The following is a 288358-nucleotide window of genomic DNA, read 5'->3' as shown; positions in this document are numbered from 1 at the left end:
ATGCCAAACTTTGCACACACACTCCCTAGATGCCAACGATGAATCTCTGCCCCGCATTTTCCAGAACGGCCTGTTATAGCGCCACCATCAGGCAGCTTTTCACATTTGTTACCTAAAACTGCACCGATCTGCGTGAAACGTTGCATGCACACTCCCTAGAGGCCAAGGACAAACCTTTGACCTGCATTTTCCGCATCTGCCTTTTATAGCGCCACCAGGAGGCCGACTTTTGTAAAACACATTTTTGGATATTACTCTTCCAGATTCTGTCCAAAAATCTCACAAATCGTTACACAGTATCTCTATGGTCATGTGCTCAAGTCGGATCTGTCCGATATTTCATATTCCACCCTAATTGGCTATAATTGCCTTTCACAGTTTGCAAGATTGCCCCGTTTTGAACAAAAGCCTCAAATCATGAACACAGCATGCAATTTACGTGAAATCTTTCACACATTTTCTTACTAGGCTGAGGAATATATCCCACCCTTTTCACATTGGCCTGTTATAGCGCCACCAACAGGTTGATTTTTGCAAAACAGGTTGATTGGAACAAAATGCCTCAAATCATCCAATTGCCATACAAGGCAAACATGTTTATATTACTACTAAACATTTTGCCAAACATCTCACACAGTCCTATCCTCCTGGTGGAGACCTGTGCCCAGAAGGGCACTTTTTCTAGTTTGAATTGAATTCATTGTGTAATGTGTATATTTCACCACATTCACAGTCACACATGCTCACATCATAGGCCTACATGTGGGCTATCACTATGGTGAGGTATCATTGATCACTGGTAATAATTATTTATTACTTTATTATTAATACCAAACATAGCCTATATATGTCTACCATATTATGGTATGTTTTAGAATTATAATTTAATAATAATAATAATAATAATAATAACAATTAAAGTGGTGTTCACAGCAGGTTGTTTCAATAGTAAGAAACTATGGCCCGTGTACAAACTAGAGCCGGTGTACCCGGCAGCGAACACTTCCCATAGTGCATCTGGAGCATGAACGCGCGCCATTGCCTTCCGTATACGTGTCTGTGTTGACAACATTTTGTCAACGGGGGGCAGCAGAGAGCCATAGTCTAGCCTACTCCAGCCTAGAATGATGGGTCTCGATGGGGTCCAACATTGGTTATCAAAGTGTGGTTCGGGGACCCCCTGGGGTCCTTGATGGGTTTCGATGAGGTCCAACGCTGGTTATCAAAGTGTGGTTCGGGGACCCCCAGGGGTCCTTGATGGGTCTCGATGGGGTCCAACACTGGTTATCAAAGTGTGGTTCGGGGACCCCCTGGGGTCCTTGATGGGTCTCGATGGGGTCCAACGCTGGTTATCAAAGTGTGGTTCGGGGACCCCATGGGGTCCTTGATGGGTCTCGATGGGGTCCAACGTCGGTTATCAAAGTGTGGTTCGGGGACCCCCAGGGGTCCTTGATGGGTCTCGATGTGGTCCAACGCCGGTTATCAAAGTGTGGTTCGGGGACCCCCAGGGGTCCTTGATGGGTCTCGATGTGGTCCAACACCGGTGATCAAAGTGTGGTTCGGGGACCCCCTGGGGTCCTTGATGGGTCTCGATGGGGTCCAACACCGGTTATCAAAGTGTGGTTCGGGGACCCCCTGGGGTCCTTGATGGGTCTCGATGGGGTCCAACACCGGTTATCAAAGTGTGGTTCGGGGACCCCATCGGGTCCTTGATGCGTTTCGATGGGGTCCAACACTGGTTATCAAAGTGTAGTTTGGGGCCCCCCTGGGGTCCTTGATTGCTTTCCATGGGGTGCAACACTGGTTATCAAAGTGTGGTTCGGGGATCCCAGGGATCCTTGATGGGTTTCCATGGGGTACAACACTGTTTATCAAAGTGTGGTTCGGGGACCCCATGGGGTCATTGATGGGTTTTGGACATAGTTTATTGCGGAATACCTCGCCATGGTAACGCATAATGGGAATATTTTGATAAGCACACAATTCCTGGCCGAGCCACACGTGTGTGCCTGCATGGCAGCCAGTCACACAGAAAAATAATGGTGTACACGGCAGGCAGTGCTAATAGAAAACAATCCCACCTGTGTGAAGAGAAGCTCTTATCACGGACAAGTCTAATACAGTCATTAAAGCCTAGAAATGTTCATGTAAAACTATTGGCCGTACACGCAGTGGCTATTCCCAAGTGCGAGGAACTACAGGGCTGACAATAGCCTAGTAAAGCTTAATGGAGCCTATTAAAGTCTAGTGCAGCCTAGTACACCCTATTATAGCCTATTCCAGCCTGTTCCAGCCTAGTACAGCCACCACAATACTTAAAAAACTTAAAGAAAACTCGCACGCACACATACACACACACACACACACACACACACTAAAAACTTAACTAAAAAAAACTTAACTTAAATAAAAAATCTTAAGAAATAAAAAATCTTAAGAAAAAAGAAAAAAGAAAAAGAGAACTTAAAAAAACCTTTAAAAAGTACGTAATTTATTCTAATTGTTGCAATTTACAAGCTGCGTTCGCTTCCCGCGTTCGCCCGTCTTACTTGTGTAAAAACTATGGCCTGTGTAGAGACTGACATGGGAGTGGATTCTCACTCCTGTCCTGTCCCACTCCCACAGAAAAAAATCCTGTCCTGTCCCAATCCTGGGCCAGAGTTAAAAAAAAATCTATCTATCTATCTATCTATCTATCTATCTATCTATCTATCTATCTATCTATCTATCTATCTATCTATCTAACTGTCTATCTGTCTATCTGTCTATCTGTCTATCTATCTATCTATCTATCTATCTATCTATCTATCTATCTATCTATCTATCTATCTATCTATCTCTATCTATCTATCTATCTATCTATCTATCTATCTATCTATCTATCTATCTATCTATCTATCTATCTATCTATCTATCTCTCTCTCTCTCTCTCTCTCTCTCTCTCTCTCTCTCTCTCTCTCTCTCTCTCTCTCTCTCTCTCTCTCTATCTATCTATCTATCTATCTATCTATCTATCTATCTATCTATCTATCTATCTATCTATCTATCTATCTATCTATGGTCAATGTTGGATTTAACTTTGACTACCAAATACAGTTCTGACTCTTCAAATGAACATACTTTTTCAATTAATTTAAGTTCTATGACACGGTTTTTCTCCCTGATCCACAGAGCTCCTCCTCAGCTCTGATCAAGGTTGGGCACCCTAATCAAACTACTATTGTGACACTGGATTCCTTTAAATCCTGACATGGCCTTCATGAATCACTCTCGCTCCTATGCCACCAAAATGTGGAACGCCCTACCAACAGTCATTAAGACATGCGAATCCCTTGACTCCTTCAAAACCGCTCTCAAAGGGCACCTACGGATGGCTGCAATTCGAAACTGGCCCCCGTAAAATCTGAATCCCCCCCCCCTTTTCCCTCACTGTATATGTTTCTTTTCCCTTTTTACCTCCATTATGATGAATTCTTTGTCTATATAGAAGTGTCTATTTGTACGTCTCTAAATGTTTTGATGAATTGAACATGGTGGACCCTCTTGTAAACAAGTGTAATGCTTAATTGGGTCGTCCACTCACAGTTAACAGCCTTTGTATTGAGTTTGTGCTTGAAATGTACTGTAATTCTGCAAACTGTTAATAAATATTTCAATCAATCAATCAATCATCATGTACTTAATTATCTTTTTGAATCTCAGGTAGGTTTTCATTGCATAGTTTTCTCATCAACATAGAGTACAGTAACACACCTTAATGGACTGACACCAACTATTTAAGCTACGTTGACAAACACAAAACTAGTTTAGCTTGTAGAACTTCCTGTCTCCTCATGTCCCCAAGTAACACTGTCCTCTGAAAGGCCATCTGCAATAACCTAATATGAAGTATACTGCACACCCATTCACCTTTGCAGCTAAGTGTCCCTTTCTCGGACTGCAACTGTACTTACTGTATAAGACCCAGTTATTGAAATCCCAAACATGGAATATATTGGACCATGCATTAGCCTATGCCACATATAATGCCTGTCTCAGGACGGCCACCTGCCAGTATACAGTGGATAACTTCCCAGTCTTGCTGGGTAAGTTAATTGGGTAACTATAGCTAACTACTTTAACCCTGACATCCCGATTTTGGGCATGTCATTATAGGCTAAGAAGAAAGGACAATACCACAGACGAATAACAGTCTAAGTCCACACTATTGATCCATAATATATAAATGATAGATAAGGGTTCAGGACAACAAGGCCTTTTCGTGGAGGGGTCAGTCTGAAATTTGGACTTAGACTGTTTTTCGTCTGTGGTACTCATCTACAAGGTCACAACATGCCGTAATGTGTTGTGAGCTTGTAGATCGTCTTTTCTCCAAAAATAAGTTTTGATAAGTGACTTATTTTAAAATGTGTAGCGCAGTGGAATAGAGTAGACAATATATGACACGTCAAGAGTCTATTAGTACTGCAGGCTCACTTGTAGGTATCACTTGTTTTGCATGTCCGTGGCAAAAATAAAACATTAATGCAAATGTCGATCACATTCACAAGCTGGCATAGTGATGCCCCCGGGTGCAGATAGCTGCTGTACTATCATGGTTATTGGTGGTGAAGACAATACTAATAATGTTAGTCTGGATATATCAAATCCTGTGTTGAGGATCACACAAGAATAGCATGCACTTTATGAACAAAATAACACCCAAACCAGACAATTAATTAAAAGGTTTCATAATTACACTCTGCTTGAGGTGTAATGCAGCTTTAAACAAAATAGCAGACAGTGACACTGGTACATATCTGAACTCATCTTCTCCTCCTACAGTGCGTGTCAACCACATTAATCCCCATAGCCGACACTGGCATGGCACTTCTCAGCTTCAATTATGTTTTTCATACCAATCGTTGCATAGAATTCATCATGGTTTTGTTATGCGTACACACCCATGGTACTGTGCCAAGAGAACTCACAAATCAAAACAAACGCACGCACACGCAGTCAAGTTGTCTACCGATGTTAACCATCTCACTTGGCGGCACTTATATAACAATAAAATCACACCTGTGTGAAGTGAGGGGCGCTCTTATCATCTTACAACATCGAGGACAAAACAAACACAGACAAAACAAACATTAAACTCTGTCGATTGTCAATGGTGTTTTTAATGTTTGTCTATAAGGAAAAATTAAACCTGTATAGGAGGGGCTAGCGCCCCTCAATAATAAAACAGTGTTGAATACTTCCAACATCCCACTCTAAAATCTCTCAGCAAAACCAACAACAACCAACTAATTAATGTTGGTCTATAGCTTTTCAGGTTGGTTTCGTAACTGTTTTAATTTCACTAGTTGCACGCTGACGGGCTGCGAAACCCCACATACTGTAGCAGGGGATTCGGGTTGAAACTGCTCATTAGTGCCATCCTGGTGCCGTACGCCACCCGTAGGTTACAGGCTCACCACCATGCACTGAGCCCGGGCAGGCACCAGATATAGGGGTAAGCTGTCACACCTCGACAAGGTATACAGTTCCTTCACCTGCAGGGGTGAGGCCCCCAGGACAGTGACAGCCCTCATCGTGTTTGACGAGGAGACCAAAAAGCTCAGTCTGAAGATTAGCTGTCCCAAGACCGAACTCATGCATGTTAGCGATGGACCAGACCCACCACCCCTCCTATTTGATGGAACCCCAGTCCACTTTGTCCCTACTTTTAAATATCTCGGCTCGACAGTGTCCAACACCGGTGACCTCAAAATCGAGGTCGACCGACGTCGTGTCCTAGCAGCCTCCGTCATGCAGTCCCTATGGAGGCCATTGTGGCGACACCGGCACTTATCCAGGGAGACAAAGTTGAGAGACTACAATGCCTCTGTCATCTCCGTCCATCCTACTGTACGGCTCGGAAACTTGGCCGCTGAACAACACCCTGGCGGCCAGACCGGTTTCAGTAGGCAGGAACTGGGGGTGGCAATGAAGGACCAGGAAGTCTGGCGTAGCATTGTGGAATCCATGATCCATGATCATTCTTGAAAAATGATGATGAATTCTGATAACATTGACGCATTTTCATGGAACAGTGCAGAAAGGATTAGTACATTTCCGCCTCCGCTGATCTGCAAGCCACAACGCGTCGCTGATGTAACGCGGTGTAGGCTTGTAGATCAGCTCTGTTCCATGCACGTCGATCTGTTAAAAGGGAAGAAAATAAATAAATAAATAGCGTGTGACTGCGTGTCTGTGGGAACCGATAGGGAGAACAGAAATTGAATTATGTTAATGGTTACCCGCGGTACCCAAGCATGTTCGGTTCGGTACATGCTTGGTCCCGAGGTTCGAGACCCACCCCTAGCTACTACCCTGGGTAAATAAAGAATACTAATAATACAAAATCTGTTGCAAACTTGCAATCAATATTGCAAATATACTTTTTACATAATTCCTTTTTTTTGTTTCACAAAATGCTCCTATTTAGTGCACCCCTTATGGGGCCTGTGTCTTCCGTGAGGTGGAAGCCCAACAAACCCACGGTGAGGCCTTTAGGAGGGCCATTCAAGCCGCAAGAAGCGGAGCCTGTGGCACCACCATGGGCTAGGTGGAGCCTGCAGAACCATTGCGGCCCGAGAATCCACCATTCCTGAATGAAGTGCCTGGTGCTGGGAGTCTGGTGCAACGCACAGGGGCTGGACCTGGTGAGAGCAGGAGTGGACCTGGTGAGACGTAGGAGGGGCCCGGACAGGAGTCAACCCACAGAGCCTATAGTCCTTCCATGCGCCAGAATAGTACCTCCCAGTCCCGTCCCGGCAGAGATGAACAGATTGTGTGGCCCTGGTTTTTCCCTAATGGGACTGATCGAGGGTAGCTACTGGGACGTAAGTCGGGACTTGATCACCCCGGCTGGGTCACCTGAGTGAGGGGTATGATGTTGGGAGACCCGAAACCCAGATGACCTTGGGATACATCACTGTGAGGATACGTCCCAGGTGCATCCATGCGATGTATTTTTGTTTTAGGTGGCATTAAATGTAATTTTTGAAGAAACAGTTTTGTTTTCATGACTGCAAATAATGCTGGAACTCACACATGGTCAAAACTATACCTCGACAAAAAGAGCTCTAGGGTGCCATCGGGTGGAATAACCTGGCACAACAACATAGTAAAGTGTGGACAGCCAATGCAGTAAGGATCAATACTGATCTGACACACACACACACACACACACACACACACACACACACACACACACACACACACACACACACACACACACACACACACACACACAGACACACACACACACACACACACACACACACACACACACACACACACACACACACACACACACACACACACACACACACACACACACACACACACATACATACATACATACATACATACATACATACATACATACATACATACATACATACATACATACATACATACATAGTTACATACATACATACATACATACATACATACATACATACATACATACATACATACATACATACATACATACATACATACATACATACATACATACATACATATGTATACAGGTACATATAAATACATCAAAATGTACCTGTATGTACCTGTATTTGGTAAAATCAACAAACTCACATACCATATGAAAATGAGCTGAGGCGTAAAGTTACATTTTTGACACTTGACACACCAAAAATGTAAAACTGTAAAGTCGCTTTACACTGTGTTTTGATAGTAATCTTCTCACTTAATTTATGCCAAAATACAATATTTACAAGCATAAAATAAATAGTAAACAATATATTCCACAGCTTTTCTCAAAACTCCTACACTATTGTATGAATACGTGTGTGTACTGTATATGACTGTTTTGCAAGTACAGAGAAAAACAGCAATGTAATTGAAGAGTTTGTGCTCGACATCTAGGATAACAAATAAATCCAAAGCAACAAGAGTTCTTTCTGATTTGTTATTTTCTCTCAGTTTATAAATTATTATTCCCCCTTTACTCTTCAGTGAACAATAAGGTACGTTGCACCTACAGGCTGAACTTGCATTGGTTACACACAGCATGTCAAGGAGGAACACGTACAGTTTATCCATGTTGTGAATTTAAATTGAAACCAATGTTTGAGTCTACAGAAGTAACAAACAAACTATTCATAAATACACTCTCATATGATGATTGTAATTCAGGCATTTTACATTTATATGCTAAATTCAGGAGACTAGAGCAAGACTGAAGCATACTGTACACTTTGACACTTTTCTAAGGGAACATTTCATACAGTAGGTTATATTGTATTCCCCCTAGCAAGTATATAGGATTGAATGCAATGTCTCTGCAATGAAGGAGCACTGGTTGATATTTAAAGATACACTCAATGAGTGAATGAAATAAGGTTTCTTATATTACATATGCATTATGCATGATATACTACATGAGAGAAGGTTACTGCATGTTTCTTGCCTATACTCTGCAATGGGAAATATCAATTCATATTTCCTTCTCCTATACTGTTCAATCCTTGAACAACTCATTGAAAGTTCCCAGAAAATCAGTGAATGGGAAACTATATGAATGAGGCATATTCACAATGTTGTATAATACAAATGGATCTATTATAGGCAACAATTTTTGATCATGCCTCTCAATAGATAATAAAATAAAGACACGGTAGGACACAAATTTCACACTCTTTACGTTACTTCCGTAACTGTGATGTGACAATCAAGTTGTTCTTCCCAAGAGAACACAGACTTTACCTGGAATAGAGGCAAAACTTCCGGACTCATTTGAGTGAGCGCAATGCGTACCAGGAGGACATTATTCTCTGGTGAGTTCCCCTTGCTGCAGCAGACTCTTATTATCAAGCAGTTCCTCATATCCCTCTAATCTGATTCATTCATTAATTGAAAATCGTATTAACAGTTTCTGTGCAAAAAAGTATGGAAATCATCACGGTTAGAAAATATGAGGAAAACGTGTACGGCATAGAAAAATAGGGGGTGGGGACCAGGGGGACTAACCTTTTTACAGAGTCCGAATTGCAGCCGCCCTTTATGTGCTCTTTGAGAGTGAGTAAATTAGTTTAAGCCCTTGTTTGAACCGAATCTGGGTTGAACGTGGCTTGTGGAACTCCCTCTGGTGTTGTGATCATGGACGTTGACATTAAGGACGTTTTTTGACAGATACATGGGTATCTTAGTGGTGGTGTAGCGAATCTTGTAGACCAGGCCCATTGCAAGTTGCTGTACTCTGATTCCAACCCTAACCCTAAACCATTCCAACCAAAATGAGCGGGTGAGGTGGGTGCTGGGAGTTAGGCCAAGTAGTAGCCTGACCAGTTTGTTTTTGGATGTTGTCTTAAAGGCCTTTGAGGTGCTGTGGTACCATGAGGTGCATGCATAGACGAAGAGAAACCTTGTATGAGGGCTCCTGTTAGGGTCTTCAAAGTATTTTTGCTGACCAGTGAGGAGATCCTGTACATGAATCTTGTTCTTTGGTTGACGGTGCCTTTTTAATTACATTGGTAGCCATTTTATCACAGGAAAGGTTTGCCTCCATGATGGAACCTAGGTAGGTAGGTATAATTTCATCTTTTCTTGTGATAATAGTGTCATCCACATTAACTGAGAAGCCGTCGGCCTTGCTGAGATTACTATTTGATACAAAGAGAATGGATTCAGATTTTCCCATGGGTGTAATGAAAGTTTGCATGTTTATCAGTGAGCTAGGTGCAGATTCTACAGAGGGGGTTTTGATGAGGTGTGGCCATATATGGAGCGTGTCTTGAGTGTATAGGTTTGGGAATGTCAGAACAGGTCAGCTCCATATATGGAGATGATGATCTAAGGGTGGCAGCCTTAGAGTATAATTATATATAATATTATACTTAATTATATTATATTTATACTCTAAGGTGGCAGCAGGGCAGTGTCTTGAGTGTACGCCAGGGTTTGATGAGGGCCCAGGTAGGGCCGAGCCTTAATTTTAGAACAGCACAGAACATACTTTTATATTCAATGTTCAATGTTGATATCTGGGTGTAAATTAATGTGGTGTGAGTAGTTAGTATATATGCCGGATCACCGCACATTTTGGCCACTGGGGGCGCCAGTGAGTCATTTATGTTAATTTATTCATACATTCCATACATTCCATACATTCCATACATTCCATACATTTCATACATTCCATACATTCCATACATTCCATAATCATATTGTATATATCATAAAAATCATATTATATTATAATTATTATTATTATTATTATTATAATCGTTTTATTTATGTATGTGATGTATTGCCATGCTTTTTGTTCTTGCTTAAGTGTTAAGCTTAAGTGTTTTATAACATTAAGTGCTTAAATCTGTCCCTATCTCTCCCTATCTCTCTATGTCCCCTGCCTGCGTGTTTTTCATGAAGGGGGGTGTCCCTCAGACAGACAGACATGTCGGCTCCAGGTGTGAATAGAACAATAGAAAGTTTAGATGAACCTCTGGTGGGGGCCATGGGGGTGTGGGGATCCCTTATCTTTTACAACTGCCAGGTGGCAGTTGTAATCTGGGGTGGGGGGATCCCTTATCTTTTAGAAGTGCCAGGTGCAGTTGTAAACCCCCCTCCTCAAAACATCTGTTTGTTGTGTTAATGTGTTAATTAGTTGGAGTTAAAACCGGGGGTGGGGTCCCTTTCTCTTTGAAGGTGTTGGTATGCAGTGTGTGTGTGTGTGTGTGTGGGGCCATGGGGGTGGGGGGTCCCTTCTCTTTGAAAGTGACAGGTGACAGGTGACAGATGACAGGTGACAGGTGACAGGTGACAGATGACAGCAGCTGACAGCTGACAGGAAAACACACAGCTTGTGTGTTGGTTTAGCCCTAACATTGCAATTTCCAGGTGTATATATACGTTGGAGTAGTGGGTGTACAGTAGGTGTACACTATTGAGTATGGGTATGGAAAAATAAAAGTATGGATAAATTATGCAAATTTTAAAAAGAAAATGAATTTAAGCAAAAAAAAAATGAAAAAATGAAAAAATAAAAATAGAAAATAAAAAACTTAAAAAAAAACTTTGAAAAAAGAAAAACACTTACAAAAACATAAAACAAGAAAAAAGTTTTAAAAAAAAAGAAAAAAAGAAAAACTTAGTTAAAAAGTTACAAAAAAGTTAAAAGTTAAAAACTTAAACAAATAAAGAAAAGGAGAAAAATGAAAAAATCAAGAACTTTTAGTGTAAATGTGGTTTCTCAATTGTACTGCCTATGTATGTGTGAACTCGTAGTGAAGAAAGCTTGAACTAGCTTGGGTGCTGTAGATGCCGCAAATATGTTCGAAAAGGTTTGCACAATGGTTAGTTAGAGGGGTTGGTCTACTGTGTGGGTGGGGTGTGTATGGCGTTGGTCTACTATGTGTAGGTGTAGTCTAGTGTAAATGTGGCGTATAGCTGGTACTGCAGGTTTAAACATCAGGTTGGTCTGCTGTCTAGCTTTTCTTTTTTGTCTAACAGATTTGTCCATTTTATGGTGTAATTCCATTTTTGACCATAGACTATTGATCTAATAATGTAGGTGTAATTCCTCATACAGCCACTACAGACCTGTAGAGGGTTTCAGCCTCCTAGGGCAATTCATCTATTTATTTTTTAGTCCCAGTGGTTCAGAGGACACCCCCATCCAAGGGGGGTGTAATACCAGTTTTGGCCCATAGACTATGGATTTGAGCATCTCATCGGTGTAATACCGGTTAACACCACTACACCCCAATGCATTGGGGTTTCAAGCCCTCTAGGGGAGTGGATCTCAGTTCACTTCATTTTGGTCCACAGACAGCTAAAATCATGATGAGCATGCAACCAAATGGACTCTTGATGAAGGCTTTATGATTATAGGGGTCATGCTTTGCTAGTAAATGTAGCAAGTCTTCAAAATTACTAAAAACTATTTAGTTGTATTGGTTATTCTTTAGACTTTTTAGACTAATTCAGGCTTACAATGTTCAATGTTATTGGTGGTATGGTAACCAAATGCCCCACTGTATATGGACCTGAATGTATAGTATATAGTATAGTATGGCTGTCTATATGGCTTTCTATGGGGTGGTTTACTGTCTAAACTGATTTTTCTATATGTCTGTAACATAGGTCTATTATAGACAGGTGGGGACCAAATGGAACCCATTAGATATTTAACTCTTGAGATGCTATCTAACTGTATGCTTGGATGACTGTATGCCTATCTGGCTGCCTTGTGCATGTGCGGAACCACAAAGGGTGTAATTCAGATCTACCCCATAGGCTCAATACATACATGAAGGGGGTTATACTTAGCTTGAATATTGACCGGTATAAATCTAGCCTGTGTAGCCTATCTGTGAACAATTACACAACATACAGAATAGTATGAGAGCCGTAGGTGTTTACGATTATCTGTACGCAGTAACTGGCAGTTTTTACAGTATTACATGGATCCAATATTCTCTGCTATTATTTGGTATCCTTCAGACATCATGAGGCTCTTACATGTAACATATCTGTCCTCTCTAATTATATTACAATATGGTTATGTTATGCTCTTAGGGAACAGTGGTTCAAGCAGTAATTATTGTCTTCAGACATTGTATGATCAGGTTATTAACCAAACATTACAGGTAGTACATCATAATCCCATATGGTCTAGTGGTTTAGGATGCTTGGAGTCTAGCCATGAGACCAAAGTTCGACTCTTGGTGGGGGAAATATAAGTATATGTTTTCAATTATAGTGAAAGTTAATGATATCCACCTAGTGGGGAATTTCTATAGATGTTGATCAACCAGTCATGCAAACGATTTCAGCACCATAGATAGCATTATGCCCCTATTGTTAGGACTGTTAGTACACCTTATGTAGACACAGAACTCTATAGTGCATACGTATTGGTTCATCATACAGATATTCCACTGATGGATTGATGGTAGGTTACTAGTTAGCGTATGATTCATGTTGATAATCTTTTGAAAAAATGTGATTTTACGGGGATTCATATGGTAAAATGCCTAAATTGTAAATTGTAAACTATATAACAATACTATTTACAGCATCACATACACAAAAATGATACAAAAACAAACAACAATCATACAACAGCAGAAAAACAAGACAATACGTGACATAACAAACAAAAACAAAATACTAAAACAAAATAAATAAACTACACAGCAGACAAAATCAAAAACTGGACAAAACACAACAAAACAAAAACTTGACAAAACACAACACAAAAAAAAAAAATACTAAACAAAATAAATAAACTACACAGCAGACAAAACAAAAAAACTTGACAAAGCATGACACAACAAAAACTGGACAACAAATATCATGACACAAAAGCAAAAATACTAAAACAAAAATCAAAAACTTGACAAAACAAAAAAAACCTTGACAAAACACAACACAAACAAAAATACTACAACAAAAATAAATAAATAAATGCTATCATGAGGCCCACAACCTGGCAGGGGCCGGTTTTTATCTAGTATCTAGTCTAGGTACATCTATATAGTTGTATCTAGTATACAAGCTTTTGCTCAATATTACAAATTATTTAGAGTTTTTATTTTATTTGTAATGATAAGATGTTTTGTGGAGAAAACGTATAATTCCTACATAGGCAGGGGTTATCGATGTATACAAAAACATCTACTCGGATCAATTATCCTGGAATTATTTTTACTTCTAAGATTATATTCTTGAAAAAGTTGCTAAACTCTGATGCTAAACGCCTATTGTTTTCTAGATCTACAGTGATCTGTATAGATAGTGTCGTCAGTGATAGATAGTAAATCCTTCACCATCAATCACCAGGCACTTTTGACTCATTCACTCAGTTGTTCTCTCACATTATATTATGACTAGTACATTATTCAACCAATACCAATAACTATTAACTAATAACTATTTTGCAACTACATTTGAAATAATTGTTAATTTCAGTTATTTTATCATTTTTCAGACATTATCTATCCATTTGTAACTGTGCAAACCTCTGTAGTGGTAAAAGATCCCCATACTTCACCATTCCCCCTTGGCGGGTAGATAATTACAGAGCCAACAGCGCCCTAACAGCATCCTAACAGCATCCTCCATCTGATTTCACCAGCCAATGGTCTATATGGTCTATCAGAGATACAGGACAGCAACATTTTTGAGTATTGGGTATTCTGAGTACATACACAAATTAACCTCAGTGACATATCCACCACTCATTTACCATTACATTCTGGTTAAAACATGGTTTTTCCCCCCTATTATCTCACTAAATTGATCCCTAGGGGGTATTGTACGGAAAAAAGCACACACCTAGGGCATGAAATCTGATGTGGAACACCGTATCTTAACATCTTAGTCAAAATAATAGGCTAAATCATCATAATAGTTCTCAATCCTGGCTGAGGATAGTAGGTAAATTAGGTCACTAGATAATTTGCTCACCCAAAGTTGCTGTGAAACTTCACAATATACAATAAATATACATATATTTATGTCATGGCCTAGTAAAATATAGTGTAAGGGGTGCATTGGGGTAAATATATAGGCATTTTCGGTTTATAAAGACCTAAAGAGCCCTGAAGATACTGTATTAATTGTTAAAGCTCTGCATAATATAGATCCAGCTACCACTTATTGAACACTAAGGGCTGATTGTTTTAATGATAGACACAATATTTCTGACTTTTGACACCCTGATATATGACTTGGGTACTCTCTGTCACAACTGGTCAATAAACAATATACCAATTATGTACAGATTTGGTGTCTCTGCATCTTTACACAAAAATATTATAGCGTTAGGAGTGATGAAGACGATCATGGTATGAATTCTATCAGGGGTTTTCTAGGGGAAGTTTTGAAAAGAGTCAACAAGTTGGCACATTAAACTTGAAAATACTACATTCAAGTTGTTTATGTTTGGGCAAGGGTCACAATTTCAGACAAAATTACTCCCCATCACTGGGGAACACAGTCATGTGGACACAGTCACTGTACGTTTTACATACATAAACTATGTTGTTCATGGTGTAAATAAAAAAATATTATACATTGAGTCACTAATATGACTTAATATAATAACCCCGTTTGACTAGACCAAATCACTCTTTGTATCACCAAATTCTTCTATTGTCGTCTATTCTACACACAAAGTATGAAGTGAAATGCTAAACCCCTCAAAAGAGACTGACCCCTAAACCAAGCCAAGCTACCAGAGCTGTTTCATAAAACAGATACTGATGTTAAACACATACAATGTTGCAGAAATGATTTGCACTAACAAAATGACAACAAAATATACACATTTTATGATTGCATATTTTATTACGACTGCATATTTAGGAATATTCACAGTAGTCACTGTAGATGGTACACAATATCAGACCAATATTTGTCTCAATACAACATACAATGTGTACTATGTAATAATACGAGAGCAGAAAACTGTATGCAATATATGCAACTATACAATTGTTTCATTATGTGCATAACTTATACGTGCCGCATTAGCTATATCTTAGATTTTTGTGTGTATATAGGGTAAATCCTTCAACTCATTTAGGTATGATTCACAGATTTTACGGATTCTGGACACTGGTGCAACAACTCCGTGAGTTTCCAACACCTGCACGAGTCCTGGTAGAAATTCATCAGTCCATAGCTTGTTCGTTAAATCTTTAAAATGATTGTAGAAGTAATATCTAGGTGTATCACCCAAACATGGGTGTTCGGTTTGGCTAGAATGGTTTATCTGACAACCGTTGCAACTTTCTCTCATCTGTTCAGTTATAGCCTTTTCGAGTAGTTGCACAATTCGTATTTTCATCTATATGTACATTTGATGTAATCAGTCGACAAGGATATTAGAGCTAGATACGACTGATTACATCAAATTTGTGGCTGTTGGTGAGATTGCAGTCTCACCAGGGCCCTCCTGAAATACCGAAAACTATGATGGATAAAGAGAAATACTTCCCGATCCGTATAGCATTTCATGCATGAGATTTATGGTTGTTACAAGACGTGTTGAAATTAATAAAAAAAAATCCGCCCGAGCAAAAGAGTGTAGAACAGCCTGGAAAATGACGCACCAACATATGCAGCTACTACGCCACCCCTCCTACACTATAGGTAAAAAGGCGAACTCCGCAACCTCTACCTTATACTCTGTGTATTAATTGTGATATGATCATTGATCATTCACCATGGAGGACTCTACTTTTTCACTGGGAGAATCCAGCTCAAGTGGAGGAGACAAAGCTTGGTGGATGGACCCTCGGTGGGGAGTGTATGAGGCCCCATCATGGTGGACTCCCAACAGTATTGGGGATACGGACGAAGACGATGAATATGATGATACGGACAAAGACACTGAATATGATGAGAGGGCATTTTGGGGCTATGATAAGGGGGACGCTGAATTTTTTGAGAGGGTAGACCTATTATCCACAAATTCACCCGTTCCCCCTGACACTCCAACCACCTCAACAGTGCTTTCGACATCATCCCCAGTGAATTTTCCCCTGACTATGGATGAGAATGACGGAGTGATCACCACTGTACATATAGATATTATGAAAATACGAATTGTGCAACTACTCGAAAAGGCTATAACTGAACAGATGAGAGAAAGTTGCAACGGTTGTCAGATAAACCATTCTAGCCAAACCGAACACCCATGTTTGGGTGATACACCTAGATATTACTTCTACAATCATTTTAAAGATTTAACGAACAAGCTATGGACTGATGAATTTCTACCAGGACTCGTGCAGGTGTTGGAAACTCACGGAGTTGTTGCACCAGTGTCCAGAATCCGTAAAATCTGTGAATCATACCTAAATGAGTTGAAGGATTTACCCTATATACACACAAAAATCTAAGATATAGCTAATGCGGCACGTATAAGTTATGCACATAATGAAACAATTGTATAGTTGCATATATTGCATACAGTTTTCTGCTCTCGTATTATTACATAGTACACATTGTATGTTGTATTGAGACAAATATTGGTCTGATATTGTGTACCATCTACAGTGACTACTGTGAATATTCCTAAATATGCAGTCGTAATAAAATATGCAATCATAAAATGTGTATATTTTGTTGTCATTTTGTTAGTGCAAATCATTTCTGCAACATTGTATGTGTTTAACATCAGTATCTGTTTTATGAAACAGCTCTGGTAGCTTGGCTTGGTTTAGGGGTCAGTCTCTTTTGAGGGGTTTAGCATTTCACTTCATACTTTGTGTGTAGAATAGACGACAATAGAAGAATTTGGTGATACAAAGAGTGATTTGGTCTAGTCAAACGGGGTTATTATATTAAGTCATATTAGTGACTCAATGTATAATATTTTTTTATTTACACCATGAACAACATAGTTTATGTATGTAAAACGTACAGTGACTGTGTCCACATGACTGTGTTCCCCAGTGATGGGGAGTAATTTTGTCTGAAATTGTGACCCTTGCCCAAACATAAACAACTTGAATGTAGTATTTTCAAGTTTAATGTGCCAACTTGTTGACTCTTTTCAAAACTTCCCCTAGAAAACCCCTGATAGAATTCATACCATGATCGTCTTCATCACTCCTAACGCTATAATATTTTTGTGTAAAGATGCAGAGACACCAAATCTGTACATAATTGGTATATTGTTTATTGACCAGTTGTGACAGAGAGTACCCAAGTCATATATCAGGGTGTCAAAAGTCAGAAATATTGTGTCTATCATTAAAACAATCAGCCCTTAGTGTTCAATAAGTGGTAGCTGGATCTATATTATGCAGAGCTTTAACAATTAATACAGTATCTTCAGGGCTCTTTAGGTCTTTATAAACCGAAAATGCCTATATATTTACCCCAATGCACCCCTTACACTATATTTTACTAGGCCATGACATAAATATATGTATATTTATTGTATATTGTGAAGTTTCACAGCAACTTTGGGTGAGCAAATTATCTAGTGACCTAATTTACCTACTATCCTCAGCCAGGATTGAGAACTATTATGATGATTTAGCCTATTATTTTGACTAAGATGTTAAGATACGGTGTTCCACATCAGATTTCATGCCCTAGGTGTGTGCTTTTTTCCGTACAATACCCCCTAGGGATCAATTTAGTGAGATAATAGGGGGGAAAAACCATGTTTTAACCAGAATGTAATGGTAAATGAGTGGTGGATATGTCACTGAGGTTAATTTGTGTATGTACTCAGAATACCCAATACTCAAAAATGTTGCTGTCCTGTATCTCTGATAGACCATATAGACCATTGGCTGGTGAAATCAGATGGAGGATGCTGTTAGGATGCTGTTAGGGCGCTGTTGGCTCTGTAATTATCTACCCGCCAAGGGGGAATGGTGAAGTATGGGGATCTTTTACCACTACAGAGGTTTGCACAGTTACAAATGGATAGATAATGTCTGAAAAATGATAAAATAACTGAAATTAACAATTATTTCAAATGTAGTTGCAAAATAGTTATTAGTTAATAGTTATTGGTATTGGTTGAATAATGTACTAGTCATAATATAATGTGAGAGAACAACTGAGTGAATGAGTCAAAAGTGCCTGGTGATTGATGGTGAAGGATTTACTATCTATCACTGACGACACTATCTATACAGATCACTGTAGATCTAGAAAACAATAGGCGTTTAGCATCAGAGTTTAGCAACTTTTTCAAGAATATAATCTTAGAAGTAAAAATAATTCCAGGATAATTGATCCGAGTAGATGTTTTTGTATACATCGATAACCCCTGCCTATGTAGGAATTATACGTTTTCTCCACAAAACATCTTATCATTACAAATAAAATAAAAACTCTAAATAATTTGTAATATTGAGCAAAAGCTTGTATACTAGATACAACTATATAGATGTACCTAGACTAGATACTAGATAAAAACCGGCCCCTGCCAGGTTGTGGGCCTCATGATAGCATTTATTTATTTATTTTTGTTGTAGTATTTTTGTTTGTGTTGTGTTTTGTCAAGGTTTTTTTTGTTTTGTCAAGTTTTTGATTTTTGTTTTAGTATTTTTGCTTTTGTGTCATGATATTTGTTGTCCAGTTTTTGTTGTGTCATGCTTTGTCAAGTTTTTTTGTTTTGTCTGCTGTGTAGTTTATTTATTTTGTTTAGTATTTTTTTTTTTTGTGTTGTGTTTTGTCAAGTTTTTGTTTTGTTGTGTTTTGTCCAGTTTTTGATTTTGTCTGCTGTGTAGTTTATTTATTTTGTTTTAGTATTTTGTTTTTGTTTGTTATGTCACGTATTGTCTTGTTTTTCTGCTGTTGTATGATTGTTGTTTGTTTTTGTATCATTTTTGTGTATGTGATGCTGTAAATAGTATTGTTATATAGTTTACAATTTACAATTTAGGCATTTTACCATATGAATCCCCGTAAAATCACATTTTTTCAAAAGATTATCAACATGAATCATACGCTAACTAGTAACCTACCATCAATCCATCAGTGGAATATCTGTATGATGAACCAATACGTATGCACTATAGAGTTCTGTGTCTACATAAGGTGTACTAACAGTCCTAACAATAGGGGCATAATGCTATCTATGGTGCTGAAATCGTTTGCATGACTGGTTGATCAACATCTATAGAAATTCCCCACTAGGTGGATATCATTAACTTTCACTATAATTGAAAACATATACTTATATTTCCCCCACCAAGAGTCGAACTTTGGTCTCATGGCTAGACTCCAAGCATCCTAAACCACTAGACCATATGGGATTATGATGTACTACCTGTAATGTTTGGTTAATAACCTGATCATACAATGTCTGAAGACAATAATTACTGCTTGAACCACTGTTCCCTAAGAGCATAACATAACCATATTGTAATATAATTAGAGAGGACAGATATGTTACATGTAAGAGCCTCATGATGTCTGAAGGATACCAAATAATAGCAGAGAATATTGGATCCATGTAATACTGTAAAAACTGCCAGTTACTGCGTACAGATAATCGTAAACACCTACGGCTCTCATACTATTCTGTATGTTGTGTAATTGTTCACAGATAGGCTACACAGGCTAGATTTATACCGGTCAATATTCAAGCTAAGTATAACCCCCTTCATGTATGTATTGAGCCTATGGGGTAGATCTGAATTACACCCTTTGTGGTTCCGCACATGCACAAGGCAGCCAGATAGGCATACAGTCATCCAAGCATACAGTTAGATAGCATCTCAAGAGTTAAATATCTAATGGGTTCCATTTGGTCCCCACCTGTCTATAATAGACCTATGTTACAGACATATAGAAAAATCAGTTTAGACAGTAAACCACCCCATAGAAAGCCATATAGACAGCCATACTATACTATATACTATACATTCAGGTCCATATACAGTGGGGCATTTGGTTACCATACCACCAATAACATTGAACATTGTAAGCCTGAATTAGTCTAAAAAGTCTAAAGAATAACCAATACAACTAAATAGTTTTTAGTAATTTTGAAGACTTGCTACATTTACTAGCAAAGCATGACCCCTATAATCATAAAGCCTTCATCAAGAGTCCATTTGGTTGCATGCTCATCATGATTTTAGCTGTCTGTGGACCAAAATGAAGTGAACTGAGATCCACTCCCCTAGAGGGCTTGAAACCCCAATGCATTGGGGTGTAGTGGTGTTAACCGGTATTACACCGATGAGATGCTCAAATCCATAGTCTATGGGCCAAAACTGGTATTACACCCCCCTTGGATGGGGGTGTCCTCTGAACCACTGGGACTAAAAAATAAATAGATGAATTGCCCTAGGAGGCTGAAACCCTCTACAGGTCTGTAGTGGCTGTATGAGGAATTACACCTACATTATTAGATCAATAGTCTATGGTCAAAAATGGAATTACACCATAAAATGGACAAATCTGTTAGACAAAAAAGAAAAGCTAGACAGCAGACCAACCTGATGTTTAAACCTGCAGTACCAGCTATACGCCACATTTACACTAGACTACACCTACACATAGTAGACCAACGCCATACACACCCCACCCACACAGTAGACCAACCCCTCTAACTAACCATTGTGCAAACCTTTTCGAACATATTTGCGGCATCTACAGCACCCAAGCTAGTTCAAGCTTTCTTCACTACGAGTTCACACATACATAGGCAGTACAATTGAGAAACCACATTTACACTAAAAGTTCTTGATTTTTTCATTTTTCTCCTTTTCTTTATTTGTTTAAGTTTTTAACTTTTAACTTTTTTGTAACTTTTTAACTAAGTTTTTCTTTTTTTCTTTTTTTTTAAAACTTTTTTCTTGTTTTATGTTTTTGTAAGTGTTTTTCTTTTTTCAAAGTTTTTTTTTTAAGTTTTTTATTTTCTATTTTTATTTTTTCATTTTTTCATTTTTTTTTTGCTTAAATTCATTTTCTTTTTAAAATTTGCATAATTTATCCATACTTTTATTTTTCCATACCCATACTCAATAGTGTACACCTACTGTACACCCACTACTCCAACGTATATATACACCTGGAAATTGCAATGTTAGGGCTAAACCAACACACAAGCTGTGTGTTTTCCTGTCAGCTGTCAGCTGCTGTCATCTGTCACCTGTCACCTGTCACCTGTCATCTGTCACCTGTCACCTGTCACTTTCAAAGAGAAGGGACCCCCCACCCCCATGGCCCCACACACACACACACACACACTGCATACCAACACCTTCAAAGAGAAAGGGACCCCACCCCCGGTTTTAACTCCAACTAATTAACACATTAACACAACAAACAGATGTTTTGAGGAGGGGGGTTTACAACTGCACCTGGCACTTCTAAAAGATAAGGGATCCCCCCACCCCAGATTACAACTGCCACCTGGCAGTTGTAAAAGATAAGGGATCCCCCCACCCCCCTGGCCCCCACCAGAGGTTCATCTAAACTTTCTATTGTTCTATTCACACCTGGAGCCGACATGTCTGTCTGTCTGAGGGACACCCCCCTTCATGAAAAACACGCAGGCAGGGGACATAGAGAGATAGGGAGAGATAGGGACAGATTTAAGCACTTAATGTTATAAAACACTTAAGCTTAACACTTAAGCAAGAACAAAAAGCATGGCAATACATCACATACATAAATAAAACGATTATAATAATAATAATAATAATAATTATAATATAATATGATTTTTATGATATATACAATATGATTATGGAATGTATGGAATGTATGGAATGTATGAAATGTATGGAATGTATGGAATGTATGGAATGTATGGAATGTATGAATAAATTAACATAAATGACTCACTGGCGCCCCCAGTGGCCAAAATGTGCGGTGATCCGGCATATATACTAACTACTGGTGTGGAGTTATTGTTATTACTTTACTCCTGGCTGTCACTTTCACTCTCGTGACACCTTCCGCCTTGTCAATATTTTCTGGTCAAATTCATTTATTTAATTGGCTTGTGCATGTCTAGCCGTCCTGTGTTGTTAATATCCTATACGCTCTCCCTGCTGTCAGTTACTCTAAATCCTCCGCACCTATTGGTGCATCCGCTCGTGACCTGTCACCCGCCACTGTCAGAATGGTGTGACACAATTGGTTGGTTTGGCTGTCGATTAGCGGTCCTCTGCCACAGGATTGGTTCACTCCCAGAGCTGTGGCCCGCCTCGCTGTACCTGTCTGCCTGTGACAGGCTGACAGGCTCTTCCTGCTAACCACTCTGCTCCCGCCCCATCATCATCATCCACTTCCAAGGAAGGAGGAACTAATCTAGCCGCATGTGTCACTAGTATGCTCTGCAAAACCCGGCTGCTATGTGACTCCTTGGGATAACTTTGTGGAATTTCTGGTCGCTGGAAAGTACAGTTGGAAGTCAGGAATACATCTAGCGCCTAGGTACAAGGAGGGGCGCGCAGGGAAGGGGGCGAAAGGCGCTTCAGAAGTGGAGCGTGGCAGCGAAAAGGGGGGGGCTTTCTTTCCCGTGTGTGTGTGTGTGTAGCGGATAGCTTGCTAGCCACAACGGGACTGACGTAGAATATGGCGGAACATCACCCAGTTTCCGACAACAAACACAAATCCCCCGCGAACATCGGGGCGTCCTACTCGGGGAACGGACGCACCAGCACGGCGGTGGCCGGAGAAGGAAGCAGCGGCCCCGGCGGAGGAGCCCCGACGGTCGGTCTGGCGCAGCCTGCCGGCTGGCAGTCTCTGCTGTCTTTCACTATCCTGTTCCTGGCCTGGCTGGCCGGCTTCAGCTCCAGGCTCTTCGCTGTCATTCGCTTCGAGAGCATCATACACGAGTTTGACCCTTGGTGAGTTGTAGAGACACACACACACACACACACACACACACACACACACACACACACACACACACACACACACACACACACACACACACACACAGGCCTACTTTGAGTCGAATCGGTTCATACTACAATTAAGGCTGAATGGATCAGGGCAGGCCATACAAATCGTGACAAGAACAATACATTGTCTTTAATGCTCTGTTGAAAATATCTTGTTCTCATCACCCCCCCCCCCCCTGTTTAACTCCAGCGCTGTCAGATGGTCTGTCATATATTATGTCGTTTTACCCGGCAGCGCCGTATCGTGTAACAGGACAAGTAATCAGGCAGCTTGTGTTGTCATTGGAAGCTGGAGATGGTGGTGGGGGTCTTCAGTTCGCACAATGAATGAGGACAATGGTGACATAACGGTGCCTGGGTGACACTGAAGCGCTGTGTGACTGTGTCGATTGTATAGTGTTAAGTTATAGATGATGATATTCTAGTATAGGTATCCTCTAACTCATTGGTTCTCAAACTTTTTGCCTCCAGTCCCCTCCCCTTTACCGGTGAGTAAAGGGGATCCTGGATTAGTGAGACTACAATATTTCTCTTAGAAAATGTCAAAAGAAAGCCTTAGCGGGTGCTATGATAATCAATGTTTTGAAGAATATAACATTGGATTAAAAGATTTGGAATTGGTACCGTGGCCGCCTGAACAGATTAGTCAAGTTATTTTATATTTGTAACATTACAGATCAGCAGATTTCACAAAAAGTAAATGTCTTATTGAACATAATGGTAAACAAGAAAAAATGACAGTAATACCAGCTTGCCTTGCGGCAAGCTAGCTAAACCCCTACTAGGTTTGTAATAAAAACTGCAGTTTGAAATACCGGTAACCTTAGATAGGTGCTGTGTAGAGCACCGAGTCGGGGAACGATCGATGTTGGAGATCCATGCCCCACCCGGCTATACAATACCCGTTGTACCCGTGTTAGAGTACCCATTCCACCCTACCCTGATAAGTTCCACCCGTCTGTCTGTGTCCCTTTTATGCCCATATATGGATATTTTGGAGTCCTGTGTCAGACTCAGTCGTGCCCGGCCCCAAATATGAAGTGTTGTGATGTCAGAACAGGCCAGCTCCATATATGGAGACATAGGGGTGACCAGGTCCAGAGCACGGGCAGAGGCTTTTGTGCTTATCCGACAGACTCGACACCGGGCGCTGCACTCCCTGTGGAACGTGTGTGTCGCATTTGAAGTCGGTGGGGCGAACGGTTTTCAAGTTACGTGGATTACGTACACAAGTACAGACGTACACACGACACGTACGCAGAGAGACGTGGTGCATTTATAGATGGATATGTATTGCAACTCCTTTGAACACTGTTTCAGAGACGGCGAATTTCATTCTTATTGTATTTATTTTTGAGCGGCGCTAGCCCCTCCTATACACAGGTTTAATGTTTGTCTGTAGTTCAATGTTTGTTTTGTAAACACCATTGACAATGAAGGAAACATTTGTCATAATGTGTCATTTACGTCATTATTGTCTCTTTATTGTTAATGGCATTTAATGTTTGTTTGCACCGTTTGTTTTCCATCACCATTACATCACCTAATCAACATGAGTTAGACTTTAATATATTAGCGCCCCTCACTTCACACGGGTGTGATTTTTATGTTTCAACATTAAAATCTGTAGTTCATTTCTTTGGCCACCATATGGTGTCCTAGCCTTTATAATGTTTAAAGCCACGCCCCCTTTCCCTGGTGGGGTATAAAGAAGAAATTAAGAGCACGCTCCCATTTAGGAAGGAAACGCCTAATTTTTCAGGGTGTTGCATAGACAAGCTTTATAGCAAGCTGGTAAAAATGCATGTTTCCATTTTTGACTTTATTTTACATTACCCACTATTACCATTCTTAATAATAATCATAATTATACTTTTTGACAATAGGTAATTATGTCCATGACGCGACTTGTATGTATCCCACCAGCGTTCCCCTCTGTGATTGGCCAGTTGTCGTTGTGATTGACAGTTCTGGTTTTTACAACTATGCCTAAACGTAACCCTAAACCTGACCTCAGTAAAACTATGCCTAAACTTAACCCAAAAGCTAACCTCAGTAAAACTATACCTAAACCTAACCTTAACCTCAGTAAAACTATGCCTGCCCTGGAGCCAATCAGACGCATGGTAAGGTGGGTCTAACCCAGTGGTTCCCAAACTGTGGTGCACAAGCACCTTCTAGTCTAGGGGGTGCACGACATGAAAAGGCTAATGGTGGTGCTATGTTATTTTAATTATATTATGCCAATATATGCCAAGTATATGCAGAATATAGCCTATGCTGCATATATATGCCATATACAGGTTCATATATGTGGATAAATAGGAAATATGTCTCATTATAGCTTATGCAATTAATATTTACATGTGGGGGGGTGCATCAGCTAGGTCAGGAAGTAACAGGGGGTGCATGACCTAAAAGGTTTGGGAACCGCTGGTCTAACCCATACAAATCTTTTTATTTTGGTTTATTGAAACATAAGGTGTGTGTGTGTGTGTGTGTGTGTGTGTGTGTGTGTGTGTGTGTGTGTGTGTGTGTGTGTGTGTGTGTGTGTGTGTGTGTGTGTGTGTGTGTGTGTGTGTGTGTGTGTGTGTGTGTGTGTGTGTGTGTGTGTGTGTGTGTGTGTGTGTGTGTGTGTGTGTGTGTGTGTGTGTGTGTGTGTGTGTGTGTGTGTGTGTGTGTGTGTGTGTGGTTAGACCACACACGTGTGCGCGTGTGTGGTTAGACCACACACACAAGTTAGGGATAGTAGACTTTAAGCAAGATAAATGAGGACACAGTCACACTAGGCTCATCTGCCAATGGGGTGTTTGATGAGATATTCACTTCCTGGTTGTTTGAATACTGGTCCATGCAATTTGGTTTAAGAAGTGAAATTCAGACATGATGAACCACCTGAGAGTAATCCGGCACTGTGCCTAACCAGAGACGATGCTGTTCTTGCATTGATCATAATTTTGCTTTCCTTCCTTCCAAAGTGTTATATCCAACTTGGCTTCCGCCAGGAAGTGTCAAAGTTAGTTACATCCGACACCAACTGACTGTTGCTTAGCCCAAGTCTGTGTTGCATCATTGTTTATACAATAAAAACACCCAGTAACATTATTATTCTTGCACCAGCATCACGCTTCAAACAACTGGCACGAAGCCACTTTTTTGTCTGCCGTTCAACAAATTGAGAAGGTGAAACTCTGAAGAGGAGAACCCTAGAGGTTTCATGGAGATATAATTTGAATCTAAACTGTATTTAGTTTTTTGTATTATCTGGCCATTGTCACACGCACACACAATAAAACTAAGCCAAAGGCCAGAACTACTGAGTGGAATCTTTTAGATGTCACAACAAGGTAAATCCAAGGTGGGACATCAACCTTCATTTACTTACACTCTGCAGTGTCTGCACTCCAACATCTCACTCAATGTTATTGTAATCGTGTTTAAAGAAGAAATTTACACCCAAGTGTAAATAAAGTGCATAAATGAGTGTGTATATTCCGTACGCTCAATCTCACATGTCATTCTGATTCACCAAAGGTGGCGTACCTGCCTTCATCTCCGTATTGCGGCTGCAGCTAATTTCGCCTCTTTCCCAAGCGCTTCGCCCGGTGTGGCCTTGCGTAATAGAACATCCACACCCATTTCACACCATATAAGGCAACAGTATATATATATGTATATATATACACAGACAATGCCAATATATCTGCATTACTACCAACAGTGGCCGACCAATATTAGTGTTACTCTACTTGACACATGTATGCATGGGCAATGAGCTCAATGGGCCACAAAATTCAGAAAAGCTAAATGGAGAATCTCCTTTAGTTTTATAGATAATAGGAACAGTCTAGTACAAGATCGTTGTTATCCCTCTATGCATGAATTGAAGATAATGGGAAATAGGCTAGTGGTTTGTTCATGAGGACTCACTGATAAAGTGTGTGTCTTGTTTGCTCCAAGGCTGCACTGCAGAAGTGGTAATCAGTTGTGCCACATTACAAGACGCACTTGGAGAATGAGAGTTTTATGCTCTGTAATGAATAGGTGTCCAACCTGCACTGTTGTACATCTGTCTTAAAGGATTATGTTTACCTTGATATCTGCCATACAGGAAAAAGGTGGCTTCAAAGTTTCAAAGCAGAAGGGAAGGGATGCAGACATGGGAGCAAAAATAAAATGTCTGTTTGAAATGGAAGAGGAAAACAATGCCCAGATTGGGCTCCACTGTCTTCATTTATACCAGCTGCCAGCAGAGATCAGATTTTCTTTCACATTGCCATCTCACATTTTCAACATTTTCTGTGGATACATGTGTGGTTTATTTATTTTCAGGTTTGAACAAAAAAAAATAAAAAGCTCAGATCCCTGTTCAAATATAGCACACAAAGACAAAAATCCATTCCAGTCTTTATACACAAATACTGTGTGATTACTGACGATGAATCACGAGAGTAAACATAGTCTCCATGTTCAGTTGTCTGATGCCTTCAGCAGCATGCTCAGCATGTTTGTCATCACAGTTTGTACTGCGGGTCAGCGCCGTTGACATACTGTACTGCCTGAAACCTGAGCCTTGAGTGTCAATAACTGTGCCAGACATTGCTGTTTGTACATGGCAGACAGAGCTTCTGCCCTAACTTGTAGTAATAAGAAGGGAGACACAGTAAATGGACAGGTAGATTCTCTGGAAAGGAAGGAAGGACGGCTGGCTGACATGAGAGCCTGATCAACAGAACCACTGGTTGGGAGAGAGAGACCGCGTTGCGTGCCAGGGCATTTCCTCAACAGAGTTTAGTACAGGATTTGAGCGTTTTTAAATACGTTTTTCACACTTTTAGACCATATCCGTGGTCATTATGGGCATACGTAACAATGGATGCCAAAAAAATGGATACCAAAAGTCCTTAAAAGTCATTTAAATTAATTACGAAAACGTGTAGGCATGCATATTAATGAATCTTGATTCAATTCACCTGTTTGATTCCCATAGAGACACGCAGGGACTACACATTTCACACCCCCAAATGAGACAGCGGCCCCACTTCTGGTCCGTTTCACGGTGTACTGCAGCTGCCAATGCAATCCCTATGAGAGGCATCATAAAATACCCTAATTTCACTGGTTCATTACTGAGGCTGTAGTGATTTTTTTGTGTTCCACTTCCAATAGTGTCCCATATGTTTGATTTGTCCTTTTCAATGTCACATACCTGCCATCTCAATATACATCCCACAATGTACTATAATATACTCAGTTTGTGAAAAGTGCTAGCATTGTAAATCTCAAGTCAAAGTGGTCACACGGTAGGCCTGTACAGTACGTCACGGTTGCATCCCTTGAGGTTTTCAATACCCAGATATATTTGTTGTATTTCGTTTTATATGCTATGCATTTGTTGAAAATGATCTAAACCGCATCTTGCAAGACTAATTATTAATACTAATCTGGAGAATTCACTAGGTAGTTGAAAATGTCAGGATATGACACTCCTCCATTTAGCTGGGTTATTTTCCCATGCAACTATTCAGCCAAGTTAATTATACAACAAGTTGACAACGGTAAAACACACCGTCGGGCGTCGGAGCTCCGCGGTAGGTAGAACATATTAGTAAGCTTGTGACATGTTCAAAATATAGACATAAATAACAAAGTCAGTTGGGATCGGGATGTATTATTGAGAATTCCACTATTCAAAGTCGGCGCTCGTAGCCTCATAAAGGCAGTGACGTCCCTTGGTTCTCTGTCTGCCGTCTCCCCTCTACTCTGTTAACATTATGGGTAACTCATTCAAGTGGTAAATTAAATGTGAAATACATCCTCTATTGAGAAAACAATATGTTGACAAAGATACATTTGGAAACATATTTTTATTCAAATCAATATAGTCTTCAGTTAATTCATATTATTTTAAAAGTAGGCTAACTACAGTTGAATTTCAATGGACTTCTATGGGCTGGCCTGCAGTACACCAGAACGGACCAGAAGTGGGGACGCTGTCTCATTTGGGGGGCGTGAAATTTGTAGTCCCCGTGTGTCTCTATTGCTGCGTCGTCTAAGGATGGGTCCGATTAATCGATAATCGTTCATAGGACCCGAAATCGATTATTAAAATTAATAATCGATAGATCGTTTTTTTTCCCAATGAAAATATCTGTTGGAAAGGCAATATTGTCATCCAAACAGGACAGGGCTATAGGCCTACCAAAGTGTGCCTGGGGTGTGTCTGTATAGCTGCATGACTGAGAGGAGTGTGAGAGTGGAGATTGACTCCAATCAAGATACAGGTTTGTAGGATTTAGCAGGTGTTGGGATTGGGAATTCACCTAATCAGGCCTAGGCTGGGGTTGCTATGGAGATCAATTGGCTCAACACATCTAAAAGATTGAGTTAGTAACCAAATGGACTCTTATTAACTCAAGAGTTAAATTATTGTTAATCTACATTACTTAATTTCCTTGATATGAAAAGAGTTGAAACCAACTGCATTATTGGTGCTGATTGGTAATGGTATCTGATATTATTAACCTGATTGAGACAATTTCCGCAATTGAAGCTTAATCGTTAATATTGAATTATACTATTTTCATTTAGGACACATTTACACATCCCTAGCGTCGTCCTGCAAATACAGCTGCTTCTGATTACAGAACTACTCAGTTTTAATCTCATTCAAGATGACATCCAGACGGTGTATTACTTGTTTGTTGTGTGTAGCAGAGCTACCGTCCCATCGCCTGAAGGGATGCAACGCTCTGATTGTTCAAAAACTCAGACCTGGCGTTTCAAATAAAATGCCCAAATTAACCATTTCACCCCGTCTTTAACGTCCAATGTTGGCTTGGCCCAACTTGGTTTGTCTGTACATGCATGTGTGTATGTCCCCTCAAAAGTAGACCAATGTCACAAAACAGACAGCAAATTCTCTTTCTGCAAATAGTCTCCTTGTGTACTACCGTCTACCAATACCAAGAATTGTCACTGAAAGTCATGGAGAGTGTGAAAGTTGTTCGTGAGTGTATGGCCCCTTAATTGATGTATTTGTATTGCTCTGGAGTGGATATTCACATACAGCCTATTGGCTTATCAATTGATTGAATGACGACACCCAGTTATGTTCCACCTATTTAAGGATTTCAAGGCCATACCCATGTAACTTGAGAAAGCCCGGAGGGGCGAAACGTTGTTGTATTTATAGGTTGTAATAAAAAAGACGGGGAGCAGATATATCGTGTGCGGACATTCCACTTTTTTTCTTCATTCAGTTTTTTTTTTGGGTCCAGCACCGTATTCTGAAAACTGGGATGTGCATATCGTTTTCCTGCTTTACGAGTGTGAAAGTTGTTATCATAATTGACAATGATAAAAATGTAGCTAATCTCGTATACACTAGTAGTATTCTCATGTTGCATTTTTGTATGTATAGATGAAGTATTTATAAAGGTATGTGATTTGTCAATGCAGCCAGGTGTGATGCCTTGACATCTGGGTTTCCCCTGTGAAATATAATTGCGCTTGTTACTGAACGTCACATTGTGGTTTTAGGCAGCGTCTCTCACAAACGCCTAGTGAGAAAGTCAGATTGGGTTTTAGTTCAGTTTCGATAGCTTTTGAAATTTATATTTTTCTCTGATTTTTTTTATTTTTCCATTCAAACACATTATATTATGACAATATTGTCTGCCTTTAATTCTTTTCCTGCTTGCTTGTCCTACTTACTTATATCCCCATTCCATCTCAAGTCAACCCCAATGCACATTCAGGTTAGATTTATATATATATTTTATATAGCAAACCTTGAGAAATCTTTGTTTTTGTCCGTGTCTGAAATAAGTATTTTATCTGTGACTTGTGTTTCACTAGGTAATTCTCTCTTCTGTATTTGTGGAATATCTCCGTTGCTCAGTCTACAAGAAGATGAAATCTGATGTTGGATTACATAACGGCACAGGGATAGATGAAACAAGCTCTTCTAAGCTTACATGGTGCTGAATCTGTATGAAAAGTGTGTGATTTATCAGACGACAGAAGTCGAGGTGCGACAACGCAAGCGTATTTACGTGAGCGCGATCCTGTGAATTTGTTGCGCGCATGCTCGTTACGTGCACACGCCCGTGACTCACCAGACCTGGATTCTGTTTAGTTGATTTTTTTTACGCTTGCGTTGTTGCGCCCCTCTTGAGCAGACCTGTGTTGATCCAGGCAACAACGCCTGCGTTCCTCGCTTCACGTTTGCAAGGCCCTTAAAGGTGCTAGAGTGCCCAGCAGATGGGCAGATTTTACTCTGAAGAGCCCTGCCTTCCACACATAATGGAATAGAGTTTTGTTGGGCCGTAAACAATGGCCTAACAATGGCCCTGTCAAAAATACATTATAGCGATCCGATTTTAAATAAAATACCTTCGTCATGGGCCTCCTACGGGTGTAATTCTAAAGACGTCCGGAGACGTCTGGGGCCCAAAACCTGTTAAGAGCCACAAGGTATCAAGTAGGCCTCATACTACTCTAATTCGCTAAGAAGAGACCTTTTGGTTTGATTTCATGCATTAGCTGACCTACCTAAAGAGTGATGTTTAACACACAGGAAGGATGGAGATATAACATGCCTGCAGAAATTGTATCTTCAGGATGTGGTTTTATCAGATGGAGGGCACCCTGGGCAAGACCTACGCTGAAAAGACTATCAGCGGAAGTGGCGGAAGTGTTGCGTGTAAGATAACTACGTCACGCGGTGCGGCTGTGTTTACTAGTCCCCACCGAAACAAGGAAATGACGTTGATGCTTTACAAATCAGTTCACATTCTCCGCGAATGAAACAAGTGTTGTGATTGGTCGGGAAAATATCGTATCCGGGGGAAATACATCTGATGGATGTTCCGGAGGATACGTCCGCCGATAGCTTCTTTGCCTTACGTTGTGACCAGGCTCTTCTTTTCGCAGATAAGTGAGCCTGGGACCGAGGCTAGATGGAGGGAGGCCTGCATGACTTATTTCCTGCCTTCCTCAGCCATCTACTCTACTCTCTCACTACCACCATTTGGATTCATTCATCTTTTAACTTGCACTACTACTCTAACATTTGGCTGACCTCTGCAGCTACAGGTGGTGGTGTGTGACTGAGAGGATAGAGGTAACACTTCAGGAAACATAATGCACAGGTAGTAGCCCCCCAACGTGCACGCGCATTCACGCGCACACACAACTCAGAATCTCACCTAGCTGATTTTCCATACCCCCTATTTTTTCCCCTCTGTAAAACTTGACACATTGGACGAAAATGTTTTCTGAATAACATTTATTTTTGTATTTCTATTTCTCAATAGAGAGTGCTGACAGTGTCCCTCTATGCTGCGAGTGTTTGTGTTTCACGGTTGAAAAGGAAGCGAGTGTGAGCTCGGCTTTTCTTTTCACCTTTATGTACTGTAGATGGCGAAAGTGCAGTGACGGAGGCATGCGTACAAGCTCTGAATCCTCTTCGGTAGAGAAAGTGCCACTGCCAGGAATTTTACTTCAGTCCATGTGACTTTAGAGAGTGACTTATACTTTCTGTTCTCCTCTGTGCAGGGTTAGGGTTTTGTTGTTTGTTTTTTTTCTTCTTTCGTATGAATTCCATGGATGACTGACTTAATCAGACCAGCAACCATTCAACGTCATTGCGTTTGGACTTTTTCCACATTCCATATATAGTGGGATGTCTGGTGTTTCCCTCACCAGTTTGCTCCATCTCTCTGTTTTCCCATTACCAGTTTTCTTAGCTCTTTCCCTTGTTCCAGCTGCTGGAGGCAGCCATTAGTCCTGTCACAATTATTACATAATCATCTAATCGTGATCATTCTTTGCATAATCGTTTCTATGTTGACATGGAAACAATTAAAGAGGGCAGTGAAACAATCTCTATTTGATTTGACTGCTCTTTCCTGCACAGTTATGACATGTTAAGTGCAGGAATTTGACATGGACAGGATCACAGAACTCGTATTTGACTCTAAATGGTAAATGGTAAATGGTGCATTTATATAGCGCCTTTTATCCAAGGCGCTTTACATAGCTTGTGCATCAATTCACCCATTCACACACACATTCATACACCAATGGCGGCAGAAACCATGCAAGGCACTAGCCAGCACATCAGGAGCAATTTGGGGTTCAGTGTCTTGCTCAAGGACACTTCGACACTAACTCTGGGGGAGCCCGGGTTCGAACAGGCAACCTTGCAGTTACCATCCAGCCACTCTACCCCTGAGCCACCGCCACTGCCCGCCCGCCGCCGACTCTGTGATGGGATACAGTATCTCAAATGCCTGGATTAGTGCTCTCCTTCCTGGATTAGGATCAAGTCCACCTGACTGACACCAGGCACAAATAAACAAGTTTCCTGGTATCTTGTATGCTGGAATCGATTTCATTCTATTTCTATCAGATTCAGCGTCTGGTGAGGGTGTCTAGATGGGCACAGATTGTCAGCCACTATCATAAACCAGTGTGCATGGCAAGTGCCTGTCTGTTCCCACACCAGGCTAGTAGTGTTGTATAGTTGTCACAAAGCAGAATGCTTGATCACAGTGATTGAGTAGTCCAGTCTATGGCCTGGAGTTGTTCTATGTTTCTCATTATTAAAATGCTTCAGTACTCCGACCTCAAAGCTTTTCTTTTACAGTACTATTTTCTGCGCATTGAAAGCATGATTCTCATTCCTCCACAAACGTACTGGCATACTGGGCAGTTAACACAGGTGGGCCTCAACCTTAACTATGCACATGGATTTGCTATCAAAATAGCATTTTAAAAGACATAAGCTTATATTTGTAGTTTGCCTTTGTGTATCGAAGGAAGCTTGACTAAATTAGCCTGGCTAATAAGCCAGACTCAAATCACACTGTCGTGTGGTATTTGAGTCTGGAGATGCTGTGTATGGATCTTGTTTCCCGGGGGGCGGGTTCAAACATTTTCTCTTTGACGCAATTGGTCAGAGCTACTGTCAGTCAAAGGTCTCAAGCATTGAATGTCAATGTACCAAAGCCCGCCCATATTGCATGCCGTGTCCCGATTGGCCACACCAGTTCTCTGGTGTAGGAAATGGGCGTACAATTGAGCCTCTCCAGACCGTAATCCGCCGGCAGGCAATTTTTTTTTGCCAACGGCTGATTCGGTCTGGCTTATTAGCCAGGCTATGACTAAATGACCTTGCATACTGCTGCTAAGTAACGCATGGCTTTCCACTTTCACTTGTATACTGTACATATTCACGGTCACCTTGCTGCCCCATGCAGTACAACCAAAACCTTTTCTAGTGGGCCATTGAGCAGCTCCAGTGGATCAGCTGAGAGGTCCGTTCTGGACTCGAGGGTACCTGAACAGTAGCTGAGTGGAGGACAAACATTACTCATTCGCCTTCCACAGAAATTCTGTTCTGGGATTTGAGATGATGTCCTGTCCTTTGGCTGACATGGATTATGCTTTTCATGCTAGCTGTAGCTGTTTCTTGGTATTTTGCTCTACATTCGATATGTCCAGTTTTTATTTGTCTCTGTAAACACCACACTCCCCTATGTGTACATGTTGTTTTCTTTTTTTTTTACCATTGAAAATGTACAGAAAATAAACAAATATTCCAGTGGGGAAACTACTGTACTTTCCTCATAACCGATGCAGAGATGCTTGCTGTCTGCAGGATATCACTGGCTGCTTTAGTGGAATGAGTCAGTCAGAGCCCCTCTCCAGTCTCCGTCTCTGCCTCTGGGCTCGGTACTGTGGGTCAGTTCTACTGTACACATGAGCAGAGATCAGGAGAAAGCTGAGTTGGTCGATTATTTCCTTTTTGTGAGGCTTACAGAATACAGCCTGCCTCCGAGACAACTGAAACGACAAAATAAATGGATTTCTATTCTGTGCTTTTCACCATAGGCACAATTTTCTCTAGTTGTGTCTATTTGAGTGTGAAAATAAAACATGAACACTCAACTATTTATTAAATATATACTATAATTATATTATTAAGTATACATTTTATTTGGATCATATGCAATGTTTTGATCTACAGTACATCATTTTTATCTCATTTGTAAATTCTAGTTTTGCTGTAGATGGTAAAACCCATGCCTGCTGCCTCAAATGCGACTCATTATTTGTATAAGTTCCATTTCCCTGTTCTAGCCATCAGGGGGAACTGACAAAGCAGACTGCAGGTTTACAAAGCCATGCAGAAGGCAATTAAACTGGATGACTGACGGATCTAACTACAAGTAGGCCTATCTCAAACTCAATTTGAAACAAATGTTTCATGTGCTGGCAGATTGTTCCACTTGATTGAAGAGTGTCACCTATTACAATTATAATCCACCTGCGTGCTACTGGGAATTAGACGAGTGCTGTTTGTTTCTGTGTGTCGTGCTGTGAACAAGTGGTAGGGATTTGTCATGGTTCATTTGAAGAGTAAACAGATGTAACCTGGTTGGCTGCCAGCTTGTTTTCACACTCTCTTTAACTCTGTCTTTCCTCTCTCACTCTCTCTTGCTGAGATCCTAAGTCCTATCATTTTCTCGCTCGACATGTTGCATAAACAAGACCGATCAGTTCAAATCTCTGTTATCTCCTCAGGGTTTATGTTGCTAGGCTTAACACGTACACATTATCCATAAGCACACACAAACCAACAACGTGTTGGCTCAGGTAAAAAAGAAATCACTGCTTCGTAATAGGCAAGACGCCTCAAGGGCAGCAGCTAGCATAACGCTAGCGGCAACCAGGAGTTTGCTCATCCAAAGCAAACACCAGTGTATGCTACATTACTTGTCTAATTACACGGCAATTACAAAGTTTTATTGCAAATTTAAATAAGCAATCTCGATCTGTAACTGTGGAAGCTGATGTGTTTATTTCTTGATTAGATCATATCACCATGATGCCATGCGGCTAATGGGAGCGCAATGTGTTTGTCATATCACATTTGTCACAGTTTCAACAACAATAGCCCCCTTTTCCTCCAGGGGCTAAGTAGGCCGGGGATGGATGATACCAACCAACTATCAATACCTCCATGAAAAATATTATACTACTGAATGAACACCCCAGCTGAGAAATGGTCTCATTGGCCCAGGATTAACAGATGTTATTTGAGATGAATATGTTTATGCTGAAAGAGTACTTAGTAGCTCCTTTGGTCTTGCAGTTGGAAAACAACTTAACAATATCCTTCCCCAGCGCTGTGCTGTGTTTCCTTGTTATTTGTCTCTGTGGCTGCTCTCCAAAGCTCCACATGACTGGTCTACTACTAAAAGAGGAGAGGATGGCCCAGGCGGCTGGCGTAGCCGTCTGGGCACCTATAGGCTGGTAATCCAGCCTGACCGCATGTCACGGGTTCAAGTCCCGATCCCGACAAGCTTTGCTGCGTGTCACCCCCCCCATCTCTCGCCCCATTTCCTGTCAGACTACTGTAATCTATCAAAGAGAGAGGATGAGCGTACACTATAGGGCTGTCATGTATGGATTGTTTCTTACCACTGAATAGCGGAAGATCCCGGCTGTTAACCTGCACCACCCGTACCCCTCCCATGCAGCTGAAGTGAGGTTTATAGTTTCTTTATGTGCAGCAAAAATAGCAGACCTACAAACTCACGACACACTGCAATGATAAGTGAGCTTGTAGATCTGCTAATAATTCTAGCACTGCCCTCACATGCTTGAAATTGGCTGAATTCAGGAAGGGGACCGGCCCTTGCTATTCAATCACGCTGGTCACACCAAGGCAGAACTGCCAAAAGTGCCAATCAAACCCCACGGTGCACACTGCACACACAACCCCTGTAAGTAACGCGGTTATTTTCTCAGCCTTAGCGTGCACCCCTACTGCCCCACCAAAATGTTATTCTCCTAATTAAACGAACAAACGCTTCTCACAGCTGATTAATCTTTTTACATGACTACAGTTGGAGTTGACAAAACATGTGATGATGCAAAAAAGGTCATTACAAACACATATTTTTGATATATTCAATAAAAAATAAAAATGCCATTTCATAAATCTTTCTCCATATTTAATTAATATGGACTCCCTGTCATTACTTTTCTTTGTTGGTAAGGCATTACTAAGCGTTCACCAGCCATTAGGTTGCTGGTATAGAGCGTCGCAGTCCCGCCCCCTCGAGAGACCCGGAAAAGAATTCCCTGTTCATTTTCCTCAGACTTTTCAAAAAGTATTTATTTAAAAACGACAAAGCCAACTCGAGTAGTGACAAATCATGACAATAAACACAATGTTTTGGGCTGATCAAATAATTAGAAGGAAAAAAAGACACTTTGTTTTGTTTTTCTTCTTACAAATTATTTGATCGGCCCAAAACATTGTGTTTATTGTCATGATGTGTCACAACTCGAGTAGGCTTTGTCCGCGGCGTAAACGTCTTTAAATAAATACTTTTTGAAAAGTCTGAGGAAAATGAACGGGAATTCTTTTCCGGGTCTCTCGTTGCCATGAAAGGGGGCGGGACTGCGACGCTCTATATAGGCTGTCAATTCAAATTGGCCTAAGGCTGATTATTGAAGGGAAGATATCTCTTTGTTGTAGCCCTGTCAGATGCCTCTCCTATTGCTGTTTCTCTCTGTTGTTCATGGTCACCCCTCTCTCTCTCTCTCTCTGTCTCTGTCTCTGTCTCTGTCTCTGTCTCTGTCTCTGTCTCTGTCTCTGTCTCTGTCTCTCTCTCTCTCTCTCTCTCTCTGTCTCTCTCTGTCTCTGGGCCACCTGTCCTGGCCTCTCTCCTCCATGGAGAGAGAACTAGAGCCTTTGCTTTAATGTCTTAAGGAGTTCTATGTATGTTGTCTCATGTCCAGATAAAAAGATTAGAAGAGTGTGAATAAGTAGATTTATATGCAACTGATTGGATACTCCTGGATCCTGTCTTGCTCTGGTTCATGGAGCCTGTAATGTGGGGGATAGCCAAGTCCTGTAAGCTTCTTCTGTATCCACTAAAGACTCAAGACTCAAGAGTGTTAGTTATATGGTAAACAAAATAATATTTTCTAGCTATTTTCTTTAGTTAGCAATAAGGAGTATTATTTGTATTTCATTGCTGAGTTGGTTTCTTAAATTCATTGCCTTGCCTTAGTTTCCATATCTTTCAACTTGCAGCCCTATGTACTGTGTTTCGGTGAACCCAACCAACGGCAGATTGTGAGGGCATCCCCAAGACGCAAGCAGAAGCTAGCTTTGAAGTTGTTTCACTAGACCACGGAGTGATTTTCAGTTTGAGATGCAAAAGACAAATACAGTACTGGACCCTGAGGCATTGAAACATTGCCTCTTTCATCATGTGATCACAAACCATAGCCAGACCTGTGACCTCTAATTTAAGAAACGGGACTGTAGGCTTTTCTGTGACACACTGCCGTTCTATTCATAAATTATTCATAGAACATATTTCCATCACTATTTCATATTTCTTTCTGAACGTGACCGGATCGGCTCCTATGTTACAGGGAATTTTGTACTGGGTTTCATCATGCTCGTACACCGTAAAATCCTCAATCTCCCGAGAGTGTATAAATGGACCGTTAGGGTCAATTTGATTGCATTTGTACACTCTCAGAGTAAAATGAACACAGAGGATTTTACTGTGTAGCCCTCGCTGCTGATGACTCAGCAGGGAAGCTAGTTGCAAAGCCCTGCAGCAGCCTAGCCCTGTTTAGCTGTCAACAGCCTGTTTATTCAGTCTGTGTGTATACAGCAGTGATTTTCACAGCCATACCTCTCTGTCATATATTATTCAGTAATTTTTTACCTCAGACTGAATCTGCCAAGAAAGGAGTCGACGGAGAATCAGGCGAGGAGAACAAACAGAGATGCAGTGTACTAGAGGCCTGGGCGACACAACGGTAGCCGGTGAGCTCACACTTATGCTGCCAGACTTTTACGACCCAGAAACAGACCAAACGCATCAGCCTCAATGGAACGATCGGTCACATCTGCAACGCTAAGTAACCAAGACAAGGCCAGCCATCAGCGCTCCTCTGTAATCCCGGCTCAAATGAATTTTATGATCAGAAACCCTCTAGGGCTAGTAGTAATCTTGACGGGTTCCCTAGTGTTCCTAATAGAGCTAGATTAAAAGGTCAGCAGCCAGTCGCCCCCAGCACACGAGCACAGTACACAGACCGGACACCTGCACTACCTTTTCATACTACATCATTGAGTTTATTAGTGCCTGACCAATATATCGTCCAGACAGATATCGACCAGTGTTTTTTGATGACATCATCACTTTCAACCTAGCCTGGCCCAGCCAGCGTGATTTCTAGGCCTAGAGGGGCAGGTGCCGCTGGGATCACGGCGGTGGATCCTATTGGTTCACCGATCTGAGCGCCCGCCCCCTCCTCCCCTCCCCTCCCGGGTAGAAAACAGCAGAGAATACTGAAGTCACCAAATTTGGAGCGACGCCCCTCTGCACTGTAGTTCACTTCTTCTAGACCAGGAAATGTGGCTCGTTTGCCCAGGCTTTTCTTTTTCTTGTGAAAACGAAACGCCTGCAGTCTCCGAGGCTACTTTCAAGTTTCAACCTTGCATCCCTGCTCATTATAGGCAATCTACAAGCTCACAACACGCAATGTTGCGACGTTTGTAGATGGGATATTTTTGTAAATGTGTGAATAGGGCTTTTATCTATCAAAAAGTTGTTTATTTTTGAGGGGTGCTAGCCCCTCCTATGCACAGCTTTGTGTGCATCATATGCGTGTCTGTCCGTTTGAGCACGGAATGTGCTCAGCTGATTGGCTGAGCACGGAATGTGTCACTTCACACAAGTGTGACTTTTACTTACTGTATGGGCACGCATTTCAATAATTTGAAAAAGGGCTCAGGGGTAGAGTGGCTGGATGGTAACCGCAAGGTTGCCAGTTCGAACCCGGGCTCCCCCAGAGTTAGTGTCGAAGTGTCCTTGAGCAAGACACTGAACCCCAAATTGCTCCTGATTTGCTGGTTGGTGCCTTCCATGGTTTCCGCCGCCATTGGTGTATGAATGTGTGTGTGTGGGTGAATGTAATGCACAATCTATGTAAAGCGCCTTGGATAAAGGCGCTATATAAATGCACCATTTATCATACATCAGTCAATCAAATAATCACTTTCTGTGCTACAAACACATTCCGTGCTCAAACAGACATACACACAAAGCTGTGCATAGGAGGGGCTAGCGCCCCTCAAAAAAAGGAGGGTTGGCAGAGGAAGTGTATCGTGGGATAAAAAATTATATATATATATATATATATATATATATACTCAAATAGAAGCTGAAATTGATTAACCTTTGCACTGTTTGACAAAATATCTGTTAAAACATTGCTTATGTGGGCTAGGACTCCCAAATTGGGATTAGTATCGGTCGTTCTGGCTCTCATTTTATGGCGGTACAGCAGGGGGGGCTGATAAGCATGAGTTACTAAACAGCCGTCCTTAGGCCAAGGCTGCAGAAATATGGAAGGAAATGGCCTCATCATTCAGCGGGAGATATGAGAGGACAAAGTGCACGCTTCAGACCACTGCCAGTGTAGTAAACATGGCAAACGCAGAAAGGGGAATGTGTACAGTATTTTACAGTTCACGGTAGAGCCTCGATGATTGTATTTGGCAGAAGTAAGAACAAGGTAAATTTGTCAGAGTGAATAACTTCTGACGTTTGTGTGTTCAGTTTGTTTGTCATAACTTCTTGAACCTCTATCTGTGCGCATGGTCTCACAAACACAAACTAAACGTAATAGGTGAGCCTTATGTAAAGAAGATAAATGTCAATCATAATATGCAGTTTTTTTTCATAATATCTGCTCAACACTCAGTGACTTAGTGTGCAATGGCACTATGAGTAATCGGGCCAATGTTTCTCTGGTCGGGGAGGTGAGTCTGCTCCAGTGTGGGTAGGTTAATGGTTATGTGTTTGACATGGAGGTAATGATAAGCTTATGGTATGTTGCCTGGCAATGTGTATGCAGGTATATCTGTATTGTAGGTCATGCAGAGTACAAAATTGCCCTTTGTACTCGGTAAATCAGAATAAACAGTTATAATACCATTATGTTTGACATCTGGCAAAGCTGTAAATAAGGCACTGTAAATAATCGTGTATACTATCGTACATATAATTGTGGTTAAACTGAATTGCATGTTTAACCTGCCTAGGTAAAGTAAAATAAATGGTCAGGTTTGAATCCACATGTTTACAGTACAAGGCAGACTAGGCAGAAGCTCTACTCTGTGTTGTAAGCTGTGTTGAGGAATCATAATTGGTATTCAAGAGGCAGTGCAATCCTTTTGTTCTAAATCTTTAAACTGTGGTTTACAGTGTGTATGCTAAAGGTGGTCTGTCTGTGCTCAAGCAGAAGTAGCTATTGCTCAGGTTTATTCAGTAACTTGAAGACTGCACTGGTAGTGTGTGGTGATCTGCTATTAAATCAGCCTTTTTATAGGATTTTATGAAAGTTGCAAGGAGAAATTAATTATTTGAAAATGTGCATCCCAGAGAAACTCCATGACCCTGGTGTGCACAACACATGCATTCGTCTTCATGGCGTGGTGTGGCATCTGTACTTTGTGGAAGGCTCAACACTGTGTGTGTGTGTGTGTGTGTGTGTGTGTGTGTGTGTGTGTGTGTGTGTGTGTGTGTGTGTGTGTGTGTGTGTGTGTGTGTGTGTGTGTGTGTGTGTGTGTGTGTGTGTGTGTGTGTGTGTGTGTGTGTGTGTGTGTGTGTGTGTGTGTGTGTGTGTGTGTGTGTCTATCTGCATTCTGAAACTAAATCACTATGGTGTGTGCGTTGGAGCATATAGCTGGGAAAGTGAGGCAACTTCTCATTAAATAATCATGCCTGTACTTGGGCTATAAAAAAACACAAGACCGCTATTGCATATTACTGACCAATCAGCATTACTAGGAAGGGGAGAATTTGGAGGAGAGGGGTTACAGTACTAGGTTCTCTGAACTCACTTCCCTGGCATTTGTCTTTTGTTCATGTATATGAGATCAATAGAGTTCATCCTCTGCAGGATGGACCTCCATATAACATATAGTGTGTTTTCATTCATTCATTCATTCATTCATTCATTCAAACCTTTATTTATTCTCGAGAGACATTGAGGTTTCCCTCATTTTCAGTGTTGTTGAGAATGAGATACAGTACAACATAATACAACATTTTCAAAGCGATAAACAAAAACAACAAAACAGAACAGCAACATTTCCTCATTGTGTGATCTAATACATCTAATACAAAACAGTTGGGGGTACACATGGGGGTAAGTCTGAAATCAAAGATTTAAATTGACCGTATGTAATGGGAGAGCAGATCTTTAATTTAAGCTGTAAGTCATTCCACGTGGTTGGGGCACTAAAACAAAAGGCTGTTTTCCCCAGTTCTGTGTTTACATTTGGAACCTTTAGTGTGAGCCAGTGACTGGAGCGTGTCCTATATGTTACAGGATTCCAATCCAGCAGAGCTTTAATATACAACGGTAAAGTCCCATCAATTGCTTTAAAAATAAATGGATACCAATGTTTATTTCACCTGTCGGCCAAGGAAGGACGCAGTGATGAGTTGTATAAGGTTCACCAGATATAAATCGCAGAGCAATTGATGAAGAGTGATAAAGTGCATCCAAGGGCTTGAGGACAGAAGGAGCAGCTTTTCTATAGATGACATCTCCTGTATTTTCAATACAGAAAATAACTATTTTCCTACATGGAATTGGGAAACTAGCTCTGTTCCGGTGGAAAAGGCCACTTTTTTGCCTTAGTTTACAGACAAGATTGTAAATTATGGGATTTAAATGTAAATGTGTCATCAAGCCATATTCCAAGGTACTTGTATTCAGCAACCCTTTCTATGTTTGATCCATTTGAGGTAGTGATATGTAAGTTGTTATAATCAATAACCTTGGCCCTGGAGAATACCATGAATTTAGTTTTTCCAGCATTTAGTACAAGCTTTAGCTCTCTGAGTGCATCTTGAAGTGCATTAAATTAATGCTGCAAATTATCTTTTGCAAGCTGGACAGAATCAGCAATGCAGTAAAAAATGTTTGTTTTGTGTCCGGGTAGTTCAGTCGGTAAAGCACTTGTCTTTCGACCTCAAGGTCATGGGTTCGAACCCAGGCACCACCAACTCAGCATAATATATGAGTAGTAGCACGGCTTGATGTCGTAACAAGTACTGGGGGGTGTGTGTGTGTGTGGTGTGTGGTGTGTGGTGTGTGTGTGGCAACTGAATGGCTAGAAAATGGAAATTAAGAGTTTTAATACATAGTACATGCATAAACATTCCTTAATGATTATATCTGGTTTCAGTATTCATTTATGATATATTTTCTCTATTTGGTAATTTTTGCAGTCTGTTTGTATTGGGGAGGGGGGGCGCAAGACATGGCCAAAGCATTTCTGGGGGTCCCCAGCCAAAAACGTTGAGATCCACTGGTATTCTAGAGCATTGAAACGGGGATAGACTCTCGAAACCTGGCTGATACCGACAATAAGCCTCTTTGACTTACTAAATGTCGGTAAATCTCTCCGAAATGTTGACTAGCAAAAATTATCCCTAATACAGTACAAAGCCAGTTCTAGCCAGCCTTCTGGCCACGCCTGAACAAAGTCAGGTAAGAAAAAAAGCGCTTGTTTAGATAATTAACATCCAAACGCACAATATGTGCCAATCGAACAAATATAGTGCTACTGTAACAATCTGATGTGGAAATGACTTATTTTGACAATTGCATAGTGCCATTGGCACTGAGGTGTAGTAGAGCAAGCTCTCTAGTTTATTCAATACCTTTATTACTTTGGCTTGATTGATTAAAAAAGGGATATTTTGTATTTATCAGCCTGCTCGTGCCCATCTGTATGCGTTCTCTTTTTTGCAGCAACAGGTACAGTCATTTCCCATAGGGGACAGTTCTAGGATCATTTCCCATAGGGGACAGTTCTAGGATCATTTCCCATAGGGGACAGTTCTAGGATCATTTCCCATAGGGGACAGTTCTAGGATCATTTCCCATAGGGGACAGTTCTAGGATCATTTCCCATAGGGGACAGTTCTAGGATCATTTCCCATAGGGGACAGTTCTAGGACATTGCTGAGTAAATACACGCTATCTGTGTGAATCAAGGTCATAACACAACTTGGTTTCTAAAATTCTTGCTCAGCACCTTTAGTGTGTAGTTTGGTATATATGGTGTATTCAGCTGTACAGAGTCCAACCACTTAGGGCCAGGGGTGTCACGATTTCAACGATTTTCATCGGTTGAAATTATCGTTGGATTTCGAGCACTGAAATCACATGCGGGTTAGCAATTCCTACAGTATTATTTTCATCCCGTACATGCGTGCGTCCGGAAGAAGCATGATGTTATAGTCTTTCTGTATTTTGCACGTAAGGGAAAACATTTAAAAAACGATTACCTTCAGGGATTCTGTCAGACCGATAAGACCATTCAACTGCACCGAGTCGACCGCAACAGATGAGACCTGCTCACTCGCCTGGCCTCACATCAGAAATGAATTGCTGTGGGCTTCCGTGCTGTTTGTTGGTTCCTTATTTAAATTTTAAAAGAGCAGTATTTTGTGTCTATGCAAAGCTTAGCACATTTGTTTGTTAAGTAAACCATTGACTTCCAGTCAGTGGACTTCAAAATAAGAACATTACTGAAGAGCTGTGCAATACATAATGAATTGCCTCGAGTAACACAGAGCTACTCGACCATCACAGCACAATACATGTCTGTGAAATTGAGAATCCACTAGTACCTTGGCTTGAAATATCCCCCATTTATGATGCTTACACAAGTGACAGCTTGGCATAGATGTAATTGAGTGTTTTTCATTACAAATCAAGACTTGTGTAGCCTGACATTGGGAGGGTTTGTAATTGACAATTATGAAAGTTGAACCAATGCAACACCCCCCCCAAACCGGTTCCTCTTGAGTGAGTATAATTTAGAGGACCAAAACCAACAGGGGGAGGGTGACATCCCTCTTGGCACTAAATCACTGGTTCACCACACACACACCAGTTTGATGTTTACACTGACTAAGCAACCAGGACGCCTCAACCTCCCAGCGACCCCTTTTGCCTTTTTTAAGTGCTTAAGCAGATCGGCTGGCACGCAAGAAACCGTTCAACCAAGAAACAGACTCACAAATCAACACGCAAACAGACCTGCGTGGAATTGGATTACAACACGCATACACACTGCCTTAAACATTCTGGGCTGCAAACACCCACGCAACGCTATAAATGAATGTGTAGGACACCTGTCCTCAAATGTTATTATTACTGTTTCTCCTCTTTGTTCTACCTATGTTCTAACCACTGCGTTGAGACCAGAGTGAACATGTCCGTCAAATGAGAGGAAATGTGTGTGCGTTGGTGCGCACGTGTGTGTGTGTGTGTGTGTGTGTGTGTGTGTGTGTGTGTGTGTGTGTGTGTGTGTGTGTGTGTGCGCGCACACATCTGAAAGAGAAGATTCCTTAGCGATTAGGCCAGCGATAAGGAGAGAGAGTGATAGGTGCACAGGACAGCGTCTTTCCCCTCTTCCTGTGGGCCGTAAAAGCTGTATAAACAATTCTGTTGACTCCAACTAAAACTGGTTAAAACTGGATTTGAAGTTAGACAAAGGAAAACGCCTAATTTAGTTTGAGACCCCCTTTTCAATATAACGTGTGTCACCCCAAGACACGTTGCTCAGTTTGGTGCTTTTTCTCCCCGAGACGCCGGCTGCCTCAGCCGGTGAGCTCTTAGAACTGCACCGCCACGGAAACTACATCAGGACTTAGAGCGGTCCCGTTTTGCTAACTTGTGGTTTTCCATATGAAACGATTTGATCGACTTTTTATACTTTATACTTTAACTAAACAAGGACGAGTAAAGTTACACTCGCGTGACGCGCTGGAAACTAATTTTGTCAACTTAACCCTGGTATCCAGTTTCCGAGCGCCGCTGAGGTCTCATCATCAAAAAGGTTGGTCAAAGATGTGTTTGACATTCGAGCTCCCTGAACGACATGCTTTTAATACAAAATAGTGTTCAGAACTAATGATAGGATTAGCTACCCTTTTGACGTAGTTTTGTCATTTAAATCTTAAAAGTGACGCCAACCATAGAGCCCCTCCTCGCGAGAACCTCTTTCCTCTTTTCCTCTTTCTTCTTCCTGAAACTATCTTTGCATTGTGCTTGTAAACAGAACGAAGCTATAATTGTAATATCATTTTGACCAGATCGAATTTAATTGTGTACTACCATTGACTAACTCCGCTTCACCGCGCGAGTTATCAAGGGTAGGACTCACACCGGCCTGGCAAAATATATATTTTCAATGCACAACAGTTTATTTAGCTGAAGCTCATGTCTCCACTAAATACCTGTTGACGCGCTCGTTCATTTGCTATGTGGTATTATTTTTGAATGAATGATTGCACACAACCAGGTGCAAGCATTTTGTAACAGTATTTCGATATAATAAATATCTCATTTTGCTGGTACAATCTAAACAAATCTCTGGACTATTCTTTGATTCCGTCTGTGTGTATTTGATTTGTTTTATATTGGGGGGAGACTGTAACACAGTATTTATTCATACCAGGTATTCGTAACTCACGTCTTCAGATAGACGTTTTTATGATAAGATACACAGTATGTACATAGTTTCAAATCGCTTCATTCCGAGTGGAAACTATGTGCATATTGACAGGCTAAGTGACTCACGTCTTCAATTGGACGTTAATGAGATGCAAGTAGATAGGAATTAAATGTGTATTCGATTCGCTGGCGAGTCGGGGTTGCATTTGATTTCTGGCTAATTGACATCATAATCTTGCCTAATAATCCCTACATAATGGTACCCGTGTGCATATTGACATAATGGTACCCCTGTGCATATTACATAATGGTGTCCCGTTAACGGAACTGGTTTACTGTGTTATATAAGACCCTTCGATGTGAGAGAAATGAATGTACATGTAATTGGAATCGAGGTTGTTTTTTTTAGAGTTGTTTTTAGAGTAAGTGGTTTGATCCGCGTCTCACGCTGTGACCGTGGCTGGAACCTAGAACATTACGTTCGACTACCCTCCCAATTTTATCCGCAGCTTTCTGCAGAGGCTTGTGGTGTTTAATATAAGGAGCGAAATTAATAAACCAAGGGCTATCGTTTTTAACAGATTTTATTTCCTAGCGCCCTGTTGCCAATTGCTCCGAGCGTAAGCTGTTCGTGGGTCGTTCTGCGACGAATCTATTGCCATTTAGCTAAATCGATTTAATTCGTATAGTGTCATTGTGTAATGCCTATTGCTAATTTGGAGCCTGGGAATTGTCTAGAACCCATAGCGGCTCACGGGATTACAGAAAAACCATTTTGAAAGGTTTAGTATGAATTTAGACTTAAGTGTCCCCATAGTGCGTTGTTTTTGAGGTGTCCGGTCATTAAATCAGGAGTGAAATAAATCTAGTGGACTGTCTGGTCGTTGAAGAGGCTTGATTGCTTTTACGGGGCCCGTACGGTTCAAGCAGCGTTACACTTTTACTTGGTGTGACGTTGGTCAAAAACACAGTGTGAAACCATCTGGTGTTCGGGGGAATCTGGCCATTGTGTTTTGCGACTTTGCGAGGTCGCCATTTTGGAAATTGGTGACGTGGGGCGTTTCCGCTGTGCTTGTGGGACGCTGCTTCCAGCCAGATTGCAAAATCGCCATCTTGATTTCCCCCATCTGAACTCCGCCCTGAGAGGTGGGGGTCTCAGGCCGTGACACTTGGTGTCCAGCCTACTGACACGTTGTTGTGACACAAGTAAGGCGTGCCGCCCCATCTAGTGGCCGTCGCTGGTGTCACACGTGTCATAACATTAGCTTCACTGTGTGAGCTGTAAGAGGGCACATGCATGGTCGTGTTTTGCTACTTGACGAAGATTAACACCTCTTAATCTTTGCACTTGGTGGGGACTTATTTTGCGTGTCAAAGTACACTCATTAAGTTCGCATATACTGGTAGCTCATTAATTGCCTCACTGCTGTGGGGACATTTTGCGTTGTTTGCTTGTGTTTGTAAACATATAGCGTGGTGTTGTGGTAACTCACGTGAAACCCTCTTTTCACGCTCATTTCAGGCAAATTCGGTTGTGGATAATTGATTTCGTGGTGCATAAAGTGAAACGTTGCTGCTATTTACGGCCTGTGCCTTGGACAAAATTGGAGCATTCTTTAAATTTGCATAGCCTTTGTTCTGTGCAAAATCAAGCTTGTTTTGTTTAAGGGATACAGGTCTTTTGTTATTCGTTTTAATCACACCCCTGCCCTAGCTTATTTCAGGCATTATCATTTGACTTTAAATTTTTAAGGTGGACTTTGGTTGACTGATCGTTTTAAAATCTTTCAGGATTTCAGTCGATTCATTGGCCCGTTATGCTCAAATGGGTTTGTTTTGAAGATTACGGTTCCAATTTTGAGATGGGGATTGACTTAATTATTTTAATGATTCATTCCGATCTCTCGTTGGACGCTGGGATTTTTAAAATAAACTCTGTTTAAGTGTGTGGTTGATGTTTTAATTGACCAGGCAATTAAATTGTTGAGTTTACTTAATTAATACCATTTTGTCATTAGGAGTGTGAATTTCAAGAGATTCAGTCATTCCGTGGTGGCATTTAAAATTTAAGGCTCGAAATAACCTTCTGGCTAAATGAGTGGTAGATCTAACAACCTTTTGAGGTTTTGATCGACCAGGCAATTAGCTTGCTGGTTTAATTGGTTATTTCCGTTTGGTTGGATGTATGGTTGATTAAACCTTTGAGGTTTGGTTGATCAGGCAATTGACTGATTGGGTTTAATTAATTATTTTAATTTTGGACATTTACAGTTTGAAATTTTTAATTCAATTTTTTTTGTGCTTATTCCCTTTTAATTTTTATTTACTCCCTTTCTTCCTTGCAAAAGGAACTAAGGGTGTTAATAAAAAGGGGGGTTAGGGGCAGGAATAATAACACAAACGATATAGCCTTTTCACTTGTGCACAATTGTCCTCAAACCAAATTGAGGACCACAGTGCTGTTTTTACCTGAGAGGCAGCGAGGGAGCGTGGTTGTTGCATTGTTTCCTACCGCTGTCTGTTGACAGAAGTGTTGCGGCTTAGAAGCATACTGTGCTGTGAGCCAGCTACACGAACAGGGAACATGGATTGTTGCGTAGCTATAAGAAAGATGCTTAGTCTGACAGACTCTGACATTCCTAACGTCGGTCAAATAGATGCAGACACAGTCCTTTCAAATCTCCAAACTTTAGCTAGTGCTCATGCTGAATCAAGACTTTACACTGAGGCAGAACGCGAGAAATTAACTGGGCATGTATTGGCAAACTTAGTCCGGTTACATGAGCTTGATTGCTTAGCAGTCAAAGCTAACGTGGAGGCAATTGCCAGGTCTCGGCAGCAGATAAAAGACTTGACTGATGAACTTGAGTTACGAGAGACACAGGCTCGCTTGACTGATATTGTCACCAAGCTAGCCACCACAGATAGTAAGTTGAATAGGGCTAAACAAGAGATCGCCGACCTCAAGGCGCAGTTTACCCAGTTTCAACAGACCAACAGTGACCTCGTGGAGGCACAGCTGGAAATAACTTGCTTACAGGGCACTAATTCCCCACCGGGGACTCCTCCTTTAGGGGGGAGAGATGCCCAGTTACGGCAAAGTCTGACTTTCCAAGGCACACCCATTTTGGATGTGGAAGGAAGGTCTACAGACAGGCTGGATACCGACGTCACTTTGTGCGAAGGAACAGACTTGGGTTTGTTGATAAGCACTGACTTCTATGATTCCAGCCTGACCATTCCGGTCATTGGCAAAATCCCTGCGTTACTGCAGCGGGACCAACGGTCCCCTGATGGGACGACGGCCCCTGTGAAAAGAGACTTTGATCTAGTGTCATTACAGGCGGCTGACCCAGCCCTAGCCCACATGATGGCGCTCCTTGCTGGGGACACACCAACACCTATCCCTGACACAGACAGGGACTCAACAGAGTACTTAACACAACTACTGTCGTCAAGCGACTACATGTCACTGAGCAATGGTCTGTTGGTGTATGCTGTTGATTCATATACTTCTCCGCGTCTAGTTATACCCCAGCACCACAGGGGGGTACTATTAAGCTTCGGCCACAACTCCCCAACTGCTGTACACCGAGGTGTCGAGGCAACCTGCGATGAGTTGTGCCAGATGGCCTATTGGCCCAAAATGTACCAAGACGTGGTTCATTATGTGAAAGGTTGTTTGACGTGCTGTCAGTTCCAACCTTCAAGTCCAACCCCGAGAACACCCTTACAAGAGAGGGGAATTATGTTCCCATGGGCAGATCTGCAGATAGATTGGATTGGACCATTTGCCAGATCTTCTCAGAAGAACTTGGCAAAGAGCATGGAGGTCAAGAAAGCCCACTATGGCAAAAGGCCCTCGCAGGACCAGCTCCAAGTAAGGGATTTGGTTCGGTGTTCCACTTTTGCTCACCAAGAGGGGATGAACAATAGGTCCCTCCCCAAATGGAAAGGCCAAGGCAAGCCAGTGACAAAATGGGTACACCGAAACCAAATCAAATTACACACGCCCCAGACAATCACCGAACTGACAGACTCTGAGACCAAAACCAAGGCGAGAGAACTCACCGGCAGGCACAGGTCCCCTGTGCCTTGTCGGCTGCTCTACATTGTAGAACTCTTAGCTGTGTTGTGCCTAGCCTATTGAGTTTCTCGCCTAAATAGTTTAAGCAACATAGGACCCTGTTTCCCGTGAAACAGTAAGAAACCTCCTCCCCTACCGAAACGGGATGATCACTTGGTATGTGTAACACACACACCATTAGTAATTTTTGTTTACATTTTCTTGTTTTATTATTATAAAAACGACCTCAAAGTGCCTGTGCAGAATAATGCTTCCTAAGATAGAGGGTTGACCTTTTGTTCCGTTTCCTGACTCGGTGTGAGACATGATCAAACATCAACCTCGCTAGCGGAATGAATTCAAACCTGTAGGTGCACTAGCCTGCTAAACCACCTGTGGTCACAAAATGTAGTTACTGTTTTGTTTTCTACCATTAGAGTGTGAGCCATTGCTCCTTAGTTTTTCGTTTGTTTGTTTTTACCAGACAAAATAATTATTTCCACTAGACGTTGAGCCATTTGCTCCTTATAGTCTGTTATCGTTTGAATTTTATTTTAACAAACGAAAGTATTATTTCCTCTCTTCTACTCTGGCCCTTGTTCCACTTTTCTCTTCTCTATCACCCTGGTTAGACCAGTACAACTTTATCAATAGGAGTAGAGAGCTCAGTGTAAAATGACTTAGGAGAAACCATGTCGTTTTGGGTGCATGATGTGGTCAATAACACTTTGACCTGCCAGCAAAGACATGTTTTGACATTGTTGTGTTTCCCCTGGGAGCGTATGGTCGTGCTCGGGGAAGCCTTACACCCACCTGAATGACATTACAGACACTGCCTCCTGTCTCTCTCTCCCTCACATGGATGTTACCCCGCGCCTAGCGGAACCTTGCATCCGCCTGGATGACACTACAGACACTGTCTCCTGTCCGCTCTTTCTTCCCCACATGAATGCTACGCCATGCCTGGAGGGCATTACACCCAGCTGAATGACAGTGTTTTGAATGAATTGACATTGTTTTGTTTCCCCTGGGAGCGTATGTCGTGCTCGGGGAAGCCTGAATGACCTTCAGACACTGTCTCCTGTTTCTCTCTCTCATGGATGCTGCTCCGTGACTAGCGGAACCTGGCATCCACCTGAATGACAGCGTTTTGAATGAATTGACATTGTGTTGTTTCCCCTGGGAGCGTATGTCGTGCTCGGGGAAGCCTGAATGACATTCAGACACTGTCGCCTGTGCACTCTCTCATGGAATCTACTCTGCACCCAGCAGAACTCTACACCTACCTGAAACGACCGTACAGACACTGCCTTTCCTACCTTTCCCCTGTGTCACAGGTGCTATCCTGGGCATCCAGGGGAGTGCTACGAACATTGACACCACTACAGGGGAACGCGACCCCACTGTCGAAAAAGGGGCCCTATGGGCAAGACAGACACCCCATTGGCCTCAACTTGACATCTTGTCCCGAATGGAGGTCAGGATATGTAACTAGGCCAAACGAAGGTCCACGAACGTTGTCTCTTCATTTATCCTAGAGAGGGGATATGTAGCCTGACATTGGGAGGGTTTGTAATTGACAATTATGAAAGTTGAACCAATGCAACACCCCCCCCAAACCGGTTCCTCTTGAGTGAGTATAATTTAGAGGACCAAAACCAACAGGGGGAGGGTGACATCCCTCTTGGCACTAAATCACTGGTTCACCACACACACACCAGTTTGATGTTTACACTGACTAAGCAACCAGGACGCCTCAACCTCCCAGCGACCCCTTTTGCCTTTTTTAAGTGCTTAAGCAGATCGGCTGGCACGCAAGAAACCGTTCAACCAAGAAACAGACTCACAAATCAACACGCAAACAGACCTGCGTGGAATTGGATTACAACACGCATACACACTGCCTTAAACATTCTGGGCTGCAAACACCCACGCAACGCTATAAATGAATGTGTAGGACACCTGTCCTCAAATGTTATTATTACTGTTTCTCCTCTTTGTTCTACCTATGTTCTAACCACTGCGTTGAGACCAGAGTGAACATGTCCGTCAAATGAGAGGAAATGTGTGTGCGTTGGTGCGCACGTGTGTGTGTGTGTGTGTGTGTGTGTGTGTGTGTGTGTGTGTGTGTGTGTGTGTGCGCACACATCTGAAAGAGAAGATTCCTTAGCGATTAGGCCAGCGATAAGGAGAGAGAGTGATAGGTGCACAGGACAGCGTCTTTCCCCTCTTCCTGTGGGCCGTAAAAGCTGTATAAACAATTCTGTTGACTCCAACTAAAACTGGTTAAAACTGGATTTGAAGTTAGACAAAGGAAAACGCCTAATTTAGTTTGAGACCCCCTTTTCAATATAACGTGTGTCACCCCAAGACACGTTGCTCAGTTTGGTGCTTTTTCTCCCCGAGACGCCGGCTGCCTCAGCCGGTGAGCTCTTAGAACTGCACCGCCACGGAAACTACATCAGGACTTAGAGCGGTCCCGTTTTGCTAACTTGTGGTTTTCCATATGAAACGATTTGATCGACTTTTTATACTTTATACTTTAACTAAACAAGGACGAGTAAAGTTACACTCGCGTGACGCGCTGGAAACTAATTTTGTCAACTTAACCCTGGTATCCAGTTTCCGAGCGCCGCTGAGGTCTCATCATCAAAAAGGTTGGTCAAAGATGTGTTTGACATTCGAGCTCCCTGAACGACATGCTTTTAATACAAAATAGTGTTCAGAACTAATGATAGGATTAGCTACCCTTTTGACGTAGTTTTGTCATTTAAATCTTAAAAGTGACGCCAACCATAGAGCCCCTCCTCGCGAGAACCTCTTTCCTCTTTTCCTCTTTCTTCTTCCTGAAACTATCTTTGCATTGTGCTTGTAAACAGAACGAAGCTATAATTGTAATATCATTTTGACCAGATCGAATTTAATTGTGTACTACCATTGACTAACTCCGCTTCACCGCGCGAGTTATCAAGGGTAGGACTCACACCGGCCTGGCAAAATATATATTTTCAATGCACAACAGTTTATTTAGCTGAAGCTCATGTCTCCACTAAATACCTGTTGACGCGCTCGTTCATTTGCTATGTGGTATTATTTTTGAATGAATGATTGCACACAACCAGGTGCAAGCATTTTGTAACAGTATTTCGATATAATAAATATCTCATTTTGCTGGTACAATCTAAACAAATCTCTGGACTATTCTTTGATTCCGTCTGTGTGTATTTGATTTGTTTTATATTGGGGGGAGACTGTAACACAGTATTTATTCATACCAGGTATTCGTAACTCACGTCTTCAGATAGACGTTTTTATGATAAGATACACAGTATGTACATAGTTTCAAATCGCTTCATTCCGAGTGGAAACTATGTGCATATTGACAGGCTAAGTGACTCACGTCTTCAATTGGACGTTAATGAGATGCAAGTAGATAGGAATTAAATGTGTATTCGATTCGCTGGCGAGTCGGGGTTGCATTTGATTTCTGGCTAATTGACATCATAATCTTGCCTAATAATCCCTACACTTGGTACGTAGACAAACATGGCAGTGCTGGAGAAACAAATTAAAAACTGGATCGATTTGTGGCCTTAATATTGAAAGCCAAAACTCAGTTTGTTAGCATGCTTGGCTCTGTCAACGGCCCTGGGTTGAACAGTGAATTAAAAATATTATACGTTTTGGTTCACTTTGGTATAAAAATATTCAGTCCGATTTATTTTACTTATGGAAAACCTGTGTGTGGGGGGGGGGGGCTGTAGAGTTGTGTGTTCAGTTGTGCTGACTGCTGAAGCCCACCCTTGGGTGTTGTTTTTTAATAAGCCAGTCACGCTCGGCTCCGGCCTGAGTCATCCTCATTAAGTCCCACTCCCTGCTCCTGCTTGATACAATGCAGAATTTGGGAGAATTTGATCATGACAAATTAATAATTATGAAGTTGGCTTTTATTTTCTTCCCCTGAGCTCTAAGCTGGCTTAGCCTCTCTTCTCTGGTTTTGAACTGCATCTCTCAGTCTCTCATATCTTCACAAAATGAAAGAAGGCCTCTCCCACTCTTTCTCTATACCGTTGCTGTGCTGTCAGTCAGGAAACTCCTATCACCATATTTCCACTTATGGTTTTTACTGCTTCGCAGCTTCATCATACAAGAGACACAGATCTACAAGCTCAAAATGCTATTTTCACTATTTTAATTCCTATTTGAAATAATAATAATAAAAAGGTCACAGTCTTGGACAGACAAGGTTTCCTCCCGACAGCGACAATATTTCACACTCCTCCTGCATGCTCTGTCTGTCTGTCTCTGTCTCTGTCTCTCTCTCGCTTTTATGCTGTTCTTTGTTCCCCTTAATCATCCCTTAGTGTCTACCAGGCCCATCTACCAGGACTGTAATCTGTTTAATTAAAAAGAAAGTAATTAACTCACACACACATACATAATACCACATAATACTTCTGATTTAAAAGAACAAAGACTGTAATGCAAACATGGCTGCTTCACTTGGATTGTTTTGATGTTGTCTGTCTACTGTGTGAGTCGCTTGGTTAAGCTAACGCCAGCTATTTTCAATCTGCCCTCATCATGCAGAGTCCTTCTCCACAGCCAGCCTGTGTTTCTGTTAGACCGTGATTGGAGTTTGATATAGGCTTTTGGGTTTCCTGTAACAGGTGCTTTTCAGTGTCCTCTCCTCTCCCACCATGCACTATGTTGTCTTTTCTTTGATTGCCATGGCTCTGCACAGCCGGGGGAATGAGCAAGTCCTTCCATCAACTCGGAATACACGATTGTCAACCTGTTGGTCCTCTGCTCACTGCCTTCCTTGTTTGCCTTTGTGTCGTCGTCTTCTGTCTCTTCTTCCCCTACTCCTCAAACCTTGCTCCCCTTAGTTCCCTCACATTTCCTCTGCCCTGCCTGGCTTATGCCTGAGGTATACTAGCGCAGGGGTTCTCAACCCGTGGGTCGCGACCCCTCGGGGGGGGGTCGCCAAATTATTTTGGGGGGTCCCCAAAATATTTTCAAAAAAATATATATATATATATTTTCACGATTTTTCAAAAATAGCAGACCTACAAGTTCATAGCGCGCCACTCGGTGGCGCGCTATGAGCTTGTAGATCTGCTATTTTTCAATAGCTAAATTATAACAATGCTTAAAACATCAAAAGGGGTTCCCGCCCAAAATGGTTTAAGGTTATTGTAGCAGTCAATTTATATTGGGGGTCGGGAGGGGGCGGGGCGGGGGTCCCGAGACATTGCCAAAGCATTTCCGGGGGTCCCCGGCCAAAAACGCTGAGAACCCCTGTACTAGCGGATCGTGTCGCTCACTGAAAATTCAAAATAGGGATGTGTCGTTGCGAGGCATCATTGTAGATCTGCTATTTTAGTGCGTCACACGATTCTCAACCAAGTATACAGTTATACTTCTGGCTTATGTGATCCCTTCTTTGCCTCTGGTTTCCCCATGTATCCTTTGTCCTTTTGTAGTAAAACAAGTCTGATCGGTAATGAACATTAATTATGCATATGTAAAATATCACTACAGTTTTATAAACTTATCTCAACCCGGCTCTATCTACGGTCCTCTCCTCTGTTTCCGAACTGCATCTCAGCCTGACCTCAGATCATTGAAACATTTCTTACACAGAGGGAAAGCCCTATCAACCATCTTCATGGACTGTGAAATACGTTTTTACAAAAAAAAGAAAAAAGGTAGTGTGGTGGTCGGTTGCAGAATCTGGTCTAGTGATTTACAATGAGGCATATATGTGTGTGTGTGTGTGTGTGTGTGTGTGTGTGTGTGTGTGTGTGTGTGTGTGTGTGTGTGTGTGTGTGTGTGTGTGTGTGTGTGTGTGTGTGTGTGTGTGTGTGTGTGTGTGTGTGTGTGTGTGTGTGTGTGTGTGTGTGTGTGTGTGTGTGTGTGTGTGTGTGTGTGTGTGTGTGTGTGGGAGGACATGAGGGAGAACTGAACCAGTGTTGCTTTCATGTTGACTGCCCTCATCCCGTCTCCTAATCTAGCCCTCAGACCACAGACCTCCATGCTCCACCGATCGCTACACACACACACGCGCGTGCCCGCACAGCACACTAGGCTGCCAACACAGCAGCACAAGCTAGCCATTATGTTCTCAGCATCTCTCCCCAGGGCCTCCGACCCCTGCCTGCTCTCTGGTGACATGGCTACTAGCTGAATGCACTAGACGGCATGGTGTGTGGAAGTTAATCTATTTCTCTCCACTTGCTTCAGACTCCTGCCTGTAGCGTAGTGTTATGTTTCTCCTTTTTTTTTTTTTTTTTTTTAAAGCTATAGATTTTGTCTGAAGAATTCCCCTCTTAGGGAGAATAAAGCCAAGCTTGGCATACGTTGACCAATAGCTTTTCGTTCCCCAACCACAGTTACATTGTGCTGCCTTGCTTTATAGGTATAGCTGCCAGCTGGGTATCTTTCAACTTCAGCACGTCATCACATCACAGGCAAATATTAAAAAAGAAATGTGTGAAAATGACAATGCTTAAGTGGTTTATAAGATGAATGCTAAGGGTGTGTTACAGTTACAGAATGTTGTCCATGTCTTTATACTGCCTACTACAGACCCATGGCTCTCTATGCCGTGGGTTCAAAACCCTTTTCCCCCTTCTGATTGTGCGATGGCCCAAGAGAGACGAGAGGGTCTTATTTTGCTTGAAAATCCTCCATGCCATTCAGACAAACGCTGACATCACGATCCCATAGTGTGACAGCAAGTAGCCGAATATCATCGGTCGTACACAAGTTATTAACTGTGTGCCATGGACTATATTTCTGCCCACTATAAAAACCTGCCTTTTAGCCTGTGTTAGTTAGCACACAGTAGCATGTAATATCATGTAGCCTGTCGCAGCAGGCCATATGTTACACCAGCTTATGTTGGCTGATCTCTTTTCTACTGTGCTCCAGGCATTCTGTTGAATCCTTTTAAGGGCACAACTCTGATTAGCCAATGTCTGACCATTATCCTATTGCTTCCCCTCTGAACCACTGAGCTTGTTACAGGTTACCAAGCCGTGCTGTGGTCTGTCAACACAGGGCTCAGACAGTTGCCTTGGGCTGTTTACGAGCAGTGAGGAGTGCATATTATATTTGCTTGTTTCTTTGCGTGGGTGTTAGCTGTGGATTGTACAAAAAAATGAACTGTATCGAAACCCATAATCCAATGCTGCATGATGCTGTGCCGTTTGGCCACAAAGTACAGTAGGCGTGTGTGTGTGTGCGCGTGTGTGTGCGCCCATGTGTGCGTTTGACTTGCTCAGCTGGTACTGAGCCAGTAATGACATGATGTCATAAATGGATATCATGCATCACATGATGTCAACAATGGGCTTGGAAAACAGAGAATAACACCAAGTACACTACCGGCACAGAGAGGAGAATGAGTGACTGAGGGAGGAAATACAGACAGAATTTAGGGGCAAATAAAAAGAGAACAATGTCTGAAAGGAAGTGGGTCGAGGAAACATGAATGTGAAAGTGATGAAGAGGGAAGTGATTGAGAATCATGATGAAGAGGGAATATGATGTGCACAAAGTCACACTGTAATAATAGCTCAGATTTAAGTACCCAAAAGTCGCTTTACATAAATGAAAAGGAAGGAACCAGCTTTATGTGAAGTCCTCAGTGTCAATGAATCCTAATGTCCAAATGTACACAAGTTAACCCATTAAAACCGGGAAAGTGTCATTTTAGATTTTCACGTTGGCTATTCAAAATAGCAGATGTATAAGCTTGCAGCACGGCACAAAGTGCGCTTTTGAAAAATTGTGAGAACTACGGATTTAGAAGACATTTGTAGAATCGGCCTCAGGTCCCTCTTAAAGGGGAATTCCGGACTAGTTGTTTTCTTAATGGGGAATACCACTCATTTTCAACATTGAACTAGGTCATTATATACCTTTTTAGATTAGAGTTGTATGGAAATAATAAAAAGTCGCCTCCTTATGTTTAGCCTAGAACAGGAGGTCTAGAACTTGGGGTCAGTGGGTCATGTGATCAGTGACATCACAAAGATGTACTCTTTGGCCTGCAAAGTACATCGTCGTGATGTCACTGATCACATAGTTCAAAGTAGAAAACGCCGGGTGCAGTACTTAAGACAGTTTTTGGTTTAGACTAGTCATTGGTTAGACCAGTCATTAGTCCTACAACTACAACCTATCTCAAACCCTCACCCTAAGTATGCACCCCGAAAACGCCTACTGTGGAATTCAATTCCCCCTTTAATGGGTTAAATTGACAGTGAGGAATGGATGATACTGTGTGGCAATGGTTTTATACGCACATTGATCAATAAGCTTATCTACAGAGAGATACAAATCTGTTTCCTAGTCACTGTGCGTGTGTGCGTGCGTGCGTGCGTGCTTGCACGTTGGGCAAGCAACACACGTGTGTATGGGTTTGCAACTTTGCATCAGACAACATCAATGTGTGTGTGTGTCTCCGTCTCCCTCCTGCCACCTCCTGCCATCTCCTCAGAGGCTGTGTGTTTTGCTCCTGCTGTGCTGGGCTCCCACACAAGGCTTTCTGAAGTTGCACGATGCGTGATATCCCTGCAGATGATGCCGGCTCAGCGGCTCCCTGCGTGCCCTTTGGAAAATAGTGTTATGGGCGACAGGTCATTAAAATGTGATGCCACCCACAGCATTGACTGTTATGTGTCCCTTTTGCCATTTTGCAAAGTACAGCAGAGCAATTTGCCACAAAGGGTAGGTGGTATCGGTGAGGCAGGGGGTCTGACTGTTGGCACAGTTGGAGCACAAGTGAAGAAGGCAATTAAATGACATCAGTGAAATACAGGTTTCACAGGTTTAGGTGAACATCAGCAGATAAAAGACACTAGGAGAGCCAGTACACTACAGACTCCTTATGTATCATTTTTATTGGACTACATTACGATAATTTATGGATCTTTGCCAGTGCAGCATGGACATAACGGGTGCAAAAGCCACCAATCCCAGATTACGTCTGGTAGGAATTTAATTAAACAGAGGAGGCAACTGTCTCTGAATTCCTACAAGATGAGTGAGGATGTTCAACACAATCGCTACATTTCTCTACCATGATCGGATGGCAAAAGTGTTTTCAGACTTTCTTACCAGGCATGCCATGGCAGAGTTGTCTTTGTTCTCTGTGCTTGTTATCTTTTATTTAACCTAAAAAAGGTAAATAAAAAATATTGAGATTTCCATGTCTTTTTCAACCCCGATTCTCACACATGCTGCTGGCCACTGAGCAGCTCCACTAGAGCAGTTTGGTGTTCAGTGCCTTGCTCACGGGCTCTTCCAGCGGTGGGTGTTGGGGGAAGGGTGAGTGTTGGTCATTCACTTCCTCATCCATATTGTGTCCATGCGATCGAACAGGGAGAATTTCAACCGCTTGTTAATTTTAGGACCACAGTGTCATAACATGTTGCCAGTGCCACTTTGCCATGATAAGTCTGGGAAGCAAGTGAGGTATCTGCAAATGACCAGCGTATTGTGTGTGGGAACAGCTTCAGAGCAGCCTCTGGGTCCTGCATTATGAGTTACAACTAACCCATATAGTATGGCAGGACACTAATTTTACTTTATTAAAGCTTTCAGCTGCATGTGGGTGAATTATTTCCAAATCTCCATTTATATCTGATCTTTATTTAGCACCGGTACTCTACACCTATTCTAAACTGGAGAGCTCCACTTATTAATGATGGTATGATTTGAGATGGGGTTAGTAGTGGCACTGATGTTACTATAATAAATATTGAATGCATCCTGGTACGGCCTTAACGCCAGGTGTTTTCTGTTTTGCTAACGAACTGAGGAAAAACAACACTGCTGTTGCCCTAGTTAAATTTATACAAATGCTCACTGAGCATTTTCCATTCATTATATATACCCTATAGGCTAAGGCTGAATAATTTACTGGATTCGTCTAGCCAGGAGTGACACTTCCTATCTCATTAGTTTTGTTTTATTAGTTTGTTGCAGGGACAGGCGGACAGCATGTATTGATCAATATAATAGAGGATGTGACTTCATCAAAAGCCTATCTGCAGTCCTAAGCTAGCTAGCCTATTACAGGTTTTAACGTCTTTCACAGTCACAATATATTACAGTGACACTGAAACTAAATGTTCTGGACGCAAATGAGTACCTGAACTGTTTCTCTGTTGTTGCTGCTGGTAGGTCTACACATGACAAGTAATGTTTTAATGAGCTTCTTACCAAGGAGAAAGACAACCTTTTTATTCATTCATTTTGCAATTTGCATCCTGGGCTGGAAGGATTTGCCTATGTCATTTTGTTATTCAAGTTTGTCAAATGAGGTCTGCTGAGCGCCTGACTTTAGAATGCTGAACAATTTACATTTGCTGGAGCTCTGAAGAGGCAGGAATTACAAAAGGCCTATAAGACACTTTACTGTGAATTAGTGTGCATATGCCCTCTACAGTATGTAATGGTATGAGAGCACGCACGCAAGCACACACTCACTCTCACTCTCTCTCTCTTTCACTGCTGATGTAGCTGAGCAAGTTACTGTATATGGCACCGCCCTCTGTGACTTTCCTGTTGTGCATGGTGGGACACTAATACATCTTGAGGAGCTCTGGGGACAAATATTCTGAAGCAATGTCATCTCTCAAGCTCATGGCTAGCAGCAGCCCTCTGTCTAGCCCCATGTTTGTGCAGTATGGTGCTCGCCTATAGGAGAAAGTGGAATTTTGGCTGCAGCATCTCATGCTCAAGGCCAGAGGCTAGCTAGACTCTAGCTAGACTCATGTGCACAATGACATAATCATACCCATCATGAGACCACCTTATTGTTGCCTTGCCTGCCTAATTACACTCAAAGCTGTGCTGGCCTCATTCACCGCTAGGGAAGAGACAGATGTGGGTGCTGGATAAATGGTAAATGGTGCATTTATATAGCGCCTTTATCCAAGGCGCTTTACAGAGATTGTGCATTACATTCACCCATTCACACACACATTCATACACCGATGGCAACGGAAACCATGCAAGGCACCAACTAGCACATCAGGAGCAATTAGGGGTTCAGTGTCTTGCTCAAGGACACTTCGACATTAACTCTGTTGGAATAACGTGTTTCTTTCACACGCTACGTCAACTGGGGAAACTCCCCCCTGTCAGGTGAAAAGAAGTGGCTTGGACTCCTCATGCATTGAAGGAAGCATGAGGGAAGCATGAGGTCATTCCTTTGCTCTCCCCAGGTTGGCGGAGGGAGTGTAGAGCCCAGGATTACATTAGATAATTGACACTGGCTGAAAAAACGGGTTACAAAATAGTGGGATAAAATAAAAAAAGAAAATGGTGTGATGACTAGAGGTCCTCGGATGATTCACAGGTTGCGGAAGAGTAGCCTGGCTAATAAGCCAGACTCAAATCACACTGTCGTGTGGTATTTGAGTCTGGAGATGCTGTGTATGGATCTTGTTTCCCGGGGGGCGGGTTCAAACATTTTCTCTTTGACGCAATTGGTCAGAGCTACTGTCAGTCAAAGGTCTCAAGCATTGAACGTCACTGTACCAAAGCCCGCCCATATTGCATACCGTGTCCCGATTGGCCACACCAGTTCTCTGGTGTAGGAAATGGGCGTACAATTGAGCCTCTCCAGACCGTAATCCGCCGGCAGGCAATTTTTTTTTTTGCCAACGGCTGATTCGGTCTGGCTTATTAGCCAGGCTAGCGGAAGAGTGCCCTCTATCGTAAACTACTGAAAAAAACAAATGACGAGTGACTTGTCAATGGCACTCTCACCATACAAATACAATTGGCCATGTTCGCAGGAGGGAAAGTGGTTGGGGAATGCGATCTTTGTCGCTGCATCAGTTATTGATGCTTGTACTAGCCTGAGCTAATGTGTTAGGTGAGGGGCGGCAGAGATATGCGCACGCCCTGATTGGGTCTCACCGATCTGTCAGTCACCCCGGCCCCTCCTCTCCCCCCCCTAGTGCAGTGCTACATCACATCATTTGGAGCGACGCCCACGCGGAAGGGTTGACTCCCACTTTTAGACCAGAGCGGCCAATGCGTTCCTCCAGGCTTTCATTGTTTGCGCCCAGGAAAATGAAAGCCTGGTACCGAGGCAGGCTATGTGCGTACTGACTCTGACAAAGATTACTGAAAGGTCCTTAGCAAACAATGATTATTTCTCACAATTCTCAGCACAGCAGATGGCAGCTTGTCTACGATGTTATTCTAGACAGCTGTGAACCCAGACCTTTCCTAACATCACACTAATTCAGTACATCTCAGAAAAAGGCAATGCTCACCAAATGGAAATGTTAACTTTGACTGTTTGGAAATGTTGCCATCTCTCCCGTGGCCAGACGGTCAGATAGATACATGGTCAAATCTTACACAGGCTACCACTCTGTTGTAATGTTATGCATTGTCATCTCAAGCATCATAATAATGAGAGCCTAATGTGGTTTCAGTACCGAGACATGTAGGTTAGTTGTTATTAATATCTTAATTGCTTTCAAAAGAGCATAAAACATGTTGACCGGGTTATCTAAGGATCTATACTTGGTCTTGTCCTTTTTCTCTCTAGTCTACACCACATCTCTTTGCTGAAAATAACTGATCTACCGTATATAGTGTTTATGTGTTAGACTGTTAGTAGATATTTGTCATATTTGCCCTGTGCAATTTTTGCTTACAAAGTCTTAAAGGCAAACAGAAATATAATTGTTATTTTTCCGTATGTTCCAAGCCCGATATGTAATTGTCATTTATGCGCATGTTCCAACAAGCCCAATAAACAATTAAATAGTTAATTGCAATTTTCTTTACAAGACAATTAATCAACTAATTCTGTTTTTCATGATCATGACGGGCACTAGTGTAGAGATATATCTCTCTCTCTCTCTCACTCGCGCAAGCACGCACACACACAATGCTAATACCATTATGTGCAGTGCAATCTTGTTGTGATTGTCATGTCTCTTTAGCAATGATTGTAGTTCATGCCAAGTGGTTCCAGCTGGTAGCTGCTTGCTATCAGTGTTCCTGATACTGCCAGTGATTTTTCAGGCCACCTGCTGTCCACAGCAGCCTGATCAAGCAGCAATGTCTATATCGCTTCCATCTATGCTTCTGTTATTTCAACCACAGGCTTACAGTATGCTAATGGGGGGTCCGTCTTCTTACAGTATGCTAATGGAGGTCCGTCTTCTGCAGAGCTTTGTACTGCTGTGGTTTCATCATTATACCGGCAGTATCGGCCTTTGAAGTCCCCGCGGCGAGTTTCATCGGTTTATCTTTCTGAAACTGTACTGCTCTTTAACCCATTTAAATTCGTAGGACAGGTATACTCGTCATGATTAATTAATTTTGCGCCATGCGCTGATTACACATGACGAGCAGGGTCGTCATAAGGCGTTTAATATCGCTGTAGCATAGCCTCGCTGTGTCATTCATTGAATCACTCTGGTTGCTATGCACGGTTGCTAGGGTAACTCCCGTCTGTTTTGACTCAACCACACTGGCTCCTGTTTTAGGCCCCGTCTTTGCACTGCAGGCTTTTTTCTTGGAAACTAAAGCGCCGTCCGTGGTGTTGAACAGATCGGTGATGTTCGGAGGTCTTTTCTGATTATCTGGTGAGCGCGATGGGAACATTGGCGTTTTCTAGAGCTAGTATGGACCTCATTTTAGCTCGGTAGCATTAACGCTAATACTTTAGCATTCAAGATGGAAGCCTAAAACGGAAGCGCATTACAGTGGAATGGCCAGAAATCCCCTGCACCCAAGCGCCATACCAGCTTCGTCCAGCAGGCGGCACTCATTGTGTTAACAGTGATGAAAGATATACTGTACCACTTTAACGCTGGTATTTAAAGTGACATAACCTATTTTGGGCATGTCACTTATTTGTTGTGACTTGTGATATAGTGCGTCCTTGTGGATCGCTATTGGCTGAAATTCTTTGAAAGGTTTTGGACATTTTTTAAAATAGGACGTAAATGGTTAAACTGCTGTATCTGTCAAACAGTTTATGCCTTCACGTTTCAACCTGCACCCCACTGTGTGCATACTTTTCACAGCCGCACACAGTGCTGTTTTGTTTTAGTCAATTCTGATGAATCATGAAAATCTAAATTGATGGTGTGTTAAAAACATTTACAAATTAAATTCCCTGTGTGGGAAACTCTTTTCACATAGCCAAATTGCAGAAATTCTACAGTACATGTTCAGAAAACAAAAAATATGAATTAGTTGAAATGTCACAAAATGGAGCTTAATCTACTATGTTATGTGGCCAAATTGGATTCAAGTTAATTGTTTTGAATCATTTATTTGCTCTGCCTTCTCCCAATAATCCTCTATGTCTACATTGCAGGTTCAACTACAGGTCCACTCATCACCTCACCACCAATGGCTTCTATGAGTTCCTCAACTGGTTTGATGAGAGAGCCTGGTACCCTCTGGGCAGGATCGTTGGAGGCACGGTGGGTAATGTTTGTGCAAGCATTCTTTGTGTGTGTGTGTGTGTGTGTGTGTGTGTGTGTGTGTGTGTGTGTGTGTGTGTGTGTGTGTGTGTGTGTGTGTGTGTGTGTGTGTGTGTGTGTGTGTGTGTGTGTGTGTGTGTGTGTGTGTGTGTGTGTGTGTGTGTGTGTGTGTGTGTGTGTGTGTGTGTGTGTGTGTGTGTGTGTGTGTGTGTGTGTGTGTGTGTGTGGGTGTGGCCTCTCTCTAACAACCGTTTCATAGGACCTTATTGTCCTGCCTGACGCAAACTTGAGAATAGATGGGCAGATTGAGAAAAGATTAATCTTAATGTTCTAGGTCACTGTTGAGGTCAAAATTGACAACTTATTAACTGGATTTTCAGACTTGTAGGGAATGATCAGTAGTTTGCCCTGAAGAGGTAATTAACTTGTAGGTAAAAAAAAAACCCCTTACAATCAAGAGAGAAAAGCTATATTGCTGCGGGTGGACTTTGCATTTTTATAAGATTATTATACACACTGGCCCAATAAAACTCTCCAATCATGGAGGACAGTGCTTCATTTCTCGAGTCACAGGCAGTGCTCAATTCTCAGTCATCTCCTCATACTGTTTTTCGCACATAATGTAGTGTAAACACAGACTGTGGAGTCATCATAAGATGCATAGAATAGATCCATCTTCATGAATCCCTAAAGGACACCCAGTCCAGGGTCACTTTAACACACCATTACCCTGCCACTCAACGTGTGTGTATCTCCTGTCTTTTATTTAAAGCACTAGTCAGATCCTCTCCACAGGAATCGGTGAAGGAACCGTAGCGGTCATGAAGCTAATCTTTCCCTGGGGTTTACTCGTGCATTTGGCCACAGCGGCAAGTTTAATGATGGAGGGTCTCTTTGATGCAAACTTTGTCACTTACAGTATACTCTCACTCTTTTCATTTGAAGCTCTATCCTTCATATGAGGTGTTCTCTCTAGTGTATATGGAAGTGTTTGATTCCAGGATGGCAATGAAGATATTAGTCTATTTGACTGCTGCCTTTCAATATAGGAAGGTCAATTTGTAACTGAAATCTTTATATACAGATTTCGCACATAAACTAGCATGCCCATGCACGCACACATTCAAACTTCGAACAAGGTTAGAATTGTTGCACTTTACAGTTTACACTAGTGACAGTAGCAGATCTACAAGTGCCCAACTTATTGTGACCTTAAACATCTACTATTGTCATTTTGAGAGACTGCAAGAACAAAATAATCCTTACAATACGATATTATCATCACTATATGATGGTATTTGGTCCATACCGCCCAGCACTAGCTGCACCCAAATAACCCCCCGTCCTTCCTACAGGTGTACCCAGGGCTGATGGTCACAGCCGGTCTCATCCACTATGTGCTGAACCTGCTCAACATCACCGTCCACATCCGGGACGTGTGCGTGTTCCTGGCGCCGGTGTTCAGCGGCCTCACCTCCATCTCCACCTACCTGCTGACCAAGGAGCTGTGGAACCAGGGAGCCGGGCTGCTGGCGGCCTGCTTCATCGCCATCGTGCCCGGTTACATCTCCCGCTCGGTGGCCGGCTCCTTCGACAACGAGGGCATCGCCATCTTCGCCCTGCAGTTCACCTACTACCTCTGGGTATGGCCATACACACACACACAGGGCTGTATTACGGGGAAAAACTAAGTGACGTCTTGTAAGCTTGAAGATCTCTTATTTCTGCTATCTTTGGAAAATGTTAGAGTATGAACCTTTTTCAACATGGAAACGATTATGCAAAGTTATGCGACTATCTCCAATAGTTACGATTAGGCATTATGTAATAATTGTGACATGCCTATAACACACATACAGTATACACATTACACATACTAGTAGTAGTGGAGCTGTCATCTTTTTTGTATATAATCTACTGTGTGTGTGTGTGTGTGTGTCTGTGTGTCTGTGTGTCTGTGTGTCTGTGTGTCTGTGATAATGGATGCTGGACAATTCCTTAGCTTGTAACTTTGGAAGCTCAAATGAGAAAATAATTGAAACGTTCCTCTCAGGGGTGGAGAAATACTGTAGTAGAAGTAGGCTGCTTCAACAGCTACTGTATGTCTGAAACTGATGAGGAGAGAAGTCAGGGATCTCTGTTGTGTGTGTATATATTATTCTTTGTATTTTTCATTCTGCAAACAAAATGCCACTTTAGAGCTTGAGGCATTGAGGTGTGTAAAGCTACCTGGGTTATTTCACATGGGGAACAGGTTACTTTCGGTGTGAGCATTACTAATAATGCTAGAAATTGATTTGGTAACAATGCCACAAAAGATCCCATGAGTAGAGAAAGCCAGTTTCAAGTCCATGGAGAAGGATTTGTGATATTTAGATATTCAAATCTCGAGAGATCCTGGATAATCCCAGACGTTCATTTAAGATCATAGGATGCGATATGCGAGTTATCGTTGAGAGACTCTTTTCCCTTCTAAAACCAAACACAAGTGATCTTCTACTGTACATGTAACTCCATAAAATATACTGGTCCTCAGAGGTTTGTGCATGTTGATATGTAGGCTAATTTTATTCTCAAAGAAGTTAATCAACCATGGCATTTCATATACGGTATGTGCCACTGAAATTTAATAAAAGAGATTGAGCTCCCTAAGTAATTGGTAATTGGAGGTATGTGGATGGATGGGGAATAGCTTAACATTATTTCCATATGAAGATGATTTTTTAATCTCAATGTAGCTGGGAAAAGACACACACACACACACACACACACACACACACACACACACACACACACACACGCACCAAGGATGTTTCTTGACAGGTTGCATCATGCCTGGACAGATTAGGAGTGGTATCAGCAGAACCTTAAATAACATTCCTCCTATCCTCTTTCTATCCCGCTGCTCTTCATGCTCTCGCTTCATCCCTCGCTTCCTTATCTGATACGTCTCATTAGCTCAGGTCGACCATTCATCCTAATCTGCAGCCTCATTCAACCAAGAGCAGCTCCGAGACGCGTGTTCGTTAAGTCAGGCCTCGTTAGCCTCGTTAAGGCCCCGATAGAACTAGCCCGTTAACCGAGCCTCTCGGGGTGTGATGGGGAAGGTAAAGATGTATAGGACACGCTGCTCTCTCGTCTGTACAGGCCATTACAGGGAGAAATGTGATGAATAATTCACGTGGTCGTGCTTGGTAAGCAGCAGTTGCAAGCTGCATGTCTCCTATAGGACAAAAAGCCACAAAACAGAATGAACAGAATCTAGTTAATGGTGGAGCTTAATGGAGATAGCACTTGTCCATGTAACTTTCTTTTGTTCCCCATGACCTAGCTATCGGTATGGCTTGGATCACATCCCTCCCCACCCCCTCTGTTTCTTTGCCTCTTTCTGCCTCCATTGCTTTCTGATGGACTCTATCTCCATTATAGCCTAATGCCTCCACATCACGCATTCAACAACTGACTATTACAGATTACAGTCGCTGACCAGCACAATTACACCCAGATTTTTCCAAATTCCTGTCATAAAAATCAAACATGTTTGTTAAAGTATAATTGTGACGGCCCTGACTGGTCTGAGGTGTGCTCTAAATCTTGTGTGTTCACTGATAACCCATCCTTGTCTCTTCTCTGATTTAAAGGTGAAGTCGGTGAAGACAGGATCTGTCTTCTGGACCATTGGATGCTGCCTGTCCTACTTTTACATGGTGAGGACATGTACACACACACACACACACACACACAGAGTATCGCGCGCACACACACACACAGAGTATCGCGCGCACACAGTATCGCACACATTTTCAAGCAGCAGCAAAGAGATAACTATTTCACTCCTTGCAGAGCAGCACATCCACAGACAATTAGACACTGCAACCAATAGAGCCCTCAAGGTTGTTTTGAATGACTCAAAGCATCATAGTGGATTTCCGTCAGACATGGATGTTCTCACAATCATCCGTCCTATTGTCCCCAAACAAAGACGGATGCCCCCCGAGGAAACCTTTTCCCATGATTGACCATCATTCAGCCAAAGTGCACTATTTTCGGGATGAATGGTTCAAATGCCATGTAGCCATATCTGTGTTCTGTCACACCTCTGCCCTTTCACTGTTTCACCATGAGCACAACGCTAGTGATGATGAGATATCCATGTCTGTGTGTGTGCCTTTGAGGCTTTGCAGGCTAACATAATTTGAGTGGCACTGTTAACGGTGTTGCTCAGAACGATTTCACAGCTCTCTGATGGGCCATGCAGCCTTGTCACCTTGATATCCCATCTTGAGAGAGCTTGTCTGTCTGCCGTCCTCAATTGTTTGTAAGACGTCTGTGCATGTTTGTGTGTGCGTGTTTGTGCACATACAGTACATACCGTATACAGTACAGTATGTGTATACTTGATACATCACTTCCTGGTCTACAGGGAACAGTGGGCTAGTTATTACTAAATGACCTGCCGCAGTTCAGAACTCACAGATATATCAAAATACTATTGTATTATAACAGGAGGCAGTAAACTGTGCAGTGTGCACACACAGACACCTGTGCATGCATAACCAGATTTCATCGTAATTAATCTTGTGTGTGTGTGTGTGTGTGTGTGTGTGTGTGTGTGTGTGTGTGTGTGTGTGTGTGTGTGTGTGTGTGTGTGTGTGTGTGTGTGGTGTGTGGTGTGTGGTGTGTGTGTGTGTGTGTGTTGTTTGTGTTGCAGGTTTCAGCATGGGGAGGCTACGTATTTATCATCAACCTGATTCCACTTCACGTATTTGTCCTGCTGCTTATGCAGCGCTTCAGTAAGAGAGTCTACATAGGTGAGATGCAATACATACACACACACACACACACACACACACACATCCATAAGAATAACTTAAAGTCCACATTAATTCAAGGACGGTTGGAAGTAGAAGTTTTACATGACCTGGCAGTTCTCCTGTGTTCTCGTTTGACAAACTGCATTACATTCATTCTGGATAAACCTTTGTCGCAAGTGCAAAATTCTTGTACAGTCAGCAACACACACATGCATACATACACGCTGTGCCTCTGCTGCTGGTGTAGGACCCCCAGTGAAGATTTAGAGGCATGCATGCATCCCACCTTCACATTGCACAGTTTATTGTACATACAACCTCATTAATATTCTTCCCCACAGGGGCAGTGTAAACACACAGATGCAGATAATTAATAGCTTTCATTAGCAGACGGTGTTGTGTCTATAACTAGACAAATTCAGTTCAGTCAAACACCCTGGAGACCGATGGAAGTAATCTGTGAGAGAGACCGAGAATTGGGGCGAAGGGGGCAAGAAGTGGAGATAATGAATGGGCAGGAAATCCAAGAAAACTACATGAAAACTGACTTGGGTGCAAACCAGCTGCAGTTCAACAGAATGTATGTATATTTGCAAAATGTGCATCTAACCCCTACCCCCTAATGGAGGGAAGGGCAGGGAACAGAAGAACTAACCTCTACCCCCTAATGGAGGGACGGGCAGGGAACAGAAGGACTAACTTCTACCCCCTAATGGAGGGAAGGGCAGGGAACAGAAGGACTAACTTCTACCCCCTAATGGAGGGAAGGGCAGGGAACAGAAGAACTAACCTCTACCCCCTAATGGAGGGAAGGGCAGGGAACAGAAGGACTAACTTCTACCCCCTAATGGAGGGAAGGGCAGGGAACAGAAGGACTAACTTCTACCCCCTAATGGAGGGAAGGGCAGGGAACAGAAGGACTAACTTCTACCCCCTAATGGAGGGAAGGGCAGGGAACAGAAGGACTAACTTCTATCCCCTAATGGAGGGAAGGGCAGGGAACAGAAGGACTAACTTCTACCCCCTAATGGAGGGAAGGGCAGGGAACAGAAGGACTAACTTCTACCCCCTAATGGAGGGAAGGGCAGGGAACAGAAGGACTAACTACTACCCCTAATGGAGGGAAGGGCAGGGAACAGAAGCTGATGAATAGTCCTGCTTAATGCAATCATGGCTGCATGATGATAATCAAAGTATAAAACTGCAGGACATAAGGAATCGACATTAAATCTAGGGTGCAACCACAGTGCTAGAATGCTGAAAGCAGAGTTAGAGAGCTAATAAGCTTCATAAAGGAGATAAACTAAAGACGAGAGCAGAGAAGGAGAGCGTAAAAGGAGATGAGAGGAGGAATAAATCCAAAAGAGCAGAGATGAGCATGGGGTCAGGCTTGATGGATGCTGCTGTCTCACTGGCGGTTTTTGGTAAAAATGAATAATTTAGCGTTAAGCATTTTAGTTGAATTTCTTGTCTTTCTCACTTCTCTTTTGCTTTCTCTGCACTTGTCTCCCTCTCCTCTCTACTCTCTCTCTCGCTCTCGCTCTCGCTCAGACCACTACATTCTGTCTGGAGTAACAATAGTCATAATTGAGTTGGCACAAACTTATATTGGCTCTGGATGTTCCCCGGTGCATGCATACGTACTTAGACTTTGAGTCCAGTTCATGACCTGCAGGGTCTTACTCTTAACTCGGAGAGTTAACCCTGGAATTGCATTCCAGGGTTTCCAGCAGGAAATCAAAAAAATCTATTGTATGCTTTATAAAATGATCAGCATTAATCTATATGTGCTTTGTTGTCAATGGCCAAAAAGCTAAAACACCGGTCTTGCAGATGATCAGCTTTGAGAAGAATTATTATTAAGTTTGGTTAAATCTGTGGCATTTCTGTTCTTTGCAGATTTTGGGAGAGCCAACGAGGTAGCAGGCTATCTTCTTAAACATAATACTAATGTTTGCACGGTATTGGCAGGGCAGGGCAGTCCATACTTTTAAGTTTACACAATTCACCTCGCACTGTCCCTGAGGAGCAACAGAATTGTGTGATTTGCATGATGAAGAACTTTTAACCTTGTGTTACTCCCCTCATTTCCGCTATGTGCCATAGAGATGATTAGAACCACATTAGAGTTTCTTTTGGGAGGTAATGATCTTCCAGGCTTGTCCTCCCGAGTCCCAACTATTTCAAAGCCATCCACGTTTACCTTATGGGCTTTAATAATCGTGTCATCTGCAGAAGACAGCAGTGGAGATGAGAGACGAGAGAAGTTGATTCTCTGCCCGGAACCAATTGGGCTGGCCTTTATTTTATTTTTTAATTTTTATATTTTTACGGTTCCCATGGGTGTCATCTGGTACGGGTCCAGTCATGCAGACTTGTTTTTCAGCACAGAGATGAGGAAACCTGCTTAGAAAACGACCATTCAGTCAGTCCAGTTAAAATCATGACATTGCCACAAACCTAACTCTCATCATGATTCCTAACCTGTTATCGACATATTCTGATGTGTTCAAGACAGTGCACAGTGCTCCCTCACTCTATCTTTATTCATGACCATGAGACTGGTGCAGTGTTAACAGACGTTTTACAGCAAAGTTTACACTCCTATAGTGACAGGTTGTCATAATTAACAACTACCGGTAATATAAACTTCAAACCGTCGATGCATGTCATATAACTGGACTGCTAAGAAAAGTATGTGTACACATATCTTTCTAAATAACATTGCAGCTATGGACAAGCAAACGGCATCTATTTAAACAATGTACATAGCCTATGTGAACACATACATCTGACTAATGTAGCATCTATCTTAATAGACAAGATGGATAGTGTTGGGTAATGGGTTTAGGGCTGCATCCTTGCAGGTAGGGGGTGCCATGGCCTTAGGAATGGGGTGCAAGCAGCAACTGGGAGCCAGTGGAGTGGGTGCAGAAGTGTAAAGAGTAAAGACATTAACATTTTGAGAGGTTCAAGGCCAGGCGTACTGCTGTTCTACAGTACATCAGTGGTGACCTCTAATGCAGACAGACTAGCAGGGAAGGAGGCACAGTATTTGCGCCTGACTGAAGCTTAGAGCTGAGCAGACTCCTTTGTTGATAAAGGGTCTGATCCTCCAGATGATGTAACGTGCCAAGCTCTTCAAGAAACCTGGTGGGTCTGACTGATCAGGTTGAAGGAGAACCACTTGAGTGCTGGGACCTCATTTGGAGGTGAGAAGGAAGCTAGGCATAAGAGGTTGGTGTTGGCATTACAGTAGATGAGTTAGTTGATTGGTGAGAAGCTGGAAGAAAGTCTAATCAAACGTCTTGGTAGGTGATCTTATCAATGCTACAGCCGCTAGGTTTTGAAGCGAGGAGTAGGTGGAGAAGAGCTTCTTTGGGTTTGGTGCAGGACTGAATTTTAATGCAATAGAAAATTGACTTTGTATGGCGGTTGTGGATAATGAGAGGGAATGAAACTCTGAGAGGTTGTCTGATTGGGTAGGTTTGTGCCCACTCATGGCGGGGACAGTCAAAGACAGAGATTGTGGAATATATCTCTCCTTTTTCTGCATTCTCATCTTCGCACGTCGTCCCCATAGTCATCTTTGAGCTCTGCCTGTCCCCAGGCTGTCCTGACGACACAGACCACAATTGCCTTTTCTGTGTATAAAAGACTTCAGGTGCACTGTCTCTCGCTGCCACTTATGTTTACACTGACATGTCTGATGTCTCTCCTCCACGTGAGACTATACACACAAGGTATTATAGGTTTTTATATCTGTTGATGCTACTACTAAACTAGAATTCATTCCATATGTTGATCCGAACCCCCAGCGCTCGCCGTCACCCAGGTGGATGCGTGCATCAGGGCGTTTTACTGGTTTTATCACTATTATCAGTGACCGTGGATATGCTCTAAAAGTGTGAAACATGTTTTTCATTTCAGCTGGTCTTTAAAGGCTGCAATAGAGGGACAATAACTGAAGAACATAATGCACATCTTCTTGTTTTCTTATTGTCTTATTCTGCATTCTCCCCGTCACTCTTCTTTTTGTGTGTTTGGTCTTGGCAGAGCCCACTTAAAACCTGTTATGATAACCTGCCAATCATCATCCCAACTCTATCCCTGAAGCAATGCTCAGGATATTACCATTTTAATCAGTTAAAATAAAATGCAAAGCTGCTGAAGGCTTCTGCATAGGCATACACCTGCACACACACAAGTCCTCCGGCAAATGAATTGATTTACTCTCCTGAGGCCGTCTGTAGTTTTCATAGCCTAAGGTGTCATAATTGTCTCTCTGAAAAACTCATCTCGCATCTAGTTTGCCTCCAGTAAGCCTCTATGAAGCACTTCATTTTTTTAAGCTCTGTTTGCATTGTGTTGGTCAAAACAAAACCATTTAGAGCCCGTTATGAGACTTTGTTGTCAAATTGAGCAGCTTGTTGGAGACGCTTTGGTTGGAGCAATCACGCGGTGTGTTGTGCGGTTGCTTTGCTCGCGCCCAAGTGTGTAAATTGTTTTTCCGTAAAGGCTTAATTGTGTACCTCAGATCGGTGAACCAATAGGATCCACTGCTTTTTTTTTGTTCCGGCACCCACCCCTCCACACCAGAGATCACACAGGCTGGGTCAGCCTAGGGTTTGTGAGATTAGCTGCAGACGGAGACGGATGGACGGGCACATACAATTGGGAATCATTCAGTACACATACATACAGACTGAAGGCCTATTCATAGTTGAGTTTTCAGTGATGAGGTGACCACCGAAAACTACAACATGACGTCACTGATCCACGGTGAAGAGCGAACCACCAGCCCTTCTCTCTGTTTTTACTCGCCACCGAAACGGTGGTCACCAAGACTCGCTCCAGTTAGGGTGTGTTTATCCAGAGTTTATTGTTGCGACCGAAGGTCACATAACTATGAAATCTTGCGTTTTTGTCACTTAACCCACAATCCTTGTCACTCTGTCACGACACTCGCAATTCCCGTCACTCACCCTAGGCCAGCCTCCGGGTCATCGTGACATCACGTGACATCAGCCCCCAGGTGGCTGAGATCTCTATCCTCTGGTTGGATGTCCATTACTGTGGTCTCAGGTTGATCGTTATTGTTGTATGTCTACAGCTTGACTTTCTTCATGAAGACATGCCTGGGCAGCCTGGTAGAGATTACTTTTTGAAAGACATTTTCGAATGCAGTCCCATTAGTGTCTGAGTTCTGCCAGTGACTATACATTGTGACCCAGCACGACCTCAGTGGTTTCCTGGAAGCATATCACCCATAGTTCGTCCGTGGAGTCTTCTATTTTGATCTTCAGTAGAGGTCTGTAAAGGTTGTTTTGCATTTGGAACAGAAGTATTTTCTACTCTCCAGTTCTTCAACTTTCTTGTTAGTCTGCACTGGGACACGCCTTGTATATGCAGTTGTACATTCGAATGTCGACAAGCTTTGCGACAATATGACATTCCATATGTTGATCGTTCCCCATCCATCCTTCCTCTTCGATGTCTCTCTTTTGACTGATACCTTTCTATTTAAACTCTGCCCCAATGTTATTTGAGCAGCCGCGCCTGGCAGCCGGCGAAAACTAGAGTTCTCAACAGGCCTGGAAATTAAGGCCCGGCCCTACCTGGGCCCTCATCAAACCCTGTACATTCAATACACTGCCCCAGCTGCCACCCTGGAGCTGACCTGTTCTGACATTCCATATCTTGATCTGACCATCACACCCTGTACACTCAAGATAAGCTCCATATATGGCCAGTGCTTTAGGGCGAGGTTGCTTCTTGCCCCCAGGCGTCTTACTGGTGTATATACTTGTTGTGTATATATATATACATATATACATGTGTGTGTGTGTGTGGTCTGTTTAGCCATCCGTGTATATATACATGTTAACTTGTGTGCTTTGTGTGTCCTTCCAGCGTACAGTACCTTCTACATCGTAGGCCTGGTCCTCTCCATGCAGATTCCTTTTGTGGGCTTCCAGCCAATCAGAACCAGCGAGCACATGGCTGCAGCAGGTCAGTAACATTAATCACCTGCGGTCAGAGGTAAAAGTCAATAGAAATGTAAAATAGACATTTGTTGTCCAGTAACTGCCACGTGTTGTTCATATTGGACCACTTTTGAAGACTTTTTTTTATTGGACTTGAGCTGTATACCAACTCCATTAGCAGTGTCTCAGATGAGTTGTCTTGTAAACACGGTCTGGGTGTGCTTGCTGCAGGCAGCCCCATTTTTCATAATCGGAAAAATATGTTCTATTTATTGCCTCGTTTACCTTGTTTACTTTGTTTTATAATTTGTTTGCGTGTCTGGCGGCGGTGTCTATGAGTATGTTGCTTGCATGCTTAAGTGTGTGTGTGTGTGTGTGTGTGGGTGTGTGTGTGTACAATGCACATGCTGTAATTAGTAGTGTTTATTTATTTATTTTCTTCATTAATTGAGAGGAGCCAATTATTTTTTTGATCCTTTTCCGAAATTCCCCATATACACTTAATTGTTGTTGCTGCTGTTGATCCCTACTGGCTCACCTGTAAGTGAGGAGTTCCCCACCTGGGAGGATGTAGCGTGTGGGGAAACGCGATACCCCTAGTGTTCAACAACCCCTGTTGACATGCCCCTCCTGGGCCCACTTCCCTTCCATGAACACAGCCAATTGTGTTCGTATGGGCGCTCGGCCAAGCCTGATGCACCAGCGGATTCAAACCCCTAGTGTCCGTGCCGTGGTGGTGGACAGGATCTTTACCCCTGCACCGTCCAAGCGCCAATTAGTATTTTGACTGCAGTTTTGTTCTGTACTCTTGTAAGTCTTTGGGGAATATTATTTATAATGGTCATTGCACTGGTATTTGAATTTATACATAAGTGCAAAAAAACAAGCATTTACTTCTTCCTTGCGTGTGTCGTATCTATCCAGGTGTGTTTGCGCTGCTTCAGGCCTATGCGTTTCTGCAGTATCTGAAGGACAGGCTGACCAGACAGGAGTTCCAGACTCTGTTCTTCCTTGGTGTGTCTCTGGCTGCTGGTGCAGTGTTTCTCTCTGTCATCTACCTGACATACACAGGTGAGTGTGCCCAAGAACAGTTCCTTAAACGCCTCGCTAACGGGAGTCAAATACATCTTTCAGACAGCATTGCAGGCAATGACATCACTTTGCCCATGGCACCATTTTGTCTGCTCACTCTGTGTCTCTGTAAAAATAATACAAAAAATGTACCAAACTGTGGCTCACAAATTGAGGCTTGAACCAAACCGTGGATTCACATAATGGTTACACATTCAAGTCAAAATCGTTCTCGGTCCCAGCAGAAGTAGATGAATCACAGCTCATAGCACTATTTGCATTACATCACAAAACGTTACCATCTCAGGCCATGAATGAAAACGGCGTTAACAGTCCAGGCAAATTGAAACTCATGAATAGTGTGAAAATTGGTTCGTAGTTGAATCTACGCAAAGAATTGGCGAATCTCTGAGTTAAACCAGCACTGTTCTGGACTGGTGTAGCACTTTTGTACTTTCTGGGTTAGGATTATAAATACAGTATCACCATTTCCATTTGACTAAAAGAGATGTAGACTCTTACCACACTAGTCGACATGCCCACATGCAGCCAGCCTGTACAGTGCAGCTTTACCATTCAACATAGCATTGTGATTTATTTATGTGGCTTTGTTCACAAACTGCACACATGGTAGCTTACTATCCATAGGTAGAGACTGGATGTTCCAGACCTAATGACAGACAAGCAGCAATAATGTCACAGCGAATCAAAGTCTAAATGAAAAACCAACACTTTCACTGAAACCTGTCATTGTATTGCATGCAATGTGGGAGCCCAATAGTCATCACTAATTCCTGTGACCACTAGGGCGGGGCCCTGACCTGTCACTTCTAATTACTCAACCGTGGCTAGCTGTAAATACCATCGTGCTTGCTATTTAATGAGTGCAGCAGCCCAGTTCCTCATTAGCTACAGTAGCTCATATGTTTGCAATATGTTAAATGTGATTAGTTTCCATGTTCTCATTTATCATTCTACAGTCCAGCTGACTCACCAGTCGAGGGAGACCTCAATATATCCATTTACTGTCTGTGATACTGCTTACGCACATTACAGTAGAGCACATACATATTGGAGAGTAATTATATCATTGATATAATACACAAAATAAGGAATGTTTAAAACCAATTATATGTTCCACTGATCTGTGACAAGCTAACAATTCACAAATGTTGTGTGTGGGTTCCTGTGTATTTTAATGTGTGTGTTGGTGGGTGGGTTCTTGTATGTGTTTTGTGTAATGAGTATTTACTCTCTGTCACCCTCAGGCTACATTGCTCCATGGAGCGGACGCTTCTATTCCCTGTGGGATACTGGGTAGGTCATCGCTATACACCTTTCCAGTCCCTGGCTGGAACAGTTGCACATTTTGTTTCTGTAGGGATGCAACTATTGATTTGTGTGTGTGTGTGTGTGTATATATATATATATATATATATATATATATATATATTCTTTTTATAAATCAACGTATCAATGCAAACCTTTTGAGTTGAGGAATACGTGCAGTGACAAACATCACCCTCCCCGCCCGGCTTGCCTGCCCCGAACACGGGCCAGTGTTGTTCGTAGACGCTCGACAAAGCTGGACGCACCGTGGTGGATTGGAACACCCAGCCTCCGTGGTGGTGGGCACTGGGCACCCCCAAATCTATTATTCATATATTGGATTCATTTTCAGAGTTGTATAATGCACCCCTACTTTGATGGTCTCTGACAGAACCACAAGTACACGATTCTGTTTACTTTGTTCCTCACAGAGGGTGAAATGAAGTGCCTCTACTGTAACTGGTGCACTGAGGCTTGGCAAGAGTCCTTTCATTTTTTAATGTGACGAGCATTCTGGATTGCTTCGTGTTTTAGCAAGTAAATCACACAAAGTAGTTCAAAGAGAGAGATGTTTCTTTGGGCTTGTCAGTCAACCCCCATCATAAATTCCTAAACAGATACAGCTACTTTTCTGGTCTTATAGGGTCTTGCCGAGTGCAGAATCAGCCTTCCAACTCTAAAACGTGCACTGTGACTGTATGCGTGTAAGACTGTAAGTGGGCCTGGGTGCGTTCTGCACTGTGACTGTATGCGTGTAAGTGGGCCTGGGTGTGTTCTGTATGCGTGTAAGTGGGCCTGGGTGTGTTCTGTATGCGTGTAAGTGGGCCTGGGTGTGTTCTGTATGCGTGTAAGTGGGCCTGGGTGTGTTCTGTATGCGTGTAAGTGGGCCTGGGTGTGTTCTGTATGCGTGTAAGTGGGCCTGGGTGCGTTCTGCACTGTGACTGTATGTGTGTAAGTGGGCCTGGGTGCGTTCCACTGTGACTGTATGCGTGTAAGTGGGCCTGGGTGCGTTCCACTGTGACTGTATGCGTGTAAGACTGTAAGTGGGCCTGGGTGCGTTCTTTGGACTTTGAGGTGGTTTTGCTGCAGTGCAGTATAATGTACAATAACGTTTGGACTCTAGATGATGACTGACAACAGTTACTACTTTCACTCCTCAGGCTATCGTGAGCCACTTAATTTTACTATCAGCTGAAGTTAATATCAACTGAGTAGATGCAATCAAAGGGAGTACAGTCCATGCGATAAAATACTACGAAGAAAATGACTTTTTGTGTGGCTTTTAACACATTGATTACTTAGTGTTGTGACCTTTTACAGCTTCTGTGGTTTGTCATTTCAATTTCTCTCTCTCTCCCACGTTTTCTTCCATTCTCTTGCTCTGTGCTCATGCTCAGCTATGCTAAGATCCACATCCCAATCATCGCCTCTGTGTCGGAGCACCAGCCCACAACCTGGGTCTCATTCTTCTTCGACCTTCACATCTTGGTCTGCACCTTCCCAGCGGGCCTCTGGTTCTGCATCAAGAACATCAACGACGAACGTGTCTTTGGTAAGCGTCCCAGAACACAGTAAACACACCGATTTATTTCTGAATTCAAAATAAGAGCAACGTACAGGACAAATCATCATTTTCTACTCTTACCCACAAGAACATGTTTCTGTGATAAGAGTGCAAGCAGCCATGCAGTATGATCAGTGTTGTTGCTGGTAAGAAACGATATGCAGCTGCGTACTTCACGAGACGAGTGTTGTGCTGTGCCTCTGCATTAAGGGCACCGGTGGTGAAGCAGGTGATTGATCGGAGTCCTTCTAAGCCTCAAAGCACAGTCAGTCAGGCCATGATCCATTATTATAGCCGTTGTGCCCGAGAAGGCGTTCTTTACTGTCATTATGGGATTACAGTGATGCAGCTATGCACAACAAGCAGCAGAGTGCAGTGATCTTTAGGGCTTTTTTTTGTACACTCAATTGATAATTGCTGGGGTAAAATCAACACATTTGTTTTGTGACCACATTAAAATGGTCGTGAAATGCCCATGGTCCATGAAAAGTGTGTCTGAAGTAGGTAATTATTTTTACAGTAGCCGCATCAATCACTTGGTATTTAATTGTGCTCTTCCTGCACATTGAGAACATAACAGCAGGGAGGCTGTATGATGATGTAGATTGTAGACCAACGTACTCATGTCTAGCTAATTTAAGTCAAGCTCTTAGGCTGCAGCTGTGCATCATTCCTGTTTTCTCTTTCCAATCTAAGCTTGTGGCAGGTTGTGAATTTAAATCTAGTCCTTGATCTGCTACTTACTCCTCATCCCCACTCATCCCTCTTTACTGCCGCCGTTTGCTGCAGGCTGTCCAATAAAGTTGAAGCACCATAAAAAGTAATCGTAGAAAAAGAGAGAATGCCAATGAGACACTCTATGCGTGTGGCAAAAAGACAATTGTTAGGCCACCTACCACATACTGTAGGGTACAGTATGTGAAGACTCGGGCTCTAATTCTAATCTTCGGTTCCCAGGCCGGCCCGACTATTTGCATGTGGGCAAAAAATAAAGTCAGTCAGTCCTGAAACAGCTTTGCTTAATAGAGCACCATCTTGCTCTGTATTAGGAAATCTCAGTGATGTTTAGACTAAGAAGTACTCTGCAAACACATCTGAGCCTCGTGTTAAGAAGTGCTTTGCCAACGCATCTGAGCCTCTGTAAGAATGATTTCAAGTTTTTCCAACTCATTTCTACAATAATGTATTTTAAAAAGCAAAGCTATTATCCAGGGTATGGATTTGTCAAGAATTAAACTTTGCACATCTGATGCGTTTGCATCTTGAGTAAAAATAAAAGTTAATACTCTGGTGGTCCATTGTCCCGACTTTGTACAGTAGCTGAGAAACAATGTCAAGTGGAAGTGTACCCTTCTGGGATAACTTAATTTCAAGATTGTTCAACACTGAAGTGTACCTTCTTGCACCCACAATCAGGGTTGCACAAAATATGTTTGACATGAAAGTAGTGTGGTTGGCTCACAAAATCAATACATATCTTTTAATCATTGATCGCTTGTCTGATTTGGATCCATGACTCCAGGGCACTTTGCAAAAGGCAATCACTTTATGGGTGGCCACGTTTGGCCCACTGTCCCCATGTCATGTACCCTAGTCCAAGATCTGTAAAGTAGCATAAGTGTTTTGCAACACGATCGGAATTGCAGTTATTAATGGTTGATCTCCCTGACAGTGACAGGTGCAGTCCAGATAATGTTTTGATAACATCATGGATTAAAGTTCTCAGCGAACAAGCTTCTCATGTTCTCTCAATGCATTTCAGACGCATTCAGAGCATCTGTAGATCGACTATTTGTGGTTATTTTAATAATAGAGCATTTGAAGTGGTCAGACTATCGATATGTTCTATATAGCATCTTCCATAAAAAAATTAATACTATAGTCTCGGATATTTCATATAAAAGCAAAGGTTAAAGCGTCAATCTGTGATTTATTATTAGGAGTTGGTCATACAAACATTTTCTGTCTTGAGATTTTTTTTTTAATCCACCCCAAACCCTAACCTAACCCTAACCGCACGCGGAAGCAACGGGTGATTTTTAACCCGCAGCACGAATGATTACGTTGGTATGTCTAACCAACGTCTGCACCCTATGCCTAACCAACGTATGCACCCCCTAATTGACGAGTCTTCAGCATATTTATGGAGTTGGGTTGAATGGAGTCATGTCCCCATATGTCACTCCCCACGCAAGAGTGAGATGTTGCCATGCAGTGGAGGGAGTTTGTCTATACTATAACATATTTATGGTTATTCAAGATCAAGGAGAATCCTCGCTTTCTATGTTTCATCACTATTCTTCCCACACTTCTGAGCCAGTGTATGGTCCCCAGCTCCCCCAAGCCCAGGGTGGATTATAGACCCAGGCACGGCTTCACTGCCCGCATGCTCAGCGTTTCACCATCCTGTTAACTTTTTATACACTCACAGCTAATGCTGCCCCATGTTTTATTGCTAACACACTCTGGATACACTGAAGTACAATGACTTTGGTACTTTTTCCTGTCCAAAGACTTGACATTACTTCTCTATCTAGAACACTGGTTTAGACGTGGGGTCTCTAGGACCTCCAGGGATTCTTGAGGGTTTCCAGGGGGTCCCCAGCTAAATTATTGATAGTTTCCAAAAGGGAAACTATCAACTATCAACAATCTGCAACTCTGGGAGTTTACAAATGGAACCAAATGGACTGGTATTGGTCCATTTGGTTCCATGCGTACACTATCAGAGTTAAAAAAAAACGAGTAGAATACGCACATCACTTAGTTGAGGTGCTGGGTTGGAAAGTGACATAAGAAAAAGAATAAACCTGCACACTTGTCTGCTCCAATGTAATTTATTGACAACGTTTCTTCTGTACCAAGGCTTTGGGCCTTGGCTCGAAACGTGACAATAACTAACATTGGAGCAGATGAGTGTGTGGTTTACACTCTGGGAGAGTGAAATTAACATTTTACAATGTAGATTGGGGTCCCAGAGATGAGAATTGTATGAAATGGGTTGCTTGGCCTAATGCATAATATGATGATTGGGGTGGTAAAATGTGCATGGGTGTCCTGCCTGTGTATTTTAACCTCCAAGTCCAATCTGCAAGCTTCTCTGGCAAATGGGAATAGACTGGATGTATTGGGACCATGTACCTCCCCTCACATTGACTTCATTGATTGATTACGTTATTAACAGTTTGCAAAGACAAGCACAGTAGATTACAGTTCAATACAAGGTCTGCACAGGAGAGTACAGTTCAATACAAGGTATTTCTGTTAAGAAAGAAAGCCTATGGCTTGTTTCTATTGGGGTCTTTTGTACTCAATGGATCAAAACATTTAATGACAGACAAATATACAATGCTATGAAAAAAACCTGTATAAATGATTTAATAATATATTATGAAATTGAAAATTGCGTTACTCAAAGTAATGTTCTGTACCGCAACTAGGAAATATGTGGTACATATTGATACTTTTATGCAAGCCACACATTTTTGCGTTATGCAAGCCACTAACAAGCAGCTTATGTTTTAGTTGCACCAGCATTGTTGTTTGTGAAGCAGTTTTATTAATAGGTAAAATATTGCTATTTCTATTAATATTGCTATTTCAGACGGGTAGGGAGAAAAGTGGGTGGCGTAAAAGCCAAATCCAATATTTGTTGGATGTATACAACTTTTTGAAAGGAAAGGAAATGGGCCTGTCTAAGTCCAACATTAACTTTTACAATGTACCAGATGTTATTTTAATGTTTAGGACACAAGAAACACTTTAATTTGTGCAATATGTGCCCCTCTCCACAAGGAGGGACAGTGCTTCCAAAGCATTATGGTCATGTAGTAATTCAACAATCCAGTCAAACCCTAGTCAAACACACAGACTTAATTATTTTTTCTCTATCTGTCTGTCTGTCAGTCATCTCTCTTATGCCTACACATCCTCTCTGCATGCATGTCTCGTTCTCACCTGCGTGTACGTGAGTTCCCTCTCACAACCACTGCTGTCTTTAGTTTCAGCTGTCTGTGTTTGTGCATTCGGTATTCATGCAAGGCAAGCCGTTTGACTTTGTCTTAAAATATGCATAACATCTTTGCTGCTCCCCTGTGTGAAATCCTGTCCACAGCAGACTTCCATTGGCCCCGCATTTCATGAGCACGGAGCTCTTTCATCAGAGTGATCAAACTCAAGTTCCTCTCCTTTTTGACTTTACACGTTTCCCTTTTCTCTGACTCCTACTTCTCTGTAACGTCGTGAACTCACTCTCGCTTTCTGTCGTTTCCCTCCACAGTGGCGCTGTATGCCATCAGTTCTTTGAACTCAGTCTCTCTTTCTGTCGTTTCCCTCCACAGTGGCGCTGTATGCCATCAGTGCTTTGAACTCAGTCTCTCTTTCTGTCGTTTCCCTCCACAGTTGCGCTGTATGCCATCAGTGCTTTGAACTCAGTCTCTCTTTCTGTCGTTTCCCTCCACAGTGGCGCTGTATGCCATCAGTGCTTTGAACTCACTCTCTCCTGTCGTTTCCCTCCACAGTGGCGCTGTATGCCATCAGTGCTTTGAACTCACTCTCTCCTGTCGTTTCCCTCCACAGTGGCGCTGTATGCCATCAGTGCTGTGAACTCACTCTCTCTTTCTGTCGTTTCCCTCCACAGTGGCGCTGTATGCCATCAGTGCTTTGAACTCACTCTCTTTCTGTCGTTTCCCTCCACAGTGGCGCTGTATGCCATCAGTGCTGTGAACTCACTCTCTCTTTCTGTCGTTTCCCTCCACAGTGGCGCTGTATGCCATCAGTGCTGTGTACTTTGCCGGTGTGATGGTGCGCCTGATGTTGACCCTGACGCCGGTAGTATGCATGCTGTCGGCAGTGGCCTTCTCCAGTGTGTTTGAACACTACCTGGGCGACGACATGAAGAGAGAGAGCCCTCCCGTCGAGGACAGCAGTGACGAGGACGACCGCAAGAACTCTGGCAACCTCTACGATAAGGTCCGAGGTCCAGTGTGCGTGCATGCGTGTGTGTATGTGTATGCGGGGCTGTCACGATTGACATTTTACATGACGATTCATTCATTGTCACACAAATTATTGCGATTAGTATTTTTGTTGAACACTGGAACAAATTACATTTCTGTTTGGTTGTTGGGCTTCGTAATCACAAATTGCCCGGGGCAGATATGATAATTAAAGGGGAAAACCACTCATTTTCAACATTGAACTATGTCATTAATATACAGTACCTTAGAGTTCTTGTGTAGAAGTAATACAAAAAGTCCCCCCCTTCTGTTTAGCCTAGAACTGGAGGTCTAGAACTTAGGGTCATGTGATCAGTGACATCACAAAGATGTACTTTTTGGCTTGCAGAGTACATCTATGTGAATGATCACTACATGACGCCAAGTTCTAGACCTCCAGTTCTAGGCTAAACAGAAGGGGGGGACTTTTTGTATTACTTCTTCACAACAAGTAAGACGCGCGAACGCGGGAAGCGAACGCAGCTCGTAAATTGCAAAAACAACAATTAGAATAAATTACGTAATTTTTTAAGGTTTTTTTTAAGTTCTCTTTTTGTTGTGTTTTTTAAGATCTTTTTTTAAGTTAAGTTTTTTTTTTAAGTTAAGTTTTTTTTAAGTTTTTCCTTTTAAAGTTTTTCCTTTTTAGGTTTTTTTTTAAGTTAAGTTTTTTTTTAAGTTAAGTTTTTTTAAAGTTTTTCCTTTTTAAGTTAAGTTTTTTTTAAGGTGTGTGTGTGTGTGTGTGTGTGTGTGTGTGTGTGTGTGTGTGTGTGTGTGTGTGTGTGTGTGTGTGTGTGTGTGTGTGTGTGTGTGTGTGTGTGTGTGTGTGTGTGTGTGTGTGTGTGTGTGTGTGTGTGTGTGTGTGTGTGTGTGTGTGTGTGTGTGTGTGTGTGTGTGTGTGTGTGTGTGTGTGATACAGCTGCGCCCTCTGGTGGTGGGCGGGTGGTGTTACAGCGTGACACACACACAGACATGATCTGCTGGGTCTCATAGTAAATGCTCACTGCGTTCGCAATCACTGCGTTCGCAATAAGTCTAAGGTATATTAATGATATAGTTCAATGTTGAAAATGTGCAAAAGAAATTACTGACATATTCATTTTATACTTAAAAAAACAGCATAGTCCCGGCCTTTGCCTCGTGTCACTCCCCCTCTCCTGTCTGTCTACTGTTCACCATCAATAAAAGCATAAAAAAAGCCCCAAAACGAACCAACAAAACAAAAAACCAGCATAGCAGAACTAGCAGATGTACAAGGTTACAAGACACAAAGTGACTTGTAAACATGTAAGCCATGTGATCTACATTGTAGATCTGCTATTTGTGCTTCTTTTTGATAGTTGAAAATCTATGAACACGTTTCAACATGGAAACGATTATGCAAAGATAATTGCTATTATCTCATGTGTGTCCATAAATGTGCGTGCTACATCTGTCCATGCTGTCATCTTCATCAATGCATGGGCGTTATAATTAATCATTCTGCAGCCTAAGAAACCATGCTGACAGTTTCATAATGTTGTAGCGACTTGTGGAAGACTTCTCTCTCTCTCTCTATATATATACAATTTCTAATGACCACCTGTAATTATATGCCATGGTCCATTAACCACTGGTTGAACTTGAGAAAACAATGTGATTCACAATGCCATACATACGTGTCCTACTGCAGGCTGGTAAACAATGTGATTCACAATGCCATACATACGTGTCCCACTGCAGGCTGGTAAACAATGTGATTCACAATGCCATACATACGTGTCCTACTGCAGGCTGGTAAACAATGTGATTCACAATGCCATACATACGTGTCCCACTGCAGGCTGGTAAAGTGCGTAAACACGTGTCTGAGCAGGAGAAGGCAGAGGAGGGCCTGGGGCCCAACATCAAGTCCATAGTCACCATGCTGATGCTAATGCTGCTGATGATGTTCGCCGTGCACTGTACCTGGGTCACCAGCAACGCCTACTCCAGTCCCAGTGTAGTGCTGGCTTCATACAACCAAGACGGGTGAGGCTAATGCGTTATGACTTAGGCCAGAGGTGGTTAGAGTAGCCAAACGCTGGACTCGGGAATCCAAAGAATCATCCAAGAACTGAGTTGATGACCTGGGGCCTGTTTCACGAAACTTGGATTAAGGGATTAAACCGGGATTTAACAGATAGCCTGTTTTAATATATCCTGGATCAGCGATTAACCGGTTTCATGAATGCTGGTTAATCTTGCCAGATTAATTTAGCCAGTTAGGCTTGATTCGGTTTCATGAAAGCAATGCCACAATAGTTACCATGGAAACTAATGATGTGGATTTAGCCTGCGGACCAGGCTAACAGCCAGGTTTAACCTAATCCTGATGTCTTCACTCTTCATTAAGCAGTCAATCTGATCACAAATAAATGATTTTTTCCACACTTCAATTATTATGGGTTTATGTTGCCTTATTTTTATTAGCCTGCATTCAATTACATCCCGTTATTTATTCATTTATTATTATTTTTTTGGTAAAAATTACTGGATTAGTTAATCCAGGTTTCGTGAAACAGGCCCCTGGTTTGTTGTTTACATAAACAGAATGTAATTGAAATGTCATATTTTAGAATTGCTTGTCCAATAGAAATGATGACATTGGTTTATTGTTTACATGAAATGAAGGGAATGTAATTGTAATCTAAAAACATAGAATTGTTTGTCCAATTAGAAATAATTCAATTTACTGTCTGTCTGAGTTAACAAATTAATACCCACCTTTGATTTAGGCCAGAGCTGATGGAACCATGGTGGACGTCATTAACAATCCTGTTTCCAATAACTTTCACCAGCTCCCGTAATATCCTTGACGACTTCAGGGAGGCCTACTATTGGCTGAGACAGAACACAGATGAACATGTCAGAGTGATGTCCTGGTGGGACTATGGCTACCAGATAGCGGGCATGGCCAACAGGACCACGCTGGTAGACAACAACACATGGAACAACAGTCATATAGCACTGGTGAGAACCTATACCGCACCTTTTAACGCTGACTTACAGTTGGGTGCCACCGATATTGTCCCTTATCATTTGACCCATTTAGGCCTGACCTCAAAATTTTAAAAAATCCTTCTAAATCCTCCAGTTTTCTGAAATAAATATTTTCACGATTTTTCAAAAATAGCAGACCTACAAGCTCGTAGCGCGCCACTCGGTGGCGCGCTATGAGCTTGTAGATCTGCTATTTTTCAATAGCTAAATTATAACATAATGTTTAAAACACAAAAAGGGGTTCCCGCCCGAAATGGGTCCTTTTGCGCAGATCACGCAAACCTCAGCAAAAAGAAAAGGACAATATCGATGGCCTCCAACTGTACTAGTGTTTCTTTCACTACGGCATGTACACAAACAAAGCTCTATACCCCTCTGCAGTGTTGGGTAACGTTACTGTTAAAGGTAATTCATTATGTAACACAGGATTAGCTTCTGAGAAAAGTAACTTGTTAATTAAGACCCATCTGTGAGGAAGTTTGGTAAACATACAATCAGAGTGCAGCCTTACCCGGAGTGTTGTGGAGCTCTACTGGGCTTCACTATGGCTAATTTTCTTTGTTTCTCCTTTCACCAATAAATCCCCAAATACTGTGAATACTTCCACAGCCTTACTAAAGGGCAACCTCTATTTTCTCTCAATGTCTGCCATGTCGCACACGTGTGACAAATGAATGTAAACAAGACCAGTAATATTGTCACCCGTGTGTGACACCAAAAGTGGTGACCCATTGAATTATGGTAGAATGATTACGCAATTGCCACAGACTGCAACAAGGCATCACGGGTCTCGGATGGATGGATTTTCCGTTTCCTTTGTGGCAACATACAGTAGAGTTAGAGCATAAAGTAGGGCTTAAATGTAACTAAGTAACGACATTATTTTAGAAAATGTAACTAATTGCAAAACTAACTTGTTAGGTTACTCCTTACACAAAATAGTCAAACATATCAATTAACTGGAAGGTTGATGGGAACCAATACACTTGCAGAAGTGGTTTCATAAAAAATATATGAACGCTAACTTGCTAAGACCGTCTTTCATCCATGGTGGTTTGGGGAAACCATGGCTTTGGCCTGTGCTACTTTATGTTTACTAAAGGCATTGTAACATGTTGGTCTTTGCACTGTTGTACACTTGAATGTGTATTCTGACATATCATTTAAACATAAATGGCCTCCATAATGTAGTAGTATATAATATAGCGTACCTGCATTTAGTGGGAAATTAGCCTCAATGTAGCATAGTAGGTTTATATTTAGAACATACATCTATGGCACCACCAAGTGGACACACCCCATATTACTGCACTCCATCCCAAAAGTTAGGTCCTCATTACTTTGTATTTCTGTGGCTTATTTAGCTATTTGTGGTATTTATTTTAGGTATGTGACTTGCATGATATTTATTTTATAATTAATAACGCTGCACATTTATTCTTCTAGGCATAGTAACATATTGCTGTACTGAATGTCATTTGTCAAATTTGTGACCCTTTTTCCATTTCTGTTCTTTGTCAGGTGGGCAAGGCAATGTCATCTAATGAGAGTGCAGCTTATGAGATTATGAGGTCATTGGATGTAGACTATGTCCTGATCATATTTGGAGGTGTGATTGGCTACTCAGGCGATGACATCAACAAGTTCCTGTGGATGGTGCGCATCGCAGAAGGGGAACACCCCAAAGACATTAGGGTGAGGAAAAAGACAATTCAGCATATTCATTGAAGGAGAACATCCTAACTGTTGTTGAGGGGTGCTAGCCCATCCTATATACAGGTTTAATGTTTGTTTTTCCTTAAACAAACATTAAAAACGCCATTGAAATGGACAGAGTTTAATGTTTGTTTTGTCCATGTTTGTTTTGTCTGATAATTACGTCATAAAAGATGTTGGAAGATGATAACAGCACCCCTTACTTCACACGGATGTGATTTTTAAATAATTACTTCACTTCAGAGAAGGCTGTTCGGAAAGTTAATTATATAACGGTTTGATACGCTTTGTGGGCTATAAGTCCTTCCGTTTAATGGATTTTTAAGTAGTGTGACTACGAAATGAAATTATTCAGCACAGTGAGTGGACAAAGTTTGAGTTCATTCTGTCATTTGTCTTCGTCCCTTTGTCCTTCTCTACCCAGGAAAGTGACTACTTTACCCCGCAGGGAGAGTTCAGAGTGGACAAGGCCGGCTCCCCTGTCTTGCTCAACTGTCTTATGTATAAGATGTCGTACTACCGCTTTGGAGAGATGCAGGTATGTTCAGATTTCTTACCAGAAACGAATGCTTACAAGACCTGTGCATAGCTACCTAATCCCTCAAGAACAGATTCCGAGCTACTGAATCTGTCGGCAGGGGTGTTCATAACGTGTGTATATTGGGGATTAGTGGAACGAAAACATAAGCACCCCTGGGCACGGTGGCACAGTCGGTAGTGCTGTCGCCTCACAGCTAGAAGGTCCGGGGTTCGATTCCCGCTGGGGACGCTGTGGGAGCGTGTTCTCTCCTCCACGTCATCAGTGCCCACTGCCCATACCCGAGGCAGGGTTGGCGAAAGGGCCTTTCTGTGTGGAGTTTGCATGTTCTCCCCGTGTCCCCTAGGGTAGGTACCCTCACAAAAAACATGCAGTAATCCTGGTCTCTAAACTACCTCCCCTAGCCAGCCGGGGCGCCTGATGGAGGGGAAAGGAATTGGTCGGAATAACGTGTTCCTTCCACGTGCTACGTCCAACCGGGGAAACGCCCCCCCTGTCAGGTGAAAAGAAGCAGCTTGGACTACTCATGTATAGAAGGAAGCATGAGGTCAGTCCGCTGCCCCCCCAGGTTGGCAGAGGAAGTGTAGCGCCCAGGATTATTAGATAATTGACAATGGGTGAACAAATGGGTTGCAAAATCGAAAAGAAAAGAAAACATAAAGCGTCCCACTGGAAAAGGAGGGCTGAAGGTGGACCAAACGGGCCACCATCCTATATAACGCATTCTATTTACACTTTAGTCATATCTACCACTGCGATCCATTTGAAGTGTTGCTTAATTTCTCAAATGTAAATGTTTTTAGCCTTGAATCCCCAGAATGCTGACCACTAAAAAGCACTCATGAGTGACGGCAAAAATTCACAAAAGCAATTTCTTTACTTTAGAGGTGAAATCAAAGAAATGCCAGCACTCATTGTATGTCCTTTTCACATGAATTTATTTACATCTGACAAGAGTTGATAACGAACACGCTTCGGCCTGTTTGGCCTTCGTCAGCGTTATGACAAGACAACAGGAAGTGTGTTTTTTATATATATGAGATACAATCAACTGTAATTGAAGACAGGTGTCAACTGTTATCATCTTACACAGTATCAAAGAGACTAATTATGGTACCAAGACAGGATAAAAATCATGTGAGCATAATTACATTAAGTACATAGTAAAATGTGAATACATCACAATGAGCTATCATGCTAAATATGGGGCCGGCCCCTAAAGTGCCTGGAAAGTTAATAGACAAAACAGACTAAACTCACACCTTGAGTCTATGCTTTTTAAACTCATTAGAAATGTATAAGACAATAAATATAGAAAACATTATACAAAACATTAAATATACATTAAGAAGGGAGACCTTTGGAATCCAGACCACTCGTATCTGTTCTCATTGTAGAACTTCTAAACCATGCAATAATAGAATTTGGAATTCCCAATTATATAAGCCAATGTGGCTGACTAAGGCTAAACTCTAAAGGAAGCAGCCCAATAACAGCTCATTAAAACCGTTGGGATGCTCTGTCTGGAGTGTATGAATCCAATACTTTACTTTAGAGGTGAATGGTGATAATATAGGCAAGCAATTTCTTTACTTTAGAGGTGATAATAGGCACTAGGCAGCATGTTGTCAGACACGTTTTTAGTGAACACAGCAGTAGACACTTACATTTTACCCTGTCGTTCAACCTAGAGTCCCGTCAGTCCACCATTCTGAAAGTTAAGTCAAATCTACTGTAAGACCTGATTTCCTGTTCCTTTTTTATTTTCGTTCTGATGCACTTAATAGGCCTTGTCAAAGGTATCGAGTATCAATTCTATTGGGCAGTGCCCCCAGAGCCAAATTCAAAGAAACAAATCAGTAGAGTGCTGTTTTTTTTCAACCGATGGTTTCCCAGATTGATAGCTACCAAACCTTGTTCTTTCCTCGTAAATTAATGAATGAGTTGTAGTGTTCAAGTTGTATTATGTAATTCATCAGGCTTAATGCAGCAGAACGTCATATTACATCCTATGGACATTTGACAACACGTCACATTCTTTGCTCCCCGTGTACACTACCAACCCATAAAACCCTCTCTTCATCTCTCACAAGCTGGACTTCCGGACACCGCCAGGTTTTGACCGGACACGTAACGCTGAGATCGGCAACAAGGACATTAAGCTGAAGCACCTGGAGGAGGCGTTCACCTCTGAGCACTGGCTGGTCAGGATCTACAAGGTCAAGAAACTGGAAAACAGAAGCCCAGTGGAGGGCAAGCTCCGAAACACCGACACCACCAGGCAGAAGTACACCTCTAAAAAGGTAAGCAGGGGGCCGGGCGGCTGGCATAGCCATCTGGGCTCCTTGGCCGGTAATCCAGTCTGGCAGTGTGCCGCGGGTTCGACTCCCCATCCCGACGGCCTTTACTGCGTGTCACCCCCCCCATCTCTCTCTCTCCCCATTTCCTGTCAGCCTACTATATACCTATCCCTCTATAAAAAATTTAATAAAGGCGAAAGCCACAAAAAAAATATCTTTAAAAAGGTAAACGGGGATTATCCTGGGATTTATAGATGGTGTCTAAATCGGTATCGGTATGGCGTCATTTCAAATTATGTTAAAAAATAACAGATGTACAAGCTCACAGCGCGGCACGATGTGAGCTTGTAGATATGCTATTTTTGAATAGCCAACGCTAAAATGAATCAAGAATGTCCTTTGAAGTCAATAGATCTGTGTGCATAGTTCACTCTGCAAACACTATTCATAACCTCGGTATGGTCTGACCTGGCCAGACATTTTGTTGGAGCAAGAAGTCTCTTTTTTTTGTCCGCTGAAAGGTCTAGCAAGGAAATTAGGCCAACATCTCATCTGGCTTCCACCTGATCTCATATTTCTGTGTTTTCTTTTTTTTTTCTTTACTTCTCCAGACTGCCAAGAGGAAGCGTGGATACATCAAGAATAAGCTTACCCTCAAGAAAGGCAAGAAACTGACCAAGAAATCTTTATAGAATGTCCTGCACCAACAGAGGCACATTGGGGAATGGAAAGATCTTTCATAAAATAAAAACTTTCAAAAAACAGCAACAAGCAGCAAAGTTAATCCACCAATCAAGATGAGTAAGGAACACCAGAGGTTTTTCCGGACCCCTGTTACCCAAACATCCTCGCCTGGAGCTCCAGGTTGGAGATTCTACCAATCACCTAGGAAACGGGAGGTTCTGTTGACCCCGCCCCTGCCCCCCCGGCTACCCTTTGACCTGAAGAGGAAGAGGAACAGGTCAAGGAAGAGGAGAAGAAGAGATCCTCCCCATGTCGGTTTTAACCTGAGGAACTATGACCTTTGACTCGCATTTTGTTTTGTACTTGAATGTGTAGAAGAAGAGAGAGAATTTAATGGTCCTTCCACTAGGGGCTCCTTTCAGGAGTGGTCAGTGTATCGCAGTGTTCAGATAGGAATAAAACCTTGTACAGCAGTCTACATGCTCAGATGCTATGGCATTCCTGCTCCATGCCCCAAGCTTACCGTTGAGTCTTCTTGGTTAAATACAAGTGATATTAGGTGTCTTAGAGGGCATGATAAAAGGATTATATTCCCCTTGTTGCATGAATGGTTTCCCTCTTTGTTAAACATTTATTTGGGGAAAAGTGGAGGGAAACTTACTTGCATAATTGCCTCCCCTTAAAAATTCTAACCAGGTTCCCACTTGAACTAAACTCTTTTACATCGGTCTGGGTGTAATTTCCTTAACCGTATTTTATCCTGAACTCCATTTTGTGCCATTGTGGGTAGAGGAAAGATGAGTTTGTTTGTTCAAAAGCTTTTGGAATGTCCTGCACTGATCTCAGAACCTCATGAGAATTTACTCAAGTTTCAATAATCAAATTTAATAAGTTAATGATTCAATGAAAATTAATTTATCATTACCTACACACCCTCATGCCACTTGAAACACTTGTAACAGAGTCACTGGTGACCAGGTCCTTGGAGTTCCTAAAATGTACTTACCGGTACTCCATGCACTTAATCCAAGTCTTCTCTACGATCCTACCATGAGTGGATAACACCTCCTATAATATCTACACACCATTATTTAGTTATGCTTGAAGAGAACTCGCAATCGCCCCACTTGGGAGGTCTGGGTGCATAGTGAACATTTGCAGTAAATAATATATTAAATATGGGTATTTTCCACACTGATGAAAAGTACCCGAACTTGATCAGCCAGAGAACATTTGGCTGGTCAACACAATGTGGCTGATATAGGACTATATGCTTTCCCTACATGTAACTGTGAAGTTTGCTATAGAGGGAGTGTGTCGGCAGTGCTTTCAGTTTGTCTGCTCCCTTCAGATCTTGGTTTGTCACAACTAAGCAACCCAGAACCCCTCTCTCTCCCTGCTGCCAGGTCACAGGTAAAGGTCCCTCTAGTGGCCAAAGGCTACACCAACGACTTGTGTTATGTGGACAAAGAAACTTACGCTTAAGTTGGCACGAGTGTGGGTAGATATTGACGGTCAACTTGTCCCTTTGGCGTATATACTGTAGGGTGAGGTTAGCTTAGTACTGTGTTATATACCCATGTGTAACATTGATACTTAGTTCAACCTGGATGTGCCTCGGTCGGAACAGAGCAGGGCTGGGTTTCCCAAAAGCATTTTAGGACAATGGTCGTCTTTGTTCCAATGGAATTCAGTGATTGAATGATAACTTCTATAGTTTGAGATGCTTTTTAGTACACCAGGAATAGAATCCAAAGGGGAAGCACGTACATCGCACATCTCTAAAGAATTCTACAGGTGCTGAACAAAAATATACGTACAGGGAAAAGGAAGGCAGTCCCCACACTGTTCTAGACTAGAGCTCCCAAGGACTGCCTTCCGGTTCCCTTTTGTAAACCAGGCCCACAAACGATAACGATATACATTGTGAAGCTCATGATTTGTGAACATGATTTGAGAACCACTGCTTTAGTTTAGAACACTGGTTCTCAAATTTAAGTTCAAGGTTCCCCAGTTTGAGAGTGTAGATCTGCAATTATATATTTGGTATAACTATTAATAATTTAGTTGGGGAGCCCCTGGAACCCCGGCCACACCAGTGTTCTACAGGACTAGTGTTATATTTGTCCAACAAGAATTGTGGCTCCAGTGTTCATACTCTGGTCTTTTCAGCAAACCTCCACGATGGTTTTAAGGAAACTGCACCTGCTGCCCACAACAACAAAAAATCCTTTCAAGCTGAACACAAACACCACAGCATAAAGAACAGTTATATCAAGTTGAAGGAAAATGGTTGCAGTCTCACCAAAGTCATTCCGTGCAGTTTTTATATCGGTGTGAGAAAGTATCTTTTAAAATGAGAGTAAGGTGGGGTAATGTTAGATGAATTGGTGAAATAATGCATGCCTGTGATTTGTTTTAGTCCGTTCAGGAAGAGGTTTTGTAACAGAAGAAAAGTCATCACTCGTGTGATGCAAAATTATTTGCACTTCCTGATTTACCTGTGGTCAATTTGAACAGAGTAGCAGTGAGTGACTGTCCCTGGATGTGAGTGTTACTATGCAGCTCATTACAGGGTGGATGCCAGTCTTAACCAACAGGGCATGTGTCCACCTTTGTTCAGTATGTGCTATTAGTCTTTAGTTTTGTAGACGCCTTATGCCTAATTTATGTTTCATTGTATGACTGTCTACAAGCTCACAATGTGTCACAGATGCAACACGTGAACTTGTAGACCTGCTATTGTGGGTGCGCGGCACCATTGTCCGAAAACGTGTAAATCAGGCTTTACACTTTAGTCATATCTACCACTGCGATCCATTTGAAGTGTTGCTTAATTTCTCAAATTTAAATGTTTTTACTTTAGCCTAGACTCCCCAGAATGCTGAGCACTAAAAAGCACTCATGAGTGACGGCAAAAATTCACAAAAGCAATTTCTTTACTTTAGAGGTGATAATAGGCATCATGTTGTCGGATACAGACACACAGCAGTAGACAGTAGACACTTACATTTTACCCCATCGTTCAACCTAGAGTCCCGTCAGTCCACCATTCTGAAAGTTAAGTCAAATCTACTGTAAGACCTGATTTCCTTTTTTATTTTTGTTCTGATGCACTTAATAGGTCTTGTCAAAGGTATCGAGTATCAATCGTCCTCCAGTATGAACACCAGTTCTCTAATTCAGTCAGTGCTCAGAAAACTGTTCTAGTGTAATAGTGGGATGAGGTTTGATGGGTTTAAAGACGCAACATTGCATCAGATTACATTCACTCAAGTCTTCACCTATATCTAATGCCCAAGTTCTTCGTTTAATCTGTCTTTAAACATATCTGATCATTTTTATTTTGACGTGTGTACTTTTATTTTCCTCCCAACCCCTTTCCCAATATTTGTACCCTCTTTACTCAGTTTCTCCTGTGAAGTATATTTTAACATAACCCAACTTGTGTGAACTGTGATTCTTCTGTCTGACGTTTTGTCAAGAGAATGCCTAAGAAAATATTCAGGTGACAAGGATTTATTTGGCCTTAATAGATACACCGGCAGAAATTAAAATATCAATGTTTCCTGAGCTCAAGTGAGACTGTCTGTGAGTGTATTTATTACATGAACTTTGGAGGCTGCGATGACTCAAAAGAGAAAGGAAGTAAATGACGTAGCATCCCATTATGAAATGCAAGGATTTTATTTTGTGTTGATTTTGTAAGTCAAGGTTTCTTCCATCAATTGTAATGAACTGGATGCTGGTGTGTGAAAGATGCCTTTTTGAATAAAGAGGTTTAAATAAGGTTTCAGTTTAACTGTTTGGTTCTTCTTCATACTGGACACAAGTTGCACAATTCTATAATGAAGTATGTAGACTTTTTCTTATTTTTTTTCTCTCACCAATGAAAACTAGAACTGCACTCTGTCGAGTGCCTACTTGCTTGTTGCACACTAGTAGGCCATAAATGGCCTACTAGTGCGCAAGCAGAGCGTGCAAGTACTGTAGACCGCTACAAACTTTCAAATCTCAGCCTCTCTGTGAAAGAATGTTTGCAATATTGAATTGTTAGGTTTAGCTATTTGCTCCGTACCTTGCTTTTGGGGGAAAAAAAGTAGTATTTTTAAGTATGGTAAGGATTACTTATGCCTGTTATGGCAGTGGTGTCAGATTACATACATGTATACATAGGGGCATTACCTTTAGTCCACCCAACACTGAAACATGTCATCGTTACGTCACCATCGATAACCAATTATACCCTGGCATTGGTACATATATTCATCACGTCATATGCTCATGTATATGTATGTATATGTAATTTCTGAGTTGATTAGTGGTATAATGTGGTTACTCGGGTGGTTTGATGCGTATGTCCCTTTAATCCACCCGACACTGAAACATATTACGTCACCATCGTAAACCAATTATACCCTGGCATTGGTACATATCTTCATCACGTCATGGGACATACGCTTCGTAGCATGACGGAAAACATACCTGCACGGTCTGCTTCCGTATGTCCCGTGCCAGCATATGACGTCATCATATGCTGCTAAGGGACATTGGTACATATCTTCATCACGTCATGGGACATACGCTTCGTAGCATGACGGAAAACATACCTGCACGGTCTGCTTCCGTATGTATATGACGTCATATCATATGCTGCTAAGGGACATACGCATCGTAGCACCTGACTGATAACATTACTTGCACTCTGCTAGCGCAAGTAATTACTCAAATTTGAAAACTATGAAACATTTCAAAGATTCCTTTTCAGGCAAACATGTCCACTGTAAGATGAACCTAAATAGGGTTGAATGGGGTTTCTAGGTGTAAGTATGTAGGTGTACATACTACTTACAATGTACATACTAGGTAAGTATGTAGGTGTAAGTATGGACTAGTAGCATGCCAAAGTTTGTGCTATTGCCATTGGGCGTTTAAGTTCAATAACTCAGAAACTACAAAACATTTCAAAGTAAAACGTTCCAGCATGTGTCTCCACTGTATAGCTGAATTATAAAGTGTGAATGGAGTTGAATTTTTTTTTACCTCAAGGTCCTTTTCTTTACCAACTGCACCATCACTATCATATAGCCTGACTGAGTGAGACTTCGTCTTTATTCAAAGTAAAGTTACAGAGTAAAGACCAGAGTGGGATTTGAACCCACAACGTCTGGATCATGTAGACAGCCACTTAACACATTGCACTACCAGGTTGCCTGTGTTCTGTCATGGCTTCTCCTCTGTATTATCTGATTACCATCCATGATAACACTTAAAAGCACTAAAGACACCTTTCATGCACAGCAAACATGAAACATGATTTGTTGACGTGCCACTATGTGCCATTATACATTTCTCAAATTTAAAGCACTATATTTCTAAAACTATGAAACATTTCAAAGATTCCTTTTCAGGCAAACATGTCCACCGTAAGATGAACCTAAATAGGTTTGAATGGGGATTCTAGGTGTAAGTATGTAGGACTAGTAGCATGCCAAAGTTATAATTGTTTTCGGACGGCATACTATAGCATGTCGTTTTTCGTGATTTTGGACTATTTGAAAAAAAGATGAAAATCATGAAAAAACGACATATATAGTTCATGGCTTCAGACGGCATACTATAGCATGTCGTTTTTCATGATTTAGGAGGATTTGAAAAAAAGATGAAAATCATGAAAAAACGACATACTATATTCCATGGTTTGGGACGGCATAATATGTTTTGTCATATTTTCATGATTTTGGGACACTATGTCAGAGCCAGGACATGAACCTGCAGCCTCCTGATTCCCAGGCAGGCTCTGTACCCAGTGAGCCACTGTGCACTGCATGCTGTTCTTAAAAGGCCGAAAAGATAATGACAGAAGAGCCAGAGACTTGTTTCCATTGTGGTTCATAAACATTCGAACGTCTAGAGATAAACAACAGCAAAAGAAACAATAGACAAATCTCCTGTTATTTTATTTTTTGTATTTTATTTTTGTATCAATGTTGTACTCAAAGGGAACAGCAGACTGTGTTGTGGCAGGTAGCAAGTAGATCAGTGACTTAGCACACTGGCTGCATGATCTGGGAGATTGTGGGTTCAAACCCCACTCAAATCTTTACTTGCCAAAATCTGCCATTGACCCCCTTTCTGAATTTCTCAAATTTAAAAGCACTATATTTCTAAAACGATGAAACATTTCAAAGATTCCTTTTCAGGCAAACATGTCCACCGTAAGATGAACCTAAATAGGTTTGAATGGGGATTCTAGGTGTAAGTAGGACTAGTAGCATGCCAAAGTTTGTGCTATTGCCATTGGGAAGGATCTCTCACACTTAAAGACTAAGAGACGGGAGACCCAGACCACTGTTAATGATTCTGAACTCAATAGGAAGAACTTTTAATGATTTTGAGAGTTCATGGTTTAAGTTAAATCTTCTTATCTAAAATGCGGAATGCCTAACGACAACTATCTGGTCCATAGCGCATTAGAGCTATGGACCAGAGCTAACGACAACCTAACTACAGGCTAAAACGATAGAAGCATCTGCGCTCTGAACAACACTGGTCAGCGAGTGGTAGGCAAAAGAAATGCATGCATTCATTTTGATCCCTGAAATCCAACATCATAGAAGAAGAACACGTTTATCCACAGTCACAAGGGGGCGCTCTGTAGTAGTCTGTAGTACCAAGACGACGAGTATAATAAACTGGAAGAAAAGTAACGAGTGTGTGTTCTGGTCCTGTTGATTGAGCTGTGCAGGAGCCAGGTTTCTAGGTCCTGCTCAGCTCAATCAACAGGACCAGAACACACCTGGGCTGGCTGCCAGGATCACATCCACCAATGGGGAGGTCAGCTGCATGGATGTATCAAAGATGGTTTATGTATGAAGATGGGCCCACTTCATTGGAGCCACTAGAGGCAAAATGGTACACAAAGCCTACGGTCTCCTAAATATAGTAGGCGTGGTTTGCTTCTCCCCGACCTCCACCCTCCCCCCTGACAACAACACTGTTTCCACACTCAGTCTAGTAGGTGGCGGTAATGCACCATTTAGGTTTGCCAACCGCCATGAAACCCGATAGAAGAAGAAGACAACAACACTGACAAGTCATTTAACAAAGTACATTGAAAACAACTGACAAGGTGTACTTTTGAAATAGTTGTTTTAGTTTCTCGAAGTCCTCCAACAATATAAATTCATGATTTGGATCTATCTCATTAAAAAGTCTCTCACTAATAGAGTTGTAGAATGGACAATAAAAAACTAAATGCTTTTCATTTTCAATTTCCTTTAGATCACACAGACTACATAATCTATCCTCCTCAACCGTGCCTACATATCTGCCTGTCTCAATATGCAAACCAAGTATGCCAGCTCTAATTTGGGCACATAAGGATAATTGTCTCCACCAGGCCGAAGGCATGGGGAGAGAGTATGTTTTGCACTCCGTCCGTGTGTGTGTGTGTGTGTGTGTGTGTGTGTGTGTGTGTGTGTGTGTCCGTCCTTCCTTCCTTCCGTCCGTCTGTTACCAGCTAATCTCTGCCACCGTTGGCCCGATCCATGCCAAACTTTGCACACACACTCCCTGGATGCCAATGACGAACCTCTGCCCCAAATATTCCTCAACGGCCTGTTATAGCGCCACCATGAGGCCGATTTAGGCAAAACACATTTCTGTAGATTACTCGTACACATTTTATCCATACATCACACAATTCGGTATACACTATCTAGTGTATCATGTGATCAACACGGATCTGCACTATTTCCCATCTTCCATCCTGATTGGCTAAGATTGCCTTCCAAAGCTCACATGATTGGTCCGTTTCGAACAAAATGCCACAAATCACAAACAGTGTGCAATTTCCGTGAAATTATACACGCACATTTCCACTAGGCCGAGGACGACATGCCACTCATGTCTTCCCCAAATCAGCCTCAAGGTGGCGCTATAACAGGCCAATTCCTGTTTTTAGCTATAACTGCATCGATCTGTATATAACTTATGTATGCACACTCCCTAGAGGCCATGGAAAAACATTGTCCCTGCATCCCTCCACATCTGCCGGTTATAGCGCCACCATGAGGCCGATTTCTGCAAAACACATTGCTTATGTTAGTCGCACAGATTTCATCCAAATGTCACGCGAATCGGTACACATGATCTCTGTAGTCATGTGATCAAGACGAGTCTGTTGGATTTCTCAGATTCTACACTGATTGGCTAACATTGCCTTCCAAAGTTTTCAGGAGTGGCCCGTTTTGTACGAAATGCTGCACATGTCCTGCTCATCCAGAATTCTATCCTCATGCTATGAGTGATCTGGCTCTGCATTTCCTCAACAAAATGAAGAAAATTGTTGCAAAAAAATAACAAACATAAAACATGTTTATATTACTCCTAAACATTTTGCCAAACATCTCACACAGTCCTATCCTCCTGGTTTGGACTATTTTGTACAGTCTATGGTTTGGACATGTGCAGAAGAGGGATGAGCAGAAGGCAGAGGAGAACAGGGATGGACAAAGGGTCACTCTGGGCACACCTAAGATTCCATGCGCGTCCTCGCCGTAGAACAATTAAGACGGCGAAGAAAAACCCCAAAACATTTTGCAAGGAAAATACAAACATTTAAAAACTTGTTCAACTTGTAAATAGTGCAAATAGCAAATGTACAACATAAAGTTCACGTGTTGCAAAAGCAATGCGTTGTGAAAAAATAAGGCTTCATAAAGTGGAAGGAACATATCTTACATGTCAATACAGTATTGCAACTCTTTTACCTGCACCCTAGCTGTGAATAAAGGGCTTTAATTGTGAGTCTGCTCCAGTGCCTTCCTTCCACTATATACCAGTCCTGCTCCTGAGATGCACCAGACCAGCCTAAACTTGGCTTGAGGCCCCGTTGTACATGCAGGGCTTCATAATGTATTGTTGTAAGTATGAAGGTTACCTCATGTCCAAAACCATAGCTTCAAATTCAAACATGCGTTTCAAGCTTGTGGATCTTCTACTTTTGATGCTTTTGTGTGGTGCTGTATAGTATATATGTTCAAGCAGGACGTTAATTTACAGGGAAAAAAACATGCTTAAATATGGAGATAAGAGGTTTCTGTCCGACAAGTGTGGTTCGTCATGTGGGGAGACACCACATTTCTCTTATGGGTCTCAGTCACTCTGGACTCGAGCTGAAAAAGGGTGTGAACGGCTGAGAAAGAGGACTAATGATGGCTCAGGCAGGGTTGAATGTGCTGAGCTGAGGCTCCGTCAGATCTCCTGATCTGCTTTTTCTTCTTTTCTGCTGCTTTTGGAGCAATTTCTTGTTCACAAAGTTGTGGTGGAGTTGTTTGTTTTCCCTGATTGGCTGTGAAAAACATCTGAATGGATGTAGGGTGGCTCGATTATTTTCTTATAGATTATCAACTAATCAATCGTTTAATATATCGATTAACAGCTTAATTGTTATTGTATATTTCGTTGCACAAGAGCGATGCAATGCGTTGTGACTTGTGACCTTGTAGTTTAGATCAAGTCGGATATTTATTTGAAACTTTTCGCCTATAAAATAGGGATTGATTATTAATAGATTCATTTATGTATATATTGATTAAAAATTTTAATCGATTAAATCAATTTGTTTAATTAACAGTTGCACCCCTAAATAGATTCACAGTACAGAAGTAGGCCTATTCACAAAGTATTTTCATATGCTTTCACCCCCATATTACTAATATGTACATGCTGTTCCTTTGGACCATGACAGGCACATGATACAAATGCATCACATTACAACCATTTTGTTTAAATACAGAATGAATCACATCAATTGTCTTTCGCTGCCTGTGCAGCCGAATGTACTGTAAGTCACTCATGTGTGCTTTGAACAAAACAAAAACAATTGAGCCTTTGTTCAGCATTTTACAGTCCAAATAAACTGTCTTTGTTCAAATGGCAGTGTCGCCAAAAAGGAACGAGTACACTTACTGACTCAAAGTGTGTGACTGAACACAAAGTAACACTAGTTAGGAGTGTTTAATATAAAGTGTTTACTTTGCCGCAGCAGTGTTTCCAAGAACTGAAGAACCAAGAAGTAAGGAAGACATACAGTTGTACTGTATACATCATTACATCTGTATACTGTAGAAGTGTAGAGTGTAGAGCGTAGTGTACACTTGAATTATGTCATGTCAGTACACTGAACATTAGTCAGCATCCACAACAGTTATGGGATTGAGGTATTTACAGACTAACCACAGCGAATATGAAAATGTTAGGGGTGCACGATTATGAAATATGACCGATATTTGATCTCCGGTTATTTGCAGGGTCATATCTGCCGATTCTGATCGATTCCGATATTATACAGAGGACCACAATGGACACAAGCCTAGGCCCTAGGTGGGCTTGGCCCAAAGCCTGTTAATAAAGTATTAAATCAATCAATAAGAGAGTGTTTGTTTTCACAACTGAATGACTACTGAATGAGATGAGTACACAAATTAAATGTAGAAAAAGAAACATTTATTTTTGTTTAGGATTACTTAAGATTTTACATCATATTTGATTTGGCTTTTGTTCTACATTAGAGGTAGACACTTTTGATTTATATTAATTTAAAAACAATTTAGCTGGTAAAAAGAAAACCGTTGAAATAATCTGTATTATTTTGAGACCGTTCAGATTCCGAAATGACATTTTTATGACCGATTCCGATTATGCTACCGATTAATCGTGCATCCTTAGAAAATGTATATTACATACAGTATCCACATGCCGCCTGGGTAATCTATGTCCATAAAACAAAAGCTATCAACAATGAATATGTGACTGAACACAAAGTAAAGTTTAATCATCATCATCCCCACCATAACATGAATTAAAAGAAACTGCAAAAGCTAATTACTTACAAGCAGTATTTACATGCAGACTGTTTGTTTAAATGTAATGCATTCCCCCAATTGTCTCTCCAATTCCCCCGTTCAAGAGTCAATCTTCCTGATGTCTCCCTTGTGCTCTTGGATGGATCCCTCGATCTTCCTCAGAGAGTCCTTAAGCTCCTTCTCAAACCTCTCCCTCATCTCCTGATCCTGCATGTGTCTCCTACAGGTGAGTGTTGCTAATTAGAGCTATTCCATGTATCTCATCCACCATGTCCATGACTCTCCTTTCCCTTCTTCTATCTCACATGTTCTTTCTACTGGTATGTTGTCTCTCTTTTCCAGTAAGTTCAGGTTCTCCTTCAACACTGAACAACATTTGTGTAGATCCCTTATCTCTCTGCTCTTCTCCTCCAGCCGTCTGTTAAAGTCTCTCTGCATCTTTGTGTTGGAGATCATGATGTTCTGGATCTCAGGCAGGAGAACCTTCATCAGGTTTCTCTCTTTTTCCACTCTGGCCTCTGCTTCGTAGGTCTCTCTCATCTCCTCTACGTCCTGTCTGTGTCTCTCCTCCCTCTCTCTCCTCTCATTCTCTCTCTTTGCTCTAAACCTCTCCAGCTTTCTCTCCATCTCCTCTCTTCTCTCAGACTCCCTCGTCAGCTCTCCTTCCAGCTCTCGTTTCTTCTCTTCGTCCCTCTCCTCCCTCACTTGTCTCTCCAATTCACTCGTCCGACGGTCGATCTTCCTGATGACCCCCTCGTGCTCTTGGATGGATCCCTCCATCTTTCTCAGAGAGTCCTTAAGCTCCTCCTCAAACCTCTCCTTCATCTCCTGCTCCTGCACGTGTCTCCTCTCCTCCAAGTCCCTCTGGATCTTTCTCTCCATCTCTCTGACCTGGGCCTCTACCTCCTGGTAGGTCTGAGTGCTGTAGAAGCTCTCTGTGTTTCCTGCCACCATGCTCTCTATCTTCTCCAGCAGCTGTGAGACCTGACCAGCATCGCTGCCGTCCGTAACGATGAGGACGTGGCACCTGTTCCCACATTTCTCTACAAGCTGCCGACGTTCCCGACTGCCTGCACGGAGGAACTCCTCAGCACTCTGCTCTCGCACGCCGTCAGCGCGGATAAGGATGACCATGCTGTGTTCCCAGCAGCTCTCTCCAAACGCCTCCTGCATCGTCTCCATCGTCCCTCTCGCCTCTTCTCCGGAGGCCTCCGCCGGTATGATCAGGAGGAAGGCATGGGGACCCGGGGCGGACAGACGTACGCACAGCCCCGCATCCTGCCTCGTGTCCTCCAGTGAGCGTCCAGAGTGGTCTGGAGCGTCCACCAGCACCAGCCGTCTCCCGCAGACGTCCCCCTCTCTCCTCCTACTCCTCTGGCTCAGGTCAGAGGAGCTGGCCTCGGCGCCAAACACCTCCCTGCCCAGGATGGTGTTTCCTGCTGCGTTCCTCACAGCTACAGTCCTCCCCAGTAGCACCAGCCTCAGCTCAGACATGGAGGGAGACACTGTTGAGTCCTCTGCCACTGAAACGCCAAACAATGGAACAAATTATGAAACTACACCATATACAGTACAAACTCGGTTATTAAACAATACAGTATACCATATGTTATCACAGACAATTGTGGTGTCCCAGCAAACAAGTGTCCTCGAGCAAGACTCTGAACCCCTAATTGCTCCCGATGTGCAGGTTGGTGCCTTGTATGGTTTCCTCCGTCATCGGGGTGTGTGAATGGGTGAATGTAATGTAATGGGTGAATGTAATGTAATGTAATACACAATCTATGTAAAGCTCCTTGGATAACGGCGCTATATAAATGCACTATTTACCATTTATTTACCAATGCACATGGAAAATTGCCAGTAACACAATTGTAAAAGAAAACTGGAACAAAAGAGAAAAAGGTTAGGCATATTATTCCATTGTCTCTTCAATCCATACATCAAGGTTATATAGGCTACATTTTATTTATTGACTATGTTTAAACCTTGTATAGTTTAATGTTGTCAGGTGAACACGTATAATGTTCCTTGCTAGACTATTTGAAAAAGCATCATAATACTCACTATCTGGAGGTGGAGCCTTACTGAGTCTCCTCTTCATCACTGGTAGAGAGACGACTTCATCTGCCGTCTCTGTGCCCACTGCAACACAACACACACATCAACCACAGTCAAGATGGAACCCTAACCCACTGCAACACAACACACACATCAACCACACAGTCCAGATGGAACCCTAACCCACTGCAACACAACACACACATCAACCACAGTCCAGATGGAACCCTAACCCACTGCAACACACACACATCAACCACAGTCCAGATGGAACCCTAACCCTAACCCACTGCAACACAACACACACATCAACCACACAGTCCAGATGGAACCCTAACCCACTGAAACACAACACAGACATCAACCGTACAGTCCAGATGGAACCCTAACCCACTGCAACACAACACAGACATCAACCACACAGTCCAGATGGAACCCTAACCCACTGCAACACAACACACACATCAACCACAGTCCAGATGGAACCCTAACCCACTGCAACACAACACACACATCAACCACACAGTCCAGATGGAACCCTAACCAACTGCAACACAACACACACACATCAACCACACAGTCCAGATGGAACCCTAACCCACTGCAACACAACACACACATCAACCAAACAGTCCAGATGGAACCCTAACCCACTGCAACACAACACACACATCAATCACACAGTCCAGATGGAACCCTAACCCACTGCAACACAACACACACATCAACCACACAGTCCAGATGGAACCCTAACCCACTGCAACACAACACACACATCAATCACACAGTCCAGATGGAACCCTAACCCACTGCAACACAACACACACATCAACCACACAGTCCAGATGGACCCCTAACCCACTGTAACACAACACACACATCAACCACATAGTCCAGATGGAACCCTAACCCACTGCAACACAACACACACATCAACCACACAGTCCAGATGGAACCCTAACCCACTGCAACACAACACACACATCAACCACACAGTCCAGATGGAACCCTAACCCACTGCAACACAACACACACATCAACCACACAGTCCAGATGGAACCCTAACCCACTGCAACACAACACACACATCAACCACACAGTCCAGATGGAACCCTAACCCACTGCAACACAACACACACATCAACCACACAGTCCAGATGGAACCCTAACCCACTGCAACACAACACACACATCAACCACAGTCCAGATGGAACCCTAACCCACTGCAACACAACACACACATCAACCACACAGTCCAGGTGGATTGCACACCAAGGAGAGTGAAAGGCGGCCGCAAGCGCAAAAAAGCATCCACGGCCCATTGGGCATGTTTTTCATATAAGGAACAAACACTGGAGGGAGATAATGCTCATTGATAGAATCAACCATGACAGTGATTATAATTAGAATAGCCTGTCTAAAAGAAAGAAAGAAAAATCCTCGCCAGTCCTTGTGGTGAAATCCTGCGTATGGATTTACATAAGCCAGCAACCCCTAGGTAAATGTTGCCAATGAGTATAAGCATTGAGTTTAATTTATAACACATTTTAAAGGCAGGCTAAGAAACTGAATGCATGACTATGAATAATAGAGTAACATCTTGAACACAAATTGAAAGAGTAACATGGACTCACAGTCTGGAGGATTCCATATCATACTGCGTGTCCTCCTCAGTGGAAGAGTGGAGTCTGTGTTCTCTCCATGCTCTGCAACACAACATCAACAGTCAATGTATTGACAATAGTAAGAAAAACAGAAAGGCGTTACTGGGCTATGAAACGACACTGGATGTATTTTTGTCAACTAACTTCCTGGAGGAATGTTGATGCTCCATCTCCTGATTGGTAGCTTGGGGCCTGCTGTAGAGGTATACTCACTCCCTAAAAGACAAGACAACTATTTATCAACTTACTAATGTTATAATGTCACACATGAGGAAATGTATTTCAGTTTACTGACCAGTCTTTTGGTCTGATTCAGTCTTCAGTTTCTCTAATCCCGTCTTCAGATCACAGATCTGCTGAGCTGCAATGACAGGATGAAGATGTACTTAGATAGTATTCAGTATTGAATGAACCACTGATCAAAATAAACAAGAGAGATGAGATAATCCAATTCTCACCGAGCTGTTTGTTTTCAGAGATGACATCATCCCATTCCCTTTTCCTCATCTTCAGCTCTTCATCTCTCTGATTCAGTTGTTTGTCTTTTTCTGTCAGTTCTTGGGTCAGTTCTTGGGTCATTTGGGTCATTTCCAGTAGTCTTGCTTTTATAGAACATAAAGAACATAAGTTTAGATGAATCACAGACAATTTAACTTCTCGTGTGTGCGTGCGCGTGTGCGCGTGCGTGCGCGCGCGCGTGCGTGCGTGCGTGCGTGCGTGCGTGCGTGCGCGAGTGCGTGTGTGTGTGTGTGTGTGTGTGTGCTTGTATTACTCTACTTATATGAGGGCCAAGCGTTCGACGTAGTATAATTTGAGGAAATGATTATGATTGAGGACCATTTTCCAGGACTTCACAAGCAAAATGTTTTATTTTATGGTTACAAATGATTTGGGGAGTATGGCATAGAATTATAGGAAAAGGTGTAGGTTGGGTTTAAGGTCAAAAGATGAGACATTTAGAGGTTTAGGATTTAAACTTAATCGCACGCCAGTGTCGTGCACTGAAAACATCAGATCTACAAGCTCACAACGTGTCTCAGCACGACACGTTGTGAGAACGACAACACAAATCACTGCCTAAAAACTGTATTGTCCGCACAATTATAGTAATACAAACGTGTGTGTGTGTGTGTGTGTGTGTGTGTGTGTGTGTGTGCGTGCGCGTGTGTGTGTTTTCGTTGAGTCTGTTTTTTATCCTACTTACCATACACATGAGCTGATCTCTGTCTTCTATCCTTCTGCTCTGCTGTATCCTCCCTGAGGTACCGTTCAGCCTTACCTCTTACTACATAAAGAGAGTTCAACTGTGTTTTAACAACAACTCTTCATCATGTTATACTGACTGGATAATAAATACAAAGAACAGGCATGCAGGAATCTGAACATATCAGATAAAAACAGACTTTGTAAATTTACTGTAAATATTATTATGTTATAGTATTATATACATTATTATTGTGTAAAAATAAGCTGAATCACAATGATGTGTGTGTGTGTGTGTGTGTGTGTGTGTGTGTGTGTGTGTGTGTGTGTGTGTGTGTGTGTGTGTGTGTGTGTGTGTGCGTGCGTGCGTGCGTGCGTGCGTGCGTTCGTGCGTGCGTGCGTGCGTGCGTGTGTAAATACATTGTAACAATCTGCCTTTGACATTGAAAGGATAATTATTGCTAAAGGAAAAAACAACGAGATCGTCGGGTTAACTCTGTGGTATTTTATGTAGAAGCCACAAAAGGATATTGACGAAACAAAATGGCAAGCAACATACACAACTCAAACCCCCACCCAACCCAAATGAGTCCCAGTCCTCTGTGACCTCTTTAGGTCACAATATCAAATATAAACAATAAACAGAGTTCATGCGGCGCTAGCGGCACGCAACCGCTCGCCCCCACAGTATTATGAATAGCACTATAGAGTCTTTTAAAGTTCCTCATAATCCGCACAGAATGAAAAGTCCGCTCCACGCGGAGCGGCGAACGTTCGGGGTACTATAATCCAACTATAATCTAGTATTGACGTGACGTCTCTGTCTGTCTCCACGCACACTGACAACTGTGATTCCAAGCGATCAATATCCAACGGCAGCAAGAGCGCATTCTTAATGAAATAGGTCTTGTTTTGTATTAAAACTTCATTCTAAGAAATCAGTCAAAGAGATGACTTTTATACATCATGACGACTGAGGCCGATTCTAAAAGAAATGTCTTCTTCTGAATCCTTTTTGATTGGTTGTTTAGCCTGAAATGTATTTAGTTACAATTTCAGCCCATTCTTGAATTAAGCCTGAGGAAGGTCGCAAGACCGAAACGTTGCTTTAATAAAAATCTCTGAACCCAGCAAGTGGCAGTGTGCGGGTGTCCCTCCTTTCACATTCTTCTGAATCCTAAAAGTTTTCTGAAAAACCTATGTTTCTATGTCAACCTTTTTCATGTCAAGGACCCCCAGAATTATCTGTATTTGGCTGTGGATCCCCAACTGAAAATATTTTTTTCCAGGGACCCTCCAGAAGCAAAGATTTGACTTAAAAACGTTTGCTCTGAAAGAATATATATATTCAAAGATTTGCACCACATTTTCACGATTTTTCCAAAATAGCAGATCTACAAGCTCGTAGCGCGGCACTCAGTGCCAAGCTATGAGCTTGTAGATCTGCTATTTTTCAATAGCTAAAGTATAACATAATGCTTAAACACAAACGGGAGTCACATGGTTTGACACAACATTTGTGTTGTATGAGGGGGAGGGGGGCAGTCGAAACACAGCCGAAAGCCATACAACAGCTTGTAGTCCAAAATGTTGTATCAAACCATGTGACTTCCATTGGAAATGCATTGGGGCGGCCATGACACTTACATCTTGCTTACATCTAGCATGCATCAATGTTGTATGCTAGATCGAAAGGTGTGTGTCGGGCCTTAGGGCGACTCACATGGTCGCAACAGATTGATGTATACTTGTTGTATGAGATGTTTGACACAACATTTGTGTTGTATGAGGGTGAGGGGGGCAGTCAAAACATACAACAGCTTGTAGTCCAAAATGTTGTATCAAACCATGTGACTTCCATTGGAAATGCATTGGGGCGGCCATAACACTTACAACATTCATACAACAAGCATGCATCAATGTTTTAAAGGTGTGAGTCGCCCCTTAGTTTACCAGCAACATGACTGGCAGTGGTGGAAGAAGTAATCAATTGTTTTACTTAAGTAAAAGTATCAATACAGCAATGTAGAACTAATTCGTAGTAAAAGTAAAAGTCCGGAATTCAAATTGTACAAATTGTATTTGCGCCAAATGTACTTAAATTACCAAAAGTAGAAATAACTCACTATGCAGAATGCCCCATTTCAAGTTTTCAAATGTATAAAATATTTAGAAAATAGCAGATCTATACAAGCTCACAATGCATTGCATCGCGATGCATTGTGCATAAAGTACAAATATCTCAAAATTGTACTTAAGTACAGTACTTAAGTAAATGTACTTAGTTACTTTCCACCACTGATGACTGGAGCTGCTCATTGATATGAGACTGACTATCAGTCACTGTTATAGAGTAGTATCACTATGATAGAGTCCAATACTGTAATAGTTGTTGACCTCATTTACATTTTACATACATAATAAGCATAATGTATAAATAATGTATAACATAAAACACCAAAAGGGGTTCCCGTCCAGAATGGACCTGCGGAATTCAAATTGTACTTGAGTAAAAGTACAAAAGTATTTGCGCCAAATGTACTTAAATTACCAAAAGTAGAAATAACTCAGAATGCCCCATTTCAAGTTTTCAAATGTATAAAATATTTAGAAAATAGCAGATCTATACAAGCTCACAATGCATTGCATCGCGACGCATTGTGAGTGTGTACATCAGCTATTTTTAAATGGCCTAAATGTATATAGGGCTGAAGTGGTTACTGTATTATTTGTAATAATAATCAAAATCTACAAAGTAACTAGTAACTAAAGCTTTCAAATAATTCTAGTGGAGCAAAAGTACAATATTCACCTCTGACATGTACAGTAGTGGAGTAGAAGTAAAGGTATTGGAAATTGCAAATACTCAAGTAAAGTACAAATATTGCAAAATTGTACTTAAGTACATTACTTACTTTCCTCTAGTCCTGCCCCCCTTAACTGTGGCGTCCCCCAGGGCTCCATTCTCGGCCCTCTTCTGTTTTTATTGTATATTCTGCCATTAGGGTCAATCATTAAAAAACATAATATGACTTTCCATTGCTATGCCGACGATGTACAGCTTTATTTACCCTTAAACACAAAAACCAGTGATTCAACTAAACCATTGTTGGACTGTCTCTCAGATATCAAGGCTTGGATGGCCTCAAATATTTTAACACTCAACGAGGGAAAGACTGAGGTGCTGGTTTTTGATCATGCCCCAAGCTATCCCAACGCTGACCTTGGCCCACTCAGCATCAACACTCGCCCCTTTGTTAAAAATCTAGGAGTGCTCTTTGACAACAAATTTAAATTTGATAAGCAGATTAGTGCCGTTGTCAAAGCTAGCTTTTTCCAACTAAGGCTGCTGGCCAAGATCAAGGCCTATCTACCTCCCTCAGACCTAGAGAAAGTTGTCCATGCCTTCATTTCCTCGCGGATTGACTACTGCAATGCCCTGTACTTTGGAATCGATCAATCTGCTATCAGACGCCTACAACTCGTCCAAAATGCTGCTGCCCGCCTCCTTACCGGAAAGAAAAAGCGCGATCATATTACACCTGTCCTTGCTTCCCTACACTGGCTCCCAGTTCGCTTTAGAATAGATTTTAAATTATTATTGTTTGTCTTCAAAGCCCAAAATGGGCATGCCCCCCCTTACCTCTGCGAGCTCATCAAACCATACGTCCCAGCCAGACCTTTGAGGTCAGCTGACCAACTGCGTTTGATTGTGCCTGGAACCTCATGTGTCACTAGAGGTGACCGAGCCTTCTCTGTGGCCGGTCCCACACTGTGGAATGCCCTGCCCCTTCCCATTCGTTCTGCCCAGTCCCTGGGTGTTTTTAAATCTCTCCTAAAGACCCACTTTTTCTCCCTGGCTTTTAATGTTGCCTGAAAACGCGTACCCTTCTTATACCATGTCTGTTTATACTTCCGGTCTCACTTGTTGCTTTGTTTTTGTTTTGTTTTGTTTTGTTTTTTCTTTTCTTTTCTTTACATGCTTTTGTTGTTGCTCTGTTCTTGTTTTACATGCTCTTGTTCAGCACTTTGGTTTGTCTTCGGTCAATGTAAATGTGCTATACAAATAAACTTTGATTTGATTTGATTTGATTTGATTACTTAAGTAAATGTACTTTCCACCACTGATGACTGGAGCTGCTCATTGATATGAGACTGACTGTCAGTCACTGTTATAGATTAGTATCACTATGTTAGAGTCCAATACTGTAATAGTTGTTGACCTCATTTACATTTTACATAAATAATAATGCATAATGTATAAATAATGTACACTTGGGAAGCTCATGAACGTAATAAATTGTGGGATGAGCTTGTATATCTGCTATTTTTCAATAGCTAAAGTATAACATAATGCTTAAAACACCAAAAGGGGTTCCCGTCCAGAATGGGTTAAGAATTACCTGTGGGATTTGAGGTTATCTATATGCAAAGTACACAAACAATCCATTTAAAGAAACATTAGACTTTAAAATCTCAAGCAATAGCGAGAATAAGATTTAACACTTGAACGCAGAAATCCACATTCAGTGGGAACATTAATAAAAATAACAGATCTACAAGCTCACAAAGCGCTGTGAGTTTGTAGACCTGCTATTTTTTAACTAAGATATTTCGTGTAGAGGGAAAACGTGGTCCAAGTACAGAGTTAACTCAGTTCTGTTTCACTAAGTATAGACTAGAGGGTTTCATTGGTTTAGACTCCTTCAGTTTGTATTCTGCTATGGAGAAAACCTCATGTAAATCTGAAAACACATTGGAGGCCATGAAGTAGAATTGATTTGATACTCACACTTGGCTAGTTCACGTTCACATTCATCATTCATGAAAAGAGAAAACACATGGTTGGAATAGTTAGAAAACTGATCCTTCACAAACAGAAAGATGACTAATAATTAGCAAATTGTTAAGGAACCTGAAATATGAAATGCAATAATGGAATAGTTTAAATTAATCGATTATCTTGATTATTATAGAAAATAAGACCTTGCTTCATATATCATAATGATTCAGTATTATATTTTCAACACTACCAGGTAACACTTTACTTAAAGGTCGGCTCTACAAGATAGAGTCCCAAATGTGTGAAGTGATTAAATGTCAGCATATAACTTGAACCCCAGCATCCCTATTCTGAATGGAACGTTTGCCAAAAATAGTCGATCTACAAGTTCACAACGTGTCGTGTTGCGACACATTGTGAGCTTGTAGATCGGCTATCTTTGGTGTAGTGTAAAAAAGAGCGTAAAAATACAGTTGCACTTGCAACTCAGGTCAGTTTTACTAAGAGGGTTTAAATGTCTTCTTAGTTTACCAGCAACATGACTGGCAGTGGTGGAAAAAGTAATCAATTGTTTTACTTAAGTAAAAGTATCAATACTGCAATGTAGAACTACTTCGTACTAAAAGTAAAAGTCCGGAATTCAAATTGTACTTGAGTAAAAGTACAAAAGTATTTGCGCCAAATGTACTTAAATTACCAAAAGTAGAAATAACTCACTATGCAGAATGCCCCATTTCAAGTTTTCAAATGTATAAAATATTTAGAAAATAGCAGATCTATACAAGCTCACAATGCATTGCATCGCGACGCATTGTGAGTGTGTACATCAGCTATTTTTAAATGGCCTAAATGTATATAGGGCTGAAGTGGTTACTGTATGATTTGTAATAATAATCAAAATCTACAAAGTAACTAGTAACTAAAGCTTTCAAATAATTCTAGTGGAGCAAAAGTACAATATTTGCCTCTGAGATGTACAGTAGTGGAGTAGAAGTAAATGTATTGGAAATTGCAAATACTCAAGTAAAGTACAAATATCTCAAAATTGTACTTAAGTACATTACTTAAGTAAATGTACTTAGTTACTTTCCACCACTGATGACTGGAGCTGCTCATTGATATGAGACTGACTGCCAGTCACTGTTATAGAGTAGTATCACTATGATAGAGTCCAATACTGTAATAGTTGTTGACCTCATTTACATTTTACATAAATAATAATGCATAATGCATAAATAATGTATACTTGGGACGCTCATGAACGTAATACATTGTGGGATGAGCTTGTATATCTGCTATTTTTCAATAGGCTATCCCGGTAGGCTATATAAGCACGTGACAGCCCACACCCGGCCTCTTTTTTCTTCTCGCTACCTGACGTGAGTATCGTAGGTAAGTGTAGCTCCTAGAATCTGTACATCAGTTCTGTATTGCAGGTCCAAAGAGTTGTTAAGACACTATATGTGTCGTGGTGTTGACATGTGGCTATTGACATGTAGCCTGTGGCTATTGCCGAGAGCGCAAATTGTTGTCCTCTCAAGGCTGTGGTTGTCAAAATTATCACCATTTCTCTTTGTTTGTCTTGAGGATCCCTAGCTACAAACACTCTCATGTATTGTTGTTAAAGGGCTTCCTCCACACACTGGGGGTTGGCCGCGTGCTGCCGGTTTCCCACAGCACTCGCCTAATTTACCTAGTTATATTGTTTGTTTGATAATTAAACTAATATTATTAATTCTTAATTTGATTAAGAATATATAATTAGATTCAGATTACTGGAGGTTCCCACACGGTCTGTGCCTGCACAGTCCTCGCTGGGATTGCCTAGTTAAATATCTGATGGACATTTGTTGTTTGATGATTAATCTAATCAATTAATTCATCTAAATAACTGAATTTGTTTTAAAAAAATCAGATTACTGGAGGTTCCCACACGGTCTGTGCCTGCACAGTCCTCGCTGGGATTGCCTAGTTAAATATCTGATGGACATTTGTTGTTTGATGATTAATCTAATCAATTAATTCATCTAAATAACTGAATTTGTTTAAAAAAATTCAGATTACTGGAGGTTCCCACATGGTCTGTGCCTGCACAGTCCTCGCTGGGATTGCCTAGTTGAATATCTGATTGACATTTTTTGTTTGATGATTAATCTAATTAATTAGTTAATCTAAATAACTTAATTTGTTTAAAGACAATTCAGATTACTAGAGGTTCCCACATGGTCTGTGCCTGCACAGTCCTCGCTGGGATTGCCTAGTTAAATATCTGATTGACATTTTGTTTGATTAATCTAATTAATTAATTAATCAATCTAAATAACTTAAAAAAAAAAAAAAAACCTTTGGTTACTGGAGGTTCCCACGCATTCTGTGGCTGCACAGCTCTCGCGGGGATTGCCCAGTTAAGTGTCAAATTGACATTAAGCTAACAGCAGGCCATCTTAGCCTGACCGGTTAGCTACTCTGTTTGCTGGAGGTTACTCACGCGTTCTGTGATCGTACAGTTCTCGCTGGTATTGCCTGGCTATACAACTGGCTTGAGACTACTGAGCTATGGCGTGTACGTCCTGTAGCGCTCAGCTCCAAGTCGACGATGGACATGACTTGTGTCCGACATGCTTGGGGGTCGGTCATCTCAGGGAAGCCCTGTCTGACCCATGTATGAACTGTGGCACTCTACCACTCTCTGTGAGAGAGGCTAGGCTGCGTGAGGTGGAGAACCTCCTGGTCAAAGGAAACCTCCCACCTTCTGGGGTCCCCGCTGGGGTCCCTTCTGATGGGAAGGTGAAGCGCAGACGCGGGTCTCGCGCCGAGCGCGGTCACCTGGCCCAGAAGAGGTCAACGGCGGCTGTCACGACTGCTCCATATCGCCAAGAAATGGACGATTTGCGGGCTGAAATAGAACGCCTTAAGGCGATAGTACGGCCACCGCCTCCCCCGCCACAGGCGGTCCAGCAGCCACCGCCTCCTCCGCCACAGGCGGTCCAGGAGCCGGAGGGCGATGATGATCTAGAATTAGATTACGATTATGAGGAGGATGACGCCATGTCAACTAGAGCTTCAGACTCTATGTTCCATGACGAGGATGATCCCCAGGTGAATAGTGTGCAGGCTGAGGATGGCTCAGAGACTTCCCGCAGAAGCTCGGGAGGCACTGAGCTGGGGATCGGGCCCTGCACATTGCGCGCAACACTGCGTGCTGCCCTGGCTACGATTGAGCTGGACGACCCGTCAGCTGCTCGTGGGGCGAGTAACCCGTTCTTCAAACGGGCTGCCGCTGCTAAAACGCCACCCTTTGCTGTCCCACCCTCGCCTGACTACCTAAGTCAGCTGAAGGAGTGCTGGGCTGAGCCGGGTGCATCTGCCCACCGAGGAAAGGATGCAAGGACCCTGGCCTCCATGGACAAGGCAGAAGAGCATGGACTGGTTCGCATGCCTCCTGTAGACCAGTGCATTGCGGCGCTGGTTCTCTCCCCAGATGAGGCACTGAAGGCAAGAACCCGCTGTCCCAGTGCGCAGTGTGCAGTCACTGACGACCTGCTGACAAAGGCATATGCTTCTGCTGCCACAATGGCCCGTTTGGGGAACTCTCTCTCTGTGCTCCTCCTCGCCCAGTCCAAGATCCTGGAGAGTGGGCCAGGGAGTGAGTTGGGCGACTTTAATGATGTGGCTCTTGAGTCCTTCGCCCTAATGTCAAGCGAACTTGGCCGTGTGATGTCCACCTTGGTCGTGGCACGACGTCAGGTGTGGCTTGCTCAGGCGCCTATGTCTGACAGTTGCAGACAGGCGCTACGGAAGCTTCCGGTGGTACCGGGCCAGTTGTTTGGCCCGGAGGCAAACGAGGCACTGCAGCGTAGGCAGCAGTCAAGGCAGGCCTCAGAGGACTGGGGTCAACGGGCCAGAGGCTCGATGGCACCGCCCGGTCGACCCGCTAAGCCACGTGGCGCACGGGATCCGCGACGCCTGGGCTACTTGAATCCTCAGCCTCAGACCTGGCAACGTGACCAGGCGGCTGCAGGCAGAGGGCAACATCAGCCCAGAGGTGGGCAGCGGCTTCGCCACCCCCAGCGTGGGCGAGGGCATAGCCGGCGCCCCCCCAAGCCCCCATATAACCCCCCAGGCACAGCCTGAGGGTCTGGGGCCGGCGGTGGGCAGATTTTCACAGCAGCAGCTGAATTACTGGGCAGACCATGCCAGGGATGCATGGGTCGTTACAACAATGTCCCAAGGTTACAGGCTGCAGTTCCGCCGCCGACCCCCACCACCTTCACGGGTCAGGGTGACTTCAGTCACAGACCCCGAGAAGGCCCAGTGTTTGTCTCAAGAGGTAGCCAAGCTCTTGGACAAACGAGCAATAACAGCGGTTCACCCAGGTTCACAGAACGATGGGTTCTACTCCACCTACTTTCTGATCCCAAAGAAAGATGGGTCTCTCAGGCCTATACTGGACCTAAGAGGGCTAAATGTGTACCTCAAGGTCCTTCCGTTTCGGATGCTTCGCACAGTCGACGTCCTACAGGCTATCACACAGGGGGAGTGGTTCACCACAATAGACCTCAAAGATGCCTACTTTCATGTGCCTATACATCCAGAGCACAGAAAGTACGTACGCTTTGCCTTTCAAGGCAAAGTCTACCAGTTTGCCGTTCTGCCGTTCGGCCTGTCTCTGGCTCCCCGCATCTTCACAAGGTGTATGAGGGCAGCCTTAACGTCGCTATGCCTGTCGGGAGTGAAGATACTTCCCTACCTAGACGATTGGCTCATTTGCGCCCCCTCGTTCAGGGAGGCGGAACAGGTGACGTCCAGAGTCCTCGCTCACATCGAGGCACTGGGCATGACCGTAAACCTCGAAAAGAGCTCGTTGCTCCCAACGCAACAGACCACCTTCCTCGGCATGTCCCTAGCTTCGGTATCGATGCAGGCACGACCGACTGCACAGAGGGTGGGGAGAATTCAGAACCTCCTGCGGTCTTTCCGCCTGGGGGCGAGGTTGACCGTCCTAACATGGCTCAGACTGCTCGGCATGCTGACTGCAGTCTCAGCAATCACTCCTCTGGGGCTGCTACATCTACGCCCATTACAGAGGTGGTTCAATGGCCTTCACATGGACCCCTGTCTACACAGGGGGGTCAAGGTCAGAGTCACTCGCAGGTGCCTTGGTTATCTCCGCCGCTGGCGGGACAATGCATTCCTGCTGAGTGGAGTCCCTCTCGGCTTGGTCCCGGCGAGACGAGAGGTGGTGACAACAGATGCCTCGCCTCAAGGTTGGGGCGCGGTATGGCAGAGGAGGTCAGTCCAGGGGGTATGGCGATGGAGAGCGCTCCTTTATGCATTTCCCCCGATCCCCCTGTTGTTGCCTGTGCTTCACAGGGTGAGATCGTCAGATCACAGAGTTCTCTTGGTGGCCCCCAGGTGGCCCTCGAGAATATGGTATTCAACGCTCCTCAGTCTGTTGGACGGGGATCCATGGCAGCTTCCAGTGAGGATAGACCTCCTGTCCCAGCTGGACGGGAAGGTGTGGCATCCATCGCCGAGCCTCCTTCAGCTTTGGGTATGGCCACTGAAAGGGATCAGTCACTCTTGAGTGGGCTAGGCCCCTCAATATGTGAGACCTTGCGAAATGCAAGGGCCCCTTCCACAAGGTTGGTGTACTCTAATTGCTGGGCTGCTTTCTCATTGTGGTGCAGCGACAGGGGTCTGGACCCAGTCTCTTGCCCTATACAACACGTACTACATTATTTACAGTGTCTACTGGATGCCGGCCGTGCAGCCTCCACCTTGAAGGTGCACACGGCCGCTATATCCTTCAATCATAGCCATATTGATGGCAGGTCAGTTGATGCGCATTACTGGGTGACACAGTTTCTGCGCGGTGCCAAGAGGTTACGCCCCCCTAGGGTGAGGCGTACTGCAGCTTGGGACCTGCCTCTGGTCCTGCAGGCATTGAGCAGGGCGCCCTTTGAGCCTATGGCTGGGTCGTCCTTGAGCTCGTTATCGATTAAGACTGCCTTTCTGTTGGCAGTTACGACAGCTAAGCGTGTGAGTGAGCTCCACGCACTTTCTATTAGCCCCACATGCCTTCGGTGGAAGGCTAGGGGCACTGGGGTCACACTTTGGCCGAATGTGTCATTCATGCCTAAGGTTCTGCCCCCTGATTATGTTAACCAGGCCATAGAGTTGGCGGCATTCCATCCTCCCCCGTTTACATCCGAGGCGGAGGAAAGGGCCCACTTACTGTGTCCAGTCCGTGCGTTGCAACTGTACATTCAGGCAACACAGGATATTAGACGCTCAGAGCAACTGTTTGTGTGCTACGGCGGAAAGAATAGAGGAGGCGCGCTGTCTAAACAGCGGCTATCCCACTGGGTAGTGGATGCGATTAAGAAGGCTTATGAAGCATCTGGTAAACCTGCCCCCTCCGAGGTCATCTGCCATTCTACCAGGGGCATTGCCACGTCCTGGGCGGCGATGAGAGGGGTGTCACTGGCGGACATCTGTGCGGCGGCGTCTTGGACAGCCCCTTGCACGTTCTCGAGGTTCTATCGCCTTGATGTGGCCTCTGGATCCTCACTGACGTCAGCGATCCTGCCACTGGCTGCTACGGCAGTTTAGTAGGTGGGTTCGATTCCTCGTGACACTTCTGGTATGAGTCATCCACTATTGTTTACTGCCTACTGGCAGTCAGTAAGGAATGAAACATAACGCAAGTTACGAATGTAACTATGGTTATGTGAATTCCTGGATGACTGCCAGTAATAACGGTCACTCGGAATCTTTCAGGGCGAGAAGATTCTTAAGAGGCCGGGTGTGGGCTGTCACGTGCTTATATAGCCTACCGGGACGCACGGTCAGCCTACACGTCACATGACTTTGTTTATATTAAGACTCGACCTACGCGGAGCGCGAGAGGTATATTCACTATTGTTTACTGCCTACTGGCAGTCATCCAGGAATTCACATAACCATAGTTACATTCGTAACTTGCGTTATCTAGGCAAAGTACACAAACAATCCATTTAAAGAAACATTAGACTTTAAAATCTCAAGCAATAGCGAGAATAAGATTTAACACTTGAACGCAGAAATCCACATTCAGTGGGAACATTTACCAAAAATGACAGATCTACAAGCTCACAAAGCGCTGTGAGTTTGTAGACCTGCTATTTTTAACGAAGATATTAATGTAGAGGGGAAAAAGTGGTCCAAGTACAGAGTTAACTCAGGTCTGTTTCACTAAGTATAGACTATAGAGGGTTTCATTGGTTTAGACTCATTCAGTTTGTATTCTGCTATGGAGAAAACCTGATGTAAATCTGAAAACACATTGGAGGCCATGAAGTAGAATTGATTTGATACTCACCCGAGACTAGTTCACGTTCACATTCATCATTCATGAAAAGAAAAAACACATGGTTGGAATAGTTAGAAAACTGATCCTTCACAAACAGAAAGATGACTAATAATTAGCAAATTGTTAAGGAACCTGAAATATGAAATGCAATAAAGGAATAGTTTAAATGAATCGACTATCTTGATTATTATACAAAATAAGACCTTGCTTCATATATCATCATGATTCAGCATTCTATTTTCAACATTCTAATTTAATTTGTGAAGTGACTAAATATGTACTTAGAGACATAAATTATATTAAGGTTGAGTGTATTATAATACACGTATAAGGCGTTACAACACTTGTTGCATAATGTTTGTAATTATGCATAACAACTTATAACAAGGTTTATGAAGTATTGTAACGTATAATCATATAATTTATAAGTTCTGGTCATAATGCATTATAAACTCAGTGGAACTGCACATTATAACTACCAGGTAACACTTTACTTAAAGGTTGGCTCTACAAGATAGAGTCCCAAATGTGTGAAGTGATTAAATGTCAGTTTACTACTTGAACCCCAGCATCCCTATTCTGAATGGAACGTTTGTCAAAAATAGTCGATCTACAAGTTCACAACGTGTCATGTTGCGACGCATTGTGAGCTTGTAGATCGGCTATCTTTGGTGTAGTGTAAAAAAGAGCGTACCAAGTACAGTTGCAACTCAAGTCAGTTTTACTAAGAGGGTTAAAATGACTTCTTAGTTTACCAGCAACATGACTGGCAGTGGTGGAAAAAGTAATCAATTGTTTTACTTAAGTAAAAGTATCAATACTGCAATGTAGAACTACTTCGTACTAAAAGTAAAAGTCCGGAATTCAAATTGTACTTGAGTAAAAGTACAAAAGTATTTGCGCCAAATGTACCTAAATTACCAAAAGTAGAAATAACTCACTATGCAGAATGCCCCATTTCAAGTTTTCAAATGTATAAAATATTTAGAAAATAGCAGATCTATACAAGCTCACAATGCATTGCATCGCGACGCATTGTGAGTGTGTACATCAGCTATTTTTAAATGGCCTAAATGTATATAGGGCTGAAGTGGTTACTGTATTATTTGTAATAATAATCAAAATCTACAAAGTAACTAGTAACTAAAGCTTTCAAATAATTCTAGTGGAGCAAAAGTACAATATTCACCTCTGAGATGTACAGTAGTGGAGTAGAAGTAAAGGTATTGGAAATTGCAAATACTCAAGTAAAGTACAAATATTGCAAAATTGTACTTAAGTACATTACTTAAGTAAATGTACTTTCCACCACTGATGACTGGAGCTGCTCATTGATATGAGACTGACTATCAGTCACTGTTATAGAGTAGTATCACTATGATAGAGTCCAATACTGTAATAGTTGTTGACCTCATTTACATTTTACATAAATAATAATGCATAATGTATAAATAATGTATACTTGGGAAGCTCATGAACATAATAAATTGTGGGATGAGCTTGTAGATCTGCTATTTTTCAATAGCTAAAGTATAACATAATGCTTAAAACACCAAAAGGGGTTCCCGTCCAGAATGGGTTAAGAATTACCTGTGGGATTTGAGGTTATCTATATGCAAAGTACACAAACAATCCATTTAAAGAAACATTAGACTTTAAAATCTCAAGCAATAGCGAGAATAAGATTTAACACTTGAACGCAGAAATCCACATTCAGTGGGAACATTAATAAAAATAACAGATCTACAAGCTCACAAAGCGCTGTGAGTTTGTAGACCTGCTATTTTTTAACTAAGATATTTGGTGTAGAGGGAAAACGTGGTCCAAGTACAGAGTTAACTCAGTTCTGTTTCACTAAGTATAGACTAGAGGGTTTCATTGGTTTAGACTCCTTCGGTTTGTATTCTGCTATGGAGAAAACCTGATGTAAATCTGAAAACACATTGGAGGCCATGAAGTAGAATTGATTTGATACTCACACATGGCTAGTTCACGTTCACATTCATCATTCATGAAAAGAGAAAACACATGGTTGGAATAGTTAGAAAACTGATCCTTCACAAACAGAAAGATGACTAATAATTAGCAAATTGTTAAGGAACCTGAAATATGAAATGCAATAATGGAATAGTTTAAATGAATCGATTATCTTGATTATATAGAAAATAAGACCTTGCTTCATATATCATAATGATTCAGCATTATATTTTCAACACTACCAGGTAACACTTTACTTAAAGGTCGGCTCTACAAGATAGAGTCCCAAATGTGTGAAGTGATTAAATGTCAGCATATAACTTGAACCCCAGCATCCCTATTCTGAATGGAACGTTTGCCAAAAATAGTCGATCTACAAGTTCACAACGTGTCGTGTTGCGACACATTGTGAGCTTGTAGATCGGCTATCTTTGGTGTAGTGTAAAAAAGAGCGTACCAAGTACAGTTGCACTTGCAACTCAGGTCAGTTTTACTAAGAGGGTTTAAATGTCTTCTTAGTTTACCAGCAACATGACTGGCAGTGGTGGAAAAAGTAATCAATTGTTTTACTTAAGTAAAAGTATCAATACTGCAATGTAGAACTACTTCGTACTAAAAGTAAAAGTCTGGAATTCAAATTGTACTTGAGTAAAAGTACAAAAGTATTTGCGCCAAATGTACTTAAATTACCAAAAGTAGAAATAACTCACTATGCAGAATGCCCCATTTCAAGTTTTCAAATGTATACAATATTTAGAAAATAGCAGATCTATACAAGCTCACAATGCATTGCATCGCGACGCATTGTGAGTGTGTACATCAGCTATTTATAAATGGCCGAAATGTATATAGGGCTGAAGTGGTTACTGTATGATTTGTAATAATAATCAAAATCTACAAAGTAACTAGTAACTAAAGCTTTCAAATAATTCTAGTGGAGCAAAAGTACAATATTTGCCTCTGAGATGTACAGTAGTGGAGTAGAAGTAAATGTATTGGAAATTGCAAATACTCAAGTAAAGTACAAATATCTCAAAATTGTACTTAAGTACATTACTTAAGTAAATGTACTTAGTTACTTTCCACCACTGATGACTGGAGCTGCTCATTGATATGAGACTGACTGCCAGTCACTGTTATAGAGTAGTATCACTATGATAGAGTCCAATACTGTAATAGTTGTTGACCTCATTTACATTTTACATAAATAATAATGCATAATGTATAAATAATGTATACTTGGGAAGCTCATGAACGTAATACATTGTGGGATGAGCTTGTATATCTGCTATTTTTCAATAGCTAAAGTATAACATAATGCTTAAAACACCAAAAGGGGTTCCCGTCCAGAAGGAGTTAAGAATTACCTGTGGGATTTGGGGTTATCTAGGCAAAGTACACAAACAATCCATTTAAAGAAACATTAGACTTTAAAATCTCAAGCAATAGCGAGAATAAGATTTAACACTTGAACGCAGAAATCCACATTCAGTGGGAACATTTACCAAAAATGACAGATCTACAAGCTCACAAAGCGCTGTGAGTTTGTAGACCTGCTATTTTTAACGAAGATATTTGGTGTAGAGGGGAAAAAGTGGTCCAATTACAGAGTTAACTCAGGTCTGTTTCACTAAGTATAGACTATAGAGGGTTTCATTGGTTTAGACTCATTCAGTTTGTATTCTGCTATGGAGAAAACCTGATGTAAATCTGAAAACACATTGGAGGCCATGAAGTAGAATTGATTTGATACTCACCCGAGACTAGTTCACGTTCACATTCATCATTCATGAAAAGAAACAACACATGGTTGGAATAGTTAGAAAACTGATCCTTCACAAACAGAAAGATGACTAATAATTAGCAAATTGTTAAGGAACCTGAAATATGAAATGCAATAAAGGAATAGTTTAAAGGAATCGACTATCTTGATTATTATACAAAATAAGACCTTGCTTCATATATCATCATGATTCAGCATTCTATTTTCAACATTCTAATTTAATTTGTGAAGTGACTAAATATGTACTTAGAGACATAAATTATATTAAGGTTGAGTGTATTATAATACACGTATAAGGCGTTACAACACTTGTTGCATAATGTTTGTAATTATGCATAACAACTTATAACAAGGTTTATGAAGTATTGTAACGTATAATCATATAATTTACAAGTGCTGGTCATAATGCATTATAAACTCAGTGGAACTGCACATTATAACTACCAGGTAACACTTTACTTAAAGGTCGGCTCTACAAGATAGAGTCCCAAATGTGTGAAGTGATTAAATGTCAGTTTACTACTTGAACCCCAGCATCCCTATTCTGAATGGAACGTTTGTCAAAAATAGTCGATCTACAAGTTCACAACGTGTCATGTTGCGACACATTGTGAGCTTGTAGATCGGCTATCTTTGGTGTAGTGTAAAAAAGAGCGTACCAAGTACAGTTGCAACTCAAGTCAGTTTTACTAAGAGGGTTAAAATGTCTTCTTAGTTTACCAGCAACATGACTGGCAGTGGTGGAAAAAGTAATCAATTGTTTTACTTAAGTAAAAGTATCAATACTGCAATGTAGAACTACTTCGTAGTAAAAGTAAAAGTCCGGAATTCAAATTGTACTTGAGTAAAAGTACAAAAGTATTTGCGCCAAATGTACTTAAATTACCAAAGGTAGAAATAACTCACTATGCAGAATGCCCCATTTCAAGTTTTCAAATGTATACAATATTTAGAAAATAGCAGATCTATACAAGCTCACAATGCATTGCATCGCGACGCATTGTGAGTGTGTACATCAGCTATTTTTAAATGGCCTAAATGTATATAGGGCTGAAGTGGTTACTGTATGATTTGTAATAATAATCAAAATCTACAAAGTAACTAGTAACTAAAGCTTTCAAATAATTCTAGTGGAGCAAAAGTACAATATTTGCCTCTGAGATGTACAGTAGTGGAGTAGAAGTAAAGGTATTGGAAATTGAAAATACTCAAGTAAAGTACAAATATCTCAAAATTGTACTTAAATACATTTCTTAAGTAAATGTACTTTCCACCACTGATTTTCAATAGCTAAAGTATAATGCTTAAAACACCAAAAGGGGTTCCCAGAATGGGTTAAGAATTACCTGTGGGATTTGGGGTTATCTATGCAAAGTACACAAACAATCCATTTAAAGAAACATTAGACTTTAAAATCTCAAGCAATAGCGAGAATAAGATTTAACACTTGAACGCAGAAATCCACCTTCAGTGGGAACATTAATAAAAAATAACAGATCTACAAGCTCACAAAGCACTGTTTGTAGACCTGCTATTTTTTAACGAAGAGATTTGGTGTAGAGGGGAAAAGTACAGAGTTAAAGTACAGAGTTAACTCTGTTTCACTAAGTATAGACTAGAGGGTTTCATTGTTTTAGACGCATTCAGTTTGTATTCTGCTATGGAGAAAACCTGATGTAAATCTGTAAACACATTGGAGGCCATGAAGTAGAATTGATTTGATACTCACTCAGGGCTAGTTCACGTTCACATTCATCAGTCATGAAAAGAGAAAACACATGGTTGGAATAGTTACACAAACATCTTTCTGTTTCTTCACAAACAGAAAGATGACTAATAATTAGCAAATTGTTAAGGAACCTGAAATATCGAATGCAATAATGGAATGGTTTAAATTAATCGACTATCTTGATTATTATACAAAATATTAGCTTGCTTCATATATCATCATGATTCAGCATTCGAATTACAGTAAAAATCATTCTCGTACAGAAAATAGTTCGTAGTCAACACTAATTCAGTGAGTTCAGTGACACATGCAATACTGGGTTTGGTAAGAGAATCTCTTAATAGTAACCATAGCAACCCATCGAGCTGTCTAACCTGTCACCAACAACTTAGATCGGGTATTGATGTGATGTTTGTATGTGTGTATGATTCCTTCCCCTGGTGGCCACACAGGGATAGCCTAATGGCTGCATTCTCTGTCCTGAGTGTCATAGCCGAGTTCAAGCCCAAATAAGGACTGTCCACAGGTGTGAGTGCTTGTCACTGATTTGTATCTGCCCACTTATACCTCTATATATACCTGTACTATATGCGTTGCTATATCTAATATACCTGACGAAGGCAACAGAGGTTGTGTTTTACCCCGCCTTGGTAAATAAAGTGTTTGGGGAGCTTTCAAAACTGCGATTTTAAACAGAGATGATTTTACAAAGTGTAAAATAAACAAAGTCTAAACTCTTCAACACATTAACACTTAGACACAACATGTAGATCAAATGTGTGAAGTGATTAAATGTCAGTTTAAACACATAATATCAATAATAAGGTCATTATTCTACAGTACTGTATGTAGTAAATCCCTTCAACTGTTATGATGATAGAATATTTTCTGATTGTGAGTCAGATCATAATATTGTTAATGTTTTGATTTTGTCTCAGTCAGAATATGTTTAATATTCTAATATGAAATATTAAGCATTGACAGAGCGTAAAATGATCGTTTAATTTTACGCTCTCAAGAGATCTATAAGGGTTCATTTGGATACCAACTCTCCATCATTTAGCTGGGGACCACCTGGAACCCCCTCAAGGACCACTACCACTGGTGGTCCCCGGACCACTGGTTGAGAACCACTGCTCTATTGGATCAGTGGACAAAATGTCAGAACTAGCGTTGGGGACCTGGGTTCGAATCTCGGGTAAAGACATGAAATGCTTTAATGTATCCTCTTAATATGATTGGATGACTTGTCATCAATGATGTCATCATCAGGTGTCACCTGGAGCCAAATCACACTGAGATCATTATGTTTATGATCAGAACACCTTAAATCAAATCAGAAAGACCAATAAAGCTATCAGGAAGTGATTCTATGGAACATATAAGACTCAGATTACAGTAAACACTTATAGCCGTTATATGAAAGCACAGTGTAATTTTTACATGAAGAGAGAAACATGATCACATAATTATATAATACATATCGTTGCTGTCGGGCAGAAATGCAGTTTGTAGATCGGCTATGTTTGCTAGTTCCATGCACGCACCAACGCACGCAAAACGCACACACACACACACACACACACACACACACACACACACACACACACACACACACACACACACACACACACACACACACACACACACACACACACACACACACACACACACACACGCACCAACACGTGCACGCACGCGCGAGCACACACACACACACACACACACACACAAACACACTATAGTGTTTTTGACATGGTTTCCACCCGACGGAGACAACATCAGGGTTAATGATAATGTACAGTGACAGTACAGTAGGTCACTTACCTGTTTCTAATCCCACAGCAATCTCCTTCACCTGTTCTCCATGTTGGACCTGACAGATGTACACTCCTTTATCTGTCTCTCTGTAGCCTCTCAGTGTCAGAGACACGTTGCCTTTCTGCAGCTCCTGGATGTTCAGGGTCAGTCTGCCCTCATAGCCCCTCCCCTCGATCACCTGTCCATTCTTATACAGGTAAATACACTCTGACTCCTTAAACCAGCTGACTGTCATGGAAGACGCGCTGGTCTCAGGAGAGAGGTGACAGGAGAGGGAGACATCTTTACCTCTAGAACCAAAAGCATAGCCTTCAGTGTTGAGTTGAAAACCACCTGGAGAAATATGAACACAAGTAGTTTACATGTGTAGCCAAGCTGTATTATAGCATCCTTAAGACGGTGGTACTTAAGCACCTTGGTAAGGAATGACTCTTCCAGACTGTGGTCAAATGTACATGCCACTTCCAAAATGGTCACTTCTCTACTGTATTCATCAACAACAACAATATCTGGTGTATTAGCTGTGACATCTGAAAAGGCATCATTTTCATTATTGTGCATGCACATGGCATTTGAAACACGTGAGTGCTTTTTTGGCAGATGATGGAACATCTTAGCTAATGATCTTAGCTAATACGTCTTCAATTCTGTCGTGCCTATAGCAATGTACATTCCCTTATATACATAGCAGCCATTAATAATTTGTGACAGTGTTTCTGTAACTGTGTGGTCATGGTGCAGACAATGAGGAGGAAACAATATATATATATATATATATATATATATATATATATATATATATTATTTTTACTCTGTCCCAACTCTGTCTGCCCAGTTTCCCCCCAGTGCCTCCCCAGTGCCTCCCAAGCCCAGTACCTCCCCAATGTCTGCCCAGGGGGGGGGAAATCCTGCTTTGGGCGCCAAATTGCTCAGGACCGGCCCTGCCTTACTGAGATCAAACAGTTGGTAATAATGTCCTCCGAAATTGCTACAGATTCAGAGTCAGGTCGAACCCAGCACAGGGATACTCCAGTTCTCACACAGCCAATCTGACGACACCCCAAACCCAGTAGCATGTGAGTCCATTTTAAGGTTGAGCTTTCTTCTGAACCCCAAGAAACTTGGTGTTCAGAACACACACGCACGCACGCACGCGCGCGCACGCACGCACGCACGCACGCACGCACGCACGCACGCACGCACACGCACACACACACACACACACACACACACACACACACACACACACACACACACACACACACACACATGCAACACATGCACACATGCAACACATGCACTCACACACACATTTTAACCATTTATTTATGTCCACACAAAGGATATGCATACAAGGACACAAATATTATAGGTTCATTAGAGTTACATCTGCAAAATCATGGAATGTGTTTTCATGATACAACAGGCATGTCACTCAGTACTCTATGGGTATAAGTAACAGTGTCTCCGCCATATATGACAGCTGCCAAGCAGAGACACCACAATACTTTGCCAGCCTTTGCCTCCTTTTTGGGCATCGCAAGTTGTTGAAACCCTCTAACAACCAGTCTGTGGGTATAATGTCCTAGTTGTTGAAACCCTCTAACAACCAGTGTGTGGGTATAATGCCCATCGCACACACATATCCTCGCACATGCACCGACGCACATGCACACGCACAGAGGCGCATGCACGCCCCCACACACACACACGTATAAGAATGAAAAACAAAGTGCGTACGAGCAAATCGGCACCAAGCAACACGTGGTCAAGCACTTGAATACCACAACAGCCAAAACATCACAAGCGGTTGCTATGACTAGCAGAGAAGAAGCAGAGAAAAGAAATGGCACAGCATGTGTTTCAAATTCTGTTCATATGTCACACCTTTATCACTAATGATTGATTATTACTGTTACTTAACCTTATAAAAATACGCCTCCCCCTAGTCCCAAGCTGGTAAAATCTGCATAAAAATGCATATTTAATAAGGGCCCTTTCTACCAGCATAGGACCAAGGGAAGACTGCTGGACTGGTCAGAAAACAACCCTAGCCTGCAGGACAAGATAACCCCACAGTCGAAGGTCACCATCTTATTGTTCAAGGCTATATAAAGTCCAATAAACAGGCTGTAAACATAAGTCATGGAATCACAAGACCTGGCATATTTTAATGATTGCCCTGGATACCTATCCCAAAATCAATGGGTCCATGTGATATGAATATGAACAGCAAATGAGATGAAAGCAAATACAAATACATCACAAATTAGATTCGATCATATCAGTCTTTGCTTTTACAGACACTATAGAAAACGTTCTCTCTCTGTGACCTTGCTTGAGCACAGCTAGGGTGCATGTGCTCTTATAAGAGCTCTTATAAGTAATAACTGCTTAAAAGGTCTACTTTATCCCATCAGTAGAAGTGGTTGGTACTTTATGACCATGGTCATAAAGGCTTCCTCTATGCTGGGGTCAAAGGTGCAGGCTATCTCTCTTCATCAACCACAACAATATCTGGTGAATTAGCTGTCAGAGATGTAAAGGTATCTGAGTTATCACAGAGTTGGAACATGGATGGAATGACCCTGGAATGTTTGTACATTCTCACTAAAGAAAAGATGCATGATATTTTGATATGTCCTTTGCTATGAGTTCCACTGTTCTATCATGGCGTGCTATGTACATTCCTTTGTATGCATAACATCCATTCAAGATGTGTGACAGTGTTTCAGTGATCACACACACACACACACACACACACACACACACACACACACACACACACACACACACACACACACACACACACACACACACACACACACACACACACACACACACACACTCGCATGCAACACACACGCACACACGCACACACACTCGCATGCAACACACACTCAAATGCAACACACACACACACACACACACACACACACACACACACACACACTCGCATGCAACACACACGCACACACGCACACACACTCGCATGCAACACACACTCAAATGCAACACACACACACACACACACACACACACACACACACACACACACACGGAAGCGCACACACAATTCACCACCTCATACCGTTGCTGTCTGACAGAAACCTTGTATGTCCAAAACTTTTTTTTGTTTAGGAAATGTCAAAAAAGAACGTAGTGTTCTCATGTATGTATAATGTAGTTATTATTCAGTCACAAGCTCTTGTTAATACTTTATACACACGTAACTACTTTAATTTTCACCCTTAAATGGTTAGTTTAGAGTTTTGGACGGAGGTTATTGATATCAAAACCGATCGCATCGCTCCACAGCCTGGGATCGAGCGCCCGTTGCGCAACACTCGATGTTGCGCAACAGTGGGACATCATGGAAAATGTTCCCCCCCGTTTAGCCGTACGACACCGAAAATCTTAAAACGTTAATAACTCTTGATCTAAATCATAACTTCTAATTCTAAGCAAAGATCATGTGTTAGACGGCCCACCGCGGTCCCGTCGCTAGTCATGATGGTTCATCTATCAGGAAATATATTTTAAAAAACATTGTTGTGACCTACCGTGACCTCTGGCCCCTGCCATGTCTCCTGTATAGAGGAAAAAAGACGAATTACCACATAATTCATTCATAACATTTATCTGTAAATAGTTTGTGATTCGTGCGCTGCAATATATTCTTCATGGGAATGGAGATCACGTTCTTTGCACTTGGTCACAAAGTAACCAACAGTTTGTACCGACCGCTGTTTCCTGCTCACAAACCCTGAAAGCCCTACAGTGGTTCTGCAGACAGATTTATACATTATGAAAGGTTGAATAAAATGTTAAGATAATCTCTTACCTTTCACCGCTTGGCGTACGACGCTCTAGACTCCAAACGCAAATTCATACAAATCCTCACACATTACAGACTCCATATACAACTAACCAGAACCAGAACAAGTGAAAGTATTAATGTTAGATTCTTATCCGTATAGTTAATCATTAACTTTCATGTAGTCAAGTGACTGATGGTTTTAAGTCCACGGCTCCACTCGGCCTTATCATAGAGCATGCAATAAAGGTGATAAAGATTTTATGTTGCCTGTGATAGTTGTAGATTTTTTTTTTGTTATTTTGCCATTCTATTTCAAATAGGACTTAGTGGCTAGTGTATTAATGTAGCCGGTATACAGTTCAGTTCAGTTCAGTTCATACATAAAACACATCATTTCCATTTTTCTTTTTTTTCCCCTTTTTTTTGAGTGGTGTAAACCACTCCTACAACTGGCTTTGTTAGTTTGTCTGTCTGTCTGTTCGTACCAAAAAATGATCATGGTTGCTATGGTCACCCAGTTCACACGGGTGTGATTTCATTACGTCAGACATTACGTCAGACCACAGCTGATCAGTCTATATAAGACCTTACACCACTCAGTTCACACGGGTGTGATGTTTTCTACTTCTTTTGAGTGTCCGTTGCTTATGTCCTGTCCAATATCCGAAAAAGGCCTAGGGAGAAGCCATAGGCTATACCTTTTCCCTTCCTTCCTTCCTTCCTACAAATGTGTGAAAGTCATATAAATATACCAAAAATCACACCCGTGTGAAGTGAGGGGCGCTCGTAAACATACATACCCAACCGACTCGATCGCATTGCACCGATCACAGTACCTTTTACTCACCCAAGATATCATCAATAGCCAATAAGGGTCATTATTTTTACCTGACAATACAACGACTCAAACTTAATACATACAGGTATGTTTTACGTGTAGCGTCTATTAATCTAACCTCTAATATATTAAAGTCTAACTCATGTTGCTATGAATAGGTGACGTAATGATGATGTAAAACAAACTGTGTCAAAACAAACTTTTTGTTAATGGGATTTAATGTTTGTGTATAGGGACAAAACAAACATTAATTTCTCGTCATTGTCAATGGCGTTTTTAGAACAAACATTGAACTAAAAACAAACATTAAACCTGTATATAGGAGACACCCCTCAAGAATACAAATACTCAAGTAAAGTATATAGGCTACAGAAGATAGGCTACTTCACTTCTAAGTATTAATAATGAGGGTGTCACTCTTACACCGCTGGTCTGGGAATGTCCATATATGGACCCTTTTTTTAACGTTTTCGGGCCGGGTAGGGCGTACAATGTGTACTCAATAGTAAGGTGGTTCGAGCCCGGTTAGGGCCCAGTTAGGGCCCAGTTAGGGCCCGGTTAGGGCCCAGGTAAGGGCGGGCCTTCATTTTCCGGCCTGTTGAGAACTCTAGTTGTAGATAACTATGGGGCGTGCCCGTCTAGAGTCTGAATGGACAGGTATCAGTCAAAAGGGAGACATCGCAGAGGAAGGACGGGTGGGGAAGGATCAACATATGGAATGACTGTCAGAACAGGTCAGCATGGTGTCGGTGAGGTCAGACGTAGAGCTGCTGGCCGGCTATGCAGTGTATTGCAATCTTCTCCATGTAGGCTATAGCTATTGGGTTTCATAAGGTCAGTGTCGTGATCTTCATATAATATATGTATTATGAATATATTTGCAGGTTTTCATAGTAATATGTCGCTATTATTATATTAATATTACTTGCGCAAGCAGAGCGCGCAAGTAGTTTTCGTCCAGTGCTTCGATGCGAATGTCGCCGTTTGATGTGTATGCGCCGTGCCAGCGTATGACGTAATGACTACTTGTGCTTGATATGGCAATGGTGTCAGATTACATACATGTATACATAGGGGCATTACCTTTAATCCTCCCGACACTAAAACATAATTATCGTCATTACGTCACCATTGAAAACCAATTACACCCTAGCATTGGGTCCTTTAATCCACATATGTATTACGTCATCATTGTTGTACCATAGTTGTACCAGTTATACCCTGACGTCATATGCTGCTACGATACATACGCATCAAACGGGGCATATGCAAAGTAACCACAGTATACCGCTAATCAACTTACAAATTACATATACATATACATAGAGGCATTTCCTTTAATCCACCCGACACTGTACTTGCGCGCTCTGCTTGCGCACTAGTAGGCCAGTAGTGGTTGTGATGCTGCCCATCGGTGCTCTATCATGGACCACAGGTTTCTTTTGCTTGATACAGGGGCACTGCTTTGTGACATAGGCCTCAATGTCCTTTTTCATGAATGGCCAATAGAAACGATCTCTTGCCAGCCCAATGACTCTCTCTGATCCTAGGTGAGCCATGTCATTATGGAGATACTTCAGTACAAGGGGCCGATATTCAGCAGGTAGGACGAGCTGCTGTCACCCTCCAGCTCTCCTGTACAACAGGTCACACTCCATATACAGCTTACTCCACTCATGCATGAGTCTTTTCACAGGGCCACCTGCTTTCTTTCTGTCCTTGTCAGTGCTGTTCTTGACTGTTTGAGCTTGATTATCTCACTGATGGCTGCATCCTGCCTCTGAGCTCTGATCAGTTCACTTTGGCTTGTGTGCAACAAGCAAGTAGGCACTTTTATTATTATTAAATAATATTAATTATTATTATTATTATTATTATTATTATTATTATTATTATTATTATTATTATTAGTTGTGGACTACCTTTGTAGGTAGCTAGAACTACAAATCATGTCCTATTCCTGAGTCATATATATGATGAGCAGGTGATAAAAAAAGCATCATCAATAGGCCTATCTCACAGCCCGCTTTCCACGCCCACTTCCGGTAAATAGTGGTGTCATTTAACATTAGCATTTACACGTTTTTTTCTCTGGAGAATCTAAGTACATTTTCTAATGTAAAAATGTGACAGACCAATATTATTATGAAGCAAACAAGATGGTAAATCAGCTCGAACAGATAGAACAAACCTTACCTTGAGAAAACAAAAGTTGTAGACTTCTTAAATTACCTCTGTTAACATGTAGCGTCTATGGAGTGACGTCACGCTATCACCACTAACCCCGAAAGGGGGCGTATTAAGGGGGCGGAGAAATTCTGTGAGATAGGCTTATTAGAGCGGACAGCTCTCACCCCCTATACCGGGAATATGAACTCCTGCCATCCGGCCAAAGGTTAACCCATTTAGGCCTGACGTCGAAATTTAAAAAATAATATATATTCAAAGATTTGTGCCGCATTTTCATGATTTTTCTAAACTAGCAGATCTACAAGCTCGTAGCGCGACACTCGGTGGTGCGCTATGAGCTTGTAGATCTGCTATTTTTCAAACGCTAAAGTATAACACAATGCTTAGTTAAAACACCAAAAGGGGTTCCCGTCCAGAATGGCTTTTAAAGACCCGTTACTAAAACAGGTACAAATTCTCATCCGGGCCATCAACAAGGGAAGCAGGAGGAGGTAGATGTAGTTACACTCGGTGCACTTTAGCTGTAGTTGCTCTTTATATTTAATGTAACAATCTGTATCTTGTGATAATGTATACGTATGTCTGTTGTTGTTGTTATGTATGTTAGACTGTTTGTAATGTCTTTAAGAGCTTTTATTATCTGCTGTAAAACGAAGGACATATGAATAAACTGGACCTTGACCTATGAATAATAGATTAAAGGTAATGCAAAATACTGTAAACCTCTTATAATACCTCTACACAGAGAATGAAGAGGTGCCACTAAAATAACCCAACTTAATCTTTGGGAGGGTAGTCAACTTTTCACTAAGCTTTTTTTATGATAGACAATAGATGTGTGCATTGCATCTACAGTATGATTGGATCAGTAAACCTTAAGCTTAATCTGGAAGAAAACGGAATCTACTAACAGGGTTATCGACAATCAAAAGGTATCCATATATATTTATTGTGATAATGTACAATACACACAGAGAAAATGTATCATTGTCTCCACCAGGCCGAAGGCATGGGGAGAGAGTATGTTTGTCTCCACCAGGCTGAAGGCATGGGGAGAGAGTATGTTTTGCACTCCGTCCGTCCGTCCGTGTGTCCGTCCGTGTGTCCGTCCGTCCGTCCGTGTGTCCGTCTGTGAACAGCTAATCTCTGGCACCGTTGGCTTGATCGCAGCCATACTCTGCACACACACTCCCTGAATGCCAGAGCTGAACCTCTGCCCCAAAGTTTTCACATTGGCCTGTTATAGCGCCACCAGGAGGCCGCTTTGTGCAAAACAAATGTTTTGACAGTACACCTACAGATTTTGTCCAAACATTACGCAAATTGGTACACAGTCTCTCTAGAGCCATTCAACGAAACGGGTCTTTCAGATTTTTCAGACTCCATCCTGATTGGCTAAAATTGTCTTCCAAAGTTCGCAGGAGTGCTCCGTTTCAAACAAAATGCTGCAAATCATAAACACATGGTGTGATTTCCGTGAAATTTTACACGCACATTCCCACTAGGTCGAGGAAGAAATGCCACTTGAATATTTTCAACTCAGCCTCATGGTGGCGCTATAACTGGCCGATTTGTGTTTTACCTATAACTGCACCGATCTGTGTAAAACCATGTATGCACACTCCCTAGAGGCCAAGGAAAAACCTTTGCCTGGAATTTTTCACATCTGCTCTTTATAGCGCCACCAGGAGGCCGACATATGTAAAACACATTTTCTAATATTACTCCTTCAGATTTTATCCAAATTTCACGCAAATCGGTACACATGCTCTCCATAGTCATGTGATCATGTGATTTGTTGGATTTCTCATAATTATCCATCCTGATTGCCTACGATTGGCTTCTAAAGTTTTCAGGAGTAGCCCGTTTTGTACCCGTTTTGTACAAATTGCCACAACTCCGCAACGCAGCGTCCGATTGCGGTGAAACTGTGCATGCCTATTCCCACTACTAGGCTGAGGAAGAAATGCCACTTGACAGTTTTCAAATCAGCCTCATGGTGGCGCTACAACAGGCCAAGTCGCGTCACACACACACACACACACACACACACACACACACACACACACACACACACACACACACACACACACACACACACACACACACACACACACACACACACACACACACACACACACACACACACACACACTCTCACACACACACACACACACACACACACACACACACACACACACACATGTTTATATTACTCCTAAACATTTTGCCAAACATCACACACAATCCTATCCTCCTGGTGGAGACCTGTGCCCAGAAGGGCACTTTTTCTAGTTTCTAATCGTTTTATGTCCATTCATTTCACATTATAATATTCACATATTATCATCTTAAATATTGGGTCAGAGCCCCCTATGTGTTGTCCGTGAAATTGCAGATGGACAGAGAGAGGCTTCCAGACTCATCTCAAATCTCGTGAGAGTTTGTTGCTGGGATAAAGAAATGTCATTAACAAAGTAGATTTTCTCCTGATTTGTCTCGCTAAAAGAAGCCATTTTACTATAAATATTGTGTGCCTTGTGATGATTTGGTCCAGTATTTAGTTCAGTGACCATGGAGTTAAGGAATGGTTCAGAAGCTGTGTTCACGTTCACTCTCCCATTGGAAATGAATAGACTCCAACATTCTTCCTGTCTCCTAATAATGTTACCGCCCACCTCACGCAGATACAGGAAGTAAAGCAAAGTTGGCCTCTCTTGCTAATTCTCCTCTTGGGATGTATGCAGTGGTGGAAAGTCACTAAGTATTTTTACTTAAGTAATGTACTTAAGTACAATTTTGAGGTATTTGTACTTTACTTGAGTATTTCCAATTTCCATAAAAAAGTGTGAATGGAGTTTCTAGGTGAAAGTGACTTTTTGACGTGCCTATCTGCCATTGAGCCCCATTGTAAATGTCTCAAATTTGATATTTTGAATTCTACAGACTTAGTTGTATACTGATGAATCTTGGCCGAGTTTGTGTTCAGCTAGAAAACTACTTTAAAGTCCTTCTAGGATGTGCCAATGTAATGACAGAATTCCCAGTAAAGGGCCTACCTATTTCCTCAGATGCTACAGTTATTGTTTGTGTTATTGCCTGCTTATTTGATTTAGGAGATGGTTATGAAGACTGTTGTTTCCATGGCCAGCAGTAACCTGGAAATGCTGTGTACCTACTACCTATGCTGTACATACCTACAGTACTAGGCTACTAGGCCTACCTACCCTAACCATCTCCTTTTTTTTTTTTTTCTTCTTTTTTTAAAGATATTTTTTTTGCGGCTTACGCCTTTTATTGGTTTTTTGAAGGGACAGACAGTAGGCTGACAGGAAACAGGAGAGAGATGGGGGAAGACATGCAGTAAAGGCCGTGTCGGGCTCGGGAGTCGAACCCGCGGCACACTGCGACTGGATTACCAGTCGGGTGCGCAGACGGTTACGCCACCGCCTGGGCCCTAACCATCTCCTTGGCCAGTGCATTTCAAAGGGGCCGTGACCAGGGTACCGAGACGACTCCCCCCTAAGGAACCTATGGGTAGGACTCAGGAGTTGATATTCAGAATACAGTATATGGCAAGGGTCTGGTTGGTTGGTTGGTCACCCCAGTCACCCCAGGCATGACATATATCATACAAATATTAAGCCCAGAATGCCCATATAGATTCCTGATGTCATCAATATTGGCCAGCAACTCTGCATCTGACCTCAAACCCTTAGATCTCCATATGGAGCTGACGCTGACCTGTTCTGACATTCCATATGTTGATCCTTCCCCATCCATCCTTCCTCTTCGATGTCTCTCTTTTGACTGATAACTGTCCATTTAAACTCTAGACAGGCCTGCCACAAAGTTATTAGTGCAGCCGGCGAAAACTAGGGTTCTCAACAGGCCCGACAATTAAGGCCCTCATCAAACCCTGTACACTCAAGACACGCTCATATATATATATATATATACACAGTACAGTATATATATACACACACACACACACACACACACACACACACACACACACACACACACACACACACACACACACACACACACACACACACACAACTTCTACTCCACAACTTCTCAGAGATAAATATTGTAGGCTACTCCCTTAATCCCCTAAATGATTTGAAACTTTTAAGTTGTAGATGTTGATTAATAATATACAAAACATGATGCTATGAATGATCTGCCTGTAGTGACTGTAGTGAGACTGATCTATTTTAGCTTGCTGATGATAAGGTGTCGGTGCAGCAGCAGAATACTGTGTTGGGCCGGTGGTGTCTTATCTATATATAGTGGTATGTATAGTGGTTTTATTATAGTGGTTTTCAACCAGTGGTCCATCAGTGGTCCTTGAGGGGGTGCCAGGTCAAGTCAAGTCAAATCAATTTTATTTATAGAGCACATTTAAAAACAGCCAAGGCTGACCAAAGTGCCGTACACCAAGAGAAAAAGTAATTATACACATTGCACAATATAAAATCTCAGTTCACAAAAATATCACATATTGCTCAACACATCATGGTTATAAAAAACCCAAAGAGTAATGGCAGCAAATACAATTAAGTAAGTGCATCAAATACAATAAAAGTGAGTGCATCAGGTAAGGCAGTAAAAAAGGGTCCAGCCGATTTCCAAAGAAGGATTAAAAGTTCTGGGAGAACAGGTGAGTTTTTAGTCTGCTTTTAAAGGTGTCTATAGGGAGGGTGCAGATCTGATAATTAGCGGTAGGTTGTTCCACAGATTTGGAGCGGTGACCGAAAAGGCTCGGTCACCTTTTGATTTGAGCTTAGTCTGTGGAACCTTAAGGAGCCCTTGATCAGGTGACCTAAGTGGCCTAGGCCCTAGACCTTATCCGGGGGAGGAAGAAGCTCACCAATGTAGGCTGGTGACAGCCCATGGTGGGCTTTATAAACAAATAGTAGGATTTTTTTTTATATAACTTTGTTTATTGTTTTTTTTCACAGAAGCATTATTTAAATACTGGAGTTGAGAAATAATAAGTGGTGGCATTAACAGCTTCTCTTAATAAACCCCACAAGTATAACGTAGGATTTTAAAGTTAATTCTAAATTTAACTGGGAGCCAGTGGAGGGAGGCCAGGGCAGGACTACAGGAGTCATGTGCTCCAACCTTCTGGTTCCAGTCAGGAGTCTAGCTGCAGCGTTCTGGACAAGCTGCAGTCTAGAGAGGGAGGCACTTGAGATTCCGGCGTATAATGAATTGCAATAGTCTAAACTGGAGGAAAATGAGGGCGTGAATTACTTTTTCCAGGTTGTGGGTGGAGAGGAAGCATTTTATTTTACTGACTTGCCGTAATTGGAAGAAGGCTCCTTTGACAACAGCATTTATTTGTTTATCAAATTTGAGGGGTTTTTTATCAGCAGGGCGAGGGAGGTGGTGATATTATGTGTTGGGTGTGGGGAGCCAAAGAGTATGATTTCTGTTTTATTGTCTATTTAGCATAAGGAAATTATCTGACATCCAGGATTTAATGTCAGTGAGGCAGTGTAACATGGGATCCAGTGAGTGAGTGAGTGAGGTGGTACCCAGCTAAGTGATGGAGAGTTTAGCATTTTGGCCTCCTAAATGGAACAAAACATTAACAGAGAGTTTGCTTTCAAGCTGCGTTTAAAAACAAAAGACACAGTTTTGGAGGTTCGTCATTGGCATCCAGGGAGTATCTGTTGTATCAGAGCCTTCTATTAGAGAGTTGCGTCAATGGCGGGGAAGTAAACAGTACCACGGACACGGACCAACACTGGTTGACAGTTTACATGACATCACGGTGTCAGATCACGTTCAAGACAGCCATTTAGCAACCGTTCTGTAACTTCTGTAGCTACTGTCATGTCGGCTACAGTTACTGATTTACATAATGAACTGAATACCCCATTAGTTATGTAAATGTAGCCCACATGATACTTTAACCACTTTAACCCTATAGTCTATTTGAAAATAACAGATCAACAAGTTCACAGGATGGGTAAAATGCAGAGGACGAATTTAACCTATGTACTGTAGCCTATATAAATGGTAAATGGTGCATTCATATAGCGCCTATATCCAAGGCGCTTTACATAGATTGTGCATTATAGTCTATTTGAAAATAACAGATCAACAAGTTCACAGGATGGGTAAAATGCAGAGGACGAATTTAACCTATGTACTGTAGCCTATATAAATGGTAAATGGTGCATTCATATAGCGCCTATATCCAAGGCGCTTTACATAGATTGTGCATTACATTCACCCATTCACACTGTACACACACATTCATTCATACACTGATGGCGGAGGAAAACATGCAAGGCACCAACCTGCTCATTGGGAGCAATTAGGGGTTCAGAGTCTTGCTCAAGGACACTTTAACACTAACTTTGGGGGAGCCTGGGATCGAACTGGGAACGTTCTCTAGTACCCCTGAGCCACTGCCGTCCCTGTATATACTTATACATGTCTCTCACTCTCTCACACACACACACACACACACACACACACACACACACACACACACACACACACACACACACACACACACACACCCTTCAAACCATATAACAATATGAATGTACATCCGAGATGCACAAGCTTGCATATCTATGCCATCAGATGCCAAGAATATGACGTATGACCCCTTCCCCCAATATTAACCATCATCATTCAACCTCTGTTATTTATTTGTCCAAAGTCTGACAAAAAATAGTTAACGGTAGGCTATATACTACTAACATACTTTATCCTCAGGATGGCGCGCCATACAGCGATCCACTGAAGTGACATGAACTTGAAATAACTGGGCTGAGATGAGAACAGCAGTTGATACTGTGTAGTGTACAATGAATCTAAAATGTACCTTTGCATACTTCATATTCATATTTCATAGAAACAATGTAGTCAGATATATTATATTCTTATAGTATTACTTCAACAGTGAACAGTGAAAGTTAATTATTCTATTGCAATATTTTGGCTATTTCTTTCTCTTTCTATGAAGAGAAAACACTTTTTATCTCCTCAAGTGGTCCCTGGACCACTGGTTGAAAACCACTGCTCTAGTGAGAACATAGAAATATAATATGTTTGCAGCTGATGTGGACATAAGTATATGCTACATCAACTAAAAACAAAAGTGACAGCAATCCCAATACCTTCTCTTTAAATAGATAATTTGTTGCCACCTACTGGACACGTGCTGTTACTGCAGCATGAAACCAGTCTTCAGCTCATACTTCATTGTCATGATACTAGCAATGCTTGGTTTTTGGAGTTGAAACTTGATCTGCATTTTGCAGCTCTATCTTCTGTGGGTGAAAGTAACTCACCGATGTTCTGTTGTAATCTTAGATGCATACAATGTATTATTAGCCTATACATGCATATTACATTTATCACTCCCAAGCAGAGTTGGACATCATTTCTGTTTTAGTTTAGGCCTACTAAAGAGCTGGAGAATACTCATTCCTTTGTCAATGTGAACTTCAAACACTATGTAGGGTCTGAATCATGCCCGGTATGATCTGTTGTTCTTGGATCTGGAAACCTTCTCCTTTACAACTTGAGCAATTCTCCAGTGAACCTTTTTTTAACCACCATAACCTTTGCACAACTTTTGGTGGTTCCATTGTACATCTTTTCCAGGGTGACTCCAAACTGATGAACTACATTCTTACCATGTCTCTGCGTTCTCTGCATTCTTCCACCAAAGAACATGTTGAAAATATGGGGGACCAATATTGAACGAATGGAAAGTAGTAAAAAAGTGCTTTGGACAAAACCACTTAACTCCATTGGACCTCACAATGTCTGCTAAAGCAACTAACTCCACCACCTCTCCCGCTCTCGCTGCACCCCATGCAGAGAGAATGGTCGAATCCGCTGCTCATGGTAGTCATTGACAATATATAAAGTCACAACACCAACTTTGATGAGGCAGCATTAGCCTGGCTAATAAGCCAGACTCAAATCACACGCCGGCAGGCAATTTCTTTTTGCCAACAGCTGATTCGGTCTGACTAATTAGCCAGGCTAAGGCAGTATTGCTTTGTTTTCAAAATGAAGGTTCTTAATTTCCTGAAAAATGTATATTTAACATTTCCTGAAAAACATTTTTCCCATGTTGATCCACATGATTAGAATTACTTTGGCAGCCTAGTTTTTGAGGTGTGCTATTCCCTCCGACATCTGGCTTCGTTATTACATCATGTGGCAGCCAAGACTATGGACTTTCAACATTAAAAGGTTTGAGTACATACTACAGTATAGGGCTGAACAGAATTGACACTGTGACCAATGTGCCACATGTGGAATGATCAAAATGGTGAATGGGTAAAGAGGCCGTCTGGGAAAGCGAAGGTCTCCAGTGCACCCCCTGGCTCTGGTCTATGGGCCCAAGTGGAAAGCGAAGGTCTCCAGTGCACCCCCTGGCTCTGGTCTATGGGCCCAAGTGTCTGAGCAATTACTGCTCCCCCACATTCTGTAGCATGAAAGATGCCTCCTGCTCCTATACAGTGGTGGAAACAGTACTCACATGTTTTACTACCAAGTAAAAGTACCAACCAGATTGTAGAAACTCTGTTAAAGTAAGAGTCCAGTCATCAAAATATACTTAAAGTACCAAAAGTAAAAAAGTACTCATTATGCAGGTCCCATTTCACAGGTTTTCAAATGTATAAAAGTTATTTTTAAATGTCAGAGCTACAAGCTCACTTTGGCAATTTGAAAATAGCCGAAGTGAGATTGAAGATCTGATCAGAGCTAATAATCAAAATCTACAAAGTAGCTATAACAAACAATTAAGATCATCATTTGTATCACTCTCTCAGCTCTTGTCCAAAAATGAATCAGTTGTTCTGCATACTGCTGGATTTATTGAAACCAACGTTGAACTGGTAACACACACAAATGCTTAAGACTAACATGGCATAAACATACAGCACATACTCATAAATTAAAGAAAATACATACAAAACATTTGTCAAGTGACAGGTATGCACCCATAGACATATATACATAGACGCCCCTTCCGGCTCTGAGACGTGTGTCAAAATTGAAGGCACTATTTTCCCGACATTCCTTGCGAAGAATAGCGGAAGCAAAGCGGAAGCTTGTCAAGCTTCCGCGTGCGTAACATAAGTCCCGGAAAAGACGCGCTGTGATTGGCCAGTAGTCACTTGAGTGACAGCGAGAGACATGGAGGATTCACATGAGTGACGTCACTCGGGCAGCGACGCAGTCGCCTTCAGCAAATGCCTTCAGCACTTCTAAATAAGAAAGCTGCGGAGAACTGTTGCTTTGTGTTCACTCTTTTAATGTTTTCTGTTAGTAATCTAATCCCCCCTGGCTCTGATGTTGTATTGTTAATAACTTTGTTGTTTGTGTTTGTTTGTTTGTCTTGTTTTGTAATGTATATTGTAATGACTGTTATAAAGATTTGTTTAAAAAAAAAAAAGCCTTCAGCACTGCACTTCCGCCTTCATTGGGATACACGTCGCTCCAATGAACTGCAGCGGCAAATGAGGCGTCTATGTATATATGTCTATGTATGCACCTATGTCTACCCGACGGCCATATAAAGGATTCCGCATTAGCCAAAACAAGGCACTTCCGGCCCAACTTTGACATGCATTGAATAAGCATATATGAGCAGAGCAATAACTGAAATTAAATACAAAACAAATTACAGCAGTTACAATTTGCCTCCGAGATGTAGTGACTGAAGAAGTAAAATGCTCAGTGAAGTAGAAATAAATTGTGCCCAGTACAAATTAAACTAAATGTGCCTAGTTACATTCCACCACTGGCACCTGAATTGATCGCAATAGAATTTAAGTGTAAAACGTTATGAGGTTTCCTCCCGACAGCAACGATATGTAGACGAGCAAATTGGCTAACCAATCACATATTCAGTTCAATGAAAGGAGAAATTAGGTCATATGTGCCTCAAATATGACATCAATTTGTGGCAACAAACATTAAATGCCATTGACAATGAAGGGAAAGTTTACGTATGTTGACTAGCAAATCGGCTAACCAATCACATAAATTAAGTTCATGAGCTGATGTATAATAAGAGCGCCCCTCACTTCACACGGGTGTGATTTTTTTTTAATGATTTAGTTTAGGTACCCAATGAATAGACCCTTATGCGTCTGTGCCTCAGTGTACAGTGTGTACACACTGACAGAGGATCTCCCATTAACCCATTTTGGACAGGAACCCCTTTTGGTGTTTTAAGCATCATGTTATACTTTAGCTATTGAAAAATAGCAGATCTGCCGTAATACGAGCTTGTAGATCTGCCATTTTTGAAAAATCGTGAAAATGTGGCGCAAATCTTTGACTATATGTTATTTCAGAGCAAACGTTACCACTGACAGAAACATGGGTTTTTCAGAAAACTGTCAGGATTTAGAAGGCATTTGTAGAATCATCCTCAGGTCTAAATATGGCTTTTAAGTCAAGCCATTAAGCTAACGAGACTAAGTTTGAACTTAGTGTGAGGTGGTGCAACTGGCTAAGTGGCAAGTGCATAACCTTAAAATACAATTGAATTCTCTCATAGAAGTTCAAGTGCTTAAACTTTACGCAAACTGTAATCCCCTCATGAAAATACTAATAAAATAATTCTTTATGTGTAAGGTATGAAATAAATGTCTGTCCTGATTCCACGCCGGATTGTGGAATCCTCCCCAGCGATGGTCATGTTGTCATGGACATCTCCAAACACGGTGGGCTGGATAGCCACGCCTCCTCCACACATCAGCTTGGCTCCCTCCTCCTTCCCACTGCTGATGTAGTGAACTGCTCCTCATCCACCTGCACAGATGTTGTGGTTCATATACTGGCTCAATACAGTTCACCATTGTCATGCCTCAAATCATTCAGTGCATAATCAATACTAGTAGTTTGACCTGACATTTAATTTAGAACAGCGATTCTCAACCTTTTAAATTTCCAGTTTGATGAGCATTCAGCCACGGACCCCCATTTTATAATTTTTTTATTGATCAGTTCCCAATCTACACTGACATTTTTACTAATTTAGTGTGACAGTCTTTTTTCATTAACCCAATAGCGCCCGATTCTACAAATCCCTTCTAAATCAGTAGTTCTCAAATTGATATGCATTTGGCCGCAGACCACAAATCTTCAAGATTTGTCATAAATGTTCACAAATAGCAGATATGAGCTTGTATATCTGCTGATATCCAATGCAATAATCTAAAATGACACTTTTAATAGTGCCACAGTTGTGATTTACCTGGGGTCTCTGCTCAGTGTGTTGTAGAGATCTCCCACCGCCACCACACCTCCTAGCATGCTCCACAGTGGTATCTCGGAAACCCTTGTGGTAATTTCTGTAACACAGGTTTGTTCCATCTACGGATTGTCCTTAGTTGATCTCTTAACGTTTAAGCTGTCCGGCATGTAACTGCCATGACCTGCTCTCTGGGTAAGAAATACATAAGCTCCTCCGCCAACGTCAAGGCGACAATCCATGGGAGGAGACCCAATTTAGTCATCGCCAATTCCCAATTGCCCCAAGTGTCCTTGAGTCCCTGTTGCTACTACTGTGTGCATCCTCCCATACACACTTGCAAGTAGCTTCTGCAGTGCAGCAAAAGGGACGGTCACTTGATCCATCACCAGATTAAGTTCCCACCCGTAAACACGGCCAATTGTGTTTGATGGAGCGCCAGGCCAAGTTGGAGTTAATGCTGCAGTGGTGGGGAGAGTACTTTACCTCTTACCACACCCAGACGCCCCATAGACAGACATTGCTAAACGCTCAGGCACAAGACGCAACCTAGAGCCTGGCCCCGCATGATGCCAAGGCCAGTGACCATCACAGGGTTGAAGGGCACCTCAAGCTAGCCCGCCAGACGCGAGGCCAACTGACTGGTGACGATGATCAGCATGCAGGACTCAGTCAGTAGAAACCTGTGGACAAACTAGACATAGTTATGGCAGAAAAAAGACAGGCAAACGGACAGACATTACTTTTTTTTGTTGATGCAATACTGGTCAGAATACTGCTCCATTCTGCTGCTCTGTGGAGAGAGAGGGGGTTTTATGTTAAAAGTTAAACCCTATAGAGTAGAGAGACAGTGTCAAGTTTCTCTGTGAGGCCTAGCACATGTGGAGGAACAAGATCTATGCCTCTAAGATCCACTTCCTGCTGAAAAGGCACAAAACCAACCTGTACCAGAGGTCCTTAAGAGCTGCTTGTCATCTAGGAAAAGTCACTTACCTGGTCGATACTCTCATCAAAGTACTACGAAAAGCATTCCGTATTAATTCCACACAATTCTATGTGTAAGGTATGAAATAAAAATGTCTGGCCCTCAACTTACCTGCACGTCCAGAGATAGACAGCTCCTTGTTCAACTTGATGCACCCCCGTTGTTGAGGAAAAACCCTGTGCATGCAGCTGCTACAATGAACACCGCACCCCAGGTCTGTCTGAGTTACAGTCTTAGACCTGTCTTGCTTCGAGGAGGGCCTCTGTCGATGGTCACATCGGCATCGGTCTTCCTCTTCAGCGATGGAGAAGGCGCCCCGTCATTAAAGACTAAAGGCCTCCGTACCTTTTCTCTAGGGAAGCTACAGAACACGGACAGCTGCATCTGTCCGTCTAACCTATAGACAGTCACCCTCCACTGGCGCTGGACTGGCCTTCCGCCCAGCTCCCATGTGGCGGAGACACCTGAGATGACTCTGGCCAGCTGCTGACCGTTCACCTCCACGAGGTCATAACGGTTGCCACAGCGGGCTTTCCAACACCCAAAGGGGGGCGTTAGGGTATCAGGGTGTGGTGGAGTCACGAGGCACCCAGAGAACTCATGGAACAGGCTGTTGCTCTGGGTAGTCACCACCCTGGCTGGTGGCGTGGGCGGTCGCACCGGAACCCACGTCTTACTACTGTGGACGTAGCGAGTACAGAGACACCGCACGACCGTTGGAATAAAAGCAGGTCTCCACTGCTTTCTACGCCGGTCATAGCTTGCACGCACCGGCCTCCACTCTTTAGTGAGGTGGTCATAGTAGCATGCACAGGGTTTCTCCTCAACAACGGGTGTGACATCCTTCGGGGGTCTGAGCAGCTGCTTCTCAACTACTACTAGTGAGGAAACGTCACATACCTGGTCAAACTGGCGGTACAGTTCAGGGACACACGCTGTGATGACAGCCAGGTCGTCATCGGTCAGGGGGCGGTTCCTCAGGTTGTCCACACGGACGTCTACCTGCCTTCTGGAACAAGCCCTCAACTTACCTGCACGTCCAGAGACAGCCGGCTCGTTGATCAACCTGAGTCTATACTGCTCCATTCTGTGGAGAGAGAGAGAGTACTGAGAGAGAGAGAGAGGTGCTGCTCTGTGGAGAGAGAGAGAGAGAGAGAGAGAGAGAGAGAGAGAGAGAGGTGCTGCTGTGCTTTTAACTTTTAAATGTACAATTGCCCTCTGTGATAGTAGTTGTGGCCAAGCTAGGCTACAACGGTTACCGACAGCCTAAATGCTTTCAAACGTTTATGGAAATCACAACTACAGACGTTATCGACGCAACGACGATATAGACAGACCAAATGCTTACAAACTTATTTGAAGAAAAAAAAAAACAGACGTTATCGACGCAACGACGATACCGACAGCCCAAATGCTAACAAACTTATTTGAAGAAAAAAAAACTACAGACGTTATCGACGCAACGACGATAGACAGCCCAAATGCTTACAAACTTATTTGAAAAACACAACTACAGACGTTATCAACGCAACGATACCGACAGGCGGCAACGGTAACAGACCGTTCCCCGGCCCTTACCCCAAGCCCAACGTACGAGTAATTCGAAAATAAAACTCAGTTGAAAATGAAAAGCAACAATATTAGCACTGGTGCAAGATAAACACTAGTTCCTTTCGTGGTTGTCGATGTCCTCTCTGTAACTGTGTGTAATGGTGGTTGGTTAGTGATGTCTGTGGCTGTTGAGCAGGTGGTGGTAATGATGCTGTTAAGCGGGTAGGTAGATGCGACTGTCTCTGTTTAAGATTCAATGCGTCTGAGGTTGAAACCGTGCGACTCGGCTTTTTAACTGCAGCTCCGCCCCCTACGCGTGCTCGTGCCCGCGGCGGCGCGGCCCGCCCCTCGTCCGTCATTGATTGGTTGACTGTTGGGCTGTCGCTGCTCGTTGATTGGTCGGTTTAAATGTCAACTAACTTTTCAGTTCAAGTGTAACCTCGCCTCACCGACCTGGCTTCGGGAGGCTTTCCACCAAGTGACGATGACGTCGTCGCTTAGGGTGCGTTCGGAAATATCGCACGAGTGCGGTATTTCTGAACGCGCCCGAAGTAACAAATTGGTTTCGTGTGTTTATTTTTGGATTTTTGCTATTGTTATTATTTTTGTTTTAATTCAAGTGACACATATGTTACGTTTAGAGGAAAATATGAGTCGTTGATTGTTGAACTTGAACCACCACTGCATCTGCATGCCACTGCAGATCAATGAGATTATTTATTTACATCAGCCTCGTAGCGTAGTGTGTGTGTGTGTGACGTGTGGCCGATTAAGTCACAAGAAACTATTAATAAAGTGCACTGTTTTAAAGTGCGGGTGCATATTCACTGTGATACTCTATAAAAACTCTGTAGCCGAACTACGCCACCTTTGAGAGGTCTGGTCCTCTATTAAATAATACAAAATATAAAAACAAGGCAACACAGGTTCGAGTTTAAAACCAGGTAAAAGAGCATAAAAATAGCTAAAAACACAGGGAAGGACTGAAACGGAAACCAGCTATAAGGAAGATAGAAAATTACAATATTTATTATAAAATTAGGCCTAATTACATGGGTACCTAAAACACCAATTAAAGACAAGACAAATGCTAAAAACTCTTAAAACAATCTAGTCCTTCAACATGTGCAACATTAGCTCAGAGGTAGGGATTGGTGCAGGGGAGGTTCTCTGGAAGAGTAGCCTGGAATATCCTGGTCCTCTTCACAAACAGCTCCTGCAATCACATACACAGGTAGGCCAGTACAACGGTTCCAACATCTCCTATTAAGCAAACGGCTCTGGTAGACAGGTATGTGAGCGAGTACTGCATCAGAAGGTTACTTACAGCGGCGGCCGGCATCAGAACCGGCCACCTACGCTGACACGTAAGCAGCACTCGCTCCCTCTCTCCAGCCTCGTCCGTCTGGGTCGTCTCTCTCGGTCCCCTCGATCCGTCACTCTTTCCGTCCCCTGCTGCATTCTGTGGGTCTCTCTCATGTTCTCCGGACAGCCCCCCCATGGGCAAGGCCAAGCCGGGGACACACCAGCCAGGGGCCGCGGTCGTGGCGCTTACAGTGTCGAAGGCATGGCTCTCATGGCACTTACAACCCATCTGTGGTCGACGAACATGGCTACCGCTGGCCCCCAGCTGGGGTGTCCTGGCCCTAGCCCATGGAGCTGCCCCCATTCCTCCTTCTCCCAACACAGCCTTCTCCTTCCTCTGTTCTCCCCCTCTCTCCAAACACTGTCTTCTCTTATATAGAGGCTCCTGGTTGACCACACCCAACCCAGGTGCAGGTCCTTAAAGCTGCAGGGCTTTAATTAGTCAGTGGGTTAGTGGCAGTCAGTGGAAACAAGGTTATATAATATCATGCAACTCAAAACACAAATACATAAGCAAAACAATAAAGTAAAATCACTCGACAATAATCTCACTCTACAGCAACTTAAAGAAAACATTTCAAACATGCAAAAGGATAACACAGCAAAAGCACAAATATCACAATAAACCAAACATCTACATTTCCACCGGCTCACATCCCCCCACACTGAATGGTTGGCAGTCCCTGCAACCCTGAGTCCATTCCTCCCAAACCACTGTAGCTCAACTGCTAGCACCCACCACACAAGGGTACCAGCAAAATGGCCAGTTCGCACCCCAGCAACCCTTGCATTTGCTCTTTCCATTCTGAATACTTTACATCACCATCTGGTCCTTTAAAATGTAGGCAGCCAAGGGGCACCCGGATACACAGGCATCATCATCATAAAGAATAACCAAACCCAAAACAAAAAACAAATAATATATCACAAAGTTCAGTCCCTCCTGGTTTAAATGCTCTTTAATACCTGGTCCTGCCGCGCTACGTCAATTTGTGACGTGTGGCCGATTAAGTCACAAGAAACTATTAATAAAGTGCACTGTTTTAAAGTGCGGGTGCATATTCACTGTGATACTCTATAAAAACTCTGTAGCCGAACTACGCCACCTTTGAGAGGTCTGGTCCTCTATTAAATAATACAAAATATAAAAACAAGGCAACACAGGTTCGAGTTTAAAACCAGGTAAAAGAGCATAAAAATAGCTAAAAACACAGGGAAGGACTGAAACGGAAACCAGCTATAAGGAAGATAGAAAATTACAATATTTATTATAAAATTAGGCCTAATTACATGGGTACCTAAAACACCAATTAAAGACAAGACAAATGCTAAAAACTCTTAAAACAATCTAGTCCTTCAACATGTGCAACATTAGCTCAGAGGTAGGGATTGGTGCAGGGGAGGTTCTCTGGAAGAGTAGCCTGGAATATCCTGGTCCTCTTCACAAACAGCTCCTGCAATCACATACACAGGTAGGCCAGTACAACGGTTCCAACATCTCCTATTAAGCAAACGGCTCTGGTAGACAGGTATGTGAGCGAGTACTGCATCAGAAGGTTACTTACAGCGGCGGCCGGCATCAGAACCGGCCACCTACGCTGACACGTAAGCAGCACTCGCTCCCTCTCTCCAGCCTCGTCCGTCTGGGTCGTCTCTCTCGGTCCCCTCGATCCGTCACTCTTTCCGTCCCCTGCTGCATTCTGTGGGTCTCTCTCATGTTCTCCGGACAGCCCCCCCATGGGCAAGGCCAAGCCGGGGACACACCAGCCAGGGGCCGCGGTCGTGGCGCTTACAGTGTCGAAGGCATGGCTCTCATGGCACTTACAACCCATCTGTGGTCGACGAACATGGCTACCGCTGGCCCCCAGCTGGGGTGTCCTGGCCCTAGCCCATGGAGCTGCCCCCATTCCTCCTTCTCCCAACACAGCCTTCTCCTTCCTCTGTTCTCCCCCTCTCTCCAAACACTGTCTTCTCTTATATAGAGGCTCCTGGTTGACCACACCCAACCCAGGTGCAGGTCCTTAAAGCTGCAGGGTTTTAATTAGTCAGTGGGTTAGTGGCAGTCAGTGGAAACAAGGTTATATAATATCATGCAACTCAAAACACAAATACATAAGCAAAACAATAAAGTAAAATCACTCGACAATAATCTCACTCTACAGCAACTTAAAGAAAACATTTCAAACATGCAAAAGGATAACACAGCAAAAGCACAAATATCACAATAAACCAAACATCTACATTTCCACCGGCTCACATGTGTGTGTGTGTGTGTGTGTGTGTGTGACATGGCAGTGTTACGGTGAAATTGGTGACCTGACGAAATATGTGATCATCTTGTGGACTTCAAATAACTTACATGGAGGTCTTTGACACATGGCCTAAATACCGCTAGGTTAGACTGCTATAAGTGCTAATAAACAAATAGCAATGATTTACGTATGGAATGGACACTGACGTTTAGTTAATAGTTATATGATGTGTTATATGACCTATTTCAGCAGGTCACCAATTTCACGGTAACATCGCCATGCTGGAGTGACCGAGACTCGGCCGAGATTTTGGGTATTGTAATTCAGCGTTTACATGACATCACGGTGTCAGATCACGTTCAAGACATTTAGCAACCGTTCTGTAACTTCTGTAGCTACTGTCATGTCGGCCACTGTTACTGATTTACATAATGAACCGAATACCCCATTAGTTATGTAAATGTGGCCCACATGACAGCACTATATTGATAGTAAACTCATCTGTTCAATACACAGTAACACCCCCTGTTGTTGTGTAATGTGTATTGAATAGATTGAATAGAGACCTTTCGACTTTTGAAGACTAAAGTTCAAGGCCTTCTGTCTTGAACTTGACCATATACCTGAGGGGGGTTCAGGGGAGTCCCTGCAAAATGTGTTTAGCCTACTTCTATTGAGCATGGGGACATTGGGACAACCAACTGGGACAATTCACCCCAGGCATGACATATATAATACAAATATTAAGCCCAGAATGCCCATATAGATTCCTGATGTCATCAATATTGGCCAGCAACTCTGCATCTGACCTCAAACCCTTAGATCTCCATATGGAGCTTACGCTGACCTGTTCTGACATTCCATATGTTGATCCTTCCCCATCCATCCTTCCTCTTCGATGTCTCTCTTTTGACTGATAACTGTCCATTTAAACTCTAGATGGGCCTGCCACAAAGTTATTAGTTTAAACTCTAGACGGGCCTGCCACAAAGTTATTAGTTTAAACTCTAGACGGGCCTGCCACAAAGTTATTAGTTTAAACTCTAGACGGGCCTGCCACAAAGTTATTAGTTTAAACTCTAGACGGGCCTGCCACAAAGTTATTAGTGCAGACGGCGAAAACTAGGGTTCTCAACAGGCCCGAAAGTTAAGGCCCTCATCAAACCCTGTACACTCAAGACACGCTCATATATATATATATATATATATATATATATACATACAGTACATTATATATATATACACACACACACACACACACGCACGCGCGCGCGCGCGCGCGCGGTGGCTCAGGGGTAGAGTGCCTGGATGGTAACCGAAAGGTTGCCAGTTCGAACCCGGGCTTCCCCAGAGTTACTGTCGAAGTGTCCTTGAGCAAGACACTGAACCCCTAATTGCTCCCGATGTGCTAGTTGGTGCCTTGCATGGTTTCCGCTGCCATCGGTGTGTGAATGTGTGTGTGAATGGGTGAATGTAATGCACAATCTCTGTAAAGCGCCTTGGATAAAGGCGCTATATAAATGCACCATTTGTACCATTTACCACACACACACACTCATGACAGCTGTGATGTGTATTGTTAATAACTTTGTTGTTTGTGTTTGTTTGTTTGTCTTGTTTTGTAATGTATATTGTAATGACTGTTATAAAGATTTGTTTAAAAAAAAAAAAGCCTTCAGCACTGCACTTCCGCCTTCATTGGGATACACGTCGCTCCAATGAACTGCAGCGGCAAATGAGGCGTCTATGTATATATGTCTATGTATGCACCTATGTCTACCCGACGGCCATATAAAGGATTCCGCATTAGCCAAAACAAGGCACTTCCGGCCCAACTTTGACATGCATTGAATAAGCATATATGAGCAGAGCAATAACTGAAATTAAATACAAAACAAATTACAGCAGTTACAATTTGCCTCCGAGATGTAGTGACTGAAGAAGTAAAATGCTCAGTGAAGTAGAAATAAATTGTGCCCAGTACAAATTAAACTAAATGTGCCTAGTTACATTCCACCACTGGCACCTGAATTGATCGCAATAGAATTTAAGTGTAAAACGTTATGAGGTTTCCTCCCGACAGCAACGATATGTAGACGAGCAAATTGGCTAACCAATCACATATTCAGTTCAATGAAAGGAGAAATTAGGTCATATGTGCCTCAAATATGACATCAATTTGTGGCAACAAACATTAAATGCCATTGACAATGAAGGGAAAGTTTACGTATGTTGACTAGCAAATCGGCTAACCAATCACATAAATTAAGTTCATGAGCTGATGTATAATAAGAGCGCCCCTCACTTCACACGGGTGTGATTTTTTTTTAATGATTTAGTTTAGGTACCCAATGAATAGACCCTTATGCGTCTGTGCCTCAGTGTACAGTGTGTACACACTGACAGAGGATCTCCCATTAACCCATTTTGGACAGGAACCCCTTTTGGTGTTTTAAGCATCATGTTATACTTTAGCTATTGAAAAATAGCAGATCTGCCGTAATACGAGCTTGTAGATCTGCCATTTTTGAAAAATCGTGAAAATGTGGCGCAAATCTTTGACTATATGTTATTTCAGAGCAAACGTTACCACTGACAGAAACATGGGTTTTTCAGAAAACTGTCAGGATTTAGAAGGCATTTGTAGAATCATCCTCAGGTCTAAATATGGCTTTTAAGTCAAGCCATTAAGCTAACGAGACTAAGTTTGAACTTAGTGTGAGGTGGTGCAACTGGCTAAGTGGCAAGTGCATAACCTTAAAATACAATTGAATTCTCTCATAGAAGTTCAAGTGCTTAAACTTTACGCAAACTGTAATCCCCTCATGAAAATACTAATAAAATAATTCTTTATGTGTAAGGTATGAAATAAATGTCTGTCCTGATTCCACGCCGGATTGTGGAATCCTCCCCAGCGATGGTCATGTTGTCATGGACATCTCCAAACACGGTGGGCTGGATAGCCACGCCTCCTCCACACATCAGCTTGGCTCCCTCCTCCTTCCCACTGCTGATGTAGTGAACTGCTCCTCATCCACCTGCACAGATGTTGTGGTTCATATACTGGCTCAATACAGTTCACCATTGTCATGCCTCAAATCATTCAGTGCATAATCAATACTAGTAGTTTGACCTGACATTTAATTTAGAACAGCGATTCTCAACCTTTTAAATTTCCAGTTTGATGAGCATTCAGCCACGGACCCCCATTTTATAATTTTTTTATTGATCAGTTCCCAATCTACACTGACATTTTTACTAATTTAGTGTGACAGTCTTTTTTCATTAACCCAATAGCGCCCGATTCTACAAATCCCTTCTAAATCAGTAGTTCTCAAATTGATATGCATTTGGCCGCAGACCACAAATCTTCAAGATTTGTCATAAATGTTCACAAATAGCAGATATGAGCTTGTATATCTGCTGATATCCAATGCAATAATCTAAAATGACACTTTTAATAGTGCCACAGTTGTGATTTACCTGGGGTCTCTGCTCAGTGTGTTGTAGAGATCTCCCACCGCCACCACACCTCCTAGCATGCTCCACAGTGGTATCTCGGAAACCCTTGTGGTAATTTCTGTAACACAGGTTTGTTCCATCTACGGATTGTCCTTAGTTGATCTCTTAACGTTTAAGCTGTCCGGCATGTAACTGCCATGACCTGCTCTCTGGGTAAGAAATACATAAGCTCCTCCGCCAACGTCAAGGCGACAATCCATGGGAGGAGACCCAATTTAGTCATCGCCAATTCCCAATTGCCCCAAGTGTCCTTGAGTCCCTGTTGCTACTACTGTGTGCATCCTCCCATACACACTTGCAAGTAGCTTCTGCAGTGCAGCAAAAGGGACGGTCACTTGATCCATCACCAGATTAAGTTCCCACCCGTAAACACGGCCAATTGTGTTTGATGGAGCGCCAGGCCAAGTTGGAGTTAATGCTGCAGTGGTGGGGAGAGTACTTTACCTCTTACCACACCCAGACGCCCCATAGACAGACATTGCTAAACGCTCAGGCACAAGACGCAACCTAGAGCCTGGCCCCGCATGATGCCAAGGCCAGTGACCATCACAGGGTTGAAGGGCACCTCAAGCTAGCCCGCCAGACGCGAGGCCAACTGACTGGTGACGATGATCAGCATGCAGGACTCAGTCAGTAGAAACCTGTGGACAAACTAGACATAGTTATGGCAGAAAAAAGACAGGCAAACGGACAGACATTACTTTTTTTTGTTGATGCAATACTGGTCAGAATACTGCTCCATTCTGCTGCTCTGTGGAGAGAGAGGGGGTTTTATGTTAAAAGTTAAACCCTATAGAGTAGAGAGACAGTGTCAAGTTTCTCTGTGAGGCCTAGCACATGTGGAGGAACAAGATCTATGCCTCTAAGATCCACTTCCTGCTGAAAAGGCACAAAACCAACCTGTACCAGAGGTCCTTAAGAGCTGCTTGTCATCTAGGAAAAGTCACTTACCTGGTCGATACTCTCATCAAAGTACTACGAAAAGCATTCCGTATTAATTCCACACAATTCTATGTGTAAGGTATGAAATAAAAATGTCTGGCCCTCAACTTACCTGCACGTCCAGAGATAGACAGCTCCTTGTTCAACTTGATGCACCCCCGTTGTTGAGGAAAAACCCTGTGCATGCAGCTGCTACAATGAACACCGCACCCCAGGTCTGTCTGAGTTACAGTCTTAGACCTGTCTTGCTTCGAGGAGGGCCTCTGTCGATGGTCACATCGGCATCGGTCTTCCTCTTCAGCGATGGAGAAGGCGCCCCGTCATTAAAGACTAAAGGCCTCCGTACCTTTTCTCTAGGGAAGCTACAGAACACGGACAGCTGCATCTGTCCGTCTAACCTATAGACAGTCACCCTCCACTGGCGCTGGACTGGCCTTCCGCCCAGCTCCCATGTGGCGGAGACACCTGAGATGACTCTGGCCAGCTGCTGACCGTTCACCTCCACGAGGTCATAACGGTTGCCACAGCGGGCTTTCCAACACCCAAAGGGGGGCGTTAGGGTATCAGGGTGTGGTGGAGTCACGAGGCACCCAGAGAACTCATGGAACAGGCTGTTGCTCTGGGTAGTCACCACCCTGGCTGGTGGCGTGGGCGGTCGCACCGGAACCCACGTCTTACTACTGTGGACGTAGCGAGTACAGAGACACCGCACGACCGTTGGAATAAAAGCAGGTCTCCACTGCTTTCTACGCCGGTCATAGCTTGCACGCACCGGCCTCCACTCTTTAGTGAGGTGGTCATAGTAGCATGCACAGGGTTTCTCCTCAACAACGGGTGTGACATCCTTCGGGGGTCTGAGCAGCTGCTTCTCAACTACTACTAGTGAGGAAACGTCACATACCTGGTCAAACTGGCGGTACAGTTCAGGGACACACGCTGTGATGACAGCCAGGTCGTCATCGGTCAGGGGGCGGTTCCTCAGGTTGTCCACACGGACGTCTACCTGCCTTCTGGAACAAGCCCTCAACTTACCTGCACGTCCAGAGACAGCCGGCTCGTTGATCAACCTGAGTCTATACTGCTCCATTCTGTGGAGAGAGAGAGAGTACTGAGAGAGAGAGAGAGGTGCTGCTCTGTGGAGAGAGAGAGAGAGAGAGAGAGAGAGAGAGAGAGAGAGAGGTGCTGCTGTGCTTTTAACTTTTAAATGTACAATTGCCCTCTGTGATAGTAGTTGTGGCCAAGCTAGGCTACAACGGTTACCGACAGCCTAAATGCTTTCAAACGTTTATGGAAATCACAACTACAGACGTTATCGACGCAACGACGATATAGACAGACCAAATGCTTACAAACTTATTTGAAGAAAAAAAAAAACAGACGTTATCGACGCAACGACGATACCGACAGCCCAAATGCTAACAAACTTATTTGAAGAAAAAAAAACTACAGACGTTATCGACGCAACGACGATAGACAGCCCAAATGCTTACAAACTTATTTGAAAAACACAACTACAGACGTTATCAACGCAACGATACCGACAGGCGGCAACGGTAACAGACCGTTCCCCGGCCCTTACCCCAAGCCCAACGTACGAGTAATTCGAAAATAAAACTCAGTTGAAAATGAAAAGCAACAATATTAGCACTGGTGCAAGATAAACACTAGTTCCTTTCGTGGTTGTCGATGTCCTCTCTGTAACTGTGTGTAATGGTGGTTGGTTAGTGATGTCTGTGGCTGTTGAGCAGGTGGTGGTAATGATGCTGTTAAGCGGGTAGGTAGATGCGACTGTCTCTGTTTAAGATTCAATGCGTCTGAGGTTGAAACCGTGCGACTCGGCTTTTTAACTGCAGCTCCGCCCCCTACGCGTGCTCGTGCCCGCGGCGGCGCGGCCCGCCCCTCGTCCGTCATTGATTGGTTGACTGTTGGGCTGTCGCTGCTCGTTGATTGGTCGGTTTAAATGTCAACTAACTTTTCAGTTCAAGTGTAACCTCGCCTCACCGACCTGGCTTCGGGAGGCTTTCCACCAAGTGACGATGACGTCGTCGCTTAGGGTGCGTTCGGAAATATCGCACGAGTGCGGTATTTCTGAACGCGCCCGAAGTAACAAATTGGTTTCGTGTGTTTATTTTTGGATTTTTGCTATTGTTATTATTTTTGTTTTAATTCAAGTGACACATATGTTACGTTTAGAGGAAAATATGAGTCGTTGATTGTTGAACTTGAACCACCACTGCATCTGCATGCCACTGCAGATCAATGAGATTATTTATTTACATCAGCCTCGTAGCGTAGTGTGTGTGTGTGTGACGTGTGGCCGATTAAGTCACAAGAAACTATTAATAAAGTGCACTGTTTTAAAGTGCGGGTGCATATTCACTGTGATACTCTATAAAAACTCTGTAGCCGAACTACGCCACCTTTGAGAGGTCTGGTCCTCTATTAAATAATACAAAATATAAAAACAAGGCAACACAGGTTCGAGTTTAAAACCAGGTAAAAGAGCATAAAAATAGCTAAAAACACAGGGAAGGACTGAAACGGAAACCAGCTATAAGGAAGATAGAAAATTACAATATTTATTATAAAATTAGGCCTAATTACATGGGTACCTAAAACACCAATTAAAGACAAGACAAATGCTAAAAACTCTTAAAACAATCTAGTCCTTCAACATGTGCAACATTAGCTCAGAGGTAGGGATTGGTGCAGGGGAGGTTCTCTGGAAGAGTAGCCTGGAATATCCTGGTCCTCTTCACAAACAGCTCCTGCAATCACATACACAGGTAGGCCAGTACAACGGTTCCAACATCTCCTATTAAGCAAACGGCTCTGGTAGACAGGTATGTGAGCGAGTACTGCATCAGAAGGTTACTTACAGCGGCGGCCGGCATCAGAACCGGCCACCTACGCTGACACGTAAGCAGCACTCGCTCCCTCTCTCCAGCCTCGTCCGTCTGGGTCGTCTCTCTCGGTCCCCTCGATCCGTCACTCTTTCCGTCCCCTGCTGCATTCTGTGGGTCTCTCTCATGTTCTCCGGACAGCCCCCCCATGGGCAAGGCCAAGCCGGGGACACACCAGCCAGGGGCCGCGGTCGTGGCGCTTACAGTGTCGAAGGCATGGCTCTCATGGCACTTACAACCCATCTGTGGTCGACGAACATGGCTACCGCTGGCCCCCAGCTGGGGTGTCCTGGCCCTAGCCCATGGAGCTGCCCCCATTCCTCCTTCTCCCAACACAGCCTTCTCCTTCCTCTGTTCTCCCCCTCTCTCCAAACACTGTCTTCTCTTATATAGAGGCTCCTGGTTGACCACACCCAACCCAGGTGCAGGTCCTTAAAGCTGCAGGGCTTTAATTAGTCAGTGGGTTAGTGGCAGTCAGTGGAAACAAGGTTATATAATATCATGCAACTCAAAACACAAATACATAAGCAAAACAATAAAGTAAAATCACTCGACAATAATCTCACTCTACAGCAACTTAAAGAAAACATTTCAAACATGCAAAAGGATAACACAGCAAAAGCACAAATATCACAATAAACCAAACATCTACATTTCCACCGGCTCACATCCCCCCACACTGAATGGTTGGCAGTCCCTGCAACCCTGAGTCCATTCCTCCCAAACCACTGTAGCTCAACTGCTAGCACCCACCACACAAGGGTACCAGCAAAATGGCCAGTTCGCACCCCAGCAACCCTTGCATTTGCTCTTTCCATTCTGAATACTTTACATCACCATCTGGTCCTTTAAAATGTAGGCAGCCAAGGGGCACCCGGATACACAGGCATCATCATCATAAAGAATAACCAAACCCAAAACAAAAAACAAATAATATATCACAAAGTTCAGTCCCTCCTGGTTTAAATGCTCTTTAATACCTGGTCCTGCCGCGCTACGTCAATTTGTGACGTGTGGCCGATTAAGTCACAAGAAACTATTAATAAAGTGCACTGTTTTAAAGTGCGGGTGCATATTCACTGTGATACTCTATAAAAACTCTGTAGCCGAACTACGCCACCTTTGAGAGGTCTGGTCCTCTATTAAATAATACAAAATATAAAAACAAGGCAACACAGGTTCGAGTTTAAAACCAGGTAAAAGAGCATAAAAATAGCTAAAAACACAGGGAAGGACTGAAACGGAAACCAGCTATAAGGAAGATAGAAAATTACAATATTTATTATAAAATTAGGCCTAATTACATGGGTACCTAAAACACCAATTAAAGACAAGACAAATGCTAAAAACTCTTAAAACAATCTAGTCCTTCAACATGTGCAACATTAGCTCAGAGGTAGGGATTGGTGCAGGGGAGGTTCTCTGGAAGAGTAGCCTGGAATATCCTGGTCCTCTTCACAAACAGCTCCTGCAATCACATACACAGGTAGGCCAGTACAACGGTTCCAACATCTCCTATTAAGCAAACGGCTCTGGTAGACAGGTATGTGAGCGAGTACTGCATCAGAAGGTTACTTACAGCGGCGGCCGGCATCAGAACCGGCCACCTACGCTGACACGTAAGCAGCACTCGCTCCCTCTCTCCAGCCTCGTCCGTCTGGGTCGTCTCTCTCGGTCCCCTCGATCCGTCACTCTTTCCGTCCCCTGCTGCATTCTGTGGGTCTCTCTCATGTTCTCCGGACAGCCCCCCCATGGGCAAGGCCAAGCCGGGGACACACCAGCCAGGGGCCGCGGTCGTGGCGCTTACAGTGTCGAAGGCATGGCTCTCATGGCACTTACAACCCATCTGTGGTCGACGAACATGGCTACCGCTGGCCCCCAGCTGGGGTGTCCTGGCCCTAGCCCATGGAGCTGCCCCCATTCCTCCTTCTCCCAACACAGCCTTCTCCTTCCTCTGTTCTCCCCCTCTCTCCAAACACTGTCTTCTCTTATATAGAGGCTCCTGGTTGACCACACCCAACCCAGGTGCAGGTCCTTAAAGCTGCAGGGTTTTAATTAGTCAGTGGGTTAGTGGCAGTCAGTGGAAACAAGGTTATATAATATCATGCAACTCAAAACACAAATACATAAGCAAAACAATAAAGTAAAATCACTCGACAATAATCTCACTCTACAGCAACTTAAAGAAAACATTTCAAACATGCAAAAGGATAACACAGCAAAAGCACAAATATCACAATAAACCAAACATCTACATTTCCACCGGCTCACATGTGTGTGTGTGTGTGTGTGTGTGTGTGACATGGCAGTGTTACGGTGAAATTGGTGACCTGACGAAATATGTGATCATCTTGTGGACTTCAAATAACTTACATGGAGGTCTTTGACACATGGCCTAAATACCGCTAGGTTAGACTGCTATAAGTGCTAATAAACAAATAGCAATGATTTACGTATGGAATGGACACTGACGTTTAGTTAATAGTTATATGATGTGTTATATGACCTATTTCAGCAGGTCACCAATTTCACGGTAACATCGCCATGCTGGAGTGACCGAGACTCGGCCGAGATTTTGGGTATTGTAATTCAGCGTTTACATGACATCACGGTGTCAGATCACGTTCAAGACATTTAGCAACCGTTCTGTAACTTCTGTAGCTACTGTCATGTCGGCCACTGTTACTGATTTACATAATGAACCGAATACCCCATTAGTTATGTAAATGTGGCCCACATGACAGCACTATATTGATAGTAAACTCATCTGTTCAATACACAGTAACACCCCCTGTTGTTGTGTAATGTGTATTGAATAGATTGAATAGAGACCTTTCGACTTTTGAAGACTAAAGTTCAAGGCCTTCTGTCTTGAACTTGACCATATACCTGAGGGGGGTTCAGGGGAGTCCCTGCAAAATGTGTTTAGCCTACTTCTATTGAGCATGGGGACATTGGGACAACCAACTGGGACAATTCACCCCAGGCATGACATATATAATACAAATATTAAGCCCAGAATGCCCATATAGATTCCTGATGTCATCAATATTGGCCAGCAACTCTGCATCTGACCTCAAACCCTTAGATCTCCATATGGAGCTTACGCTGACCTGTTCTGACATTCCATATGTTGATCCTTCCCCATCCATCCTTCCTCTTCGATGTCTCTCTTTTGACTGATAACTGTCCATTTAAACTCTAGATGGGCCTGCCACAAAGTTATTAGTTTAAACTCTAGACGGGCCTGCCACAAAGTTATTAGTTTAAACTCTAGACGGGCCTGCCACAAAGTTATTAGTTTAAACTCTAGACGGGCCTGCCACAAAGTTATTAGTTTAAACTCTAGACGGGCCTGCCACAAAGTTATTAGTGCAGACGGCGAAAACTAGGGTTCTCAACAGGCCCGAAAGTTAAGGCCCTCATCAAACCCTGTACACTCAAGACACGCTCATATATATATATATATATATATACAGTACATTATATATATATACACACACACACACACACACGCACGCGCGCGCGCGCGCGCGCGGTGGCTCAGGGGTAGAGTGCCTGGATGGTAACCGAAAGGTTGCCAGTTCGAACCCGGGCTTCCCCAGAGTTACTGTCGAAGTGTCCTTGAGCAAGACACTGAACCCCTAATTGCTCCCGATGTGCTAGTTGGTGCCTTGCATGGTTTCCGCTGCCATCGGTGTGTGAATGTGTGTGTGAATGGGTGAATGTAATGCACAATCTCTGTAAAGCGCCTTGGATAAAGGCGCTATATAAATGCACCATTTGTACCATTTACCACACACACACACTCATGACAGCTGTTGCATCACGATCACCTGTGCCTCAACGTTATACTATAATCCTTTCAAAACACTATTACCAGTAAGACGCCCTGAGGGCGCTGAAAGAACAAAGCGTCTTAATATGGCACAGTTAAGAAGCAGGAGTTAAACTATTAATCTGCTGGTGTCTGTGAGGTCAGATGTAGAGGTCTGCCGGCGTCTTTTCCGGGTTTTTAGACAGCTGGTGGATGGAAAAGAAGCTCCACCCATGCGGTTGAATGCCGCAACGGCCAGATTCCCGGAAACGCTTGCCCCAGCGGCATTCTGCCGCGTGGGTGGAGCTTCTTTTCCATCCACCAGCTGTCTAAAAACCCGGAAAAGACGCCGGCAGACAGCGGAAAACGGCCGTGCCTGTCTTCTCAGGTCTGGAAACAGCTACTGACAGACACACCACTGGCACCAGAGCCGAAGGAGGCTCATGAAAAACGACATATGTCTGACGTATGTCGAAAAACAACATACTATAGTATGTCATCTAAAACTACTGTAATCTATCAAAAAAGGCAAAAAGCCCCAAAAATATATATAGCCAAGGCCCTATATTAAAAAAAACACGTGAAAGTATTTCAAGTATAGTATAGTAGTATAGTATTTAAACTACTGCCCATCTCTGCCAACAAGCAACCAAGAAATTGAGGCCACAGAGAGATCTTCATAATAGATCTTTATTTTAAACAAATAACAGAACCTTTAAAATCCCCTCACCCTTATACCCATGCCCCAATATGTTGAGACTACCATCTACAGTCATGTGTTGCATAGGTTTGTTAACTATACAGTCAGGTCAGGTGTTTGATTGGTCAAAGCTCTACGGTGACACTGCAGTGCTGCACTTCACACTAGAAACATTCACAATCATTCAGAACGGAAATACTAACAAGACATACTTAGGGCAGTGGTTCCCAAACTTTTTCATGTCAAGGACCCCCAAATTGACATTTATTAGCCTGCGGACCCCCATTTGAAAAAGATATGACAGGGACCCCCATAAGATAAGAATTATATGGCTCTAGCAGTGATTCTCAACCATTTTAATTTCAAGGACCCCCAGTTTTACATGCATTAGGTTCCCATTGAATGGCATTTCTATCTCTGGGGCCCCAATTTATATTGTAAAATCAATATTGATTTAACTCAGAGTGTACAAATTTGTAAACTCTCTGAGTTACAGACCCATTTGGTTCCTATCTATCATTTAGCTAGGGACCCCCTGAAACTCTCTCAAGGACCCCACTTTGGGAACCACTGACTTAGGGTAAAGCAATTCTGCCTCAATTGACCATATCGTCTCTGTTGGGTGGAAACCTCACATGTCCAAAACAGCAGATCATCTGTCCCATCTACCGTAGAGCTTGGAGATCTGCTACTTTTGATGCTTTTGTGTGACACTGTATGATCAAGAAGGGCATTCATTTACGAAAAAAACACAATAAAGTTAGAATTATGGAGATGGTTTCTGCCCGACAACAGCGATATCCATATGGCAGCCATCTTACATCATACTGGCTGGGGTGGGACACCGATATGGCCAATAGGACCTGGTCTGATGCTTTTTTATTTTATTTTTTTAAACATCTGAGCACTAACACTGTACCATTGTTGTAAAAATGGAACAAAGAGTCCCTTAGTTAGTGCAGAGATATTTTTGACAGATCAAAATCTGTAAAATCGCATCTACAGTATATAGTTAAAATACCAGAAATTGCTGTATACTCGAGGGGTACCTGACTCAGCAAAAAGACACGTTTTTCTTTCTTCTTCAAAGTTTACTGTAGCTACCTCGGATAGGCTACATCATGTAATCAAACTGTATTCTTAAATCAGGTTTGAGTTTCCAAAATGCACCTTATACCCAGATGGACAAAGAAGATCTTATATTATAAGAGATGTACAGGTCTGAATCACTCCTCACTATGTTGACCATGATCACGTCACCACTATCCTGTCTACAAAGTGTTCTACAGTGCTTATGAGTTTTATATAAGGCAAAAACAGACCTCTTGTTCGCACGCACGCACGCACACGCACACGCACACGCACAGTACAGTACAGTCGCACACACACACACACACACACACACACAACCACAATTTAGGGCAGGCAGCAAGGAATTTGACTTTGATATTCTATAATGTGTTAAGTTATAATGTTATACCCTTTGGATCTTACATTGTATGACATTTTGTTAAAATGAAAAACGACATAACTCTGATACCAGTTCAACGGACCAACTATATTTAAAGACCCCGTTTCATGAGCTTTTAAGTGTTGGAAAACAAGTGGTTTCACATCTTTGGGGGCTAGCAGCCACACAGGGACTAAGAAGGTGTTGAGCATACGTATGCCTATTTAGATTAGATCAACAGATCCTGTAGCTCAGAGCATGGTGTCATAGAGTTCCAAAACATCAGTATATCTCAGCTATAAATTCAGCAAGTTAAATCAGATCAAATGTTTGTACTGTACATTTCTTTGCATAATGTCAATTACACTAGAGCCAGAGTGGGATTAGAAATATTTGTTCTTATGGAGAACAACTTGTACTGTGTAAAAATCTGGCCATGGACCCCCATTAGAAAATGCTTTGTGTCAGGGACCCCCATACAATATTTGTGTTATTAAATCTCAAGATTTTATGAAAACTAGCTGACTTAAAAGCTCACAACGCCTGTAGGTCGTCTATTTTCAAATAGATATATAATATATACAGGGTTAAAAAAGTGGAGATTTTAATGCTATATTAACTCATGTTTGCTTAGGCCCTGTGGAATCCCCTCAAGGACTCCTGGAGGGTCCCCAGACCCCACTGTGAGAACCAGTGCTCTAATGAACACCATGTTTGGAATGGATGACCAAATGATGTACGCAAGAAACACAAAGCCACTTTGATCACATTCACACTGTGGCCATTTTGTTCTAATACAGCGACTATCAACCTAATGGGCCATGAGGGTTTTACTTGTGCCCCCAAATAATTGGCAAACACTAAGATTTTACTGATAATATAATATTAACATCAGAACATTAATGTAAATAAATAATTAAATAAGTGCTGTATGTTTTCTTTAAAAGCTTGAAAATGTGAGTAATACTGTAGGATCTTAAAGTATATTGATCCAAGCCGGAACAGGAACAGCGGGAATCGGGAATCGATTGATTATTAAAATGAACATGCTCTGAAAATGCACGCGGCCAACCATCTGACCACGTTTGAGAATTCCAAGTGGGCCCTGATCCAGAAAAGGTTGGGAACCACTACTCTATAGCCCCAACAGGCCCATGAGTGTGATGTAAGAGCAAAATGGCCACCATCTGGGCTACTATCTTCCAACTGCAGTGGAATAAAACACACCTTTGATATTCTGCTCAGTAGTCTGACCTTGTCCAAGGTGTGCTCTTGTAGACTACAAAATGGGCTTTTTTGTTTTTTACAAATATAAGCTTACCGTAATCTTAAGAGTAACACGATCATAAAAAGAGGAAGAACTAAAAATAAAATAAAAATGCCGTCGGGATAAAAATTGTCTAATGTTTGGGTGGTTGAAGTTGGTGGGCTTTATCTCTTGAATTATTCATATGACGAGTGAACTACATTTTTAAGGAAGACTGTGTTGTGGGAATTAGAGGAAATCACTATAACCAAAATGAAGTCACTTTGACATTTAACATTGCTCTCTACCGTGGGGTTGGGTTTTTCACACCATTCTTTCCTTGATTCACTCACAGTCAGATATAGTAAATATATATATATTTATATACATGGATGTAAAGACACATCCAGCACAGGGGTACAGCAGCTAACATACAATACCCACGGTTCATACATCATTATTTTCAACACTACATTATACAATGAATTGTGCAAAACCTCCTGTGACCAACACCATTGTTCAGTGCATTGTGCAAAGAACTAAAAAGTGAAAGGGGCAGTAGCATGTTTATAATAGTTGTACGAGTATTTGTATCTACTATATAGAAAATAATAAAATTGCTGTCCTGTTATACTCAGCCTTATACTATCTTGTGTCCATTCACATTATTTCTTGTACAGCACCTAATAATTCCATCGCCCATTTGTCCGTTTTAATCTTAAAATCTTTGGCACCTCTCATTCTGTCTTGTACCGCATGTGTCTGAATGACCCACAGAAAGGCTGATCTCTGTTTTCTCTTCATACTCCCACTTTTTCCATCTTCTTCCTTGCTTCCTCTTCATTCAGTGGCTGGCTTGCCTTCCGCTCTGGTCGCCATGGCTAGCACCTGTTCCCGCCCACCACCAGTCTGCTGGTCAGTGGGTTTTCCATAGGGGGTTGTGGTACACCCAGCCCTCACCCTGTGTGACACACACACACACACACACACACACACACACACACACACAGGTTTGTATATATATATATTTGTGTGCAAGAGTGCGTGTGGGTTTGTATACAGGTATATATATTTTTTATTTTTTCAAGTGTGTGTGTGTGTGTGTGTGTGTGTGTGTGTGTGTGTGTGTGTGTGCGTGCGTGCGTGCGTGCGTGCGTGCGTGCGTGCGTGCGTGCGTGCGTGCGTGCGTGCGTGCGTGCGTGCGTGCGTGTCCTTACCTCCTTGACAAAGTATTTGGGTTTCCATGGTGTTTTGGTGGCTGCCCTCTCTTTGCCCTCACTGCGTTGTTTCTCCTCCAGACGGTGTTTGTGTTCCGTGGCCTGGTCCATGTCTCCTGCCTTCAGTGACGACGTCACGTGTTGCCAAAGACGCCTATAGACTCAACCGAGGCAGAACAAGCCCATTAGTTACGACTGGGAAGCAGGGACAACATTATCAAAAAGAACTGCACAACAGCAGACAAAGACCAAATTTGTGGTCGAAATGTGTTTTGCACAATACATGTGGTGGAGCGACAAGCATGGAGAATGCAATGAAATAATTTCATTATCCATATTATGAGGAGCGCATTCACATTAACATTATAAGAGATCTGTCTGGCGCTTAAAGATACTTGTTACTTGTTAAGTAACGGAGCTGATGCGCCTGCTCTCGCATGTTTTCTGTACTTGCTCTGGTCTCGGTCTCGACTCTCGACCCCTTCCCACACTGGGTCTTGACTCTGACTTGGTCTTGACTTGGACTTGCTTTAGGTGGACTCGACTACAACACTAGGTAAGGGTGCGTGCCACTCGCCTGGTTCGATTCCTGGCCGGCCAGACCGTTTACTGCCACTCCCCCACTTTCTCTCTCCAGTCTCCACTGTACTGTACTGTACCTCCAGTGTATGAAAGGCTCAAAAAGCCCCAAAGATTACTAGAAATGAATAAAAGACTGCCTAGATAGATGTTCTCCCTGCTCCAGTGTCTTTAAGTCACAGCTTTCACAAGATGATGGTGTTGCCTTCAATAGAATAGGAGGATATGGACAGACAGTATAGCACATATCCACAATTCATCATTCTGTATAAGACACAGTTTAATACAGTTCAAATTGTTTCATCGTCTTCACTTCTCCAATGCTAGATTAGCCAGAATCTATCCATCGACTAATCTCAACTGTCCCAGGTGCTCTCAAAGTCCAGCTACATTAGGTCACATGTTTTGGAGCTGCCGCAACTTACATCCTTTCTGGAATCAGATCTTCTCCGCATTTTCAACCATTTGTGGGAAACAATTTGAACCAAACCCTATTACGGCCATATTTGGAGTGGTAAAGACAGAGGAAGGATTGTCTGTACATCACAAGAAAGCGTTGGCCTTTGCCTCACTTTTAGCTCGTCGTCTAAACCTGTTAAACTGGAAATCGAATAAACCCCCCTCCTTTAAACAATGGATCAAGGAAGTGATGTTTTCATTGAAGTTAGAAAAGATCAGATACTCTGTTACCGGAGCCTGGGAGAAATTCGACACAACCTGGTCCCCCTTTATAAGATACGTAACAAAAACAAAAACAAAACAATATGTATATGTATGCACAGTGCATGTAAAATCGCCTGTCCTTTTGCCTGTTCAATCTCTCGGAGGCCCGACCATGTCACGACCAAACCACATTGTACTGCATTTCATTAAGATGGTTGTTGTTGTTGTCTTTCTCTTTTTGTTGTGTAATAACCAGTGTGATACTTCACACTGGTTATTATCACGTGTACGTGAGTCCCCCTAAGCACCTCGCTCTCTACATCTCACACGTGTTCTCCCCCTCATTACGGTACATACATATTGACTGACATATGGAGCCTCTCAACACCTAATTACCAGCCAGCACATGTGAAGAAGAAGGAAGAGGATGTGAGAGCTAGGAGGAGTTATTACTGCTTTCACTTAGAGTTTTTCACAAAAACCGCACAACCTTCACTTCATGTACCTAATCGCTCGACACAATTTGCACAACCTTCACTTCATGTACCTAATCGCTCGACACAATTTGCACAACCTTCACTTCATGTACCTAATCGCTCGACACAATTTGCACAACCTTCACTTCATGTACCTAATCGCTCGACACAATTTGCACAACCTTCACTTCATGTACCTAATCGCTCGACACAATTTGCACTACATCACACTCCCTTATCTGCATTAGACTCTGACTTTCCTTCTTTACACTCTGATGTCAATTACACATCACCTTGTTGTCAAAACACTACACACAATGTTCGGTTGTTGCACACACTTATCACATACAATCTCAAAGTATCAACCTACAACACACAACTATTCAAATCTCTATTCAGGTCTGGTGAGCAAAGTGTTGGTAACACCTGACCACATATAGATGACCCACATTGAATCAACACCTGACCACATAGATGACCCACAGTGAATCAACACCTGACCACATAGATGACCCACAGTGAATCAACACCTGACCACATAGATGACCCACAGTGAATCCACTACATTGTCATCTGAGACAAATGAGCTTCCACCGGGCTGCTCAAGTGCGTGAGTGGTTCCAGCACCACCCACATTTTTACGTTCTTATTCTCCTTTCCTGAATCCTATTGAGGAGTTCAGCTTGGAGGTTGAAGGTATATGAACGGAACCCACAGAGCCGGGTCACACTGCTCCAGGCCATGGAGGAGGCTTGTGTCAGGGCTTTACAGTATGCACAACTCAAGGCGTTTCTTCCAGTGCTGCTTGGACAGGGAGAACATTGCCTGTGATGCGGATGAGGCCCTCTGGTCAGACAGGAACCAGGCGCGTGATGCCTATACTGTAAATTACAGTATTGTTTGGGAAGGTGGGGAGGGGGCCCTTTTGAGCAGTTTGAGCAGGTTTTTTAGGCTGTATTGTGTGCTGTTTTATGTTTGACTATGAAAAAGTAAGCCTACACTGAGTCATTTTACAAAAGGAGAAATGGCTCATTCTCCATAGTCATTGTCAGTGTGTTCCATTTCTATGATTGTGTTTTCAATTTTGCTAACAATTGTGAAAAACTGTAAAGCTTGCTAGACCGGTGGGCACCGGCCGACGCAGAGTGTAGAATTGACATGGAGTTCCATGGGGATCCACGGTTTTATCAATATGTTTTGGTCCGTTTGTCTCTCTCTCTGTCTGTCTGTCTGTGTCCCATTTATGCCCATATATGGAAGATATGCAGGTGTCTCTATCTACCTGGGTCCCTTGTATACTCATACAGTATATGGAGTTCCCTGATGCTACGACCCCCTGTCTATGGTAGGGGGAAATAACAAAATAATGGTGAAATGAAAAATATGTTTTTCACACTTTTAGACCCTTAAGGGTCCATTGGGTTCCATTCCCACACTCTCAGAGTTATTATGGGGTTCGTTGAAATGAAAAGGTTTGAGAACCACTGAGCACACTATGAAACAGAAGGACTGAGGCCAGGAGGGTGCATGAAGTGAAGGTTGTCTGAGACACACCCAAAGGACACCACTAGGTCAGGGATCCTCAAAGCTGGTGTCGTGATGCAAGGCCATGCATGGTTGCCTCAGAATACTTTAATAATATTTGGAATTCATCAATATCACTTCAGTTTCATCACTTAGTAGCTCTAGAATAATGACTTGCACTGTACTTGGTGTGTTCTTTTTCAATCTACACCTATCTCTTAGCCAAAAACTGCCGATCTACAAGCTCACAGCGTGTTGCAATAATGGGAGTTCATTTCAATCTGTAATAATAATGGGAACAGATATTCTCCCAGATATTCCTCCTCATGACATGCTATATTTTAAGGGGAAATATTTACATTTATTTGTATATTTACACAATTAGTACCACAATATGACAAATACAATAATGAATTGTAAGGTGCTGTAAAGTAACAATGTCATTCAGGGGTGCCATGGATGAAAACATCATTTACAGGCTGGGGTCCCCTGAGCAAAAACTATTTGAGAACAACTGCCCTACAGGTCATATATTTACATATTCTTTTCTATATTCTACATGTTCTTATACTGTAAGCCTACTTAAAATGCCAACATCCTGTGTATGCATCGGAAGCCAACGCGACACATTCACAATCGTGCTACAAATTATATCTAATTGGCCGCCTGGCAGTCGTTCTGGTGGTGGTCATAAACCGCTAAAAGAGCTGCTGATTACTCTAGCTTTTACACGCTGTAAGTGGTAATAGAACAACCACCACACAAAGACACACGTCAACATCAACACAGATCCTTGTGAAGTCTGAAGAGAGTCCGTGATATTTGCTGCCAGCAGTGGTGGGAAAAGTACCCACATACCCATTTAATCAATAGTGCAATGTAGAAATAGTCTGTTACAAGTCAAATGTGAGTAAAAGTACAATATTTGGATCCGAGATGTAGTGGAGTAGAAGTAAAAGTATTGGACGCGTATTGGACATTGGAATGACTCAAGTAAAGTACAAATAACTCGAAATTGTACTTCAGTACAGTACTTAAGTAAATGTACTTAGTTACTTTCCACCACTCCACTGGCTGTCAGCTAGTGTTGAGTTGCTGTTGCTACTGGATAAGAAACTTGTCTCAGTGTCAAGCAACGTGTTTCACTTACACCAGTCCTTTAATCCACTTACCGTGACTCGCATTGACTCTGCTTTTCCATGGGCCGAAGTCTCTTCTTGATGATCGGCAGTTTGGAGGTGTCAATCACCTTAGTCTCTCCACTGCTGTAGGTGAACTCCAGGGTACCGTTCCACTCGCCCTGAGCTTTGCACACAATGGCGCCTGTTTGGTTGTGCTTCACCTCTGCCGTCACTCTGTGAGGAATATGACCAAACAGGTCCAGGGAATCCCCCCAGAAGCAAAGATATGAGTTAAAAACGTTTGCTGTGGAAGAATATATATTCAAAGATTTGCGCCACATGTTGTTTTTTCATTTTTTTTTTTACATTTTTCAAAATATGTAGATCTGCTATTATTCAACAACAAACGTTTAAAATACTGGTTAAAGTGGTTAAAAGACATAAGGTGACACAGAAGATGCGTCCTCAGGTCTAAATGGGTTAACCCACAACACCTGCTGACTGCTGTACCTGTGGACTTTCCCTCCGTAGAAGGGCTTGGTGTGGAAGGTGACGGTGGCAGCGTAGCCGCTCTTGGCACAGCTGATGGTGACCTTGCCTCCCAGCTCCACCCAGGGCACCGTCAGGATGGAGCGAGCATAGGCACAGGGCAACGTGAACACGTACTCCTCGTCATGTTCTAACAGATAAAGCACACCTGAGAGAGAGACACACACACACACACACACACACACACACACACACACACACACACACACACACACACACACACACACACACACACACACACACACACACACACACACACACACACACACACACACACACACACACAATGACTAAATCATTTGTCAATTTCTTCAACAAATAAAAACTAGATTAAAATGTTAGGGAAGGACTAGTGGAGAAGAGATTCAGTAGAACTAAGAAAAGTCATTTTAAGTTTGATTGAGTGATCGGATTTGTTGGCTTTATCTGAGGCTTAAAGGTGTTTAAATAAGTACTTTTTGAATAAATGGGGAATTTTCTTTCGGGCTGCTCGTTGTTCTGAAAGGGGGCGGGACTGCAACACTCTAGTCTATGGTGTTCCAGTGTTTAATCTCTTCCATTAATTTATCCTGTATATGAGTTCTCTCTCCTGATTGGCTAAAAGTGGTATCAGGACCTGAAAGTAATATATGGTTGCTGTCGGGCAGATACGTTGTATCTCCATATTCCAACTTTTAATGTTTTGTTTTTTGTGTGAATGGTGAATGCCCTTCTTCATCATACAAGAGTGTCGCACGAAAGCAGATCTACAAGCTCATAACAGGTAGAAGCTTGTAGCTTGTAGTGGAAATAGCAGATCTACAAGCTCATAACAGGTAGAAGCTTGTAGCAAAAGAAAATAGGTTTCCACCCGAGAGCAACAAAATATATGTTGTGTTAGAGCTGGAGCGACGGGGAGACCCCTGTTCCACAGAGCAAACACTCTATAGCAATGAGTACTGATTGTACTTCATCAATTAACTAATTACAAATATATAGGACTCTGACAATAACATAGTTATGGCTACACAATCAATTTAATGTACTGCATTTCACAAATTAGACAAATTATGAATTACTGTCACATTAACAGATTAATTCTGTTTACTGCAGCTGTGACTCATTGTTCAGGGAAAGGTGGAAATTGGACACACACACACACACACACACACACACACACACACACACACACACACACACACACACACACACACACACACACACACACACACACACACACACACACACACACACACACACACACACACACACACACACACACACACACACAGTCCATATGACAGTGAACATGAATTAACATATTGTACATCATCACTCAAGGGGTGAGGAGCATGGATGCTCACTACTAATTAATGCTTAATGCTGCCCTAATTACAGCTAGGCTTAATTGGCTAATGGCTCAGGCTACTACACTAGAGTGTTTTCTATCTGCTCTCCTTCTTAGCACACACTCACACACTTACTTGTGTATGCTTTTGCATAGATAAACACACAAGACATGCAAATACATTCACTCTGTTGTACATTATTATTCATTCTCTCTCTCCTAATTCTCCTTCCTTCTCGCTCAATCTGACTTCAACTCAAACAAACAGGCAGGCACGCACGCATGGACGCGCGCACACGCGCACACGCACGCGCACACGCACACGCACACGCACACACACACACACACACACACACACACACACACACACACACACACACACACACACACACACACTCAAAGCTGTGAACAGCTGGTGACTGTTTGGCGGTGATACTTGCACCAGTTAGCATTGTAAGCCTGAGGTGGACTTACTTAATTTAGTAGCATGACAACTGGAATATATACGTAGGTGCACAAACTGACATTCTCATGAACACACATTTTACACTTAACTTATAATAAAATTCAGTACAGATAAATACGAGGTGTAAACTTTTTGTTGCCATTGTAATGTGCATGGCATAGGAAAAAAATAACTAAAACAAGCAATGATTGGCATTGTTAATTGCAGTATCGCACACTGAATCCAGTGGGATACTCATCGATTATTCACTGAAACCAGTCTTGTTTCAGCGAACACTGTCTTCAAATAGAATCTATTAATCACACGGAGCTGTAAGCCCATTCCTGAATGCCTGCCAGGCAATTAAATGCTACATTCGACTTTGATGTGATTACTTTGGATTAAGACATAGCATTAAAACACTAAATACAATTAAAAACCTCCTAATTACGCCGTTGTAACATGGCAGATTTATTCCGTAACTTCTCAATTATGAATGATGGACCTCACAGACCGCACCAGTCTGAGACAATGTGTCATTTTGCAGATGTAGAGTTGCTGGCCGGCTCCATATATGCAGATATGGAGATCTAAGGGTCTCCATGATGTCACGTGATGTCACGAAGCATGACCATATATGGAGGCGTGACCATATATGGAGACGTGATGTCACGAGGCGTGACCATATATGGAGGCGTAAGTGACTAACTAAAGGACGGACGGACGGACGGGAGATACAGGTTCATACAGCAATACAATTTACACATAACTGGTCTCAGGTTGACCTTCCTTTTGTAAGATAAATTGCATTAAAATACACAAAAATGTTTAATGTTTTGTATATTCTCATGTACTGTGTGTGCTAGGGATACCAACCATACACTTAATTCCTCTAGACTAGCTAGGAATACACTGTATGTATATTTGCAGAATACTACTGTAGTAATACAGTACATGCATGCATACTGTACGTCCTTCATACTATACCAATAGGTAATATACATGCTCAACTCCTGTAGACTACTAGGCAGTGGTGGGCCGTCGGGGCCACTCAGAATCTCCATAGAATCCCCCTGCTGTTGAATTGAATGGGAGCGATATTGACAGGTTCTTTAGCCAATCAGATTTCGAGTTTGTGCTGCTGGGCGTTTTCTTTCACATGCCAGGGCACTCTAGCTGGCATAGACATATAAAGGTAGCCCTCCCGGCTCTGGAGCGTACGGTATGTGCTCATGGGAACATTTTCCCGAGATTCCTTGCGAAGCACCGCGGAAGCATGAGCGTGCGTCACAGAGTGCATGTTCGGGTCTGATAAGTCCCGGAAAATATGCGCTGTTTAGTCCCCGCTTCAGCTTGGCTGGGATCAGTGACAAAGCCTGAGTGAGTGTGGTTCAGTTCCACATATTTTTTGCGTGCTTTCGTGTTATTTCGTGTTGTATAAGAAAATATGTTGTGTTGTGTGGGGGGTGGGGTACATCAGACTTCTAGAAATACATTCTAGTACTTTCATATCAATGCTTAGGTAATGTAGCCTGGGTTCCAGCCTGATTTGCTGCGTTCCGCGGGTCTGAAATGTCACTTCGCAAGTCATTTCAGACCCGTGGAACGTAGCAAATCAGGCTGGAACCCAGGCTGGAACCCAGGCTGGAACCCAGGCTGGAACCCAGGCTGGAACCCAGGCTGGAACCCAGGCTGGAACCCAGGCTGGAACCCAGGCTATAGGTAAAGTACCATACATATATTTTGCATGTACTGTAAGGCATGGGGAAAAGACAGGATGTTCTGTTTGTGTGAAATGGAGTTTGTAAAACAGAGTAGATTTTTGTGTTTATCACAGTAAAATGATACACTTAAAATTAAAATGATGTCCTGTCAGTCCATTAGGGATAGGCACCCTTGATACATGATACTAAAATAAAACCAATCATCATTCCTCCAAACTACTAAGTAATGGACACACTTTTGTTAGACTACAACTGTAGGTAAAATACACGCTTATGTCCTCCAATCTGCATGTGCATGTTTTATTCACAGCAGCGCGTTAGATTTTTTAAGTGTCGAAATGTTGTATAACGTGCTGCTGTGAATAAGAATCGGAACATTGAAAAGCGAGTTGCGAGCCCCCCACTCCTGTTTTCATCATTCTATTTTTTTGCAGTTTGGCTTAGCACCCAAAAAACGGAGGTTGTGCGTTTTTTCTTTTTTCTTTGAATGCTTACCTTCCCCGACCATGGAGACTCCTACAGACATGCCCATGAACTTGCTCTTGGTCCACACGTGAGTGTTGACACACGTCCGCCTCTCTTTGCATTCGTAGTAGAACCCGGACACGGGCGGGTGGTGGGACACCTGCTCGGCCACGAAGCGAACGCGGTAGCAGTCCGTGTCGCCACACTCGGACGCGGCGGCGGGGACAGCATTGGGACCGGTCGAGCTGTTGTTCCTGAGAGGCCGCACGCGGTCACGGGGCACCTGCCAGGAGCACCGGAAGTTCTCCCCCAGGATGGGGTTGTAGGGCTTCTTGGCCACGGCGCCCTTGCGTCCCTCGTGGAACGCCGTCAGGTAGTACTCCACGAAGCGCACAATGCGCTCCTCCGGCGTGGAGCCGGAGGTGATGGACAGGAACATGTCCGGGTGGGCCATGAAGTTAGCATACATCTCCAACAGGGAGCGCTTCTCGAGGATGAAGGTGGGGAGCACCACCTGAGAGTTGGGGACGAGAGAGGTAGAAAGTGAGGAGGAGGAGGGGAGAGGGGGAGAGAGAGAGAGAGAGAGAGATAGAGAGAGAGAGAGAGAGAGAGAGGGGGGGGAATAAACAAAAGCGTCCCTCCCCTTCGCTAGTATATCAGGAGAATAATAATTTCAATCAGAGATCTGCAACTGTGAGTTATAAGTGAATGCACTGAAAGAATATTTATCAAGCAAGACTATTGTCTTTTATTATGTAGAATAGAACAGGACTGACTGCTCTAAAATGACAAATGGTCATGTTGCTTGGCATGATAGAGCATTAACAAATATTCTTTACAAAAAATTAATTAACAAATCTGTGCTATTAGCTATATTATAGCACCGAAACGAGTGTACAATAATCAGCCAGGATTTCTATCACAGTTTAGAATAAGTGAGTTACAAAACAAACTTGTTTATGTAACCTTGTCAGATTACATAAACTGAAAAACCCATTATGAAACCGACATGTCCATCTAGGCCTCGCCAGAAGGTCAGATTTGCATCGATTTATCTCATTGCCATGGATCAATGTGGAGAGATAATGGTACGAGTATCTGGACATACTGTACTGTGGAATTATTGGTCAGACACGCACATTTTCTTTTTGACATTCCATGAAGAGATGTGTGTTGTTCCCTGCCTAGAGTGTACACGAGAGCCTGTTTTAGAGAACATGGGGTGCCAGGTGCTGCCCTCATTGGGTCAGAACATTCCCCCATGCTAATGAGAGCTGTGGGCTCAGTGATCTGAGAGAGAGCACAGTGTGAGGGCACAGTGATGCTAACACAGTGCAGTCTCCTGAGCACTGTGTGACTGCTGATTACAGCCACTTACCAGACACACACAGTGGAGTCTCCTGAGCACTGTGTGACTGCTGATTACAGCCATTTACCAGACACACACAGTGCAGTCTCCTGAGCACTGTGTGACTGCTGATTACAGCCACTTACCAGACACACACACAGAGAGAGAGAGAGAGAGAGAGAGAGAGAGAGAGAGAGAGAGAGAGAGAGAGAGAGAGAGAGAGAGAGAGAGAGAGAGAGAGAGAGATCGTGAAAGGAGACATGAGAAAAATACTTAAACACTAAGATTGTAATGATATAAGATAACATAAAATAATTAATTTAGAAAAGGTTACTTAACAGCAATCGATTGATTGATCATGATCATCAAAATAATCATGCTCTGAAATTGCTTAAAAAACATAGATATAAAGAGAATTGTAAGTGCGTACAGTAAGCTTGAAAGTTGCCAACATTATGGCATTTTATAAGATCTTAAGCTTACGTAGGATTCATGATGACTATTTTTATGTTTTGATGTATTACCATGTTTTTTGTTCCTGCTTACTGTAAATCGCTCTGGATTAAGAGTGTCTGCAAAATGCCTAAATTGTAAATTGTAAAATCTGGGGGGGGTACCAAAAATATTCCCATTCCAATTAATGAAAACCTTCTAAAAGCATTGCTCCCAACTCTATCCAACATTCTTCATCAAAATCTAGACCCAGATCCCTTAGTGGCTCTCCTTGGCACTGCTGGAAGGGATGACCTTCCTCTAACACGCATAGAGTGTCGTATGGTCGACTTTGCCTTGTTGCTCGCTAGGCGTGCCATTCTGCTCAAATGGAAGGATGCTACCCCGCCCGTGCTCCGTCAGTGGCTTCGTGATATAATGTCCTGTCTCGAGTTGGAGATGTTAAGGTTTTCAATTGCCGGCTCTGAGAAAAAGTTTTACAAGACCTGGGGCCCGTTTATGACATTCTACCACAACACACAAACATAGTGTGCCGTGCCTATGCCTCGGCCAACACCAAACCACAACAGAAACAAAATCTGCTCTGATATGAAAAATCTGCTTTTTATTATCTTTTTAATTTATTTTTTTAATTTTTTGTAATTATGTATGCATGTATTTTTGTGTATGTGTATATAGATATATTTATTTATTTATTTTATTTCCTCCAGACTGTTTTTCCGACTATCCTTGGGATTGTGGGTGGGGGGAGGGTGGGGTAGGGGATTGAGTTTTATTTTTGTGTCCGTTTAATACATGCCCCTGGGCTACTGTTACAAAAACCTGAATAAAAAGATTTTGAAAAGAAAGAAAGCATTGCTCCCTGTGTCTTAGATCACTGTTTCCCAAACTTTTCTACATAATTACATTTTAAAATATCCAAATCTAAATATTTTCTATGATGTCTTGCTGATGCATCATATGATCCAGGTGCAGTGATTGTGCAGGCAGTATTGGGTGGAGCTGGGCTGCTGCACATTCAGAGAGGAGACCACTAAATAAGTCATGTCTAGTTTTTTAAGTTAAAAGATTGATAGTGTGTTGGAGTCAGCATTAGCTGACCCTCCCCTACTGGCTCAGTGAGTACAGGGTACAGCGAGGAACATCACACGGTATGCACAGTTTGCACACTGTATGGGTAAAACTTTCTGCTAAGCTATTAGTATATCCTCCTATACTGCCCTACAACGCCAAAGTGCAGTGACTTTTGGACACACCGACTTATTTGTGTATGCCAAAGGTCAAATTAGCCTTCGTGATTTTGGGGGATAAACCTTTACCTCAAGAACATATTTACAATTAGTGTAATATCACTTATTTTGCCAATATCTCATTTGGCTTACCAGTAGAAACACTATTAAACCCATTATCGGCCAATTTCTTCCCCTTAGTTGCTGCACTTTGGCTTTGTAGGGCAGTATACTGTAGGTAAATGGCAGAATCCTCAATGATAATAGTGTAGTATAGAGTGTTCAGGAGTAGAAATCAGCACTGAGGTTGTTGGCTGTGGAGAAGCATGGCTGTTACCCGTGTGAGGTCCATGCCCAGTTTGAGCTGTGACAGCAGGTGAAGGATGATGCTCCGCTGGTCGTCCAGGACCCCCAGGTCTTCCTCCTCATTGTCCTCCGTGTCTGTGGTCTCCTCACTGGGATCCACGAGCTCTGGGCTGCTAACCTGACCCTGCTGCTGCTGCTGCTGCTGCTGCTGGGGACACAACACATGAAACCATTGGTCATTTGAAGGCCTGCCGATTGATTGTCACACAAATCATGATTTTGTCGTTGTCGGGCAGAAAGAAACCTCTTATCTCCATATTCTAACTTTTTCTGTGTTTTTTTCGTGAGTTAATGCCCTACAGTACTTGATCACACCACATTGTAGCCTGACAGCATGTCACAGGTCCAATCCCAACAGCATTTTCTGCGTGTCACTCCCTGTCTCTCTCCCCCCATTTCCTGTCTATCTACTGGATTTGAATCCTGAAAGGTAACAGATAGTGTTCATTGAACATTGGGAATGTGCAAATAAAAAAAGCATTTTCTCTGTAGCTTTGAGGCTTTGTAAACACAAATTAAGCAGGGCAGATAATGTAAACATACAAAGATTAATAATTGTATACTTTTCAACATATGTTTAAAACAAATTGTGGAACCAGACCCGTGAGCTTGTAGATCTGCGATGTCCTTTATTTTTTAAACATGTTCAATGTATGAATATTTGTCAAATCATGGAAAATAAATGCCGAAATATTACTGCAAAATAACAAGAATAATCAGGCGATTATTATATTACTCATTGTGACTGGCCTAGTCATGCGGAAGGTCAAAGAGTACTCAAAGCTCTTGGACAGTAGCCTAAAGAGTTAGACAGAAAAACACTTAGTTAGATACTGTACAACTGATGTATATTGCATGTTCCCACATCTACATTAATTCAGATTTTGAAAGCAAAAACATTCCCTCCCAACAGGCGCTTTTTAAACCACATGAACCCTTGTAACAGCTAGGCGAACATTCGCCGATAATAGGCAAACATTGGACAAAAATAGCTGATCTACACTAGCGACACGTTGTGAGATTGTAGGTCGGCTATTTTTGGTGATGGGATTTGGTGTTTATCAACAAAGTTTAAACATGTTTTCTTGTTTGATCTGTTGTTGATAAAGTTACTGAACATGACTGCAGATTAAAGATATAAACTTTTTCTACTGCTGGTGAGTAAACATTAGGAGTGCAACAAGAACCAACAAGTAGACACACTGAGGCGTTCACATTTATTCATACTGTATGAGGACACTTCAGTTGGTCACTTGACTCGTTGTTGTTCTTTGCCACTCTGCAGCATGAAATTGGGACAGAGCTTTATTTATTTATTTTGGGATTTTCAGACGAAGAAGAGACTGACGTGTATAGTAATTCATTTTCAAAGAGAGGCGAGCGGGCATGTAGCGAGGCGCGGGCAAACAGACAGGCTGGGCACCAAGCATGCATGCGCACTCCCGTGAAACAGCTCATTTCACGCACGCGCCCGCCTGCGACAACAGCTGGATTGTGGTCAACTTTTTTCTGCACGATGCGCAGGAAAATGAGTTGGCACAGCCGAGGCAGGCATAGATCACCTGGTGTTAACTCGTGGAGTGATTGTCTGTCTGTGTATTCACATAAGAAGTGCAGTGCGACTCTGCTGATCCAAACACCAACGCAGGCGTGGTGCCGCTCCGTGCCTGTGGCTCTGGGCACACCTAAATCTAACGCACCCATTATGAATGTTATTGCAGCTGCACTGCTTACTAGCCTGCCATGTATTAACCTGTACAAAATAAACTATACAGTTTACTGGTTAACTATACAGTATCAAGCCCAGTGGCTTTACAGTGAAAAGGTCCCATGCAGTCAGTTCTTTGGCCTCATCCTGACATGCGTTAGCCCAGGAACGATACAATTTCCAGGTTTCTGAAACGGTCAGAGCATAAATAACTTTACGATGTCATCAGGTTGCTGGAACCAATGACCGGAACGAAGGGCTCAGTGCACTTCCAAAATGATTCCCCTAGTTTAAAACTCATTTAGTTTGGTATAATCATCGTTTCTTTTGGAATAATGGTTTGGTATGTCCATTTTCTAGTCTAACTCGTAGCGAGACTAAACTAATTGATTCGCATTATGTGGGGAACAAAAACAATGCGACGAAAACCGGAACCAACCACCAGAAGTTCAGAACCACCATTTTTTTTCTAAACCAGATCACATGTTTTATGTCACTGTCCCACTGCTTACAGTACACTTTCAACTGCAAATTGCCATGATAGTTGATTATCTGCCTGCTGGAGGTATGCAGCTATTGTTATCACCCCCTGGGGTCTGGGATATAATAACTCTTTCCTTCTCTTTACCATCGATTGCTTCAACACAAGTGTTCATTTAACTCTGAAATGGGTCAGTGTTTGCACTTTCAGAGTTAAATATACCCTGGTTTTCCCCTCTTCTGGCTCCTGTTTTACCTATTTACTGCGCTGTGCATAGTCAGCTGGAGCGTGAAATGAACTCGCCGACTGGAGGAACAGAGCAGAATGGAATCCCCTCCTTCTCTGCCCTGGCATCTTCAGTGACATTACAACACAACAGTGTGTGCCAACCTGCTCTGGATCAGGGATCACTTGAAAATCTCAAAAGCTTTGTTCGGCCCACCCATCTGACCACTTAACACGGCAGCCGAAAGCTGTGCATTTTCAGAGCATGTTTATTTTGATGATCATGATCATGATCAATTCATCGATTGTGTAATGTCTTATATCAATGGAAGTTCCTAATCTTATTTTATGCTATATTATCATTAATATCGCAGTGTTTTGCCAATTATTTGGGGGATCGACTTGCAATATACTCACAGCCCACCAGTGGCCCCCTGCACACAAGTTGGGAATCATTGCAACAGAATATCCGGATGAACTCGATGTCATCAAACAATTCATGTGAAACCAGAAAAGTGTGATTTTGAGATGGAGATAAAGAATACAATATTATAAAAACACTACAAATATTACAAATAATTGTTTTAAAACGTACACTCAACAGCCCCAACAACAAGACATCACAGCACTATAGTTTAGTTGTAGTGTAGTGTTCCTGTGTGCTTGGCTGCTTGCTTACACGTGATCATACTGCCTCAACCTGTCCATCCACTCCATCCAGCCTTGCAGCACTTTGGAGCTATAGCTAACGTTAGCTAATGTGTTTGGACCTCCATTCAGCAGTAGCTGAGGCCAAAGGGAGCCACAGCCATACACTTATTGTTCCTAATACATAATGTAAGGAAGCAGCTCTGAAGCACAAGGCCCCAAAGCATCGAGTGAAATGAAAAGAAAGCGCCTCTCTATAACACCCCCCACCCCCACACTCACACTCACACTCACACTCACACTCACACTCACACACACACACACACACACACACACACACACACGCTCTCTCTCTCTCTCTCTCTCTCTAGTATGTTTCTTTCCCCTCGCTTTTGCACTTTATCTCTCTCACTCTCTCCCGTTTTCTCTGTCCGGATCTCTTGACCCCCCCCCCCCCCCACACACACACACACACACACACACAAAACTGAGACCTCAACATTGCAGACAACCTCTATAGCGACTACATCAGGTAAATGAGTATTTGCACAAACGTGTGGGTGTATCTATTTCTGGCTTGGATCATTGTAACAGCCCTTGGCTGTTTTTGTTATTATGTTGATTAGTAGGAATACACATATGTGGAGCTAATGCTAGTATATCTCCATATATGTTTATTGGTGGGCTTGCTTTAGTTGTACTGGGTTATAGGGACGCCTATTATTTTGCCTGGTACTGTGTGTTGCTTCTGTCCCCTGCAGATGATGAGTGATGAGTCCCTAATGAGCTGCCAGCTTGAGGAAGCCTGATTGGCCCATGCTTGGATCCTATTGGTTAATCAGTCCTGTGGCACCTTGGAGGCGTGGCTACCTGGACCCATGAAGCTCAGTCTCTGCCTGGACCTTTGCCTGGACTCTGAAGAGGAAACACTGCTTAGCGTCGGCCTTTCCTCCAGCCACTACTTCTGTTATTTCCGTCATGTCTGTTTAGTTATGTTAGTTTATGTGTTGTTCTGCTTAGCCCTATTATTTCACTCCCTTCGGGAAGGAGTGTTAGTTCTGTGTGTTTTAGTTGCAGTTGTAGTTACATTTGTCTGTCTGTTAGGTTGGGTTGGTGTTTTCCGGCATCACCCTTTTTCTTTTGTTAGACAGATGTCTGAGCCTGAGCCTCATAATTCTGGGCCTAGAGCCCATCCTGCTGTGTCATTCGTTATGTACTGAAGCCACTTTGTAACTTATTTTGCCATTGAGTATTAAACCCGATACTCTTCTATGAGCCGTGTTGTTCTTTCATACATGTTATGGGCAGTAAAACCCCTAGACTTGAACAGTTCGTAACAATCATTCCCGACTGGCGCCTGAGTCTATTATAATGTCTATTATAGTTAATTTAACCCATTAGGACATGAGGCAGATTCTACAAATGCCTTCTAAATTTGTAGTTCTCAAATTGATATGCATTTGGCTGCGGACCCCATTCTGAAGTCTTTTCTTTTTTTTTTAATGTTTAAAAATAGTAAGCTCGCAGATGTGAGCTTGTACAGTACATGCTATTATTGAATAGCCAACACAAAAATCTAAGATGACACAGATGCTTTCCCGGTTTTGATGGGTTAACTTCAAAGGCTAAAACGAGAGAATCTGCACGTTTTATTTGACCTTATTCTTTGGTGATATCTCTGTCCTATAGAGGCCTCAATGTGGTTATGATTGGACGCTGCATCCATGACATATGGCATTTTTTGTACGGCAAATTTGTGAAGGCAATTCCAGGCAAACTGTATGGAGTATCAAAACCCTGATTGATGGTCAGTGCCATGACCGCCAAACAATGGCAGTCCGTCAAATTGGAAAATGTTTGATTGTACGGTTCAAGAGTTATAAGCCAAAACGTGAAGTGGCCTGTTAGCATCACCATGAGGCCGATTTGAGCTGCTCACAGAGAGATGGAGAGACAGAGACAGACAGACAGAATCGGGGGGGGGGGGGGGGGGGGGGCTAACCTGAGCTGGATGGACATTTAATTGCTTCTTTTATTGCATAGTAGCTTGCACGCTAACTAACAGCTGTTTCACTGATCTGGGCACAGACTGGACGTTCTTACAGTGTTCGGAACGTCCAGGGCAGCTGTTACTGTTTACAGCCTGAAAATGTTCATGCAATCTTTGTATCTTTGAACAACTGCAGGAGTTTGCTGAGCCCAAGGCACCTTTAGCAGGCACCCTCGCAGGCATTCTGTTGTTGTTCCTTTGAGATAAATGGGGCATCTTGCTGGCCGTGGCCCGTACTCGCTGATCTGTTTCCAGCTCTCTCTGCTGTGCGGTCCTACCACCCTGCAGTTATGTGACGGCCTGATACAGCTGAATATTTCATACTCCACGGCAGTCCACGCCTCCTCCCTTACTATGCGGTGCAGATTAAGCATTATAGTAATGATGAAAGGATGGCAAGGCTGAAGAGATGACTATAATTGTAAGTAATTAAACGTGAAGGTAATGAAGATCATTTGTACGAAGTGCTGGACGCCACAACAGTTCTGAGAATAAAATGTCAAACTGCCTGATGACCTGAGATCTGCAACAACTGTCCTCTTTTAATAGCAGACTTAAGACTGCTATTCTCTCAAGTTAGTCTCCCTGTGTGTGTGTGTGTGTGTGTGTGTGTGTGTGTGTGTGTGTGTGTGTGTGTGTGTGTGTGTGTGTGTGTGTGTGTGTGTGTGTGTGTGTGTGTGTCAAACCCAATGATCTGGAGTCAGCCGCAGCAAATCGCCCACTCTGGCGTACCTTATGCTATAAAGGGGTCACACACCTTGAGGAGAACCGCACGCAGCAAAGGATGGCACAGCCCCAGCAAAGACACCTCCGTGCTGTTCCAGTACCACCTCAGCCTCCTGATCCAAGCCTCACATGTCCACACTGTGGCATGGTATGTGGCGCCAGAATCGGGCTTCATAGTCATCTACAGTGGCATCGTCGCCAGCAACGATCACCACTGCCAAACCCACAGCACAAGGAAGCTACGTCATCTTCGACAACGATGGACTACCAAGGAGGAGGAGGTGTGTGTGCGTGCGTGCGTGCGTGCGTGCGTGCGTGCGTGCGTGCACGTACGTGGGTGCATGCTCGCACATGTGAGTAGTACGTACGGTGTGTCTTCAGGTATGATACATATCTAAACACAGATTTACACATTTCTCTTGAAGCTCATCTTCTATTTACATAGTTTAGTAGTAGTAAGCAATAAGCATCATAGCGGGTTGTTGCAGTCGCAACAGTGTAACAGTAACAGGCTGAAAGTTGTAAAACAATTACTTTGCTGAAATCATCTATAAAATATACATAAGCATACATACTGCATAGTAAGTCCAACACGGACAATATGTTCAAGGGACTGGAGGCTTTGTGTGCACATAAACTAACACATAAATATGCTCAGCTACATCAGAGCATGCTCTCAGCCTTCCACTCTCCAGAACATGGTCCAGAGCTCATAGACATCTCCTGACCACCCTCTCACTGATGGTATAGAGTTGCAGAGAGATCTGCAGATCTGCCTCCGACTTGGCTATTGTTCAAATCGTATTAAAAGCATATACAGTAACTCTATATTTTGATTAATCACTCACCATGTTTTCAGTGGCTCTGACTGGAGCCACTTCATGTAAACTAACCAGGCATACACCATTAGCACATGCTTGGTGAGCATTTAGTTATGTTGTCCAAAGTTATGGGCAAAAAACAAACAGTACTGGGTTTGGTGATGCTCTATATTATGTGAATCAACTTTGTGTTCATTCATGTGCTAAAAGAGTGACTTTGAGAGCTGTTTCAGCATACAATGTAAGTCAATGAGGAGCATATTTTGAAAAATCAATTTCTTATCAATGGAGCAATTTCTTTTTTCACCTTTGGAGTTACATGTCAAGGTACCGGTAACTATACAACTTAAACGTAAAAAAGGTGGTCTTGTCTTTTAAGAGTAGGGAGATGAATCACAAAACCAAGACAGAACCCACAGGGGAAGCAGGCTAGGGTCTTGTCTTTTAAGAGTAGGGAGATGAAACACAAAACCAAGACAGAACCCACAGGGGAAGCAGGCTAGGGTTTTTTAGGGTGATGGTGGGTGCAAAGAAGCACATACCCATCTTCAGTATGCGACAGCAAGAGGAACAACAATGGAACAAAGGTGAGCTTAAATAAGTCGACAAATTGGCCAGCTGCTTGACAGTCCCAGTTACATAACACACATAATGCCTGTGTGCATGTGACCCCTCGAGTATATCAGCCCGAACTAGCACACAGAGACTGCCCCATTTACCTGTGGCTGCAGTAATCTCATCTCACAAACCATAATACATTATATGCACCTACTGGCTCTCAATGTGGGCTCCTCCAGGCGGTTTCAGGGGGTTCCCAGATAAATAATTGACAGCTATGAACAAAAATGACCCTTACAGGATGAGTTAAACCAACACTGAGGATTTTACAGTGTAGATGGAGATCCCAGAGGTATGAATCGTATCAAATGGGGGTCTGTGACCTAAATGCATAATCAAAAAGGTTGAGAATCACTGATGTGCACCAGAAAGAGATGACAGCTCCCCAGCTCCAAGTGGACCAGTGTGTGTAGTCGTTTGGTATTCTTGTTCTAATTCCTTCAGTAACGCTCAGTATTATTGCTTATTTTGTTGTCGTTTCCTTCTTTTCTTTTTATTAATCACATTTTATGTCCATGTATACAGAGATAAAGGGCTCAAAAAAGGGAATACAAATGTACACCTGTACTTCTCTATCTACGGTATCTACTTTGCATTTTGGAACTATGCTGTACAAAAATGTGCACTTTTTGAACTAGGCATAACTTTGGACACATACCTTATATTATACTTTTGTACCCAGACTACCCACACCCTCACACACATTTTCCTCACACTTTAAGGTGAGGAAAGATCAGATATTAGATCTGTATAACACTATCAGTGATGATAATAACTCATGTTGTCTTAATCTCCTTTGTTCTTGTGTCAATGCAAAGAACAACGTTCCTTTGTTTTGAACTAGAATCAAAATATTTCTTATTTTACGAGGACCTTGAAACTATTGATGGGTATTTATTTACTTATAGTAAGTCGCACTGGTAACCTGCATGATGACTCCCTGTCATGTCTTTGCTACAGTACAATAACAGAAGAATGTCACTACCATACACTGTTAAGTATTTTGGTTTGGATCACTGGTGAATATATACTGTATCTCTAAGCCGATTTAACATTATGACAACGATTTGTTGATTTCCGACTAACACACTATCCTCTCGTGCTCTCTTATACGTATAACACAATACATAATTATATGCATTAATAATGTGCCACACACACACACACACACACACACACACATACACACGCACACACACACACACACACACACACACACACACACACACACACACACACACACACACACACACACAAGCTTTCACACTGAGCAACGCAACTGTACTTCTGTTAAACTCCTCCACAAAACTCTAGTACTGACAATAAAACATTTCAGAATGCTTATAATGCTTATAATAATGTAGCATCGTGAATCGTTCAAACATTGTTACATGTCAAATGTCAATTCTAATAACATTCAAAAACAATATAATTCAGTTTCAGAATTCAAACTTAAAAACAACTTGCAGTAGTGGAAACCTCACACAGTATGTCCAACATTGTACTTTTCAGGATTCAAATCCAAAAGTACCCAAAATAGCAGATCTACGATCTCAAAACGCCCTACTTGATCATACTGCTGTGTCACACATTTTTGAATTTGTATTCCGCAAATAACAGTTTTGGACATATGATGTTTCCACCCGACGATAGATACACATTGATTCTCTCTTATCAGTGAGAATAAGAATTGGGGAGTATGGAGAGTAAAAGTAATATCATAAGGGGGTTGGAGTCCTGGGTTCCTGGCCATGTTTAAGAACTTTTTAATTATTTCCTGAGTTATAAACACAGACTTCCTTGCGCTCTCTTTCTCCCTCCCTTTTTATTTGTGTGTCCAATTACTGTCCTCCAGTTTCAGGAAGTATACTATTGACTGTGTAAATGTTATTTTCCCAGCATGCATACATGCACGCACGCGCGCGCACACGCACGCACACACGCACACACGCACACACGCACAAACACACACATCCCCATACAGTGATATATCAATGTCTGTTAGCAACTCACATTGCTGGGCTGGCAGGCCACCACGGCTGGCTGGCTGTGAGTCCTGCTGGATTTTTTCATGTCCACCATCCAGAGGAACAAAGATGGAGAGAGATACGTGCAGCGGCACGGGGAAAATCCCAAGTAAAGTCCCAGTGATGTGATGCGACTATACTTCTACTAAGTGACAGCCGGGGACGAGGGGAGGGTGAGAGAACAACATGGAGATGTGAGAGACATGGAGGACATTGAGGATGGACCAGAACTAGGAAGTAAGGTGAAGTGAGAGAGAGAGAACAAAAGAAAAAGAGGGAGAAAGAGGTGGCCAGAAAGAGAGAGAGAGCAGCTTGCTGCACTTCTGATAGGCAGACTAGTAGTGATGCTGAGAATCTCCTCGATCCGTCCGTCCATCCCTCCCTCTCACTGTCAGTACCGCCCCCTCCCACACACGCACACACACACACACACGCACATACACAGTTGTATCAGCAGCCCACCCAGCTTCATTGACACTGCCTACATTTAATCCCTCCCCTCGACTCTCCTCACCACCACCCCCCCCCCCCCACCCCTTCGCTTTCAGTCCTCATGCCCTCCTTCCTTCACTCTATTTCATTTCTCGTGCTCTCTCCCTCCATTTCTCTCTCCCTCCATTTCTCTCCCTCTTTCCCTTCCCTTCCCTCCCCCCATCCCCATTACATGTACTCACTGTACTGTAGTTCTTCCAATCCTTTTTTCCTCTGTCCTTCTCTATCACTGTATTTGATTCTACTCCCTCCGAGTCTGTTTCCATCCCCCATCCATCCATTGCTCCTTTGGCCTTCGTCTTCCGTATGCAGATGACACTGTTTAATTACCACCGTGGAATAACATACTCCAGTATGCAGATGAGAGCTCGGTGCGGCGTTTAAAATGCTTTTATTCTCCCTGCACTTTTGCCACATGCGTGCAATTCTTCATTTGGCTTTGCTAGGTTTTGTGCTTAGGTTTGCACTTGTTTTAAAGGTTAATTCTATTATTATCGCTTTATGCTTAATCACTCATATTAAATTCAAGGCAAGGTGTTAACTGGGGATGTGCACTAATAGCTGTACAGTATGACCTTTTCATTTTGCCATAACCACATGCAGCGTAAATGAGAATAGACACAAGTACATTCCCTGCTCACTAACACAATTAATAATTTAAGAAGACTGGCTGAAATAAACATGGTGTAAAAAGTGTGAATGGATGTGTGCAGACTAGTTCTCCTGAACGCCAGGAGCACCACATGGTCCAGGCTCCAGAAGTGTTTTTCAACGATTTACTATGAACCTGAAAGTGGGTCCTGCCACGGAAGTGACATTAAAAGTGACAGAGCCTGCACACAGTCTTCAAGGCAAAAGATCACCTTATTGAGATGTTACGATCCTCACAGGATCTTCATCAGGTCAGTATATATTACTGACCTTTGCCTTGAAGACGTTTTTGTTGCCTAGCACCCGCTGCCGATGTGCGTGCCATTAAGTATGCTTTCAAAATGTACTGAAGTTACACATCACAAATTGTTCTTTAAATCAGTGGTTCTCAAAGTGGGGAAAGTTTTCTATTTCCATTTCTAGCCAGTAAAACATTTTTGGTTATATATACTGTTTTCACACCTTGTATACCAATGGTTGCGTTTAGCCATCAGTATCCTGCAATCCTATATTATTATAATTGGCTAATAGGAGTGCGAGGCAGGCGGGCGGACCACAGCCATGTCACTATGACTCACACATAACCATAAACAAACCTGATATGCCCATATACTGTATAAGCATGCCACTGTGACTCAGACATAACCATAAACAAGCCTGATACAGTATGCCCATATTATAAGCACAGGTTGTCCAGAACCGTCAATCCAACCGATATGCCCAAATATGAGCATCTCAATATAGAGCGTCGCAGTCCTCCTACTCCTACCCTGGACCAGGAAATTAAACCCAATGCATTATTCTCATAGACATTTCTTAAAGTATTTATTTAAAGACGGTTACGCCGCGGACAAAGCCAACTCGAGTCGTGACAACTCATGACCACACAAACAATATTTTGGACCAAACAAATAATTAGAAAGAAGAAAAAAACGGCAGGTTACAACACTTTTTTTGTTGTTTTTCTTCTTTGTAATTATTTGTTTGGTCCAAAATATTGTTTGTGTTGTCATGAGTTGTCACGACTCGAGTTGGCTTTGTCCGCGGCGTAACCGTCTTTAAATAAATACTTTAAGAAATGTCTATGAGAATAATGCATTGGGTTTCATTTCCTGGTCCAGGGTAGGAGGCGGGACTGCGACGCTCTATATAGGGCATATACTGATGACATCAGGGATCTCTATATATGGGCAAAAAAGGGACAAAAGGAACAGAGATGTGGGTATAAAAGGCACACAGTACAACAGGTAATATGAAATTTGTATTTTACAATCCAAGAACAAACTGGAGATGTTCAACTGGGTGGATAACTGGGAAACAAAACAAAACAAAACAATGTTCAGAATGACTAAGGGCCTTTACACTTACAATACAACACAAATAAAAGGATTCTGTGATGTGCTGTAACTTCAAATTATCCCCCCCCCCCCCCTTCAGTGTTGTTGTTTACACACCAGTGGACTGATAACCATGACCCTGAACATTTTCCTGTCCAGACTCAAACCCTCGCTCTGCTCATTACTGTCAGGCTTAGACAACAAATAGCATCAACAATTACTGGACAGACACCACCCAGTAATGTATGAGGCGTGTGTGCGTGCGTGCGTGCGTGCGTGCGTGCGTGCGTGCGTGCGTGCGTGCGTGCGTGCGTGCGTGCATCTACAGTAAGTGACATGTTTAGTCCAGAAGTTAGCAAGTGTTGGGGAAAGTAGTATGACTTAAGTAAAAGTAGCAACACTGCAATGTAGGAATAGTTACAAGTAAAAGTCCTTTGTTACAAATTATCTAAATACTCAAAATCTTTTGAAAATAGCCGATAGTATCGAATAATGTATAATGTATAATAGTATAATAGTGTATCTGTAAAATGCAAAGTAGCTATTAACTAAAGTTTTCAACAAATTGCAGTGGAGTAAAAAGTACAAAGTACAGTTGTCAAAATTCATTCTGCGCTGTCAATCAAGCGCCGGGAAGCGCATCTGCGTACCAACAGCTGGCGCCGCCCAGAATGATTATTATGGCCAGAATACTAGTAAAATCTGTAGCGAGAGCATTTCCCACCGACTGCCAATCAAAGTACGTCTTGCACAAGTGCACTGGCCATTGTGGCCAATCACAGCGCGTCCTTACTCAAACGAGGGAGGATCCATTTCCATTTCCATGCTGCTCGCTGCTGGGAGGAGGGCGGTTCGGCTGACAGGAGTTTACTACTGAGAAACAAATAACGGTGAAATAACGGTCCATATCCTTAACTAACGTCCATAGCATCTCATGTACAGTATATCTGCTGCTACAGTATGCTCATGCACACCTTATGTCTTATAGCTCTCTTTAAAGCTCTGACTGAGAACCAGGAACCCTGAGCATTAAAAAGTCTGATGATAGGGACTAGCATTGAACTGTGTCAGCATTGAACACGATCTCGATATCTATTAATAGCTTGTGCATTATGTTAATCCCAGTCAGTCCATATGTGCAGATGGCCACAGACTTTAACCACTTAAACCTTATATCATTCGCTGTACATTACATAGCAGAATGTTCATCTATTTTGAGGGGCGCTAGCCCCTCTTATATCCAGCTTTGAGTGTATGTTCACAAACTTTGTCCTACACCAACATTCAATTCTCATTGACAATGGATGGACAATTTTCCGTCATAGTGTCTGATGATGTCATAGTGTACGTCATGATGATGTACAATGAGCGGCCCTCACTTCACACGGGTGTGATTTTTGAGGGGCGCTAGCCCCGTCTATATCCACCCCCTTCCTATACAAACCCATTGTAACTTCAAACTCCCTTTTAACCATGATAGATTCATAGAAAACACCCCAAGCTTTTTTCTGGTGACTGATATTGTCCTTCTAATATGTGGGGGTGCCGTGTTTTTTCCATTTACAGTTTTCAATTATTTTTAATAATTTGTAAAGAGTTTTTAGTCTCCACCACCTCCTTATTATTTTCCAAAATAAGTATTAAAAATAAATGAAAATAGTAAATGAAAAAACACGGGCCCCTCACATAGAAGGACAAAATATGTAGTCACCAGAAAAAAGGTTTGGGTGTTTTCGATGAATCTATCATGGTTAAAACACTGTCTGGGGTGTTCACATAAGCCTGAGTAGTAAATGACCAAAAGTTTTCTTTTTTTTTAAGTGAAATATCCCGTTCATTTATCCATTTGTAAGTCTGTATGAATGCTGAGGATTTTACCAGTGGTGTAAAGTACATTTACTTAAGTACTGTACTTAAGGACAATTTAGAGGTATTTTGTACTTGAGTATTTCTACTTTTACTTCTACTCCACTACATCTCAGAGGCAAATATTGTACTTTTACTCTACTACATTTATTTGACAGCTTTAGTTACTAGTTACTTCGTAGATTTTTATTATTATTACAAAACATACATCACCCACTTCAGCCCTATTTTGGCCATTTGAAAATAACCGATCCTCAAACTCACAATGTGTCATGATGCGACGCATTGTGAGTTTGTAGATGATAGTCTACTTTCAAAAGATTGTCAGACTTTCTACTTTTGGTACTTTAAGTACATTTTAATACCAATACTTTTGCACTTTTACTGAAGTCAATTTTGAATTCCGGACTTTGGCCTCACTCACACGGTCGCAACAGATTGCTGTATGCTTGTTGTATACAAAGGGTGTGACACAGCTTGCCCCAATGCATTTCCAATGGGAGTCACATGGTTTGACACAACATTTGTGTTGTATGAGGGGGAGGGGCGCAGTCGAAACACAGCCGAAAGCCATACAACAGCTTGTAGTCCAAAATGTGGACTACAAACCATGTGACTTCCATTGGAAATGCACTCACAACATTCATACAACAAGCATGTATCAATGTTTTAAAGGTCTGAGTGAGGCCTTTGTAACAGTCTAGTATTTCTACATTGCAGTATTGATACTTTTACTCAAGTACAAAATGTGAGTACTTTTTCCACCACTGGAATTTACTGTGTACTCCTCACAGCTTCACACTCAGACGTGGGTGCTGAGGTCCAACTGTAATCGATTTGGGTCTCAGCTGAAACTGTACGTGTTCAAGAACTCCTGCCTGTAGGAAATCACATGAACCCTAGCGGTGGGCTAACATTCAGCAACAATTGCAAATCTACAAGCTCACAACACAGCACGTTGTGATTTAGCAGATCGTCTATTTTTGGCCAAGAGAGAAGGGTAAAATGATGGGGCCTAGTATAGAGCCCTGGGGGACTCCAGTCACAGGGTTAAATGGTTAAGTAGAGATGGATAGATGTGCAGAGTGAAGTGGGATGGAGGAGAGAAACAAAGGAAGATGAGAGACTTCAATCAATCCCCTAATAATCCTCTATTATAATCCCCTCCCTGCACCAGCTCAGTGGCCTTGTGGTTACAGTGTCTGCCAGGTCTGGGTTCAATCCCTGGCCATATAATAGTACCCAATGCCTCACTGTTTGACACTCAGCAGGAATGTACTTGTCTTGTACATCATAGAATTTCGCGGGCCTTCGGCCCGCGAAATGCTCATCCCAGAGTTGCGTTGCCCCGCGTTGCGATACAGAAGTCCACAGATACAGAAGTGCACAGTGACACGCGTTGTATGCAGCTGTTTTGTGTTGCAGCGCGCGTGTAGTGTTGTTGTTCGTATCCATATATGCGCCTGGGTTCGTCCCGTTTGTTCCACGCCAGGTGTCGACGCAGTCGTTCGCGCAATTTTCTTATTTTAACTGTGTATGTAATCGCGGCTAGTAGCACACAAATTATTTTAGGAGCACGATGAAAAGTTATCAAATAATGTGTTTGAGGGCCCTCCTATATACAGCTGTAGTCCCCACACGTCTCAATATTTGCCATTGACAATGAACAGAGAAATTAGGTGAAAATTCCGCTAAATATGACGTAAATTGAAATATATTATATATATATCTTTTTCTAATTGAATTGAAATACTTTACTTATAAAAGAACCTGGCAACCCGCACCCCGCGGTCATTTTCCGCTAACCTGAGCGGTGCTCCCTAGCCATCATCCCATGCACCGTCGAGAGGAAAAAGAAGTGAAATAAATGCAGCCTTGAGCCTACCTACCAATGTGGTGTTGTGGAGCTTGATCACCTCCTCCTCCTCCTCCTTTCCCCAAATTGCCAATCCCAATAAATCCAAAAGTAGCCTAGTGTGAATACTTCCACAGCCTAATTACTAAAGGATAAACTATCAGTGTTGTCCAAAATGTGTCAATGTTTGTCAACTCAGCACGTGTTGACAGCGCATTGTAAACAGAAGCTGTGTGTGTGTCACACCAAAAGTGGTGACCTATAGAATCCTGTACATAGAAGCATCACGCAATCGTCACCCCTACACAGCTGTCATTAATTAATGGTCTTGACTTGATTGCCTATGCGTTCAAGTGATATAGGGTGAAAACCGTGAAATGCACAGGCTCATCTTACATCGCTGCTGGCTGCCACTGCAGGCAACAATGAACATGCACATTTCCCAGAAAGTTTCAGGGCACACTACTTTGTGTGTCTTTCTCTATCCCTTTCTCTCTGTCTCCCTCCCTGTGTGGGTCACGTGGTGGGCTTTGAGCAAATGGGAGAGGGAATGTAGTGTTGCCAGGTCCGCGTATTGTAAGCGAGTGGTAGTGTGTGTAAGTAGCGTGTTGAATGGCATTTTTTCTGTGCTTGTTTTCATAGACGTGGCAAGAAATTAGGCGGGGGTGTCGGTGCTTGTGGCGTGTTTGTGTTTATTATTGATAGTGATATTGTTTGTGAGTCTGGACGGGAGGCGGCTTTAGTGGCAGTGCAAAGGCAATTTTGACGCGGGTGGTGTTGAGTGTGGGCGTGCGGCGCGACATGAGGAGATAGCCGTGGATCGACGCGGAGGGTAAGTCTGTGACGTGTTAGTGTGTTGTTGCAGTGTGTGTTGCTCCTGCTTCGGCTCCCAGCGTGTCGGCACCCAGCGTGTCAGTGGCGTAGTAGCTGGTGACTTTGGGTATTGGGTTGCGTACATGTTTTCAATTGTATAATAGATGGATGATGTGTGTGTGTGTTGTAACCTTTCAGTTACAATGAATGAAACACTAAACAACAGATTTGTGCTCTAAATCAAATCAGCCCAAACGGGAATTCAGAGCTGTTTTGTGTGTGTGTGTGTGTGTGTGTGTGTGTGTGTGTGTGTGTGTGCATGCGTGCGTGACAGCGTGCATTTTTATGGGCGCATGCACGTACCAGCAACAGCATAAGGCTAACTCTTCACAGTAGAATTCACATTGTCTTTTGGTGCCGAACAAAGCAGTGCTGCGTGCAGTGCAGTGTGTGTGTGTGTGTGTGTGTGTGTGTGTGTGTGTGTGTGTGTGTGTGGCTGTGCATAGGTGCATGCGTGCGTGCGTGCGTGCGTGCGTGCGTGCGTGCGTGCGTGCGTGCGTGTGCGTGTGTGCGTGCGTGCGTGCGTGTGCGTGCGGAGGAGCAGGTTAGAGAGTAAAGGAAACCAGAGTGTTTTAAAAGCACCGTTCTAGTGAATAATTAATGAAGTAGGCGGTCTTCAGGGAAGAAGTTAATGAGAATGCTTACGCAGGAAGAGATGGAATATTCCATGTACTCAATTCATACCAGGAAGAGAGGGCATGTTCATTCTCAGCACAGAAAGCTTGTTTGTACGTGTCCCGAGGGCTTAAGGTGTACTTGTGACCAAAAGTATCCTTGTTAAAAAGCCAGGCAGGCTTGTAAATTGAGAATGGGTTTAATATAAGTGAGCCACCTGCCCACAATGTGGCCATGTTGGCTTCAGCGAGGCTTTCAGCTGGTCTGTTGTAACTGTCTGGATGAAAACTACAACATTGTCATTGTATTGATCACTGGTCAGGTGTATTGCTGATACTCCACACGATGGTGACGCACAACGAAAATGTGAGAAGCTTCCGGCCTGAAAAGTGAAGCCAACACCTTGCAAAACCATAAATTGCACACAGCGGTACTGTTACTTATGTACAATTGTGTGGTATTCTTTTTTTTTACTTTTCTGGAGTATTTCCAATTTTCAGGAATTTTCCTTCTAATCTCACTCCACTACAATTATAATACAAAACATACATTGCCCACTTCAGCCCTACTGTATGTATATACATTTCGGCCACTTGAAAATAGCAGATCTACAAGCTCACAATGCGTCGCATCGCAATGCATTTTCAATTTTTCCATTTTCAATACATTTTATTTGTTGACAACTTGTGAAATGGGTCATTTTGCATGATGAATGCAAGTACATTTTGATACCAATACCAGTCAAATTTGAATTCTGGACTTTTACTTGAAACAGAGTATTTCTACATTGCTGTATTGATACATTTACTTAAAGCCTGTGAGTACTTTTTCCACCATTTGCGCATCTAATAGAAAATGCCATTTACTAGAGGGCGAATACAGTCGAGAAAGTGCGCTCAGTCTACGTTCTATACAAGCTGTTCTGTGTGCTGTAGTCCCATATGAATGTTTCAAACCCAGCCCTATTGAATGCAGCTCATATGTAGAGCACACCTGCTCCCTGCTCACTCGCTTGTGTTATACAGTTCAGTGATTCATGCCGACTGATTTGCTTTAAAGGAGAATACCACACATTTCCATTCATTTGTATTTTTCCTAATGTTGAGGCTATAGGGTCTGGTAAACACAGAGCTTACGGCTCTAACCAAAACTAAGAACACTTTTAAGATCTCTAGGTTCTCCATTGGTAAAACGAATTTAAAATTGTCAGACCCAGACAAGGTTACACAATGTGTATAAGTGTAATACAAATACGTAGGCCTATTGACGAACAACAAAGTACAGCTTCTTCCATGGAAAATCATAGCAGTTACTCGAGCACCATGACTCTATCTGTGGAGGGGTTGATCAATATCTCAGAGAACCAGTGTTGCATTGCTCATTGCACGCAGTAGGAGCACAGGCACACACATGCATCCATTTAGAACAACCCTAAAGTTAACATCTCAACATAGTTTACAAAAGCTGCCGTGTTAAGCGACGTGCACGTGACATCTTTAAAGTATCCGTCCCATCAGAGATAGATTCACTTATTGAACACTGCAGAAAACGGAAGTAGGAACATTTGTCTTAATTTCTGACTGGCATATGCAGTAGTTAATTGTCAAAAAGCTGTCTATGCCTAGTTATAAGAGCGTAGGAATGATATTCTTCAGTCCTGAGATTTTTGGCCATTATGATGGAGATAAATCCTGTCCTTACCCATAGAATCCTTTCTCAATATTTGACGGTATTTAGCTGTACATGTGTTTCATCGCAGTGAAAAGTCACCCTTATGTACATACATGTATGTATGCAGTGTTACAATTTAGGCATTTATCAGATGCTCATAACCCAGAGTGACTTACAGTAAGCAAGAACAAAACATGGTAATACATAAAAATAGTAATCATGACTTATTATTAATTAATAATGATTAATTAATTATATGTAAGCTAAGAACCTAACAGTGGAATATCTATATAATGAAACTATTCGTATACACTATATAGTGGTACAGTATGTCTACATAAAATGCTATCTAAGTTAAATAATTTGATTCCATGCATACACCTGTAAGGTCGTCGAGGCTAGGGCAAGTACAGTGCATACATAGAGTACATAGACCACACACACACACACACACACACACACACACACACACACACACACACACACACACACACACACACACACACACACACACACACACACACACACACACACACACACACACACACACACACACACACACACACACACACACACACAGAGCCCCAGAGAACAAACCAATGCTGACTCTGTCACACTCCAGTGACTCCCCGCAACAGACATCTGCGGTATGAACAGCTGACAGTCTCAGAAATGCCACTGAAAGTTGTTTTTTCTCCCGCTCTCCCCTCTAAGTGACAGACAGCAGCACTGTGTTGTCCTGCACTCCTCTGACAATAGTCTGTTTACAATCTGTCAAAACATCCCTGTCATACTCAGCATTGTGGAATCTGTGACAACGGAGCATATCCCATTACCAAGATGTCATATTTGTTTAATATACACACATATTATGCGTATAGGAAGCAGCTACACAAAACACACATGTTGTACACATGCTAAAAGTTAGCTCAAAGACTAGTACTAGTACTACTATTACAACCAGGCAAGGTCAGCCATATGCTATTCATCAGCTCTTTTAAAGGCATGTCCTACCATTTTTATGCAGACGACATACAACTATATTATTCTTTTAACCGCAAGAGCCCTGCTGATTTTAATTTTAACATTTTACTAGAGTGGCTGTCCGCAATTAAGGCCTGGATGTCAAACAACTACCTCCAGTTAAATGAGGCCAAAACTGAAGTTCTTATTGTTGCCCCAGTGACAGTATTATTCCCACAGTGGTTGAAGGTATTGGGTCCCTCAAGGACAAAGTGCTTCCCAACCTCAGAAACCTGGGTGTAAATTAAGTCACCCGTACATGTTTCTTCCACCTTAGGAATGCTGCAAAACTTTGCTCACTGGTCTCTTTCCCTGAATTAGAGATGACCATTCATGCCTTTGTCTCGTCACACTTGGACTACTGCAATTCACTTTTCACCTGCCTTAATAAAACAACCATGGACCGCCTCCAGCTCATTCGAAATGCTGCAGCCAGACTGCTAACCAGGACCAGTAGTAGAAGGTGCCACATCACCCCAGTCCTGGACTCCTAGCCCAATTACACTGGCTTCCTGTCAATTTCAGGGTTATTTTTAAGGTCCTAGTGCTCACCTACTGTATAGAGCTATGGTCAGGCAGCAAAATATCTAACTGACCTTGTCCAGCGTTATGTGCCTAAGGTCTGCGGAACAGGGTCTGTTATTTGTCCCCAGAACTAGACTTAAAACAAAAGGTGACAGAGCGTTTCAGGTTGTAGCGCCCACACTGTGGAATGCTCTTCCACAGGCCTTGAGATCCACAGCTTCTGTGGACATTTTTGAGAACAAACTCAAAACACTACTATTTGCACGGGCATTTTCAGATGTTTCATGATGTTTTTCCATGTGTGTATCGCTATTTTGATGTTTTGTTTTGGGATCAATTGTATAGGCTGTTTTCTGCTCTGTACTATTCTGTTTTTATTAAAGGACCAAGCAGGTTCTTGGTCCTTTATTGTTTTTGTCAGTTTTTTTCTTCTCCTTCCACCAAAAATAGCAGTTCTGGCTGAACCGTGCAGTCGGTTTTCGCGAAACTTGGAAATATGGTAGAGGGCCATGTCAAACGGTGAGGATGCGAAGCCCACAACCATTAGCCAAAGGGTGGCGCTATAGCACTCAATTGAAAATGCAAACTCTGCGTGCGCATATCTCATGAACCGTTTGACCGTTGGCAATGAAACTTCGACACACATATGCGTCTCCTCATGCCGAACAACTTTCGTGCTCTTACTTTTGACCTCTGACCTGACATTTTATGGTTTATACGCAGTCGATTAATTTATCTTTATACCCACCTTTATCATTAGTTATCCTTGCGCAACTTGCTACAAGAACACTGAATGATTTTGCTGTTAACAATGGAAGAACTGATTGTGTCCAGTTAACTCGGTAGGTAGAGCTCTTGCACGGGGAGGCAAATGGGGGGCACTGGGGAGGCACTGGGGGGACACTGGGGAGGCACTGGGGAGGCACTGGGGGGACACGGGAGGCACTGGGGAAGCACTGGGGAGACACTGGGGAGGCCCTGGGGAGGCACTGGGGAGGCACTGGGGGGACACTGGGGAGGCCCTGGGGAGGCACTGGGGAGGCACTGGGGAGGCCCTGGGGAGACACTGGGGAGGCACTGGGGAGGCACTGGGGGGACACGGGAGGCACTGGGGGGGCACTGGGGAAGCACTGGGGAGGCACTGGGGGGACACGGGAGGCACTGGGGGGACACGGGAGGCACTGGGGGGACACGGGAGGCACTGGGGAAGCACTGGGGAGGCACTGGGGGGACACGGGAGGCACTGGGGAAGCACTGGGGGGACACTGGGGAAGCACTGGGGAGGCACTGGGGGGACACTGGGGAAGCACTGGGGGGACACGGGAGGCACTGGGGGGACACTGGGGGGACACGGGAGGCACTGGGGGGACACGGGAGGCACTGGGGGGACACGGGAGGCACTGGGGGGACACGGGAGGCACTGGGGGGACACGGGAGGCACTGGGGGGACACGGGAGGCACTGGGGGGACACGGGAGGCACTGGGGGGACACGGGGGGCACTGGGGAAGCACTGGGGAGGCACTGGGGGGGACACGGGAGGCACTGGGGAAGCACTGGGGGGACACTGGGGAAGCACTGGGGAGGCACTGGGGGGACACTGGGGAAGCACTGGGGGGACACGGGAGGCACTGGGGGGACACGGGAGGCACTGGGGGGACACGGGAGGCACTGGGGGGACACGGGAGGCACTGGGGGGACACGGGAGGCACTGGGGGGACACTGGGGGGACACGGGAGGCACTGGGGGGACACGGGAGGCACTGGGGGGACACGGGGGGGACACGGGAGGCACTGGGGGGACACGGGAGGCACTGGGGGGACACGGGAGGCACTGGGGGGACACGGGAGGCACTGGGGAAGCACTGGGGAGGCACTGGGGGGACACGGGAGGCACTGGGGAAGCACTGGGGGGACACGGGAGGCACTGGGGAAGCACTGGGGAGGCACTGGGGGGACACGGGAGGCACTGGGGAAGCACTGGGGAGGCACTGGGGGGACACGGGAGGCACTGGGGAAGCACTGGGGGGACACTGGGGAAGCACTGGGGAGGCACTGGGGGGACACTGGGGAAGCACTGGGGAGGCACTGGGGGGACACGGGAGGCACTGGGGAAGCACTGGGGAGGCACTGGGGAGGCACTGGGGGGACACGGGAGGCACTGGGGAAGCACTGGGGGGACACTGGGGAGGCACTGGGGAGGCACTGGGGGGACACGGGAGGCACTGGGGAAGCACTGGGGAGGCACTGGGGGGGCACTGGGGAGGCCCTGGGGAGGCACTGGGGGGACACTGGGGAGGCACTGGGGAGGCCCTGGGGAGGCACTGGTGGGGCACTGGGGAGGCCCTGGGGGGACACTGGGGGGGACACTGGGGAGGCACTGGGGGGCACTGGGGAGGCACTGGGGGGGGCAATGGGGGGGCACTGGGGGGGGGGGGGCACTGGGCACTTCAAATGTTTGGAGTCATGACCTGAACTGGTTTAGTTTCGGAACACTCAACTCCAATTGAGACCAGAGACACACAATACTGAGTTGAACATTTGAGGATGATGCACAAAAGAATACAAACTAGTTAGTTAACCCTTTTCTTGTAATGTTAGAAATTAATAAAATAAAAAAAGAAAATAACATATTGGTTAAATAAATGTGCTGTGTTGCATTACAGTGTTCATAGAACAATATCTAAGTAGGCCTATATGAATGTGGTGAGCCTGAACAGTCTGCCAAACACATAATTAGAATAGAATAGAATAGTGCAGACCATCTAAAAAACAACCTGTTTTGGGAGATGATACCCAAAACCAGGACACACATGGTTGTTATTAAAAACACTGTATGATTTTGCTGTTTATAACTGATTGTGTCCAGATGGCTCAGTTGGTAGAGCTATTGCCTTTGGACCACAAGGTCATGGGTTCAAATCCGGGCACTGCCAAGTCAGTGTATGAGTCTTCAAGAACCCCCCCAATCAAAACTGACTGGATATTATTCTTATTGCTTATGCCATCCTGCTTGGTACCGCCTTATCGCTGCTTGCAGCTATATTTTAGCTTGTTTTTGTTTGTATTCTCTGCATGTAAAGCACTTTGTGAGTTTTCTCTGTGAGAAGTGCTATATAAATAAAATTGACTTGCTTACTATGAGGCAGCACGGATCTACTGCCTCATTTAGTGCTGATCTATTGTATTCTGTGTCCATCCATCCATGTGTTACTTGGCGCCCTCTGCTGTTAGTACTGAATACACACACACACACACACACACACACACACACACACACACACACACACACACACACACACACAGCCTATGTACATACATAATAGCAGGGCAAAACTCCATAGACTACCGAAAAGTACTCTCAGGAATAAAATTTAAACGAAACCTCAAAGCAGGTACAGCTTCATTGTCAGATGCAGTGGATATATTTCCATGGAGTCACTAAAAGGAGGAAACGCACGCACGCTCGCTCTCTTTCTCAATCTCTCCCCCTCTCCCACACACACGCACGCGCGCGCGCGCGCGCGCACACGCGCACACACACACACACACACACACACACACACACACACACACACACACACACACACACACACACACACACACACACACACACACACACACACACACACACACACACACACACACACACACACACACACACACACACACACACACACACACACACACACACACACACACACATAAACGCAGTATGCCTGACCCCAGCCTGACCCCACACAGGCTGGTTCAATCATTCAGAGAGAGAGAGAAGAGAGAGAGAGAGAGAGAGAGAGAGTAATTGCATGGCACTCATACACAGCATTCTGGGTTATCTGGAATGTTTTGTTTCGGCTACAAGGTTTATATAGGCTACTCCTTGATACCAGGCTGGTAATTTAAATGCCTAAAAAGTCTTGCCAAGCAGTTTGAATTTGGTTTACCTCAGCGTTTTGTCAAACAAATGCAATTTTGGTTCATTAAAGTAGGCTACAGCAAAAATCGAATGTAAGACGAGCAGACGTGTGCACAACACCCGCAATAGGAAAAATTATATTCCCCATGAAGTTCAAAATATACAAACATTGGCCAAAAATGTGTCTGGAAATGTAATTTCAGCTTGTTCTTGATTTTATATGCCTTTTCTCTTCTGGGTGGCTGTTTTCTTTTTTTCTTCTTTTAAAAAAAAATGTTGTTCCCTCTCGCTCACTCTCTCTTCATCTTTACCATCACATTTTTCACTTCCTAATGGAACTTTGTAAAACAGGGTCCTAAGAGTCTTCCTAAGTGATATTTACGGCTTGGTTAATGCAGCGGGCTGCAGCGAAGCATGTGTTTTAGTGCCCCTGTCCTCCACACAGAGAACTCACAGGGCTATCCAGATATGATCTAATAGTCTTCTCTGTTTGTTTTTACCAAGGGCCAAGCACAGAGCGGTGCTGTAAAACACAATAACAATGGCCAGGCCCTTTAGAGGTAAAGCGGCAATCTGTAACCTTTATGTTTCATCCGGCATTCAAACCCGGGTCAGTTTCTGCTGCTCAACCAAGACGCAGTAGAGCTTCAGGCAGAACTACTTGTTAACCAGTAGGTGTCCTATAGCTGACATCAATGGAGAAGTAGGGAGACCAGACCACCTCCAACCACTGCAGATGTGCTAGTTATGTTGTATTAATATTGGCTGTATTAACATTTTGTTCATTAAAATAACTACCGGATTGTGGTTTAATTTAACTCTAACTTTTGTTCACTCTCTGAGTTACAAAAGGAAAATGAACACTGAGTGAACGTATTAATAATGGTCACTATAAAAATAATCATTATACATTTTTGTCTAACTGTTTCTGCATCTATAACTGAGTGAGTGCAGCCTTTATGCATGGGGCATGGCTGGTATATGACCAGGGCTAAACTCACTAACGCACGCACACACAGTCACTCTCACTCACTCACTTACATTATACAATTTCAAGCCTTTGTCCCCTGCTACAGTATGTTGGTTATGTATGCCATGCAGTCACAACAATGTTGTGTGTGCGTGCGTGCGTGCGTGTGCACATGCATGCGTGTGAGGTGTGTGTGTGTGTGTGTGTGTGTGTGTGTGTGTGTGTGTGTGTGTGTGTGTGTGTGTGTGTGTGTGTGTGCTATGTGTTGATAATGGTGTGCTTGGTTGCATGGCCCCCAAGGCAGAACCCTCTTGATACACACACATTCCAATATTAGGGCCATTGTTGTGTAATCCTGCACACAGTGGTCGAGGGAATGAGGTCATTATGTGTGTGTGTGCGTGTGTGTGTGCGTGTGTGTGTGTGCGTGCGTGCGTGCGTGCATGCGTGCGTGCGTGCGTGCATGTTTTATTTTGAATTTAACATTTATTTAACCAGTAAAAACACATTGAGACTGCATCTCGTGGAGATTTCACAAAGAAAATGTGAAGGTGACATTAGAAATCCTTCCTGCACAGGGTGTGCTGTAATGCATTGCAAGAGCAGACCTTCTTGTAAGATCATCTTAATCACATCATCTTTAATTCAATTCAATTTTACAAAGAGGCAGACTAAAAGAGAGAGAGAGAGAGAGAGAGAGAGAGAGAGAGAGAGAGAGAGAGAGAGAGAGAGAGAGCGGCAGGGAGGCATAGCGTGCATCAATACTTCACCCAAGCCATCAGGGCTCAGATTGATGGAGCTCATTACAAGAGAAAGGGGTGTGAGAGAGAGAGAGAGAGAGAGAGAGAGAGAGAGAGAGAGAGAGAGAGAGAGAGAGAGAGAGAGAGAGAGAGAGAGAGAGAGAGAGAGAGAGAGAGAGAGAGAGAGAGAGACTCACTGGCAGAAAATTAGGGAAAGGGTGTGGAGAGAAAATAGGGAGAGGTAAATGGACGATCAGCATATTTCACTAGTATCCACACTTGCTTGTTTTGTTATACTACTGTGTACATAAAAAATAAACTGCACTATTATTGTTTTAAAAAAAAGCTAAGTATTATGTAATATGTAAAAAGTATATTATTTTCACACATGTAAACTTAAGGTTACTCTTTCGTAACCCTATAGTTCTCTGATAATATAAGTGAGGCTTCAACAATAATTATGTGTGTTGTCTCTGTCGGGTGGAAACCTCGTATGTCCAAAGCTGTTACCTTTCAGGATTCAAATAAAAAAGAGAGCAGATCTACAAACTAAAAAATGTGTCGCTTTACAGTTTACACCGCGCTGCGAGCTTATTGTGGATCTGCAAATGTTGATGCTTTTGTGTGACATTGTAGTATGATCAAGTAGGGCATTTACGTTAAAAAGTTTAAGTATGGAGAAGAGGTTTCTGGCCAACACAACAGAAACGATATAATACATCACACAGTATTATAGTAGTGACTAGAGGATGGCTCAGTGTATATCTCTACCAGAGAATCTATGATGTCATATTGATAATTGATAATTAAAGATGAAGAAAAACTTTACAAAAATGACAACCAAGATGGACCATTTGCCCGGCGCCGTGATGGTGTATGGTGTATTAAATGCCGCCCCAGGAAGCGGCAGAGGTTTGAATGTGTTGTTATAGCAACCACAGATAGGACCTCTGAGGGAACCTAGAAAGATCTGACCCTTCCTCATGCAAAAACAAAATATTATATAATATTAAAAAAGAAAAAAAATGTAAAAGAAAAATACAAGCATAAATAACTGCATAAAACTGACCATGTTGAAGTTTGAACTAGATTTCTAGCACAACGTATGTGGAAGTAGTTAGATGACAAAAACGTGACTGTAGTGTAGAGAACTAGTGTGTGCTCGCTGGAGCGAACAGACAAAACTTCATATTAATGGCATCATATTGATGAGTTCGCATTGATGACTTTTTCCATTCTATGATAATAATAATAAACTTTATTTATATAGCACCTTTCATACATAAATGCAGCTCAAAGTGCTTCACATGGCAGGACACAAAAATAGAATACAATAAAACACAGTCAAGTAGTTAAAATGATAGAACAATGGCAAAGAACAAAGTTCTTTAGTAGTATAAAAATTATGACTTTTTCCTCTATCTTTGTCACGGTACGCTCCTCTGCCCTTGGACTTTGTCTGTGTTTTGGGACTTATTACTTGTATTTGTGTTCTGTACCTTATTTTGTAGTAGTGTTCTGTGATTTCCTGTCTGCCCTGTTTGCTGTCACCTGCCTTGTCTCACCTCCCTGTATTAGTTAACCCCAAGGGGCCAGTGAGGCTATTCAACGTTGAAGCTCTCCTCCCTAGTGGTAGGAGGAGGGACTACAGGCGGACCCGTGGATTCATGACCGGGAAACCCCGTGCAGCTGGGCTTTAACATTGAGCGCTCGGTTGCACTTCCGCATTTGACCACCAAAATTTGGTGGTCAAATGCGGAAGTAGACGTTCTGAGACGGTACTTCCGGCAGTCTTCCGGGTGCAAAACGCCACTGAGCAACTTCCACTGACATGAATAGCTGGGGGGGCAGAGCTTCGCGCCAGTTCAGTCTCTATCCTTTTATATACTCTATGGTTAACCCTAGCCACCTGTGTTCTGTTGCCTGTTAGCCTATCCCAGTGTTGATTGTGTGTTTCAGTTCACCTGTGTGTAGTTAATCTTGTCTATATATATGCCCCAGTGTTTTCAGTTCCTTGTCAGTTCGTCGTCGTATATGATGTGGTCAGTTCCTTGTGTATTTTGTAGTTATTTCCTAGTCCTAGTTATTTCCCAGTCCTAGTTATTTCCCAGTTGTTCCATGTATTTTGTTCCTTGTGATTTTTCCATGTGGGTTTTTGAGAATTAAACCTCTTGAACATTCAATTCTCTGCCTGGCCTGGTCGTTCTGCATTTGAGTCCTATACCTCCGTGTCCACATCGTGACAATCTTTGCTGAATACACAAGCTCACAACGTGTTGTGACCTTCATGTAGATATGCTATTTCTTGCCAAATATTTGCCCCGGAATGGGATCACTAGGGTTAATGTGTATGATAGATCTTCTTCTTCTTCTTTTCCTTTGGGCGTTTCCCTTCATGGGTCGCCACAGCCAATCATCTGCCTCCATCTCACCCTGTCCTCTACATCCTCTTCTCTCATACCAAACTTCATCACCTCTTTCTCTACATGCATAAATCTCCTTAGGTCTTCCTTCTACCGATACACTCACTATCCCTCCTCTGTATCAGTCTCTGGCTTTAACGCCAAAGCATCTGACATGCGCTGTCCCTCTTATGTACACCCAGAGGGATAAAGGTATAATAAACGTATAGTTTATACCGATCTGAGGGTGGTCACATAAATGCAGAACTTGCAACAACAGAACTTGCAACAATTCGCTCTGGGAAAAAGACAGAGGGAAGCTGAAGACAAAATTATAAAGATTAGAAAGGGCAGGACTAGAATAGTTTTAAAAAGTTTAATTCAGTGGCTGAGCGTGCGAGCACGCACGCACGCACGCACGCACACACGCACGCACGCACGCACGCACGCACAGTCACACACGCGCACGCGCACGCACACACACACACACACACGACTGCATGACTCTTTAGGGTCCAGGAGGAACAAACTGCCGAAGAGCTAATTAGAGAACTTCTAACCGTTCTGTGCTGAACATGACAGGTCTTTCTCTCTGTGCCACCCTCATTTCTCCTTTCCTAACCATTATTTTCTCCTCTCCACATTGTTGAACAAAGTCTGGGTCAGGACCCAAAGGAGGGCTCTGGCTAGATAGAATTGGGCCGCTCCAATAGTTTGGGAGGAAATAAAGCTGGGCTTATAACCATTGAGCCTTGTCAAATGATTAAACTTGACATATTTCACGTAGAGTAAAAAGTCTTGAAATGCCAATGTCAAGGGCCTACAACCTTCCCTCTCTCGTTCTGTTGCCCAGACTCTTTTCCACTCGCCTCTCTAATGCAATTACAGTACAGCAGCCTGATTTATATCATACATATAAATGGAAAACTACATCATACTTATAAATGGATTCACACTATCCGCATTCAGACGGTCAGACCTACACTATAGCCCCCTGCAATGCGATTCAGAGGTACACATCTGACCCCTCAGACAAGCACGCTCTGGAACCACAGTTTTCTAGTCAGGCAAAGATTTATGTAACCCTCCATGCTGAGGCTTCCCTTTCTCTTCTGCTGCCAGCAGCTCACCAGCTGACACTACATCATCAGTGAAGGTCAGAGAATGTAATGAGAACAGTTTGGAATGGAAGCAAGTCATAAATGAAGGGTGTATCAAACAAAGAGGAGCTGCCCAGTCCAGACTTAACCATGCTTTGACTCCAAGACGCTATGAACAACTCAGAAACCTCACAGATATAATGCTGGTTTATTTAAGCATGTCAGAAAAAACGGAACTGTTCTCCCAAGCCATCTCTAATTCGCCTTGTTGTGTATTGTAAAGGCAATGAAACCTTTCTGCTCTCGATTTCCCATTAAAAAAGGATAATAATGGAATCAATCGGTTTACCTCACTGTTGGCATGCAGGTCCTTCTGCGTTTGTGGAGGAGATGGTGTAGCCCTTTGTGTTTGTGAAGGAGATGGTGTAGACAAGAGAGGTGAAACTCCTCTGTTTTTGGTCTGTTTCTCAGGTGGAGATGGGGTGAGACTATCTGGAGAGAGAAGCAAACCCAACAATGGAACAACATAACATACCTTCATAGTTGTCTATAGTTATATCTGGAGTGTTCATTTAACGCCGGATATGTCAAAATGAAGCCGAACACACTGCAGATTTGACCAATTTTGCATGTTTGTACAGATTTGTACAAACATTTCACACACCGAGGCAAATCAAAGCACTCTGAGATTCCCTGTGAATGAAAAGTACAATACAAATAAAATACATTATGATTATTATTTAAGATAAAATAGACAAAAACAAAATAAGTTTATCCCAGATTCCCAGCCTTAACATAGCATAATAACTGAATGTGGATGTGAATGTTTTATTTTAATCCTAGAAACAGTTAGCAGACTGGTACCTAATAAAAACATCTGGGTTTCTGAGGCTATGTCTAATGACGGTTCAGAGTGTGGGAACAAGTCATGAGATGTATTTTGGCCCTAAACCATTTAAGTGATCTGTAGACAAGATTTTTTTTTTAAAAGTAAATTCTATGTCTATGCTTGTCTTTGAACTATGGCACTTGGCACTGGCAGCAGCATTCTGAATAAGCTATGGTTGCAAGAATACTATTACAGTACTCTAACTAACCTACTGGATATATGAAAGCGTGAATTAGTTTATCTAGATCTTTTTTGTACCAACTTTCAGTATTTCTGTACCAAAGACAATTATCTCAGTTTCATCCTTTTAGTTGAAGGAAACTTTGGTACATCCTCTCATTGATTTGTTCAATGCATTAACAGTGAGTATAATCACTTGGTGAGTGTATATACTGTATATAATTGACTGTCATCTGCATAGTTATAGTAAGAGATCTTTCTTTTTCATAAGTAGGCCTAGTGGCCTAGTACTTTCAAACACATTTTTACAGTGCTACACTGGCTGAAATTACACATAATGGTATACAATCTGTAATTTGAGACACGAGGCAGATGTTCAGCAATGTGTTAGCTCAGTGCTAGCCTGTGGCAAACCCAAACCACCAGTTAGCGTTACAGAGGTTGTGGAGACATTAATAAAATATTTGGTAATGTCAACAATTTCCACAATAAATAAAGTGAATTGCTGCTTATGATTATTAAGTGTTTATAAGACAGGACTAATGAGCCTGGAGAGATGGAGGGTTATTTAAATGATACATTTAAATGATATAAAAATAATAATAATAACAATATCCAACTCCTTATCCATATCCAGCAAATATCCAGCTCCTTGCTGCCCACCCCTGTGGGTTCCTTAGAGCAGTGGTTAGCAAACTGTGGGTCGGGACCCCCAGAGGGGTCCTGAAATGATTTTGGGGAGGTCCCCTGGCCTGATGACAGTGAAGTGTCAATTTAAATTAAAATAAGGGGACCATTACTACATCAAACCCTGCGTCGCTGGCGCAGGGTTCTACTAGGGAGAGAGAGAGGGACAGAGAACGACGAAGGCTGATGGCCGCGAAACAGGACGAACAGGTGAGGCGTGGAATCACAGGTGTTTTCACGCCGTTGGTGACAGGGAGTGTCTGAGAGATGTTAGAGGGTGGTCTTAATTGTTTTCATTTCAACTCACCTGCGTGTGTATCTTCACTCTGTATGTGGTTGTGGCCACTGCGTTTAGGACTCGGGGACTGCGATTGGGACTCGCCGAGGCTGGACCTCGGGCTTTGACTCCCGGACTTTACGAAGGCCGGCTCCGCTTGGTCGACAGTGGTAGTGCAACGCTGACTCCAGGATTTGATTCTCTCTATGGGGTCGCCGGTCTGATTGGGGCTGGGGCTGGGGCTGCCGGGGCTGTGGTTGGAGATGTGGTTGTGGCTGGCCGTGGTGCTGTGGTACTGTGTGGTGAGGGCCTGGCTCACATTGTGCTGCAGCATGCTCAGACACTCGCCCAGGCAGCTCAGCGTGGCAGCAGACGTGGCCTTCAGCAGCAGAAGGTCCTGCAGGTCATGTGGCCAGGGCAGAGTGGCAGGAAGGGAATGAAAACAGGACAAAAAGTATTAAAATACATTATTAACAACCACTTAAGTCTTGTATATAACGACTTATATATCGGCTTCTTGATTCTAGATCACTCTACACACTAAATATCTTGTTGAACAAGCTCACAATGTTTTGCAACTCAATGCACTTTAGAAAAAATTAGAAATATTAAACATTAACTTAATTGATACATTCTTTATGCACCGATATAACGGTCATCATTTTAGTTATTGGCAATAGCGGCCTTAAAAATTGGTATCGAACCGATATCAAAATAATATATTGGTTTTAGCCGATAGAAGTCTCGCATCTGCATTCTGCACTTTTACAGTTACTGTATAAGAGGTGTGAGGTAAACCCTACTTGAAACTTGTATTGAAATATCGCTCTCGGTCGATTTGACCATCGGATATCGGCCAAAATGTCAACACCGTTCATCTCGAACATATACTACTAATATGGGTAAGGATAGGTTTAGTTGTATTTGCTTGTACAAAGAAGGTAATTCTGCATAAAACTATATTTTAAAGCTCTCCTGTGTTGATATTTCCCAACACAGGTATAGGCCCACCCCGGCCCTATACCTGGGCCCTCATCAAACCCTGTACACTCAAGACAATTTCCAACAACAGCAATGGAACAAATTTGTTTACTGAATACTTCAATGTCTACTCTATTAAACAGTAGTTTATGGTATTCTTATCTTTCTGATTATTAATAAAACAATGTGGAAATATTGACTCCATTATCAGAGATAATTATCAGGTCAGCTGTCCTTCAATACCTCATCCAAAGAAGAGAGAGGTCCACCTCGTGGGGGCAGAGACTCAATAGAGTTGACCAGGTTCTTCTGTTGGCCTTCAGCCTGGTTTATCACCTAGAGAGAGAGAGAGAGAGAGAGAGAGAGAGAGGCTGGAATCAGGACATACACATTCAAAACACGAAATCATTTGGAGCGATTTCTCTAATGCAATTAGCTTGTCATTCTCTCACTGCAAGAGTGATGTATTGTGGCAGCCAGTGAGCAGTCAGTGTTCACACTCTTAGGTCAAGGGAATTCCCAGTAGACAGCAAACATGCTACGCCATAAGACGATCACAGCAAGAGGATAAAACATCCACCCACGGGTTGGACAGTGAAACTCATTCTACCCACCATCTATCAGTGTTGCATAGCCTGTATGAAAGAGAGAGAATAAAGCTAGTGGAGAGTGACATGAGTGCATTGTGGGTTTGAGAAAGAAAAAGAGGTAATGTGTGAGATGTACCCTGAATGAATGAATGAATGAATGAATGAATGAATGAATGAATGAATGAATGAATTGATTGATTGATTAATTAATTAATTAATGGACGGATGGATGGATGAATGAACAAATTAATGAATGAATGAACAGTTTCAAAAGATGGGGAAAGAAAGAGGAATAATAGAGTGCGTAAGAGAGAGAATGTGAAACTGGGAGGGCAGACAGAGAAAGTGAGACATTGAAAGCAATGCGCGTCTGAGAAAGAGAGACTATGTGGGTGGATATCAGAGGGAACTTGTGAGTTTTCTCACCCTCCAACTCCACTCCTCTGCTCCTCTGTGACTTCAGGAGGTAATTATCAGTGACACCAGTGCTGCAAACCAGGGCGACTGGGATAGCACGGCTTGTTTAAGTCGGCAGTGAAACGATCTGTGTGACAGATGTCTATACCTCACACACAAGCACACGTGTGTCTATCTAACACACAAAAGAAAACATGTGTGTAAGTGTATGTACACACAAACATGCAAGCAGCATGTAGCCTACATAAACCACATCTATTGATTTGTTTCTCTCTTAGATCCAGAGCACACATGCATGCACAATACACTGATGAATTGAGCACAATGAACCACAATGATACCATATTGTTATTCCCCCACACACACACACACAAAAGCCTAATTTGTTCTTCGTACTACAACGGCGTTGCAATGCTGAAAACAGACGATTTTCGAGCAGAGACAGAGCAGTCACATTTTTTAGCTTGTCTATCAATTATTTGTCTGCTTCATTGATGTCACACTGTGCAAAATAATTGATATACTCTGTCAAATAATTCATATGTCGCCGACGCGTCATACTATAGGAAATATAAACTAGGCTTCAGTGCATCTATGTGGTTCCGTCTCTCTCTCTCTCACACCACTCAGATCGTGCCTCTCTCGCTCACACAGGCTTGTCCTCCCTGGGGAAGGTGAGTCACCACCAGCGCTCCACAGAAAGAGCCAACACAACACAACTCTATAATAGTCATACGTCATTCACACACACACGGTGGTTTCTTGTGCGGCGGGGTTGTGTCTCCAGTCGCAGGGGACTGAAATAGCACCGCTACGCATAGAATTACAGTCCATGTCCTCCTGGCTTCTACCGTACGAGGCAATGCCCCACAGGAAGTCATTTTCTTCCTGTCATCTTCCTTTCCGATTGATTCCCTTATTATCCAGTCATGACTGGGAAACGATAAACTGAGCAATAGTGCAGCTGTTGTGTTGTGTATAAAGTATACAGTATATACAGTGTATATAATATCGTTGCCGTCGGGCAGAAACCTCCTGTCTCCATATCCTAACTTTTTGTATTTTTCCGTAAATGAATACCAGCATCACTCAAAAGAACGCATGAAAAGTAGCTGCAAGCTCACCACATTTTGAGCTTGTAAATCTGCTACTTTTGCTATATTTTTATTTGAATCCTGAAAAGTAAACGTTTTGGACATATGAGGTTTCCACCCGACAGAGACGATATCCAGTGTATATTACAGTATATGCACTGTGAGGGTTTTTTGTAGAGTTCACATTGCCATCTACTGTAGGCCTACTTGAACTGCAAACTGACATTTATAGCCACAACTACATTATGAACAACTTAAACACTAGTTGACAGGAGACCCCCAGGGCTCTATGCTAAGCCCCCTCTTGTTTTTGTTTTTTTTGTTTGTTTTTTCTTACTCTAAATACAGAAGACTGAAAATATTAAAATAACCAATCTACGTACTGGATGACACATTGTGAGCTTGGAGATCAGTTATTTTTCGTTGAATGTTCAACCAAGCATAAGGATTCAAGTTTCAAGTTCAAGGTTTCAAGTTGTTAAAGTTAAGCTTACTGCAGTAGGGCTGCATCATGAAGAGAGACTGCTTTGTAAATCCCACAGTTCTAATGCAGGTATGATAGAATGTGACTGGGAAACATGGCTGCAATAGATGTCTCTCCAAAGTAGGCTACATCTCCTACTGACTGTACAACAGATCAGCATTGTTTGAACATGGTTAGGTCATCATGTCCTCTTCATTGTCAGTGGCGAAAGAGTTAACATGGGGAACATAAAAAATGTACAAAGTAACCAGAGAAATGATAAGAAGGCTTATGGTTCTTTTGTTTCTTTTTACCCCCTTTTTCTCCTCAATTTAGTTACTTGTCATGCCAATAAATTCCTCCCCACAGCACACATTTCTGTGTTGTTGCTATTGAGTCCTACTGACTCACCTGCCAGTAAGTAACCCCCACCGGGAGGACTTAGAGCCTCTGTCCAACTCTTCCCGCCCAACACTACAGGCTGACAGGTGCCGCCACAGCCCGTAGGAGTATGTGTGCAGTGACACAAATATCACCCTCCCTGCGGGCTTCCCTCCCTCGAACACGGGCCAATTGTGTTCTTGTATGTAGACGCTCAACAAAGCCAGATGCATTGCATGGTTTTGATGTTTTACTGTAACAATTATCGTCCACATTCACTATATATATATTACATCGTCTCTCCTCTCATACCTGTTACTCTGCAACGTCCAATTCCAATGACTAATAAATAATAAATACAAATTATAAATAAAAAGGATAACACTGCCTAAGAATGCTGGCAATGCCATTTCCACTGTGGGTCGTTTTAAACCTGGTGTTTTTCTAATGAGATACCTTAACTGTACATCCCCATTAACTGCCCAGTTTACTCAGCGACCGCACCATCTCTCCTGCTATGCAGTGCAGTACGTCCCCACGGTACGACAGCCAAACGGTCTCTCCAAGTCGCCGTTTCTTTTATTAAAGAAGGTGGAAGGTGTCTGAAAACAGGATTCCCTTCAGAGTGGTGTAGAGGGGACAGTTTTGGCATGGTGTCTGCCTCACAACCCTAACCCTCATGAAAAATGTATGCTTTGTGTGCTTCTTACGCCTTTTTTCCTCTCAGTTGTCTGCAAGATGGTAAAAAGAAAATCCCAGTTTAACAGGAGACGAAAATAACGGGATGAAAGATGGAACATGCTTTCTCTCAATCTCTTACTTCAACCCATCATTCTCGTTGGGGCACGCGCGCACACGCACACGCACACACACACACACACACACACACACACACACACACACACACACACACACACACACACACACACACACACACACACACACCGCCCTGCCCCTATCGTACATAAAAGTCGAAGCAGCGGAATGCTGTCTCCGGAGCCCGAGAGGAGGACTTATTGCTTTGTAATCGTGCAATAATTAGCCCCAGTGATAACAGACCCCATTTATAATGTTATCACACAACAGGACAGAGGAGTTACACTCCTACATGTTCTCTGCTCCGCCGCCCTACAACAGGACAGAGGAGTTACACTCCTACATGTTCTCTGCTCCGCCGCCCTACAACAGGACAGAGGAGTTACACTCCTACATGTTCTCTGCTCCGCCGCCCTACAACAGGACAGAGGAGTTACACTCCTACATGTTCTCTGCTCCGCCGCCCTACAACAGGACAGAGGAGTTACACTCCTACATGTTCTCTGCTCCACCGCCCTACAACAGGACAGAGGAGTTACACTCCTACATGTTCTCTGCTCCGCCGCCCTATAACAGGACAGAGGAGTTACACTCCTACATGTTCTCTGCTCCACCGCCCTACAGGACAGAGGAGTTACACTCCTACATGTTCTCTGCTCCGCCGCCCTACAGGACAGAGGAGTTACACTCCTACATGTTCTCTGCTCCGCCGCCCTACAACAGGACAGAGGAGTTACACTCCTACATGTTCTCTGCTCCGCCGCCCTACAACAGGACAGAGGAGTTACACTCCTACATGTTCTCTGCTCCGCCGCCCTACAACAGGACAGAGGAGTTACACTCCTACATGTTCTCTGCTCCGCCGCCCTATAACAGGACAGAGGAGTTACACTCCTACATGTTCTCTGCTCCGCCGCCCTATAACAGGGCTGCTATTGCAACAGTATTGCGTTGTGGAGTCATGGGGGGAAAAAGCCCAGACTTCACAAAAGACACAGCCACGGGTGCATGGCGGCGAGAGACTGAACGAAAAACCTCCAAAACTCATTGTGGAAAAGTCAAGATTTTTCTAAAATATCAGATGTACAAGCTTGTGACGCACTGTGAGCTTGTACATCTGCTATTTTTGATTAGCCACAGTATAAAATATAGATGTATATAGAAGTGGAATTATTATTGTGTAACTAATTTAGCTGGGGATCACCTGGAAGCCCCCACAAGGATCCATGCAGGGTCCCCGGGCCCCACTTTGAGAACCACTGGTCTATAGCAGATGTTTTCCAGACATTTCAGCTCAAGAGAAATTCGGTTGTCTCCCCAGGACCAGAACTAACAAAAGAAAACGTTGTGAATTAACCATTTAAGCTCTATTTCATCCCTGTCTGAAGCAGAGTTCATATCGGGCAAACCTTGTGTGCCTAAAATGTCCACTTTTCTGGAGATGGACAAAAATAATGTTCCAATGGATCTAATGTAGTTTTTACTTAGTCAAGTTCTTGTTAATTCTTTTCATTGGTTAAAGGGATATTTCACATTCAAAAAAACTTTTGAGCTATAACCCGCCCCCTTCCTATACAAACCCATTGTAACTTTAAACTCCATTTCAACCATGTTAGAGTCATCAAAAACACCTGTCCTTTTTTCTGGCGACTGATATTGTCCTTCTAATACGTGAGGGGCCGTGTTTTTTCAATTACTTTTTTCATAACAAAATATATTGTTTTTGGAAAAGAATGAGTAGGCTACTCCTGGAGGATGGAGGAGACTAAATCATCAAAATATATAGTACTGGGAACGACTAAAACGAACTGAAACTACTCAAAGAGGGTTCCCTTACCCACCTGGAACTGTACGACCCGTAACACAATGAAAGTTAATGATAGAAATGTAACAAATGACTTGTAACAATTACAAAATGTACTGTGACGCCCAATGTGACCCACCTGTTCACCGAAAAATAAAAATAAAAACAAAGTTTTTTTTTTTTTTTATATATATAGGATAGTATAGGAAGGGCAGCTAAAATGAATATTAAATATCTAAATATATAAAAATATATAAATACTGAATAGAGCAATTTAATTAAAACATTTTGTATTACCGGTATTAATAAAAAATCTGGAGTAGAAGAGGAAAGTTACATAGTGCAGCTTTAAATAAAATCTGCCAAAGATTGGAGCCATGTTTCAATAGTACACAATATCATATTTTTGTGAGGGGCGCTAGCCCCTCCTATACACAGGTTTAATGTTTGTCTTTAGTTCAATGTTTGTTTTGTAAACGCCATTGACAATGAAGGGAAAATTTACATCATAATATAACTCATTACGTCATATTGTCTCTTTATCGTTAATGGCGTTTAATGTTTGTGTTGGCACCGTTTGTTTTACATCACCATTACATCACCTAATCAACATGAGTTAGACTTGAATATATTAGTGTCCGGTGCCCCTCACTTCACACGGGTGTGATTTTTAATGTCATTTCTTTCAGAATAACCCACCTGTGAGTAATTACCAACAGTTATACATTCAAAAACATCTTCTCTTTTCATGTAATTTCATGTAATTATTACAATGTAATACAACACAGTCCTTGTGTGACACACTGAACTACAACAGATTATGATTTTACATTTGTGTGCTGTCAGATTACTGTAATCATTTATGTGTAATCTAAACTATCCTCCATCCTGCCAGAATCCATATCATCCCTTCCCTCCCATCAATTCGGTCCCTCTTTAATGTTCAGGAATCCATCTTCTCAAGAAAAGAACCCCATCCCAGTCATGTGTCTTATATTTTCTGTCCACTTTGAGAATGTTAATAATCATACTTTCTTTTCCAACTTGTCTGAAAACGTTTCTATTGTTTGCTTGTTTTTCCCTTTCCCTTTACAAACGGCTTCATCTTCTCCTCCCTCTTTTCTTTCCCTCTCCCTCATACTCCCTTCTGCAGTTCTAAAGTGCTGGCTCAGTAGAGGGTGTCCTTGTGACATTGACTATGATTCTGAAACAGGATGCCTCATCTCACTCGCTCTCCTACTCTCTCTCTCTCTCAATCTAACTACCAGCATCTCTCTCCCTTTTTATTTTTCTGCATATACTGTATATGGCTGTCTCCCAAAGGGTCTGGCAGAAGCAGATGCCAATATATAATAAGTCATTCTGGTATGAGCCACTTTGGGAGAAGAGCATAATGTTGCTGTTGGGCAGAAACCTCTTATCTATACTATCTTTCTTTTCCCCGTAAATGAATGTCCTAAATGATCCTACTATACAGCCTCACACAACAGCAGCAATAGATGAATGTCCTAAATGATCATACTATACAGCCTCACACAACAGCAGCAATAGATGAATGTCCTAAATGATCATACTATACAGCCTCACACAACAGCAGCAATAGATGAATGTCCTAAATGATCATACTATACAGCCTCACACAACAGCAGCAATAGTAGCAGATCCACAAGCTCTAAACATGGATCAAAACGTGGCTTGAGCTTTTGACCTGGTAGATCTGCTACGTTTGCTGCTTTTGAATTTGAATCCTGAACAGTAACCATTTTGGACATACAGTAGGAGGTTTCCAACCGACTGAGACAATATAGTTCCAGTGCAGAACCAATCACTCTAGGCGACACCACGGGAGGTAGAGTCCTTCACCTACAGCCTACTTGGTCCTTCACCTGAAAAAGCATTTACTTAAAGACATTTACGCCGGCCTGGGACATGGCTCAATGGTCCAGGCAGTCTGGCAGTGTGCCGCGGGTTCGACTCCCGATCCCGACGGCCTTTACTGCATGTCTTCCCCCCATCTCTCTCCCCATTTCCTTCATAAAAAAATACGCCACGGACAAAGCCAACTCGAGCTGTGACAAATCATGACAACAAACACAATATTTTGGGCCGAACAATTAACAAATAATTACAAAGAAGAAAAACAACAAATACTGCAGTTTTTTTCTTCTTTCTAATTATTTGTTCGACCCAAAAATTGTGTTTGTTGTCATGATTTGTCACAACTCAAGTTGGCTTTGTACGAGGCTTAAAATACTTTTTGAAATGTCTACCCGGTATGTGGAAAATGAACGGGAAATTATTTCCTGGGTCCTCGTAGGCGGTGGGACTGCGACGCTCTATTATCAGAAACCAGGGGCGGTACGGATGCAGATGCAAATGCTATAGGGTAGGCAAGGCAAGAACAGCATTTTTACTTCTCAAGAACATCTGGCGCTCGAGAGATCCAGCAAAAGAAAACAAATCAGAAAATTCAACTCCAACGTACAATCCGTCCTGCTCTATGGGGCAGAGACATGGAGAATTACAAAGAGCACAATAAACAAAGTGCAAACCTTCATCAACAAATGTCTCAGAAGAATATTGAAAATTCACTGGCCGGACAAGATCAGCAACAACGATCTGTGGATGAATACAAAACAACTCCCAGCAGCAGACGAAATTGGACAAAGAAGATGGAGATGGATCGGGCACACACTGCACAAACCAGTGTCAAACACGACCAGACAGGCTCTGACTTGTAACCCTCAGGGGAAGAGAAACAGAGGCCGGCCCAAAAACACCTGTTGGGGGATCTCCAGGCAGACACCAAGAGGCTGGGATGCACCTGGTCGCAGATAGAAAACAACGCCAGTGACCGAGAACTCTGGAGGTCCCTTGTCAACGGCCTACAGTATACCCTAGTATGGTGTAAGGTGTAAGTAAGTAAGTAAAGAGACGATATAGTAGTGATGTTTGTAAGAATAAGCTTTTATCCATAAGAGTGTCTTTATGGATTTTACATAAAATTATAGTATGTAGCTAAGATTTGAGTGGTCACTGGCCACAGGACCTTTCCATACATTTTAATATTAAAATATGCATATTAAGTATAATTAATATGTATAATATGTATAGTTTGCATGCATGCATAAATAAAAGATAAAATAGGAAGTAATCCACATGGATGTGTCCATGTGAGTTTGGCCTAGAACAGCGATTCCAAAACCTTTTTGTCCATGCACCCCGTTATCTCCCGACCTAGCTGATACACCCCCCACACGGAAAGGAAACATATGAACATATATTCTTATGCAACATACAGTATGTTCATCATATGACATATTATTAGAAATTGGCCACCTTCATGTATGTCTCTACATGTACATATAAATACCCATATATGTGCCATGTGGACATAAGCTATTATGAGACATATATTTCCTATACAGTATATCCACATGCACATAGCTTGCCCTACTGTATATGAACCTGAATATGGCATGGTGTATATATTCTGCATACTTGCCATATATTGGCATATATGTTCATACATTTAAAATAACCACCATTAGCCTTTTCATGTCACGCACCCCCTAGAGTGGGCGCACGCACCACAGTTTGGGAATCCCTGGCCTAGAATGACACTGACAAATGGATGCTTATGGGTTCATTTGGTTCCATCAGAATGTGTACTGTGTGGACACAGCTGGGACTACATCTAAGGTAATTTCTCCCTCTCATAAGACTAAACTTATCACAAAGGCCAGGAGAGCAATCTCCAAAGAAACCATGTTCAAAGAGGATTCGGGGACTTTCATACTAATGTTAAAAGACCAGAAAAATAACTCATGTTATTCCTCTGAGAAGAAAAATCATGACTGGAAATGGTCCAATAGACCAATACCATACCACTGATAGCAGATATTCATATTCTTAAATAACACATCAAGCAGGAATGGGACAGGGAAAAAGCACAACATCATTCTATGACAGCAAACCAGAGAACAGTGATCTGCTAAGTACTGCTTAATATTGGATCTTTGAAAGTTGTGGGAATAGTGGGAATTGTGGCTGTATGGGTTATCACCCCAGCCTGCATCCTCCGTGAGGAGGAAGCCCAAAAACCTTCGATGAGGCCTTTAGGAGGGGCATTCGAGCCGTAAGTGGAGCCTGCAGTACTACCGTTGCCCAGCGGTGGAGCATGCAGAACCATTGCGGCTCAAGAATCCACCACTCCTGAATGAAGTGTCTGGTGCTGAGAGTCTGGTGCAACGCACAGGTTCCTCGCTATACTCCTGGTGAGAGCAGGAGTGGACCTGGTGAGACGTAGGAGGGGCCCGGACAGGAGGCAACCCACAGAGCCTAGTCCCTCCACATGCCAGAATTGTACCTCTCAGTCCCGGCATAGTAATTCCGGATTGGTTCCAACGGATTGTGCAGGGCCGCACAATCCGTTGGAACCACTCCGGAATTACTATGTCTTTCCCTAGTGGGTCTGATTGATCGAGGGTAGCTACTGGGACGTAAGTCGGGACTTGATCACCCCGGCTGGGTCACCCGAGTGAGGGGTATGATGTTCGCGAGACCCGAAACCCTGATGACCTTGGGATACATCACTGAGGATACGTCTCAGTTGCATCCATGCGATGTATTTTCGTTCGGCATAGTGGCTACAGTTAAAACTCTCTTTGCCAAAGCTCACAGAGGCAGAGTCGAGCAGGACCAATACTGAGTCTGGGAGATTTGTCTTGAGCTCCAGTTATAAGGTATGAATGGACATCAGTGGCAGCCATCAAGGTTGTCTCCTGCCACAGTGCCACTCAGAGGACAACTTACGCAAACCTGCTGAGGGAAATATTTTCTTATGCTGAACTTTCTTTCCTTTTTCACTCACTCGACTGCCAGACATGAACAGATGAGCAAAAGCTATACTGTGACAATCGAACTAACTGTTATCTGTGGTCCACAGATGGCGAGGAAAGCACATGCTACTAACCAGTATCACAAGTAAATACAGGATGAATGTAAGATCTCTCTTTGATTTATCGAAACAAATCTTTACACAATGTCAAAAAACAATTCCCTCTGGCCTAAGTCTGCTCTAATGGATGCATTTATCTAAGCGGGAGATGAGGCCATGTGACATACACAGCAAGAAACACAGCGGTTCCAATCACTCCGTTGGCTTCTGCTCCGAGGATGGAGAGAGTAACAGTGTGGTGTTGAAGTAACGGCCTGTTTAATAAAATAAACGTGTCTTAAGATGAGGAATGAATAATGGAAGCATGCTGATATGACACTTTGAGAAGTCTCGGTTTGAGGCTAAAGTCTTATTGATCATCTGGAGAGATCAATATGGGGCCATGAGCAGAAAGATGCACTGTATTCACCTCTCAGAATCCAAATGCTGAGAGAGCAGAGAAAAGGAAACATGGAAGACAGACACTGCTATAACTAGAACAACACTCAACATTACAGAGACAAAGTTGACTGGAATTGAACTGGAATTATTCATACATACCGTGTACGTGTCTAACAAAACTATGCTTTCTGTGGCTTTTGTTTTGCTTTTTGCTGAGTCAAATCAAACTTTAATGGAATTTACTCACATTTCTTCTGTCTAGGCTGGCCACAAATGTATCCTTTTTAACCACTTAAGCCATATTTCATACTTTGTCATACAACTGAGTCACGTCACGTGGTCGAATATAGACTACCTACAAGCTCACAACACTTCATGTTGCGATGTGTTTTGGGCTTGTAGATGTACTATTTTAAAAATAAATACTATTTTGAAAATGTTTGACCACAAACATAATACTGCACTAAAAAGCATGTAGCACCGAGCTAGCTCTTCACAATAGAAGATGTAATTTACGTCTCTAAACCCTGAACAGCCCTACCTCTTTGACCTCCCACAGTCTCCCGGGGTTCTGCTGCTGTTTGGTCCTGGCCCGACGGGCAGTGCCAGGGGACTGATGGTGGGTGACGGTGACAATGTTACCAGGAGAAGCCCCAGGATGGTGGTGGTGGTGGGGGTGAGGAGGTGGAGGAGGAGGTATCTGGGTGGAGGGTGGAGCAGAAGGAGCGTGTGGATGTGGGGGGCAGCCACAGTTCCGGACCGAGGAGGAGAAGGAAGAGGAGTTGGAGGAGAAGGAAGACGTGCAGGAGGCCGGAAAGAGATGGCAGCAGCCACAGCAGGAGGCTGGGTGAGAGGAAAGGCAGGAGGAGGAGGAGGAGGAGTGGAAGAAGGAGGAAGGGCACTCTGGCCTCAGTGTCGCGAGCTTCTTCCCAGCAGCTCCCACTTCTCCTCCCGGCTCGGCGGCTGCTGTCACACACAAGGACATCTTCTGGCCGAGTACACAGGGCAATACGGGGACCAACGCATGCAGACAGACAGCCAGGGAGGAAGGGAGGCAGGCAAGTATGGAGGGAGGGAGGGAGAGAGACATAAGGGAGGGGAGGGGGGCTGTAATGGCTGCAAAATATGCAAAGAGCGAGGGAGGGGAGAGAGGAATTCTAAGGTAATGTTTAAGATAAGGCAAGAGAGAGAGAGGGAGAGGGCTATACGAGGTGAAGGAAGAGAGACTGAAAGCAAGGGAGAATTGCAGCGTTACAGGGGACAGGGGAGAGAAGAGTAGAGGAGAGGAAGGGAGCGGATGAGAGAGAGGGAGAGTGTCCAGTGAGAGCAGACGCAGCGAGAGCGGAGGTGAGGGGACTGGGGAGAGGAGGAGGGAGCAGCATGCAGCTAGAACATCCTGCTCACAGAGTGCGCACGCACGCACGCACGCACGCACGCACGCACGCACGCACGCACGCACACACGCACGTACGCACGCACGCACGCACGCACGCACGCACGCACGCACGCACGCACGCAGCCAAGGTTTCCGGATTGCATGCATTATGTGCAAAACTCATCTCACTGCAAATGCAGTACTGTAAATCTTGGTACAGTACTTCATCACATTCACATCCCTATGAGCATGGACTTTCATGAAACAAAACAAAAACAACATACATTTTAAAGATTACCTGTAACTTGTCTGTTATAGCAAATAGCAACATATTCTAGAGTTTACCTATTGAAGAATTTATGAGCTCCGGGTTATACTTGTTGTTGCCCCTGATAAGACATTTTGGGCAAAAGAACATAGCAGTTTGGTGTGATGTACAACAAGCCCATTCAACCCGCGGCACACGCACACACGCACGCACGCACGCACGCACGCACGCACGCACACACACACGCACGCACGCACGCACGCACGCACGCACGCACGCACGCAATTGAACATCCCAGCCCCTGAAACTCAATCAAGCCATTTGTCACTCCCAAACATAGATAAAGGTTTTCCATTTCCTCCTCAGAGAGAGTAAACTAAACGTATCACTGTGTCAACTCACACCGACAAAAGAGGCCTTTACTCACTTTAACCTGAAGAGGGTTATAGTATGCCTGAAGGACTTCTCTCAATCTTTCTCGGGTCATGTCAACAAAGGAGCTATTGTGTGAAAAATAACAAGCTAAAGGCCTTATGAGTAACTGGACAGGATTCAGTGTGTTTAAACCAGCATAGGAGCACTGTGCGGAGGACCACAAATGACAAAAATGTGAGCAGAACATGAGCTTACAGTGTTATTTCACACACACACACACACACACACACACACACACACACACACACACACACACACACACACACACACACACACACACACACACACACACACACACACACACACACACACACACACACACACACACACACACACACACACACACACACACACACACACACACACACATATGCTGTGCACTGAAGCCTGCAGAATAACCACACAGTAAAATCCTGTGTTAACTCTAGGATGTTAATAGTTAATTGTTAATCATCTGCACTACTTAATTTATAAGAAGTATACGCAATTAGAGAATGTAAAATAATTGTTATCCTGATCAACGTTTGCCTGGTACCAACATCCATATGGAATTGTGGACAAACCTTATCCAATGAACAATGAAAAAAAGGTGTTCCATGGCTCAAATACATAATGGGCCTTGATATGAAAAAGGTTGAAAAGCACTGGAGTAAACACTAAAGAGATGGCTCCCTGGTTCCTTCCCAGCCACCCACCGTCCCACCCGACAAACACGGCCAGTATTGGTTGAAGCACCCAGCGAAGCCAGAAGCATGGTGGCCGATATGAACCTCCCCTCCATGTAGGGGAGGGGGGGGGGGGGGGGGGGGGGGGGGGTAAGTAACTTTACCCATGCACCACCTCACGGGACTGTCCAGGTCGCGCTGGGTGACAAATATCTCTCAAATATTAAAATGTCCCTGTTTTAAAATTCACTACCAAATTGTCTTCAATAATTGTTCCATATCCTGATGAAAACACAGCGTGAAAAAAAAATATACAAACTCAAAACAAAGTCAAAGAAGTTGTCAGAAGTAGCGAAAGCATCATACCCGTGTGTGTGTGTGTGTGTGTGTGTGAGACCTGAATGCAACCCCAATCTGTGTGTGTGCGTGCGTGCGTGCGTGCGTGCGTGCGTGCGTGCGTGCGTGCGTGCGTGCGTCAATAGGTCGTACTCAGACATACAGACATACACGCACACTCCGTCACTCATGGGAGCGGTTAGCACCTCTCCAAAAACAGATGTACAAGCTCACAATGGCTCCTTTTGGGGCCTCAAATGGGAACCGGTTCAGTTCTTTTTGGTTTTTAGTCCATGAGCCAGAGCATTAAACTTCCCCAATTGAGTACTTACACGAAGACAATGATTTATTGTAATACACATTTTACATTTTTAAATATGCAAATGAGGCATTATGTAGGAAAATATGCAAAATAATCGAAAATATGAAAAAGCTACTACTGTGGAAGGGTTATCATGTATTAATTTACTTGTATTGATCCTATAAACAATTTAATATAGGGTATAGTTTTCCCACCAATTTTGGAGCTCTGGCTCATGGACTAAAAACCAAAAAGAACTGAACCGGTTCCCATTGGGAACCAACCGGTGGAAAAGGGGTCAGTGTGTTGCATTACGACACGTGCTTTGGAGCTTGTTGTTGCCTATAGACATTTTTTAAATTGGATTCAAGTGATTATGAGTACCGGTTTGAATTTTTCACCCTACTTCTTGTATGCCCCATCAGTTGCAGTTGTACAATGTCAGTAGTTTAAGCGCTCTGCTTGGGCAGAATACAGAGCAGCAAGGCAGCCGTATGAGATAGGATGAGAGGGCTCTTGCGGTAATGAGCATCTGGGCCATAGATTGGATGGGTGTGTTCAGAAAACAAATCTATGGGCACACGCACAGCCAGACATTTCTCTGGATGTTTTATGCACTTGTATCTCAGCGAAGATGGATATCTATAAATCCTGAATTTCAGTGTAACATTAAGATTTCCCTGGTAAAATGTGAATTAGCACTGTGTGTGTGTGTGTGTGTGTGTGTGTGTGTGTGTGTGTGTGTGTGTGTGTGTGTGTGTGTGTGTGTGTGTGTGTGTGTGTGTGTGTGTGTGTGTGTGTGTGCGCATGCGTGCGTGTGTACAGTATATACCTTAGCACTGCTGTCAGAGTGGCGTCTGGAACACAGCTGTAGCTGAGTCATCCATAATTGCTGCTCTTGAGCATCTAATGCTGAGAGGGAGAAGAAGAAAGCCTGATTTATTAATACTTTACCGTACGATGGTGTTGCACACCAAAAAACAGCAGATCTACAAGCACAGAACACGTCACTCGTCACATTATCAGCTTTATAGATCAGCTATTTTCGGTGTGCCCCCAAGTAGCTATAAAACACAGTGACACAATATCAATATCCATAACTCCAACTGTACAGGGAACCATCAATACCTGACCCAGGAAGTAATTTATGCATCAGGAAGTAGTGTCAGATAATTGTCTGTGGATTTATTGTACATTGATAGTTTGATTTCCATCACAAGGCCAGGTGGGACCTCTCAAATTCTCAAATTGACATGATATCAACATGATATACATGATGGAGCCTACACTATATGTATTGTGCTGTTGTGGACAAAATGGTGCAGTTTGACCTTGAAAATTATCATCATATTTTATGCATGGACCCCACGGGGACATCTGACTGCTGCTTTGACCTGCCCCTGACTAATGGTTAATCTATACTCAGTGGTATGATGTGTCGCTCGCCAGAAATAGACGATCTACAATCTCACTATGCCATCGATACCGCAATATAACAGTATAACAGTATAAACCGGGCTTAAGTTAACATACGGTGGCGAGCCATAATCTTTACAACCATCTGAGTTAAATGTAGATGTACAGCCTGCTTTTTGGAGGGCTTAAGGAGATCATAGTAGTATATGATTATGAATGATACATGCCTGTCAATTCCCTTAACTTTCACTGTGCTAAAGAATTCTGCTGGAATGCAGCATAAACTAAAATTTGCTTTTCCAAAATATTTATATAAAATATTATAAGCCTGGAACCAAGCCATCCAGGCTCCTGGTGAATCATGGCCATAAGATATGCATTCCTGCATTCTGTTTGCCTTCATGTCAGCCAGAGTTACTCTGCTCCTGAAGAAACTAACTCTCAACCCTGCAGTGTTGAGAAGAACAATAGACTTGATACAGTAAGGTTAACCACCAGCTTCTCATGGACACACCCTTTCTTGGCATCACAGGGAAACCACTGAAGTGGATCTCTCTTCCTACCTGAGGAGTTGATCATCACTTCAAACTCTCCTGTTACTCTGGATCACCATCCTGGGAGTGATCCTGGACAATCAGCTGTCCTTCAAGGCTAAGTGATCACTCACTATAGGTTTGCATTAAACAACTTCTGGTGGATCAGGCCCTCCCTTACAAAGGATTTTACCCTGATCCTAGATTGATGACTCAAACAGAAACAAAAATGGAGGGGGGGTGGGGGGGAGTAATACTTTCTGATTGTGTGACCACAGAGGTCACCTGCTTTCCTGGGTCCTCCTACTGTCTGAGAGGTGCAATCTCCATGTCTGACAGATCTCATTTCACACCGTTTCATCTCTCTCTCTCTCTCTCTCTCTCTCTCTCTCTCTCTCTCTCTCTCTCTCTCTCTCTCTCTCTCTCTCTCTCTCTCTCTGAACTCTAGAGAGGGGTAAACAGTTTCGCTGATGGCTTTTGTGATAAGACTGACACTTTAAATTCACACTTTGCTCTCTCTGTCACTTTCTTTCATTTCTTGGCCACCCTCCATTGAGCATCCACTCACTGCTTATCAGCAAACAACTCATCTAGAGCCAGACCAGGACACAGTGCTCATGTTAAATGACCTAGCAAGGATTATGCGAATACATTCCTTCTCAAACAAAGGTAATGCAAGTCATGACTTATCAGAGGTTTGATTGATTGAATACTTTATTAGCAGTTTGAGAGAGTACAATAAAAAAATAAATAATAATAATAATGATAATATTAATAATGATAATAATAATATTATAATAACTAGAAAATGTGCCCCTCGGGTGCTATAATAGGCCAATGTGAAAAGGGTGCCATTTGTTGGCAATTGGATGATTTGAGGCATTTTGTTCCAAAAATCCACCTGTTGGTGGTGCTATAACAGGCCAATGTGAAAAGGGTGGGATATATTCCTCAGCCTAGTAGGAAAGTCTGTGAAAGATTTCACGTAAATTGCACGCTGCGTTCATGATTTGAGGCTTTTTGTTTCAAAATGGCCTATCCTGCAAACTTTGAAAGCCAATGTTAGCCAATTATGATGGAATATGAAATATTGGGCAGATCCGGCTTGAACACATCACTATAGAGTGATCACTATAGTGTAATGATTTGCGGGATTTTTCGACAGAATCTGGAGGATTAATATCAACACACACACAAAAGCCCGGGGGCTTGTTTCCATTGTACCACAATGGTGCAATCACTTCAAAAAAAATTCACAGGAAAACATGTAAATGTGTGCCAGTTCCCTGAAAGCCAGTAATAAAGTACATTTTTGGAGCTTCAAACAGTGTGTTGTTGCACATCTCCAAACTACCTACCAGTTAGTGATAGTGTGTGTACTGTATGCACTGTTTCAACCTGGAGGTTGCTCTCACTGCGTAGATTTGCTGACAACACCTTCTACCCTCATTTCCACTCGATACTGTTGGCATGCAAAACCATGTGAAAACCATGTGAGACACACAGCCGCACTACTACATCAGCTATCACTTCTGACCTGATCAAAAAAGATCATTCTGGAAAGTTCTCCCTCACTCTACAGACAGCTGCTGACAGGAGTTACACTATGCTGACAGCAGGGCCTTTTCCCCATCAGTGAGCAACATTGAAACCTCAACTTCAAACAATAATGTGATACTGAGATGCTGGGGTGCTATGGGGTTCCCATAGCAACAGGGAGGTGGGAGTCTCAGAAGAAGTTATTCCCCCTACAGAACTCTTTGTCAATACAATAAGAGATATTACTTTAGCATCCAATGCCTTTTGCTAATGAACCATGGTTGCTCTGTTCTCTCTGAATGGGTTACCTGTTGTTCCCTAAAAGACAATGTAAGATGAACAAAAAGAGTAAAAAGACTAATGAGCTGCAGTAAGGTATAGCCCCTTGACTTCTCTCCAGTATGCATACTTTATATTACAGGATGCCCTAGGGGTCATCAGTGGCAGCACAGAGCACCTTGGCCCAGGCTTTAAGAACAAGGCTATTCAAAACATTTCAGTCCCCTCACCCCTCGCTCCATCACCCTCTGTGTCCTCGTTATACCCCACCCGATAAATGTGTGTGTGTGTGTGTGTGTGTGTGTGTGTGTGTGTGTGTGTGTGTGTGTGTGTGTGAGCGTGCGAGCATGCGTGCGTTGGGGGACAGTTGGTGGGCTTTAAAAAAGAATAGCTAATAAGCTGGACATACAGTAGCTGCCAGTCAGAGTGGGAATGTGACACACGCCTCCCAAAGGCGTGTGTCTAATCGATAAATGTCTAATCGATAAATGTCCTCTTATTAAAATGGAAACGGAGGATTGTTTTCATACCTCTGAGTTTGTAGAAGTCTCCATTGGCGGAGTGGATGGTAAACATGTGAGGGAACTCGTCGCTGGAAACCACAGAGGCTCCGAGAAGAGACATGGACCCTCGCGGAGGCCTCTGGCTGCTGCTACTGTGGGCATTTAGATAATACTGCAGCTGACTCACTTCTGGATCTAGTACAAAAAATCTGCAGGAGATAGAAGCAGAAAAAAGTAAGAAACTAAACTCAAAATGAATCCATCAGGGCCTACATTTCAGAAATTACAGAAATCTTTGCTTTGTATTCTAACACAATACATCATAGCGTAGAAGGAAGGAAGGAAGGCACTGGATCAAACTCAGACAATTAAAGGACCTATAACATAAAATTCAACTTTTTCAATTTATTTTGTGTTTTTGGGGCTCCCATATGTGTTTTCTATCCCCACAAATAACCAATTTTGAACAATCAGGCTTTCATATCATATGGGTGCTTTAATGATTTAACTGATTTTGGCCTCATCGTGATGTCATCAATGTCACCCTACTTTGTATAATTCTTCTTCAGTCTTCAGTTCCAAATTTGCATTTCCACTTTGTTTACAATGTCCACCATTGTTGATTTTCCAAGCTGGCATGGAATGGAAACAAGCCTGGGTTTATCTAGCATCAGTATTATAATGACTCAAATATTAAATAATCTGCATATCAGCACCCCCACCACCTCAGGACATTGTGGTACTGCAGCTAAAACTGCTTTCAAAGTCCAGAAAGAAATGACAAGGACTGGTTATATCAGAGTGGTGATTGAGGCTTAAACCATTAGAAATAACTTTGAGGGACATAGAAAATATGATATTAAATATTAAAAGCCGTTTTAAAATGCATGTTATTTGTGCTTTAAAGCCGTTCTATTCCCAGGGTGCAGGCAAACAGAGTGACAACGTTTCCATGTCAATACATCTTCGTCGGGTCATGATACAATACCTCAGGTGAGGTGAGGCTACAACCCTACATGATACAATCTTAGTGTTAATTTAACTCTGCTCACACCACACAATTGTGGGGATGTGTTCATTGATGTACTTGCGTATATACTTGACGGGGTCCCCCTGGGGTCTATAAGAGGCCTGCCCATTTTTCGCTCAACACTAAATCTCTTTGCCAAAAGTAGCCTGGGCGCATTGCGTCGCAGGCTTGTGCCATTGTAGATCTGCTATTTTTGCAGATTGTGAAATATCAAAAGGAGTGTAGGAGACGCGCACGCACGCACGCACGCACACACACGCACACACGCACACACACACACACACACACACACACACACACACACACACACACACACACTATAGCTCAGTCAGCATTCTCTTCTTCCCCTGATGAAAGCGGGAACAAATCTTATTTCATCCCACATTGGAGCTCGTATGCAAGCAGCTGAGGGCTGAGTGATTTTACCCTGGGGTCTTTAATATGGTCACGTAGCAGCATCTGCACCACACTGATGAGAGCCGCTGATGGAGGTATGGATGGAGAGAGGGGTAGGAGGAGGAGGAGAGGGATGTAGGGAGGAGGGAGGAGGGAGAAATAAGAGGGGTGGATGTCAAAACAGAGAGGGAGGCAAGAAAGAAAGAACAAAGAGAGATATGAAAGCAGAAATGGGAGCAACAGAGACACAGACAACGATCAAGAGAGAGAACACAAAACAACATGTGGAAGAAGGAAGAAAACTATAATGAGATGAGACTAGAAACCACAATGAATAATTCAAATCTCAGTTTTTATGAAACCATCTGTTGTCTCTCGTCTGTCACTGTTCCCATGTGGCATTAGAATGTGTTGTTTGTATATGATGAGAAGCCTCTGACTTCTTTCAAAGAGTGTAATAGACAGTAATATCCCCAGTGTTCATTTATCCATTTGTAACTCAACAAATGTAAGCAAAGGGACGTGGTTCCATTTGGTTACAAATGATATTATTGCCTAACAACGACATCATTGATGAAATCACTGGTAGGCACCAGGTTTCAGATTTATAATTTAGCATGCTACCTTTCCAGGAAGACAAAGGCTGTATTTCCATTGATGATGTCACTGGTACGCAGCTTTCCGAACTGTCCACAGATGCAGAGCGAATAGATAAAATGGTGCCATAGCATAATGAGCAGTAGTGAAGTTGTGTGTGTGTGTGTGTGTGTGTGTGTGTGTGTGTGTGTGTGTGTGTGTGTGTGTGTGTGTGTGTGTGTGTGTGTGTGTGTGTGTGTGTGTGTGTGTGTGTGTGTGTGCAAGAAAACAGCTGCTTTCTGTCACTTTGTCCTATTGATAGATATATTACAGTACATGTCAGCTGGTACTCTACAGTCGTCTCCATCACAAATTGCATAGCCATTAGCGGTGAGAGGGCTACTTTCAAAATATAATCTGGTACAAAATCTGTTTTACTTCTCATAACTTTGGAATTATGTGGCCTCCAGAATCCACTGAATATCAAGTTAAATGAATTGTATTGTAATTGTAATCATCGTCAATAACCATTAGCTGCAAGTGCTATATATATCTCAATAATCTAGTTTTAATCTGTTATTCTGTGCCCTATATGCAGTGGTCTATATAATGTATTCAGTCGATAATAGCGTTGTAAAGCTGCAGAATGAGGTGTAACCTTGCCTGAGGAATTGCATTTGCTTCTGAACAAATGAGCAGATTTCACTTCTAGCTCTGTAGTGGTTTTTAAGGAATACAGAAGAACAAATGATTTATAAGGTGTGACAGTCTCCATTTGATTTATAGAATGATAATTACAATGTTGAAGAGATGAGGATGTGTGCGTGCGTGCGTGCGTGCGTGCGTGCGTGCGTGCGTGGTGCATGTATTCACTGAAGGATACCCTATTCTGGAGGTAATTTTCCAAAATAGCTGATCTACAGGCTCACATGGGTGCCATCTTCACTTTCCGGAAGATATTTATTTTTGTCAAGCGAAAACAGGAGGGGGAGCTTTTGAGACTCCTTAACTTGATTGATTGATTGAAGTATTTATTAACACAACTCAATACAAAAACTGTTGGAACTGTGGAAATAAAGCATTACACTTGTTTACAATAGGGTCCACCATTTTCAATTCATCATAATATTCAGAGATGTACAAATATACACTTCTATATAGCCAAAAACAGGAAATCATCACAAAGGAGGTAAAAAGGGAAGAAAACATATCCAGTGAGGGGAAAAAGGGGTGGGTGGGGATTCAGATTTTACGGGGCCAGTTTCGAATTGCAGCCGTCCGTAGGTGCCCTTTGAGAGCGGTTTTGAAGGAGTCAAGGGATTCACATGTCTTAATGACTGTTGGTAGGGCGTTCCACATTTTGGTGGCATAGGAGCGAAATGAATTTAGTCCCTTGTTTGTGCCGAATCTGGGTTGCACATGGTTTGTTGAACTTCCTCTGGTGTTGTGGGTATGGACTTCGTTGACATTAAGGAAGTATTTAGAATCTTGTGGACCAGACCCATTGCAAGATGCTGTACTCTGTCATCAACCCTAAGCCATTCCAGCCTGTCAAAGTGGGCAGGGGTGAGGCCCGTAACTTAATCTTTAATAAGTAGTGAAACTGTCTTTAAAACAGAAGACTAATTGTTGTTTGTTTTGGTCTAAGGGAGGCGATAAAGAAAAGGCCATTGCCTGTGGTTTAAGGTTGATCCTGTGCTAGAAGAAAGGCCATAGTCACTCAAATCAATAAGGTTCATCCTCTGGGAGCATTGATGTACTTGTGATTTGATATTAGGTAGACATCAAGCCTAGCATCTGTCCAAATAAAATACAGGCACTATCTACTGAAGATAACATAGCATCTGTGGATGCAATCAATACACATTTGATGCTAAAAAAACGTATTATCAATTAAAACCGCTTGGTGCTTTAGATGAGTATACTCGTTTTAAGGCGGTTTATATCGATATGAGAAAGCCTCGCTAAAAGTCAACTTTTAGAATTGGCCCAGTTGCTAAGGACACGCCCGCCCTGTTTGGGACTGCGCGTGCACCCATTTACTTATGTTTTAATGGCCAACTTTGAACGCTGTTTTATCGGAAACTACAGCGCTGTCCGTGGTGATGATCAGATCCGTGAGATTCAGGTCTCATTTCAGAGTTTTCGATGCATCGTTATTACAATATTAACGTTTCTGGAGAAAGATGCTTGCTTGATGAAAGATTGCTTCATGCATTTTAGCTAGCGAAAAAACAGAAGTCATAGTAAGATCTCCCTGTGTGGCCAAAAGTGTTAGTGTTATCACTTTTGGTGTTATCACAAAAGAGTTATCACTTTTGGCCACATGGTGGGCGGTGGCAGTTAAAAAAATGCAAACAGCATACTATTATTAATATGGTCATCCTTCGAGCCGAGGCATTAGCTAGGCTAAAAGCAAATGTCTTCAACCTGTAAATAACTATTTGCTTACAGAGCACACACAGCTTTATATTCTTTTTTTCTCTTTTTTACCGATTTACTTTTTCTCAACTTGAATTATACCCTGCTATTGTAGTTTGTTTATTGCTACCACAGTCACATGGAACATGTCAAACCAACATCTCGCTGCACACACTGTGACAATTAAAACCTCTTTGAAATACGTGTAACATGAAATGTAACCATCTCACCATTCTAACTAATACTGCAACTAATCAACTGCATAAACACACCTCTCTCTCACACACACACACACACACACACACACACACACACACACACACACACACACACACACACACACACACACACACACACACACACACACACACACACACACACACACACACACACACACACACACACACACACACACACACACACACACACACACACACACACACACACACACACACACACTCACAGTTTCCCTCACTGTCATAAACCAGTGTTTTCTTATGGCTTGTAATCATGACTCAGAGGTGCTTCCCATCCACTTGAAGCCTCTGCAGCCTCACAAACACTGTGCTGCTGCTGGGCCATAAAGCACTGTCTTCATCTGTCATCTGTGAGAGAAGTGTCTGGGATATCATTAGACCTTATAGCTCTCACTAGCTCCTAATCTATCACTCAAGGTTGCAGTGTAGAACGCCAGCAGCTCTCTTGCTGGAACAGGGAGACTTGAGATTGGAATATTCATTCAGATAGGGACAGCAAAGGAAAGAGGAGGGCATGTGTGTGTGTGTGTGTGTGTGTGTGTGTGTGTGTGTGGGGGGGGGGGGGGTAAAGGACAGTAAAGGTGAGAATAAGAGAAATTTGAATGAGGGCACACAATTTGCAATTGAGCTTATGGACTGCAAGAGAGGTATAGAGAGTGGTACGGATCATTTTTAAGAAAGATGTAATTTTATGATGAGCTAAAGTTATCATGTATTGTGAATTTGTGAGGTGCCAGAGCTGTTCTCATCCTAATATGGGAAAGTGGCAGAGAAAAGGCCCTCACCTGTGGTCTATAAGACCTGATAATTAGCTCCCACTTGGTCAATCCAGCGCTATAAATACTATTTCTATTACCCACATTAATCATGGTGTCCCTATTCTGGGCATGTCATTATAGGTGAAAAAATGCCTAACATTTTAAAATGTTCAAAATAGTGAATCTACTACAAGATCTGTTATTTTTGCAATGTTTAACATAGATTTTAAGTGGTTAACAGCTACCTCAATGTAGGTCACAGTGAAAATGTTTTCACAAGAGGTTTCCTCAAAGTCATCCATTCTTTGGGGAAAACGTACTGTACAGTATGTAATTGAATGGTACAGTATACATTTGAGCAAAGATTTAATTACTAGAAGTACAAAATATATCTGGTCTGAATATGAACATTCATGGTTGAGGACCAAGCTGGGATTTTGCAGTTATGAGTAGCATGGACACGGCACTTCTCTACACATGGACGTTTATGTTCTCACAGTAATTAAAAAAATAACATCATTACAGGGTGCCATTGACATTATGAATCCAAATTCCCCTTTATAGTGGAATTATACTACAGCATTGGTGACATCCTCTTACAACTACTGTATGAAGCTAGTTGTGTGACACAAATGCTGGACCAGCTGGACCAATTTGAACCAATTTAGCATGAACCAAATCCATCTGAAATGCAAAAGTATTTTTACCTCTCACTCTCGACATGAACTGGTTTTGGTATCCTAGATAATGTGCTCAATCCCAGTTTATTAACTTTAACTTTATACCCCACCGAGGCAAGTTACACAGCAGGTCTAGCCGAAATTAATTTTATTTCATTAATCAGGGACTCATATTTGACAGTAATACATGGTCCGGCTCCAATTCCAGCGATTTGGCTGTCAAACGGTTTGTCAGAACAAGTACGAACCAAATCCCCTCTGACAGACTAGGAACAACAATAAAGTTGCAATCACTGTGCTGATACAAACATGCCACAGTCGCTTCACCGCACAGTCAATCTCCTGCCTCAGTTCACCCTGACAGAATAGAAAATGAAAATAAAGATGGGAGTGCATGGGGAGGGTGGGGGTGGCTGTTGGGACACTGCAAAAAAACAAAACAAAAACATTATACTGTTATAATGTTTTGATAATAGTTCCAAATATTCATTCTGTGGTTGATCTTAAACACACACATTCTCACACATCTGCGTTTACTGTACTTTGTTTAATAATTTATAATCTGTTCAATAAAAACCTATTTGACAAAAAAAGAATTGTACACTCGTTATATGGAGCAGCAACTCTACATCTGACCTCAAACCTCACACCTCACACTTAGATCTCCATAAATCCATATATGGAGCTGATCTGTTCAGACATTCCATATGTTGATCCTTCCCCACCCGTCCTTCCTCTTCGATGTCTCCCTTTTGACTGATACCTGTCCATTCAAACTCTAGACGTGCCCACCACAAAGTTATTAGTGCAGCCACGCCTGGCTGCCGGCGAAAACTAGAGTTCTCAACAGCCCCAAAAATTAAGGCCGGCCCTACCTGGGCCCTCATCAAACCCTGTAGACTCAAGACACTGCCCCCACTGCCACCCTTAGATCTCCATATATGGAGCTGACCTGTTCTGACCTTCCATATGTTGATCTGACCTCATCAAACCCTGTACACTGAAGACATGCTCCATATATGGCCAGTACAGAAGTCATTCCATGTGACCCCCCATGCCAAAGCGCCAGCGCTCACCCAGCAGTCTGCCGTCACCCAGGCGGATGCGGGGCCATTGAGGATTTCACTGTGTAAAAGCTGTGTGTGTGTGTGTGTGTGTGTGTGTGTGTGTGTGTGTGTGTGTGTGTGTGTGTGTGTGTGTGTGTGTGTGTGTTGGGTGGACCATCATGGTTAAAGAAGACTATAGCTCACACTGTTGGCCTGTGATCATGGAGCTCATTACACGTTCGACTGCTCTGCCTATCGATCCACTGGGAAAGAGAGGAAGAGGAAGAAGAGGAGAGAGAGAGAGAGAGAGAGAGAGAGAGACACACACACACACAGAGAGAGATAGAGGGGTGGGGGACCGGAGGAAGGGAGCAGTGGGATCTGTGGGAGGGAGTGCACAGTGCACACTGCAATCTTGAGTGTTAATTTAATTCTAAAAGTGTACGCATGGACCTGAAAAAGGTCTCTCAGGTCCATTCAGAGTTACCGTAACACTCAGGATTTTACTGTGGCGGGGCTTTCCTGGTATACTGGATGACTCATTCGGGGTTTCAGAGTCTTACACTAGCTAGGATCCCCACCCCCACATCTACACTGATCTAAAGCACTGTTTCCCAAACAGTGGGTCGGGACCCATCTGTGGGTGACGGACACATTTTTATGGGTCCCTTTATTTATTTTTTCGTTTCCCACATTTTGTTTTTAATTAGGCCTATTATTATTTCAAAACATTTTTCAAAAAAACATTCCCAAAAGAAGCAAACATTTTCATTAATCAAAAACAAAAATGCAATGATTTTTTTTCACTAATTTCATGAACTAAGTGACATGCTGTGCGATTGTAGATAGATCTGCTAATTTCAGTAGGCCTAGTTTGGGTCCCTCGACCTGAAAAGTTTGGGAACCAGTGATCTAAAGCACCAATAGGCCTATATACCGTCCACAGAGTGGGTGACCAAATGAATCCATCCATGGATGGACAACAGCTCGATGGACGGACGCACAGACGGACAAATCTACTGACCAACTGTACTAAATACAGTAGATTTACTTTTCTTGGTCACGCACCACCATGGGACAAAAGTGAACTTGAAGCTACATTGATATTGTTACTTTCCCTGCATATAATTAAGTTTTCTCTTTTTTGTCTAAGTAACAACAGTGTACTGCTACTTCCTGCTTGAGAGGGGGATATATGTATACATTCAGAAAACCATGTTAAATAGCACTGTAATGTTGATATAATCCACATTGGATCCTAAATGCTCAAATTCCCATGAATTACTCTGAATTTGTGTCATTGCATAAAAGCCTTATTTATTCACACTCATTTATAAATGTAACACATGCTGATGTGTCAGTAAATGTGTTTTATTGTACAAGACTATGACAAAACAGACATTAACGAATTAATGAATTAAGGATTAATGAATGAATTAATTCCTCTCCTTAAATACAGCTAAATCCCCAGTGTTAATTTATCCACTGAAACTCAGACATTTCTACATTCAGAGTTCAAATTAACTCTGAATAGTCTACGGTAAGGATAAGGCATAAAAGGAAGTGACTTCAAAGTGTTAAAAATAATAATAATACAAAAGAAAATAACTTTATTGAACCCCATGGAACCTACCTGGTCTGCCAGCCTTGGAGCATGTTGGTGTATTTGCTCAGGACTCCTTCCAGATGCCGCTTACTGCGGACTTGGTGCTGCTGCTGTGTGGGGCTCGAACCTACGCTGCCACTGCCTCCTCCAGCCCTGGTGCTCACCCTCCGGTAACCACCTGCAGCCGCCGGGCTGCCTGTGGAGTCTGGAGCCGGACTCTGATGTGACAGCGCGCCGTGCAGGTTCCCGTGACGGCTTGAGCGATTCATATCTCGATTATCTTTATCAGATCTTCAGTGACAAACACAATATTAGGGCAAGCTAATGGAAGACGACGATTCCAAGTATCAGTGTTCAATGCAGATCTTCAGCAGTAGCCTAGTGGTGCAGCATTGGGGACATTTACCACCACGTACTGACAAGAAAGAATCTGGTCTGTGACTCACTGCCTGCCCGGCTGGCACTGGCAGAGATTGTAGGTTTTCAGGCTACCGCTTGGTGCTGCGTGCTGGAGTGACAGACCGAGGGATATTCCTACTCGGACTCTTCCTTTGCTCTCTTCCTTTGCTGCGTCTCTCTCTCTCTCTCTCTCTCTCTAGTCTCTACTTTCTCTCTGACGTTATTCTCTACTTTCTCTCAGTGACGTTATTGCGTTTTTGTTTTGGAAATCCCGGGATGGTCACTCCCCCCACACACTCAGGGAGGGGAAAAATACACCCCCTCATAGCAGCAGGCAGCCAGAAGGAATGCAGTAGAAATACTGTAGAATAGATAGTAGATTCTATCATCGTGTGGTCTGTATAGCAGAATGTGTCTCGACTCCTGTCCCAAATGTGTATCTCCTTTAAAGGTGTAGTGAAATGAAAAATACGTTTTTCACACTTTTAGACCATCTCCGAACAAAGAACAGAACAAATGCATCAGTTCACACAGTCACACTCGCAGGCTCATTAAGCTCCACCAATTAGCCAAAACAGTAACACCTGCAGTTAAATTAACTGAAGTAAAAAGGAAGAAAATAAAGGAAAAACTATGGTCTTTGTCGTTTAGTCCACATTGCTGATGACACAGGCCAGGCGCTTTGTTTTGTAATAATAGTAATATTATTATTAATAATATGATACTAAATGGTGTGTGTGTGTGTGTGTGTGTGTGTGTGTGTGTGTGTGTGTGTGTGTGTGTGTGTGTGTGTGTGTGTGTGTGGATAGATAGATAGATAGATAGATAGATAGATAGATAGATAGATAGATATAACTAATTACGCAGGCCCCAAACAGGTTACATAATTCTGTGGTACAACCAGGGTACAACCTTAGATAGACGTTGTACCCTCATGTGTGAATGGAAATAATTGACTACAATTCCCAGCATTTTTGTGCGACGCGTTTAGTGACGTAATATGCAGTAGACGATCCCGCTTGCCATGTAGCACCATAACTCTATGGTAGCACCAGCAGCGCTTTCTCCATCTCTTTCAGTTCTATACATTATTTATATTGTACATGTAATGTATGTCATTACAGTATAGGTCTAGTAGTAGACTACTTGTCGTTGTTCTAACTGTACATCTACTGGACTCTCCGGGAAACGTGTGCGATGGCCTCTCCGTTGAAAGTGTGCATAGTGGGCTCTGGTAACTGGTGAGCTGTGTGGTTTTTGCACAATGCTTTGAGGATGCATGCATGCATATGATGTCCCTAATATGGCATTGCATTGAATGGAGTCCTTTTGAAAGGCCATTCGTGGCAATTCATGAGGTTATGTCGTAGCTACATTTTTGCCTGTGTGTTGTATATATAATGTGTATGTATAAATGTATAATTAACAAAGTAGGCTAAATGCACCATTTACGAGATTAACAAGACAGCAGGCACGCGTTTTCAATCCAATCAGGTAATTAGGTTACTACAGTTGTCGTGAATGATCGAATTAAACTGTAATAACGTACCACAATGATAAAATGTAGGATCATATCTATATTTATTCTTAACAGAGAATCTGTGGATGAGTGAAATCTTACCAGAATCTTTGATCTCTGTTATAGCTTAAATTATAACAAATTACAATGGTGTATAGCATCTTAGTTCAATCTATCCATATGATACCACATTATAAAGCCTTTAAAGTAAATACCTAACTTGTTCCTTATTCATTGCATTCACAGCACCTATAGTGTGGCTATTCGGTTGACAACTTGACAGTACACATGCAGACCATGCATGCAGTATACAGGCAGGGAGTCCACAATGATTTATGTATTATTAGTATTATTTTATGATTTGTTTTTGGCTTTTCTGCCTTTATTGATAGTATCAAGTGAAGACTGACAGGAGAGAGGGAGAAGGGGAGAGACAAGCAGCAAAGATCGTCATGAACGGGACTCGAACACGCAACGCGCTGTCAGGCCAATTTCCAAAGCCTATATGTGGCATGCGCCTGGACCACTTGGCCAGCGGGCGCCTTATCATTATTGTACTTTTGTTGCAGGGGCTCAGCCATTGCCAGGATTATTGGCAATAACGCCCAGTCCTTGCAGCACTTTGCTACCACAGTCAAGATGTGGGTGTTTGAAGAGGACATCAATGGCAGGAAGCTCTCTGAAATCATCAACACTGACCATGAGAATGTCAAGTACCTGCCGGGATGCAAACTACCAGAAAATGTGGTAAGTGTCTGCCGTCCATCATCATCCAACAGTTAACCCAACCAATCAATTCAATCTATTATAAAAAATAATAATCGAAATTGATAATTTAATAAAATACCTAAATTATTGCACAGAAGTTTGGGGAAACACCTATAAGAGCTCCCTAAAAAGCATATGCACACTACAAAAAAGAGCATTAAAGATAATTCACAATGTTGGATATCTTGAGCATACAAATGCATTGTTTCTACATTCACAAATTTTGAAATTCATGGACCTTGTAAAGTTTAAAACTGTTCAGATGGTTTTTAAATCAAGGATTAATTTACTCCCAAGGAACCTACAAAAAATGTTTAAAGATAAAGAAGAGGGAAAATAAGAAGGAAGGAAGATTTACAACAGCCTTTTGTCCGCACTACTCAAAAAAGTATGTGCATTTCAGTCTGCGGTGTTACTTTATGGAATGAACTTCCGGAAGAGATAAAACAAAGCAATAGTATGCCACAGTTTAAACATCAATATAAGAAAAGCATTTTTAAGAAGTACAGTAATGAGGAGGGAAACCAAAATGTATGATGCCGATGGAAAGTTTTGTGAGGGTGCGCACTGTGAAGTGGTGTTGAAGTATTAATGTACAGTATGTGTCATTTTGGTTCTGCTATTTGTTTTTTTCTTTTAACATATATCTTTTGTGTCAATATGAAAATGTTATGAAGGGGTAGGAATTTATAAGCATCCGCTTCTACCTGCTCCTTTTCGAACACACTTACCTATTGTCTATTGACAGATATGTTGTATCTTTACTTTTATTGTTTTATTGTGATGTTTTATTGTATGGTGTTCGAAACAAATAAAAAGAAAGAAAGAAAGAAAGAAAGTAATAATGTAATTATTAAGTAATAATGGATTAATAATCAATCATAATAATCAATTAACAATCAATTAATCAATGTTTGGCAAAAAGTTTCAAAAACGTCTGCAAATGTGACACGTGTGACAAAAGTAATTTGATTAATTTGATGAACTGAAAAAGTAATGAACCGAATAATCGCTAAGAAGATAATTGCTAGTTGCAGACTTGACAGCTCGATTGTTATCTCCATATTTTCTTTTGTTGTGTGTTTTTGTTGTAAATGAATGCCCTACTTGATCATACTACACCTACTTGATCATACTACTCATACTACACCTACTTGATCATACTACACCTACTTGATCATACTACACCTACTTGAGCATACTACACCTACTTGAGCATACTACACCTACTTGATCATACTACACCTACTTGATCATACTAGACCTACTTGATCATACTACACCTACTTGATCATACTACACCTACTTGATCATACTACACCTACTTGAGCATACTACACCTACTTGATCATACTACACCTACTTGATCATACTACACCTACTTGATCATACTACACCTACTTGAGCATACTACACCTACTTGAGCATACTACACCTACTTGATCATACTACACCTACTTGATCATACTAGACCTACTTGATCATACTACACCTACTTGATCATACTACACCTACTTGATCATACTACACCTACTTGAGCATACTACACCTACTTGATCATACTACACCTACTTGATCATACTACACCTACTTGATCATACTACACCTACTTGATCATACTACACCTACTTGATCATACTACACCTACTTGATCATACTAGACCTACTTGATCATACTACACAGCATCACACAAAAGTAGCAGATCCACAAGCTACTTGTGAGTAGTTAGAGGGAGTAACCACTGTCTCCTCCGTTGCCTCTCTCACCCCACCCTTCTCTAGGTTGCCTTCCCCAAGCTGTGTGACGCCGCAGAAGGAGCCGACCTGCTGGTGTTTGTGGTCCCGCACCAGTTCATCAGGAAACTGTGTGACGAGATGGTGGGCTGTGTATCCTCCAAGGCCCGTGGAATCACACTCATAAAGGTAGCACACCACCTCATCCTGGGGTCTGGGGCCACAAAACGGCCTGGCCAATCAGCAGCAGCTATCCCGCCTCTAGCTGCTGCTGATTGGCCAGGCCGTTTTGTGGCCGGGCATCAAGTCTGCCTGAGAGTTCCCAGATGGGAGCAGGAGGGGGAACCCAGTGTACTCTCTGCTGCCCCATCTGGCGGAGTCAGGTTATTTGAGAACCACTGCTGAATAGAATTCAGGACCATGGACAGTGTGGTACTGTCCATGGTCCTGCATTCTATACGGCTGGACCATGGACAGTGTGGTACTGTCCATGGTCCTGCATTCTATACAGTTCACATCTTGCACCTGATTGTCACCAGGTGGTTGCAGCAACAATGACAGGCATACATTATATATATATATATATATATATATATATATATATCCGGCCAAGTCATACCAAAGAAGAAGCCAATGCCTCAGGAGGTGTACGTACTTGTATATCAAGCTGCCTCATGCTCCAGAAACAGGAGATGGGCTCCTGACCTATGGGCCACATGCATGTCTTGGAAACCGTCAGTTCCCAAATCTACTTACTTCATGTGCACAATAAACAGCAATACATATAGGAAGGCTCAGCCTTACCTGCAGTAGCTGCTACCCCTGCATGGTAGTTGTAGAAACGGCAGTCCGTATGAAGCCATCTTTACATTTGCAACAGAAGAAATAGATTCCATCCTCTATAGCGCACATTGCTGTCTGGAATATAATGTAACAATTGGGAACCATGACGATGACAGGTGAAGTCACCCACATACGGAGTCTGCTGGACAAGGCATAAATAAGGCCTTGATTTAAAAAGCATTGTTTCTGACTCAAACACCTGCAGAATCACACTAACTGTGCCACTTTGCATTGCTTTAATTACTGCATTATTAATTGGATTTCAGAAAACCCCTTATGCCACAATGAAAAAGAGAATGATCTAGAGGTTAACGATGTGATTACACTTGGGCACCACTCTGTACTGTGGCTAACAGTGACATGGTTCTGCAGTCTGCATGTAATTCCTGAGAAACTCCCCAAACTAGGTTGCTGTAAAAGTATTACTATTGTTACTATAGCAGTAATTATACAGTACTACCGATCATGTAATTATTGCCAGGTTATAGAGTACCATCTGGATTGAAGAACAGCACCCCATGGCACTAGCTGTGTGTGTTCTCCTGCCTTAAATGAAATGACTTATAATATCCCTACATTATGACAATGGATGTTTGAATATCTGTGCCGTTGTGATACTTCATCAAATCGTCATCAGTTGCCCATTAGGGCCATTAATGGCAGTATTGTGTGTTCCCCTCCTTGTTACACTTAACCCATTAAGACTTGATGTTGATTCTATAGAAAACGCTGTGATCTGCTATTTCCGAATAGCCAACACTAAAATCTAAAATGACACGGATGCTTTCCCGATTTCCCAACGTCGCCGTACAACAAATAGTGAAAATAGTCTACCTAAAAGCTCACAAGCCATTGTGATACGATGCAGTGTAGGCTTGTAGATCTGCTATAGTTTTTAAGCTATGGAACTGGGCCGGCACCCTGGGCGCGTTCCTGGGGGTCTGAATGTTCCGGGGACCCCCGCACAGTACACACAGTAGAGTACAGTAACTGTAACAATAAATGTATAGTTGCACCGCTCTCAGTTCACACAGGTGTGATTTTTTTTTAAACAAAACTAACAAAGTCTTTTGAAAAATGTTCAGCCACATGTTTCAACACATGTTGAAAGTGGTTAATTAGGCAGGCTTGGTCACCTTGCATCTGCCACCTGCTTCTAGATTGTATAATGTAGAACGTCATAGAATTCTAGACATTTGAGATTCTAGAGTCTGTAGCATTTTAGTGTCACACAGTCCAAATGCATTTTCACAGACTGAGACTGTTCTTATTCCCGCCAGTAGAAACTGGTATATTCTTTGCTGAACCGATAAGATCTATAAATAGAGATGAATGTTGAGTTTGTTCAGAATGCTGCAGGTTCCTATTCCCTAAGGTGTGTCAGAACAGCTGGTTACCATATGGGCTGTAATATTGTGTAAGCCACTGTAAGGCATTCCCTCCAGGATGTTATGTTATGTGATTATGTGATTTTATGAGACAAAATGTTTTTTGTGTAGTTTTTTGATGACTTATAAAGACTGAATTTGAGGCAGTCTGTATTTCATCGTCGTCTTCACAGTGTAAGTATGACAGCATTGGCAAAAGACAAATGAGTATTTACTTCGGAGAAAGTGCAATGATTAGATGAATTGTATTAAAATGGCTAACCTACACATGAAAAGAGTGTGCAAAGACTGGCGAATAATTGTTTTACAATTATGGAATTGTGAAATCTGGCTAACCTAAAATGTCTATATAGATACATGTCTCAGGCCTTGATACTCTCCATAAGATTCAGTTTATTATTATGTAAGAGATCTTGGGTGCTAAAATTCCGGGCCATAAAATTCATTGATATAACATATAATACACTAATGGATAGACTGCCTCTGTTCTGGTCACTTGGGCTTGTTTTGGGGGTGCATTCAAGAAGCAGAATGCAGCTTGGATGAAAGCATGACTCTTACTGTGTGCGTGTTTATTATGATTATTATGATTATTATTATTATTATATTTTTGGAGGGGAAAGTTTTCAGCTTCACCCAGCTGAGCGTTGCCCACATGAACAAGGGGGGGAGTAGTTATGGGTTAAATCAAGACCTTTTTTTTTACCGAATGGGTTCCCAGATTAGGGGTTAAGTAAGTGTCTTGCTCAGGGACACTTTGAACACATTGATCAGGCCTGGAATTGAACCCGGGACCTCCGGCTTCCCAGGCGGGCTATCTAACCATTAGCCTCCATAGTTGAAATGCAGCAAATTGTTTGTAGATCAGCTATTTTCAAAATCAAATAGGTTACATTTGTATGCTATATCAATCTTACCCCCTCACAGGACCTCTGGGGATCCCCAGACCCTACTTTGAGAACCACTGATGTAAATGACTGCAACTGTTCCTGTCATTACCTGACTCATTTTCTCATTCCCTGTTTGCCTGCTTTGCTCACTCTTCTTATCTCTTCCCTCAGGGTATAGACGAGGGCCCGGAAGGACTGAAGCTCATCTCTGACATCATCAGAGAGAAAATGGCCATTGATGTCAGTGTCCTCATGGGGGCCAACATTGCCAACGAAGTGGCTGCTGAAAAGTTCTGTGAGACTACCATTGGTGAGATACTTCATGGATGTATATACTAATGTATATTACTAATTTATATCCCATCATCACAGTGTCCTGTACCCAAAATAGCAGATCTACAAGCTCACAGCCCGTCACTGCGATGTGTTGAGAGCTTGTAGATTGGCTATAGAGTTATGCGTATAGCCATCTGTTTTTAGAGCTCAGAGCATACGCGTAGAGCCAGACCACAGATCAGATGACGATAACACACAACCTTTGTTTGTGTGTGCATGTCGTAGAATAGATAAAGCCCTGGACTGACATCCATCATTCTAGAGCAGGGGTTCTCAACGTTTTTGGCCGGGGACCCCCGGAAATGCTTTGGCAACGTCTCGGGACCCCCGCCCCGCCCCCTCCCGACCCCCAATATAAATTGACTGCTACAATAACCTTAAACCATTTTGGGCGGGAACCCCTTTTGGTGTTTTAAGCATTGTTATAATTTAGCTATTTAAAAATAGCAGATCTACAAGCTCATAGCGCGCCACCGAGTGGCGCGCTACGAGCTTGTAGGTCTGCTATTTTTGAAAAATTGTGAAAAAAAAAATATATATATATATATTTTTTGGAAAATAATTTGGGGACCCCCTAAAATAATTTGGCGACCCCCCGAGGGGTCGCGACCCACGGGTTGAGAACCCCTGTTCTAGAGAGACAGGGTATATGTAATATCAGCGTGCCAGAGGACTGAGTGTGTTTGGCAGTGGTACAAACCCGGAGAGAGGCTAATGTTCCTGAATCTGAAATGTGGTGCTTTTAGGAAGCAAGGTGGTGGAGAATGGGCTGTTGTTTAAGGAGCTGCTGCAGACTCCCAACTTCAGAATCACAGTAGTGGATGATGCTGACACAGTAGAGCTGTGTGGAGCACTCAAGGTAAGCAGTGTCTCATTGTACCTTTTAAAACATTGTATTTGTACCTTTTTAAGAATGTAGGAAAATATGAACATAGCTGTTAAAATATTAACCACCCTAATTATATACTTTACCAGTGCCCCCCCTGGTGTCTATAATTTGTACCCTCCTCTTTCCCCAAATATCTTGGCCAAAAGATGCCAAACTACGAATACATTTGCCGAATGTATGCCTGCAGAATATGGATGCTAGCGTTCATTTGGTTATGTATTCAAATAGCCTAAATTGTACCTTTTTATTAGATGATATTAATGTTATATACAGGTATGTGAATATGAGTCCAATACACCAGCCATGTCAAAAGCATAAATAAAAGCAGTACTACTGACGTTTAGTGTAGCACAGTGGTTCTCAAAGTGGGGTTCAGGGACGCTCAGGGTTCCTTGAGGGGGTTCCAAATGGACCCTTACAGGTCTGTAACTCTGAGTGTACAAATAGAACCACTACACTATTAGGGGGGTCTTTGAACTTAAATGTTTGAGAACCACTGTGAATCTGTCCATCTCCTTCCGGCCTTATTTGATATTCCTCTTCGTCAGAACATTGTAGCTGTGGGTGCTGGGTTCTGTGACGGGTTGCGGTGTGGAGACAACACCAAGGCAGCCGTGATTCGTCTGGGGTTGATGGAGATGATCGCCTTCGCCAAGCTCTTCTCCAAGGATGGCGTAGTCTCCTCGGCAACCTTCCTGGAGAGCTGCGGTGTGGCCGACCTCATCACCACCTGCTACGGTGGACGCAACCGGCGGGTTGCTGAGGCCTTCGCCAAGACCGGAAAGGTAGGTAGGAGTTGTTGGATGCCATGAATGACTAGATAATCTGGTATGGACACAGCTCGGTGACAAAACCTATAGGATCACATTCATCGACAACTTTGGGCTGTTGGTATGAGTTCATTATTTAGTAGGACATTTAATAAGCCGGTACAACAATGTCTGCTAATCATTCTGGTGTCCACAAAGAAGCTAAAATGTTAATATTAAGAAATGTAAACATTGTTTACAGGTCAAGTGGACACATTACCATGCTGCCAAGACCATGTGATCTTTCAGTATTACTGTATCTGTATTGTACTAGGACACATGCTGCTGGTGGTAAGGGGAATGCAATTGGTAGGAATGACCAGTGCGTTTTAACAGCGGGCAACAGCCAGACAGATTTTCTGGAAGTGTGTTATTTGTCAATAGGACCCGGCAACTACTGGCGATAGCAGGCAAACAGGCGATGGTCGAAAAGTGGGCGGAGGAGGAGTGTCGTTCGCTGTTTTTCTCCCGCTGTTAAAACTACTGTGACAGTGGCTAACCATAACAGCCAACAGAGAAATCTCTGTTGGCTGTTATGGTTAGCCACCATGTTGGATATTATCCCCCAGTGGTCTAAACTAGTTCCCCTCCTTTCACCCTAGTCTACACTAAATCTCTTCGCTGAAAACATTGCCCCCAGAATAGGGATGCTAGAGTTCATAATGTATTTATTTTCTTTACGGTTTTCAGTGTTTTTCATGGTTGTGTGTTATCACCCTGACCTACTGTTTGTCCCACCCATTGTCAGAGCATAGAGGAGCTGGAGAAGGAGATGTTGAATGGTCAGAAGCTCCAGGGTCCTGCTACCTCCAATGAAGTCCACCACATCCTCAAACAGAAGGGCCTTGTCGACAAGTCAGTATTGATTTGATACGAGTCTCTTTCTCTCTTAAAAAAACAAAACAAAAAAAAATCCCAAGTGGTAACCACCATCATGTCATGTGTTTAATAAATGGTGGTTATTATAGGTGTGGCTGACTGTTCCACTCAGTTTCAGTCTCACTTAAATCAGTCTTTCTATTTTGTTTACCCTAACAATTGCACTTTTGACACCATCTTCCATTTCTTTGTAGGTTCCCTCTTTTCACAGCGGTGTATCAGATTTGTTTCGAGGGGAAACCTGTCCAAGAGATGATTTCCTGCTTGCAGAGCCACCCAGAGCACATGTGAGCTGGTTTCTGGAGGTCCAGAGTGATGCTGCCATAGAGATTCATACAGGGTTGTGTTCCCCCTAAAATATCTCAGCAGTAACACTTGTTTTTTGTTTTTGAGAGTCTCACATCTAAAAATCAACGTCAGCTTTTTAGAACTGCCGCCAATTTTTTGGACAGAAAATTATACAGGTTGAGTAAAACATATATATCTTATATATCTCTGCTGTCGGAAAGAAACCAACTAACTCCAAAATGTTCCTTTTTCAGGAAGTGAAAAATATACATCTTTCAAGAAATGAAGTAAACCTTATATGTTGAAAACAAAGCAATACTGCCTGACTTTATATATTGTTGTCAATTACTTGCATGAGAGGGGGAGAGGTGTTAGAGTTAGTTGCTTTAGCGGACAGTCTGAGGGTCCAATGGAGGTTTTGTACGAAGTGCTTTTTACTACTTTCATTGGTTCAATATTTTTTTAACCAACACACAGATGTAAAGGTGCAAAAATAAATCTAAAACCTCAAAAATGGAGTTAGGTGTTTCCCCCCCCCCCCGACAGCATATCAAAAAACATAATGGATCAGAGATTACTTTACTAGTTTACAGTGGATAAAAAATGGTCTTAACATAAGATGAATGAGGAATTCATATCTGTTTGGATGTCCTGACAGAACGTCCACTGAGAAATGATCCAAATCATTTGCAGTGCATAGAAGTGTAATCACATTGATTTATTGTGCTACACATTCTATTTACAAGAGTAGCACTGCACTCTCACCGTCTGGTGTGTTATCCTTAGAAACTTACATCTGTGCATTAAATTGCATTATATTGATTGCTTTTAATTCAATAACCATCCGGCCTTCATCGGTGTAAAATGTTTTGTTGAATTAATAGCAATTGAAAATGAGAGAAATCTGAGTGTGGTCCTCTTTTAACACATTATATATTGTGCTACTCAGCCATGAACAAATTTTACTGGCTCTTTGGTCTCGCAATCCTACACCTAATTATTCTGACACCAATCCTATCACCACCCTAATATGAATTTCTCTATTAGGCGAAGCATTTGGACACTGAAGTCTACAGGCTCGTTGTATAACTAGTGTATAACATTGTTTGTCTCTGTTATGCTCAAACAATAACTGGGATGTCATATAATCCTACTTATTCTGTGGTATATACCACTAAACGTGATTCCTGGTTATATCGTACCTTACTAGAGCATCAGGCCATGTGTAAAAACATGTATATACTGTTCACTAAAGGTGTGGCAAATGATCTTCCACATCTACCTATCTGCAGATAGATTAACACAACAATTTCTCTCAATTTGACACCAGTGATAAAAGTGACTGTACTGATAAAATATTCGGGGGAAACAGGAAATCTTGCTGTGTTTCATTCCAGCTGATTGAACAATCAGCTGTTTATTAATAATGGAGCTGCCCCAGCTCTAATGTGGTGCACATAAATCTCCTTTGTGACACACTTACCCTTAAATGTTTACAATGCTAATCATGACAGGTCTGAGATGTTGTTGATGAGATCATTGAAAATCAAAGACAACGCTGAAGGATATTCCTCCGCTACATATAGTAGAAGATTGCCACGTTGTGTAGCATTATTAAGCCGTAACAGATTGATAACATCTCATCTAATTACTGCCATGCCATGCCATTCTTAAAAATATATATTAAGGTCGCCTTTATAATGCATTATAAGCTCATTTATAATGTGCTTATAAGGCATTATAACACTCGTTATAATCATGTATAACAACTTATAACCACGTTTATAACAAGAGCTGGTCATAATGCATTATGCTCAGTGGAACAGCACATTATAACTATTATAACTTAGGTGGTTATAAAGGCACATAGAGTGTGCACATTACAAGTGCTGTAATGTCTGTGTCATAAATAATGCATTAGTTTATTAAATGGAATAATGTCTTATAAACATCAATAATATGCTTTATAAAGACGACCTTAATATAAAGTGTTACCAAAAACTTTTTTACTCCTTCCTGTAGTATCACCCACAGCGTGAATTTCTTAAAGATCTAATTATAAAATGTCCCAAATGGCACTTTACTTTGATAAAAAAGAAAAGAAAATGAACTATAGTATTGTGTTAGGCATTTTACAGTTGCTGTTACAGACTAGTCTGCCTTGCCCTTGTTATCCTGTGGATTTCTTCGATTCTCCATTTTGTTTTTGTTTTCTACAATAAAAATACTACAGTATACCGTTTGTAAATGGAAATCTGGGGAAATAATCTACCACAATGTAAGTTTTACTGTCACAATCAAAATATGGTTTAGGTGACAAATGTTTATGAAAAGTTGTCTTGTCTTGTCTTGTCTAGTCAGTCATTATTTCTATTCAATACATGTCCATTAACTAGTGTTTTAATCGCCTTGTACCAGCCAGCAGGACTCAAACATGACCCCATCGGTGGACACCCGCATCGTTGTGATGCACTTTTGTAATGTTCTTTTTGGTACAGTGGACAATTCATATTTAATTAAACCAGTTTCAACCTGTCATCCCTATTTTGGGCAATAAGCGAATTGTCAAAAACTGTCAAACATGAAAAATAGATCTACAAGCTCACAATGCATCGCATCATGAGATGCAAGTGCTGTGAGCTTGCAAGTCCTTAATTGGCATACAATTATGTATATTGGTTTAAGTGGTTATGTGAGTATATTATTTTTTTGAGGGTTTGTGCATACTGCATACATACAGGTAACCATACAAATAGTTTTATTTCCCCACATCCAGCACTAATTGTGGTAAAAAAGGCACTCTCTAAATGTTCACCAAATACAAATAGTTTGATAGTCTGACAAATTGTACAGATTTGTTTTTTTTCCCTCAATTGTCAAGTTCATTCAGAACGTGAGTTAATACAATTTGTATTTACATGACATTGATGCCTTTCTAACATCCAGTTTAATGACGGTATTAAAATCACTGTTAGATCCTCTGTTTAGACTGCCATGTGTTGCCAAGCAAAACATGAAAATAGGTGACATGACTTCACTTTTTAAATATAAAAGTACATTTATTTGGGTAATACAGCTTTCACAGAACACGGTGATCTGGAAGAGTTGGGTGACAAGAGTACAGTTGCCGAAATCTTCATAATATAATGAAAAATATGATTATTTTTTTTGCTACTTTCACTATTCAGTGTATTAACTAATTAGCTACCATATTGGCATATTCCAGTTTGCTTAGAAAGGTTTTGTATTTAATAACTGTCACACCCACCCCCTCAGTAAGTGACTTATAAGGTTTTATGTATACAATTACAGCCAAAGATGGAAGACATTTTAGGGAATGTCACTTTATTCCAATTTTGCCTTTTCATTTCTTCTGAATGTTTCCTTTTTTATTATATGTAGGCCTATAGCCATTGGCGATGTGTTTTTTCCGACAGTCACATTTCATCTTTAGCAGTCAACTGGTCCTTGGTTTTGTGCTCGGAGAAGGGTTACATATTCATGTCTAACAATTATTTATGTTTAAATGGATGTCTCTGGGTGTGTTTTGGGAAAGTGATTCTGTTTATGTATGAAATACCTGAACCAGAGTTTGCCTCTTAATAAACCTATGATACAGTGTATGTCCAATTCATCAGTGTGTAAGAGCATGATTTAAATGGCAAATTGCAATACTAAACCTCAGGTATATTTACACAATTTTCCCTTAAATTCACAAAAGAAAGGTTTCTGTCTCATCAAATAGGCTTAATGATTTATATTTCAAATAGTAACATCAAAAATGTCATTTAAAATGCATACAACAAAAACACTATAAACAAACACTACAAAATCAATAAACAATTGAAATACATTTGCAGTGACAAGAATGCATTTCTTCAACTTAAACATTTATAAAGCTCCGTTGTCGAAGCTAATACATACATACGTTCATGTATAAAAACTCACTCATGAATAGTCTAGACTACAGTTGTCAACATGATGATAGTTCCACTGGTACCTTAAATTAACTAATATACTGATCTAGACACCAGGAACAGGACCTTAACACGTAGGAGAAATGATGTTCCTTAAGAGACGACACACAAACACACACACATCGTCATTGTGCTACATCCCCAAGTTAAGAACCGAACAAGCTGTAATGATTTGTAAGCTTAATGAATTTCAAAAGTGTGTCCTCTTTCCCAGAATGCAAGCCTACAACAAAAGAAGACCATCTGTTCCACGGTCTGTAGTCGTTTCTGAACTCCATATCCTACCAGTAACCACACTCAGTCCTCTTCCTCGTCATCTCCAAAGGACAGAAGGCTGTTTTTTTTCACTTTCTTTCCAGACTTCTCCTCTTTCTTCTCCTCTTTCTTCTCCTCTTTTTTCTCCTCTTTCTTCTCCTCTTTCTTCTCCTCCTCCTCCTTCTCCTCTTTCTTCTCCTCCTCTTCCTCCTTACTCGGTTCCTCGCTCTTCTTCTTCTTCTTGCTGGAAGTAGCAGTGATGCCCTGGAACTTGTCAGAGGAAGATCGCTTTGCTGGCTTCTTAAACAGGATCTTACCACCGGCAGGAGCTTCATCATCTGAGAACAGACGAACAGAGATGCCATATTCCTCAGAAACTTTTCTTCCCCCCCACATTTCTAAGAATTTGTATAATTGTCAATGGATATGAAATTAAAGATGCTAATTGTATGAACTTTAGGATCTTGTAACAACAAATATTATGCAAGTTTCGATGCATAGCTAAGTATACCAGTAAGATGCCCTGAGGGCGAGAAGCGACATCGCAAAACAACAGAGCTTCTTAATACAGCACAGTTAAGAATCAGTAAAACTATTAATCTGGTGAGGTCAGATGTTGGCCGGCTCCATATATGCAGAATGCAGATCTAGATGATGATCCAGTCTTCTTCATGTATGGCTATCCAGGGTTTGATGAGGTCAGTGTCGTGATCTTCATATATGGAGATCCATTGTGTTGTACCAATGTGGTTAAGTGTTTAAGTGTGACTCGCAAGTGTGACATGTGGAATGAATTCTGTACTGGCCATATATGGAACATGTCCTGAGTGTACAGGGTTTGATGAGGTCAGATCAACATATGGAATGATTTCTGTATTGGCCATATATGGAGTCTCACGCCATATATGGCATGTCACAAGGCGTGACTGACTGACTGACAGGATATGCAGGTTTTCATAGTAAACTGTGACCTATGGTCGCAAGTCTCTCAGATCAGAGGTTCCCAACCACTGGTACGCAGACCGGTGCCGGTACGTGGCACATTTGCCACCGGTATATGCGAAGGGACCGGCCATGAATCTCTAACCTTGCGTCACCAGGATTTTCCAAACAGCGGTGGAAAGTTGCCTTGGTAGCATGAAGATACCAAGGAGTAGACAGTGATGTCACTGACTGAGGTTTATAAACAGGTTCAAGTCCTTGCTACTTCCGTGTTGCATAGCATAACAGTAACATCACTGTCGAATCCTTTTTTTATTTTTACCATTCACGTTGTGTTGAGCGAATGAGCGAGCAGCAGCATAACAACAGCTGTAGCCTATTTTGTCACGCTCGTGCTAATGAAACACTAAACAGGATTATTATTTCATTCATCTTTCATGCCGACATTCAAGTATAACTATCAGAAGATAACCCAGGTAAAGTAATGCGTCACTATGCAAGTTTAACTAAAGTTTTCCACCTGTCCAAAGTTATTTCTGAAAGACATAGGCATAACCTTTTTTGTATATTGATAATTGATGTAACATCAACGATCACACGAGGCGATGATTATATTTATCCTTACTTAACGATGTTGCCTTAGAATCTCTCTCTCTCCCCCTTGAATGCTAACAGCTATTGGTGCCCTGCCTTAGATCTTGTAAACCTAAACATTAGCAGCAAGACTTGAATGTTAATTGCATTGAAGTGAAGGTTCAACCTCAACAAATGAGTCTTACCTTTCTCTTTATCATCATCACGTGTGTCCCCTTTCATCTTTTTCACTTCATCAGCACTCAGGTCTCCCTTCTTCAGAACAACTACTGTTGGTAACTCATCGTCACGGTCACTCCCACTGTCATCATCATCAAATGTTGGCATCATCTGACGCTATAATGGAAACATGAAACAGATGGAAACAATGAATTGAAAGGAATGTATAATTGTGTTATAAAAATGTACATATACAGTTCTCTGGCACTACACGACATGTGTATAGCAGACCAACTTCACCAAGTAACGTTTATGCAGGTGCACAGGGTTGTAGTCCGTGTAGAACATACAACGTCCGTGTAAGTACAAGATCAAGATCCAAAAATAAAATCACTCCTCCACAGTCCACACTATCATCTCCAAATCTTATTTCCCCAACATTTCATTCTTCATCAGAGACACAGATGAAAGTTGCCCATTGGTTATTAGCTACACATAATGCACATTCACAATGATAAAACAATAGCTAGTAGCCCTATAGTGTGTATTATTATATTTATACTTATATATTGTATATATAAATGGCCGGCCAAATACATGTAATAATTTAAAGCCTAATATTTTTACAAACCAATAGATAGCCGGGCATGTCACTTGGGTACATTTAGTTCTGATCATGAAATTATGTACAGACCATATTCAAATCATGAAATATTTACATAATTTTACATTTTGGAAAAAAAACGCAAATAGTAAAAGTCCACCCTGCTCCTCTATTCTTCTATACTTTTCACGTATTATATAACTGTTATTGTCTTTGTCTTGATTAATTGAAAATGGAGGACCCTTATGTAAACAAGTCCTAGCTCTGCTCCATAGCTCTAATGCCGTTGCATTTAACGGCATTAGTTATTAGAGCTATGGACCAGAGCTAGTTTTATCCTCTTAGCAGTTTTTGTATTGATCTGTACCTTCCTTGGACTTCACTGTACCCATTCTGCAATCTGTTAAATAAATACATTTTAATCAATCAATTCAATACCCACAATGGTATTGCCCACTCAACCTGTATTCAACACATCGACTGTAAAATGGGGGTTCAACATTACACATAGCTCGATCATTAGCATCAATTTGGTAATGTATTATTAGCGCTAAACAGATATATATATAACCAGTTGGTTTGCAACGCATTATGCTGTACACCACAAAGAGATACAGACTGCAGTTAAATGAATGGTGTTGCTAACAGCGTTAGCAAATACCTTGGTGTCAACTGTTGGCCCTTCTTTGTAACCAACATCGCTTTTGAATTTCTTTAGGAAGGAGGGTTCCGATGGTTTTATCCATGATACGTCCGTTTTCTTATTGTTCTTGTTCTTGCTCATTGTAGTGCAGAAGACAACCCAATGTACTACACTTTAAGTTAACTTAAAATTAGCTCAAAATGTGCTCTAAACAAAAGCCTGCGTCATCAGTATGCGTCGCGCCCTGTCGCAAGTCATTTGTGTCATGGTTTGAAACCCCCCTTTGAAAGCTTTGAAACAGGAAGAGAAATGTTGTGATGATGGCAGTAATGTCATGTATTTTACATGGATTGCTTAAAGTGAATAGTCGTTTCTTTCGTCAACCTCCAGTATGATTTCTGGGACTTTTTACGCGTTATTGGCCGGCTTTCTGGGCGCTGTTGCCTCTTCTTCAGCAAAACTGTCTCTTGGGGCAGAGTACCTGAAAGACATGTGTGCCACAGAGATGAGAAGGTGGGGTGAGGGTGATAATCAATATGATGAAGCCACTCCATGTGACTGGGTGAGACACATGCCTCCATGATCTAATGTACTGATTTGAGCTGTACATTTTTTTGGCAGTGTGTGTGTGTGTGCATGAATAAATAAATGTATAACTTCCTGTTATTCTAAAGAATCACAGAGAAGAGAACCAAAAGAGAAAGGGCAGATGAGATTGAGAAGGGTAGCCTTGGATCAAGTCTCAAGACTATCATAGATCATTTTGTTGTGTGAATGTCATCTAAAAACCAATGCAAAATCAACCATTTCATGCACTAGCGTAAACTATGTGAGACATGACTTTGGAGGTTTAGCTGTTTTTAACTTCAAACTTTTGGTTTTGAAAAGCTCCATATACCTCTCAGGTTGATGTGTGGAGGCCTGTTGTTCAGCTCCAACGCCGTGATGTGGACGTTCTTCTCCAAGGCACTTCGCTACTCATCATCTTCAGCCAGAGCCACAGTAACTACCACAGCAGCAAACTTCATCTCCTCTGTAAGTTCTCCATAGACATCTTGTCTATGGTCTTGTCTTGGTTTTTCTCTCTGTACAAGATATAAGATGCGCGAACGCAGCTCGTAAATTGCAATAAAACAATTTTAAGTTTTTTTTTTCTCTCTCTTAAGTTTTTTTTTTTTTAAAGTTTTCTACTGTGTGTGTGTGTGTATGTATGTGTGTGTGTGTGTGTGTATGCACACGTGTGTTTTTTGTGTGTGATACAGCTGCGCCCTCTGTTGGCGGGCGGGTGGTGTCACAGCGTGACACACAGACAGACATGTTCTGCCTGGGTTACATAGTAACCCAGGCATGCAGGCATGCAGACACTCATCAGACTAACTGCAGACTAACTGCAGGCATGCAGAGTTTGCAGACAGACTCATCAACATGCTAACAGAAGATAGTGGTAATAAAATGTCAATAGTGTAGTGGTGTAACATAGTAATAGTACTAGTTACTACTACTAGTGTAGCATAGTATTATTGCTCCCGTGCTTGCGGTTATGGTTAGGTTAGGGTTTGAGGTAGGTTGTCGGTCTAATGACAGTCGGACCAATAGTATGTCTGAACTAAAGCCTGTACCCGTACGGTCGCCCCTTTTCCATCTCGCCCCACTACTCTATCTAGCTGTAAATAACAATTCCTGTTGGTAATTATATAAAAGGTATTATCATATTAATTTATCATTATGTTCACTCTGTATATCCACGGGCATAATAGCGTGATGATGCCATTACAAAACATGGGCTACATGGATTAAATGTGTTTAATAAAACGAAATGAACTGCTAGGTCCTAAATTAACTTAATTAAGCAGTCACCATCTCTGTCTCATGTTATTCTTTCTTAATTTTACAGAGTATAGAGATCGACTACTATACAATCAAATAAATCTGTATACAAGATGATTTCAGAGAGGGAGGGAAATACTAAATTAACTGTTAACTACATTAACACATTTCGCGGGGGCGAGTTGGTAAAGGGGTGAGTCGTCTGGTATTTGGCAGAGGTGCTGATAGAGGCATCCGATACAATGCTGTCAAGCTGGTATAGGTCTGGACACCTGGCAGACCTTCACTCATTTCACTGTAATGCCAGGGGACATGGGTTTCATCTTGGTTTGATAAGCTGAGTAGATTTTAGTCAAAGTGTAGGAAAATAAAAATCACACTTGTGTGAAGTGAGGGGTGCTCTTATCCTCATACATCATCCCATTCCGGCCAATCACAATTGTCATCTTCAATTTTCTGCCCTCACTTTTTATCCTCAATGGGCGAGGGCACATATATGCGTTAAGTGGCAGTAAGAAAGCACCTAGAGCAGGTGTCTCTTCCTGGTTTTTAAACAGCTGTTGGATGGAAATGAGCTTCAACTTGTCGGCAAATCGTTTATTTTGAAGCCGCGCACAAGCGTCATTTCCATCCACCAGCTGTTTAAAAACCTGGAAGAGAGTGCCTGCGCCCAATACTTTGCTCAGCCACTCAAATCATCGCTGCGGGGTGATTATCAGCCCATCAAATCGCTAAAATTCACACACAGCTGGGCACCCTTCAAAAAGACTCACTTTATGACGCCTCACCTATTTTTTTTCTCTATTTCTGTGTTCAGGCAATACTGGGGAAGGTGATTTTTGGAGAGACACATACAGTTCTATGGTGGGTAGGGATTTCTATCACTCTCACTGGCTTGTTGGTGCTCCATGGAGCTACACCTCAGACCTTCCCACTGGACGAAGACAAGAAGAAGTGATGCAGACTCTACTGGTCAAATCAATAACACCATGTCTGCTCCTTTTAATGCAACATCTCTGGGAAAGTGGCATAAATTTATCTATTCATTGTTATCAGATATTCTTTTAATAGATTTAACTGTACTTACTGTCATACATGCTTGCCTTGTAGTGGCATGCACAACTGGTTCACATGAAACTGAATGTGGCAATTGCAAATGGATCAGTATCAGTAATGTACACTATGTACCAACTCACTGTTTACCTCATGCTGGGTGACAGAACTGATAGGACCTCACAATAACTTTATTGCAAATCTGAATCTATTAATGCACCATTTGTGTGAAATACGACAATGTTTCTATGGATTCTAATTTGTACATTGGCCAAAGATGCGTAATATTCACAATTCAGAAGAACTTGACAAAATGTCCAACTGTACATTTTAATGTAAATAATGAACTGTAAAATAAAAAAGTTTGTTAAATAAATGTTTACAGTTTCTAAAAAAAAGTGTTGCACCAGCGATGACACAAATGTACATTAATTTTAAATGAAAACTACAATTAATAAAATTCATTTTATTGTAACATGAAAATGACAAAATGTATGAGTGGTCCCAATAAACCCAGCATCCACTTAGCAGTTAAAAGCCCTTTTTGCAGGAGCCGTTTTCCATCTTACTCCATAACACACTCCATATCAGCATTCAATTATCCATGTTCAGTATGTCAAATGAAGACAAACTTTTGAAAGATGAATCAACGCTTGCAGATTAAAAAGAATTAAGACAATACCATGATAGTTAATTCCCCCCAATGACAGAATAAACAATTATTAAATGGATGGATTACTTTATCATTATGCTGTGGTTACAATTTGCTCCTCTATATAGTTAAGGCACACTGTGAGTCAAACTGTAATATTTACACAAGGTGCACATAATTCGTTGGAAATGTATTTCTCATCCATTAGTGCTGCGTTAACATTTCTGTTAGTGGTATTCACCTGAGACGAAAGCCTGTGATGGCGGACAAAACCCAAAACATCCAAAGACTTTGGTTAACAGTTCTGTAGATAAAAGCCCCTACAGTAAGTCCCTCAACCAGATTATATATTTTGCTAATACTGTAAACTGAGAAGATTGCCTTGGCATTGTGAATTACTAGTTTAAAGTTTGAGATAATTTCCCACATGTGATTGGTGTCTATCTTCAGTGCCAATAATCCAATGACCTGTAATGTCTTGTTCTACCGTTCCTGCCACAATAGTCAACAGTCTCCACAGGAAGATGAAAACCTCATGTGGCAAACTCCTTGTGAAAAATAATAGTCAAATTTTCTATTTAGGTCCAGAGGCGAATACTAATACTATCATGGGTGCTCAAGCACCCACATAGTTGGTGCCGCTGTTTAGGTCTAAAGAGAATTCAGATTTCATGTAGTTCCTCTATTTGAACAAACTTGTACAGGTCCAATCTACACCACCCGCTATGGCTTGTATTAGAGCAATACAGTAATTTTAGATATAATTACCATCGTAGTGACTTTCAAAAGGGTGAATTACCAATACCTAGCAACTTTAAAGTCTTGTAGTGTTTTTCCACACCGTTTCAACATGAATGGCAGTGAATGTTTAAAAATGTACGTGTAATAAAATATACACTGCATACACTTACTGTATGTACACATTTTGTTAAAGGAGAATTCCATGCTATAAGGCTATCTTACCTTTCTTTGTAGTTGTTACGTCCCCACCAAAGAGGTCCAGGTGTTTTTTTGTGCAAAAACTCCTTGTTGGCTATTTCCCCTACCATAAGCCCTCAATGAATTGCATTGAATGGGGCTATGGGGTGTTGTGCTAATTCGCTTATTTCCATCGAAATAAGTAGTAAAGTGTGCCGCTTGGGATATTATTTACATTATGAAGAGAGAAAAAAAAAATTATTTGAGCGATGGAAATAAGCGAATTAGCACCCCATAGCCCCATTCAATTCAATGCAATTCATTTAGGGCTTATGGTAGGGGAAATAGCCAATAAGGAGCTTTTGCACAAAATAACACCTCTTTATAGACCTCTTTGGTGGGGACGTAACAACTACAAATAAAGGTAAGAAAGCCTTCTAGCATGGAATTCTCCTTTAAAGACGGGGATTATGGGTTCGAGTCAAAATGAGAAATATATTTCAAAGCCAGTAAGTGTCTTACAGTCACCAGCCGACAACTGAAAAACAGCTGTCTTGAAGAAATGTCTTCCCGATTGTGGCACTAGTTGAGTGGGATCTCTATGACATCTTCCTCAATGATCTCACCTTGGAAGACCACAGGCTCATGACCAGGCGGGTTCTTCTTACAGCTGAGCCCAGCGAAAGGGCTACACCAGGATAACGAGAACCGCCCACCAAATGCTGCCTCCATGGCCTCCCAACATGGAACCTTACCCCACTTCCCAGTCTCTCCTTTCAGACGCTCTATTCCCTGTTGAAGACAAAATAAAAAGATGAAGAGGAGCTAAAAAAGAATAAATGGACATTTATGATGCACGTGTAGTAATGACAATGGAAACAATATGTACTTTTTTTTTTCGTTACACAAATTTGTAATGGGCCACTTTCTGTGATGCAAATAGTTTAGGCGTCCAAGGACGTAACGCTTACTTGCGAGGAACAATGCTTTTTAATCCACGATATATTTTAATTGCTTCAAAGAAAGTGCAAAGATTAATTCATATACGTAGTGAACATGCACCACAAAGTGAAGAACAGTAGCCTATGGGTATAGCACATAGACCACAAGGTGAGAAATACTGTGCACATGCATCATGCCATTAGTCACAAGACTCACTCATTGATCTAATGTTCCTTAGACTAACTGAAGTGTGCATGCTTTTGAAATGTGTTACTTTAAGCTTGATGGAACAGCCAGTGACCTCTGCTGCAAGCTTACCTCTGTCCATTTACCAGGATAACACGTCTGACTCAAGACTGTCTGACTCAAGAGTTGTCTGCCGTTATTGCCACATTGAGTATCAATCAACCAAAGCAAATGCATGAGTGCAGACAATGCCATCATATAAAACAAATTATCTGATCTCAGACCATATAATGACCAATAAATAAACTGAAAAAGACAAAGAGCTGGATAGAAGATATGAGTGCTAAAATACTCAAATCACTTTAAACAAACAAATAATCATTACCATGCCATAATAAACTGCAATACAGGTAATTGGTTGAATAAGTAGTAATTGACAGAATTAGGTAGAATTGTGCCACCTCCCAGTCCCAACATACATACACAAACACACAGAGAAAAGGGTTGCATTGCAACTGAGAAATATTTATTCTCTGCGCATGTGCTGAAATACTTTGAAAATATGTAGAAAGACTTAAAATCTCAAGTAAAAAAGAAACCAATATCTTTAACATCGTTCTCACACCAGCAATACAGTACTTAACATTAGCATACCAGCAACCTTTCATCTACATCACTAACGCCAGGATTCCACCAGGCACGGATGGATCTTTGACGGTTTTGTTCCATTCACCGCACAGCCTGAAACCCTGCCGGAAGCCTTTCAAAAGTGGAGCATCCGCAGCATGTCTTTCAACATCGAGTTTGCCTTTGATAATGACCATTCATTATTAAAATGGTTAATTTAATGTCATGATTTAGTTTGGAAATAAAATGGTTAAAAAGCAATTATGTGAACAGTTCATATGAGTGGGCCATCGAGAACTATCAAAGACTAGATGGCCATGAAATCTTTTCACCACATAAAACCTATGTTTCACTGACCACTCCTTTCTTTCCTCTACACTAAATCCCTTCGACAAAAATAGCTGATCTAATATTTTGCCAAAATGTTTGCCCACAAATAATTATGCTAGGATTCAAGTAGTTAAAGTCGGACTGGGATCTCGTATACTGCACCTACAGTAATTGACATTATTGCCGGCACTATGACACAGAAAGTGTATTCTGAATCTGAAGTGTGCCATCTCAGCTGCTGTCAAATGAGCCAATTCATTTCATTCTTAATTAAATTGACCATTAATTGACAGCACTGAATAAAAGAATATTAGATATGTCCCATTTACAACTTCACATGACACTCAATTCAGACCGTTTCTTACAGCAGCACCAATTTACTCCTGCAGTTCTCGTATTGAATAAATGGGAGAAGGCGAGTCAAGGATGAACTTGACTGCAGGTAATGCGTAAAAAAGAGACGGTGCATATTTCTTAGCAGAGAGGTGCATATTTCTTAGCAGAGCAGAGCTCTGTGACACGTCTGGTGGAATAACAAACATTGTCTACTCTAGACGGAGACGATAAGATCTGTCCGACTGTCGTGGAACACGACGAAGTCTCACCCAGTGGAATCCAGGTGGAAGCCTTCCTTCAGCTATATCATGCATTCAAATAACAAATAGTAAACAGAATAGAATAACAAAATGCACACCCTTGAAGATAGAGCAGCTCACACAGGATAAAGTCATAAAACAATAGATAAAAAAGTGCAAGACAGCAATATTGTAAATATGGAGAAAATAGTGAAAATGGACTGTTAAAAATTAAACGTATTTAGTGTTTTGTTAGAGCAGACAGTCCAGCTATCCTGTGATCCCATAGTAAGAATTTATATTTTATATATACTGTGTATATACTATACATATCCTTTTGATCCAACATCCTCCACCAAATCAATATTTTATAAAACAGTGTTATTAATTATCTGAGGAACTTGTCAGCTTTTCCAAGCAAATTCATGATTTAAGGACTTAGTACATTTGGCACACGCGGGCAACATCAAAACAACACATAATGTAATTAGACTGCTCATTAATCTGTCCGTTTTGGTGTTCATGCATACACAGACAGCGACAGTGTTACTGCAGGAGACAAGTTACTTCCGAACCAAGGAAAACAAAATGTTTAAACCTCCTCTTCAAGAGTCACGAAGCACAATACATTTCTGACAACTGCATTTCACGGTTCTTGATTAAAGATGAAAAGAGCTTGATAATCACCTTTCAATTGCACTTGATAGAACCCTTTGAAATATCACATTCATCAAGTATGTTATTTGCCACAGCCAAAGTGAAATGACAATTGTTTGGATTGATTCTGCTTTGTGACATGAACAAAAAACACTCCCTGGTTTGTACTGTAAAATATCGGTTCCCTCCAACAACGAGTACGTTTGTGTCAAGCATGTATCATAAAAGGAATCAGAGACAATGTTTCAGACTTGAGCAAAAGACTTTGCCCTTTCAAATATTTAAAATGGTAATGTGTCATTTGTATCAACTAGAAGGTGCTTGTGTTCCCTTGTTCAACTAAACACTTACTGGTATGTAACATTTTGTCCTCGTTACCATCATAAAATAACCTGGAAATATCTGCTGGAAAAGTTGAAAATAATGTGAAATAAGTTAATGTAACACTAATGTACCACATGCCTGAGGTCATCTGTTTTGAAAGTCACTTAAATAACTCTGTAACAGGCTCCGTGCTTTTGTTGTCATGCAACTCTGCATCCAACTTAATTTGTGTTTTGTTTTGGCCTTGTATGTTGCAGGGTAAAAAGGACGAGTGTGAATAGTTAGACTTTACATTTTAAATATTTGAAACCATTTACAGTTTGTCTGTTGTTCCCGTCTGTAACATTCAATAGAAAAGGTAGTGTCTGACTAGCACATGGAAGACTTCAGAAAGAGCATAAATCAGGAGGAAAGAAAAGGCTTAATTTATCACAAACAGAAAATAAAAAATGTAGCTTGGAAAGATCCCCCAGTATATTTATCAGAGTTTACAAGCAGGATTCACAAGTTTAAAAGTGTTTCTTTTTCTCTGCAACTCAGGTCATTCAAAGGCATTAAAAAAAAAAGAAAGGCGCACTTGCTTGGCAACACAAAAAGCAGGTGAGAAGCTGTCCATGGTTAGTGTGGGACTTACAGTACAATCATGTTCAGCACTGGGAATAAGGTACTGCCGGGTTTTTCATATGTTGAGCTGAGCAGGACAGGAGTAGGGCATGGAAGTGTGTGGAGAATGCTCTGCTCTCCCCCTTCTCAGTTTGGGTTTGAAGCAGCTGGTTGGTTCCCTGTGCTGAGTTCTCACACCACATACTGGTATGTCTCAGCCTTCCCATGGTCAGGGGTGGAGACGGGACTAAACCATAATATGGAGAAGGGATGTCCAAATACCGCTCTCAAGTTCATCCACTTAGTTTTTTTAGCCCATCTTCTCTCTTCCTTTTTCAACTGCTCTATGCCCTGAAAACGAGAGACAACCAAACTTCAGTGGGTGTGCGTTCGTGAGCAGCGATCACAGGCCACATGAGTTACGGAGCTGCTTTCGTTTTCTGGTATTGGTGTTAACAACTTCGTTCAAATGCCTATCCTCACCAATGTATTTATTTGAGGTAATAACAAAACCGATGACAGCAACTATGAGGCCAGAAACCCACATAAAATGCTATTATATTGCTCTGTATTCTATTTCACACTCCCCGTTTTCAAGTTGATGAGCAACTTGACAGAAAACACCCTAGAGTTGCAGACAAAAAGAAATTAGAAGCAGGAAGAAAAGTGAGTTAGTTCATTGTAGATTAGTGTAGTGAGCATAGCTTTAAGAATGGAGAAGTTCTCACAGATACTGGAGGAAATACTACACATTCACACTAATGTCTCCATCTATCTATATGATTTCAGGATGTCATCAAAACATTAGAGAGAAAATACTGATTCCTTCTCAGACTGATACATGGACACATCTCCTTGTACATGGGAACATGTGTTAAACCATCATTCAAGTACACTAATAAAACAAAGACTAAATCTTTTGGTTTGTAAAATACATTACACAGTACAAGGGGGAGCATGGAATCTGGAACAGATTCCTTAATCACTGCAGTCAAGCATTAGCAAGGATCAGTCAATAGGCCTAAGACTACACAGGATAGAGAGGATAGAGAAGACATGTGGGCTCAATGAAGGAAGTACCTAGTCTCTGCAGTATGTTAGATTACAGATGTGTAATCTAACAGGATGTAAAAGGTAGCTGCCAAAGTACAGGATTGTGTACAGTAATAGGCACTGGCAACTGTCAATGATATCCTGTGAACTGCAGGGTTTTCTCAATTCCCTGAATCTGTTGATACTGGACAAATCCACTGGCTCTGCAGAGTAAGAGGCTGAGGCAGGCAGCAGGGGAGAAGAGTTGTCATTATCCAATGAAAATAAAAATGCATTCTCAGACTTTTAGCAAGATGCATGCATGCACATGACTGGATGCGATTTGTCATCACTTTGTCTCTGGCATCGTGCACAGTGTCTCTGGCATCGTGCACAGGGTCCTCTCTTTCCCTCAGTGACGCCTAGAAGGCAGCCATCATGCATCGTGCAAAAGCATTGTAGGCGGGAGCTGCCTTTGACACTGATGCTGCGTTCGACACTGTAGTAGGCCATAATATGGCCTACTACAGTGTCGAACACAGTAGGGACCATGGGAACGCATATTATGATACAATCCTGCTACAGACTAGAAACTGGGTTAGACTTTCTGGCACAGTCCTTAATTGGTTTGAATCGCATCTCCAACTGAGGGACAATTGTGTCTCCATTGGCAACTACACATCGGAATGAAACGCTATCACGCGTGAAGTGGAGTTCTCCAAAGTTCAATGCCCCTTTTATTCACGTTTTACAGGCAAAGAAAATTCAAAATAGGGTCCAATAGATCATTTGCAATATTAGTGCATTGACTGGATTACTTCAATTTAGCAAAGAAGAATCTGACATAACTGTCTTGGTTATCTTGGTGTAATTATGGATTCACAAATACATGTATTGCCCACAGCAAGTCAATAACAAAATCAGCCAATTATCATCTTGAAAATATAAGAATTTAGGGATTAACGTCAAAATAAGAATTACCCATGCTTTTATCTCTTAACAGGTTAAATGTAATGTAATGGTCTTCTCTCCTCAAAAAAGTCAGACAGCTACAGCTCATTCAAGAAATATGAACACATTTCAGCACCACTCAATGTTTTAGAGCCAAAACGCATCTCTGCCTTATTTTTGCATAATTATCCCTAGAGAAGTCTGACATGTTTTTTATCTCCACTCGGCTGGACAGCCTAAGGGTGGAGATTGAAAAGGTTTCACCCCTATCCATCTGTGTGTGCCTGTCTGCAAATCATTTCCGGCACCACAATTTTCAAACCGGCCTCATGGCGGCACTATAGCCTGCTTCACGTTTAGGCCAATTTTTAACCCTAAGTGTTCCCTGAATTCCTAGGCTCATGACTCAACTCCCCATACAGGCCAGTAATTTCACATCCACCCAGGGGGCACACTAAATGCAACAAGCACTGATATAAATAGGTTTTCAATGTAATGGGTCCTGGGAACCAGGGATGGTCTTTTAGATGGGTCCCAGGGACATTTTAGACGTACGGAGTACAGTATTGCATCCCAGGATACCCAGAGGGTGACATCATTGCTTTCTCAATTTAGTGAGTCTAATGATGCAGAATGCAGGCTATTTGCATCACTGCACAAGTCACCGTTTGTTGCAGGTGATATATTATCGTTTTCCTGCAATTACATTCAAAATGTTCATAGAAGAACAGCATCTCTCTTCAACGCAACATCCAATAGAATCATCCCCAAATGGTAATCACATGTTGAGGGGACTCAGAGTACATCTCCAAAACAACCAAAAGTTATTTCACTTGTGGCCCTAGGGGGGTGCCACGAACACAAATAGTAGCACCGTCTGTTGTGCAAACTATACTGTGTTTCTCCGGGTTCATCCCATAATTGACACAGCTCTTGGTAGGCAACAGCAACGCTGCCTGGAGGAGAACTGGGCTCTGAGGAACGCACTTTTCTAGTTAATTTTTTCTCGCTTTTTCCCCCACTATTGTTTGGAATTAATGATGTTTGTTGCTGAAACCTTGCATCTCCCCATTTCAACTTTTAGCCCAATCAGCAATAGAAAGCCTGCAGTTTCTATTAAGTTGGATTCCCCATCGATGTGAAGGTACATAGGTTGAAAAGTGGTGAAGTGGTCCTTTAACAGCTTGAGACTAATTAATAACTACATTGGATCCACTGAACTTTTTTCAATTTCCTGAAAAGTAATGGTTTCCAACCGACCATGACAATATCAAAGGTGCTATACAAACACAAAACCCCTTTTCATGTCATAAATCATGTCATAAATGTTATTCTTGTCTCAGCCTCAAAGCATATCAGATCCCAGATACATGTTGCAGAGTCAGAAGAATCACACTTGTGTGAAGTGAGGGTCGCCTTTGTATGTCACAGGGGGCATGAATAAGGCAAACATTAAAAGTCCATAGACTTGGCTGACACATATATACCCCTGTCTAGGACATTTTATAATCAAGGAAGTGTCTCACTGTTGAGTGGAAGAAAGAAAGGGCTTATAGGAGATCCCTGGGCAGCGCCATAGATGTTTCTCCACCATCAGTCAGTGATTTCATTAGTCTTGGAAGAATGGTGGTAATTAAACATCTCTCTACCAGCACTTGACACTCCAGGAATCAAGGAATTATTATTAGTACTATAATTAGTAGTAGCGCATGGTGCCCTAGCACACAATCAACACTTTAGTCATAGTGTTCTGCATTGTGGCAGTTACCTTTACCATAAACAACATAATCCTCCATGTCATTGAGTTACTTTAGTTAGTGGAGTGATTTATGTTAAGAAATGAACCTCAGGTAGCAGATAAAGAAGTATTACTGTGCCGTTAACCACTTAGACCCTTCTATAATACTTGGTAAAACAGACCTGAGTAACACTGTACGTGATGTGCCCCCCCCCCCCCCCCCCCCTCTACACCAAATCTCTTTTCCAAAAATTGCCGATTTACAAGTGCACAAAGTGATACGTTGTGAGCTGGTAAATCGGCAATACTTCACCCCAGAATAAGGGTGATGTGGTTAGATTATTAACAGAGATGACAGGTTCTAGATGCACCATTAAAGAAGCAAAAGCGGCGGCAGTGGGGAGCAGTTCTGGAGGGCTGAGAAGAGGAGAAAAAGGGGGAGAAAAGCAGGAGCAACCTGGCCGAGCACCACGTATACTGGGGTCAACTTACGGTCTCATCGGTACAGATGGAATGGACCTGGGTGCCGAACATCACAGAGGTGAAGATGAGGAAGAGGAGGGCCTCAAAGCACAGGAGGATGAGGAGGATGACTGTTGCTGGAGGAGAGAAGGAACTGCACTCTGGGAGATGGGAGGGAAGGAGGAAGGTGAAGAGGTAAAGCAGAGGAAGTGAGGAACTGTGCCACACACCACTCAACCTAACTCCCATTGACCAAATTGCACATGGTGGACAATTTGCTCTTACATCATACCAACCAAAGTATGTCACTGGGAATCAGCACCGTAGAAGAGTTGTGACACGCTTTGATCTCGCCGCAAAGCGGGGTGCTATGGGCTATAGTTCCAAACATTGTAAATATCCCATTGAGATAGAATGAAGAATGAGCACTTCCGCATGCCATTATTACAATGGGAGTCAACGTGTTGGTGTCGTCACTCTCATACTAGATCACGATGGTGGGAATGAAGTAAGAACAGAATGGCCCCTGTGTGAATATGGTCAATTATGAATTAACGGCACTATGGTATGTAGGAAACAAATGATTTGAGGCAACTACGTCAACATGTATGACCAACATGTATGACCACTGACCAGCTGTAATTTGACAATTGTACTCTTGTTCTATATGATCTCAACCACATTTGTTTTATAGTGGATCACGCCCTAAGCGGTTATGCAAGGGATAATGCATGGCTAGGTGGTCATTGTTGATAAATAAATACAGACAGGGTGATTAATCACCGCCGTACCCTGAAGGTGATTTATAGTATATAAACAATTTCCACCTAGCCATGCAGTATCCCGCTTATTACACGGCTCCTTAATACATAAATTATTAAATTGACCCAAAACACAACAAAACGAGGTATTTCCTTGCTTACGGTAATGAAAGTATTCCATAAGTGTCTCACTGGCCGTCTGCCCAGCTGCAGCACAGTTGGAAAACAAGGAAGTGAGTTGATCAAATTAATCAAATCAATTTTTGGGTATGGCATTGCCTATTTCTCGCTTCAAATGTTTTCAAAAACATTATTTTTGAGAGCAATGTTTAGCTGTAAATTACATTGTGTGTGTTTACATGGCTGTCATGTTGGATACAGCAGTAGATTAAGCAGCGCAGCACGTGCTCTGATGCTTTGATTGCCTAAGCGCCGCAGTGTTCTGTTATAGAGCGGAGCTGTCCGTTATCAAGAAATAACACACCACTGGATTCAACGACTGACCGTGTAATAATACTATATTATATATTACTGTTGCCTCAAAGGGTTTGTTATACTGCATTTAGGATAGGGAGAGGAATACTATGATCACAGGTTCCAGTCCAGACAGCTTTATGCTGACCATTTGAGCAGGTCTGACAAGCTGACTACAGAATTACAGACATTCCAATTGAAACAAGGCTTTCTTACAAGGTTATGTGATGAATTGAGCATGGCTGCTTGGGATTTTAATTAAATGAGCTTGCATCTAGTAGTGCTTGTATTTCAGAATGACAGTTATTTTGTTCAGTCGACATTTCATAGCAGCCATTTGGGAGATCAAGGATGATTACAGAGATATTGGATTGGGTACTGCCACCTTTATCTAACAGAGAAATGCAGGGTCTATAGGGCAAAGCAGAAGCACTGCCATCTCCATTCCAAATGGACAGGAGAAGAAGATAGAAACTCTAATGAAAACACTTAGTAAAGGCAACAGTCTTAATGTACAGTACTTCATTCATTGTGCACAATGTTGTGCATTTAAGTACAAATCCGGCTTTACTATGATAGGTCCCGACTCGTGAGTCGTGACTCAAAAACCATTTTACATATTTTGAGCATTTACCATATTTATATGCTTAGCAAAACATTGCAACGTAGTGTCTAAGCTAAATTAATGATATTGAATATTGACTGGAATGGAAGACAGCAAACTGGATTGTATCCTCAAAATATGACACACAAACTGCACATCACATGTACTTCTCAATAGGACATCATACTGTTCTCTCAAGCAAACTAAGGGATGCTACAATTATACTGCGGACTAGCAATAATTTATCCTAGAACTGAGTAAATGGGATACTATAACCGAGTAAGCACATCTGTTTCCATATTATCACAAACCTGGTTCGTAAAACATGTCATAGACAGGAAACTGTTAAAACAAAATATAAACACAAAGTCAACGGGACATTCAAGCATTATGCAAAGAAAAAGAGACAGATGAGAAGGTGTTGGGAGAGAGAGAGACATACAGGGAGAGAGAGAGAGAGACATACAGGGAGAGAGAGAGAGAGAGAGAGAGACATACAGAGAGAGAGAGAGAGAGAGAGACATACAGGGAGAGAGAGAGAGACATACAGAGATGGTTTATTACGTAAGGACACCATAAAAGCACAATTAAAGCATGACTGTCTGTCTCACTTAAGAACACAGCTCTTCATTTCTTTACTCAGCTGCTGGATACGACTGACCTGGATACGACTGACCTTCAGACAGCTATGGATAACGTGTAAAACTAAAAATATTACAAATCGACTTGAGGCAGAGGATGTTGAAATGTGTTTCACTGAGATGGCTGTTGCCTTTTGGAAACCAAGAGTAGACTGACCCTGTTGTTCAATGACCACTGTGTTGAGGACTAAGTTAAAGAAGCCATGCAACAACAACTTACTTGTCCAATCATCTTCAAAGCAGTATAGGAAATGGAAGACCACCATTACCAAACAGTGGAGGGAGATGAGTGCAATGTACATCTGGAAGAAAGTACAAAGAGACGTGAGCTTCTACATCTCTCTCTGATCCTCTGTTAATTAAGTACTGTTAATTTCCAATGTAATTCTTTTCAGAGTGAAGCAGCAGTGCAGAAGAAACGAGAGCGCAGTCCGTGGCTGTACGTGTGATCACCTTCTCGACTGTGGCTGGAAAATGATTAGAATCCATTGCAATGATTTGGCGAGTCTTACAAGATAAAGTAATTAACTAGTTCAGTACATTTGGCTGATTATTACTCACAACAGTTGAAGAATATCTGTGTATGCGTGTGTGCACGACTGCACGTGTATTTACAAATAATTATTTGTGCCCAGCATCAAGGCAATACACTTACTGTGAAAAGCACAAAGTACTTCTGGTTGGTCTCCCCAACACAGTTGTTAACCCACGGACAGTGGTGGTCCATCTTTCGTATGCAGCGTTTACAAACACTGTTAGGAAGCAAAGAGAGTGTGTGTTGTGATGTGACGGAACAGTGGCATTCTGATACACCGCATTCCGACTACGTGGCTTCCGCGTGCAGTTAGGATTAGGGTATAGCAGGCTTCAGAATGCTGGTTTGTAACCGATGCGACATGCTGTTAGCCAGCAACACCGTCGTACTACATACAGTACATAGTATAAAATAATCTTCATGGCAAGACTAATAGAACGACAGATTCATACATTACAGTCAGTGTGCCATACTTCAGGGACAACCATTTCTAGTTCACACACCATTTTGACTAGAAGTGTACCTAAATATTCTGCACAGGGTGAACGGAAACAAAACACTAGCTCTAGGCAAGGAAATGAAACCTAAAAATGTTTCACTATGAACCCCTTCACCTCACCTGCAGTGGTGAGCTCGATCAGGTTTGATGCTGCAGCATTTGGGACACTTGTAGACCACCTGTCCCGGTTTCAGCTGAAGGCTCTCTATGTACTCTTTTGTAGCGTTCCCTTTCTGCACGGCCCCCTAGAAGGACAGATGAAAGTATGGCAGGTGACTCCAGGTTACACTGTAGCCCATTAATCATTACTAAGGCTGCAACGATTAATCGTTAGCAACTAATTATGGGCGTTACTGTTTTTTCCACTTAACCTACTACGCTAAAGAGGAGTGAGGCATCTCTCTTCCCTTACAATCTGTTGATAGTTGCACATGCACAGTAGTGACTGCAGAGCAAAATATAACACATAACAATGGTGGGGCACCGTTCCGTTCCGTCCCTGTGCGTGCACGTCAAAAAATTACTGGCACCACGGTGTGGTACTGCGTTCTACGAGCATGACACCACTGCATGCAAGTAAATAGTAATTATGGTGTTGTACTGTAAAGGCTCATACATAGTCTGGATTTTCGGTGGTTAGGTGACCACCGAACTACAACATGACGTCACGAGCCACGGTGAAGAGCAAACCACCACCACCGCTCCAGCCCTTCTCTCTGTTTTTACTCACCACCGCTCAACGTTATTTGGTCACCTCACCACCGGAGCGGTCACCTCACCACCGAAAATCCAGACTATGAATGAGCCTTTAGTGTTGCAGTGAGATGAGGGTTCTGGGACAATATTAACTAACCCTATGAACATGCAATGGCAATAGTGAGCTAGACTTCAGATTCTGCACAAACCTAACATCACCAAAGATCCACTTGCATACATGCCAGTAAACATAACACAAATGCTACTCACTGGGTCGGTGCACATGGCCCTGAAGTGCGAGGCGAGGGCAAGGAAGGCCAGACTGTTGAACAGCGTTCCATTCACGATGCTGTACAACAGGTTCTTGGAGGGGAGCAACATTACAAACAGCACCACAAACTCGGCGTAGAACACCAGCAGCCAGGTGATGACAGCGCACACGATGCCACAGGCGTCCTTGATGAACCACATGGCCGTCGACGAAGACGCGGCAGTGATGATTTCTTTGGAGATGGGGATACGCTGCTCAGACTGTAGAAAGCCGCTGTTGGCCCCTGTGTGCAGGCCTGTCAACAATTATTACATAATGGCCCCATCTCAATTATTTGAGATGATAGCAATTATTTTTGCATAAATCGACAGAAACAGTAATGTTTCAGCCATCTGTATGAATTCATCTGTTGAAAAATGTACCTACATTTTCAGAAATAAGAGGAAAATGCAGATCTACAAGCTCGTGGCTAGTACATCTGCTACTTCCACTTGTTTTGTGTTAGGTTTTTAAATATGGCCTACTTTGGTCATAGTTCAATATTTATTTTGATTATACGGTACTGGTTATTGTCACTTCTTTGTATATTGAAGTTACAAATCCAAGATTATTACTATTTTTAATGTCAAAAACACAACTAAAATCGTTACTCGTCAAGTAAAATGTCATGATCATGACAGCCCTACCAGTGTGCCCGCGGCCATGCTCCACATCTCTGCACCTGTGCACCGGGCTCTTCATACTGCATCCACACCAGGTACTGTAATGCCACTGCCACTGAACCAGCTGTGCCTTCAGCCTACAGTCACCGCATTGCTGAGAGACAAGGAGGAAATAATGAGTGTCCGTTTTGATTATGTCAGGCGGTGAATATTACAAAGGTCCTACAACCACACCTGGCGTCCTTATTCAGTGCACGTCAGGTGAAATCATTCAGAAATAGCAAAAAGACAAAAAAAATAAAACAGCCGAGAGCCGATCAACAATCAACAATCAAAGTTGCAAAGCATCACTCACAACATTCTGTGTGCTTATAGATCAGCTATGATAAAGTATATAAGTGGTTTATGAGGCATAACCTGAGGTTTGGTGTATGTTGTGCCATCATGACTTGGTTCAGTTTCAAGCGTACTTAAAATTAAGTATTGTGATATGGGTCTAAAGCTTAGGGGGTACTTTTCTACTGGTTACTTACAGCAATATACATAAATTACAACTGAAATTACAACCAAAATAAATACCCCCCAAGTTTTTTCTGTAACTATACTTTTACTGATCTTAGACAAGATCTCTTGTATAGTATTGCAGGTCTTTGGTGAAATGAATACACACGACTATAATGGAAAGTGTTATCCTTTTATAATTATTGGATGACTGTAACTCTGTACTTTATGCAAACTGCTATTCAATCAACCGTTCCTCCTGCAGGATGTGCTGAGATATTTAGGGAAACAGTTTGGCAGACCTCACATCTTTGCAAATTTCAGTATTTAAAGAGCTTAGCTTATAGTTATAACAACATTTCAGTCTGCTATATAAAATATAGTGTAATCAGGGGGAACGGGCGGATTTATGCAGACAATGATTATAAAACTACAGTACAGTACACACACAAACACACTGGGGCTAATGTGTGTAAGAATTCCAGCAATGTCTGCATCTCATGGCACAGATACCAAAGGTTGTGACTGGTCCATATTCAGTGTCATCAGTCAGAGGTCAAACGCAGCAGTAACAGCAGCACATGCAACATTACCCCTAATTTATCGCTCTAGTTATCATTAGCTTGTGTGTACATCTGTTCTTTTTTCAGTAAGCAACACCGCTGTGTGATGGAATATGAATCAATGGTTCAACCTGTGGGTTGGGACAGGCGGGGAGTCCCCACATGATTTTTGGGGAGTCCCCACTCCCCAGATGACAATTTAAGGACCTTTAAGACCTTTTTAATACCTGAAAAAGACCATTACTGCATCAAAAGTAATCAAACTATTCTACAAAAACGGCCAAACATTGGCCAAATAATAACAGAGCTTGTCAAACAAAATGTAATCCCTCAACTCCTACATTCCATGTGCTTGTCAGGGTGGGGGATCCCTAGTTCAAATGTGATTCTTTTGGGGGGTCAGCTTGAAAAGGTTGAGGACCACTGGCATAAATGAATGTTCATGCTGCTTCTACGGACTGCAGTGTGACTCAGTGCATGCATGGATGGATGGATGCTCGCTACCACTAGGCTAGCCACGTAAACCGAGGCATCTTCTACTGTTAAAACACCAAAACGTTGCGTAGGTTAAGGCGGAGTAGCGTAGCTAATTAACGTTATTTACCAAGTAGATTAGCTGTTTCATAACATAGGCCATATCAAAAATAAAATCTCGCCGAAACCAAAACCAGTCCAGCAGCATTAGCTTTTTAGCTTAGCACGCCTGCTAACGTGCATTGAGCAACCTCACCTGTTTCCACGTAAGTCTATGTGAGGTTTAGAATGCAGGGCGAGTTGCCCCGGCAGTGCTTGACCGTCTTGATAAACAGCCTGGTTATATTAATGCATTGTTCATTATTATTGTGAGTCGTTCCTTCCTGTTAAAACAGAAGAAAGAGTCCTTGTTCCGTATTTTAATGGTGGTAGTAACCCCTAGTACCCAGAGCCGCCCCCTACCTAACAACAACATGACGTATGAGGAAATTAATTTGAAAGACACGCCCCACCCTAAACAAAATCCATTAGAGCAGTGGTTCCCAAAGTGGGGTCCAGGGACCCCCAGCCCCCAGGGGTCCTTGATGGAGTTACAGGGGGTCCAATCTCAGAGTTTACAATTTAAATTGGGGGTTCCAGAGATAGAAATGCCATTAAATGGGGGTCCATAGACTAATGCATGTCAAACTGGGGGTCCTTGAAATTAAACGGGTTGAGAATCACTGCTAGAGCCGTCAAAATCTTCTCTTATGGGGGTCCCTGGCATATAATTTCAAATGGGGGTCCGTGGGCTAATTAGTGTCAATGTGGGGGTCCTTGACATGAAAAGGTTTGGGAACCACGGCATATAGAGGGTCTTCTACAATAAGGCCTAAAAGCTAAAACCCTATGCTAAAACCACACATCTCCTAAAACAAGCTGTTTCCACCACTGCAAAATGGAAAATGCAACTCTACTTTGTAGAGCTGCATGCTGCTGCTGAGTGTTGATACTTTATTAACAGTTGCATAAAAAAGCACAGAGGATTTAACCCATTTAGACCTGAGGCCAATTATTCCTTATTATTATCCTTCTAAATCCTGATAGACCTTCAAATATGAATTCAAAAATTGCGAAAAATGTATGTTGGTACTGTACATAGCAACAACTACAGTAGTCAACTACCCAAAAGTTCCTGTACTGAAAGGTATAGAGTTAGACAAGAGTTTCCTGTCCCAGACTCCCAACCCAAGAAAGCCTATGGCTTGTTTCCATTGGGGTCCTTCATATTCAATTCATAGGAACATTTAATGACATACAAATATACAGTATGCAAAAACATAATCAATGATATAAGATTGTATGCACATTGCACACACACTTGGCAAGTTCATTCCTAAAAAAAATGTTTTCAGTACTGTGTTGGTGCCATCTACTGGCTGAGAGCAGATGAGCCAGCTGTGCCACTTCAGGCCCACCTGAATGACCTCATAAAAGTTACTGGTTGAGAAGCTGCCAAATCATTCTTCTGAAGGAGGGTATGTGTGACTGTAAATATGAAAATAAGTTTCTCTCTGCTGTGTAAATGTGAATGGCTTGTCCATGGTGATGTACTGTGGCTCAAGGTTCTCCATCTTCAGTCATGATTGATGACAGTGTCCCCTCAGGAGCCAGACTGTTTCGGGTCTTGGTTTTATTCAGTCCCACCACAGAGAACACACGTTCCGCATCAGCATTCGGATGTGGAAGGACCAACACCAACTTGGCAATACGAGCCTCCCAAATCTGCTCATACCGGTCACCTTTGAAAAATGTACATACAGTTGGGTGCCACCGATATTGTCCCTTATCATTTGACCCATTTAGGCCTGACCTCAAAATTAAAAAAAATCCTAAATATGTCTATGACCTACAAGCTCGTAGCGCGCCACTCGGTGGCGCGCTATGAGCTTGTAGATCTGCTATTTTTCAATAGCTAAATTATAACATAATGTTTAAAACACCAAAAGGGGTTCCCGCCCAAAATGGGTTAACTGTCCTTTTGCGCAGATCACGCAAACCTCAGCAAAAAGAAAAGGACAATATCGATGGCCTCCAACTGTAGGAAGCCTAATTACTCTTAAGCATAGTATTAAGTTGATTACATCAATGGGTATTCCCAAGGGTGCAGAATAATTCTTACCTTATTCTTCATTGATGCCAGTTCCCCCCAAAACTCAGTCGAACGTGGCTGGGTCTTCGGGCATGGCAATGTCCATGGTCTGGTAGTCCAGAAACTCCTCACTCAGTTTGTCACGCTCTTCAGGTCCGTTGTATGGGAGAAGTTCAGGAAACCTAAAAAGAACACAATGTGCACTGATCTGGTAAAGTAATGTAGCTGAAACAGGGTGGTCATCAAACTTTCAAACTATTAAAAGCCAGGTCTTAAAGCTGCTCTATACTTGTAAAGCATATTGAGTTAACTTCTGTATCTGGTTTGATAAAATGAACTTTATACCCCAACTAACCTGTTGACAAAGTAGGCTACAAGGCGTCTTCCACTCCACACTCTACCCTCTGCTGGACCTCCAGAAACATGGCGTGTTTAATGAGGGGCTCTTTCATTGGAAGTTTCTGCATGGCATACTCCACTGCCCTCTCCAGGAACGCCACTGCTGTGCTTCCCTTAAACCAGTATCCCACATCCACAGTCAGATCCTCTGGATCAATTCCACACACCTCAGTCACAATAAGTCACATGATATTTTTGTCATAGGTACATGACAGTGAGCCTCCTCCCTCCTGGAGGTCTCGGATCACCCACTTCGGTCTGAGTTTGAACTGACCACTTTCCAGGGTATATTATCTGCCATTTAGGAACATGGTGATGGCAAAGCATGAGTTAAAAGCAGAAACAGTTTCTTTAGTGAGTAATTTGATATTTGTTTACTATATGATAATCAGAACAATGATTAATCTAATATCCATTAGTCCAAACTTGATCCACAACTTTGAGAACACTTCCTTTTTGATGCTGTGAGCTATAAAAAGGTCATTGAAGGAACCAACTGAATGAGTCTACATTATGCAGAACTTGGTTGTACTGAACTAGAATTTCGCGGGCCTTCGGCCCGCTCATCCCAGAGTTGCGTTGCCCCGCGTTGCGATACAGAAGTCCACAGGTACAGAAGTCCACAGTGACACGCGTTGTATGCAGCTGTTTTGTGGTGCAGCGCGTGCGCGCGTGTGCGTGTAGTGTGAGACTCTTTTGAAAATAGCAAATCTACTTCTAGATCGGTTATTGGTTAATGTATGTTTTGTAATTGTACAACTTGCACGGTGATATGTGAAGTCGCAAATGCGAGTACGTAGTGGCACTGTCGAGCCCTGTGTAGTGTAGTGCAATAGGCCTATCTCACAGCCCGTTTTTCACGCCCACTTCCGGTAAATAGTGGTGACTTTAACATGGGCATTTACACGTTTTTTTCTCTGGAGAATCTAAGTACATTTTCTAATGTAAAAATGTGACAGACCAATATTATTATGAAGCAAACAATATGGTAAATCAGCTCGAACAGATAGAACAAAGCTTACCTTGAGAAAACAAAAGTTGTAGACTTCTTAAATTACCTCTGTTAACATGAAGCGTCTATGGAGTGACGTCACGCTATCACCACTAACCCCGAAAGGGGGCGTATTAAGGGGGGCGGGGAAATTCTGTGAGATAGGCTTATTTGCGCTGCATCGCGCGGCGATCCAAATCCCCCCCCCCCCGCGCGCGCGCGCGCACACACACACACACACACACACACACTGTACGTAGCTTTTTGTTGTTGCAGCGCGCGCGTGTGCGTGTGGTGTTGCTGTTGTTGTTCGTATCCATATATGCGCCTCGGGTGTGGGGATCGCCATGTGAGGGGGCTAGCCAATAAGGGCCCTGTGTTGCATGTGGAGAATTGTGTAGGTTAGTGTGTGTGGTGTAGCCGAACGGGGTGGTGAGAACATGAGGGGGATGTAGCACAGCAATCGGTGACCCCTACATTAAGCTGTGTTGCTCCCAAGATGCAGTGCAAATGCGTGTTGTAGCAACCGTAGCCAATGGGAAAACAGGATGCAGTGTTGCCAGGTCCGCGAATTGTAAGCGAGTTGTAAGTAGCGTGTTGAATGGCATTTTTTCTGGGCTTGTTTTCATAGACGTGGCAACAAATTAGGCGGGGGTGTCGGTGCTTGTGGCGTGTTTGTGTTTATTATTGATATTGATATTGTTTGCGAGTGTGGACGGGAGCCGGCTTTAGTGGCAGTGCGATGACAATGTTTACGCGGGTGGTGTGGAGTGTGGCCGAGCGGCGCGACATTAGGAGATAGGGAACGAACGACGCGGAGGGTAAGTGTGTGACGTGTTAGTGTGTTGTTGCAGTGTGTGTTGCAGCGTGTTGCAGCGTGTCAGTGACGTAGTAGCTGGTGACTTTCTTTTCGTGGTTCGGGCTTTGGGGACACCTTCTCAAATGTATAATAGATGGTACATATGAAATAAAACACAACTACGAGTGTCAATGAAATTGTATTTTAATAGACAAATCACAACATTCTGTTTCCATCCAGTAGTAGCAGCTTGCTAAGAGTTGAATTTTGTGACCTCAGAGGACGCTTTCCCTCCATGGAACAGATTTGTCTGTTTACGTAGACCTGCTCCCATCTGCTTAAAGGACAACTTTAGTTTTTTTCAACCAAGGTTCAGGTTTTAGGTTGTTATTAGACAAAGTAAAAGATGAATATTATAATTTTTTTCATTTGCTGCTTTCTTTCATTTTAGGGATTTTAGCATATGTATTTATTTACAAAATATTATGGCGATTTATTTTTTTATTACTGACTATAGTCCTACTAGACCCCAAGAAATTACATCAGGCCACAAAAGACTGGTAGTAGCCCTGTTTCTACCCTCATCTCCACTGTTTCCTCTGCTGGCTCGTCCACTGTGTCCTTTGGAGCGTCAATTTCTTCATCTTCTGCAGTCTCATTCTCCCTCATCTTCTGCGCTCACTGCACTGGACTCTCATTTTCCTCTACTCTGTCATTTTGAGAGTACAGTCTCCTCCACCACCACCTCCTCCTCTGAACTCCGGGACGCATTGTTGCGTGAAGAATGTCAGGAGGGACCGAAACGTTGCCTTAATTAAAGTAAAACCTCATGTACCGAGCAGATACTTAAGTGTGCTGGCGTATCTTTCTTCTTATCATTGATGTCCACTGGCCTACGCACCTCAAAATATCACTGAAAGGCCTTGTGCTGACATCATGGGAAAAATGAAGGGAAAATACAAGTGGACAGAACAACAAGCCTTGGTACCACTCAAGGGTACCATAACAGTGCCCCCTCTCTCGTAATACGCTTGAATACAGTCCTGCCCCCAAAACTCTCTTGAACACATAATGTTCCACAAGGAAGACCAATGTACTGGAACATCTTTTGAAAGGCTAGAACAAGTAGAACAAGACGGTCCATTCTTCCAAACGAATAGAGGTAAGGTATTTATTTATACTCTCTTTTGCTGTATCTCATATCTCAGGACTCAGATCAAATACTTGCCTTTGAGTGTATCCGCATACATGATTAATATGTTTTCTAACGTTAGTGTACATAGGACAATAAAAGGCACTGTCTTCACTTACGAAAATGTATTAATATGATGCAACGTTTTGGTCAATCGGGCCGCCTGGGCCGTGGCTCAGTGGTCCAGGCACCTTGGCTGGTAATCCAGTCTGGCAATGTGCCGCGGGTTCGACTCCCGATCCCGACGGCCTTTACTGCATGTCTTCCCCCCATCTCTCTCCCCATTTCCTGTCAGCCTACTGTCTGTCCCTCCAGAAAAAATATAAAATAAATAAAGGCCTATGACAACTCTCAGAGAGGCGAGGCCCAATCGAAGCACCACACCAATCCATTAACATGGATTCCGTCTCTGTAGGTGTGCAGGACGTTTTTTTCCATTTTTTGAGTGGTGCAACCACTCCTATAGACAGCTATGTGTGTGGCTAGGCTAGTGTAACAGTGGCTCAGAGCCTCTGCCTGATGGCCTCAAAAGTCTAATATCTCCTATAGTCACTGGTTAAGATGTTGGACTTTCACACGGGAGGCCTGAGTTCGAATCCCGGGCGTTACACTGGGTTGTTTCCGAGCACAGAAATAGCGTTATAGCGTTTGTTCACCACCAAGTGTCACTGTTGCTCAGCCTAACACACAGACACACACAGGCCAGGGAGGAGGGCTTGTATAGTACAGTACAGTACAGCACCACTCACTTCAGACGGGTCTGATTTTTACTTCTAGGACAAGTATTAAATAAGTTGAGGATCCAGGGTTAAACTGAATAGACCCAGAACAGAGGTGATAATAGGATTGAGATGAGTTAAATGCTGGAAAGCCATCCATTTCCCTCTATAATGATAATAAGTAGGCCTACAGAATAAAAAAACATTTGCGTAAAACAATCAATTAGAAGTAGGTCAGTCAATCTAAAATTTGACCCAAAAGAAATTGCAATAGTTATCGTTCAAGGTTTCTTTTTTTTTCTTTTTTATTCAGGGGTTGAAAGTTGGAGTACCATTAAAAACCTATTTGGCAAAAACATATATATTTTTTAATTATGCTTTAAGAAGCATGTAATGTGTCAAACTATAGGGTTTTCATGATTCTGAATCCATTCCAAGCATTCGTTTTGCACGAAAAACACACCTTGGGCTAAAAACGGCCATAGCCACTTGCCCAAATGTCAGCACATTTATTTTGGAAAGTGGCTAGGGCTTAATCCTGACCTAAAGGATCATACAAAACCTTGAACAATTACTGTTGCAATTTCTGGCCCTTTTTTTAGCTTAGATTGACTGGCCTAAGAGGAAGAAAATAAAAATGTATGAGGGAAGAATAGTGAGAGATCTGGATAAAATATAGAGGACATCTGACTAACTGTTGGAATCATACCACATGAGTTCCTGTGACTCTGTCAAGTTATTAAGTAATTTTAAGTCTTTTAAAGGTGCTGTAAGTGATTTTGTGAGGTTTATTGCATGTTAGTAATCATTGCTATAGAGTGTTTATTCAGTAATACTGGTATGCTAAAGTTTCAAATGTAACTAATCGTTTGCCTGTTATCTCTTCTATGGTACCACATCAATACAGCATGGAATTGTGGACCAAATCTTATCCAATGATAACAACATATATTCTTTGGTTTTGTGTCTGAGAGGCTAAATTTCATCAACTGGTGGTCCGTGGCTCAAATGCAGAATAAATACTGGACCTTGATATGAAAAGGGTTGAAAACCACTGGTGTTGTTCAATAACACTGTTTGATGTCATTCCACAGGTCCATCCATTCAGAGCAATCTGTGAGGAAAAAACTGAAGAGACAAAAGGGACAGAAAGTCTGTAGTTCAACCTGTGCCAAGAAAGAGCTTCTGGACAGCACTATATGTACCCTGGGCCTGGAGTACATAGGGCCCATTTCTCCTGTGAAACATCAAATGAGAAGAAAGAAGTACACATTGCTTCACAATAAAACCCATTGGTTTTAGGATTAAGTTTGTTGAGTTTTTGTTGTGTTTTTGTCCTAATAATGACATGAGAAGCAGAGCCCACTGAAATGGTTGAACGTGTACATGATGGTCAAAAATATAAAATGGAGATGAATAAATCTTAGCAGATCGAGACAATTTGTACCAATACTGAGTATGTGGATGAAAGTCATGCAGGCCTAACAGATTTTCTGAGAGGCATTGCGCAATCATCAACATTTTGTGGGACCTTTCAATAGCCATATGTGTGGAACCTCTTCTTGTCTAACAATGACTACACTGTCAACAACTCCTGTGACTGTGAACCAGTCAGACTGTCTGGAGGTGCAGGTTCCCTTCTATCTCTTCTTCACCATCGGAGTGGCAAGTCTAGTGGAGAACCTTCTGGTTGTGGTGGCGGTGATTTGCAACAGGAACCTCCACTCCCCCATGTACTGCTTCATCTGCAGCCTGGCAGCCTTCAACACTATCGCCAGCCTCGCCAAAACTTGGGAAAATCTCATGCTGGTGTTAGTCGATGTTGAACTCTTGGAAAAAGAAGGGCAATCAGAGCTGCAAATGGACGATGTGATGGATTCGCTGCTTCTAATGTCATTCGTAGGATCTTTTTTAAGCTTCCTGACTATTGCTGTGGACCGGTATGTAACAACCTTTAAGCAATTGTCTTTTAAGCAGAATAAGATTATTTCTTTCTATTTCTTTATCAGTAAATTTGGAAATGTATATGTGTCTTTGACTCTAATGGACATGAAACACTTACCTGTACTGTATGTAGCAGAGTACTTTTAAGCCTGTTTTATACTTAGTTCCAGGTGTCACACACTAAAATTAGCAGATCTAGTATAAGTATAAATCAAACTCCTGTCCCAGCTTAACCTGACTCCGCCAGATGGGGCAGCAGAGAGTACACTGGGTTCCACTTCTGCTGCCCCATCTGGCGGAGTCAGGTTAGTCCCAGCTCAGTCACTGTGCAACAATGTATAAATCAAGCATTACCCCAGTGCCACCAAGATCCCCAACAGATAACTATCCTAAAAAACCTGATAACTGTGATCGATCACATCTACACCTTCTTTCTAAAGTTTAAATATGCTTAATATTCCAGGTACATCACCATCTTCCATGCACTGCGCTACTACAATATTATGACCATGCGGCGTGCAGCAGCAATCTTGGGCACTATATGGACAACGTGTGGAGTATTGGCTATCCCCATGATATGGTACTTTGATACCCATGTCATTAAGATCTTCTTCGTCGTCCTCTTCCTCGTCTCCTTGGTGCTCATTGGCTTCTTCTACATCTACATGTTCATGCTGGCGCGCCTCCATGCACGGAAGATCGCAGCACTCGGGGGCAGCGGTACACATCGGCGACGTCAGCTGTGGGGTAGCAGCATGAGAGGGGCCATGACCCTCACCATTTTATTTGGAGTGTTTGTGATATGCTGGGCCCCATTCTTTGTTCACCTCATCGTCATGACTGTGTGTCCCATGAACCCATACTGCGAGTGTTACCGCTCTCTGTTTCAACTGCACCTGCTGCTGCTGATGAGCCATGCCCTCATTGACCCGGCCATCTACGCGTTCCGCAGCGCTGAACTAAGACATACCTTCAGGAAGTTGCTCCTTTGTTTTGACTGGAGGCGGAGCTGTTAGCAACTTTTATCATTTTTGAGCGGTGGCACACTGCCTCCAATAAACAGCCATGTGTGTCTGTCCATATGTATGTACTGTATGTCCGTATGTCTGAGTACGGACAGCTGTGCTGCGCATGTGTGTGTGTGTGTGTGTGTGTGTGTGTGTGTGTGTGTGTGTGTGTGTGTATGTGTGTGTGTGTGTGTCTGAATAGGACCTTTGACCCCTGTCTGAGTAGGACCCTGCAGCTGCTTAAGTCAACAACTGTGCTTGGCTCCAACACTCCAAGGCACCACACACACACACACACACACACACACACACACACACACACACACACACACACACACACACACACACACACACACACACACACACACTATAACACAGTATTATAACACACAGTCACTATGTAACTACAAGTTGACACAAAGTAACTATAACAATAAAAGTATAGTTCCACCGCTCAGTTTGCATGGGTGCGATCTTTTTCTACATTGGCAGGGGACGAATTAAACCCAGTTCATACTTTACTTTGTCGCACGCCGACGGTGTAGCAGGAATTAGCTGACCTACAAGCTCACAACACATCTTTGATGCGAGGCATTGTGAACTTGTAGATCTGCTGATCTCGGCTGTTCTCGGAGAGCGACACCAAAAAAATAGGCTTCATGAATAATTAATGAGCCAAGTGTCAGCGTGTTTGGAGTCGACCAATCATGTTACTGGAGTCATCCACAGTCATCACATTGCTTTTCATTTTGACCTTATTTGACATTTATTTCTGCATGGATATGATGATGTCATTTTTAAAGTATTTTAACTCTGTATTCAACAGGTGCTTTCCTCTTGTCAGTAAAAAAGCAAACAAGGTATGTGCATTTAGAAAACCCTGGT

The 288358-nt window shown here is 42.4% G+C and overlaps 7 protein-coding genes across 11 annotated transcripts; 4 read left to right on the top strand and 3 right to left on the bottom strand.

Annotated features, from left to right (window-relative positions):
- The first annotated feature begins 22757 nt into the window (after nt 1–22757).
- Nucleotides 22758–97358, top strand: LOC306924828 (dolichyl-diphosphooligosaccharide--protein glycosyltransferase subunit STT3B-like). The gene is made up of 16 exons (XM_079503484.1): nt 22758–23345; nt 65441–65549; nt 66905–67192; nt 69191–69256; nt 70261–70360; nt 76277–76375; nt 77275–77421; nt 78690–78738; nt 80148–80302; nt 85074–85285; nt 87131–87318; nt 88128–88299; nt 89851–90024; nt 90470–90583; nt 92677–92886; nt 93495–97358. Exons 1-16 carry the CDS (start codon nt 23071–23073, stop codon nt 93573–93575), a joined length of 2439 nt encoding a protein of 812 aa, XP_079359610.1. The 5' UTR covers nt 22758–23070; the 3' UTR covers nt 93576–97358.
- Nucleotides 97359–164932: 67574 nt separating this feature from the next.
- On the bottom strand, nt 164933–241705 carry osbpl10b (oxysterol binding protein-like 10b). 3 transcript variants are annotated; one of them, XM_079503465.1, is made up of 12 exons: nt 240845–241705; nt 232075–232256; nt 228610–228689; nt 213735–213827; nt 212541–212907; nt 210827–210969; nt 181112–181288; nt 177775–178258; nt 173745–173931; nt 173286–173468; nt 168872–169025; nt 164933–168615 (listed from the first exon to the last, which is right to left on the bottom strand). In XM_079503465.1, exons 1-12 carry the CDS (start codon nt 241084–241086, stop codon nt 168571–168573), a joined length of 2337 nt encoding a protein of 778 aa, XP_079359591.1. In that variant the 5' UTR covers nt 241087–241705; the 3' UTR covers nt 164933–168570. The 3 variants fall into 3 exon arrangements, with proteins under 3 accessions (XP_079359591.1, XP_079359592.1, XP_079359593.1); XM_079503466.1 differs by having other exon boundaries at nt 181112–181285; XM_079503467.1 differs by having other exon boundaries at nt 181112–181276.
- A 509-nt stretch (nt 241706–242214) lies between these two features.
- On the top strand, nt 242215–255160 carry gpd1l (glycerol-3-phosphate dehydrogenase 1 like). Its single transcript, XM_079502587.1, has 8 exons — nt 242215–242457; nt 243305–243482; nt 245286–245426; nt 248530–248668; nt 249441–249553; nt 250132–250368; nt 251141–251247; nt 251466–255160. The coding sequence occupies exons 1-8, from the start codon at nt 242414–242416 to the stop codon at nt 251560–251562; spliced, it is 1056 nt and encodes a 351-aa protein (XP_079358713.1). The 5' UTR covers nt 242215–242413; the 3' UTR covers nt 251563–255160.
- A 141-nt stretch (nt 255161–255301) lies between these two features.
- kiaa1143 (KIAA1143 ortholog) lies at nt 255302–259014 on the bottom strand. The gene is made up of 3 exons (XM_079502591.1): nt 258752–259014; nt 257513–257663; nt 255302–256129 (listed from the first exon to the last, which is right to left on the bottom strand). The coding sequence occupies exons 1-3, from the start codon at nt 258872–258874 to the stop codon at nt 255834–255836; spliced, it is 570 nt and encodes a 189-aa protein (XP_079358717.1). The 5' UTR covers nt 258875–259014; the 3' UTR covers nt 255302–255833.
- Nucleotides 259015–259021: 7 nt separating this feature from the next.
- On the top strand, nt 259022–261787 carry LOC306924189 (transmembrane protein 42-like). The gene is made up of 3 exons (XM_079502592.1): nt 259022–259295; nt 259622–259768; nt 261378–261787. The coding sequence occupies exons 1-3, from the start codon at nt 259125–259127 to the stop codon at nt 261516–261518; spliced, it is 459 nt and encodes a 152-aa protein (XP_079358718.1). The 5' UTR covers nt 259022–259124; the 3' UTR covers nt 261519–261787.
- Nucleotides 261788–261929: 142 nt separating this feature from the next.
- On the bottom strand, nt 261930–278740 carry LOC306924187 (palmitoyltransferase ZDHHC3-like). 3 transcript variants are annotated; one of them, XM_079502588.1, is made up of 8 exons: nt 278548–278740; nt 276778–276907; nt 276091–276386; nt 275245–275369; nt 274746–274842; nt 274311–274392; nt 271641–271771; nt 261930–263975 (listed from the first exon to the last, which is right to left on the bottom strand). In XM_079502588.1, the coding sequence occupies exons 2-8, from the start codon at nt 276830–276832 to the stop codon at nt 263766–263768; spliced, it is 996 nt and encodes a 331-aa protein (XP_079358714.1). In that variant the 5' UTR covers nt 276833–276907; nt 278548–278740; the 3' UTR covers nt 261930–263765. The 3 variants fall into 3 exon arrangements, with proteins under 3 accessions (XP_079358714.1, XP_079358715.1, XP_079358716.1); XM_079502589.1 differs by having other exon boundaries at nt 276091–276374; XM_079502590.1 differs by lacking the exon at nt 261930–263975 and adding an exon at nt 264816–267778.
- Nucleotides 278741–286094: 7354 nt separating this feature from the next.
- On the top strand, nt 286095–287482 carry mc2r (melanocortin 2 receptor; the record flags this gene model as incomplete). The annotated part of the gene is made up of 2 exons (XM_079503684.1): nt 286095–286462; nt 286930–287482. 2 exons carry the CDS (start codon nt 286095–286097, stop codon nt 287480–287482), a joined length of 921 nt encoding a protein of 306 aa, XP_079359810.1.
- Between the last annotated feature and the right edge of the window lie 876 nt (nt 287483–288358).

The sequence above is a fragment of the Electrona antarctica genome (assembly GCF_951216825.1).
Source record: "Electrona antarctica genome assembly, chromosome: 6".
Lineage (NCBI taxonomy): Eukaryota > Metazoa > Chordata > Actinopteri > Myctophiformes > Myctophidae > Electrona > Electrona antarctica.
The sequence above is the reverse complement of the archived record's forward strand: the minus strand, read 5'-3'. Positions and strand labels throughout refer to the sequence as shown.

What these genes read in the sequence shown, in the direction of transcription:
- gpd1l (XM_079502587.1), top strand. Translation starts at nt 242,414, where the DNA reads ATGGCCTCTCCGTTGAAAGTGTGCATAGTGGGCTCTGGTAACTG. An exon ending in GCAAACTACCAGAAAATGTG is followed by an intron (nt 243,483 to 245,285) that starts GTAAGTGTCTGC and finishes ACCCTTCTCTAG; the next exon opens with GTTGCCTTCCCCAAGCTGTG. An exon ending in GTTCTGTGAGACTACCATTG is followed by an intron (nt 248,669 to 249,440) that starts GTGAGATACTTC and finishes TGGTGCTTTTAG; the next exon opens with GAAGCAAGGTGGTGGAGAAT.
- LOC306924828 (XM_079503484.1), top strand. Translation starts at nt 23,071, where the DNA reads ATGGCGGAACATCACCCAGTTTCCGACAACAAACACAAATCCCCCGCG. An exon ending in GCCTGTCCTACTTTTACATG is followed by an intron (nt 69,257 to 70,260) that starts GTGAGGACATGT and finishes TTTGTGTTGCAG; the next exon opens with GTTTCAGCATGGGGAGGCTA. An exon ending in CGAGCACATGGCTGCAGCAG is followed by an intron (nt 76,376 to 77,274) that starts GTCAGTAACATT and finishes GTATCTATCCAG; the next exon opens with GTGTGTTTGCGCTGCTTCAG.
- LOC306924187 (XM_079502588.1), bottom strand. Translation starts at nt 276,832, where the DNA reads ATGAAGAGCCCGGTGCACAGGTGCAGAGATGTGGAGCATGGCCGCGGG. An exon ending in GGGCCATGTGCACCGACCCA is followed by an intron (nt 275,370 to 276,090) that starts GTGAGTAGCATT and finishes CTGTCCTTCTAG; the next exon opens with GGGGCCGTGCAGAAAGGGAA. An exon ending in CCATCTGTACCGATGAGACC is followed by an intron (nt 263,976 to 271,640) that starts GTAAGTTGACCC and finishes TGTCTTCAACAG; the next exon opens with GGAATAGAGCGTCTGAAAGG.
- LOC306924189 (XM_079502592.1), top strand. Translation starts at nt 259,125, where the DNA reads ATGATTTCTGGGACTTTTTACGCGTTATTGGCCGGCTTTCTGGGCGCT. An exon ending in AAGCCACTCCATGTGACTGG is followed by an intron (nt 259,296 to 259,621) that starts GTGAGACACATG and finishes GGTTTTGAAAAG; the next exon opens with CTCCATATACCTCTCAGGTT. An exon ending in CAGCAAACTTCATCTCCTCT is followed by an intron (nt 259,769 to 261,377) that starts GTAAGTTCTCCA and finishes TTCTGTGTTCAG; the next exon opens with GCAATACTGGGGAAGGTGAT.
- osbpl10b (XM_079503465.1), bottom strand. Translation starts at nt 241,086, where the DNA reads ATGAATCGCTCAAGCCGTCACGGGAACCTGCACGGCGCGCTGTCACAT. An exon ending in CTCCAAGGCTGGCAGACCAG is followed by an intron (nt 232,257 to 240,844) that starts GTAGGTTCCATG and finishes TATCTCCTGCAG; the next exon opens with ATTTTTTGTACTAGATCCAG. An exon ending in CCAAATACTTTGTCAAGGAG is followed by an intron (nt 168,616 to 168,871) that starts GTAAGGACACGC and finishes TGTGTCACACAG; the next exon opens with GGTGAGGGCTGGGTGTACCA.
- kiaa1143 (XM_079502591.1), bottom strand. Translation starts at nt 258,874, where the DNA reads ATGAGCAAGAACAAGAACAATAAGAAAACGGACGTATCATGGATAAAA. An exon ending in GGCCAACAGTTGACACCAAG is followed by an intron (nt 257,664 to 258,751) that starts GTATTTGCTAAC and finishes TTTCCATTATAG; the next exon opens with CGTCAGATGATGCCAACATT. An exon ending in TGATGATGATAAAGAGAAAG is followed by an intron (nt 256,130 to 257,512) that starts GTAAGACTCATT and finishes GTCTGTTCTCAG; the next exon opens with ATGATGAAGCTCCTGCCGGT.